The sequence below is a fragment of the Marmota monax genome, unplaced genomic scaffold (genome assembly GCF_021218885.2).
Source record: "Marmota monax isolate L192 unplaced genomic scaffold, Marmota_monax_Labrador192_F-V1.1 WCK01_AAM20220418_F8-fsc00012, whole genome shotgun sequence".
In the NCBI taxonomy this organism is placed as follows: Eukaryota; Metazoa; Chordata; class Mammalia; order Rodentia; family Sciuridae; genus Marmota; species Marmota monax.
Window position 1 is genome coordinate 3,575,409 of NW_026695227.1, and position 281,497 is coordinate 3,856,905.

General features: G+C 36.8%; 1 protein-coding gene, 1 non-coding gene and 1 pseudogene across 3 annotated transcripts; all 3 read right to left on the reverse strand.

Moving 5' to 3' along the window:
- Positions 1-15,392: 15,392 nt before the first annotated feature.
- On the reverse strand, positions 15,393-15,963 carry LOC124087135 (Golgi apparatus membrane protein TVP23 homolog B-like; annotated as a pseudogene).
- Positions 15,964-120,875: 104,912 nt separating this feature from the next.
- Rerg (RAS like estrogen regulated growth inhibitor) lies at positions 120,876-240,360 on the reverse strand. 2 transcript variants are annotated; one of them, XM_046436303.2, is made up of 5 exons: positions 240,097-240,360; positions 236,457-236,629; positions 133,877-133,933; positions 124,113-124,186; positions 120,876-122,609 (listed from the first exon to the last, which is right to left on the reverse strand). In XM_046436303.2, the coding sequence occupies exons 2-5, from the start codon at positions 236,515-236,517 to the stop codon at positions 122,202-122,204; spliced, it is 600 nt and encodes a 199-aa protein (XP_046292259.1). In that variant the 5' UTR covers positions 236,518-236,629; positions 240,097-240,360; the 3' UTR covers positions 120,876-122,201. The 2 variants fall into 2 exon arrangements, with proteins under 2 accessions (XP_046292259.1, XP_046292260.1); XM_046436304.2 differs by lacking the exon at positions 240,097-240,360 and adding an exon at positions 239,528-239,734.
- Positions 240,361-242,359: 1,999 nt separating this feature from the next.
- On the reverse strand, positions 242,360-242,432 carry Trnaa-agc (transfer RNA alanine (anticodon AGC)). The gene has a single exon. It is a non-coding gene; the product is annotated as a tRNA-Ala (tRNA).
- Positions 242,433-281,497: the final 39,065 nt, after the last annotated feature.

The window sequence follows — 281,497 nt, forward strand, 5'->3', positions numbered from 1 at the left end:
ATGAATCCTACTTGATCATGGTGCACAATTTTTTTGATATGTTTTTGTATCCGATTCGCCAGAATTTTATTGAGGATTTTTGCATCTAGGTTCATTAGAGATATTGGTCTGTAGTTTTCTTTCTTTGAAGTGTCTTTGTCTGGTTTAGGTATCAGGGTGATGTTGGCCTCATAGAATGAATTTGGAAGTTCTCCCTCTTTTTCTATTTCCTGAAGTAGCTTGAAAAGTATTGGTATTAGTTCTTCTTTAAAGGTTTTGTAAAATTGTGCTGCATACCCATCCGGTCCTGGGCTTTTCTTAGTTGGTAGTCTTTTTATGGTTTTTTCTATTTCCTCAATTGATATTGGTCTGTTTAGGTTGTCTATATCCTCCTGACTCAATCTGGGCAGATCATATGACTTAAGAAATTTATCTATGCCTTCACTATCTTCTAATTTATTGGAGTATAAGGATTCAAAATAGTTTTTGATTATCTTCTGTATTTCTGAAGTGTCTGTTGTGATATTGCCTTTTTCATCCCGTATGCTAGTAATTTGAGTTCTCTCTCTTCTTCTCTTCACTAGCATGGCTAAGGGTCTGTCGATTTTGTTTATTTTTTCAAAGAACCAACTTTTAGTTTTGTCAATTTTTTCAATTGTTTCTTTTGTTTCGATTTCATTAATTTCAGCTCTGATTTTAATTATTTCTTGCCTTCTACTTCTTTTGCTGTTGTTTTGCTCTTCTTTTTCAAGGATTTTGAGATGAAGTATGAGATCATTTATTTGTTGGTTTTTTCTTTTTTTAAGGAATGGACTCCAAGCAATGAATTTTCCTTTTAGAACTGCTTTCAATGTGTCCCATAGATTCCGATATGTTGTGTCTGTGTTTTCATTTATCTCTAAGAATTTTTTAATTTCCTCCTTGATGTCTTCTATAACCCATTGATCATTCAGTAACCTATTGTTCATTCTCCAAGTGATGTATGCTTTTTCCTTCCTTCTTTTATCATTGATTTTCAGTTTCATTCCATTATGATCAGATAAGATGCATGGTATTATCTCTACTCCTTTATATTGTCTAATAGTTGCCCTGTGACATAATATATGATCTATTTTTGAGAAGGATCCATGTGCTGCTGAGAAAAAAGTGTAACTGCTTGATGTTGGGTGGTATATTCTATATATGTCAATTAAGTCTAGGTTATTAATTATGTTATTGAGTTCTATAGTTTCCTTATTCAACTTTTGTTTGGAAGATCTGTCCAGTGGCGAGAGAGGTGTGTTGAAGTCTCCCATGATTATTGTGTGGTGGTCTATTAGACTCTTGAACTTGAGAAGAGTTTGTTTGATGAACATAGCTGCACCATTGTTTGGGGCATATATATTTATGATTGTTATGTCTTGTTGGTGTATGGTTCCCTTGAGCAGTATGTAGTGTCCCTCTTTATCCCTTTTGATTAACTTTGGCTTGAAATCTATTTTATTTGATATGAGTATGGACACTCCTGCTTGTTTCCAAAGTCCATATGAGTGATATGATTTTTCCCAACCTTTCACCTTCAGCCTATGTATGTCTTTTCCTATCAAATGTGTCTCCTGTAGGCAGCATATTGTTGGGTCTTGTTATGTGATCCATTCTACTAGCCTGTGTCTCTTAATTGGTGAGTTTAAGCCATTAACATTTAGGGTTATTATTGAGATATGGGTTGTTCTTCCAGCCATATTTGTTTATTTCTGTTACTAAACATGGTTTGTTTTCCTCTTTGATTATTTCCCCCCCCTTTACTGTCCTACCTCCCACTGTTGGTTTTCATTCTTATTTTCCATTTCCTCTTCCTGTAATGTTTTGCCAAGGATGTTTTGAAGAGATGGTTTTCTAGCTGCGAATTCTTTAAACTTTTGTTTATCGTGGAAGGTTTTAATTTCATCTTCCATCCTGAAGCTTAATTTCGCTGGATACACAATTCTTGGTTGGAACCCATTTTCTTTCAGTGTTTGAAATATGTTATTCCAGGATCTTCTAGCTTTCAGAGTCTGTGTTGAAAGATCAGCTGTTATCCTGATTGGCTTACCCCTAAATGTAATCTGCTTCCTTTCTCTTGTAGCTTTTAAAATTCTCTCCTTATTCTGTATGTTGGGCATCTTCATTATAATGTGTCTAGGTGTGGATCTCTTATGATTTTGCACATTCGGCGTCCTGTAGGCTTCTAGGATTTGGGATTCTGTCTCATTCTTCAAGTCTGGGAAGTTTTCTCATATGATTTCATTGAATAGATTGCTCATTCCTTTGGTTTGGAGTTCTATACCTTCCTGTTTCTTAATGACTCTTAAGTTTGGTCTCTTAATGTTATCCCATATTTCTTGGATGTTCTGCTCATGGTTTCTTAACAGTCTTGCTGAGCTGTCTATGTTCTTTTCCAGTTGAAATACTTTGTCTTCATTGTCTGATGTTCTATCTTCTAAGTGTTCTACTCTGCTGGTAGTATTCTCCATTGAGTTTTTAAGTTGGTTTATTGCTTCCTGCATTTCTAGGATTTCTGTTTGTTTGTTTTTTATAACCTCTATCTCCCTGTATAGTTGATCCTTTGCTTCCTGGATTTGTTTGTGTAATTCGTTGTCGAAGTAATCTTTCATTGTCTGATTTTGCTGTCTAATGTCTTCCTGGATACTCCAGATCATCTGAAGCATGTATATCCTGAATTCTTTATCTGACATTCCATCTGCTGCAGCTGTTACCTCTTCTAAAGTTGAGTTGACCTGCATTGCTTGTGGTCCTTTCTTTCCTTGTCTTTTCATACTGCTTGCGTTTCTTTCTGCTTGGTGAAACTGTTGTGTTTTTGAAATTTTTTCCCCCTATATATTTATATTGCTCTTGTATAGTTGAAAAGTCTCCCTTGCAGGCGCGGGCGGCGGCTCTGCTCTGCCCCTCCTCCAATTGGTGTGAGGTGTCTACCATGCCCGCGGACCCCTGGGCCTGTTCTGCCGGTCGGTCGCAGGTCTGCCTACCCTGCAGGCGCGGGCGGCGGCTCTGCTCTGCCCCCCCTCCAATTGGTGTGACTTGTCTACCACACCCGCAGACTGCTGGGCCTGTTCCAGGCGCGGGCGAAGGCTCTGCTCTGCTCCTACTCCAAATGGGGTGACGTGTCTGTCGCACTGGCAGGCCACTGGGCCTGTCCCGCTGGTCGGTCGCAGGTCTGCCCACCTTTCGGGCATGGGTGGCGGCTCTGCTCTGCCCCTACTCCAATTGGGGTGACGTGTGTACCACGCCGGCAGGCCGCTGGGCCTGATCCGCCGGTCTGTCGCAGGTCTGCCTACCTTGCAGGCGCGGGCGGCGGCTCTGCCCTGCCCCTCCTACCACGCCCGTGGACTGCTGGGCCTGATCTGCAGGTTGGTTGCAGGTCTGCCCACCTTGCGGGCATGGGTGGCGGCTCCGCTCCGCCCCCTCTCCAATTGGGGTCACGCGACCACCACGCCGGCGAGCCGCTGGGCCTGCTCCGGGCACGGGCGGCGGCCCGGCTCCTCCCCTCTGGCTCGACGACAAAGCGAGAGAGACTTGGGTGTCTGTGACTCACCCTCCCTACCAGGAGACCAACTGTTTCTGTCGCCGCTGGTATTGATGAAGTTCTCTCCTCCACCGCTTTCTGATGACATCAGATCTCTGCCATGTTGGTATCCTATGCGAATGGCAGCATTTCGTTCCCTTTGTCGGGTGACCAAAGCAACGGGTGAGTCCTGACCGGCCCTCACAGGCCCCATCTCAGCCCTGTTGCCACTGCCCACAAAGGCTCAGTTGGTATTTACCTCCACAGTACTCAGCAGGACCCGGACCGAGAAGCAGTTTCTGCAGGCTCCTTAGCCCTGGGCCAGAGCAGTACCGGGAGCCAGAACTCAGCCGCTCTGTGCTCGGTGTATGCTCTGATAAGAGCTGGCTCCAAGAAGCAGTTTCCGCGGGTTATTTAGCACTGAGCCTGAGTAATTTTTCTGCAAGCCGCAGGCAAATGGCAGCCTGAAATTACCTGTTCTATGGCTGAATGAGATGCGATCAGACGAAAACAGGGATGGTGACGTCAGGTCTCCAAGATGGTGGCCGCTGGCCTCCTCTGTGGCCTGACCGGTGTGGAGAACTGAATTGGACCGCTTCCTTCCCCCATCTCAAACCCAGAATTCAGCACTTAGTACGGTAATTGCACAGCTGGCAGAAGCCCGTGGAAACCGCAGCGCTGTATCCCTGTGTCGCTATCTCCTCGTTTCCCAGCGCGCGCCACAGACTCTAGCCGTGGGGCGATTTGCTGAATAAGCAGTGTGACCCTCCGTGCGGACAAATCTCTCGCGTTTGAGCCCCCGTAGCTGATCCTTGTGCGATGGAAATCCTTCCTCCAGGTTCCGGAGCACCCCACTATTGCTGGAAATTCCTAACACAATAGCCTTTAGCCGTCCTGACTTGTCATTCTCCCACACTGTGACGCGGCACACGGGGGCAATGCACTCCCCTCGCCGCCATCTTCCCCTCTTCTATTATTCAATATTTCTATCCATACCCTTGAACATACTTAGGTAAGCACATTTTGTCTCATACCAAGGAATCTGGTATGGCCTGTCACCTTGATGTTGTAATCATTTTCACTTGTAATCATGTGGTATTACAACATAGGACAATGTCATTGCACAGATATTGCTGAGAGAGAGAGAGAGAGAGAGAGAGAGAAAGAGAGAGAGAGAGAGAGAGAGAGAGAGAGAGAGAGAGAAAGAGAGAGAGAGAGAGAGAGAGAGAGAGAGAGACCGTCCTCTGGAATCACAGAACAAGCTGTTAGGCCATGAATGAGAACCTGGGGGACAACTAACTCCTGGCTTAATGCTTAGTCCTGTTAGCTGGGCATGCATGGTGGCAGATGCCTGCGATCCCACATGAGATGGGAACTATGATGCCACAACCCAGGAGTACCTAGTTCTGCCAGAAGCTGGAAGAACAAGGAATCATCCTACCTTGGAGGGTTGGAGGGGGCTTGGGCTGGCCCACACTTTGATTTCAGGCTCTAACCTGCAAGACTGTGAAAAAAGAAATTTCTGTTTTGTTTTTTTTTTGTTGTTGTTGTTGTTGTTTTTTTGTACCAGGGATTGAACTCAGGAGCACTCAACCACTGAGCTCATCCCCAGCCCTATTTTGTATTTTATTTAGAGACAGAGTCTCACTGAATTGCTTAGCACCTCATTGTTGCTGAGGCTGGCTTTGAAGTGGCAATCCTCCTGCCTCAGCCTCCTGAGGAGCTGGGATTATAGTGTGTGCCTCAGCACCCGGCTTTTCTTGTGGATTTACACCATCCACCTTATGGTATATTGTATGGCAACTTTAGGAAACAAATATACTATGTTAAGCCCCAGAAGGGATACAAAGTATAATTATTCGTTTGCAAAATTTTTTTGAGTACCAGTTTATTCCAGATACTCTTGCTAAGTGTTAGAGAGGTAAGAAACAAAACCAGATATGGTCTCTGCCTCCATGCACTTCCCTTCTAGATGGGGAGAAATATTAAGCGAGAATGTCATAAAAGTATGAACTGACATCTATGTAGGGTTTGCCATTATTTTGGTGTGTGAGGCTTTAAGTGTATATAATGGGAAAACAATCAAGGAAGAAGACCCAGACAGACATCCCTGAAGAAACAGCAATTGAAGTGAGCTCTGAAGGAAAAATGTACTTATCTAAATGAGGGGTAGGGAAAGTGTGGTGTGAGAGGGAATACCCGAGGCAGAAAAAGAGCACATACAAAGGCCCGAGGTAGGAATGAATCTGGTATGTTGGAGGAACAAAAACCCAAGTGTGGGAGGCAGAGGGAACACAGTGCAGGATGACACAGGGAGACAGAGGGGCCAAGCGTGCTGCATAGGCCACACCAAGGATTTGACCTTTATTTGTCCATTCTAAGAGAATGGACGAGAAAAGCAAGGGATACGAGCTTTGTTCCAAGGGAACAGATGGTGGCTAATGGTGGGTTTTTCTGCATGAGTATGTCCTGATATGTCCAGAACATTCTGGATCCTGGCACCTGGGGAAGAGACGCTACAGTTAGTCTTTGTTGCTGAAATCTGGAAACATGACCACACTGAAAACCTGGGTGACTGCAGCTTTAGTAATATGCAGTAGAAGCACTGCAACTAAGCAACACCCATTGCCCCAAAAGCTTGAAAATGGCAAAGGAAATTGTGATGGTTTGTTTGATGCATTAAGTTGACTAGACAGAATTTTGTAGACAGGAGTAACATCCATAATCATTTGACTTTAAATAAAAAAGATAATTGTTGATAATCTAGGTGGGCCTGATCCAATCAGGTGAAAGGCCTTAAGAGCAGAGCTGAGGCTTCCCTGAAGAATTCTACCTCTTAATCCATATGCAACAAAATGAAATTAAACCCCTATCTCTCACCATGCACAAAACTTAACTCAAAATGGATCAAGGACCTAGGAATTAAACCAGAGACTCTGCGTCTAATAGAAGAAAAAGTAGGCCCTAATCTCCATCATGTGGGAATAGAACCCAACTTCCTTAATACGATTCCTATAGCACAAGAATTAAAACCAAGAATCAATAAATGGGATGGATTCAAACTAAAAGTTTTTTCTCAGCAAAAGAAACAATCTGTGAGGTGAACAGAGAGCCCACATCCTGGGAGCAAATTTTTACCCCTCACACATCAGAGTTCTAATCTCTAGGGTATATAAAGAACTCAAAAAGCTAAACACCAAAAACAAACAAACAAAAAAAAAACAAATAATCCACTTGACAAATGGGCCAAAGACCTGAACAGACACTTCTCAGAAGAGGATACACAATCAATCAACAAATATATGAAAAAAATGCTCCGCATCTCTAGCAACCAGAGAAATGCAAATCAAAACTACTCTAAGATATCATCTCACTTTAGTCAGAATGGCAGCCATTATGAAGTCAAACAACAACAAGTTTTGACAAGGATGTGGGGGAAAAGGTACACTCATACATTGCTGGTGGGACTGCAAATTGGTGCAGCCCTTTTGGAAAGCAGTATGGAGAATCCTTGGAAATCTGGGATTGGAACCACCATTTGACCCAGCTATTCCTCTCCTCAGTCTATACCCAAAGGACTTAAAAACAGCATACTCCAGGGACACAGCCACATCAATGTTTATAGCAGCACATTCACAATAGCTAAACTGTGGAGCCAAACTAGATGTCTTTCAGTGGATGAATGGATACAAAAAAAATGTGGTATGTATACACAATGGAATTTTACTCAGCATTAAAAAAGAACAAAATCATGGCATTTGCAGGTAAATGGATGGCATTGGAGAAGATAATGCTAAGTGAAGTTAGCCAATCAAAAAAAAAATGCAGAATGTTTTTTCTGATATAAAGGGGGTGACTCATAATGGGGTAGGGAGGGAGAGCATGGGAGGATTAGATTAATTCTAGATAGGGAAGAGGGTAGAAGGGAAAGGGAGGGGGCAGGGGATTAGCAAGGATGGTAGAATATTATGGTCATCATTATACAAAGTACATGTATGAAGACTTGAATTGCGTGTCAACATACCTTATATACAAACAGAGATGTGAAAAATTGTGGTATATATGTGTATTAAGAATTATAATGCAAAAGAGACACAGAAATGAAGGCAAGAGTCAGGTTGATGAAGCACCTGCCAGTGGTCTCTGGAATAGCTGGGGGTCAAGAGGTAAGCAGAACACTGAATTTCCCACAGTGGATGCAGATTCAAATCAGAGAAGTACAAGTTTGTGGCTGTTATTTTGAAAGTGTGTTAGCATTCAGGGTGCTACCCCTGTGGCTGAATGCATGCTTTATGGGTTTAGCAGATGCTTGGCGGTGGGAAGGGTAGAGGTGAGCCTAGGCTCTAGTTGCTACTTATGGCTGTACTACACTTTTTCTAGAAATATTTCTCTTAGTTCTTTCTGCTGGTGACTTCTATCATCTAGACAAGGAAAATTGAAAAGCAAAACTCAGAATCTTTATTGAATTGGACTTAGACTGCCATCTTGTGGATATTTAGCCTCATCATCTAGTGCCAGCAAAAACACTGTACATAAAAGTACACATAAATATCTTTTTGCAAATTGACAATGAAATTTTACATATTTATGGTGTACAATATAATGCTTTGATATATAAGCCTTTTGCAACAGATAAATCAAGCTACTTAATATACGTATTACCCCACATGCTTATCATTTATTTTTGTAGGAAAAACACTTAAAATCTACTCGCAATTTTCAAATACATAGTATACTGTTTTTAACTTTTGCAGTATAATTTACAATAGATTTATTGAATTTATTCCTCCTGTAAAACAACAAATTTTGTGTTCTTTGACCACCATCTCTCTAACCCCCGACACTGGCTTCTGGTAACCACTGTTCTACTTTCTGTTTCTGTGAGTTTGATACGATTTATACCCCACATATAAGTGAGAATATGTGATATTTACCATTTTTTGCCTGACTTATTTCACTTAACACTATGTTCTTCAGGTACATCCACAGTCACAAACGACAAAATTTCCTTCTTTTCAGACTGAATAATACTCCATTATATGTCTTTTTCACATTTTCTTTATTTATTTGTTGATGAACAATTAAATTAATTCCATATCTTGATTATAGTAAATAATCTTACAATAAACACTGAAGTGAGATGTCCCCTTGACATACTGAATTCATTTCTTTTGGATACATACCCAGTAGTGAGACTGTTGGATCATTATGACCGTTATATTTTTAATTTTCTGAGGACCCTCCACTGCCTTCCATAATGGCTATACAATTTCTATTTAATTATTTATATAATATTTATATATTTAATTATTTAAATATTTATAATATTTAAATAATTATTAAAAATTATTTTTAAAATTATTTAAATATTTATAATATTTAATTATTTCTATAATAATTTCTATTCCCACCAGCAGCTACACATGCATTCTTAAAAATATTGAAACTGGAAGAGACTTTAGATTATTCACCACATGACCTAATTTTACAAAAGAAAACACTTGAAGTTGAGAGGGGAAAAATGACTGGTCACCACGGTATTTTCATTTGGCCAATCTGATGCACCATTTTGATACATCACTGTGCTCCTTCAAAGCCCAGTAAAGGAATAAGACACAGATTGGACAGACCCTGAGACTTGGAGTGAAAGTAAAGATAGGATGAGACTCAGAACTGGGATGAGGCTAAAAAAATGGTTCTTTGTATTTATTACAAAATTAGCATTTTAAAGTTGGTGTTCCCTCTCTGTTCTCTCTGCTTCCAAGAGGCAACTCTTTATCTGTTTCTAACTCTCTCATTGTTACTACTATAAATTTAAATAATAGGCTTATGCTTTTATTTAAACACTATTTATTACCTTCTTATTACAAAAGATGAGGCTGTAAATTACACATTAGGCTACTTTCCCTATATATTTTCATTCCTTGAATTATCTATTTTATTTTTAGATCTCTCATTGATCATCTTTGTAATCTCAATAACATAGTTCTATCATCTTTAGTTTTTTTTTTTTTAATCTCTGCTTATTTAGGATGAGTGTCCTTATCCTGCTCACTACTTTTCCTTCCTCTCTCAGTCAGTCAGCCACAATTTTTCTTCTGTGTTCTCTGGTTTGTCTACATTAACATTCTATGCACCTGCCATATATAAACCTATGGATTTCCCATATGTAGATTCTAAAAGAAAAACTAACAACCAGCAGTTAAAGTATTACATTTATATACATTTTTGTTTTCCAAGCAAAGTCAAGTAGTATGTTTAGAAAATATTTTCTTCTCCATTCAACATCTATCTACATTTCTGGTGTGCTCAGTGGAACTTCTTTCTAGCTTCGTGTTCAAATGGACTCTCTCTTTCTCTCCCTCTCGTTGCACTTCATCAGTTACTTGGTTTTGCAAAATTTGTGTTTTGTTTGTTTATTTCTCACTTGATTTTTCATTTTTCATTTTTCTTTCTTTCTTTTTTTTCTTTTGCAATATAATAACATGACTTTGTCATGGTCTCAAGTTCATCTAGCATTGCGATTACCTGATCTTGCACCAATACTGGGGAGACATCACCAGAATCTCTGTCCTACTGATTGATTGTTGTCCAGGTGTTTGGCAGAGCTGTGTCTTCCCAGACACAATGTTTTCTTGGATTACATATGTGTTTTTTTTTCTTGAAATGTTTACAATTAATTATCTTTTTATCCTGTGTGCCTTAAAATTTACAAAGTTTTAAAAAATTTATCCTACTCAGCAGTCAGTAAAGCTTTTTCTGCTGAAAACTTATACTTGTTAGGGATCACCCACCTCTGCTGTTTCTTTGAGATATCCTCTCTCTTCCATTCTATTGTCTCTGAGTTTCTAAATCTTTTCTAGTTCTCTTATATTTTCTCTCACATTTCTCTTTATCATTTTGCTTATATTTTGGGGTGTTTCTGTGACTATTTGCCTATCATTCTATTGAGTTTTTCCTGTTCTACTCTTAATCTCTTTACTTTTTCTGGCATGCTTTTTTTTCTTAAGATCCTGGTCATGGACACATAATCCTCTTGGATACTTGAATTCTTACTTTTTCCCCCCACTGCAGTATTTTTTTTCTTTTTTCCTTTCTTTTTATTTAGGATGGTAGTTTATCTCATATATTTGGTCATTTTAGGGTTTTTCTTCTCAAATTTAAGATTGAAGGGTGGGGATGTAGTAGAGTCCTGGCCCAGCTATATTGGATCCAGTATTGGTTTCCAATTGGTTGTTCCACTGAATGGAAATTCTGATCGGGAGTTCTGTTTATGCACTTAAGCTTGTGGAACAGCAAGCGTACAAAACTTTTAAATGTGAAGATGTGGAATTGGCTGTTGGGTGGGGCCCCCAAAAGTCAGAATGAGTGACTTTACTCTGGGGTGTGTTAACATTCATTAGAGATGGCTTGCAAACGTCAGCAATGAGGGAAGTGGAGAGGGGAATGTAATTGGCACACCTCTTGTCGGTTTATATATTCAATAAATTCTCCTGTTTTCAGGCTCCAGACCAATCCCTCCATCTGAGCCCAGAAGCATACTAGGATTCTAGTTGGCACATTATGGCATCCCCAGCCCCCACTCAATCCCATGATGGAATATCCCAGGGAATAACTTCCTCTTCCATAGTTTATCACTATACTCCCATCTGTGTTCTGCTTTCTGGAGATTTATTGAAATCTGTTGTCTATTGGTTATCTCTGATTTCCTGATTTTTTTTCCCCTTTGGTGACTTTTGAAGTGTTTCAGTGTGTTCTGAGAGGAACAGGATATAAATGTGTGTACCAAATCCAGCATCTTGAACAATTTGGTAGATTTTCTTTGATGTTAAAATGTTCTGTTTCATTGGTGCTTGTGTGGTTTTCTGATTCTCACTAAAGTACTCTTTTCTTCATCTTCCAAAAATGATATTGACTTCATGACATGCTAATTATTACACACCTACACTTTAGAGTAGGGGTTTATAAGGGAACTTGGAGATAGTTTCTTGCTCTTTGCAATCAATAAATTGTGGGTTAGCTGAGAACTGAGGACCTCTAGGTGTTCTGGAATATAACATGCACTATTTGCTATACAAAGAAACCAAAAAGAGAGGGTTGGAATATCTTTCAGGTAGCCAATCACGAATTTCTGTCCCATTATCCCATAAATCAACAGCATATTTAGAGCCAATAAATTCCTAATCTTCCAGATTTCCCCATTTCCCAAGATAATTTATTAATTAACATTTATACACATATCCATTCTCTATATATAAATCCTTGCTCTAAGCCAGGCATCATGCACTATGTTAAGTACCTAAGACATCTCCTCTCCCTCTGGGACCTTCTGGTGGAGGTAGAAAGACTGGCACAAAGGGATAATGCCTAAATCAGCCTGCAGTTGAGAGGGAGAAAGAGGAAGCATATTGTGCTTCAGACCCCAAGCTGTTCAGTAAATGCAGGGTCTGCAAATCTTAACTGCTTCTAGAGGCCATTAGGTGGCGGGACTAGGTGTGGCTGGCTGAGTGGGACTAGATGTGGCACTGTGCTGAAGAGCACAGGCTTCACTTTTCAGGGCATCTATGTGCAGTGGCAACTGGGAATTTAAACCCCATATTGTTAGATTATCAGAAGAGGAATAAAACATGAATTTTAATATTAATTATGAGAAGGAATATGGTGAGAAGAGTTTTTAATTTAAAAAAATGTATCCATAGCATTATAAAAGATGAGTATATGTAATCTTCAGATGCATTTAAATTAGTTCATGATCAATAAATGCACATTGGATTCTCAATTTATCTACTATAGGCCACAAGAAATACACACAGGGATGAGATTAATATCTTCCCAATTTCAGTAGTCATGGCACTGAGAAGAAGCAAAACAAGTTGGAGTCAAGGCATCTGCAATATTCATTTTGTCTCAAGTAAAAGTACGTCAGAGTTAGAATAGCCCTTGTGCAATATTATTTTTTCTAGGCAACTAACTGTACCTGAAGCTACAAGTAAGTGATTTGTCACTGAGTTTTCAAAAGAACTAGTCTCTGAAACATCTCCTCTGGTTTTTAATTTCTTGCAAAAATCTGTTGATGTATAGTTCATCTCTAAAACTCTTTGGGAGGGGTCATTTCAGATACCAATGGAACAAAAGAACATTCTGGAAGAGTGTCCAAACACCCACCCACCTCAGTGCATGAGGTTTGCACAGACAAGGGTGTACTTTGGCTCTTCCCAAAAGTAGTGAGTGTAAGGGTCTCATCATTTTAGAAGACATGATGTTAGTAGGACAGTTTAATATGAAAGGTGACAGTTGAAATGATGGCTTATGAATGACAGAATGTTAATGTAGAATGTTATCCCAGATGAACTGGAATAATTAGTAGTTTTTTACTAACAATTTATATGTGCTTGTCACATTAGGAACAGGAAGTAAATTGGATACTCCTTTGTTGCCACAGACCTGTCCTAAACTTCGCAGTACTGCCATGCATTACTCGCATGTTGTCTGTCCACCCTGTTAGAACATAAGCTCCAAGAGGACAGGGAATTTGCCTTTGTTCATTGCCATAACCATCCCAGCACCTAGAAAGATACCTGGAAATGGGAACCGGATGAATATTTCTTGGGTAATAAATACATGAACAAATAAATGAGACCATTATTTGCTTGCATGAATAGTTGCCAAGATAAATATGGTGCAAGCAGAGGTCTCCCTGGTTACAGAAATGCTGTTATTTGTTTATAAACTGCAGTTGCCAGTTGAATCACCTGCTGTGATTTTTCCTCTACTTTAATTGACAGAAGGACCTGCTAAGAAGATACTGTGCTGAGTTATATAACTTTGGTCCTCTACTCTAAGTCTCCTTTGCACACCTCCTTATGGGACTCTGCCTCAGGGACACCCATAAGTATGGTTTGGGTTCCCCTTGGATTCTTTTGAAGAGCGGGCACTGGAAGCTGCCTGAGCACCTGAGAGAGTCGGGGAAATTCCTGTCCTTGGCAGCAGCAGCCCCAGCAACAATTTCCCCCTCCTGGCAGTGGCAGTTAGTGGGTTCTGGTTTCCACAGGATCATCCTGCTTCTTTCTGCCTTCCCCCTACCACTGTCTGCAGAGGCTTCAGTGGCAGCCAGGCAGAGACCTCTGCTCATGGTCTAGTCAGATCTGGATCTGGCTTCCCCAAATTCCCTCCCTTTATTCTACTTTCCCTAGGGGTAGAAACTGCTTCTGGACGTTATCTCTTTATTACCTCAATGTTCCCCTTTTGTATTTTCAGCCCTCTAACACATATTTAGCCAAGACTTTAATATTGATTGTAATTAATGTAGAATAAATCCCTGTGTTAAAATAATTAGCATGCTTTCTAGTTTTCTCTAGTGGACTGTGATGGATAAAGATTCTCATCATATTCTTTATCCTTTAGCTGTGTGTTTCTATAAATTTTGCATTTACAGCTCTAATAACTTTAATCACAGACTTATAGGGCTTCTTTTAATTTGATTTTAACTTCAAGTCTTTTTAAATTTAAAAATGTTTTTCTGATGGTGAGACTCACAAAACCAATAGTGGTGTGGACAGAATGTAAATGTCATATTCTGCTTTTAAAGTCCCCTCTTTATAAATATGCAGTCTCCAATAAACCCCCCAATGGTTCATGATTTCGAAGAGGATCCCTTTCTATGATATTGAAGCGGAGAAAAACTTTCTATAGGTTTATAATTCCTTTTTTTTTTTTTTTGCTTTGTGAACAATAGAGTTTATATAAATATAAAATTGTTCACCTCCTAAGCTACCACTCCACAAAGACTCAACGAAACAAAACATATTTTAACAAAGTACAAATACACTTATAACAATCTGCTGATTAAGACTCCAACAAAGTTCACAGTACCTATAATGGAACTTACAGATTTTTATAATATTTTTTAGATTGGTTTACAGTTACATATGTTCCCTTGTTTTAAGAAATATCATTAATACAAATGTATGAATTACAACATCCCTGTTACAGCAAAAAATAGATTCATAACATAAAATGTCTTTTAGGCATTTATTATGCCAAGTATTTAAATGATTATTCTTAATGTAACATAATAATAATATTAATTTAGTTATAAAAGATAAGATTTTATTAGCCTAAGGACCACCTAAGAGTTTCCAGGAAGTTCCAAAGTAAAATCTGTCTAGCTTTTAAATGAAATAAATAGAATAGCAGCAATCCCTGGGTATCCCTTAAATGTAAACTGTGAAGATTCTTCTTATATTAACTGGGCCTTAAGTAAATGATATGTTAGAGCATAAAAATATAAACAGAAATTTTGAGACTAGCTAATAATACTGGCCTGAATTTTGTTTTTACTTGTGCGTATGTCAGGTAAGAAATCTCATTACTAAGTATATATTAAAAATTAACAATTATTTCTAACTTTTCTAACTCATTTACAAGCCAAGTGCTCACTCTTACCATTGAATCAAATCTTATTTCTGAAAATAACCTACAGAAATAGTATGTAAATACATAGATCTTTGAAATAGACTAAAAGCATCCTCCTATGTTCTATGGATCAAGATGTGATGATCTCTATAACATATGTAAGTGAACACATTAACTTGGGATATACTGACACATTATTGTAGGCATGCATATGTGTACCATAAAGTAAATTCTAACAATGTTTCTAGTGACAGCATACTTTCTAGCACTGCTAGAGAAAGAAAATAAAAACTTAGTATGAAAACTATGTTTTATTTTTTAAACAAAGTTTTTAAGTGGAAAAATAAATCCAATTCTCTTCTTGCAATTGAACTGAGTTCTAAACAGTTCATAGTCAAAAGTCTCTTCACTTGTTCTCCAATGATACATAAGCTTTCTGTCTATTCCAGAAGTCTCATCATCTCCAATTATGCTTTCCAAGATACAAGGTAGCCATGCTGGTTAAATTCTTCCCGATGCCCACTTCACACCTGATGTAACTTCACAGGTTGGTACCTTGAGCACCACACCCATGATAACCACAGCCAGCCACTTTGAAGGGGAAGAGAGCACAGAAGGCAAATATCACCCATTGCACTGGACAGGCTGTAACTACTGACCAAAAGATTCCTGATCCAGCCTCTGAAATTGATTTATTCTCTAAAGAAGTTGCCTTCCTAGACTCAAACACTCAATAACTATTTCTGTCCTCATCAATATGATCCCACCATGAATCTACCTCTGATAGTCTTTACTGCTCAAAAGTCATATGAGAACATCAAGATAATTGTCACCATACAGGCAATAGAGCCGCTGCTGAGCAATTCATAGAAAAGAGAGACTGCAATGGCACCGACTCCAAAGAACAAAAGGAAAAATGATGCCCCTAGATGTCTGGTTTTTGATCTTCTTGGTTGATTAGTTGTCTCTCCTTTTGCATCAAACAGTGAAACACTTTTGGTGTCATCATTGCTATCCTGTGACAACATGGTGGCCCTGAGTCAGACCCTATAGGTTTGTAATTCTATTCTCACACAGGTACAATGCTTTTAAATATGTTTAAATGTTTTTTCATGTTGAATAATATGAGTAGCTTTCAAGAGGACCAAGTCCCAACAGTCACTTGCATGGTTCATTCAGTTCTGCTCACTGCAGGAGGACATTGACACACGGAGGTTGGAGTTTGCTGTGTGAGAATCCCATGTTGGGAAGTGGCCTTTTCCTGCTGGGGCAGAGTTAGCAGCTTTCAATCAGCTGATTGTTAGCTAGGAATACCTGGGATGGGGCAGAATAGGAGCAGCAATATTGCTCTTTGAGATTGCTAAAATTCTTGGTAATTATGTCCTCTGCAAGCTTTCTGCTGCAGAATTGTTGATCTAAGGTCTAGGACCAATTTGATTTTGCTAACAACAGCATTTTCGCATGATCTATGAAAGATGAAAAAGTGATGTGGTAGAAAGGTTTAAGTCATCAGAGGATAGTGAATTGCTTGGCCTGCAGGGAGGGAAGAAATTAATTTCTCCTTCTCACCAATTGTAACTTCTATCTACTGAGTACCTCTGAAGAGTGAGGCACCATTCTAGGCACCCATACCCAGCTCACTTGATTCTTCACAAAACTGTGGAGTGGGTATTGTGATGACAACATTTATCATGAAACTTGAGCTAATAATCAAATGCCCAACCAGAAGGTGGTAGAGCAAGTCCTCAGTCAAATCTAAGTTTAAAGCTAAGCATTTTGCCTTTTTTTCCTTCCTGCTACTACAAAACAGGTGTGTTCTTGTACAGTCTTGCAGGGGCAATTTCCATATTTGACATTAATGAGACTCACAAGAGATTTATGTCTTTTACTGCTTACAACCTCTCATGTTTTTCATATCTTCTTTTTAACTTGTATTATTTTTCTACTTTCAAAAAGAGATGTAATTCTGTCTGTCTCATTCCATGTCTTTCCTACCCCTTTGCCCACTCCTCCCTCCCCTTTAACCCATCCAAAGTTCCTCCACTTATCCCATGCACCCCACCACATGTATGATTGCATGAATGGTGTAACCCTATTTCATGCACAACCAGAGAAGTGACAAATTCTACTCCATTTGTATACAATGAATTGGAGAGCTTCCTACTGTGATGTATAACTGATTAGAACTAATAAATAAAATAAGAGGTATAACTCCGTATCTTATTTGTGAGGTAAATATTATGATCTCAGTATTGATCCTTAAAAATTCTCCATAGGGGTTCAGTTCTGAAGCTACTGATTATTAAAAAATTGCTCCTTCATTTATTTTTCATGTCACTTTAATCTTTGGAACTTTATGTTTTGCATTTCCTCTTTACATAGTTTTCTAGTGGAAGAGAGGTCTTCCTTCACTGTTTTTCTAAAATTGCATAACTTTAGGTGTTTATCTAGCACATATGGATAGAATTTTTTCTATGTTTATACCCGTGTGTAAGTCTTGCTGCAATATTATTTAAAATGGGTAAAATGAATAACTGAATTTATAAGTAAGAGAAACTGAGACTTAGGGAGTTAATTGCCCAACGTAACTAACTAGACTAATCAGTAGTGGAGCGATGCCTCACACCAAAGTCTGTTCAGAGCCTGTCTCCTGCATTACTACACTCTACACGCCTCTCATTCACACTGCATTCTCACCACGTCCCACAACTTGTCTCAGAGGGATGGCTTACACAGAACATGTCTGTGGATCTGGTGCCCCCTGTTTGTGCACACCAGAGCCAATGGTATCATCTTGAAGCCTGCAGAACATTGGTCTGTTTACTTCTGTCACCCCAACCAGAAAAGAAGGTTCTTCCCACTGTTTCATTCCAGCACTTGACATAGTGAATAATATGTTGTTGGTGTTTAACAAATATTTGTTAAATAAATGCATGAGTGATTCTCGGCTTGCCAAACATATGCTCAACTTTGCCGTCTGAGCCTATGTCTACCTGGGGGAATTTCCATCTGCTTCAACTACCACCAGATCTCCATAAATAAACAAGTGAGGGATTTCAATTGGTAATGGGTATTTGTTGCTGATTATGCTAACAAACTCATGTGGAGAAATAACTTCTCCGATAATCTAAAGGAGCAATGAGAAATGCTTTGGAGTAGATGCATTTATAAATACATACATATTACTGAGATTTTATTGGCTGGCTGTTTTTGTTGCATGTGGCATAAACCCAATTCATATTAGCTTAGCAAAATGTACAGTTGTGATTTTATATATATATATATATATAAACTGGGAAATGGACTGTAGAGTCTGGCTTCAGATCCTGATGGATCCTGGAGCCAAACAATCTTGTCTGGATCTCTCTGAGCATGCATTTTCTTTCTCATTATTTCCATGTATCTCATTCTGACTTTCTTCAGAAGAAAACCTCTCCCTATTTGATCAGAAGAAAGAAGAACCAAGACAGGAGGACCCTAAGTCAATGATTCTCACAGTGTGTTGAAACAGAATCAGCTTCTTGGGAAACAGGTTGGACGTGCAATATTCTTCAGGCCTATGCTAGAACTACTGAATCACAGACTGATAGTGGAACCAGAATTATACAGTATTCTATGTGTCCCAGGCAATTTTGGTATACACTAAAATTTAAGATCCACCTGATAAAAGGTGGGAATTGAGTTTTCAAATAAATGGCCTTCATCCAGTGACTTTTTTTAAAAAACTATTTATTCTTTAGTTGTAGGTGGACACAATACCTTTATTTAATTTTTATGTGGTGATGGGGATCAAACTCAGTGCCTCACACATGCTAGGTGAGCACTTTTCCTCTGAGTCACAACCCCAGCCCCCATCCAGTGACTTTTTATTTTCAAACAAAGAGGAACATGGCAGATGGCCCCAAAGGAGAGACTCATGTTTGAAATTCCTATAAGGTTCAAGGCACTCTCCTAAGAAAATCCTAATTAATCCACTTTAATTATGCCCTTTTCCTTATTATGAGAAGTCTTCAAAAGAAGTTTAATAAATGGTGATATTTTGGTAAATTCCACTTTAAGACTGACGGGCAAGTTGCAGGACCCTGCTCCATCAGAGAAGAGTACTCAGGCTTCTGGCGTTCAATTTCCATAAGAGCTATGGGAACTCTGCCACTTCCAATTTTATTTTTTTGGCACCAATCCTTTTTTTTTTCTAATGATAAGGAATAAAATTGTTGGATAAAGAACGGTTGTTCATTTGTTTAGGGAGAAAGCATGAAGTGGGAAAGGAAAAAAACGGCTATGCATTCTGAGGCCAGTCTGAGGAAATGGATCTCAGTAGATGACAACAGAGTCACAGCTCAGAGGAGGGAAAACTGCCTAAATTCCTTGTGCTCAAAATAGAGGGGCCCCGGGGAATCCTCAGAAGTGATAACAAGTTGCTTTGGAATTCTGTGTTCTGTATTATCTGTCATTTTAGATCATAATTGCTTTGAATCTTGCTTATTCCTTTAGTAAAAGAAAAAAAAACATGTATCTCCCTCTTTCTAGGGCCAATGGAATTGTCCTTTTTGGGGGCATTAAAGGGAAGATCATCAGGATAACTCTTCATGCAATAACTTGGCAATTCCTGGACAAAAACCAACAAATAAAAAAGCAAAGGCAACAAGAGCTGGGAGGAAGCTAATTAACAATTATAAATAATATAATAATTCAAGTGAAATGATCCTAATAATTATTCTAAACTTAAAAAAAAACTCCAAATAGGAATTATACTAACATAATAATAGCAAATACTTGGTTCTTAAGATGGGGTAGGTTCTGTTTTAGGCACTTCAGTTGTATTAACGCATTTTGTTTTTACAACTACCACTCATTTTACAAGAAAAAAATGGTCACTGCTCACACAACTGTTGGTACTGCAGATAGAATCCAGGGCCTCATGTGCACTAGACAAGAACTCTGCCACTAGGCTACATAAACCCGTGACACTCTGTCCTCAGCACTTAGGCAGTTTATTATTATATGAGGCTCCCTCCCAAAAGTGATTCTCTTCAGGTGAAGTCTGGAGATGTTTGCTGACATTCAATACTTTTGTGTTTGGGGAACGCCATTGCACATGTAGGATCTTTTCGGTATGGAGATAGGATCCGCTCACTTTCTTGTTCTTCTCCTAACACTGTCATTGCAATCAGATCATCAGAGTGGACATTCATTTATTTTGGGGAAGCATTGCCATCTGACCCTATACAGAAGTCAGAGAGCTACCTGTGATTGTTATTCTTCTTTACAAATCCTTAAACTCTTTGCTATGAAGGTTAAAGAATGTTTTCATGCGAATTGTTTTTATAAAAACAGCAAACTTGAAGCTCTCTCTGCGAACCTCTGGAGTCTGAGCAACCTGACTCCTTCACAAAGCATTCAACTCTTACGTGTTTTTTTTTTTTTAATTTGTTATGGCTCTCAAAGACTGCTCAGAATGTTCAATTATATTTTTAATTTCACTGCAGGCATATTAGCTGATGAACTCAGCTGTTACATCTGTTAGGATCTAGCAAGATCTTGGCATCATTCTACAGGAACCAATTTATAAACATTGTTTACTTCAAGATTTTAGTTGACATAAATTTAGCAGTTACAGAATTACAGACAGCATTACGAAAAAGCTATTAGCTACTCTTTTAAAGACAATATTTATAAAGGGAATATAATTACAACCCGAAAGCACACTGTTTCCAGAGCTAAAAGCAATAAAGCTAGAGCAATAAAGAATTTGCTATTAGCTCTCCTGGGAGAAGGAGGCCTCCAGTGGAATGGGGAATAGGCTGGGGTGAGGAGTGGGACTGAGAAGGAGAAAGAAGGAAGAAGGAAGAAAGGAATGGGATCAGGAGAGCAGTGAGGTTCTTCCAGACAGTGGGTACATTCCAGGCTGTTCTAAGAGAGCAGAGATGCAAGTCTTTGGCCTTTACTGAGGACAATTTTTTTAAAATGTTTTTCTCCAACTTGATGAAAACTTTCTCATGGGAATCCTTTGCTCACAGATGTTTTCCCAAAAGATGATTCCTCTTATTTTCCCAGATAACCAAATTTAAAAAAATTAATGAATACAGTCGTAACTAACTAGATAGTATATGGCCTGCAGTGTCCTTTGTGTAAATTCAGGCTGATGAATATTTACTGAGCAATTGCTGTACGCAAAACACTTTAGTAGGCATTCTGAGAGACATTGAGATGAATAAGACATGACCCCTGCCCTCCAGAGGCATAAGATTTAGAAAGGAACAGAAGACTGTTATACTGCAATTACTAATCCTAGGTACTCTATACCAAAAATTGGTTTCAGTACCTTGGATATGCTAACTCAGTTCTCATGGCCATGCTGAAGTAAGATGCCATCATGATTTTCATTTAGTAGATGCAGATTCTAAGGTAGAACACTATATCACTTGTCCAATGTTATATAGCTATAACTAAGTTATAGCCCGAGTCAGTGGGAGATTTGAACTATTGACTTAAAGTCATGAAGTAAATTAATATCAGATCCAGGATTATAACTCAGTTTAGGCTCCTGACTCAACACAAGAGTACTTTTCTTAAACTGTGAAGTATTTTTTGCTTTTTTTCCTTAATAATAAATGAGCCTAGGAGTGACTTCAGCACTCCGTCCAAGATTCCGACTTGCTTATTCTGAGAAAGGAATCAACTTTAAGTCCAACTTTGTTTTTCTACAAAGTCTTGAAAGTATTCACTAAGTGTTTTATGAAATTAAGCAAAGAACTGTTTGTACAAATATCATTTTTAAAGGGCTTTTTGGCTAGAACTAATATGTACATTTGTGGTTGATTTTAGGAAGGCTTTCACATGAACATCGGTTTTTAAAGTTTCTTTAAAAAAATACTCATTTATCTAAAATGCATGTTTTACTTTAGTGCATCAGAGTAAAAGTTCATTAAATGATGTTTTTATTAGGAAATTGGTTTATATGTGTAAAGTAGCTAAAACATAACTTACAAGAATACTTAAACTCATTTTTGAAACATTCTCTAAACATGTTAATTTTTCTACAGGACTTTTAGGAAATCAGCAAGGCTGATTACCATCAACCTAGGCCCTTACATGGAAGTGAAAAGCGGGTAGTGTCTGCATTCAGTGGCTTTTTCTGACTGGTTTCTTCATTCGTCTGCTTCTGTTCAGTTCTGCTTTTGTCCTCCAACCACTTGGAAGTCTTGCTCCAAAGCTTTTGGCAGCATTGAAATTTTACTATTTCCGTATCATTCTCTTCCATTCACTGCTTCATAAGAGTTCAAGGAGAGAACTAGGTGAGCACATCAGTGATGGTGGGTGTGTTAGTTTCCTGAGGCTGCAACAACAAGGTGCCACAAACTCAGAGACGTAAAGCAACAGAATTTTTCTCAATGTCTCACAGTTCAGGAATCCAGAAGTCCTAAATCAAACCATCAAGGGTTGTGCTCCTTCCGAAGTCTGTAGGGGAAAGAAACCTCCTGACCCTTTCCAGTTTCTGGTGGCTCTGGGAAATCCTTGGTTTTTGTTGGCTTGTAACTGTATCACCATATCATGTGGCCTTGACCTCTGTGACTCCTCCATATCTCTGTGTCTGAATCTCCCCCCAACAGTCATTGGACTTAGGATCCACTCTAAACCAGTGTAACTTCCTATTAACTCATTACTTCTGCAAAGACCCAACTTCCATAAAGGTCATATTCTGAGGTTTCCAAAGGATATACATTTTGGAGGATACTCTTTAACCCAGTAAAATAGATTACTAAGAGAAGGCAGGAAGAAAATTTGATAATACAAACACATATTGGTTTATTTTGAAGGTGTTGTAAGGTTGCATCTGCCCACAATTACTTCTATTTTGTTATAGTTTTAGTTTCCCTTTGTGGCTGATTGGAAATAGCCAGTGATCTCCATGGGTCTGATTCTAACTCCAAAAAGCTATGGAGACAAATGCCCATGTTTCTTGACAAGAGGGAATGTTACCTTTGGTTAGATTAATTCACTGCCTTCACTAATTATCTTCCTGAATAGCAAATGGAACTTGGCATGTCTTGAAAGGAAATTACAATTGCTAAAAAGAAGAGAGCTGTGAGTCTTGAGTGTCATACAGAAATAAGTTCAATTCTCGGTAGGGCCATGTAGTGTGCTCTGATCATAAGATTACTAACCATGCTCTCTTTGTAGTAGTTTCTGAAGCAATTAAATCCACCTACCAAGTTATTTTTAAGGATTAAAGAAAGACACAGTATATATTAAAAAATGATAGTATGCTTCCTATGTTCATAATAAGAAGAAATAATAATAAAGCTGCAGCTCTAATTGGAATCTGAAGAATCTCCTGAAGGTTCTCATATTCCCAAAGGCCAGCCTGTGGTGCTATTGCGAGGTGGTGGAAGCTTTAGGTATTTGGGCCTAGTGGAAGAAAGTGTCCCCTTAAAGGGAGCACTACAGCCTCTTCCTCTTTTGCTTCTCTTTTACTACAAAGAGAACAGGTTCCCTCAGCCATGTTCCTCCTTCATGATATGCTGTCTTGCCACAGGTCCAAAAAACATGGAGCTAACGAACCATGAACTGAAACCTCTATAACCACAAGCCAAAATGAATCTTTCCTCTGTATAAGTTGATTTTCTCAAGTATTTTGTCACAGTAATGTAAAGCTAACACAGTTGCCAAAAGGGAGTAAGGTTGCTGGATAAAGAGATGGCACTTAAAATGCATTTCTACTTTTTCAAAAATTTAAGAAAAGTGAATTCCATGGTTATACTCAAGAAGGGGACAGTAGACTACTTTAGAATGCTGAACAAAAGATGTCAGTACTTGCAAGGGTTGGCCAAACCTTCAAACTCATCATCCTTTGCAAGATGTGTATTAGTTCACCCTCATCTTACTTTTGCAGTGTGCAATATTGAACTTTGTAACTCTAATAGTCCAGGCCAAACCCTTTCCTCACACACTTCTTTCCTCCCTGGTATCAAACAGCTTTGTTTTATAGGGAGGGCAATCTTAAAGGTTAAAAGGTAAGAAGGTGCCACTTCTTAGAAGGTAAAGTGTGGAAGGTGGAGTATTTCTAAGTAGGCATCAGCTCTGCCAAATAGGATCTAACTGTATCCGTGAACCCTGGGCTTGTCTGTTTTCTGCCAGATGGCAGATCAGCTTCTTGCTCACTGCCCTTCAGTTACTCATGATGGTCTCTAGTTTCCAAAACAGAAAGCTTGGGGGATCTTCAAAATTTATCATGGAGCTGGGTGTGGTAGTGCATGCCTATTATCCCAGTGGCTCAGGAGGCTGAGGCAGGAGGATTGCGAGTTCAAAGCCAGTCTCAGCAATTTAGTAAGGCACTAAGCAACTCAGCAAGACCCTGTCTCTAAATAAAATATAGAAAAGGTCTGGGGACGTGGCTCAGGGGGTTAAGTGCCCCTGGGTTTCATTGCCAGTTCAAAAAAAAAAGATTAACATGGCTTAGGATTAGGCCTGGTTTAGTCCTTGAAATCTATAAATGCGTCAGAGAAACTTCTAATGTGTAGTCATTCCACACCTATCCTTGGTCTCATATTTCAGGTCTCTGGATGTCTGTCTTAGGGTCCTGGTGGGTTTCTTATGTCTCCTGAGTCATTCCACACAGCCATCACCACCCACCACTATTACCTCCAGCCTGGCCCCACAGGTGCTGGCCTTGCTGTTGGCTCATGGTGCCAAGTACTCAGGCAGCAATGTCTTCTTTTTAAACAAATGCTCACTAGGGAGCAGCATCAAAAGGCTTAGAGCCATTGCATACTGTTCTGGGTGGATTCATTCAACTGCTAAATAGCAATTCATTATAAAGGCAAAATGTGTACTTTCACATGAAGTTCTTATTTGACTATTTTAATGAGCTATTCAGGACAAAACAGTCAGGTAACAATAGTTTGAGCTCATGTGTATAGAATATTTCACTAGGCTCTGTGGGAGGTAAAACAGACACAGGACTTGCTTTGTGGAGGCTAAAATTGTATCTTTATTTTTCTTGTTTTAAATACCCCCATCCTTCCATTTTGAGGGGGAAAAAAAGAAAAACATATTGTCACAGAGTTTGCATTATTTCCTTCATTCTGTTCTTCTTTGAAATATCAACTACTTCTAAGAGCAAAGGAGTTTTAAAAGAAAATCAAAGATTTTTTCTTTGACAAAAGGAAAAAAAGTGTCAACCCCTAAAGTAGACTCCAATAGTGAATTGCGAAGAATATAGCCTGAAATCCCTTTTCTTAGCATGATCCTTAAACTTTGAACCTTGCAATAGAAGAGTAGGGGAAATTGCTTTGTGTTCTATGTACTACACTAACCAATGTTACAAATAGTGTATTATTTAGAAAAACAATTTTATTATCTTTATATACTTGAAAAAATATTTTTGTCCTTCTTTTTCTAATTTTCTCTCTCCCTCCTTCTCTGGTGTGAGTGTGCACGTGCGTGCACACACACACACATAACACAAATTCACATACACAATCGCACAAAAATTTGACTCATAATCACTTATTAGAAGGAGAAATGTGAGAAGAGCTAAGGCCCATTTATCTTGGTAGATGAATTAGACTGTAACTGGTCTTACAATATACTCAGTATCTCGTATAGTTCCAGTTCTATAACACAAAAGGTAGTAAAAGAAGTACATGGTATGGTCTTGCTATATAAAGATGCAATAAGAGATAAAAATATGGTGGCTTCACAGTGGGGAAGTGGTTAAGCAAAGTGTGCAGAAGAGTATCCACTGCAAAACAAGGGTCCAGAAGGTACATAATGAAGAGTGGTTCCTGAATTTAGCTAACTCGAGAAAAAATTTATTTGGGTTGAGAGAATTGGAGTTGAAGCATAAGTTGAAGGAAAATGTTCTTTTGAAAAACATGTTAGAATTAAGTGATACCTCACTGAAGATACTGTAAAGATATGTGATGAACAAGATAGTGGCTGGGAGAGACAATGAGGTCAAAAGACTTCTTTGGCTTTTGAGATAGTCCTCCATGAGAATAGAGAGGAGGAACCAAGAAGCACAGAACTGATGATGTCAAAGATGGAAGGAAGGAAACTTGAAACTGATAGCAAACTCTTCTTTGCCCTTGAGATAAAATGGAATTTTGCATTGCTTGCTAGAAATATACATGGTACAGGTCCCAGAATGAATCTGTTAAATTATTAGTTAAATTATTATTTTTGTTTCAATAAATGGGATGGAATTAGAAAGGTGTATTGCTTTAATAAAATCTTGGATCTCACATTCAATTGCTCACCTCTGAACTATATTCCTCACCAAGGCATAGAGATACTACATCAAAAACACTTTCTGTATTTTAGTCCTTGAGGTTGTTGCCCATCACATAATCTTTTGCATGAGGCACATTCACCCAGAGTTCACCTCTCCAAGCAGAAGACCGATTGTGGGCATACTCATAACAAACTTTCATTGTCTCTGAGATAGAGAACTCCATGGTCGTAAGTCTCTTTTCTGCTTTCTTCTCATTGCCACTCTAGGCTATTGGTGCCATAAAGCAATTATTTAAATTTTGTGTGGCATCAAGAATTTATCAATTGACACACTCCAAATAGGCTATTGATTCTAAGATTCTACTAGAAGAACCACCCCACCACACACATGCTATGCTGGAATCTATTGTCTTCTCCAACCACTGTGATGAGAGAAGGGACTGGCATAGGTCACTCCTTTGGGTAATTTCTTGTAATGAACACAGTAAGATGGGTTATTGCTCTCAGGCAAGATTTCTCAACCTTGGGGAAACACTTGGGGCATTTTGACATTTGGTGCTAAGTAATCCTTCATCCTGGGGGGACTGTCCTGTGCTTTGGAAGATGTTAGGCAGCATTCCTTGTCTCTACTCATTAGATGCCTGTAGCATGAGTTATCTCCAAACATTGCCAAGCCTCCCTGCGGGGAATCCCTGTGGTTGAGAACTGCTCTACACTCTTATCTCCTTTTAGTTCCTTGTGATCTGATTCCCAAAGTCTAGCAGGGCATTGAGATAGTGAGAGGTTTTAGGAACACAGAAGAAACATCAGCTCAGGAAGCACCAGAAAGTGGGCAGAAAGAGTAGATCTGAGCTGGCTATCACACTCCCCAAGAGCCACAAGAGGATGGGATGAGGGGAAGACAGGGATGAGGGACATAAGAAAGACAACTGAAAGGGAGAAACACAGAGAGCAAAGGTGGCCTTAACCAGGGCTCACACAGATAACCAGGAGGGGGAATCACAATAGACAGTCAGAAAACCAAAGTTCTGGTCTGAAGCACTCAATTGGTCTTCAGATAAAGGGCTTGTATGCCTGGTTTCCTTGTCTACAGAATGTGGCCATGTTTTCAGACCTGATTATCTCACATTGTCATGTTAAAGCAATACACAGGAATATACATTATAAATGTATTCTTTATAGAAGTGTCAAGAATTTCTATTTTTGCATAGTTGTGCCTCACAATAAGTCAGAAGACTGATAGGATGGAACTTAAAAAGGCACAAGGCCGAAGAACAGAGTGGACTTTAGTCGAGAGCAGCATCATGCTCTGGGTGAAATCCAGTCACTACTGATACTACAGAATCTAATAGTTACCAGTACCAGTTATCCCTATAACTGGTCAAGTTTGATCTGAGTTGAAGGGAAAGTAGAATCCAAATCCATACCAAATTTGTTTATCTCACTTTACATTTATGTATCTTTCTAAAGAGGAAGTCTTAGTAAGTCTTGATAGTAGGGCTTTGGTAGGTCTGTATTTCTTGTATTCTATGGTGGGAAGAAGAATATTTACCTACCAAAAACTTAGAAAAGTTTTTATTTAACTCTGATCACCAAATAATTATGCTTTTTCCCCCTTATATCCTATATAGAAAGCTGACAACATCTTTCTCAAAGCATTTCTTTTTTCATTTAAGATCAAGATTTGGCTAGTAAAAAGGAGAAGTGAAAACACAAGTTTAAAAACCTGAGGCAACAAAACCCTTTGGAAATTCCAAAAAGATTATGTTGAAGATCAGCTCAAGTTTTAAGGAAAGATTTAGTGCTTATTTGCTCAACCATAGTAAAAATAGCTAAACATGTTTGTCCTCTGGAATCTAGACTTTTGTACCTGGCCAGAAGGAAGAAATATATCAATTCACATTAACCCAGTTTTTACTAGGATATGCAAGGCACATTGTGAAGTGTTTAAGCACAATAACTACATTATTCCTTTCTTTATGGAGGAAGTTTGATGTATCCCTTTCAAGTTTTCTGTTTACCAAACTATAAATAAAAATGTATGTGGATATACTTCACGTTTTATATTTCTGAATGCTATTGGAGATTACAATCATACAAAGTTGGAAACCAAGAGCTTAATTACAGTAAAACTAGTACTGTGGGAGGGAGCCACCAGCAGCAGAGATACAAGGCTGCTTTTTCTTTGTCTCTGGCATTTGGGAACAAATTCTAAACCTCCCCTCTATACTTCTTTCTCTTTTCATCCTCTAAAACCAGTGAGCTGCACCTAGTTGCAAAACATTGTTATGGCAGGCAACTGATGGAGAATAATTAATAAGTAGCCACAGTTAAGTGATGCAAGGAATAAAATAGTTAGCTGCCAGAGAGACAAAGGTGACTTAAAGAACATCATGAAGCTTTAAGAACACAAGTGCTCTAAACTGGCATTAGGTATTTGCTTTATTGATGTCAAATGTTGGATTTCAACAAATATACCCTAAGAACATTTCAAAGAGTAGAGCAGTATTAGCTTCTAATGGTGAGGTTTATTGAAAAGTGGGATCTAGGGGCTAGGGTTGTGGCTTAGTGGTAGAGCGCTTGCCTAGCATGTGTGAGGCACTGGATTTGATTCTCGGCACTGCATATAAATAAATTAAATAAAGGTTCATTGACAACAAAAAAAGAAAAAAAGAAAAAAATGGGGTCCATACCCTCAAAGTTAGTGCATTCCCTAGCACTGAATCATTTCTAATAAGAAAAGTGATCCTTTCTATGTTAAAGAAATTCACAGAATAGACAGAACAGATGGGCAAACCCTCATGATTTCAACTGATCTTGAAATTGTATGACTTATATGTATTATTGGATTCTTGGAACTTTTTAAGAGAAGGACACAAACTATGTTTAAAAGATGAGAAGGTTCATTCTATATGCTACAACACATGATTCTCAAGGTCATTATGCTAAGTGAAATAAATCAGTCACAAAAAGACAAGTATTGTATGGTTCCACTTACATAAGGCATCAAAAGTGTTTAAGCTCACAGAAACCTGGAGTAGGATGGTGGCTGTCTGGGACTGAGGGCAAGAGGATATTGGGAGTATTTATTTGCTTGATGAGTGTGGTAGAGTTTCAGCTTTGCAAGATGAATATGTACTTGCAAACTTGTTGTTGGACAACCTTGTAAAAAAATAGCACTAATGAGCTATTTATCCATTATATATTTTATTTTATTTTTAAATCTTTATTTATTCTTTAATATTTATTTTTTTAATAATCTTTTTATGTGGTGCTGAGGATCAAACCCAGTGCCAAACACTTGCAAGGCAAATGCTCTGCTACTGAGCTATAGCCCCAGCACCCATTATATATTTTAGAAGTACACTTCAACTCCTCCTGAAGACAGTCAAGCAATTAGTTTACTTATCATACAGGACTGCTTTATTATATACTTTCTCTGATGATGCTATGAAGAATATGAATATGAAGAAATTAGAGTAAAGATGACATTAAAGAAACATAGGAAGGCATTGTCCTTGGCAATGAAGAGTGACATATCACAAGGGAGGAGTTGGGGATTCTTAGGATATTCATGAGAATGTCTGATTTCTGTGGCATGGAATAGATTCTCATATGAGCCATATCCTCCATCATATTCTTGTATGCAATTAAATAGTGCCATTTAAAAAAGGAAAAAAGCCAGGCATGGTGGCCCATGCCTGTAATCACAGTGGCTCGGGAGGCTGAGGCAAGAGGATTGCAAGTTCAAAGGCAGTCTCAGAAACTTAGTGAGCCCATAAGCAATGTAGTGATATCCTTTCTCAAATTAAAAAAAATAATAATAAAAATAAAAAAGGGTTGAGGATATGGTTCAGTGGTTTAGCACTCTTGGGTTCAATCTTTGGTACCATAAATAAATAAATAGATAGATAGAAATAAGTATTAGTTAATAGCTGTATCTCTTCCAAGAACAAAATCTTAATGACCATAATATTTCTTTAGAAATGTATTTTTTCTTTAGAAATGTTACTTTTAAAAAATGCTATTTTTTTCTAAAGTAACATTAATACCCTTTTTCAATTTTTCCATTATGGTCTTAATAACCTTAATGTTACTTTTCTAAATGATCATAAAGTTACTTTAGAAAAAAATAGCATTAACATGACTGACAATGATCATGATAGTAGCAGTGAACATCAATGAAAAATTACCATGTGACAAAAACTAAGCACTTTCTGTCATTCTAACAAACTCCTGTGATAACTTATAAAGGAAAACCATTTATTTTGTTTTCAAAGTTTCAGTTCATGATCCATTAGTACCATTAGTTTGGGTCTCTGGCAAAGCAGCACTCAAGGAAGAGCCTGTGGTGGGGCCAAACCATTCACCTCATGGCAGAGAGTGAAAGAGAGGAAGAAGAGACCAGGGTCCCACAGTCCCCTTCAAGGACACACCCCAGTGACTTAAGACATCCCCTCAGATACCGCTCTTAAAGGTCCCCCAACTCCCAACATTCCCTGAGCTGGCTACCACATCTGGAGCCCATGGGCCAGAAGGAAGCTTTCCAGATCATATGATCCACGGCATCAAATGTCATCCTTGCTATCCCCGTTTCCAAGATGAAGGCTCATAAGGGTTAAGCCCCTTGTTGAACCCGATACAGCTTTAAATTAAATAAAGGTATAATTCAGAAGTCTCTTTGATGATATAATTACAATTGCCTCTGAAGAGAATGTAGTAGCAGAGAGTTTGGAAGAGTAGGAAAAGGCTTTGGTGTCCCACCTTCTTACCTGACACACCAAGCAGTTCTCACTTCTTGACTCCAAAAGCTATCCTTAATTTCAAGAAGTCTGAGCCACTTCAGCCAAGAATTATGAGAAGACCCTTGATGCAGTTATTTAAAACTCAGATCGGATGAGAGCTTTGGCTTCATCATCTCTACATTAAGCCACAGCAGGGGGGAAGCTACAGGAAAAATGAATATCTGAGAACAAGTAGTCTCTGCCTTGCGCAATATTTTTCCATTGAATTTAAGAAAGGGAAAATAATACATCTCTATTGGAGAGTGTAGGAAGGGGAAAATTCATAAAGCCCAGATCCTTTTTGTGAGCCTCACACAAAGCAACAAAGTGAACATGTGACTGTTTCTGACCCGGCTGAAGCTCCTCTGGCTCTGACTGAACACGGAGCTCTGGGGCAGGGTCTGTGCACAGGGGATTAGCTCTCCTGATGAGCCTCACCAGACAGAACACAACCAACTTACAGCACTTAGAAAGCCATTTGGCGCGGGTGGAGCGCAGAGCCACCCTGGAGGACCCTTCGCTAAGCGGATGACTCAGCCTCTCCCCTTTCTGCAGCCGGCCACACCAGGGCAGTGGGATTTCAGAGAGAATGTTTTTTCCCCCTGTGGAAATAAAGGCGTGTTTCTGCTTAACATTTCACCATACTTTATTCTTTCTCAATCTCTTTCGCATTTTATCCTTATAAAGCATCTGTGATGGCAGCAAGGCGGGTACCGCCATTTGTATTTATCCAAGTAAGAAAAAAAAGTAGACCTAGGGAGGTTGTGTTTCTCAGCTCTGTTCCTGGAGCTAAAAGGGAGTGGGAGGGGCATTGTGCTGGAGCTTGGAATGCTTACTCAGACAGAGCTCATCAGGTCAAAGAGAAGAAAGGACGAGGGCTCAGATCTTACGCTTCTAAGGACTAGGTGAGGTTATATGACATGCAGAAATGTGCAGGAAAAAGACCATGTCACCAATCAAACTTAACTCCTAGATTTATGGACTAAATGCTTTATTTTGTGTTTCTCGGAAACATAACTTAGTAAAAGGATGTCAGTGTAAGAAGCTTGATTGGGAGATGGTGATTCTGGAAAAAACCTGTTGAGAATAGAAAAATTGAGAAAGGAAGTTAGTAAAGAGTGATGCATGACCAACTGGAGCTTCAGTCTCTTGGGGGAGTCAAGGCAGAAACAACGTTTTATAGTTCACTTATCTAAGAGGTGAGGATTCAGGAACACTGAAGAGAGCTGATAAGTAAGGCTCAATCATTAGCATTTTCTTTTTTCTTTTATTGGTTTTATTTTTTAAATACATGACAGCGGAATGCACCACAATTTTTACTACACATATAGTACAATTTTTTATATCTTTGTATATAAAGTATGTTGATACCAATTCATGCCTTCATACATGTACTTTGGATAATGATGTCTACCACATTCCACCATCCTTGCTAATCCCCTGCTCCCTCCCTTACCCTCCCACCTCTCTTCCCTATCTAGAATTCATCTATTCCTCCCATGCTTTTCCTCTCCATACCTATTCTCACCTCATATATAAAACAACAGCAAAAAAATCAAGACTCTTGGCTTTTCTCTCATATTTGTATAATATACATATATACGCTTATGACACAGTTATATATACATGTTATCATCCACATACAAAAATATGTTTTATGTATATATAAATATCCAGTGACTTGACATATACAACAAGACTAATTCTGTTATTTTTGTGTTTATATTTAAATACATAGCAACATAGATGCTATTTAATTTTTCACTTTTACATTCATTAAATTTTTTGAGATGATTACAGATTCATATGCAGTTATTAAATTCTATGCACTTCTTACCCAAATTCCCCCAATGATAATATCTTATAAAACTACTGCATATGTTTTAGTCTATTGCTATAACAAAGCACCCCAGGCTGTATCCTTTATAAAGAAAGGAGACATACATATTCATTTCACAGTTCTGGAGATTTAAGAGCATGGTGCCAGCATCCACTGTTGTGGGGAGGGCCTTCTAGCTGCACCACAACATGTTGATAGCATCATAGTGGCAGTTTTTGCAAGAGGGAGAGTCCAACAGTGGGACAGGAAGCCAGTGAGATTCAGAACCAGGCTTGCTCTTTTTATAATAACTTGCTCTCATGGGAATTAACCAGAGTCCTCTGAGAATTACATTAATCTCTACAAAGGACAGTACAACCAATGACCTAACTAGGTCTAACCCCTTATAGGCTTCCCAACCTCTCAACATATCACACGGAGGACCAAGCTTCCAGCACATGAAAGGGACACCCTCAAACCATACCAACATCACAGCAGTACAACAGCTAAGTGGAGAAACAGTAAACATTTTCCTCCCCACAAGGATCCTCCCATCATCTGCTTATAGTCAAATCCCCTTTGTCCACCTTGTTCTCCTCCTCCCGATTCCTTAACTCTTGACACCCACTATCTGTTCTGTATTATTTTGTATTTTAAAAATGTTATTTATACAAATGTAAATGTATAGTATGAATCTTTTGAACTTGAAATTTTTTTAACCAGCATAATTCTCTGGAAATTCATTCAAGTTGTTGCATATATTAACATTTTATACCTTTTATTGTTTGGTAGTATCCAAGGTATGGATGTAACAGAATTTGTTTAACTAGTAAACTATTGAAAGACAACTGAATTTTTTAAAAAAATTTCTTGCTATTACAAATAAAGCTGCTGTAACCATTTGTTGTGTTTTGTTGTTGTTGTAGCAGTTATTTTATTTAGAAACAGGATTTCTCTAAGTTGCTAAGGCTGACTTCCCACTTGTGATCTTCCTGCCTGAGCCTCCCAAGTAGCTGGGATTACAGGTGTGAGCCACTGCACCCAGCTTACGATGACATTTCCATACCTTTTTCTCTATGAATATAATTTTCACTTCTCCGAGGATAAATGCCCTGGAATGCAACTGCTAGGCTATATGGTACGTTTGATGTTTCCCAGAAAGGCTTCATCATTTTATAACAGCATTGGATGAATTTCTCCACGTCCTCATCAGCATTTGGTGTTAGCACTTTTATTTAAACCATTGATAGACTTATACTGAGATCTCATTGTGATTATTTAAAATTTACATTTCACTAATTGCTAATGACATTGAAATTTTTTTCATGAGTGTCAAGACTTCTTTGTCAGATATGTGATTTGCAAATATTTTCTCTGAGTGTATAATTTGTCTCTTTTGCCTTTTTAATAAGATTAATAAACTATTTGGATGATAAAATTTCTTAATTTTGTTTTCTTTTTTAGTACCAGGGATTGAACCCAGGGGCCTTTCATCCCTGAGCCTCACCCAGCCCTTTTTATATTTTATTTAGAGACAGCATCTTACTGAGTTACTTAGGGCCTCACTAAGTTGCTAAGGCTAGATTTGAACTCATGATCCTCTTGCTTCAGCCTCCTGAGCCTCTGGGATCACAGGCTTGTGCCACTCCTCAAAAATTCTTAATTTTGATGAAGCCTAACTTATCACTTTTATCTCTTACAAATTATACTTTTTGTGTCAAATTTAAGAATTCTTCAGGGGGGCAGGAAAGATGGTGGAAGGAAATGAACATCATTACCCTCGGTACATGACTGACTGCACATGTGGTGTGGCGCTACATCATGTACAACCAGAGAAATGAAAAGTCATGCTGCAATTGTGTACAATGAATCAAAATGCATTCTGCTATATATATACCTAATTAAAATAAATAAATAAACAAACAAATTAATTAATTAAATTTAAAAAAGAGAATTCTTCAGCTACTCCTAAGTCCCAAATATTTTCTCCTGTGCTATTTTTTATAAATGTTATAGTTTCACATTTTACATGTGAGTTATGATCTGTTTTTACATAAGCTAATTTTTGTATAAGGTATGATATGTAGGTCAAAGTTCATTTTTTGGTCAGTGATGTTCAACTTCTCCAGCACTGTTTATTGAAAAAGGAATCATTCTACCACCGAATTGCTTTTGTTTTGTCAAAAATTAACTGGCTGAGCGAGTAGAGCGCGGCGCAGGGAGCACGATCTGCGCGGGTGGCTGCGGCAGCGCCCTGCTCCCACGGCTTGGATTTTCGGCCCAGCGAAGTAGCCTCCAGCGGTGGCGGCGGCGTCCGGGCGATGCTGCGGGACCCCTCGGGCGCCGGTGTCCTGGCCTCTTCCTAAGGTTCCTAGATGTCCATTAAATCCTTACTTGAGAGTGGAGGAAGATGGCGGCGAGGGGAGTGCATTGCCCCCGTGTGCTGCTTCACTGTGTGGGAGTATGACAAGTCAGGACGGCTAAAGGATATCTTGTTAGGAATTTCCAGCAATAGTGGGGTGCTCCGGAACCTGGAGGAAGGATTTCCATCGCACGAGGATCGGCTACGGGGACTCAAACGCGAGAGGTTTGTCGCACGGAGGGTAACACTGCTTATTCAGCAAATCGCCCCGCGGCTAGAGTCTGCAGCGCGCGCTGGGAAACGAGGAGATAGCGACGCAGGGATACAGCGCTGCAATTTCTGCCAGCCGTGCAAGCACCATACTCAGGGCTGAATTCTGGGTTCGAGACGGGGGAAGGAAGCGGTCCATCTCGGTTCTCCACACCGGTCAGACCACAGAGGAGTCCAGCAGCCACCATGTTGGAAAGCTGACGTCACCATCCCTGTTTTCGACTAACCGCAGCTCATTCAGCCATAGAACAGGTAATTTCAGGCTGCAATTCGCCTGCGGCTTGCAGACAGATTGCTAGGGTTTAGTGCCTGGGTGCTTCTTAGAACCTGATCTTACCGGAGCGAACACCGAGCGCGGGGCGGCCGAGTTCCTGCTCCCGGAACCGTCCCGGAACCGCCCTGGCCCAGGGCTGCGGAACCTGCGGAGGCTGCTTCTTGGACCCTGCTCCTATCAGAGCATACACCAAGCACTAAGCGGCCGAATTCCGGCTCCCGGAACTGAGCCCGCGGGGACTGCTTCTTGGAGCCTACACTTATAGGAGCTTACACCGAGCACGGAGCGGCCGAGTTCCGGCTCCCGGAACTTCCGTGGCCCGGGGCTAGGAGCCCGCGGACACTGCTTCTCGGTCCGCGTCCTGCTGAGAGCTGGTCAGGACTCACCTGTTGCTTTGGTTGCCCGGCAAGGGGAACGAAATGCTGCCATTTGCATAGGATACCAACATGGCAGAGATCTGATGTCATCAGAAAGCGGCGGAGGAGAGAACTTCATCAATACCAGCGGCAACATAAACAGTTGGTCTCCTGGTAGGGGGGGTGAGGCACAGACACCCGAGTCTCCTCAATTTGTCGTCGAGCCAGAGGGGAGGAGAGGGGCCGCCGCCAGCGCCCGGAGCAGGCCCAGCGGCTCGCCAGCGTGGTGACCACGTGACCCCAATTGGAGAGGGGGCGGAGCGGAGCCGCCACCCGCACCAGCAAGGTGGGCAGACCTGCGACCCAGTGGTACATGGGCGTGGTAGGAGGGGCAGGGCAGAGCCGCCGTTCGCGCTTGCAAGGTAAACAGACCTGTGACAGCCTGGCGGGTCAGGCCCAGTGGCCTGCCAGTGTGGTACACACGTCACCCCAACTTGAGTAGGGGCAGAGCAGATCCTTCTCCCACGCCCGGATCAGGCCCTGCCGGTGTGGTGGTCACGTGACCCCAATTGGAGTGGGGGCGGAGCGGAACTGCCACCCGTGCCCGCAGGGTGAGCAGACCTGTGACCAACCTGCAGATCAGGCCCAGGGGTCCGCAGGCGTGGTAAGAGGGGCAGGGCAGATCCGACGCCCGTGCCTCCAAGGTAGGCAGACCTGCAAGAGACGGGCGGATCAGGCCCAGGAGCCTGCCGGCGTGGTACACACACCACCCTAATTGGAGTAGGGGCAGAGCAGAGTCGCCGCCCGTGCCAGGAACAGGCCCAGCGTCCTGCAGGCGGGGTAGTCACGACACCCCAATTGGAGTAGGGGCAGAGCAGAGCCTCCACCTGTGCCCGAAAGGTGGGCAGATCTGCGAACGACCAGCGGGACAGGCCCAGTGGCCTGCCGGTACGACAGACACGTCACCCCATTTGGAGTAGGGGCAGAGTAGAGCCGCCGCCCGCACCTGCAGGGTAGGCAAACCTGCAACCGACCAGCGGATCAGGCCCGGTGGCCTGCCGGTGTGGTACACTTGTCACCCCAATTGGAGTAGGGGCAGAACAGAGCCGCCGCCAGCGCCCAGAACAGGCCCAGTGACCTGCCGGCGTGGTAGCCACGACACCCCAATTGGAATAAGGAGAGAGCAGAGCCTCCGCCCGCACCTGCAGGAAAGATACGCAAGCAATATGAAAAGACAAGGAAAGAAAGGACCACAAGCAATGCAGGTCAACGCAACTTTAGAAGAGGTAACAGCTGTAGCAGATGGAATGTCAGATAAAGAATTCAGGATATACATGTTTCAGATGATCTGGAGTATCAAGGAAGACATTAAACAGCAAAATCAGACAATGAAAGATCACTTCGACAACGAATTACGCAAACAAATCCAGGAAGCAAAGGATCAACTATACAGGGAGATAGAGGTTATAAAAAACAAACAAACAGAAATCCTAGAAATGCAGGAAGCAATAAACCAACTTAAAAACTCAATGGAGAATACTACCAGCAGAGTAGAACACTTAGAAGATAGAACATCAGACAATGAAGACAAAATATTTCAACTGGAAAAGAACATAGACAGCTCAGCAAGACTGTTAAGAAACCATGAGCAGAACATCCAAGAAATATGGGATAACATTAAGAGACCAAACTTAAGAGTCATTGGGATACAGGAAAGTACAGAGCTCCAAACCAAAGGAATGAGCAGTCTATTCAATGAAATAATAGGAGAGAACTTCCCAGACTTGAAGAATGAGACAGAATCCCAAATCCTAGAAGCCTACAGGATGCCAAATGTGCAAAATCATAAGAGATCCACACCTAGACACATTATAATGAAGATGCCCAACATACAGAATAAGGAGAGAATTTTAAAAGCTACAAGAGAAAGGAAGCAGATTACATTTAGGGGTAAGCCAATCAGGATAACAGCTGATCTTTCAACACAGACTCTGAAAGCTAGAAGATCCTGGAATAACATATTTCAAACACTGAAAGAAAATGGGTTCCAACCAAGAATTGTGTATCCAGCGAAATTAAGCTTCAGGATGGAAGATGAAATTAAAACCTTCCATGATAAACAAAAGTTTAAAGAATTCGCAGCTAGAAAACCATCTCTTCAAAACATCCTTGGCAAAACATTACAGGAAGAGGAAATGGAAAATAAGAATGAAAACCAACAGTGGGAGGTAGGACAGTAAAGGGGGGGAAAATAATCAAAGAGGAAAACAAACCATGTTTAGTAACAGAAATAAACAAATATGGCTGGAAGAACAACCCATATCTCAATAATAACCCTAAATGTTAATGGCTTAAACTCACCAATTAAGAGACACAGGCTAGTAGAATGGATCACAAAACAAGACCCAACAATATGCTGCCTACAGGAGACGCATTTGATAGGAAAAGACATACATAGGCTGAAGGTGAAAGGTTGGGAAAAATCATATCACTCATATGGACTTCGGAAACAAGCAGGAGTGTCCATACTCATATCAAATAAAATAGATTTCAAGCCAAAGTTAATCAAAAGGGATAAAGAGGGACACTACATACTGCTTAAGGGAACCACACACCAACAAGACATAACAATCATAAATATTTATGCCCCAAACAATGGTGCAGCTATGTTCATCAAAAAAACTCTTCTCAAGTTCAAGAGTCTAATAGACCACCATACAATAATCAATATATATAGGATATAGAAAACCTAAACAGACCAATATCAATTGAGGAAATAGAAGAAACCATCAAAAGACTACCAACTAAGAAAAGCCCAGGACCGGATGGGTATACAGCAGAGTTTTACAAAACCTTTAAAGAGGAACTAATACCAATACTTTTCAAGCTACTTCAGGAAATAGAAAAAGAGGGAGAACTTCCAAATTCATTCTATGAGGCCAACATCACCCTGATACCTAAACCAGACAAAGACACTTCAAAGAAAGAAAACTACAGACCAATATCTCTAATGAACCTAGATGCAAAAATCCTCAATAAAATTCTGGCGAATCGGATACAAAAACATATCAAAAAAATTGTACACCATGATCAAGTAGGATTCATCCCTGGGATGCAAGGCTGGTTCAGTATACGGAAATCAATTAATGTTATTCACCACATCAATAGACTTAAAAATAAGAACCATATGATCATCTCGATAGATGCGGAAAAAGCATTCGACAAAGTACAGCATCCCTTTATGTTCAAAACTCTAGAAAAACTAGGGATAACAGGAACATACCTCAATATTGTAAAAGCAATCTTTGCTAAGCCTCAGGCTAGCATCATTCTGAATGGAGAAAAACTGAAGGCATTCCCTCTAAAATCTGGAACAAGACAGGGATGCCCTCTCTCTCCACTTCTGTTCAACATAGTTCTCGAAACACTGGCCAGAGCAATTAGACAGATGAAAGAAATTAAAGGCATAAAAATAGGAAAAGAAGAACTTAAATTATCACTATTTGCAGATGATATGATTCTATACCTAGCAGACCCAAAAGGCTCTACAAAGAAACTATTAGAGCTAATAAATGAATTCAGCAAAGTGGCAGGATATAAAATCAACACACATAAATCAAAGGCATTCCTGTATATCAGTGACAAATCCTCTGAAATGGAAGTGAGGACAACCACTCCATTCAAAATATCTTCAAAAAAAATAAAATACTTGGGAATCAACCTAACAAAAGAGGTGAAAGACTTATACAATGAAAACTACAGAACCCTAAAGAGGGAAATAGAAGAAGATCTTAGAAGATGGAAAAATATACCCTGTTCATGGATAGGCAGAACTAACATCATCAAAATGGCGATATTACCAAAAGTTCTCTATAGGTTTAATGCAATGCCAATCAAAATCCCAACGGCATTTCTTGTAGAAATAGAGAAAGCAATCATGAAATTCATATGGAAAAATAAAAGACCCAGAATAGCAAAAACAATGCTAAGCAGGAAGTGTGAATCAGGCGGTATAGCGATACCAGACTTCAAACTATACTACAGAGCAATAGTAACAAAAACAGCATGGTACTGGTACCAAAACAGGCGGGTGGACCAATGGTACAGAATAGAGGACACAGAAACCAATCCAGAAAACTACAACTATCTTATATTTGATAAAGGGGCTAAAAGCATGCAATGGAGGAAGGATAGCATCTTCAACAAATGGTGCTGGGAAAACTGGAAATCCATATGCAACAAAATGAAACTGAATCCCTTTCTCTCGCCATGCACAAAAGTGAATTCAAAATGGATCAAGGAGCTTGATATCAAATCAGAGACGCGCCGTCTGATAGAAGAAAAAGTTGGCTACGATCTACATACTGTGGGGTCGGGCTCCAAATTCCTCAATAGGACACCCATAGCACAAAAGTTAATAACTAGAATCAACAAATGGGACTTACTCAAACTAAAAAGTTTTTTCTCAGCAAAAGAAACAATAAGAGAGGTAAATAGGGAGCCTACACCCTGGGAACAAATCTTTACTCCTCACACTTCAGATAGAGCCCTAATATCCAGAGTATACAAAGAACTCAAAAAATTAGACAATAAGAGAACAAACAACCCAATCAACAAATGGGCCAAGGACCTGAACAGACACTTCTCAGAGGAGGACATACAGTCAATCAACAAGTACATGAAAAAATGCTCACCATCTCTAGCTGTCAGAGAAATGCAAATCAAAACCACCCTAAGATACCATCTCACTCCAGTAAGATTGGCAGCCATTATGAAGTCAAACAACAACAAGTGCTGGCGAGGAGGTGGGGAAAAGGGTACACTTGTTCATTGCTGGTGGGACTGCAAATTGGTGCAGCCAATTTGGAAAGCAGTATGGAGATTTCTTGGAAAGCTGGGAATGGAGCCACCATTTGACCCAGCTATTCCCCTTCTTGGTCTATTCCCTAAAGACCTAAAAAGAGCATGCTACAGGGACACTGCTACATCGATGTTCATAGCAGCACAGTTCACAATAGCAAGACTGTGGAACCAACCTAGATGCCCTTCAATAGACGAATGGATAAAGAAAATGTGGCATTTATACACAATGGAGTATTACTCTGCATTAAAAAATGACAAAATCATAGAATTTACAGGGAAATGGATGGCATTAGAGCAGATTATGCTAAGTGAAGCTAGCCAATCCCTAAAAAACAAATGCCAAATGTATTCTTTGATATAAGGAGAGTAACTAAGATCAGAGTAGGGACGAAGAGCAGGAGAAGAAGATGAACATTTAACAGGGATGAGAGGTGGGAGGGAAAGGGAGAGAGAAGGGAAATTGCCTGGTAATGGAAGGAGACCCTCAGGGTTATACAGTGGAGGGGGTAGAGAGAGAGGAGGGGAGGGGAGGGGAGAGGTGGGGAGGGGGGAGGGTGGAGGATGGGAAAGGCAGGGGAGCACAACAGACACTAGTATGGCAATATGTAAATCAATGGATGTGTAACTGATGTGATTCTGCAATCTGTGTATGGGGTGAAGGTGGGAGTTCATAACCCACTTGAATCAAAGTGTGGAATATGATATGTCAAGAATTTTGTAATGTTTTGAACAACCCACAATAAAAAATTAAAAAAAAAAATTTAACTGGCTGTATTTGTGAGAGTCAGCTTCTGTGTTATATATTCTGTTCTATTGATCTTTGTGACTATCCCATGCTTTCATGATTACTTCAGCAGTATGTTTGAATACCACAAAATGTAATTTGTTTGAGTTTTAAAATTATTGAAAAATTAAGGCCTAACTAAGGCCTTTAACTTTTCACATAAATTTTAGAATAGGGGCTGGGGTTGTGGCTCAGTGGTAGAGCGCTGGCCTAGCACGTGTGAGGCACTAAGTTCGATCCTCAGTACCACAAAAAAATAAATAAATAAAATAAAGTTATAAAAAGCTTTAAAAATATTTTTAGAATAGGCTTATCTGTAGCCACGTGAAACTTCCAAAATTTTGGTACAAATTGTGATAAATAAGTAGGAAGATAAATTCAGGAAGTATTGGCATCTTTATTATATCAAAATTTTTGTTGTATCTAAGTATTTAAATATTTGAGATTTTCCTCAGTATAATTTTCACATATAGACTCTACACATGTTATTTTACATTTATACCCATTTTGACTTATCTTGAGAAATTTTTAATAGTATCACATTTTGTTTTAATTTCCACTTGTTCATTGTCAATATATAGCAGTGAAATTGATTTTTTTGTGTGTGCTGATATGGTTCATGGATTCTGTGATCCTATTAAAGTGTTCAAGGATTTTTTTTTAAAAGAATCCTTGGAATTTTCTATGAAGACATGATATATGCAAAGAGAAATAAATTATTTCTTCCTTTCAATTTGTATGTTTTTTGTTCTTTTTCAAGGCTTATTAGTAACTAAAAGTGATGAGAATGGATATCCTTGTCTTGTTTCTGATCTTAGAGGGAAAGCATTAAATCTTTCATGGCTAAATGTGATGTTAGCTTTAGGTTATTTGTAGATGCTCTTTATAAGATTGAAAACGTTTCCCTTAGTTCTTAGTGTATAGGAAGACTCCATCATGAGTGGAAGCTGAATTTTGTTGAATATTTTTTTTTCTGTGTTGGTTGATAGGATCACATGATTTTTCTTCTTTAGTCGGTTGTTGTGCTGAATTACATTTACTAATTTTTGAATATTGAGTCAGCTTGTGTATGTGGAATAAATTCCACTTGATCATTGACATATTCATTTCATACAATGTTTGCTTAGATTTGCTAAAATTTTATTGAGTTTCCTAGTGGAAAGCAGGATCTTTCCATCATGATTTGAGAGTTTTGGATATATAAACCTATAAAAAATAGATTTCTGTTTTTCTGCCAGGCCTCCTCTGTCCTTATCTCCTTGAAGGCAAATGTGATTTTAGAGGTACTGGAAAGGATTCCACCATACATGCCCGTATGCTTCCTGATGACTCAAAAATTTCAAGATTTATTCTATAATCAGAAATAAATAGCTTAAAATGGAAAGAAACTATGGAATAAGAATATGTTGACAGGTTTGAACCTTTGGGAAGTTAGCCATCCAACATCTACTTTGGACTCTTTGAACAACACGTAGAAATATTAGAGACTTGCTCCTCTTTCTGCCCCTGCATTTCCCATCTCCCACACTTCACTTATACACACCACATTAAAGCCCCATTGCTAGACAAATCTTCAGAATATTAAAAATCAGAAAACTATTTTTCACAATTTAACGTAGATGTGTAATCTGTAAATTAAACACATAGATATGAGTTGTCTGGTAGAAATGGCATAGCTGAGGAGGAGATTCAGGCCCAACTTGTTTTTCTTTGCTGACAGTTTAAAAACCACTTTCCTGATCCCATGTTTTCCTGAAAACTATGTAGGACGATTGCTTGAGGGGAGAGGAAATGCTCAAGTAAGCCAATTTCTTTTCTCTTAAAATTACATATTTTTTTAACGTCTGGAGAAGGCAGACTAACAAAGTCACTGCAAATTTTACTCTTTCTAATTGCTGTTAGAATCAAAATAAAATGGAATGAAGTGCAGGATGGAGAGAGAGTCTGTGCAGGAATTATGCTGGCACCACAGCGGTCAAAGCCAAACTTGAGCCAAGTTCAAGCTGCAAACTGGAGTTTGCTCCACAAGTCTTTATTGTTGTCCTCTGTACTGGTGTTAATGCAGTGACTTGAACATCATCACAATCTGCGTTAGAAGGGGAGATTTTGAAGATTGGAGCTTAAGTTTTATTAATTGTCACTATTTAAATATGTGTAATACACAGAGGTCAGAACTGGAAGTGACCATACAAAACCAGAAGTACTAGTGTGGGATTATGGGGTTTACTTCTGTGTGTGTGTGTGTGTGTGTGTGTGTTGTGGATTGAACTCGGGGCCTCAAGCTTGCCAAGTATGCTCTCTACTACTGAGCTACACTCCAGTCCTCTCCACATATTTCGACAACATTCAAATTTAGAGTTTAGAGCAAAGAGCTTAGTAAATTTTATACGTTGTAGCTTTTATAGAGAGGGGGAAAATGATGTAATTGGAATTTTAGCCCAATTTACTCTTCTCCAAAAAGAAGGGTTCTCAAGGCATATTGTGGAAGTGAGGTCTCCTTCCCACCTCCCAGCCCCAGCAGACTTTCCCCCACCAGAGCACAGTATTTAGGGTTCTGCTGACAATGAAAGGCAGTTGTCTATACAGACTCAGTGATTGTAAAAGATGAAAACAAAGAAAGACCAGTCTGGCATAGCGGAAAGGATCCATTTTGAAGCAGATGTTTCTGTTCAATCTTTGGTCATGGGTTTAATTACTAACGATGTAATTTTGAACAAATCACTTCATATTTCTACTCACAATTTTCTAAAGAAAACTACTATTTACCTCAAAAGGGTACATTTTTAGGTGCTTCAAAGATGCATTTGCCTCTGTCATATTAGAGCAGAGCAGTTTCCTGTGTATAATTGAAGAGTTATTTACACTTGATGGAACTCATCTCCAGGCATCAATAATGAAAACATCTTACAAATGGTTTCCTGACTTTGGCCAAGTATCGGAAGTTTTTTAAGCACAGCAATTTAGATACATCTCAGACTGAGTGAATCAGAGTTTCCATGGGCAAAATTCCAGATTCAGTATTCTTAAAAGCTCTCCAAGATTGATGATTGGCCAGGATTGGGGACACCAGTGATTTTCAGACTTGAATATATATGTGAGTCACCAAGGGATCTTGTTAAAATGAAGATTCTAACTCAGTAGACCTGGGTGAGGTACCACATTTCCAAGGAATTCTCAGAGGATGTAGATGCTGTTGGTCTCAGCAACATGGTTTAAATTATGGGATGTCTGGAGAGCTGGTAAAACACTGTTTCTGGGTGTGTCTCTTAGGGTATTTTAAAAAATATTATTATTAAAATCACCAGTCTGAGTAAAGAAGTCCACCCTCATCATCAAATTTACTGAAGACTCAAGTAAAGCAAAAAAGCAGAGGAAAGATAAATTTTCTCTCACTGCTGAATTGGGATATCCATTTTTTTTTTTTTGCCCTCAGACATCAGAGTTTTAGAATCTCAGGTCTTCGGCCCCAGGACTGAAAGTTACAGAACAGTTCTCCCAATTTTCATAACAGATCTTCTCTTATATTTCTATGTATATCCTATTTATTCTGTTTCTCCAGAGAATCCTGATTAATTCAAAACTATTGGAACAACCAGTTGGCCATATGGAAAAAGGCGAGATTATATTCAGATCATATCCTATAAACAAAGAAAACTTCCAAAAAGATTAGCAACATAAAAACGGAACTGTACAAGTACTACAAGAAAGCATGGGTACATCCCTCTCTTGATCTAGATAAAGGCAGGAACTTCCTAACAATGACTCAAAATCCAGAAGAATTCAGATTGATAAATTTTATCATATTAAAATAAAAACATATTTCTTCATAGGAAAACCCCAAAATATGGATGACATAGCAGAGAAAAAAAGGGTTTCAACTCGTATGACAGAAAAGTTATAATAGCCTTAATATATAACAACTAAATATTAAGAAGAAAAATAATAACTTAAAAAAATGGACAAAAATACAAGCAGTTCTCAAAAAAAAAAAGAATGACAATGGATGAATAATGAATAGGAAAGTAGCCCAAATTGGCTTAGAATAAGAGAAATGGAAAATAATACCACATAAAATGCAATTTTCTACCATGAGTTTCACAGTATATTCTCTTGGCATGGTTCTGGAAAGACAGGTACTCTTGTATTTTTCTAGTAAGAATGAAAAAAGGTGCAACTTTTATTGAGGAGAATTTGATTGCAATTAGTAAAGTTTTCACTAAAATTTCACTTTCTCATAGCAATCTCACTTTTGGAAATCTATCACAAACAAATTTACAAAAATAAAAAGTGACAAATGTACAGGATTATTCATTGTGGCAGCATTGTAACAGAGAGACATTTAAAACAACTCATGTTTATCAATTGGCAACTGGTTGAATAATCATGGTACAATCTTACATTGGAATCCTATCAGGTGTAAAAAGAAATAAGCATAGTACAAGGCCTTTATATATTGAAGTATAGTCATTTCTGGAAAATACTGTTAGGTTAAGAGACCAAGGTATAGAAGAGTACATAGAGAATTTAACTTTTGTATAAAAATAGGAAATGGTGGGGGGAATATATATATATATATATATATATATATATATATATATATATATTACATGTATATATTATATATGTATATATATTTCTTCATATATATATGTTTGCAAATGGAACAATTGAAGGAAATGTAAAGCTGATACAAGAATTCTTTGTATCTCATTAAGTTTTGAAATTGAAATCATGTAAATATTTACATGAAAAAATCATGCAGAAAATTAACTGTGAAGAAAAATAATTGTTTTGTAATGTTGAAAACTGAAAACAAACAAATTGATATTACTGTACGTTAAGTTGGTGAAAGACCTTACAGAAAACAGATTTATTCTACCTGACTTTAAAACAAAGTACTGTAATAGTAAATCCTCAGCAATATGTAACTTAAGGGCTAAAACTGCAAAGGGATCTTATATTTAATTTAGCAGTTTTATTATTAATGTAAAAAAGCTACAATTACTTTGAAAGTATTAATTATTTACATTGAAATAAAACATCATTATGTTAATGTTATTAGGAAATATTTAAAATAAGAGGAAAGAGATATAAATATAGAATTAAAGAGTTTAAATAATATTGGATTTGAATTAGAAATGTGGAATTCATATTTTCCCTTTAAAGAATATGTATTTCTTAACTCTGATATAAAAGACCTAAAAGCAATGATAATACAGGAGCATTGTAGTTTCTGAGTCATATTTTCCACCCAAAGCACTGAGTTTTTTACATAAATGGTTGCTTCCAGCTCTGAGACAGAAAACATACAGATAAACCTGTATATCTTATGCCAGAAAGCAAGAAAACTCTCAAGTCATAAAGGGGTTACATCAAAATGACAGAAGCCAGCAGGCAGAGGCTCCCTCTGGTCAAAGTAAGATTAGTGCCTGCCCACCCCCTTCAAAGGTTTGCACGAACTATGCAAATATCTTGAATTTATAAGTATCAAGAGCCCTGAAGACAAAAGTGCCCATGAAAAGGAATGCAAAAGAGACAAGAAACCTCACCACTGGAGGTTGCTAGGCTGACTATTCTTAATACTGGAAATCAACCATTAAAGGGAAAGAACTAAGTGTTTATCTTCTCCAGGTTGAGATCTATTTCAGGGTAAGCAAATAGCCCAGGTAAATGAGGGAGAGATCTCAAGTGAACAACTTCCATGGGATAAATGCTGAGGTTGAAAAGATGGCAAAACACAATTTTATAATTTTTCAATTAAAAATCCAAAAAACTGTTTTCCATAGTGGTGGCAGCAGTTTGCAGTCTCACCAGCAATGGATGAGTGCAGCTTTTTCCTCACATCCTCACCAATATTTATTGTTGCATGTATTCTTCATGATTGGAGTGAGATGGAATCTCAGTGAAATTTTAATTTGCATTTCTCTAATTGCTAGAGATGTTGAACATTTTTTTAAATATATTTGTTGATTTTATTGTATTTCTTCTTTTGTGAAGTGCCTGTTCAGTTCCTTTGGCCATTTATTGATTGGGTTATTTATTTATTTTTGGCATTAATTTTTTTTAAGTTCTTTATACATCCTGGAGATTAATGCTGTATCCATAGTGCAACCACTATGGAAAGCAGTATGGAGAGTCCTGAGAAAACTTGCAATGGAACCATCATTTGACCCAGTTATCCTACTGCTAGACTTATACCTAAAGGACTTAAAATGAGCATACTACAGTGACACAGCCCCATCAATTCACAATAGCTTAAATGTGGAGCCAACATAGGTGCCCTTCAACACATGAATGGATAAAGAAATTATGTACATATACACAATAGAAGATTACTCAGCCTTAAAGAAGAATGAAATTATGGCATTTGCTGGTAAATTGATGGAACTGGAGAACATTATGCTAAATGAAATAAGTCAATCCCAAAGAACCAAAGGCCAAATGTTTTCTCTGATATGAGGATGTTAATTACAATAAGGGAGGTGGGGGAAGAATAGAGGTAATTTGGACTAGACAGTGGGGAGTGAATGCAGGGAAGGGTGGATGGGGTAGGAATGATAGTAGAATGAATTGGACATTATGACCCTATGTGCATATATGATTATACAACCTGTGTAACTCTACATCATGTACAACCAGATGAATGAGAAGTTATGTTCCATTTATTTATGATGTATCAAAATGCATTCTATTGTTATATATAATTAATTCAAACAAATAAAAAATATACAAAACAGTCAAAAAACTCATTTAGGCAATGGATATTGTCCTAACCCTCAGGATTCTAGCAAAAAACAAAATCATAAACTGGGTAGTTTATAAACCAAAGAAATTTATTTCTGATAACTCTACAGGTTGACAGAGTCAGTGACTTGAAGGCCTGCTTCCTGGTTCCCGGAAGGCATCTTCTCACTGCATTTTCACATGGAGAAAGGAGACAGCAGCTCCCTGGTGACCGAAGGGCACTAATCCCATTCATGGAGGCTCACACTCAGGAGCTGATCACCTCCCAAAGGCCCTACCCTTAATACCACCACAGTGGTGGTTAGGTTGCAACTATGAATTTTTCTTGGGAGCACAAACTTTCAGAAAATAGAGGTATCAGTGGTTGGCAATACCATGAGGTGAGAGACAGGTAAGGAGCTTTACCATTAAGGAAGTTTATCATACAAATTTGCTGACTGATTGTAGTATTATTAAAAAGAAAAATAAATTATGTGCCTTCTAATGTAAAGCTTTATGAATTATATAGCACTACTTACATAGTTTTCTTGTCCACTGGTTCCCCACCACCATAAAAAAAAAATGAAAGTAAAAAGAAATACTGAACCTGAATTGAACCTTTACATCTATCTGCTAACAATACAAAGAAGGACATGTTAAATGAATAAACCATTACCAAATCTGGAGTGTGGAGTGTTTTAGAATATAAAATGATGTTACTTTGTAAAAAGTCGACAGTATTTAAAAAACTGAGTGAGACAACTAAATAAAGAGATTTAAAGGAGAGAGAACAACCAAAATCATTGAGCAGGTTTAATTTGCATATGATAAAAACAAAATTTAAAATTGTTATTTTGAGACAATTGGACATATTTGAGAATAGTCTGTGTGTTAGGCAATTTTAAGAAATTATTCGTTATTTTTGTTACGTATGGTAGTAGTATTTTTCGTGAGAAAATATCATTCATCTTATCTTTACTTTTATTATTATTTATAAATTCATCCTAAAGTAGATGAAGATATTCTCGTGGAATCTGGGATTCACTTACATGCATTTATAAACTCATAATCAAAGGTGTTATATGAGAGGAAGTTAATATGACAGTGTTGATAAATGTGGAACCAGGGTGCTTGGACTCTGTTTTGCTGGACTCTGTATTTTTGCATTTGTAATTTTCTTTAAAATAGGCACCACAGAGAAAGACCTGGGTAGAATATGAGGAGGAAAGGGGAGGCGGGCAGCTGGTGGGGGAGGGGGAGAGGCTGAGTCCTGAGCACAGGTCCAGGCTGCTCTGTAGGGGCCTCAGGCTGCAGGCAGTTCCAAAAAAAGGGCTGAGCCTCTCAACCTGGGAGGAGTTGAGGGGCTCTGGGCACTCTAGAGGCAATGCCCTTCAGACTGCCAATGTCCCAGGACAAATCCTCTCTGGAAATCATGTCATGCTGGCTTGAACAGACCAGATCATTGGAGGCAGGAGGATAGTGTTCCAAGTCCATTGTGAGAGTTGGTGTGAGTTTTACCATTTCATAAAATAAAATCTACATGCAGTTATGTGTTCAATACATAACTGAAGTATATTACAATTGATTCTGGCATTTATTCACTGAGGCAGGAAAAATGTATGATTGCTCTTCCCTTATAATAATTTCTTAAAGATTGACATACAGGATGAGTTTACTTCATAGCCTTCTACTCCAATTAAAAAATGAAATATTAGGTCACCCTTTTCTTAGATTGTTTTTAAAATCCTTTTGTGTTTTTTTCTTCTTTTGAAGTTTCAAAATACAAATTGCAATTCTAGAATGCACCAAAATACCATGTGATATAGGTAAATCTTATAGAAAATATGTAGAGATGTGAAGAAGAAAAAGAATTATGCACACTAAATAGGAGTCATAGGAACTGCATGGATTGATGGGCCATGAAATTGGCCTGGAACTAGATAGTGGCTCAAATTACACTGATGTTTTCAACTCAGCAGAGCTCTCTTAAAAGCAGGTCATATTGTGTCCTGCATGCAGAAGTGAAAATGATTTCTTTCCTCCCTTCCTCCTCCCCTTCCTTCCTTCCAAACTGGTACACAGTTAGAAGCTGAAGTTTTTGGGGTTGTTGCTTTTTGCTTGAGTGTGTGTGTGTGTGTGTGTGTGTGTAAAATCCTTTCAAGGCCCAACAGAATTTGTCAATTGAATGTGCATATAAGAACTGCTCCTTCCAAACATAGGCTCCTGTCTCCATCTACAAGACATCACTCAGTGTCCTTCCATTGTCTTGAATCCAGAAACTTCCTCCTCCATGGAATGTATGCTAATTCATTGTGATCTTTTTTCTTACTCCTTTTTACTTTCAAGGCACTCTGAAACCCAAGCAACTAAAGGTTCCTTAAAGTGTTTATGTTTAGAGACAGTATTTTTCAGATGGCTCTTCTCTTTGTGGAAATGGAAAATCGTGTATAATCTTCTTCTGCTTAAAAATGAGAAATTATATATACAGGAGAAGAAAAATTAAAGGTGGAGAAGCAAGTAATTATCTGTCATTCTGTTTCAAATTAAAATATATATTGTGCTAAATACATTTTTTTAGCCATTAAACCCTTAGTGCTCTATTTATAATGAACATATTGCAACCAATGCTATGTGTTTGGTAAAACAACAACAAAAAAAATAGAACATACTCCCTTCATTTAGTGTGCGTAATATTCTACACTAACTTTTAATTTGCATTTTAGTACTTGTATGCAATTTAGAAATTGAGAGCCCTAGAAACTTATATTAAACATAGACATATACACATACACACACACACACAGCAGTACTATCCAATGAGTCCTATTCTCCAAGGAAAATTGCTTTCCAATGTTTTCAACTTCTGTTTCTAGTATTTACTATCACAATTTATAAGCAGTATGCTTCTTGGCTGTTTCTTGATTTTTTTTTTAAATTAGGATATTGTCTTATGTCTTCCTACTGGAAGATTTAACCTTTTAACATTGTTCATATTCTGACAAACTTCTACTTTTCATTATTCAGCATATCTATTTAGAAATTGTGATTAAATTTGTGTTAGATTTTAAATTACTAGGACTGTGTACATGTTATTCACAAAAGCATTTGATGTGCTCTGATCTCATTTTATTCTTTATGATTTTAATTTCCTCTGGAGCTAACAATCTTTTTGTTTGCTTGGTTTTCTATTTATATAGAGAATTCAGGAGAGAGAAAAAGTGTTGAGCTACACTGTGCTTCTGAAAGCCTGGGCTTTGGCAGCTTCCTTTGAGGGATTGGTTTGGAGTTCTCTAGCTGACATGCTTCTGGGGATGATGGGGAAGCTGCCTCTTGAAGACAGGATGCCTGGGCAGCACACAGCAGAGGGCTAAAATGCTCCAGGATCTTCTGAGGATGCAGAAACAGAACACTGCAGGAAAGAGGGCAGTAAATGCTGTTTGGAGAAGATGCATTTTAAAAATGAAGGAAGGTTTACTTATTAGAAGACTCATTGGCTCTGCGACAAATAATTTACACTAAATTCATGCCCAGGGTACCAGGGTGTCAATCTCAAGGAGAAATTGACCTTTAATGTATGTGGGAATAAGGTATAAAATGAGGCTCAGGGAACTGCCGTGTCTCCGGTTCCTGTTTTAGAGATAAGGTCCCCAGGTCCACACTTGGGGAAAATTGAATCGGAATACTGATCAGTTTTCATTATATTGTTTCAAATTTAAATTGGCACATAGTTTCAAAGTTACACTTTAGGGTGGTTGTATCTTTTATTATTGAAATTCTTTTCATTTTAACTATTTTTAAGAGAAGGAGTAGAGTTAAAATGCCTTTACTCTACTATCTGTAGTTATAAGTTAAAGGTAACGATTTCACCTCTGCTACCAAATGGCGGAGGTGACACAATTGTTAAAAAGATATAAGTTTTAGAGACAGACTACATTGTCCAAATCTCAGCTCTGCTGTCTATATAAATAAGAATTATCTTAATACCTCTATGCCTCAGTTCTTTTCACATTGTTTTTACAGTACTATTAATTAGCCCTGGATTATTGGTTTTAAGTATTGCATGCTAATATTTTACCACGAATTTTCTTATTCTCCTATCTTTTACCCTAACTCCATTACTTATTTTTGTCACCTGAGGCAAAAGCTGTTACAGCCTAGTAGACTATATGAAGTTTCTTATGCTTCATGCATTGCAAGCTACTCAAATATTTTTACTTTATAGAAGAACACAAACTAAACCTTATTTGACTGCAGGTGTCAAAACTCAAGGAACTTGGCAGAATTAATAAATTCTAGCGCTTGTGGTGTAAGCCGAATGACTGTGACTGCCCTGTGTGTAGGACTGTGGTTTACAAAACTCCGAACCTATAAAAATGGCCATATGCCAATACTTTGAGGTAGAGACTTTAAAGTCTCTACAGAACCTCTTTGGCCAGATTCATGACTCTGGCATCTGCCTGAAAAATGAGTAAATAAGTGGCTAACATGCTGTGTGGGTCACAAGTACTGTAGCTTGCTTGTTTTGCTGGTTTAAAAAGTAAACGTATAAGATCAAAACTTGTCACATAGAATGTTGTGAACTCTTGTCAAATCTACAGCATTATGAAGAAGCATATTTTAAATTTGTCAAGAGTACCAATAGCATCTATGATTTCTGATTCTATCATTATTTGCTTCTATGCAGCAAGGTCATTATTTTGGCATCTTAGATGTTAATTTGTAATTTATCTTTATGTTTTGTGTCAATCTGTTCAAGGATACATGGTAATTATAGAAATATGAAATCATTCAAGTGTGCTAAATACTTCTTATTTATAAATTCATAATATCAGTGTTATGGTCTGGATATAAAATCTACACCCTACAGCTCACATGTTGGTGGCTTGTCCCTAGCTGATGGCATAATTTGGGGTGGTGGAAACTGTAGGAAGGGAGACCTAGTTGGAAGAAGCAGGTCATTGAGAGTGTGCCCTTGAAAGGTATGTTGGAATTCCAGGCCCTTCCTCTCTCTCTTTCTTTCTGTCTCTGTTTCCTGGCTGCCGTGAGCTGACAGCTTTGCTCTATCATGTACTTCCCACCATGATGCTCTGCCTCACCACAGGCCCAAATGTAATGAAACCAGCCAACCATAGACTGAAATATCTGAACTGAGCCAAAATAAATTTTTTTTCTTTTTAAGTTTTCTCAGGTATTTTGTCATAGTGATACAAAGCTGACTAACACAATTAGTGTTTGAGTAGATAAAAATATCTACAGTATCTGAAGTACTGTCTTTTTCTAAAAAAAATAAAATAAATGATAACTAGCTAGCAAGTTATATACACATAAAAGATGAATAACATAGATGGAAGTTTAAGTAATCAAAGCTGTAAATTTCAAAGACAAGGCATGTGGTCAGATAAGGGTTCAAAAGAAAGGAATAATTTTAAAAAAAGCTTGAAGAGGTTTAGCAAGATTTATTATCATGTGAGAATGACATGAAAAAAGGTATTACCACAGGAATTCATTAGGTCTGATCACAATCAGTGAACAGGTACATCAGCTGGGGAGAAGGTTTATGCTCAATTTCAGTTACATTTTAGGAAAGCACATTTATAATTTTACTGCCTTTCTGATTAACTGTGTTCACTAAAGCAAAAAAGTCATTTTGAAGCAACTTCTCCAGCTTCTCCAGTATACTTCAAGAGCATGCCTTTTGTGCTGATTTTTCTCACCAAATGTTCACAGCATGGGTTAATGCTGATCTCCAGGATCATCTTTTCTGCAGTGGTGGAGGCCGAGATGACATTTGTACCCAAAACTGCTTTCTTACCACCAACCCACTTTTGAAGGTGCCATCACGATGACAGAGAGCTCATTCGTCTCACAGGGCTGCTCACCTGCCTTGCTTGTAAGATGTGGTTCTCTCGAAGGAGATCATATGTAGCAGCTCATTTTCTTTTTCTCCTTTCATTTCTAACAACTGGGTGGAGTTGAATGGTAGCTGTGCATAACAAGAATTTAAAATAATCAGATTTCTAACGCTTGGCCCTGCTTCCTACCTGCTCCAAGTTATAGTACAGATACTTGATTACTTCAGGCTTTCTTCCTGGCCAAAACACTAATATAACACAATGATTATGGGTATGAATTCTGGAGACAAATTGCCTCAGTTTGAATTCCTGGCTTCTGTTTTCTAGCACTATCAACTTGATCAAAATATTTAGTTTCTCAATGCATCTTTCTCAATATTTTTAATCCATGAGATAAAAATTATAATAAATGTCTATTTTCTTGGGTGGTTTTGAGAAATTCAAATGATTACACATGCTTTTTTAAAAAAGTTCTAAGCAGAAAGGAAGAATGAAAATTTTTGTATAGTTGTGGTTAAAGTTCTATATTTTAGTTTAATAATATTTTTTTACTACAGAAAATTTACTATAACACAGACCAATTACAATTGCCAAAACTTCAAATGAACGTCAACAAGCTTGTGCATATTTGATGATTAAAAAATTCACCTCATTATAGTCATCCCATTTTGTAATTGTGCCAGTTTTATATTTCTGTGAACAATGCCCTTTTCTTTGGCTACCATTTAAAATGCATTCTCTACTGATCACAAAGACTTGCTTTGTATTAGGACTTTATGTGTTTTACCTGCTTCCTCATTTGCTAAGGAAGGAGAGAAAATAAAGGATTCTCCCTTCCCTCCAACCTGTCTTCACACACAGACACATATAGGCAATGACTTATAATGTTAAGCTTTAACAAAACACAAATAAGGACTTTTAGTCTTCCACATTTAAACCTTTTGGACATAACTTTAAACAAATTTGGCATATGTTAGCCATATGTATAAATGTCAGCCAAGTGGTTAGATGTCTAATATTCAAACCTAAGTTTCAAAGTTTAGAATTACAGTAGAAAATTCCTCTTTTCTTCAGAGCAAGGATCATACAGTGGAATTCTATGCCATATGATTTGGTGGGTACCAGACACTTTTTCCTCTGTCCAAATACATTCCTTTCTGCCTTCTTCTTCTAGATGTCCTTTTTACTACATTATTTACTTATTTTTTGGTGAGGGGATGATAAAGATTTGCATGCAAAGGAAATAAGATTACTTTCTGTCCAGAGACAATTGGAAAATATGAAAATAGCCAGTGTATTAGAACACTTCAGTTAAGCAAGAGGAAACATGGGGAAGGAATAGGACCCAAATTAATTTTGTCTTTATGATTCTCTTGCTTAAGGAGTTTCTGTTTTCACTCATTTCTATAATTTTTTGAAGCAGATTGGGTCACTGTAGGCTTTCCCGTTATTAGGCAGGTAACAGTTACCTCTTAGGAAATGGAACCATCAAGACCATCAAAGAGCAAGAGATAGAACCAAAGACTATTTTAATTTAAGCAAGACAGGAATGTTTACCTTTGATAAATGGTACAATACTCAGTGTTCATAATATGAAATGAAAAAAAAAATCCCTTAATGGAAAGCAAGTATAGAGTAACCTATACTGTTTAAGCTTAACTTACCCCTTTATTTCTTCAGAAATGATAATATTAGTTTTCTTCTTCTGTTGTTTCACCCATTTGCAAGTGTAGAAGGAAACTGTTAAATTATCTGCAAACCCCCGGAAGCCCATCTCATATCCAGCTATAAGAGACTGCCTCTGGAAACCATCTGTATTTTGGTCGTTAATTCACCAGTTAGTTTCAGTATTCTTACCTCTAATTCTACATATATATATATATATATATATATATATATATATATATACACACACACACACACACACACACACACACACACACACATACATACCAGGGAAGGGAGAAGTACCTCAGTAACTCTCTCTCTCTCTCTCTCTCTCTCTCTCTCTCTCTCTATATATATATATATATATATATATATATATATATTTTTTTTTTTTTTTTTTTTTTACCTTAGAGCATTTGAATTTAAAAAAAAAACTTCAAGCTAAGGCTTTCCTGATTAGAAAGACAGGCCAATACATTTTTGAATCATTTTATTTACTTGCAGGTAGAAGAGATTTTTAGTTATCTGACTATAAAAGATCCTTCAGCCCACTAAGAACAACGACCACACACAGGTGAGTGAATCTGTCAGGGCTGGATCAGCTGAGGTGCCAAAGGTTGGCTTTGCTAGGGGGATATGAATGAGTTATGGAATTGAGAAAGTATTAGACCACAAACACTGAAGGCCAAAAAGTACAATTTAGTGTGCATTATTGACAAAGATAGCAAACCATGGGCCTTTAAGTTTGACCTAGGTTAAAATTTCTCCACTGACATTACTAGTTATATAACTTTGGGCAAATTATTTAAAATTTGAATGCTAGTTTCTTTTCTATAAGTGAAGATATGAAAGTATTCCAAAAGGGCTAGTATAAGAAGATAATAAAATATGCAAAATATGGATGGATTGTAGGCTATCAATAAATAGTAAGTGCTAATTTTAACATTATAGATTTTTAACTTTTCTTTGACTCACTTATGTCCATTATGATGAATATATACATTCTTTACTTGTTTTTTTCCATGCACCTGATGACTTAGACCTTAAGAATTAATAACAAGCTAATAATAGTTGACACCCAGCTATATAAGTGGGCTTTTAGTAGCCTCAAAGGCAAGTTATATTCCTCATGAGCTTGTGTGGGTGTAATCAACCTTTCATGCTATAAAGATGTCTTCAACCTGTTTTCATTTTGAAGGAAGAATCTGTACTTTTATTTATTGCCTGCACACAAATCTATGCCTTAGCACATTTCTGAAAATATATAAAATAAGACTCAAGCTATTTTATCATCTTTTTCCTAAGTTATGATATATTACCAACATGAGACTATTTAATATTCAAATGGAATTCTCCAGAATACCTTGTTCTGTAAGACACTAATTAGAGATATCGTCTTCTTGACTTTCGGTATTTTTCAGTCATTTATCTTATTTTAATGTCATAAATTGGCTTGTATTTCTGTTGAAATCCTTATTAACTGGCTCCACTATCCTAAATTCACAGGATATCCTGTGAGTAACACTGCTACCATTTTGGAAGACAAAATTTATGCATCAGTTATATGAAACCACAGAGTTATCACTTGCATTTACTTTAGAAATGTTTAATAAGAAGAAAGCAAGGGAAGGCCAAGAAAGGGAGAAGTACCTCAGTAACTCTATTTCTCAAGTTTAAAATAGATTCTGCCTCTATCACTGCTTCATTCTTTATCAAAATTATTCACTGTATTTCTCAGAATTCAAATTCAAAAGGAAGAGGGTATTCCTTAACATAAGACTGACAAAGTTAAGTGATAAAACTATTTGATAAATTTAACTTAGATCTCAAGTTTGGGGGCATTTATGAAATGTTTTTAGAATGGTGTGGGGCTTTTTTCTAGTGTTTAAGGCATTTTCTTTGATATTCTAATTAAGATTCAGAGACAAGTGGAAATAGCTACATAAAGGACTCAATTCTATGAGGTATGGATTTAAACCACTGATTTTATAACTTCATACAATTTTAAAGTAGAAAATAATTATTCCTATTAAGAAAATGACACAATTTAATTATTATACATATGGTATGCATTTAAAATGAGTGATAATAGAACTGGTCTATTTTAATCTTGGTTTTACCTCCAGGTTTTGTTTGGAATGTTCTCTTCTGATTCACTTGGGGTCAACTATTCTACTGCAGGGATTTAAATTCTTGATCTTTAGGCCTTTGTTATTAAAGGCTTTTAGGTTTGCTATTTCCCTTGGCAACCAGTTTAATTGCACAAATAGAGTCCTTTCTGTGATCATAAACATAAAGGGTTGTTTTTAGTTTGTTTTTTAAAATATTCCCTCTCATCTAAGATCTCTCATTTCCTTTCATGTAAAAAACAGCACAAGTGGTCATTGCTATAAAGGTTGTCCCTCTATTTTTGAAGCCCTAAGTATATCATGTTGTTTTTTTCCCCTGTGAAGTGGTTTCTGTTTCTTGACTCCGTAACAAATCATAACAGTTGTATACTGTCTCATAATTTATAAATCACTTTTATATTCCCATTTAAACTTTATAATAAGCCCATTAAGTTCAGAGTCATTTATTGAACCCTTGGCATGTAGTAGGTTGTTCAAGATTAACAGAATGAAGTGTACATATTAACATCTAATAAGATTTATAAGATTTATTTATAAAAAAGCTTTTGAAATGTTGAGAAGTTCAAATGTTTGTCTAAGGTTGCTTGGTGGAGTTGGATTCATTTTCAGCTTTTCTAGATCACGGGACAAGGTTTTTTCTACCATTCCAGACCACATTGATCATATTTGTGGTTTTAATTTTTGTTGCTTTTAAGGTAAAAAAATTACACAGATTCGAACATTTAGGTAGTAAGTATATAATTCAAGTTAGAGAAATGCATTCACCCGTGTCACCAACACACCACCCAAGATAAAGTATTTCCACTTCCCCACCTTTTCTTAGGGATTTTGCCCCTACTCCTCATCCTGGGCAATCAGTGTTACAATTTCATTTCCTGCTATAATTTAATTTTACCTGCACGAAAAGTTCTTTTTTAAAATTTATTATTTTTTAAATTTTTTATTTTAATTTATTATATATGATAGTAGAATACATTACAATTCTTGTTACATATATAGAATACATTTTTCCATCTCTCTGCTTGTATACAAAGTATATTTACACCATTTGTGTTTTCTTCATACATGTACTTAAGGTAGTGATGTCCATCTTTTTTCACCCCCTTGTCCCCTCCCTCCACTTTTCTCCCCTTTGCCCTATCTACAGTTTGTCTAAACTTCCCATGCTCCCCCTCCCAATTCCACTATGAATCAGCCCCCTTATATCAGAGAAAACATTCAGCATTTGGTTTTTTGGGATAGGCTAACTTCACTTAGCATTATATTCTCCTACTTCATCAATTTGCCTGCAAATGCCATAATTTTATTCTCTTTTATTGCTGAGTAATATTCCATTGTGTATATATACCACATTTTCTTTATCCATTCATCTACTGAAGGGCATCTAGGTTGGTTCCACGCTTTAGCTATTGTGAATTGTGCTGTAATAAACATTGATGTGGCTGTGTCCCTGTAGTATGCTGTTTTTAAGTCCTTTGGGTATAGACCAAGGAGTGGGATAGCTGGGTCAAAGGTGCTTGCATTCCAGTTTTCCAAGGACTCTCCATACTACTTTAAAGATTGGATGCACCATTTTGCAGTCCCACCAGCAATGTATGAGTGTGTCTTCCCCCCCATCCTCTCCAACACTTATTGTTGTTTGTATTCTTAATAGCTGCCATTCTGACTGGAGGGAGATCTTAGAGTTTTGATTTGCATTTCTCTAATTGCTAGAGATGTTGAACATTTTTTCATATATTTGTTGATTGATTGTATATCATCTTCTGAGAAGTGTCTGCTCAGTTCCTTGGTCCATTTATTGACTGAGTTATTTGTTTCTTTGGTGTTTAGCTTTTTGAGTTCTTCATACACCCTAGAAATTAGTGCTGTATATGATGTGCGTGTGGTCAAAATTTGCTCCTAAGCTGTAGGCTCTCTATTCACCTCACTGATTATTTCTTTTACTGAGAAGAAGCTTTTTAGTTTGAATACATCCCATTTATTGATTCTTGGTTTTAATTCTTGTGCTATAGAACTCTAATTTAGAAGTAGGGGCCTAATTGGATATGATAGAGATTTGGGCCTACTTTTTTTCTATTAGATGTAGGGTCTCTGGTTTAATTCCTAGACCCTTGATATACTTTGAGTTGAGTTTTATGCATGGTAAGAGATAGGGGTTTAATTTCATTTTGTTGCATATGAACTTCCAGATTTCCGAGCACCACTTGTTGAAGAGGCTATCTTTTCTCCAATATATGCTTTTGGCACCTTTGTCTAATATAAGATAACTGTAATTATGTGGGTTAGTCTCTGTGTCCTCTATTCTGTACTATTGGTCTACCAGTCTATTTTGGTGCCAATACCATGCTGTTTTTGTTACTATTGCTTTGTAGTATAGTTTAAGGCCTAGTATAGTGATGCCATCTGCTTCCTTCTTCTTGCTTTAACTATTCTGGATCTCTTTTTTTTTTCTAAAGAGAGAGAGAGAGAGAGAGAGAGAGAGAGAGAGAGAGAGAGAGAACTTTAGTATTTATTTTTGTTTTTTTTAGTTTTTGGCGGACACAACATCTTTGTTTGTATGTGGTGCTGAGGATCGAACCCGGGCCACACGCATGAAAGGCGAGCGCGCTACCGCTTGAGCCACATCCCTAGCCCCTATTCTGGATCTCTTATTGCTTTAGCTATTCTGGATCTCTTATTTTCCAGATGAATTTCATGACTGCTTTTTCTATTTCTATGAAGAATGTCATTGGAATTTTGATTGGAATTGCATTAAATCTGTATAATGCTTTTGGTAATATGGTCATTTTGATAATATTAATTCTGCCTATCCAGGAACAAGGGAGATCTTTCCATCTTCTAAGGTCTTCTTTATTTTCTTTCTTTAGCATTCTGTCTGTAGTTTTCATTGTAGAAGTCTTTCAATTCTTTTGTTAGGTCGATTACCAAGTATTTTATTTTATTTGTTTATTTATGAGGCTATTGCAAATGTGGTAGTTTTCCTTGTTTCTCTTTCAGAGGATTTGTCACTGATATACAGAAATGCCTTTGAATTATGGGTGTTGATTTTATATCCTGCTACTTTGCTGAATTCATTTACTAGTTCTAGTGGAATTTTTGTTTTCTAGTGGAATTTTTAGGGTCTTCTAGGTATAGAATCATATCATCAGCAAATAGTGCTAATTTGAGTTCTTCTTTTCCTATCTGTACCCCTTTAATTTCTTTCATCTGTGTAATTGCTCTGGCCAGTGTTTCAAGAAGTGGTGTTAAATATGAATGGCGAAAGAGGGCATCCCTATCTTGTTCCAGTTTTTAGAGGGAATGCTTTCAATTTTTCTCCATTTAGAATGATGTTGGCCTGGAGCTTAGCATAGATAGCTTTTACAATGTTGAGATATGTTCTTTTTATCCCTAGTTTTTCTAGTGTTTTGAACATGAAGGGGTGCTGAATTTTGTCAAATGCTTTTTCTGCATCAATTGAGATGATGATATGGTTCTTATCTTTAAGTCTATTGATGTGATAAATTACATTTATTGATTTCCGTATGTTGAACCAAACTTGCATCCCTAGAATAAACCCCACTTGATTGTGGTGCACTATCTTTTTGATGTTTTTGTATTTGATTTGCCAGAATTTTATTGAGAATTTTTGCATCTATCTTCAATAGGGATATTGGTCTGAAGTTTTCTTTCCTTGATATGTCTTTTCCTGGTTTTGGAATCTGAGGGATATTGGCCTCATAGAATGAGTTTGGAAGTGCTCCCACCTTTTCTATTTTCTAAAATAAATTGAAAAGTATTGGTATTAGTTTTTCCTTAAAAGTCTTGTCGAACTCAGCTGTGTATTCATCTGGTTCTGGGCTTTTCTTGGTTGGTAGGCTTCTGATGGCATCCTCTATTTCATCACTTGAAATTGATCTGTTTAAATTGTGTATTGCAGCAGTCCGGCTGCAGCAAAATAACCGGGGGGTGACGAACAACTTGTGTATGTTGATACAGCAGGAGTGGGAACCATTTATTGCAGGACAACAGAGGTATTTATACATTCCGCACAGCTTATCTAATTAACATAAACTAGATATATCAGTCAACCAATAAGAAATCTCCACACTTAATGGCTTGCTTTTGTTACTTCTCAAACCACTCCCTCTGGCATTTTGCCAGGCGCCATCCAGACTTGTTTACAGACCCTAACATTTCTCTGGCAAAATGCCAGGTGCCATCCTGACTTGTTTACAGACTCTAACAGTGTATATCATCCTGATTCAATTTGACTCTAGAACAAATCATATGATTCTAGAAATTTGTCAATGCCTTCGATAGTTTCTATTTTATTGGAGTACAAGTTTTCAAAATAATTTCCACTTATCTTCTGTATTTCTGTGATATTTCCTTTTTCATTACATTAGTAATTTGAGTTTTTTTCTTTCTTTCTTTTTGTTAGCATGGCTGAGGGTTTGTCAATTTTATTTATTTTTTCAAAGAAATGACTTTTTGTTTGTCAATTTTTTCAATTGTTTCTTTTGTTTCAATTTCATGAGTTCAGCTTTGATTTTCATTATTTCCAGTCTTCTACTGCTTTTGGTATTGATTTGTTCTTCTTTTTCTAGGGCTTTGAGATATAATGTTAAGTCATTTATTTGTTGACTTTTCCTTCTTTGAAGGAATGAACTCCATGCAATGAACTTTCCTCTTAGTACTACCTTCATAGTGTCCCAGAGATTTCAGTACACTATGTCTGTGTTCTCATTCACTTCTAAGAATTTTTTAACCTCCTCCTTGATGTCTTTTGCAACTCATTGTTCATTCAGTAGCATATTATTTAGTCTCCAGGTGTTGGAGTAGCTTTTATTTTTTATTTTATCAGTGATTTTTAATTTCATTCCATTATGATTTGATAGAATGCAGAGTAGTGTGGTAAGCCATTCTTATAGACCGTGGCCGCCATTAGAAGATGGTGCCGGCTTCCACTGTGGCCTGTGATAAACAACTCCTAATATGGAGAATTGGCACGCAATCCCTTCCCACCCTATGTGGAAGGTCCACGTGGCAGCTTGGGATTGGTATGCGGGAGGCTTTATTAGGCTGTGCTTGGGCGCTCGGCGGGGGGTCACTAGAAGATGATACATGAAACAAGGCCTGAATAAACTGCTGAAAGAAGAATCCTGTGTCGTGTTTTCCCTTGCCGGAGAGGGGTCGCGACAATTGGTGGCCCGGACGGGGAATTATATTCCTCGAACCCAGGATCCAGAACTTTCAGCAGTCAGGGTGGTGCACCGGTAAGTTCCCAGGTAAAGTGGGAATCCGCAAGCAAATAGCGGGGCGCTCTCTCTGTAAATAGAGAGAGAGCGGGAAAAAGGGATGCTCCCCTGTAAAAGGAAGAGAGCGGGGAATTCATAGAATGGAACGCTCCCCTGTAAAAGGAAGAGAGTGGGGATTTTTGTACTTTCACTTTCTTTATAGCTCTAAAAACATTATGGGCGCTACCCCTTCAAGCCCAATTTTGTTGGCCCTAGGTGGGTTGTTACATTCAAAAGGACTTAAGATAAAGCAGAGTACTTTGCAGATGTTTTTAAGAGAAGCTGATATAGCGGCTCCTTGGTTTGCTTTTTCAGGGAGTCTTACGATTCCTAGCTGGGACAAATTAGGGAAAGATCTAGATTTCGCTCGTGAGCAAGGCACCTTAGAGGGTGGCGTTATACCACTTTGGAAGTTAGTTAGAGGATGTATAACAGATGGTAAATGCCAGGAAGCTGTGAGTGAGGGTCAAGCTATTCTTGAGCAACTGCATGACGAAAAATCTGAAGGATCATGTAGTGAAGTGGCAGACAGTATTAAAAGTAACAGTAGTGAGAAGGCAAAAGAGCCTGAAGATAAAAATAGGAGAAGGCTCTACCCAGACTTGACCGAATTAAAAACGCCTGAGAACACAAGCGACTCAGAGAGTTCTGAGGACCTTGATATATTGTTACAACAACTACATAAGATAAAAATGAAAAAGAAGAAAAAGGAGACACAGGGCACGCAGGCCTACTGTAAGAAGGGGAAGGGAGTTAACATCGGTCAACAAAACTCTGAGGAGGAGGAGGTAGAATATCTAGAAGAAGATATGGTGCCGATTGCCCCACCTCCGTATGTGGGGGGGAGCCAAGGTTCCGGGAGATTTTTTCATGCACAAGTTTGGAGGACAGTTAATACAGATATGGGACTTGCATACCCTGTATTTCAGGACAATAACAGGGGAAGATATCATGAGCCTTTAGACTTTAAGATAATTAAAACCTTGGCATAATCCGTCCGCACTTATGGCATAGATGCCGCTTTCACTCACTCAGGTGGAGGGACTTACTAGATTTTGCATGACTCCCTCAGATTGGGCTAGTCTAGTCCGTGCTTGTGTTTCCCCAGGGAAATATTAGGAGTCCAAAGTTGGCTGTTTAATGTTTCTGGCAGTACCCAAAACTCGGAGCGAGGTAGGAGACTTAAAATTACTTCACACAATTCACAATTGTTTAATGCTACATTACCCTCCGCAGCAGTCTGTCTCCAATCTCCGTTCCTGTTTCTTTTGGCTAATGTTACATTACAGGGGATGCTTAATTGTTCTAATATTACCTGTTATTTGTCTGAGTGTTGGAATGGCTCCTGGACTACGGCAGTGATTATGAAAATTCCAACTTTTGTCTCAATCCCGGTTACTGCGGATCCAGAGTCTTTTCCTATTGTTGAACTGATTAGAGCCCGTAGAGATTTTGGAATTACGGCAGCTATAGTGACAGCTGTGGCGGTATCTGCTGCTGCAGCAGTTACAGCTGGAGTAGCCATGGCCAGCCAGGTACAAACTGCTGCCACTATTAATCAGGTTATTCAACAAACATCCACCATACTTGAATCTCAAAGTAGAATTAATCAACACATTTTATCTGGGATTCTGGCTGCTAATCAAAGGATAGATCTGCTTCAAGCTCAAGTTGAGGAATTGTCTGACCTAGTACATTTGGGTTGTATTGATCAACGTGCACATTTATGTATAACCTCTGTCAGATTTAATGATTCCAGAAATGCCTCCCGCATCATCGGAGAGTATCTATCCGGAACCTGGTCCATGGAAGCAGAAAACTTGATCCAGTCTCAACTAACTCAGATTGCTGTTTTGAATAGTACCCGTGTCGAACCAGTGACTTTGGGTCAATTCACCAGTTGGCTATCCTCTGCCTTTTCCTTTTTTAAGGAATGGGTGGGAATGAGCATTTTTGGGGCAATGTGTTGCTTCGGTGTTGTACTTTGTTTGTGGCTTTTCTGTCGCCTAAGAGTTCACCATAGCCAAGAAAAGGCTATGATCGTCCAGGCTTTTGCAGCCCTAGAGAATGGTATCTCTCCACAAGTTTGGCTTGCGCAACTTAAGCAATAATTTCCTGGGTTTTGGCCATTGCACCCCAAGTCATCTTTGACATTGCACTGGGTTTGGCATGCCCTCCTCTTCCTGCCTTCCCAGTTTTGGAAGGCCCATGCACTCTGCAGGCCTTGTTGCCATTGCACGCAGGTGGGCTTCCATGCTGGTGCTGCACTTTATGCTTTGGACCCTTCGTTTTCTCAGGGGCTGAGGGATGGTGTTGCCACTTCCAACCTCATAGTCACTGACCGGCTACTTGTAAAATCCCCTTTCTTTTTCACCGTCATCACGATGCAGGATGCGAGGCAAGGCACTGCACTTGAGTGATCCCTCAACGGACCTCAAGGAAAGCATGTCCTATTGCATGCGGGTTTGACGTCCACGCCCCGCCCTACGAAAAAAGGCGTCGGCTGATATGGGACCAGGTCTAGGGAAGGGCCCTCCTTAGGACTGAACCATACATTGCAGCCACTTCTGCACAGTGGGATAGGACCTCTACTTTCGCCTGCATTGTTTTATAAAATAGAAGGGGGAACTGTGGTAAGCCATTCTTATAGACCGTGGCCGCCATTAGAAGATGGCGCCGGCTTCCACTGTGGCCTGTGATAAACAACTCCTAATATGGAGAATTGGCACGCAATCCCTTCCCACCCTATGAGGAAGGTCCACGTGGCAGCTTGGGATTGGTATGCGGGAGGCTTTATTAGACTGTGCTTGGGCGCTCGGCGGGGGGTCACTAGAAGATGATACATGAAACAAGGCCTGAATAAACTGCTGAAAGAAGAATCCTGTGTCGTGTTTTCCCTTGCCGGAGAGGGGTCGCGACAGAGTAGTATCTCTACGTTTTTATATTTGCTAAGAGTTGCTTTGTGGCATAATATATGGTCTGTTTTAGAGAAGGATTGACATGCTGCTGAGAAGAAAGTGTATTTATTCATTGAAGGATAAAATATTCTATATATGTAAGTTAAGTGTAAGTTTGATTGTATTGTTGAGTTCTATATTTTCTTGGTTAAGCTTTTGTTTGGATGATCTATCCAGTGGTGAGAGAGGTGTGTTAAAATCACCCAGAATTATTGTGTTGTGGTCTTTTTGACTCTTGAACTTGAGAAGAGTTTGTTTGATGAATGCAGATGCTCCATTGTTTGGGTTATATAAACTTATTATTATTATGTCTTAGATGAATGGTTCCCTTAAGCAGTATGAAACATCCTTCTTTATCCCTTTTGATTAACTTTGGCTTGAAGTATACTTTATTTGATATGAGGATGGAAACCCCTGCTTCCTTCCATAGTCATGTGAGTGGTATGATTTTTCCTAACCTTTCATCTTCAGTCTGTGGATGTTGTTTCCTATGAAATGAGACTCTTGGAGGCAGCATATTGTTGGTCTTTTTTTCTTTTTTAATCTAATCTGCCAGTCTATGTCTTTTGATTGGTGAGTTTAGGCCATTAACATTCAAGATTATTATTGAGACGTGATTTGTATTCCCAGCCATTTTTGTTTGTTTTGGTATTTAACTTGAGTTGGTTTCTCCTTTGATTAGTTTTTCCTCTAATGTAATACCTCCCTTTGATGATTTTCATTGTTGTTTTTCAATTCCTCTTCATGGACTATTTTGCTGAAGTTGTTCTGTATTTTAGGCTTTTAAGATGTAAATTCTTTTAATTTTTGTTTATCATGGAAGGTTTTCATCATTAAATCTAAAGCTTAATTTTGCTGGATATAAGATTCTTGGTTGGCATCCATTTTCTTTTATAACTTGACATATGTTATACCAGGATTTTCTAGCTTTCAGGGTCTGGGTTGAAAAATCTGTAGTTATCCTAATTGGTTTCACCCTATATGTAATCTGATTTCTTTCTCTTGTGTTTTTAAATATCTCCTCTTATTCTGTATGTTAGGCATTTTCATTATAATGTGTCCTGGTGTGAATCTGTTGTTTTTTTTTTTTTTTATATATATATTTGTCATCCTGTATGTCTCTTGAATTTGGTTTTCCAATTCATTATTCATGTTTAAAATTTTTTTTGATATTTCATTGAATAGATTGCTCATTCCTTTGGTTTAGAAGTCATTCCTTCCTCTATCCCAATAACTCTTAAATTTTGTCTTTTTATATTGTCTCATATTTCTTGAATGTTCTACTCATGATTTCTTACCATTTTAACTGTGCTGTCTACATTCTTTTTAAGATTACATATTTTGTCTTCATTGTCTGAGGTCCTGTCTTCCAAGTAGTCTAATCTGTTGGTGGTATTTTCAATTGAGCTTTTTATTTGGTTTATTGCTTATTTTTTTTTTATTTCAAGGATTTCTGATATTTTTTGAACCTCTGTCTCCCTATTGAAGTAATCTTTTGCTTCCTCTATTTGTTTATGTAGCTCTTTGTCAAAATGATCTTTTGCTACTGTATTTGCTGTTTTATATCTTCCTTGAGTTCACAGAACATTTTATCATGTACATCCTGAACTCCTTCTCTATCATTTCTTCTGCTGTGCTTGCCATGAATTCTAATAATATGGTACCTTGATATGTTTGGGGCACTTTCTTCTCTTATCTTTTCATATTGCTTGTGTGTCTTCCCTTCTAGCACTGTGGATCTGAGGAGGAATTACTGTTTTTACCCTATAGGCTTATAGTGCCCCTGTTGGGATCCAATACCTTTCCTTTCAGATCAAGGACAATGTTATCAGATTCCAATATAAACAATATACACCCTAAAAACAAATGTTTGCTATTAAGACGTTTTGGTCACAATGTACAGAAATGATGAATTAAATTATTATCTACAATATACTCATTAGGTTTGTAAAAGGGTTTACAGTTTCTGATGGTGGACAAAGAACTGGGGAGAGGAAAAGGATGCTATGCTGAGGAGGTAGGAAGTGAGGATATAGAGTTGTTATATCTTAGGAAGTGTGAAAGAGAGATCTAAAGATGAAGGTTAGTAGCAGGAGAAGGAAGAGGACATATTTTGGGGTAGACAGTAAGTGGGAAGACAGTAGAGTACACAAAACAAACACACATATATATTGAGAAAAATTTAAAATGTTAAAATAGTAGAATTTGGTAGGATAAAAGAAAAAAAATATATATATATATATATATATATATATATATATATATATATATATATATATATCACAGCTGTAATATACTATTCAGATATCTCAGTCCTCAAAATCCTACTTCATGTAAAGTACTTGGTTGTTGGGGATGTGAGGGCTGGAGAATAGAGAGGGAGAGGGGAAGAAAAATATCTTGAAGGAAGAAACAGGATTGTTTTGATTGGAGATCCATATCTTTCCTACTTCCTTTCTTATCCAATAGGTGGGGCTGTCTATTGTTAGCTGGTATCTCCACCCTCCGTTGGTGAAGTTAACAGGGGTGTCACTTTGCAGGGGTAGCGGCTGCTGAGGAGAGGGTGGAAATTATAAACTGGGTACCTGGTCAGCCAGAGTTCCAAACTGGTGTTGCCCCCCACTGAAGAGGGTGATAAAGGTTGCACAAGATGGGGGCGCCTGCTTTCAGAGGTGGGTTGTTGGGTCATGTGGCAGGAGCCGGGCAATGGAGTGGAGGTTGAGTTCAGAGATGAACTCATGCAGAATGTGTCTGTCAGGTGACTTCAGAGCCTGTGTGAAGTTCTTGGGTGCAGGCCACTGAGCTCATTATCTCCACTGCTACAGAGTCCCAAGATGGTGGCAACCCCGGAAGCCCTGTGTTGGTAGATGGGGGTCCACCAGGGAGTGGTGGCCTGAGTTCCTGCATGTGGGAAGCTGCTGGATGTCCTGCATGGGAGTGGTGTTGGTGATTTCTGCTCAGGTGGGTGGTGGAATATTCTGTGAGGGTGTTTATGGTGCCTAATAGGGTACCTGATAGTCCTGTGTGGGTGAGTATTTGGGAGATCTACTCTGACGCTGAGGCCTGGAGCCCTGGATGGGAATGGTGGCCGTGATTCCCATGTGGGAGCAGGAATATCACTCGTAGAAAAGCATTATTCTCACAACTTGAGTCTCAGGTCACAGGGAGAAACACAGAATGCTGCCCCCTCTGGCCCACCATCTTGGATTCCCTCTCTAAAACTTCTGATAAATGGCATTATATAGAAGATATTCTTTTATGCTCCACTTATTTCATCTCATATAATGCCTGAGATTAATCTACATTGTTACCTATAGAAAGAGTTTTATTCCTTTTTATTGCTGCATAAAATTCTTTATATGATTATAGCAAAATTTGTTCATCTGTTCTCCTATTGATGAGAATTTTGGTTATTTCTAATTTTAAGCTATTATAAATCAAACTGCTATTAACATTTAAGTACAAGTTTCTTTGGGGACATAAAATTTTTATTTTTGTTGAAGAGTTGCTAGCTTTTAAAGAAAACATAAGAAATTGCCAAGGCTTTCCCAAATGTTTATGCCAATGTATACTTCCACCATTAATGTACAAGCATTCCATTTGTTCCTCATCTTGTTGCTATCTAGTGTTAGTCTTTTTAAATATAGCTACTGTAGTGAGTATATTATAGTGGATTGCAATAGGTTTTACTTTGCATTTGCTTGGTTAATGTGCAGGCTCTTGTGCTTATATGTAATTTTTGTATCTTTCTTAGTTAAGTGTCCAAATTTTTTCTCCCTTTTTATGAAGGATTGTCTTTTTGTCGTTGAGTATATGTATATATATATATATATATATATATATATATATATATATATATTGCAAATATGTTCTCTAAGAATGTAGCTTGTCTATTGTTTTCTTGATAGTGTCTTGATGAGCAGAAATATAAAATTGATAAGTCTTTGTATGAGGGATTTAAATTTTACTAATCTTTCCAAAGAAATAAATTTGGATTTAATTTTTATGTTGTTTGCCTTTAAAAAAATGATTTAACACTCTTATTCCCTTCTTCCTAATTCCTGGATAAGAAAATTAAACCTAAAATATTTTGAGTAATTTTACATTTTTTTGAATTCTAATTTAATTCTGTTGTATTTAGAGTATGTACTACATGAGAAAATCTTTTAAAATGTACTTAAATTTATTCTATGGCACAAGATATGATCCATCTTGGTAATTCTCTCTTATATAGTCTGTCTGTCTATCTATCTATCTATCTATCTATGATTCAGTTGTTGCATATAATGTTCAAAATACATATGAATTAGGTCAAGTTGGTTTTCTGTATTAGTCAGCTATTTTGCTGCTACGACTAAAAGATCTGACCAGAACAACTGTAAAGAAGGAAGAGTTTATTTTAGGGCTTACATTTTCAGAGGTCTTGGTCCATAGAAGCCCAGCCTCATTTCACAGGGCTTGAGGTGAGGCAGAATATCCTGGTGGAAGAGTGTGGCAGAGGGAAGCAGCTCACTCATGATCAGGAAGCAGAGAGAGGGTCAACTTGCCAAACACAAATATATACCCAAAGCCCATCCCCCAATTCCACCTCCTGCCACACCCTGCCACTTCAGTTACCCCTCAGTTAATCCCTATCAGGGGATTAATTCACCGATTGTGTTAAGACTCTTATAACTCAATCATTTCTCCTCTAAACCTTCTTGCATTGTCTCACATGTGTGAGCTTTGGTGGGGGACACCTCACTTCCAAACCATACAATTATAGTGTTAAATCTTTTTTCTCTTTACTGCCTGATTTTGCGTAATTGTTCTATCAATGTTGAGAAAGGGGTATTGATATCAAAGTATCTTTGTGGATTTCTCTGTCTTTGGTTGTGTTGATTTATTGCTTCATGTATTTTGAATTTCAGTTATTGGGTCTAAGCATATTTATAATTATTATTCTTTCTGTTGAGTTGGCTATTTTGTCATTATGAAGTAACTTTGGGGTAATGCTCTTTATCTTCAAGTGAGTTTACCCCACCAGCTGTTAATATCGCTGCTCTAGGCTTCTGTTGTTTCTCTTTGTGGTGCATTGTTTCCACCTCTTTACTTCCAATTCAGGGTCTTTATTTTGAAAATATTTTAGTATGCTTCTTATATACAGATGAAGTTGAGCATTTCTTTTTCACTCAATTGGAGTACCTCTATTTTTTTTTGGAGAGTTTAGACCATCACATATAATTACAATGACTGATATAGTTGGATTTGGTACTATTATATATTTTTAAAATTTTTTCATACAAATTTTTTTTCAAAACACTTAACTTTCTCTTTTCTTGATTTTTTTAAAAGATAAATCTCTGTGTTTGGCTATGTGCATGCATGTGCCATATGTGTGTGTGTTCCAAGTTAACTCTTTGGATATTTAGCTATGCATTTTTTGTATTTTTTTTTTAGTGGTTGATTCCAAAGGCTTCAGCATGCATCCTTAGCTTATGAAAGTCCACTTCAAGGTGATATTTAAGGCCTCTATATATGAAACTTTTAATATTCTATTTACCACATCCATTTTACTATTGTTGCTATATGTTTTACATATATACACTAAGAACCCCACAGTATAAACTTATTTTTGCTTCAAAGACTTATCTTTTCACAACATTAAGAGGAGAAAATGATATTTATTTACACACATACTTTAGTACTTTTGGCACTCTTCATTTTTCCTGCAGATTCAAATTTATATTCAATATAAATATCACACATCAAAAAGAATTTCCTTTAGGATTTCTTGTTTTCTTATATTACTATTATATATCAATATAGGTAATTATTAAGATGATTGGTGTAATACTTTAATATATATATTATATATGATATTAATGTTTGTATATCCCCCAAAATACATGGAAATTCTAACACTGAGGTGATGATATTAGGAGGTAAGGACTTTGAGAGGTGATTGGGGCTCTTCCTTCATGAATAGGATTAGTGCCCTTATAAAAGAGGGACCCTGGAGGCCCAACCTCCTGCCTAGTGAGACACTTACCTCTTCTACCACGTGAGGGCATGTCAAGAAGGCCCCGTGTGTGAATCAGGAAAAATATCCTTATCAGACACTGAATCTGCCAGTATTTTGATCTTGGACTTCCCAGCCTCTGGGGCTGTAAGAAATAAATTTTGTTTGTTATAAATTGTACAGACACATATATACTATTATAGCAACACAAAACATATCTATGATACAAAATTGGTACCTAGAAGGGGGCTGTTTCTATAACAAATATTTATAAATGTGGAGATGGTTTTGTAACTGAGTAATGTGTAGAATTTGAAGTAGCAGATGAATTTGGAGAAACAGGCTAGAAAAAGCCTATATGGCCATGAATGGAACATGATAAGCAATTCTAGTAAGGGCTCAGAAGAGTTTCAGAGAAAGTCTGAAACTTCTCAGGGATTAATTATGTAGTCATGATCAGAACACTGCAGAAATATGCACAGTAAAGACCATCTTGCTTCAGTCTGAGATGGAAGTGAAAAACAAGATATCGGAAACCAGAGTCAGGACTATTCTTCTTATAAAGTTGCAAAGATCTTGGCTGAATTCTGTAACTACCCTGAGACTTCACAGAAGGTGGGATTTTAGAGTCATGAGCTAAAGTATCTGGCAGAAGATATGTCTAAGCAAAATATTGAAAGGGCTCTATGAAAGCTTTAACCGTATACAGTATGCTGTGAGTGGAGGGTAATTATTAATTATTTAAAGACAATTTATAAGAGGGAAGCAGAATAGAAAGATTTAGAAAATTCACAGCCCAACCATGTTAAGAGTATAAAGGCATGTTTAGTAGAGCAAATCAAGACTGTGGCCAAGTGACCATTTGCCAAATAGATTAGTTTGTATAGAAGGGAGCCAAGTGCTACTGATTAAGACCATGAGAGAGACAGTTCAGAGATCTTCCAGGCCCAAAGCAGGGCCTTGAGGGCAAGACTTTCAGGGAGATGGTGGTCGAATCTCAGCATTTGCTGCCCAAGGCTGCTCCAGGTTCCTGCTTTCTTCAGTCCCACTCAGTGCTCCTCAGCTGGTGCAGATGTGGCCCAAGTGGCGTAGGTGTGACTCATGCCATTGCTCCAGAAGGTTCAGGCTGTTAACTTTAGTAGTGTCCATGTGGTGCTGACTCATGCCTTATCTAAGATTTGTGAGGACATGGAAATCTCCACCAATATTTTTTTAGGATGTCCTGGACAGCCCAAGGGCCCAGGCAGGGTTTTATCACAGGGGTGAGCCCCCTCCCCCTCTGAGAGCAATGCCTACTGGAACTGTGGGCGTGAGACAGTCCCTGAGATTGTAGAACCTGTAGAACCACCAATATGCAAAGTGCAGGAGTAGATCGCAATCTGTAAGAGGTGCTGGGTGGACACTGCCCAGCAAAGCTAGAGGGTTGGGGTTGTGTGAGGCTCTGGAGGCCCAACCTCCTGCCCAGTGTGCACAGGATGTGGCACATGGAGTCAAAGAAGATATTCTCCAGCTTTAAGACTTAATGTTTTCCCTTGGGGTTTGGACATACTTGGGAAGAGTCAAAGCTTTCTTCTTGACTATTTCTTTTAGAGTGGGAAAGTCTCTCCTGTGCTTCTCCCACTATTGTATTTGGGGACTACATAACTTGTTGATTTCACAGGCCCTGGTGAGAAATTTGCCTCAGGATGAATCATGCCTGAGTCTTTTCTGATTCAGATGAGACTCTGAATATGGAACTTTTGAGTGTGTGGTATGAAGCTTCTGGAGTTTGGGAGATGGAAAGAATGTATTTTGCATGTGTCTGGGGGGTGTAGGGGAAGGATGCTGTGGTTTGAATGCCCCCCACCAACCATATTTGTTTAGAAAACAAATCCCTGGGCTCAGCGGTAGAGCACTCCCCTAGCACAGGCGGGACCCAGGTTTGATTCTCAGCACCACATAAAAATAAAGGCACTGTGTTGTGTCCATCTACAAAAAAGATTCTCCCTCTCTCTCTCTCCTTTAAAAAAAAATCCCTACTGTAATACTGTTGACAGGTGGGACTTTAAACAGATGCTTCATTAAGAATGAATTAAGACTGTTAACTTGGGAGTAGTTTAGGAATTGCAGGAGTGGTTTCCTGGTAAAAGAGTAAGTGAGGTCTCTAATCAATTGTGTTCTCTTTCCCATGTGCTCTCTTCCTCCATCTTATGCCCTGGGATGCCCCACCTTGAAGGCCCTTGTGAGATATGGACTCCTCAACTGTGGACTTCCCAGTCACATATTCTTTCTTGTGTCAGTTTCTTTACTTACTAATGAAGGCTATTGAAGCAGATGATGCATGATTCTTTCTGGTATGTAATTTAATAACTATAAGAAATAAATCTCTGTTCTTTGTCAATTACCCAGTCTACAGTATTCTATTATAGAAACACAAAACAGACTAAGGAACTCTTATTTGTGCTTTAATATGATAGAAAGCACAGTCCAATAAGGGCTATGTGGAGAAGGTTCTAAGACCTATTTCTGCTACTAAACTAAATTACTATGAGGAAGTTACAGAGCCTTTTAACTTCAGTTTCATTAACTGTAAGATAAACATGTGTCCCTTCTATACAAAAATCATTTTCTTTCAGTTTTTTAGGGGCAGCTTTTTTTCTCTCTTCTGATCATAAAGTTTCTTCTTTACTAAAATATTCTTGTGAGCTAACAGATTGTTCAATATATCTGTTTTTTTCTTCCCTCTTTTAGACCATATTCCCCTCTCATTCCAAAAAATAGACAATTTTCTTTTAAAATTCTGCTCTACCAAACATTCTATTGAAACTTACTTAAAAGAGGAAGGGGATGGGACTCTTTGAATCTATAGGGTAAATTTTATGTATTGTAAAGTAGCTCTAAGTAGTAGCATTTAGTATTCCTCTACTAACCTCAAACCTGCCTGCCATTATTTGTCCTTCCAAATTTATTTGGAAGCCTTTGTTTTATACATATTTTCATACAAACTTGCTTCTAAAATCAGCAGATTCATATGTATAGTTGAGATTATTATTTGAAAATTTTATACTTTTTAATTTGATTCATGCCCATTTACTGCTTTGAAAAACTACCCACAATTTTCATGGTTATCAGTATGCAATATTGCTTTCATCAATTCTGGTTGTTGGAACAAAAATACCATAGACTGGCTGACTTAACAGCAAACACTAGTCTTCATAGTTTTGGAAACTGGAAAAATCGAACTCAAACTTCCACCAGATCTGGTGTCGATAAGAGCCCATTTTCTGGGTTGTAGATTAATTTATCCTGACAGCATAAAAAGTGAGTTTGAGTCTTTTATCTTGTAAAGATTTAAATCCCACCATGGAGGCCCCTGTCTCATGACTTCATTGAAACCTAATTATCTCTCAAAGTCCCCACCTCTTAATACTGTCCTATTGGGAATTAGGTTTCAACATATAAATTTGGGGGAGATTAAAAACATGTAGTCCATAAACAATATTTAATCAAATGTTCTTTACTGGTAGAAACATTCTAAGTATCATTTTATTAACAGAAAATATTGCAAGTGTTAAAACCAAATGATTGTTTATGGCTCACTTTTGTCTTCTGTGGAATTCAGCCTGTATGAATAAAATGAGGGCTTTTGCTTTCTTGGGCAAATGTGTTTTCAGTAAAGTCACAGAGAAATCAGTTACCATGACTACAAGATTAGTTGCCCATTCATTCACTTATTAAATTACTGTCTAACAATAGTCATTCCTACTTTCTGGCCCAGGGACATGATCTGACCTTTCATTTTGAATTGCTAAGTAAAATTATAAATTCATGTATTCATTTTCCTATTTGAGAAAACTGGTTTTAATGTTTTTGGTTATCAAGATTAATTTTTTTGGATTGATTTGACTCAATCTTATTAAATGAACTCGTAGGGTGGACTCACGTTTTATTGGTATCACAAGGACTCATAAAAAATAATTGCCCCCCTACAATGAAAAATGATTTTTTTCTTTTCTGTGAAAATTATAGCATGCTGATGAGTATCTGATACTGGGATTACTAATGCTTACATATGGGATTTTATATGTTTCTTGAAATGCATTCAATCAAATAAGCCAGCCATAACCAGAAACATTCTACATATTGCTTAAAGGAATTTTCTCAAATTAAGTTTGAGGTAGGATCACATTAGTTATTGATTTTTGCTCTGATGGTTAAAAAGTTTATTTTATAAACAATGCTTTTAGGCATAAGAGAGGTCTATTTTTTACATGATTTTCATTACTTAATACTTTCACTCTCCTGTATGGAGTCCTGGGAGGTATGTAAAAACAGGCTTTGGAAACTTTTGAGCCTCTGGGGGAAACTATGAAATTAATTCACGAAAATGTATTGTAATGTACTCTAACCCTTTATAAACACTGAGGGAAAGATTGGAATGGAGTTGATTTAGGAGTACTGGCATCAGGAGAAGTTAACAGAGAGTTGGTATGGTTGCCTTCATATGAATTAAGAATTTTCCCTCTCAGTATGTGCTAATCTTCTTTTACAAAATGGCTGTGAAGGGCATTGGACCTTCCTGAAGAAGTGATATGCAAAGATGAATGCAAAAATGTAGTGCTAAGTATTACTCTTCATTACTGCTAGTCTAATATACTAATACTACAGCACACTGACTTGAAGATGAGCTATAGAATCATCCTGTGTTATGTTTCAGCTACTGCAACCCTAAGAACAGTCACATACCCTTTCTGCCCTCAGTGTTATTAGAAATAAACTAAAGATCTTGAAGTAGATGACCTAGGATTCTTTCTGGCATCTAATATCACATTCTGGGTTTTACTGATAAGCTGTAAATTACCTTTCTGGTGATAGCTGAAATCATTTGAATGTATATAGATTTTCATGAGCATTGGCTTCATAAACTCCAAGAATGTTTGAATAAATATGCCAACTATGTTAGACTTCTAATATATCGTGTTACTTTCCTAATTTTGTTTTCAAACTAGAAAGGCAAGATGTATCAACTCCAAAAGTGGTTTTGTCACTTTTGTGTTGGACAGTTAATTTTGGATATGAAAAGAACTCAGATCTTGGTTCTGCCTGTATCTGGTAAATATGTTAGTGAAACTTACAGAGAAAAGAAGTAAGTTATTTTAATCCCCAACAATGATGTCTCTTTCATGCCAAAAATGAACTATCCAATAGTAGGATTCTATTTTTCTTTTTTAAATGGAAGTGCTTGATTATCTTTAAGCATAAAATTCCTCTTACTCCACTGTCCTTCTATTATTTACCTATTCTGTGTTAATTCTTTTACTTGACAAATGAATAAGTTGAGACTGAAATAAGCATGTGAGGGGATTGGTGTTGAAGTCATTATGAATAAAAATGACGGGTAGGTTATACTGTTTCTTATTACTTTAAGAAATCAATGTTTATCTTCTCCTCAATGTTTAGGAACAAAATAGCTTCTGGATAAATACTAAAGTACTTACATGACCCAAATACAAGCCACACAGAGATTGGTTTGGGCCATAGAAAGAGTCTGTGTTAGTTGCACACAGTGCTGTTTAGTAGCCAAACCAAATGGAACTACATTAGCACTCAGGAAGACCCCAGGCGAAATTGGTAGCCCATTGGCTCCCACCAGGTACCACTCTAGTGACTGTCAACAGATAATAGTGATGAGTACTTCCTCCTATAAACCTATAATCTTCAATATTAGTATTTAATTTGCCATGGTAAGTCTGACACTTACAATTCTATTACTTCATGAAGAGGTATAATTATGTGTAAATAGATGAAAGGAGCATTTACCATGATTTAAGGACAAAAACGTAGTCACAGTTTTTTGAAAGAAGATACATCGGAGCAAATTTTCAAAGCATTTCAAGTTTCATTAATCTTGAAGTATTATGCTATAATCATATTGTGCTAGACACGTGATTTTGTGAACCAGTGTAGATAATGAACATACATCATTTCATAAATAACAGTTTATGTTTAACAGTGGCAAAATTCAACACCAAGCCAGCTTTGCTTATCTGTACCCATTCTTTGTGTCTAACTCATACAATTTGATAGGTGAACTGCTGTTCTCATTTTTTCTTCTTTTTCTGTTTTTTTCAATATTTATATTTTTAGTTGTAGTTGGACACAACACCTTTATTCCATTCATTTATTTTTATGTGGTGCTGAGGACCGAACCCAGGGCCCCATGCATACTAGGTGAGCACTCTACCCCTGAACCACAATCCCAGCCCCTTATTTTTCTGTTTTTCTTTCTTTCTTCTCGTACACCCACATGGAGCTGGCTTTAGCTCAGCCTTCCAGATGCAGTTCTGGCATTCATTCTCTGCCGCAAGGCTCTGAGACCCTCCTCACCCATTCTGCTTTATGGATCAGGTGTTTTATCTATAATTACCTCTATCAGAGCACAGTATTGTACCAATATCAGTATAATGTTTTAACTTATCTTTATTCTCCAGTAGATTCTGAACTCTGAGGTCAGATCATTGTCTTATTAATTTTTGTGGCTTGTGTAGCATTGAGGTCAACTTAACATAGTAAGCCTATAAACAAAGTGAATAAAATATCTGAAATATCACTTCTGCCTGGATAGAAGAACATCAGAATTGTGAAATTATTTGGTATTAGAGTGACACTAGCTTCATGGAATGAGTTTGGAAGTGTTTCCTCCTTTTCTATTTCATGGAATAATTTGAGGAGGATTGGTATAAGTTCTTTGAAGTTCTGGTAGAACTCAGCTGAGAAACTGTCTGGTTCTGGGCTTTTCATTGTTGGTAGGCTTTTGATGGCATTTCAGTTTCATTGCTTGAAACTGATCTGTTTAAATTTTCTATGTGCTCCTGATTCAATTTGGATAGGTCATATGTCTCTAGAAATTTATCAATGTCTTTTTGATTTTCTATTTTATTACAGTATAGATTTTCAAAATAGTTTCTGATTATCAAAGAAAGAAAACTTCAGACCAATAAGCCTAATGAACATAGATAAAAAAAAAAAATTCTTAATAAAATACTGGCAAATCAAGGCTGGGCACAGTGACACATGCCTGTAATCCTAGTGGCTCAGGAGGCTGAGGCAGGAAGATCATGACTTCAAAGTCAGCCTCAGAAAAAATAAGGTGCTAAGCACCCTCAGTAAGACCCTGCCTCTAAATAAAATATAAAATAGTACTGGGGATGTAGCTCAGTGGTTGAATGCCCCTGAGTTTAATTCCTGGTACCCCTTTCCCCCCAATACTGGTAAATCATAAACAAAAACATATTTAAAAGATAGTGCACCATGATTAAGCAGGGTTCATACCAAGGTTGCAAGGTTGGTTTAGCATGGAAATTAATAAACATAATTTATCACATCAACAGACTTAAAGACAAGAATCACTGGATTATCTCAATACATGCAGAAAAAGCATTTGACAAAACTTAGCATAGATTCATTCTCAAAACACTAGAAAAACTAGGGATAATTGGAACATACCTCAACATTGTAAAAGCTATATATGCTAAACCCAAGGTGAACAGCATTCTAAGTGGAGAAAAATTGGAAGCATTCCCTTTAAGAACTGGAACAAGATAGGGATGCCCTCTTTCACCACTTCTATTCAAGATAGTCTTCAAAACTTTAGCCAGAGCAAATAGATGAAAGAAATTAAAGAGATATCAATAGGAAAAGAAGAGCTCAGACTATCCTGATTTGCTGAAAACATAATTGCACATTTACAGGCCCCCAAAAAAAACTTCACCAGGAACCCTCTAGAACACATAAACAAATTCAGCAAAGTAACAGGAAGATCATGACTTCAAAGTCATTGACACCCATAAATCAATTGCATTCCTATACACCAATGATGAATCAGCTGAAAGAGAAATTAGGAAAACTATTCCAATCACAGAGCTTTGAAAAAAATAAAACACTTAGAAAATAATCTAACAAAAGAAGTGAAAGACCTCTACCCAGCACTAAAGAAAGAAATTGAAGAAGACCTTAGAAGATGGAAAGATAGGCAGAATTAATATTGTAAAAATGGCCATACTACCAAAAGTGCTATATGGATTTAATGCCATTCCTATTAAAATTACAATGACATTCTTCATATAAATAAAAAAGGCAGTCATGAAACTCATTTGGAAAAACAAGAGGCCCAGAATAGCCAAAGCAATCCTTAGTGACAAAAGTGAAGCAGGAGGCATCACAATACCAGACGTTAAATTATACTTCAGAGCTGTAGTACAAAAAAATGGCATGGAATTGGCACCAAAAACAGACATGAAGACCCCAATGGAACAGAATAGAAGAGACAGAGGTAAATGTAATATCTCATATTAGACAAAGGCACCAAAAACATCCATTGGAGAAGAGATAAGCCTCTTCAACTAATGGTTCTGGGAAAACTGGAAATCCATATGTAGCAGAATGAAAATGAACCCCTATCTCTCACTCTGTACAAAACCCAACTCAAAGTAGATCAAGGACTTAGACATTAGATCAGACACCCTGTGCTTACTAGAAGAAAATGCAGGCCTAAATCTACATCGTGTTGTCTTAGGAAACAACTTCTTCAACAAGCACAAGAATTAAAATCAAGAATAAATAAATGGGATGGTATCAAACTAGAAAGCTTCTTCACAGCAAAGGAAACAATCAAGAATGTGAAGAGAGAGCCTACAGAATGGAAGAGAAATTTTTGCCACCCCCATCTCAAACAGAGTATTAATCTCTAGGATATATAAACTTAACACCAAAAAGAAAAAATAAATAAATAAATGGGCAAAGGAACTGAACAGGCACTTTCCAGAAGAAGAAATATGAATAGTCAAAAAATACATGAAAAAAATATTCAACATATCTAGCAATTAGAGAAATGCAAACTACAACTATACTGAGATTTCATCTTACTTCAATCAAAATGGCAATGATCAAGAATACAAGTAACAGTAAATGTTAGCGAGAGGGATGTTGGAGAAAAGGCTCACTTATACATTGCTGGTGGACTGCAAATTGATGCAACCATTATGGAAAGTAGTATGGATATTTCTTACAAAACTTGGAATGGAACCACCATTTGAACCAGTTTTCCCACTCCTCTGCATATACCAAAGGATTTAAAGTCTGTGTACTACAGTGATGCAGCCATATCAATGTCTACAACAGTTCAATTCACAATAGCTAATCTATGGAACCAACCTAGGTGCCCTTACAGATGAATGGATAAAGAAAATGTGGTACATATACCCAAAGGAATATTACTCAGCCATTAAGAGAATGAAATTATGGCATTTGCTAGTAAATGGATGGAATTGGAGACTATCATGCTAAATAAAAGAAGCCTGTCCCCCAAAACCAAAGGCTGATATGTGGATGCTAACACACAATAAGGAGTGGTGGTGGTAACAATAGAAGTTCATTGGATTAGACAAAGGGGAATTAAGGGAAGGGAATGGGGATGGGAATAGGAAAGACAGGAGAATGAATCGAACATAACTTTCCTAGGTTCAATGTATATGACTGGTGAAACTCCATATAATGGGTGAATGGGATCCACATGAATGGGATCTTAATTAGAATAAGTTATAATCCATGTATGTATAATATATTAAAATACACCCTACTGTCATGTATATATAAAAAGAACAAATAAAAAAATTAGAAAAAGTTATGAAAATATGGAAAATATCAAATTTTGATATCATTTGTTATATAGCTCTGGTTCCTTAAAAGTATCTTAAGTGTCTTCAAACAGACACATCTTATTTGGATCAATTCTTTAGGATTACTAGAGAAGCAATACAGTTAACAATGTCAACAACATGGCTATGATGACATCAATTTTTAATTTTTAAAATTTGTACAACTTAGGCGAGGCAGGGAATATTACTTTAGCTTTATAATAAAAGGTGATTGCCGCAGTCTGGCTGGGCACAAAATAACCAAGCCGCCACGAGGCACTTGTAGGTTCAAACAGGAACTACTTTGTTGCCCGAACTCCACCCGCACTCCACATGCACTCCCCGGGAACTCTCCCATCTCTCAACTGGGCTCCGTGAGAACTCAACGGAAACTCCTTTCCGTGTGAGAACTCAAAAGTAGCAGGCACCCGAGGCAGCAGGAGCCGCCCTATTGCCGGACAGCAGGGGTCTATATACAACTGAATACACAGCCTGTTTCAATCCAGCATCATCCAGTCACAGCAATTATACACAGCTTAACTTAATTATCATCATCTTAATGGCTCGATGGTATCACCTCTCAACCACTCCTTCTGACAAAATGCCAGGCGCCATCCCAACTCGGCTGTGGCTCTCAACATCTCCCCCTTTCTGTTTAATTAAACAACAAGCATGTGGCTTAGGGACTGTGCCTGTCTTAGGTTGTCCAATACTACATATGGTCCTTAACCGTCATCAGATGAGCTGACCTCAAGGCGTCAGCCTCCTGTCTTAGGTTGGTACCATTGCAATTGGATCTTACCCATCATTGACTACCGGCCCAGCATACAGCCATACTTGTGGATAGGCCTTTGCACCAGTGGGGGGGTGAGGTTCTTTGCCTCACCTCTGTTGGCCACCAAATTTTAGCTGAACGACCATCACAAGCAGAAGGGAGGAGGATAAAAAAATGCCACAACACCAAGCCAATTGACGGCTCCTTTTGGAAAAATTGTACCACCGATGACACCATCAGCAAAAATACCCCAGCACTACCATAGGTCGCTGCACCAACAGATAGTTCACAATGCATACAAGTGATACATAGTCCAGGCAAGTTCTGCAAGCAGTTCAAAGCAGAGGAATCCATTAATATGTCCATTTCCTCCCAAAGCAAACCGACTTCTTGATTGAGCATCACTTGTTGAGTTACATTATTCATTGATGCATCAGTTTATATAGTTTGTTGTGATAGCTATCGCAGAAGCTGTAGTTTGGTTTTATCTTTGTCTTCACTGGCACTGGGATGAAGATAGGAATTCTGGCAATGATGGCTAAAAAAAAATTATGTAACATTCCAGCAGGCACTAAAAAAAAAGCAATTTTCTAAACAATTTAGTATCCTGAATAGAATTAGATATAATGAAAAGGAAAGGTGAAAATAAACAAACAGATCTGTTAACCTTTTTTGTTCACATATTAAAACAATCCTCAACAGCTGTTTACCCAATTTAAATTAAACCATTTAAATCACGTGAATAATAAAAAAAATATTTGGATCCATTTTTTCATGAGCGCTCCTCATATATGATATATGGACATATGCACATACAGACATACAACACAAAACACAAGTGTGCACACATACAACACATAAGACATTGTAGCGCTCAGAGTCCCTCAGAGCAGGCAGCCTAGGCGGAGCCAGCGGTGGGTTGGCAGACGCTGATAAGCCTGAGGTGGTCGGGGCCTCTGGCCACGACAGCCCTCATCAACTGCCCACAGAGTCTCAGGGTGAACCCCAGCGAGAATCGCCCCCCCACACACACCTGCCAGAGAAGCAGACTCCGCAGCACAGCAGTAGCTCCAATGGCATTAAAATGGAGAATGATGAATCAGTGAAAGAAGAAAAATCTGACTTAAAAGAAAAATCTTCGGGAAATAAGAAGGCCAGTAGATTTCATCCTTATTCAAAAGACAAGAATTTGGCATTGGAGAAAAGAAGGGTCCAAATCGTAACAGTTTTCATTAGCAACATCCCGTATGACATGAAATGGCAAAATGCCAGGCGCCATCCCGACTCGCCTGTGGCTCTCAACAGGTGATCTTGGGCAAATATCTATAAAATCATACTATAGCTAAAGCAGGGTCACTTTCAGACATTTGGATCAGTTTACTTTCTTTAGCAGCATGAGGATTTGTGTTTGTAATTGGGGTTACCCTATTTCAGAGAGACCCTGTGACTATTGATCAGACGAATGCCACTACAAACTATTGTACTATTGCCAAGTTCATTGATATTCCTCTTTAATATTCCTGACACTTCTGTCTAACTGTTTCAAGATTGTCATTCCAGATTATATTTTCTGGTGATGCCTTGTCAATCTCTATTGTTTGAGGGCAACTTCAAAGAGATTATAATACTGTGTGTAGCATTTTAATTCAAAATTACACTCTTTAAAAAAAAAACAAACCTCAAGACTGTTCCTTGCCATATGATTTGACTTACTGCGTGAAAGAAAATTTCAAATACAAGGGAATAGACCTAGAAAATAATTTTTCTTGATTGTCCCAAAGGATAAATTATAAAAACATGCTTTATAAAAATAAATTAATTCTATAAGTTTTTTAGGTGCCTAAAGAAAAATCAGACAAATTTCCATAACAGGCAAATATTTTATTAGGAATCTTGATTTCTTGCTCAAATAAGTCTTTCTGAATTGACTTATATTTAGTTTAATAATATATTTCTGATTTACTATAGTTTTCATTTTTGGTCAGTTAGACTAATTTTAAATTTTATCACTTTGCTCATAATTTATAGTTTGATTGGACTCCTCTTCACACTGTCTTAAGCATTGGATTAACGGTCATGAACAAAATATCCTGGACATGATGTTTGCCTCTGTGGAGCTTACAGCAATCTTGACAGCAATTTTGGCCCAGGATCAATATATGGTCCTATAGTAAGGCTGTCACACTATTGGCCTATGCTGATCTACTCTTAATTCTTATCCAATGAATTCATTTCAGATATATTTCAGATACTGAAAATTGAAGTTCTAGAATACCCACTGGGAATTTCTTTTTAGCTTCCATTTTTACATTTAAATATTACTTTCCAGTTTGTTCATCTTTTCCCTTTATTTTCTTTATCATATTAACTAATCATTTTCAGCTGTTTCTTTGGTCTGTTCGTCTTTCTTTCTATCCACATTTTGACAAAACATTTAAAACATGGTCTTGAAGAGGCCAAACATTATCAGTTTGCCCTTGAAAGGAGTGGGGCTTGCCAACCTGTCCAGTGTATGAGATAGAGGGAAAGAGCGCAACAGGGGATAAGTCAGTCTCAAAATCCCTTTAAAGTACTATGCCTCTCTTCCTCCAGTTGTTTTCAAAATTTTATCTTTGAGGTCTTTAATTTTCAGCAATCAGTGAGTAGGTATGGGTTTCTTGGTATTTTTCCTGTGTTAGAGCTCAGTGTTAGTTGCTATTGCTCATTAGATCTGAAAAATTCTCTGTCATTATTTCTCAAATATACCTTCAGTCTCCTCCTCTCCCCCCCTTCTTTTGGAACAAGAATGAAAGGCTTTAGACTTTTACAGAATGTCTTATCTGTTTTATTCTATCCATTCTTTTTCTCTCTATGCTTCAGTTTTGATAATTCCTTCTGAACTATCTTTGCATCTACTAATCCTATGTTCTGTGTTTGTCTACTATTAAATCTATACAACGAGTTCATTCCCCATATATTTCAGATACTGAAAGTTGCAGTTCTAAAAAGTTTACTTCACTTCTTTTTAGATTTCATTTCTACATTTAAATATATTTTTTCCAATTTGCCTATCTTTTCCCTTTATTTTCTTTATCATATGAATTAATCATTTTAGTCTGGCTTTTATTGCTATAGCTGAATACTACAGATTGAGTAATTCTTAAGGAATAAAGGTTTATTCAGCTCATGATTCTGGAGACTGGGAAGCCTAAAGTCAATGTACTTGTGGGACTGTCTGCAGGAGGTAAAAAAAAAAAAAATCACATGGCATGTTTTAGTCAGATTTTTCTTTGCTGTGACTAAAATACCTGACAAGAACCATTTTAGAGAAGGAAAAGTTATTTTGGAGCTCATGGTTTCAGAGGTCTCAGTCCATAGATAGCTGGCTCCATTCCTCAGAGCTCATTGATGCTGAACATCATGGTGGAAGAGCATGGTGGAGGGAAGCAGCTCATATGATCAGAAAGCAGAGAGAGATAGAGACTCCACTCACCAGATACAAAATATATACCCTGAAAGTCATGCCCCCAATGCCCATTTCCTCCAGCCATGCCCTGCCTACCTTCAGTTACCAGTCAGTTAATTCTATCAAGGGATAAGTTCTCTGATTGGGTTAAGGCTCTCATAGCCCTATCATTTCTCCTCTTGCATTGTCTCACACATGAGCTTTGAGGGGATACCTTACATCCAAAACGTAACATGGCAATATATAATAAACTTGCTTCCCTGTTCTCTCTTTTCTTACAAACACTTCACAACCTCATGTAATACTAATTACCTCTTAAGGATTATATGTTAAAATACCATAGTTATTTGGTAAATAAGTTTTCAATACATAAAATTTGGGGGATATATTTGAATTATGACATTTTCCTCATGGCTCTGCAAATTCATGTCTTTCTTACATGTGAATTACATTCATTCTATTCCAATAGCCCCAGAACTTTAACTCACTCCAGCGTCATAACAAAATCCAAAGTCAAATGTTTCATCTGAATCAACATGGAGAAAACTCAAAACATGCCTGAGGTAAATTACTCCAACCTTGAATGTGTAAACTCCAAAACAAGCTATCTACTTCCAAGATATAATGGTGGAATAGGCATTGGGTAAAATTCCTATTTAAAAAGGGAGAGATTGGCCCAAAGAAATGTAACATACCCTATGGAAGTCTAAAATCCAACAGGGTGAACAATATGAAATTTTAAGGCTCCAAAATAACCTTTCTCAATTCCATGTCTTAGTTCCCAGACACACAGTTTATGAGTTGGTCTCCAAGATCCTCATGTAGGACCACTCCTATGGACCTTCCTAGGTTCAGCCAACACTTCAATTCTCACAGACTGGGGTCTCATATCTGTACTCTCCCAGTCTGGCTTTGCATGCTGGTAGCTCTACAGTTTGGGGATCTTGGTGGTGGCTCCCATTCTGCAACTCTACTAGGCATTGCCCTGATGGGCACACTGCAACAGGCCTAACCTCACATTTCTACCAGGAATTGCCCTGGGGGAGGTTCTTTGCAGTGTATTCTCCCTGGCAACAAGTCTTTATCTAAGACCAGGTTGTTTCAAACAACCTTTGAAATCTAGATTCAGCAACAAATAGTCCTACCTGGGGTGGTTGAGGCATGCTGCATTGGAATGTGGGAGGTAAGACTTTGAAGAGCACCATAGGTCCATCCACTGCAAGTGTTTGGCTTTTCTGGAATCTTGGACCTGTGATGGGAGTTGCAGCCTTGGAGATCTCTAACATGCTTAAGAGGTCTTCCTCCCATTGTCTTGATGAGCCCTTCTATCAGTAATCATCTCCTTATAGTTTCCTTTCCTGAAAACGCCTTTTCATTTTCTACCACATAGTCAGGCTGAGAGTTTTCCAAATCTTTCCACTCTGTTTCCCTTTTGATTATAAATTTTTGTCATTAAGTCATTGTTTCCCCTTTTACAGATTAATAGAAGCAGTTAAAAGTAGCCATGCAGCAGTCTGGATGTTTTGCTATTGAGATGTTTCTTCTGACAGATACCCTAATTCATTGTTCCCTAAGTTGTGTTTTCCACAAAACACAGCTAGGGCATAAAGTCTAGCCAAGTTCTTTGTTTATAACAAGGTTTGTCTTTATACCAGTTTCCAATACTTTCATCTCCAGTTCCATCTGAAACTTCAGCAGAACGTTCTTTACTGTCCATCCTTTTATCATCTGTCTGGTCACAATCACTTAATAATTTTAAGAAGTTCCAGCCTTCACCTAGTCTTCTTTTCTTCTGAGTTGTTATCGTATTCACCCGTAATGCTCAATTTATGGCAACACAAGTTTTTCCTAGCCTGGTCCTTCAAATTCTTTCAGCCTCTACCCATTACCCAGTGCTAAAGCTACTTCCACACTCCCAGATAGCAAAAGCCCCACTTTTTTGTTCCATTTTCTTAGTCAGTTTTCTGTTGCTGTAATCAAATACCACAGACTACAAAAGAATAAAAGTTGATTTGCATCATGGTTCTGAAGGCTGGGAAGGGATGGCCACATCTGGCGTAGTCCTTCAGGTTAGTAGAAACTCTATAGAATCCCAAGGTGGTACAGGTAATCACATGGTGAGACAGAATGTCTTAACTCAGGTCTCTTCCTTTTCTTGGAAATCTATAGCCTCATTTTAATAGGATCACCCTAATGGAGTCATTTAACCTTAATTACCTCCCAATGGTCCCAACTCCAAATACCATAGTTGGGTTAAGTTTCTACCTACATAAAACATTGTAATAGGAATTAAATTTCAACATGAGTTTTGGTGGGGACATTCAAAACACAACATTGTTGTTATATACTAACTTTATATGTGAGTCATCCCTGGGTCTAATTATTTTAATTTCTTATCACCTTTTTCTGCTAATCACACTTTGGATAATATACATCATCATATTCCACATTATGCTGTCTTCCTCTAACAAGTGTTGAATGTTGTTCTGATGATTAAATTATTAGCAGACCACTTTTTTTTTTCCTGTGGAGACTAGATTTTAGGCTTTTTAATAGCAGGTCGATTTTGTTTTGCTTCTATTTCTGGGGTGCAAAATGTGTGGGTTTAATACCCAAATACTAGAGCATTCACCAATGTTTCTGCTCTCTGATTCAGGCCAAACTCCAACCTATAACTTCCTAGAACTGTGAAGTACTCCCTGCTGATGTCTTAGAATTTTGCCTCATGGATACAGGGCTTAGAGTTAGCTAAAGACTCAAAAGAAATTTTTTTTTAAGAGAGAGAGGGGGAGAGAGAGAGAGAGAGAGAGAGAGAGAGAGAGAGAGAGAGAAAGAATTTTAATATTTACTTTTTAGTTTTTGGTGGACACAACATCTTTGTTTGTATGTGGTGCTGAGGATCGAACCTGGGCCGCACACATGCCAGGCGAGCGCGCTACCACCTGAGCCACATCCCCAGCCCTCAAAAGAAATTTTTATCATAAACTTTAAAGTTCCTATTCTGTGGTCCTTGTCTCCAAGAACCTGTTCTGTGATCCTACCTGCCTTCATACCCCCATACAATGACTGTGTCTTCCTGCCAGAAAGACCACTTCTCTTTGCCTGGACTCTATATCCTTGCACTGGGGTTTGGAAGATGCTCTCGATGAGAGCAAAGGGAATATAGGGCTTACCTTGTCTTTTCCCTTCTCTCAAGGACTGTAGCTATTCTCCAGTTGCTATTCAGTGCCTACAAAGACTGCTTATATGTTGTAATGGTTAATTTGAATGGTCAACTTGATTGGATTAAGATATGCCAAGAATTAAGAGGTTTATGGGTGTGTCAATAAGGGTGTGTCCAGGAATGATGGGCATGTGGGATAGCCAACTGAAATGGAGACCTTTCTTAAGCAAAGTCCAATAGACTGATGGCTTGGATGCAATAAAAGTTGGAAGAACAAGGAAGCAGGAGCAGATGCAAGCTCATTCTTCTTGAACAGGTTCTTGATTCTGCTGTGATCTCTGAGGATATCGGACTCTCACTTCTTCACTCTTCCAAAGCGAACTCCGCCAGTGATTCTCTGGAAACTTTTGCTCGCAGACTAGGGTAGCACTGTTGATCCCTCTTTTTCTGGGGCTTCAGCTCTACTGATTCTTCTAGCTCTTTGGCCTGCAGAAAGTCATTGTGAACTATCCGGCTTCTGCTCATGTAAGCCAACCTGATAAATCCCCTTTTTATAATTATACTTCCTGTTGATTGGGTTCCTCTAGAGAACCCTGACTGATACGTATGTCTTCTATAGCTTTTAAGTATTTATAGTAAAAGGATAAGTACAATACTAGTTAATCCCAATTTGTCTTTGATAGCATAGATTTTTAAAAGTTTTTATCAAAATGGTTCTCTTCATGTGAAATCTATCACTTCTTCCAGGAATGCTGAAATAGGGAGTAGGGAGAATAGTTTATAAACTCACCGACTTTTGAGTTTTTATTTCTGGCCCTGCCAATATGATTTTTGACACCTTTCCTTTTCTTTTTTCTTCTTTCCTTTCTTTCTTTCTTCTTTCTTTGTACCAGTGATTGAAGCCAGAGGCACTTAACCACTGAACCACAACCCAGCCCTTCTTATTTTTTATTTTGAGACAGGGTTTTTCTAAGTTGCTTTGGGCCTCACTAAATTGCTGAGGCTGACTTTGAACTTGTGATTCTCCTGCCTTAGCCTCCTAGCCCACTGGGATTGCAGGCATGTGCCACCATGCCCAGCTGGGAAATATTCTTTATAAGTTCAATGACTTTTTAACTTTAAATATTAGGCATATCTTGATCTTCCATCTCCCTGACCTCTGTAGCACTTGTCATTAGTAAAAATTATGCGATTCTTAATAGTTTCTTCTTTAAATTATTTTATTTTTATGTCTCCAACTTCAATAGACTAAATTTTTATGTTTCTTCAATTCCATGTTAAAATCCAGACTCCCAAGGTGATGGTGCTGGGAAGTGGGGCCTTTGTGATGCTTTGTCCTCATGAATGGTGTGAGTGCCCTTATAAAAGAGACCCCAGATATCTTCCTTATCCTGTCTGTAGTGTGAAATTATATTGAGAGGCTTGCCCTCTGTGGGGAATGGGGCCCTCACCAGACACTGGATTTTCTGGAATCTTGAACTTTATGCTGTTGTTTGGACCTTAAGTGTTCCCTGACATCCATGTGTTAAAGGCTTGGTCCCCAGCATGATGCTATTGGAAAGCGGTGGAACCTTTAAGAAGTGGAGCCAAGTAGGAGGCCTGGAGGTCTCTGGGGTATGGCCTTGAAGGGATAATGGAACCCCAGTTTTCCTCTCTTCTGTCTTTATTTTCTTGGCCACAAAGTGAGTGGCTTTGCTTTACCATGCAGTCTTGCCAAGATGTGCTGCAGCTCCACAGGTCCAAAAGCAACGTGGCCAACTGATCACTGAGAGCTCTCTAAACTTCCAAAACTGTGTCCCCAAACAAAAAGTTAGTTCTTTATATGTATTTTATAGGTATTTGTCATAGTGATAAAAATCTGTTTAATACATTTCAGAATGTTGAGAAATAAATTTTTCTGTTATTTATAAACCATGAAGTTTATGGCATTTTGTTTTAGCAGCCTAGACATACTGCAATATTGACAGTACTTCATTAAAATCTCTAGTTCATGTTTCCTGTATATAATTAAAAGGTTTGTCTCCTGAAAACATATTCTTTTTATTCTCGTTAGCCATTCTCATTGATTTCTGTGGCTTCCACCATAGCCACTAAGTACATGACATTTTTGGCTTAGAGTTGTAGCCCTAAACTTTCTCCCAGGGATGTGACTTCAATTATCTATTTTTTTGAGGATATGGGGTTATTGAAATGGCATTGGTCTGAGCATCTCTGCTATTGTTTTGTAGAAAATTAAAAACAATTTATCTAATATCTGTGGAAATCCCTCTTTTCATCCCAAATGCTTCTCCAATGATTATCTTCTGGTAAAAGCTCTGAAAAGACAAAGACAGAATCCTATTCATCTGTGTATATTTCCTTAGTGCTTTGGAAACAGTTGGAATACATTTTATTGAATAAATATCTGTCATTCAAGTCCATTTGAAGGGACTGCTTATATTTTCAGCACAATTGACCTACTGGTCACCAACTAGATTTTGAGTGTGTAATTTTTAAGGTAATTTGAGGTGAACATTTTATTATAAACATTTAGCACAAATAAATATCTTTTAGAGAAGATTTATTAGTTTATATGAAAGATAATCAGGTTTAGGGTTTGGAAAAGCTGGTCACGTTGGGAGGCAGTAAGGTAAGCAGCAAATGAGACCTAAACTGTAGAAGGAGGTAAAGGATGAGAGGAAAGGAGTGAGGAGACGTGAAGTCTGGGTGCTGGGGAAGGATAAAGTCAGAGGGAAACCGTAAAGGCATTTTAGGTATAGGGAAATCCAATCCATGATTGGAATCTGCCTTCAGTATAGAAAACTTTTCATCACCCTCAAATCTCCAGTGAAACTAACTACATTCATGAATAGTTTGGGCAAATGTTTTGTGTTTTACTTTACTTTGATCCTTAGAATTTGGAAAAGACTATGTTTCATATCCAGACCAAAAGATCAAGGATCAGTGATATCAGGTATCAGGAGACAGATGTGGCCACAAGAATAATTTGTAGAAATCTTTAGAATATCTTATATAATCTGTGGGGATTCTAAATCATTTACCTAGATCTTGGTGGGCAGGGAGGACTTCATTTAATTCCTAAATAATGATAGCATTAAGTCTCATTTTAAAAAATCTTCAAATATACTTTTTAATTTTTCTTGGTATAGTTAAGTTCCTTGTTTTAATAAGTTTTTCATCACTGTGATGAAAAAATCTGACAAGAACAACTTAGAGGAGGAAAAGTTTATTTTGTCTTATGGTTTTGGAGATTCAGTCCTTGATTGATGATCTCCAAAGCTCTGGGACCCAGGTGAGGCAGAACATCATGGCAGAAGGGCATGGTGCAGGAAATCAGCTCAATTCATGACAGCCAGGAAACAGAAAGAAAACTCCATTCCACTGGCTAGGTACAAATTATAGATCTCAGAGGCATTCCCCCAGTGGCCTACTTCCTCCAGTCACACTCTACCTGCCTACAGTTACTACCCAAATAATCCTTATCAGTGGATTAATCCACTGATTAAGTTAAGGATATCATAATAATTTCATCTTTGAAAATTCTTGCATTGTCTCACACCTGAGCTTTTGGTGGACACTTCATATCTAAACCATAATACTCTTCAAGTGTTCTTTTCTTTTTTTTATTTCTATTTTTCCATCTCTAAAACACAGACCAGTGACTTATATGATAAAGTATACAATTGATAAGTTTGAATGAGGAAAGTAAATTCATTAATTAATTTAAGCTCTTTTCTAACTGTTTAGATTTAACAAATGATCAGATTGACTTGATTTCAAAGCATCTAAAAAGTAAAACTGAGGGGGTGGGGGTTTTTTCTATATGTTTAAACAATCAGAGATTTTAGGAAGCAACAAGATCAATAGTTCTCAGATTTTGACATACCTGAGAATGAGCTGTAGGGTTTATTAAAATGGACTTCAGGAGCTCCACACAGAGTTTCTGATTCAATAGGTCTGGGCAGGGCCAGGACTATGTTTCTAACGAGTTCCCAGGTGATGTGGTTGCTGTTGATCTGAAGACCATGCTTTGCAAACCACCAATCTAGGTGACATCATTAAGTCACACAGAATTCTCTTCACAGAAAACACTGCAGAAGCACTCTGTTCCTGAAATGTTTAAAATATCCTTCACTGCCCTATAGCATAAAAAAGCAGGAGTTACTCACATTGTGCACCCTTAGCTCTGCCACCCACTCAGGGTGACCAGAGATGAACCAAATCATCTCTGCCTTCTTTGGCTTCTTCTTATGAAAAGGTCCATGGTCACCTTCTTATTTTGCAAGCTGTTTCCAGTGTTTATAAAATGTAAATTCTTCTATGAAACTGAAAGTATGTAAACCTTTTATGAAAAGCATTATCTAAGCTCTAGTAATTCAGTTACATTTTTCCTCTAGAAACTTTTGTTATGATATTCTTATCATTAGCCAGACCTGTAAAGGTGGTTTACTGATATTGAGTCTAATTAAAGCCAGAAAGTGACCTTAGTCAATATTTCATACTTTCTGTGACTATAAGGATATCAAATGCTTCTAATTTGCACTGGGGTCTAGTCTTTGTCCTTCCACATCATATGAGAATAGGCTGCACAGGGGAATGGGGCAGTTGCCTTCTTTGTGTCCCAGGAACACTTGAGCTATTGAGTACATACACAGTAATTTGAATAAGATAGTCATCCAAAATGAGCAAGACAGTAATAACTTTCCTTTTTCATATTCTTTAGAATCAGAATGCCTTTTTGGTTTTTGTACATATTTGACTTTATGGATTTATGGATGTTACATAATTTGACAGCATAGCTTGGCAAGGCCTAACGTTAATGGTAGGCTTCTAGATATCATAATAGGTAACCAACTTGATTGTGAGCACTTCAAATTTACTGGCCATTAGTTGCTGTGCTTCTTTTTTCCATGGTTGACATTGACTGATACTGTCTAGATGAAACAATTGATTGTATTTCTTGTTCTTTCCAAGAGAAGATGTGCAACATCAGGGAGTCACTAGATGCTAAAACATTGGGGTTTTCTGCTCTGCATTCTTTTAGTTCTACATACTAGACCAACATTTGGATTCTGGTAGAAAGGAGAAAAGTGATATAGATAGCAACAGACTGAACACTTTTAATGAAAATCAAGTTACTCTTAGAATAATACTATATGTAGACATCAGTTGCCTTTCCTTGATACTACAGTATTTTAGTCAGCTTTTTTATGATCCAAAGATCTGACAAGAACAATTACAGGAGAAAAAGTTTATTTGGCTCACAGTTTCAGAGTCCTTAGACAGATGGTCAACTCCATAGCTCTGGGCTCCAGATGAGGCAGAAAATCATTGCGCAAGGATGTGACAGAGGAAAACAGTTCAGGACAAAGCAACAGGATATAGATAGAGAGCTCTGCTCACCACGGTAAAGAGATAAACCCCAAATATAAAACCCAGTAACATAACCTCCTCCAACTACACGCTAACTGTCTAAACTTACCACCCAGTTAATCCATATCAGTGGATTAAACCATTGATTAGATTACACCTCTTGTACCCTAACCATTTTGCCTCTGAAAATTCTTGCATCCTGTCACACATGAGGTTTCTGGGGACATCACATATCCAAACCATAACATATAGCAAAAGGATTTACCAGTGGGATGGCCATAGATGCCATGTTATTTAGAAAAGTCCTGCTTTATATCTGTTGTCTTGGTAAATCTACTAATATTTCTCTCTTTTGTTCCCAAGTGCTTTAGTCTGTATGGTAAACATGGTCACCTTATTTATTAGGAAGGGCAAACCACACTAAAAATACAATGTTAAGATATTTGTTGAAGAAGTAAACATTTTCTGATTTATCATATACATATTGTTTCTCAAACATTGGGATGAAAACACACATTTACTTCAAATAATTAGCCTTTGATCTGGAGTGGATGGTCCCCAAAATACACATGGATGTACAATGCGATGAAATACAAGATGAGGCCTCTGGGTGACACAGTCCTTTCATCAGTGGTGCCTCAAAATTTGTAATGAATTATTTGCATATCTGAAAAAAAATGACTAGATATCACGTTAATTGTGTTCTGAATTATTATGATTGGTCTCTAAAGTGCCAATAGATCTAGCAACTATTTTTAAAAATTTTCAGGAAATAGTAAAGAATTGTAACAGGTGATATTTATAGATGGAAGGGTCCATGATGTATGGAGGGGTGGAAAGTTTCCTAGGAAAGGAGGATTTCCCTGTAATAGTCATTACCAAATTATGCTGAAGTATAGATTCTATTTCATAATATCAATAAACATCACAAGTTTATCATAAAAATTATGTTCTGATAAGTGTTTTTGGCTTAAAGTAAATGAAATATTTAGCACCAACTTTGTTTTTAGTACTATATTTGGTCCTGGAGAACATAAAGACATAATTTAAGGTTTAGTAAAGAACCACAAAATAATTACACAAATATAAGATCTTAACAAATAGAATATAGAATCATGAGACAAAATGTCTGACTTATAAAATTTTAAAGGCATTTTAGAGGTGGCAGCTAGAATTTCCTTGTTATTTGGGACTTCAAATAATGTATGAAATGTCCATGCTTATAACACACACCAAACATTGACCCTTCAGCAGCAACCCATGCCAAGTGTATGAAAATGTTACTGCCAGATTTGCAGTGCAATTAAAGAAATGCACAATAAAGAACTTTCTTTGTATTCTCGAGTCTGTTATTCAGACTTAGGAGACATTTTCCTCATGGAATAAAGTTGCTTTTTGGATATTTGGGCACAGGGACAGAAGGGGAAAAAGAGATTGAATTATCTGATGCTCTGAGAACATTAGATGGAATGGTGATTGATATGATTGACATTAAATTATATCATTTTGAAAAAGCCAAGTGGTTATAAATTTTACAGTTTTCTTTATTAGGGTTAAGTGTTCAATTGGAGAGCATGTCAGTACATTCTGGGACATTTTAAAATCTTATTTTTTTTCCTTGGGAAGTTACTAAAATGAAGAAGGGCTTAGAACTATTGGAATCTTTGCCTGAGTCTCTGTTCATGGCAGAATGAAGTCAGTTAGCTTTGACCAAGCAAAAAACTTGGTATTGCAGAGTGGTGACCTCTGGCTTCCTCATCCTCTCCTCCTAAAAGTAGTAGTTCTTCATTTTCTACTTACCCAGTCTAAGGAGGCAAGTAGCACATTTTATAATCCAGTTGTCAAAAAGTACCAAAATAATGATTTTGCTTGAAATGTTGAAGATCTAATCCTTGAGAAAAAAGATGCCTACTTGTACAATTTTAGACAAGAGAAATAGAAAGTGGTCATTTCCTCAATCAAGGAAGCAAGCTTTCCTTGAGAAATTCAAGATGAGAAAGTTTGAGGTTTCTTTTTTTTTTTTAAAGACAAAATGTGGTCACAAGGGTGGTTCCTAACCTAACAACACTGATGTCCTTTCTAAGAAAAGGAGATTAGGACACAGACAACACAAAGGGAGGGACCATCTGCCGCAGTCTGGCTGGGCACAAATGCCGAAGTCTGGCTGGGCACACAATCACGAGCCACCACACAGCTTGTAGATTCAAACAGCAACTCTTTATTCCCGAACTCACACCAGCCGTCTACAATCACGTTCTGGGGAAATCCACGTTCTCTTCCCAAATCCACCTCCACTGGGCTTCTATCTCCAAAATATATTGTCTGAATCCCGTGAGAACTCAAGGGGAACTCAGGCAGCAGGATACGCCCTATTCCCAGCAGGAATAATCTTAAACCTTAAACCTGGAACCTAAACTGGGAACGCCCTAAACACGATTATCTTAAAACCGGGAACACCCTAATCTGCCTTGGTCCTTGAGCAAGGTCACGTACATTCAATGTCACTGCAACATGGGGTACGCTGGCAAGGAAATTGTCATACCTACTTGGCTAATGGCTCCCAGCAACCATCAAGGAGGACACAGCCACAGAAGCCTATTACTAACCCTCTTTCCTTCTAAAGTCTCAAGAAAAAGTGGAGGTATAAATACTGGAGGAAATAAAGACCAGGGGAAAGGGTGTTGACAACAGCTCCCCACGACAGGAAAAAGTCATAAAACTCAACCTGAACTCTCACCTCTTAAGCTGCACACTCCTGTGTCTGCGCTTTCCATAGCTGAGATACAGAACAATTTCAGTAGGAATTCTTGCAGGGAAATTAGGTAAAGTAGTTTCCCATTGTTTCAAAAGCAACCTACATAAAATTCAAAAGAGCATTTGGAAATACCTCTGAAGTCTTAGAGATTATGCTTCTCCATCTGTTAAAAATCTTACTCATCTATAAAGGAACAGCTGTGTATTCTCCACAAACAGAACTGATTTAAATTAAAACATAGATTAAAAAAAATCCAACATACAAATCTCACCCAGACCAATTAAAGCCGCCTCTGGAGGAGGAGGAGGATTGGCTTTGTTACAGGGAAGGCATTTTCATCAGTTTGTAGGGGTGCCACAATCAAGTATAAAACAAGGTGGCTTAAACAACAGAAGTGCATTTCTCATAGTCCTCCAGGCGAGATCAAGGGTGCCAGCAGGTTTGGCTCCTCTGAGGCCTCTCTCCTTGGCTTACAGATGGCAGCAATTCTCACTGTGTCCCTTGGCTATGTTGTATGTATGTCCTCATCTCTTCTTATAAGGACACTAGTTCTATTGGACTAGGTTCCACCAACATGATGTCATTTTATCTTAATTACCTCTTTAAAGGGCCCATCTCCAAATGCAGTCCACATTCTCAGGCACTTGTTGTTAGGGCTTCATCATGTAAATTTGGATGGAAACAGTTGAGCTCATAACATCATACTTAGATTTGAAGTCCTACTTTAGAGGGCCTCTGGGCTGCTTAAAGGCATTGTACACCTGAGAATATTTAGTAAATCTTCACGTGGTTTATAATTTTCCTAATAACAGGCTGAGTCTTGAAGGTAGTCTCTGAAGTCAAAAGCCTCAGCTTCTGCAGAGCAGTAAGGGAGGCTAGAAATGTACTGAATTTTTCAATAGCAAAATTATTTGTCTTATAGCTACTGGTAGCTATAAGAATTTAGGTGAGTAATTTAACCATTCAAAGCTCTACTTTTCTTATTCGAGCAATAATGCCTCATAGGTTATTTTATAGGCTGTGATAACATTTGAAATGATTAATATAGTGACTGATAGATAGCAGAACTGAAATATTAGTAAAAACAGGATTCTGGTCTTTTCCCTGCCGCTTATCAATTGTGCATCTGTATCATTTTTCTATTGCTGTATAACACATTACCACAAATCCAGTGGCTTAAAATTGCAGTAATTTATCATGCTGTAGTTCTGGAAGTCAGAAGTCTGATTCAGGTCTCAGTAGGATGATATTAATGTTGGCAGAGCTGCGTTCCTTTCTGGGGGGATCCAGGAGCTGTTTCCTGTTTCCTGGCTTCTAGGGACCACTCGCCATTTTTTGGTTCATGATCCGCTTCCTCTGTCTTCAAAGCTAACAACTGTGGGTCTAGTTCTTGTTTCTCTGACTCTACCTTGGTCATTGTCACATAGCCAGGAAACTTTCTCTGATGTTAAGTATCCACGTGGTTAGATTGAATTCCGTTTAACAATCCAGGTTAATGTTCTCATCTTGAGGTTCTCAGCACAATCACATCTACAAAGTCTTCTTTGCCAAGGATGGTGGCAAAGTCGCAGGCTCACAATAATGGGGCCGTTGCTCTGCCTACCACAGTCTCTTGGACACATTTTTCTGAGCCAATTCTTTAACAGTAAAATGGACACCTCCCTTGAGAGGCTTATTGTGAAAATTTGTTTCCTATTTGAGAATAATAGTACTATAATGAATAAAATATCTTTCCTCTACAGCCAAATGAGAAAAGAAGACTGATTATCAAAGCCATTCATAGAAATTCTATCAATTCTCCTTACATAATGCTGATTTCTTACCTTTACTTTTTCTTTTTTTCCTTCTGTCCCTGACTGACCCTAGCCCTACTGATTCCCTTTTACTCTGGTGATAGTACTTTCTTATCTTCCAACTTCAAGTCCCTGTTCCTACTTTATCCTTGTACCACAAAGGCTACCACATCATTTATATGATTAGAATGTCTCATTTTCCAACTATTCTCCAAACAAAAACCTGAAAGTTGGACATGATCCATGTCTATTTAATATTAACCTCGATACTGAGCTTTACACTAGATCCCAAGATTCTGAAAGCCTTAATTTACTGAGCTGATTCTAAGATAAACTGATGAAGTAGTCAGGAGAACACATGACTTTTTCCCTTGGTATGTTTCTCTTCTCCAATCAGTATGCGGAGGCCAGTGCTCCTAGGTGCATGGGAGATAAAGGAATATAAGGCACATGTTCTACTTTAATCTGTTATATCCATACACTATAAAGCAGTACTTTAAAATTTGGATTTTAAAATAAAATATATTTGATTAGCTCTTGGTTTGTTATTTACTAGCTGAGTGACCTTGTGAAATTTTTACTTTATTTAAACCTTTATTCATATATCGAACATAGTAACATCAAACCTATAGGCTATAGGCTTCATTGGGTATTAAATTAAATAAGGCAAGAAAAAAATTAATCACAATGTTTAATACTATAGTAAGGAATCAATATTTTATTAACTTTTGTTATATTTTATTTTCAGTGTCCCAGATGGTTGCTCAGTAGAAAATGGGAAAAGAAAGCAACATTAATTTGTAATGATTAATGAAAATAAGTCTTTCCTTTCTTATATGAAGATTCAAAGGCATTTATTGGAAGGAAATATGGTGAGCCCATTAAAAGTTGTAAACATTTCTCAGATGAAAACTTTCCCTTCCCAACAAAAATGATCTTGGCTTTTCTCTATCAGTTTCTTCCTCTTTACTGTTCATTGAAATAAATTTCTGTCACTTTTAGATTTATCCTTTGAGTTTTAATAATGTACAATCTGGAAAAATGGTTGGATGGAGAAGAGGAAAGGGTGGGAAAGTATTTTCTGTACTATTGGATCAAAAATGTTCATTTGGCTGACCACAGATTTGGTGTGAAGACTTAACTGGCTTTGCTGGGCATGTTGATGCACGCCTGTAATCCCAGAGGCTAAGGCAGGAAGATTGCAAGTTCAAAGCCAGCCTCTGCAACAGTGAGGCACTAAGCAACTTAATGAGACCCTATCTCTAAATGGAATACAAAATAGGGCTGGGGATGTGGCTCAGTGGTTGAGTGCCCTTGGGTTCAATACCCAGTACCTTCCCTCCTCCCACCAAAAAAAATAAAAAATAAAGATTTAACTGGCTTTCATTTGTGATTCTAGAATCAATGCCTCATTCTGTAAAATAGAATGAATTGGGGCAAGACAGAACAGATGGTTTTTGTAAGGTGGGAATAAGAAAACTGAACAAGAAAAAAAGCACATTGGTAAACATCAGATTACTACAGGTGACTTCTCTTATAAAAGTTGAAGTAGAGGGGACTTCTTACTTTGCTGTTTGAGGTAGACTTAGTTGTTTCTGATTGGTTTCTGTAAATATACTGTTTTCAAGTAAAATTGCTTTAAATTTTCAGTTTGATTAAATGGCATTTAGCATAAGGGACTCCATTTTGATTTGTTCTGGTCTGGTGGGGCCTAGTATAAGAGGCATTCACAACAATACACTCTCATAAACATTTTAACAGAGTTTAAAAAAAAGGGAGGGTATGTTAGTCAGCTTTGCATCTCTGTAACAAATATACCAGATAAGAACAACTTAGAGGAGGAAAAGTTTAATTTGGCTCACAGTTTCAGAGGTTCAGTCCATGGTCAGCTGACTCCATTGCTCTGGGCCCAATGTGGGACACAACAGCATGGCAGAAGGGCATGGCAAAGGAGTGCTGCTTCACTATCATAGCTAGGAATCAAGCTTGAGTGCAAGGAGCCAGGGGTAACATGATCCCCAAGGACACTGTTATGGTTTACATGTGGTATCCCCCAAAAGCTCACATGGGAGACAATGCAAGAAGGTTCAGAGGAGAAATGATTGGGTTGTAAGAGTCTTAACCAAATCAATGAATTAATCCCCTGATAAGGATTAACTGAGTGGTAACTGAAGTGGTAGGGTATGGCTGGAGGAGGTGAGAATTGAGGTGTGGCTTGGGGGTATTTATTTGTATCTGGTCAGTGGAGTCTCTCTCTTTCTGCTTCCTAAACACCATGTGATCTGCTTTCTTTTGCCACACACTCCGCCATGATGCTCAGCCTCATCTCAAGCCCCAAGGAATGGAGATTGCTGTCTATGGATGGGGACCTCTGAAACCATGAGCCCCTAAATAAGCCTTTCTTTCTTTCTTTACAATTGTTCTGGTCAGATCCTGTATCATAGCAATGAAAAAGCTGACTAAAACAACACTCCTCCAGTCACCTACTTCCTCTAGCCATGCCCCATCTTCCTATAGTTACCACCTATTATCCATTCAAATTATGAATCCAATGAATGGATTAATCCACAGATTAGGTTACAGCTCTCATATTCTAATTACTCAACCTTTGAACATTTGTCTCACATGTGAGTTTTCCAGGAGACACCTCATATCTAAACCATAAGGGGACTAAAAAACAGGTGTGAACTATGTGTTTACTTCAATTTATTAAGAAATGGAATAAAGAGATTATTATTTTGAATGTAGGTTTTACTTATGAAAGTATTTATTTTCTTCACAGCTCTGAATTTGGACCACATGCATCATAGCCTTAATAGCATTATACCAAGACAGGCTGGGGTCATCAAATAACAATGCTAAGTTTTGGATGTAGTTTGTGTGTGTCTCCCCAAGGTTCACATGCTTGGAGCTTGGTCCTCAGCATGGTAATATTGAAAAGGGGAAACCTTTAAAAGGTGGAGCATAATGCAAGGTATTTAGGTCATAGGTGACCATCTTCTAAAGGAATTAATACTGGTCTCATGGAGTGAGTAGTTCTTACAAAAATGTGTGGTTATAAAAAGAGTAAACCTCTCCCTAAATCTCTATGGCTCCCTGTCTCATGTTATCTTTTCCATTATCATATAATTTCATCATGATGCTATCATAATGTTGTGATATGGTTTGAAGGGCTGGTATCATGTTCTTGAATCTCCAGACTTGTGAATTAAATAATCATTTTTCTTTATAAAATACCCAGCGTCAGGTTTTGTATTATAGTAAGAGACTATGACTAAGATAAGCAGATATTGAAAAAGAGAGAGAGAGGAAGGGAGGGAGGGAGGGAGGGAGAGAGAGAGAAAGAGAGAGAGAGAAACACAGAGAGAAAAAGAAGTAGAAATAAAGAATGGATATAAATAATGAAAGGGAGGGAGACTGCAGACAAACTGTTAATTTAAAAATTCTGACTGAAGTAGAGCCCTGCAATATGGGTTGTTTGTATCCAAATTCAACTACTCAAAGTTCACATTTAAGTCCCATTTTAGGCAAGGCAATACCACAGATCAATTTGCTAACCTCAGATTTTAAAAGTCTTAACAAGAAGCTTATTTTAGGTCCTATGGATACAATAACTGGCTTTACTAACTTCACATTTTTAAGCTGGTGGTTTTGGCTCTGGGTAGTCACAGCTAGAATCAGGGATCAAAACCAAGCCTTGATTGTGACTGAGTAAATGCTAGGATGTTAAATAACAAGCAACATTTTCATCTTGGACAAAGATCACAGATTACATGATCCTGAAATTTAAAGTCTGGCTCTGCCTTTGGGCTATAATTCTAATGCTGGTATGGCATCCCATTTTGTTCTCACTCCTTTCTGGAAACAAGAGCAATTTTCATCCAGAAATGAATCTTGTGTCCAGGTAGCTGATGTCTCATATTTATGGGCAGATGCTGGTTTTATTTATTTATTTTTAGTTTTTTAGTTATTAGTCACATCCTCTGAAGCTTATTTATACGGAAGATAGGAACTATGGTAACTGAACATTAGAACAATAACTCTTGCACTTTCATATAATACAACAAAGTGTGGCTGAGTGCCACAATTCAGGCTACAGAAACCAAAGTCAAAACAAGGCATGTGTGGCTTTTCCAATTAAATGCATGATTATCTGGTTCAAGAGAACAACAAAGACAGAAATCACCACAATGCAAGTCAGAAAGAAGTCATTAAACTAATCTATGAGTGTAAAGGAGAAAAAAAATAAAGGTCAGGAGAAGGGTCATTTAAAAAGTGATGTTTAACCTGAATCTTCAAGTTAGGTAGCATTCATTTTTAAAAATGTTTTTATTAGTGCATTAAAGTTCTACGTAGTAGTGGGGTTCATTTTGACATAATCATACAGGGCATGCATTTTAATACCATCTATAGCTATTTTCTTATCCTAAAATTATACATGTGCAAGTCACTGGGAAAAGACCAAAACTAGCCCTCTGTAATCTAGTAAAAGATTACCACACTGGCATTTTATTCTTTCAGTATTTATTCTTTTTATGCATGTTTTTTATTTGAGATTTATTTCATAATTTGTATCCTATTATGCTTCTTAAAGAATCTCATAAGCACTGTCCAATATTTAAATTTTTTAAAAAATAATATTGCAATGTTTATATAACACTTATTTACCTAGACTATGTCTTTTAACAAACCCCTTATCACTGAATGTGTGTTCTATTTTTTTTCTTTGTTTGGTTTTTGTTGTTATGGGAATACCTTTAATATGAAGTGTTCACTGCATTATTTTATTTCTTTAAAATAGTTTTCTAAAAATGAACTTGGGTAGAAACACTTGAGTCTATAAAGGCACAGATTTAGAAATAGTGTTCTAGGCACAGGTAATAGAATAATCACTGCCAGGCTATTTCCCTAATCATAAAAATAGCACAATTCATAATAGCTAAACTGTAGAGCCAACGTAGATGCCCTTCAGTGGATGAATGGATAAAAAAAGTGGCATATATACACAATGGAATTTTACTCAGCACTAAAAGAGAATAAAATCATGGCATTTGAAGGTAAATGGATGGCATTGGATAAGATAATACTAAGTGAAGTTAGCCAATCCCTAAAAAATAAATGCCAAATGTTTTCTCTGATATAAGGAGGCTGACTCATAGTGGAGTAGGGAGGGGGAGCAAGGGAGAATTAAATGAATTCTAGATAGAAAAGAGGGGTGGGAGGGAAAGGGAGGGGGCAGGGGATTAGCAAGGATGGTGGAATTTGATGGACATCATTATCCAAAGTACATGTATGAAGACACGAAGTGGGTGTGAACATACTTTATATATAAACAGATATGAAAAATTGTGGTATATATGTGTAATAAGAATTGTAATGCAAAAAAACACAAAGTACATGTATAAAGGCATGAGTTGGCATGAACATACTCTATATACAAAGAGATGAAAAATTGTACTCTATATGTGTAATAAGAATTGCAATACATCTGCTGTCGTGTATTTAAAAAATAAAATCAATAAAACTAAAAAAATAGTTTTGAAATAACAAATATCATCCAGGAAGATGATTTTAAATATAGAGATGATTTTCCCATGAAGCATCATTGAGGTTGTTTGGCTGGTTTTCTATCTACAGCTGCTGGGAGAAGCTGACCTCTTTAGAAATTAGTCAGAAATTAGTGTATTAATCTCCTTCCCCTTATACCTTCAATGTGGTTATGCTTAATTGAAATAAGGATTTACCATTAAAGGAATCTGACAAGTTAATGCCAAGGTTATTTAAAAGAAATATCTGTTCTGGAATACAAAATAGAAAGAAGACTAAGGAGACTTTGGCATTCTCAAATGAATGATGGTGGCCAGAGTTCTTTATACCTTTTTTTAGTTAAACAGGTATATGAGTATGAAGTTGAAGAAGAGAAGCTTTGTTTTAAACTTAATTTCATTCCACCTCTAGGATCTATACTGATTACCCATATATTTCATCAAACCTCTTCTAAATTCAAGAGCCTTGGAGAATTCTGGCTGTGGCATGGGAATGTGAAGGTTTGTTGGATGGCCAAAAAATGCTACAATTTAGAGATGATTCCAATCCTATTAAGAACCATAAGTTTTTCAGAAAATAGGGTTGACAAAGGTTTCTCTTTCTGTCTCTTTGGCTCTACTGCAGAAGCGGTCACACTCTGATGTCCATAATCATCACCTAGCTTGTTATAGTGCCAGTTTCCAGATTTCACATCTGAATATTCTGATTTAGTGGTTCTGGAGTGAAACTGGGATTCAAATATTATACAAGCTTTCCAGATGGCTATTGAAAATGTTCCATGGACTGTATTTTGAGACACATTGCCACAGGAAACAGAGCAGCCAGTGGCAACAGAACCAAGAGGAAGTCTTATGGTCCTCTGGCCATATATAAGCTTGGAGTAGAGATGGGATACAATGATTTACTCTTAGTGTCTTCCCAAAAGATTTTATCCAACATGGTCTAGTCCTCTGTAATCTAGTAAAAGATTACCACACTGGCAATAAGGACTACTTATTCATAGGTTCAGTTTTTCCACCTTACTCTTTGGTAAGGACACAATCTGCCACATGGAGGAAACACCTGGCAGGTTTGCAGTGTGGTGTATAACCTAGTTTTATGCTAAGCAGCATTCAGAGACAGCAGTATGGTTTGTGGTTTATGGTTGGTGCCTAGTAATTATAGTGGGTGGAAGAAGAGTTTTATTTTGTTTTAATTGCACATAGTGTTTTATGATCACAATCAGATCATTTAGCAGCATTATATATTTGTCTAGCATAATTTCTGTTCTCCACTTTAACTGTGATTTAATGGATTGTTTATAGCCAAGGTGGTAGCTAAAGACAGGATGTTGATTCACTGTTAATTTATGTCAACTGGGAAGATTACCAAACAAGCATGTTTCTTGTTTGCTTATTTGTCATTGTCTGTGAAAAATAGAGCTTCCCCTGCCTTGTTCTCACCTATTCTTTGATTGTATGGCTTTTCTAACCAAAATAGCTTTCATTTGGTACACACTTGGATGCATAATATTTATTACTGCTAGAATTTAGAGTAATAAATTTAAACTAGCAAATTAGAGACCTACTTTTTAGCAAAAAGTCAAAATAGATGTGAAATGTTCCAATCTTCTCTGGAAAAGTGGTTTTAATAAATGTGTAGCTAATTAAATCTTAATTAGCTTATTCATCTACTAGCATTTTAATATTTTAATATTTATATTTTTCCCAAGGTCCTAATGGGTTTAATGGAAAAATTAAAAAACTGAGTTTTACAATTCAAGTTGTAAGTGATATCATTGGGCTTCGGGATGAAAGCTAAGCAGATAAATTGAAACTGGATCCCAATTTTCTTGAGAGAAATGAAGAACTAGTATATCACTAATTTTGTTGAAGAACCTGAATTTATTATATGTTCGTGCTGCATTTTCATACAATGTAAATATAGCAGTAGACAAGAATTGCTTTTAGCTGTGTATGGTGGCACACGGCTATAATCCTAGCAGCTTGGGAGGCCTGAGGCAGGAGGATGACAAGTTCAAATCCAGCCTCAGCAACTTAGGGAAGCCCTGAGCAACTTAGTGAGACCCTGTCTGAAAAATAAAAATGGGTTGTGGATGTGGTTCAATGGTTACACACCCTTGGGTTCCATCCCTGGAATCCATCCCCTGCCCCCGCCACTGCCAAAAAAAGAATTGCTATTTAATCTACAAAATATGCCCTGATTTTATGTTGGCACTAAAAAAACAAGAATGTGGCATCACTTTCTGCTGTGGATATAGTCTGAAAAATGTGTTTGCAAGTTGAATTTTTGTAAAGATCATGTGTTCAGTTTTCTGGAAGTATTCAATTTTTAAGAGTAATTCTCTAGTAATCATTTTTAAAATAAAGTTAGAAATTCTTCTTATAAATTCAAATTTTAATGGAAAACTTTTAAACAGTATGGTATAACAGGGCCAGGTGTGCCGCAGTCTGGCTGGGCACAAAATCAGGAGCCACTCAAGCAGGAACAAACTTTATTTCCAAAACTCCCGTGAATGCCATGCACGCGGCCTTCTCCCAGGACACACTACACCAACAGGAAATCCCTCCTCCGGAATTCCCTCCTACCATACTTCCCCAACCAATGGGAACTCTCCAGGAGTCCCAAGAGAGCTCCAAAGTAGCAGGCCTAGGCGGACAGCAGGGGTCTAATCTCCAATTGAATGCACATCTTAACATAATCATTATCATCTCAATGGCTTGCTGGGGTCACCTTTCAACCAAAAATGCCATGCATCATTCCTACTTGGCTATGGCTCTCAGCACAGGTGCATATAACCTAGCCATCAAGAGACCTGCATCCCAATTCTGTCACTATTTCATTATATTGTTGTAGAATTCAGAGAATTGTATTATGTGATTTCTAAGAATACTGTAAAATTCCCAGATTCAAATTTAAAATTTTTAGTGACTGGATTTGTTTAAAATAAAAGATTATGTCTCAGTGTATGGTATAATAGTCTAAAGTTGCACCAGCAAGTGCGGTAACTACTAGCCACACATAGGAGCACTTGAAATATGCATGGTTGAAATTGAAATGTGTTTTAAGAATGAAGTACACATTGGATTTCAAAAATTTGATGCAAAGTAATGTGAAATAGCTCATGAATTAATAATTTTTATACTTCTTATGTTTTGTAATGATAATATTTTGAGATAGTAAGTTAAATAAAACATACTAAAATAAATTCACTGTTTCTTTTATTTTCTAATGTAGACATTTTAAATTTAATTTTTTTTTTTTTTGTGGTACTAGGGATTGAACCCAGGGCCTTATGTATGCTTGGTAAGCACTCTACAAACTGACCTATATACCCAGCCCCTAAATTTAAGTAATTTAAATTTAAGCAGTTAATAGTCATTTGATGGTCTAATAGAAAATTTTAATTTCCATACATGGCTTATGTTATTGGTGTAGAGCAGCAGCATTCTAAATGGACAGCACATGGTACAAAAGAAACTTCCTGAGGACCAGATAATTCTCCATATCTGGTATTTTTCAAGAAAAACCTTCATGATGTGGAAGAGATTATCATCATTTTCTGTTGCTTACCAGAATACCTGAAATTGGGTAATTTATGAATAAAAGAGATTTATTTAGCTCACAGTTTTGAGGGCTGAAAACTCAAGATAAGGTAGCCCTATCTGTTCAGCCTCTGGTGAGGTCCTTCTGACCAAATCCCAGTATGGCAGATGGCATCATGGGGGAGTGTGTGAAAGGATTTCATGGCTAAACAAGGAGCAAGAGAGATACAGGGGCCAGGTTCTGTCTCTCTCTCTTTACAACAACTTACTTTTTCAGGGACTAAACTGGGTCCCCTGAGAAATATAAATCCCTTCTGAGGTGCTCCACCAATGACCTAATGACCTTTCATTAGGTCTCACCTCTTAAAGGTTCCAGCACCTCTCTATATTGCCACACGGAGGATTTAGCCTCCATGAACCTCTGGAGATATACTCAAACCATGTCCAAATCATAGCAGAGACCCTTTGAAGATAAGATGAAAGTATTATCCCCAAAACATAGTTCATAGTCCACTAGTCCTGCAAGAGGCACCACCATAGTCAAGTAAGTATAGGCAATACTATACTAACTGAGCCCCTCTTACTGACAACATTCATTAACCTAGTGAAGTCAAAGTTTAGAAACTTGCTTTACTTGAGTCAATCCAATCCTTTCCAAATTTATTTGAGAAAGAATCTTGTCTTTCCCTATCACCGCACCACCTTTTATTTTTTAATAGTAAAATAAAAAATAAGAAAGTCACTAAGACAAATGCTGGTGAATTAGATAATCATTATTTCCCATTTTTTCTGTTGTTTGTTTATGGGCAGTACATAGGAATATATCTGAGGGGTTAGGTGTGCTTGCTTTGTTTATGTATGCTTCTATGCTAAAACCTTCCTATTATGCATAAAATGTTTTCCTTAATGTTCCTAGGATATTTGAAATATTGCCAGCTAGATGTGTTTATTTTAAATCCCTAATTTGACTTATACTGCTAAGAAGATTTATAGTCAGGGGTTCAAGGAAGGGCTAACAGAATATGTGGAATAGATACAGAAGAACAGGTGAGGAAATGTTGACAGGATATTTGCACTTTCTGAAATGTTATGTTTAGTATATTCCCCAAAGAAATATGCTGCTATGTATGGTTTCAATAGGCTCCCATGGACTGGCAGGGACGCTCAGATATGATTTACAACTTTGCTTTCCAGGGAAACTGCATCCAGCATTCCAATTCAGCAGTGAATGTTCGGAGCATAAATTTTAAGTTGAACACTACTGGTACAAAGATTGACTCCAAAGCCCAGGAAGTAGATGCAATCCGCATCCTTTATTTGTTTCAATGAACTATCTTGCTTTTGGTGGTAAGCCTTTTACTTCCCCAAACTCAGAGAAGATGGAGATAATGATAGAACAAAATTTTCCATGACAATGTTCATAGGATCTCACAAATCATAAAGGAATATTAAGAAGCCCTCATCAAGAATTTCCCTAGAGAACCACAAGAGAAGGAAGATGGTGGCGAGGGGAGTGCAATGCCCCCGTGTGCTGCTTCACTGTGTGGGAGTATGACAAGTCAGGACGGCTAAAGGCTATCTTGTTAGGAATTTCCAGCAATAGTGGGGTGCTCCGGAACCTGGAGGAAGGATTTCCATCGCACGAGGATCGGCTACGGGGACTCAAACGCGAGAGGTTTGTCGCACGGAGGGTAACACTGCTTATTCAGCAAATCGCCCTGCGGCTAGAGTCTGCAGTGCGCGCTGGGAAACAAGGAGATAGCGACGCAGGGATACAGCGCTGCAGTTTCTGCCAGCCGTGCAGGCACCATACTCAGGGCTGAATTCTGGGTTCGAGACGGGGGAAGGAAGCGGTCCATCTCGGTTCTCCACACCGGTCAGACCACAGAGGAGGCCAGCAGCCACCATGTTGGAAAGCTGACGTCACCATCCCTGTTTTCGACTGACCGCAGCTCATTCAGCCATAGAACAGGTAATTTCAGGCTGCCATTCGCCTGCGGCTTGCAGACAGATTGCTAGGGTTCAGTGCATGGGTGCTTCTTAGAACCTGATCTTATCGGAGCGAACACCGAGCGCGGGGCGGCCGAGTTCCGGCTCCCGGAACCGCCCTGGCCCAGGGCTGCGGAGCCTGCGGAGGCTGCTTCTTGGACCCTGCTCCTATCAGAGCATACACCAAGCACTAAGCGGCCGAATTCCTGCTCCCGGTACTGAGCCCGCGGGGACTGCTTCTTGGAGCCTACCCTTATAGGAGCTTACACCGAGCACGGAGCGGCTCCTGGAACTTCCCTGGCCCGGGGCTAGGAGCCCGCGGAAACTGCTTCTCGGTCCGGGTCCTGCTGAGGGCCAGTCAGGACTCACCCATTGCTTTGGTTGCCCGGCAAGGGGAACGAAATGCTGCCATTCGCATAGGATACCAACATGGCAGAGATCTGATGTCATCAGAAAGCGGCGGAGGAGAGAACTTCATCAATACCAGCGGCGACAGAAACAGTTGGTCTCCTGGTAGGGGGGGTGAGGCACAGACACCCGAGTCTCCTCAATTTGTCGTCGAGCCAGAGGGGAGGAGCCGGGCCGCTGACAGCGCCTGGAGCAGGCCCAGCGGCTTGCCAGCGTGGTGACCGCGTGACCCCAATTGGAGAGGGGGCGGAGCGGAGCCGCCACCCGCACCCGCAAGGTGGGCAGACCTGCGACCCAGTGGTACATGGGCGTGGTAGGAGGGGCAGGGCAGAGCCTCCGTTCGCGCTTGCAAGGTAAACAGACCTGTGACAGCCTGGCGGGTCAGGCCCAGTGGCCTGCCAGTGTGGTACACACGTCACCCCAACTGGAGTAGGGGCAGAGCAGATCCTTCTCCCACGCCCGGATCAGGCCCTGCCGGTGTGGTGGCCACGTGACCACAATTGGAGTGGGGGCGGACCGGAACCGCCACCCGTGCCCGCAGGGTGAGCAGACCTGTGACCAACCTGCAGTTCAGGCCCAGGGGTCCGCAGGCGTGGTAGGAGGGGCAGGGCAGATCCGCCGCCCGCGCCTCCAAGGTAGGCAGACCTGCAACAGACCGGCGGATCAGGCCCAGGAGCCTGCCGGCGTGGTATACACACCACCCTAATTGGAGTAGGGGCAGAGCAGAGTCGCCGCCTGTGCCAGGAACAGGCCCAGCGTCCTGCAGGTGGGGTAGTCACGACACCCCAATTGGAGTAGGGGCAGAGCAGAGCCTCCACCCGTGCCCAAAAGGTGGGCAGATCTGCGACCGACCAGCGGGACAGGCCCAGTGGCCTGCCGGTACGACAGACACGTCACCCCATTTGGAGTAGGGGCAGAGTAGAGACGCCGCCCGCGCCTGCAGGGTAGGCAAACCTGCAACCGACCAGCGTATCAGGCCCGGTGGCCTGCCGGCGTGGTACACTCGTCACCCCAATTGGAGTAGGGGCAGAACAGAGCCGCCGCCAGTGCCCAGAACAGGCCCAGTGACCTGCCGGCGGGGTAGCCACGACACCCCAATTGGAATAAGGAGAGAGCAGAGCCGCCGCCCGCGCCTGCAGGAAAGATACGCAAGCAGTATGAAAAGACAAGGAAAGAAAGGACCACAAGCAAGGCAGGTCAACGCAACTTTAGAAGAGGTAACAGCTGCAGCAGATGGAATGTCAGATAAAGAATTCAGGATATACATGCTTCAGACGATCTGGAGTATCAAGGAAGACATTAAACAGCAAAATCAGACAATGAAAGATCACTTTGACAACGAATTACGCAAACAAATCCAGGAAGCAAAGGATCAAATATACAGGGAGATAGAGGTTATAAAAAACAAACAAACAGAAATCCTAGAAATGCAGGAAGCAATAAACCAACTTAAAAACTCAATGGAGAATACTACCAGCAGAGTAGAACACTTAGAAGATAGAACATCAGACAATGAAGACAAAGTATTTCAACTGGAAAAGAACATAGACAGCTCAGCAAGACTGTTAAGAAACCATGAGCAGAACATCCAAGAAACATGGGATAACTTTAAGAGACCAAACTTAAGAGTCATTGGGATACAGGAAGGTACAGAGCTCCAAACCAAAGGAATGAGCAGTCTATTCAATGAAATAATACGAGAAAACTTCCCAGACTTGAAGAATGAGACAGAATCCCAAATCCTAGAAGCCTACAGGACGCCGAATGTGCAAAATCATAAGAGATCTACACCTAGACACATTATAATGAAGATGCCCAACATACAGAATAAGGAGAGAATTTTAAAAGCTACAAGAGAAAGGAAGCAGATTACATTTAGGGGTAAGCCAATCAGGATAACAGCTGATCTTTCAACACAGACTCTGAAAGCTAGAAGATCCTGGAATAACATATTTCAAACACTTAAAAAAAATGGGTTCCAACCAAAAATTGTGTATCCAGCGAAATTAAGCTTCAGGATGGAAGATGAAATTAAAACCTTCCACGATAAACAAAAGTTTAAAGAATTCGCAGCTAGAAAACCATCTCTTCAAAACATCCTTGGCAAAACATTACAGGAAGAGGAAATGGAAAATAACAATGAAAACCAACAGTGGGAGGTAGGACAGTAAAGGGGGGGGGGGGAATAATCAAAGAGGAAAACAAACCATGTTTAGTAACAGAAATAAACAAATATGGCTGGAAGAACAACCCATATCTCAATAATAACCCTAAATGTTAATGGCTTAAACTCACCAATTAAGAGACACAGGCTAGTAGAATGGATCACAAAACAAGACCCAACAATATGCTCCCTACAGGAGACGCATTTGATAGGAAAAGACATACATAGGCTGAAGGTGAAAGGTTGGGAAAAATCATATCACTCATATGGACTTCGGAAACAAGCAGGAGTGTCCATACTCATATCAAATAAAATAGATTTCAAGCCAAAGTTAATCAAAAGGGACAAAGAGGGACACTACATACTGCTTAAGGGAACCATACACCAACAAGACATAACAATCATAAATATTTATTCCCCAAACAATGGTGCAGCTATGTTCGTCAAACAAACTCTTCTCAAGTTCAAGAGTCTAATAGACCACCATACCATAATCATGGGAGACTTCAACACACCTCTCTCGCCACTGGACAGATCTTCCAAACAAAAGTTGAATAAGGAAACTATAGAACTCAATAACACAATTAATAACCTAGACCTAATTGACATATATAGAGTATACCACCCAACATCAAGCAGTTACACTTTTTTCTCAGCAGCACATGGATCCTTCTCAAAAATAGATCATATATTATGTCACAGGGCAACTCTTAGACAATATAAAGGAGTAGAGATAATACCATGCATCTTATCTGATCATAATGGAATGAAACTGAAAATCAACGATAAAAGAAGGAAGGAAAAAGCATACATCACTTGGAGAATGAACAATAGGTTACTGAATGATCAATGGGTTATAGAAGACATCAAAGAGGAAATTAAAAAATTCTTAGAGATAAATGAAAACACAGACACAACATATCGGAATCTATGGGACACATTGAAAGCAGTTCTAAGAGGAAAATTCGTTGCTTGGAGTTCATTCCTTAAAAAAAGAAAAAACCAACAAATAAATGATCTCATACTTCATCTCAAAATCCTTGAAAAAGAAGAGCAAAACAACAGCAAAAGAAGTAGAAGGCAAGAAATAATTAAAATCAGAGCTGAAATTAATGAAATCGAAACAAAAGAAACAATTGAAAAAATTGACAAAACTAAAAGTTGGTTCTTTGAAAAAATAAACAAAATCGACAGACCCTTAGCCATGCTAGCGAAGAGAAGAAGAGAGAGAACTCAAATTACTAGCATACGGGATGAAAAAGGCAATATCACAACAGACACTTCAGAAATACAGAAGATAATCAAAAACTATTTTGAATCCTTATACTCCAATAAATTAGAAGATAGTGAAGGCATAGATAAATTTCTTAAGTCATATGATCTGCCCAGATTGAGTCAGGAGGATATAGAAAACCTAAACAGACCAATATCAATTGAGGAAATAGAAGAAACCATCAAAAGACTACCAACTAAGAAAAGCCCAGGACCGGATGGGTATACAGCAGAAGTTTACAAAACCTTTAAAGAAGAATTAATACCAATACTTTTCAAGCTACTTCAGGAAATAGAAAAAGAGGGAGAACTTCCAAATTCATTCTATGAGGCCAACATCACCCTGATACCTAAACCAGACAAAGACACTTCAAAGAAAGAAAACTACAGACCAATATCTCTAATGAACCTAGATGCAAAAATCCTCAATAAAATTCTGGCGAATCGGATACAAAAACATATCAAAAAATTGTACACCATGATCAAGTAGGATTCATCCCTGGGATGCAAGGCTGGTTCAATATACGGAAATCAATAAATGTTATTCACCACATCAATAGACTTAAAAATAAGAACCATATGATCATCTCGATAGATGCGGAAAAAGCATTCGACAAAGTACAGCATCCCTTTATGTTCAAAACTCTAGAAAAACTAGGGATAACAGGAACATACCTCAATATTGTAAAAGCAATCTATGCTAAGCCTCAGGCTAGCATCATTCTGAATGGAGAAAAACTGAAGGCATTCCCTCTAAAATCTGGAACAAGACAGGGATGCCCTCTCTCTCCACTTCTGTTCAACATAGTTCTCGAAACACTGGCCAGAGCAATTAGACAGACGAAAGAAATTAAAGGCATCAAAATAGGAAAAGAAGAACTTAAATTATCACTATTTGCAGATGATATGATTCTATACCTAGCAGACCCAAAAGGCTCTACAAAGAAACTATTAGAGCTAATAAATGAATTCAGCAAAGTGGCAGGATATAAAATCAACACGCATAAATCAAAGGCATTCCTGTATATCAGCGACAAATCCTCTGAAATGGAAATGAGGACAACCACTCCATTCACAATATCTTCAAAAAAAATAAAATACTTGGGAATCAACCTAACAAAAGAGGTGAAAGACTTATACAATGAAAACTACAGAACCCTAAAGAGAGAAATAGAAGAAGATCTTAGAAGATGGAAAAATATACCCTGTTCATGGATAGGCAGAACCAACATCATCAAAATGGCGATATTACCAAAAGTTCTCTATAGGTTTAATGCAATGCCAATCAAAATCCCAACGGCATTTCTTGTAGAAACAGAGAAAGCAATCATGAAATTCATATGGAAAAACAAAAGACCCAGAATAGCAAAAACAATGCTAAGCAGGAAGTGTGAATCAGGCGGTATAGCGATACCAGACTTCAAACTATACTACAGAGCAATAGTAACAAAAACAGCATGGTACTGGTACCAAAACAGGCGGGTGGACCAATGGTACAGAATAGAGGACACAGAAACCAATCCACAAAACTACAACTATCTTATATTTGATAAAGGGGCTAAAAGCATGCAATGGAGGAAGGATAGCATCTTCAACAAATGGTGCTGGGAAAACTGGAAATCCATATGCAACAAAATGAAACTGAATCCCTTTCTCTCGCCATGCACAAAAGTTAATTCAAAATGGATCAAGGAGCTTGATATCAAGTCAGAGACACGCCGTCTGATAGAAGAAAAAGTTGGCTACGATCTACATACTGTGGGGTCGGGCTCCAAATTCTTCAATAGGACACCCATAGCACAAAAGTTAATAACTAGAATCAACAAATGGGACTTACTCAAACTAAAAAGTTTTTTCTCAGCAAAAGAAACAATAAGAGAGGTAAATAGGGAGCCTACACCCTGGGAACAAATCTTTACTCCTCACACTTCAGATAGAGCCCTAATATCCAGAGTATACAAAGAACTCAAAAAATTAGACAATAAGAGAACAAATAACCCAATCAACAAATGGGCCAAGGACCTGAACAGACACTTCTCAGAGGAGGACATACAGTCAATCAACAAGTACATGAAAAAATGCTCAACATCTCTAGCTGTCAGAGAAATGCAAATCAAAACCACCCTAAGATACCATCTCACTCCAGTAAGATTGGCAGCCATTATGAAGTCAAACAACAACAAGTGCTGGCGAGGATGTGGGGAAAAGGGTACACTTGTACATTGCTGGTGGGACTGCAGATTGGTGCAGCCAATTTGGAAAGCAGTATGGAGATTTCTTGGAAAGCTGGGAATGGAGCCACCATTTGACCCAGCTATTCCCCTTCTTGGTCTATTCCCTAAAGACCTAAAAAGAGCATGCTACAGGGACACTGCTACATCGATGTTCATAGCAGCACAGTTCACAATAGCAAGACTGTGGAACCAACCTAGATGCCCTTCAATAGAAGAATGGATAAAAAAAATGTGGCATTTATACACAATGGAGTATTACTCTGCATTAAAAAATGACAAAATCATAGAATTTGCAGGGAAATGGATGGCATTAGAGCAGATTATGCTAAGTGAAGCTAGCCAATCCCTAAAAAACAAATGCCAAATGTCTTCTTTGATATAAGGAGAGTAACTAAGAACAGAGTAGGGACGAAGAGCAGGAGAAAAAGATTAACATTTAACAGGGATGAGAGGTGGGAGGGAAAGGGAGAGAGAAGGGAAATTGCATGGTAATGGAAGGAGACCCTCAGGGTTATACAGTGGAGGGGGTAGAGAGAGAGGAGGGGAGGGGAGGGGAGAGGTGGGGAGGGGGGAGGGTGGAGGATGGGAAAGGCAGCGGAGCACAACAGACACTAGTATGGCAATATGTAAATCAATGGATGTGTAACTGATGTGATTCTGCAATATGTGTATGGGGTGAAGATGGGAGTTCATAACCCACTTGAATCAAAGTGTGGAATATGATATGTCAAGAAATTTGTAATGTTTTGAACAACCCACAATAAAAAATTAAAAAAAAAAAAAAAGAATTTCCCTAGGTTACAATGAGGCTTTCAGCCTTAAAAAATACTCCTTCACAGAGTAAATCAAGTTATTTTCTTTTCTCATATGACATGTATAGAATAAATGTATACATATACATGAAAACAGCCCAAACTCAAAAAGCTTCCTACACTCATCTATAGTTTCTCAAGGAAAAATATTTTTTTTCTTTAACTCACAGGAAATAAAATGACAGATTTCATTTGTAATGGCTGGATGTACTTCAGCCTGAAGTAAAACAAAAGCAAAGATAATTTAAGTAAAACTACTATTTTAAAGTAAAATATTGACATTTCATTAATATTGGAAAGATGCAAAATGAAAACCTATGCTTAGACATTGAACATTTGTTTTCAGTAGGTTTCAGGAGGCTTACTCATCCAAATGGCTTCATAGCAGGTGTCCTATGAGAGCCCATTGGGCTGCCAGTTTCTGCTTAGGGACAGCTATTATATTTCCAGTACTATTCATTCTGTGTGTAGAGTTATATTTCTACCTGGTATATTTTCTTTCTGCCTAAAAAATCCTTTAACCTTTCTAGCAGCACAAATCTGCTGGCATTTGGCAGATCTTTTTATCATATAAAATGGTCTTAATTTTACATTTATTATTGAAAGATATTTTCACTTGAAATAGCACTCTAAGACATTTTCCCAATAATTGAAATATGTTATTCCAATGCATTTTGGCTTGCATAGTTTTGGGAGAGAAATCAGCCTTATCTTTGTTCTACTGGATGTGATGTGTACTTTTCCCCTCACATTGCTTTTAAAACTTTCTCTTTATCAATATCTTTCAGCAATTTGATTTGGATGTACCATATTGTTTTCTTTCTGTTTTACTCCTTGGGCTTTTTTATTTTTTGAGTTTTTTGGGGTTTGAGGGCTTATGGATTTGGAATGATTTTTAGTAATTACTTTTTTTAAAAAGTTTTTTTGGTCCAACCATCATCTCCTCTGCTTCTTGTAGTTCAATTATCTATGCATTAGACTGCTCAATTTTATCCCAGAGATCACTGATGCTGTGCTCATTTTTGTCTTTTTAAGTTTTTTTTTGTTTGTTTCTTGTTGCCTTTGGATGATTTCTATTGCTGTTTCATCAAGCTGACGGGTTATTTTCTCAGGATAAAATCTGATGTTCATCATACTCAATGTATTATCATTTCATACAGAAGTTATATTTGGGACACATTTATATCTTTCATTTATATCCTGACTATGTTCATGTCTTTCCTTACTTTCTTGAACATATGGAATATATTTGTAATAGCTATTTTATTTTCCTTATTTGGTAATGACACCATCTGCCCTTTCATAATCTGATTCTATTGATTGACTATTATTCTACTTATGGGACATATTTTCCCTGTTTCTTTGTGTGCATAATAATTTTTGACTGGATGCCAACCATCATAATTTTTGACCTTGTTAGGTACAGGATTTATTTTGTATAATTTTATATAGTATGTTGGATTTTTTTTTCTAGCTTGAAATCAAGTTACTTGAACTCAGCTTCATCAATTTCAGGCTTTTTAAAACTTTGTTAATACTTAGCATCTTGATCTAGGGAAAGTGTACACTCAAATACTACAATATCCCTTTGACTGTCATGTGTACTACTTATATATTACAAGGTCTTTTCAGTGTGGCTGGTAAACTATTCCCAGTCCTATGTATGGTTTACCTGAAATTTGACCTACTACTTTTCTGTGTTTCTTATTTCAACCTTAAGTAATTTCCTCTCATCATGCATTCATCCATATTTAGTCAAAGGCTGAAGGAACCCTTTCACAGATCTGTAGGGTTTTTTTCTCTGTTAAGATCCCTTCCTGCAGACATTATATCCCACAGATCTTAAGACCTTGGCCTCCTGAAGTTCTAATTTTTGTTTCTTCAACTCAGTGAGACCACCATGGTCTATTTGAGTATTTCTTCACAATATTGCTTTCTAGAACCTGCTACTTGGCTACTGGTGAAATCAGAGGTATTTTTCTCAGTTCTTTATTGCTTATTATTCAATGTTTAAATACCATTGTTACATATATTTCATCTGTTTTTTCTAGTTGTTTGATATGTAAGAGTAAATATGGCACCTATTATACCATCATGTCTAGTATGATATGCTTTTAACGCTGAAAATAAAACCCTATCCCTACTCTTTACTAGATGAATCTTCTTGCATCATTGGCACTCATGAAAATGTGACTCAGTTTCCAAATTACTAGTAATATTAACCTCTTTGTGACCTTTCTCTGTGGAGGAGCCTGGGCATGAGAGAAATAGCTAATTTATGTTTATGTAATCTCATGTTCTTCTATAATCACCAGTTGGAACTTATGTCAGTGGTTCTAGGATTTTTAACAGGTCTGGATTTGAATTCATATGTCTAGGGTAATTACTGGTGTTGCTGGCTGTGTATTTAACTTTCTTAGATTTTTTTTTTTTTTTACTGGAAGATGACACGCAAGTATTTTACTGTCTCCCTAGGAGCTTGATTTTAATAGGAGCTGAGAGAGCTATATTTCCAAACACAAATATGAGAGAATGGAAGAGATTATAAATATAGAAGGTACCAAATTTTCAAAGTAATTTTTACTGCATCCTTTCCCTTTACATTGTCTAAATGGACATTACTAAAAATGAATCACAGCTGAGTTTTCTAACTTAGTCCTTTAATAGGTAGTTGGTTGCAAGACTATGAATTTTTGGCATTTTATTCTTATTTCCTATTCCTTTACTCCTTTCCTTTCTATTCTTCTCTTCTGATATCCTCTCTTTTTCCCCCTAAAAATTACATATGTGGCCATATAAATTCCTTTAAATTCTCACACTTACCATCAACTTTCATGTCTCCATGAAATGTGCCTACAATATTCTTTGCCTACGATATTTTCACCATTTTTCTTTCTTAAATTTTTCTTATATATTCCTTAAAGTTCAGGTCTGACACCATCCAGTCGACAAACTTGTATTGAATTGTGTATATGATATATATACATCACAATGCATAGACACTGCTGATGCTGATAATAACCCCTTAATCACTATTCTTCATATCCACTTTTGTTAAATGTCTTGGTTGTCTGCCTTCCCAAGTTTACTTTCTCAATGAGTTTGGAATAGGAGCATTCCTTACTCATATCAAGATACTTCAGGCAATTGAAAAGGTTCTAACTCATAGACTAAATTTCTACTTTTAATTTTTCTTGCTATATTCATATATATATATATATATTCCTTTATCTTCATACCTACAGTTCAAGGGTAAGAACTACATAGTGGGTAGTAGTGTGGACTGTACAGTCTGAGTCTTTGACCCTCTGAGTTCAAATCCTGGTTCTACCCACTAAATTCTGTGTAGATGCAGCTGCATTACTTTGTTCCCCTTATGACTCTTTGTCTTTAACTGTGATCATTGTAATACTCTTTCATAGGGTGATTGTGATGATTTGGGGGAATAATATATAACATGCCTAAAATAGCACCTAAGCACTCTAAAAGTAGCAGCTATAATTATCAACAGGAGCTAAATTTTAAAAATAGGGCCTACTTGATTTTTCAACTCTGCAATTCAATTGCTCCCTCAAGTGTCTCCTAAAATTACAAAATGTTTCATGTTTTTATTATAAGAAAGACTGCCAAAATTTGAAAATTATGCTTTTTATTATAGTCACATAAAATAAAGTCAGTTACACCAAGTTGTCCAAATACATGGTGAACTAAAGCTTCCAACACTTACAAATTTTATACATATATCTATGCATTTACAAATACATACATATGTAAAAGATATATATTTTCTTCTAAAATAAAGTGCCCAAATGTTGATATATGGGGGCATAAGAGGGAGAAGAGAGTTATAAAGCCTTGTTAGTTATAGGCTGTACTTTTATAAGAATCTGTTTTATGCACATTTATTCAGATATAATGAACTCAAATCATCTGTTCTTTTCTGAATTCTTCTAAGTGAATTAATTTACCTAAAATTTTAAAGAAGTCATGTGGTCATCTTAATGAAGCAGAAGCTTCTTTTTCTGATGTGGCTGGCACAGAGCCTTGGCTTCCCTACAGAGGGGTGTTAAACTCCATTCCTAATTACCCTGTTGTTTGGATTATTGTCTTTCTGCTAGGGTGATAAACAAAGTGAGAAACAATCAGGCATCTCTAAGACTAACTCCTACATGCATGCAATGAAATTAGAATTTGGTGAAAAGATTGCTAATGTTTTACATCACCTTGGGTTTGAGGAGAAAGCTTTATCAAGATTTGAATAGTGGGTCTTGCTGCCTCTGTTATTACAGAGGTGTATAAGCCAAGCAAGAAGAATCAGGGCATAATGGTTAATATGTCATTGAGATAATCAACTCAAATTGAAATGAACTCTATTACAGTGAAAAACCTTCACGAGTTCATGTTTCAAGGTAAGAACAAATTGCAGGGTTAAAGAAAAACTCAGTGATTTAAGATAATTCAGAAAATCCTCACTTCAGAAAGGAACTGAGTTCTAGTCTTAGCTCCAACAGCTCAGCTGTCCTTATGGTGTTTTTACTTTATTTTCTGCTATCTCAGACATTTATGATGATCATTGGTAGTCTTTGACAAGAAATGGAATTTAAAATTTAATTTAAAATGCCTCTGAAAAGACTAACTTGTTTAAGCAATGTGGAGATGCCTAAAAATAGCTGAATATGAGCCCAGCCATTTCTCAATTTCTGGTAGCTACATCTTCAAGCTGTAGCGGAGTGGATCCTATGCAAGCAGGAAAGGGAATAATTGTCAGCATTGAAACTGCACAAGACACTCTAAAACCCCCAACATATGAAAGGTGGGGAACAATGAGAAGCCCAGACAATTCCTCTAGTCAAAACAAGGAGTGGGGTATTTCATTTCATTTTTGGAAGGAAAAAAGAAGGGCACAATTTCCAATGACCCAATCCACCTCTGCAGTGCCTCTGAAAGACCAGAGCGGCCTAACTACTGATTTTGGTGAGCATCTTGTTGATGGCCTGCTTGACATGTGTGGTGGAGCTGCGTCTCCTCGTCTTGCCCTGCACCATCCTCCGGCGACGCACCTCTCGACATAACTCGTAGAAGATCTCTGTGATGTTCCCTTCTCCAGTGCAGGCAGAACACTCATAAAAAGCACATGCTAATTCTGTGGCCAGCTTCTCCCCTTCTTCTGTACTCACTTGTCTGGAGTGGTCCAAATCAGCTTTGTTTCCAACCAAGATTAAAGTCACATTCTTGGGCTTTTTGATCTCATCTAGGATGTTCTTCAGTGGTAGCACTTCCTCAAAACTTCCTCGGTCAGTAATGTCATAGACCAGCACAAAGCCTTCCCCCCATCGCATGTGCCCTTCTCTCTGAATGGTGTCTTCCTGTAGGCCAAGAAAAAATAGCAGCTCAGAAAATTGGAGGTGATCACAATGCATAGACACTGCTGATGCTGATAATAACCCCTTAATCACTATTCTTCATATCCACTTTTGTTAAATGTGTTGGTTGTCTGCCTTCCCAAGTTTACTTTCTCAATGAGTTTGGAATAGGAGCATTCCTTACTCATATCAAGATACTTCAGGCAATTGAAAAGGTTCTAACTCATAGACTGAATTTCTACTTTTAATTTTTCTTGCTATATTCTTACTTTTATAATCACAAGAACTATTAATAAATTATACCCTTGGTTGAGCATATTGCTATTGAGACTTTTTCTCATCACAATTGAAAATTAATAAATTAATAATAGACAAGTGGTTGTTACCCCAATATTTAGGTGTCAGAATTAGAGCCAAAATTCAGCAAGATGTACCCTCTCCCTTTTTTGGTTTCTTTGTGTGTTTTAATCTCCTTTTTTTATTGAAGACAATTAGGGAAAGAAAGAGTCCAACTTTAAGGTGGGCCTTTTTTTTCCCCCTATGCCAATACCCCAAATATGTCACATAGTACCAATAATGATGGAAACTTATTGAAGTGATTCTTCATGGGAAGGTATACCTATAATTTGAGAAAGCATTGCCTTTAAAGGTTCAAGTGGTTTCTGGAGGCTGTGGCCTCTCTCAGTAGGCTCAGAGTGTGAAGGTCAGAGCATAAGGAGATGGTGATGAGAAGTAAATGTGTGAAATTCATTTCAAGAACATTTCATGGATTAAACTCTTCAATTCAAGTCTTGTTGGAGTCACAGATTATTGACAAAGGACCATGGAAAACTCCAGTTTCTTAACTCATCCCACTGGTCATTTCTATACAAAGATATGAAAAATTGTGTTCTATATGTGTAATAAGAATTGTAATGCATTCCGCTCTCATGTATTTAAAAAACTAAAATCAATTTAAAAAAAGAATTAAACCTATCTATGAATCATTTCATCGTTTCAGATCTAACTGACCTCAAATTAGATTTACAAAGAAAATATTTCAGGAGAGAGTTCCAAAATAAAGCATTTTGAAGCAAACAGACAAATTTATATATGGCCAGAGAAGTCAATATATACTATATACTTTCTCTTAAAGGGTTACCTTGCATATTAGCATATAAAACCTCTGCAAACTATCAGTAAAGGCACTTGTTTAAGTATATCTAAACATTTAAAAATACATTTGACCATGAAAAACTTATTATCCTGCTAAGCCACCAAACAGGTGGGAGATTCCAACCTGGACAATATATGAATATTACAGTATTTTCAAAACCTTCTTGAAGCACAGGGAAGTTTACATAAACATTATACACAGGCTCTTAGAAATGTGTTAATATATAAAATTGTAGAAATAAGTTTTTAGTTATGCAAAAGTTACTTGAATGACATGCCTCAATTTTGTGCACATTATTCATGTCTTTTTTTATTTGATGCAGAAAATATTTTAGTTCAATTTCTATTCACCTGACCAGCAGTATCAAGGATCTCCATGGAAACAACTTCGTCATCGATGGTTGCTTGGTGTCGGTAGGTTGATTCTGAGAGAATGAGCAAATAAAGAAGACAAACAGGTAAATAAATGCAAGATTTAATTTGATCCTTAAAATGAGAAATTAGGCATGGAGCAGCATATCTGTCTTGTAGTACAGGGGATTGTGCAAGCTAGAGAAGCAAAGAAGAATGTGCAAGAATGTAGCATCTTTGTACTCACAGAGCTTCAGGCATAATTCCTAATGAGCCACTACTTCAGGGCATAGAATGTGAGAGCTCTCTTTGTTTCCTTGATCCTCTGTCTGCTCCTCTTAAGGTTCCATTTTATTCCATTTTGAGGTCAGTTCTCTATAGTCTCTTTTCTATCTCAATAAACTGAGGCTTCTATTTTCTAGAATGATAAGGTGGTTTTCCACAAAATGGATTTGGTCATGATGCCCCTAAATGTCCAGTTTCTGTAAAGCTCTGTTAATTTATTTTCCTAACAAAGTTACATACAATCAGAAACTAATATTTTCTTTCTAAACCTCAACCCAATAGATATTAGAGGGAAGTGGATAGATCTTACCAAATGATGTAAAACATGGGAAACACTTGGGGCAGTAATAGACAGGTGGGACCCAGTGTTTGTAGTTGACAAGGAACAGTAACCCATATTAGAGGTGGGCTGGGAAGCTTGGAAGAGAAAAGGAACAATGCAGATTTCTCTCATTTATGTTGCCTCTTCAAAGCAGGATGCAGTAGCTACTCAGTATCAGCTGATGTGGGTCAAGAGCAGAGTGGTACCCAAGCTGTGAGCAGGTGAAGAGAAGTTAGCAGGTGTAAGAAGACTAGGTAAGCTTGAATGTAACCCTCATCACATAAGTGAAAACCAAAGGTAAAAAACAAGCGCTTTATATGAAAACTAGAACAACTGAAATAAAGGAATCAATAAATAATTGGCAGCTGATGAAAATCAGGAGGAGGAACTCTCCCAGAAGGTCTCAGGAAGTGATAATAAGAAAACTGGAAGCTGAAAACTTAATAGGAAGTATGGTCAATACAATTAGAAATTTCGTTCTTTATAAAATGAACCTCAAAGACAGAAGAAGAAAATACACAGAGATGTGGAAATATTCAAAGTTGTAATGAGTAAGAATTTCCCTGGATGAGAGTCATTGAAATACTTCAGATCAAAATGACTAATGGAATATGTGAGGAAAAGGTTTTCAATCTAAATTTCAGTGAAATTTAAGATATAAATGGAAAAGAAAAAAAATCTAAAGAGATTTAGAGAATAAAAGCTCTTCACCTACAAAAGGATATGACTCAAATTTGACATTGGACTTCTTAGAAGTGACACTGGATTTATGACATCTATGGCATAAAAGAAAATAACAAAACTATACCAAAAGCAGTCCACAGTTACAATTCCATGTGATTCTAATATATTATATCAGGGTGGAGGTGAGGAGAAGACCTGGGAGGCAGGTGTGAGTAAACACACTTATTTCAGAAGACAATAAAATACAGAAAAAGTTAAAAAAAAAAGCAAAAGAGAATAATTTTTAAAATATATAAGAAAATAAATAAAATACAAAATATCATGAGAGAAAAAGTATAACCTTTTATGAGAAATTATTCTGACTCCATTAACTAGTAGTACAAAAGTAACAAGAAGAAAACAAAATAATAATATATATTTGAACATAGATTCAAAACTTATAAATAAAATATTATCCAATTGAGTTCAACAGTTTAATAAATATATTATGAAAATAGCATTTATTTCAGGAATGGAAATAGTGTTTAAATATTATCAACACAATTTAATATATTAATGAACTAAAGAAGACAAATCACATGACTGACTATCAAGAAGAAAAATACTTTCCTCCCTATATCTCATTATCAATTTAAGATTTTTAAAAATATTCAGAAAACTAAGAATAAAAGGAATTCCCTGACATGAAAAAAAAATGTTACATATAAAACCCCACAGCATACATAAAATAAATGGACTAAGTATACAGATTGTCTTCAAACTCTTAAGCAAGGAAATTATGTGCTATACAAAAATATAATCCAACATGGACTACAAATACTGGATAATTCTTTTTTTTCCTCTGTTTTTTTTTTGTGGTGCTGGAATTGAATCCAGTGCTTTGTAAATTCGAGGCAAGCACTCTACCAACCGAGCTATATCCCATTGTAAGGCATTCTGCTGTCATATATAACAAATTAAAATAAAAATACACACACAATTTTAAAAAAAACACTGGACAGTATAAGATAGGAAAAAATAAATAAGAGACATAAGTGTAATGGGAGTCCACTTTTCGATCTGGGTACAAACCTTGATGCTTGATCATGATTGACTTATTTTAAACCTGTCATGATTGTTTTCCCCTTTCTTCCTCTTCTCCTTACCCTCCCTAACAGTGGGGGAAAGGGAAATGAGATGAACATTTTTCCTGTCCCAAGCTAAGCTGTCATGTCCTTCACTGCCTGGAAGAATGTCACTGCCCACAAGAATAAACAAACTCTAGACCTGGGAACTGGAGCAATGGCTTTCTCAAGGACAGCAGATTGACACTAATTAATTCTATCTACTCATAATATTTGGATCCCCACCCTTTATTCCTCTTTTAAAATCCCTGCGTTCCCTCTAGCAGGGAGAATCACAGCTTCTGGGACAGGAGTCCTCTGCTTCTCCTTTGCTAGCAAAACAACAAAACATTCTTCTTTATATCAAAACTTGTTCTCATTTTTGGATTGGAAATGGAAACAAGGACTGAGCTTTTAGTATCATAAGGGTGGGAAAGGGATTTAAAAATCAAGGCTATGAATTTGAGGTCTATCAGAATGAATCACTAAAATTCTTCTATATCAGCAAAAAACACATAGGAAATATAAATGACAAGTAACCACTCCCAAGAGCAGTAAAATAAATATCAATATCTAAGAAACAATAAAGAACAAACACAACTAGCAAAGTTCAGAACTTCATGAAAAGGCCCTAAAGATACTCGAATAGATAGGAAAATTTCCAAGAAAAGGGCATGAGCAACAATTTTTAAAAGATGTTAAATTTCCCTCAGAGTGATCTCAAATTTAATTGCAATTCAAACTCAAAGTCCAGTCAGACTTTTTGAGGAACTAAATAAGCTTATCTAAAATGATGTAATGCAAAGTAAATAACACTACCCAAAACAGTATGGTACTAGTGTCAGAATATGCAAACTCACAAAGCCTTAAATAGATGCTCATTTATATAGGAATTTAGTATATGACTGAGGTGGCACCACAAACCACCCGGGGTGGGGGAAGAATACATTGTTCCATGGATGGTAATAGGAACAACCAAGAAAGAATAGGTCACTCTATGGACCCCCTGGAGCATGCACTAAAAGTAAATCCAGATGGATTAAAGATTTAAATCAACTAGACTTGAAAAGTAAACTTAAAACAATAAGTTAAAAATATAAAAACACACACAAAATGAACTAAAAATAAACAAGTTGACTATATTAAAAAATTATGCAATACAAAATAAGCTAAAATCTGGAGAAAGTATTTGCCACATCAAATCCCCAAACTGGTAAATACCTAAACTATAGAGAAGCATTTAGAAATTAAAAATAAAAAAATATGGATGAGGAGAAAATAAATATAAGCAAAATATACAAAGAGGAAGTTTGCGGAGAGAAAGACCAAGTGTATATAAAATGATGTTTTACCTGGTTACTTACCAGAGGGAAGCTTATAAAATTATTTTACAACCATAAGAGTGGCCTAAGTTAGAAAGTTAGATAATGAAATGCTTGGTTAGATTCTAGAGAGGTTCCATGTACCAGCAATTGGAGTGTAGACTGGCTCAGCATTTTGGAGGGCAATTTAACAATATTAAATATTCATACACCCTAAGATCCTGCAACTTCCTCCCAGGCGAAATTATAAAACAAAACAAAAACCTGGTCCAGGCTCTTATAGAAGTGTTTCTCAAAGTCTAGTGTCTGGATCAGCAAAATCAGTATCAATTAGGAATGTGTTAGAAATGCAAATTCTCAGGTTCCACCCCAAACCTGGTGGGTATGGGATCCAGCAACATTATGTTCTGACAAGCCCTCCAGGTGCTTATGATGAATGATAAAGTTTGAGAACCATTGATTTAAGGCAAGGTTTTCCCTGGTGATAGAAGTAGTTCACTTTGAAGGTAACTAACTGGGTGTTTAACACAGGGAAGACGTGTTAAATGTGGCACACTAAGGAACGCTATGCAGAAAACTAGATAGATATATAACAACATACATGGACTTTATAATGTTCTGTTATAAAAATTAGAAATAGAGACACAACACAATAAAACTTATGTAAATTTAAATGAATAGACAAAAATTTATTTTTTATATATATAATAGCACAAACTGAATGTTTGAACAAAAATTGTTCTCAATGCTTTATTTATGTTAACTCATTTACTCTTCACAAACATCTCATAAAGTGTTTATTACTATTAGCTCCATTTTAGAAAAAGAAACTGAGACATAACAGGAGTAAATAATTTGCTGAAGGCCACAAAGGTGATAAGTGGTAGTAGTCAGATTTTGGACCAGGAAGACTGGCTTTGGAGTGGCTTTGGAATGTAATAGAAAACCTACATTTAGTATCAAACACACTAGAATATACTTGTGGGAAAGAGGAGCACAAGGGTGTCACAATAAGGTATACAGGGACAAATAAAACAATAATATAAAGGCTTCATATATACAATAATGGCAAAGTGCAATGAAAAGAGAATTTAACTAACATAATTACTATCTTGATCAAACTACCTAAATGACCAATCAACCAAGCAAAAGTTTCTGCTTCCACAGGGATAGGCTATGAACAAGTGCTCCTATTATTATTATTATTATTATTATTATTATTATTATTATTTTGTCTATCTATCTTTCTTCCATTTCATCCACTATTTTGCAGAATTTTAACCATAATTTTACCATAAATATAAATTCCTACCCAAAATACAAACTGTAGAAAGGAAGCTGAGTGAAGTAGCATGAACTTAGCTTCAACATAACGTATGTGCCATCCGCACTGTGCCATGATGGTCACCACAGGCATGTACCTTGTCATAGTATTTTCCAAAAGTAGTATTTTAAAATGAGATTAGGTGTATTTTGTGCTATTTTCATTCTCTTAGAACTTGCAATCTGTACACAGTATGAATGCTGATTCTCAGTTCTAGAATATTCCATCCCTATCATGAGAGATTATTAGTTTTGTATGATGGAATGCTCTAAAATTCCGTTTACAGCAGCTACTTGTCTCTAACTGTTCTCTCAATGATCTCCTTCTTCCATCTTCGGTGCCCAAGCTCAGGGAGAAGTCTGGGCAGCGTCACACGCCCTTTGGTTTTCGGCTTCACTGTTCTTTATACTGACTTTCCTTTTCAAAAGACTGGCATCAGCCCTGGAGCCTGGAAAACAGAATTCTGGGCTCTAGTCCATCTTTTTTTGCACCAAAAGTTGTCTGAGAGACAGGGCAAATTTTCTGTGTTGCTTCCATGATAAATAGGATATGTATTTCAACCACAGAAGGCCGCAGCAGGGGGGCAAATAGGATAGAATGAAAATTGTATGAAGTCGTGTGACTCTTTGGCTGTTTGTTATTGAAACAAAAAGGATGAAATGCAGGAAATGAGAGAATGTCTGCCACAGGCTTAGCAGTGGGTGGCAGTGGGGATTTCATCTAAGACCAAAACCAGTTTCACACCATTTTGAACATATTTTCTTTAAGTGTCTTTCATTAGGAACCCATTTTCTCTATATGTGAAACTCTGGAAGTACTAGCCACAGAGTCGAAACAATGTACATGCATGTGCTAGCTTCTCTGAGATAGTTTTGAAAAAATGCACTAAGTTATTTTTTTTGTAATAAATGCTGATGTTCATTTTAAAACACATGAGAAAATGTGTATGTGTCTGGATGGTGAACAGACTTTTTATTTTCTTCCTACTAACAAAAATGATAATTCGAGTCTCTGTTTTAATTTTTGAAGGGTAGGGGATTATTGTTTAGGAGGTACTTCTAAAATGAATCAAAATGTTGTTTACTGTAAAACAAATATTAGCTTCAAAATGGATTTAGGCATATTAAAAAATCTTAGTTTCACTGTGTATATGATTTAAAACCTGCATTCAGTCACATTTTTATAAGTAGAAATATATTTTGTATACTCCGAGAGGAGTTCATGCTCAAAGGGATGTTGAATGTGGTTAACTCCTACAGTAACTTAGTTGGTACTTTTTTTTTTCTTCAAATTTCAGCACTTTAGTATGGACACTAAGCAGCACAGAAACAACAGCAGTTAATAATGTTATTTATTTTGGAGTGGAAATTGCATTGACTTCAGTTCTACTGCTGGTCTAAGTAATCTTGGATAAAAATTTACTTCTTTGGACCTGCTTCCTTATTTGACAAAGAACTATTTCCAAGTTCCCTGCAGTGCTGTATTATATAGCACTCTGAGTTGGCTGAGTACTTCTGCTTTGGTATCCAGTTGAGAGAATTTGTTCTGGGTGTGTATCTCTCTTTGTATAAATCTTTCCAAGCAGAAAGAGCTGTAAGGCAGGCAGGAAGAACCACATAGGGAATCCAAACACCAGTGGGTCTAATCTGTCTGAATCCCACCCTTTTACTATGCAGATACAGAGAGCCTCCATCCATTCAAACACAATGCAATGTGCCTCCTATGCACCAGCATAGAAATTTGTGTATCAAAATGCAGTCTCTCTCCTCTCCAAATGTCTCCAACACACACGTGCACACACACACACACACACACACACACTCACTCACTCACGGGCACATACACAATTGAAGACAATCTAAGTCTCTGTGTGTATCCTCTTCTATGACTCACATTCTTAGAGGGCAATTTAGCTCTTGGAGGTAGAAATCCAGTTCTTGGTTGAGATTGTACAATATGGATTCTGTTTGTCTACAACCAGAATTTTGCAGCCATCCCCATTAGGGGTTTTCTTGGTTAGATGGTCCACATCCCAAATATTACACACTTGAGTGGTGGTTTGTTCATAAACAATTACTGGCCTTTGACAAAGATTTTATTTGTCTGCTGTGAAATGCAAAAAAAAAAAAAAAAAAAAAAAAACAGGGAAACTAAAATCATTCAATGAAAAGGATTAAATGGTTTATTTTTTTTTGTATCCTTCAAAACACTGGATATTTTTTTTAAAAAACTCCCATTTTTATGAAACAGAAGTTTAAATATGTGTAGATTTAGTTCCCTTCACTTTCTACCCCTTACATCTCTAATTGAAATTCTTATGATAGACCCTCTTTATAAAAAATCGAAACAAAATAAAACAAAAACGAACAAACAAAAACCAGTGGGCTTGCCATCTAGAAGTTTGGGACTACTACAGTAGCAAGCAATTTCTTTCTAGAATTATTTTGTAACAGTAAATATTCAAGTTTTGTTAATATGTAGAATGGTATTTATGGCTTCCAACTACATGGAGCAACAATTCTGTTACAAGTTTAAAATGCTGTCCCTTGTTTCTGAGGAAGACTGAATTCGGAATGCAAGACTATATTTTCCCCTAGCTATGTCAGTTTGCTCTGTAATGTAGCCATTGCTGTTGGTGGTTGTCTTGGACTTTTAAAATAGCCATGACTTCAACAAAGGATCTGGTCTTCTCTATAGTAATGTGAAGTTAAGCCCAGGAAATGCTAATTTCTCTTGAATCAAATGAATTGGAGTCTCCTTTATGGCAGAACATTAGTGGTTTCTAGTGGTGTGCACACCCACACAGATCCCAGTCTCCAGAGTGAAATCTAAAGGAAACCATCACCTGGGAGTGAGTCATGCACCTGTTACTCCTGAAGTCCTAGGACAGAGCACTCTTGTTGCCTAGTAGCCACAGTACTCTCCTAGCAGAGCTGAGCGAGGGCACTCAGAGAAATCTTGCCATTCTCAGTGATGAAGCCTGCATTGCCAGCAATGGAAGCAGGCTGGTTCTATTAATAGCAGTTGTTTTTCAGAATGAATAAAACAAAAGGAAAATGGTCCACCTAAGACTAATTAAAAATAATAGCATTAGTTACTGGAACATATTCAGAGCAAGAGCAAAAAATGATTATGAGATCCTTTTTAGAGCATTTCATCTTCATTGAGATGTGTGAGTATAACAAATAATTAGTATTTTTTAAACTCCTGTTGATCATTGAGATTCTCAGATAATCTCTGTAAACTTATATAAATAATGAAAATATAAGAAGACAACAGGTGTCTACTTAAGTGAGGAAAGCAATAAAAAATAATTTTTAAAAAACAGGTGCATTTTTAGATCCAAATAGATCATCTTAAATTTAGTGTGTCTATATTTAAAAAATATGTTGAAAAATTTTGATGAACAAAATATTTAAAAGAAAAATCCTAGAAGAAGAATAAATGCAGAGAGATATGCTAGGTTAAAAACTTGAATAGCATAAAGATATGAATCTTCTAAAAATAATTTTTAGTTTTACTGCAATTCCAATCAAAATCATATCATATTATGACAGTTTTGAAAACTGACCTGAAAAAAATACACTGGAGAAAGTAGCCAAGATGATTTTGTAAAACACAGTAATGAAATAAAATTTCTTAGTAATGCTGAGTAGTAAAATATTGCATACAAATATCAAGAGTGTACTATTGAATGTGATGTGAAAAGCGAATCTAAATTGTGTCCTATCATAAATGATTTACTACACAAAGACAATACTGAAAGTAATGTGGGGAAGATAGGAGTTATTTAACTATGGGAAAATTGCTCAAATATTTGGAAAAAAATGTTTGGTCTTCACCTTGTACTTCTCACTCAAGTAAGTATTGAATAGACTTAAAAATTAAATATTAAAAAATAAACTGCAGAAGCATTCATTATTTCCTGTTCAGTCCTCCTTTACAGCATCATCTGATATATATCTATTTACTTACTGATTCTTTTCTTTACTAGACTGTTAGCAGGAAAAAAAAAAAAAACAGAGGTTTTTCTTTTTTTTGCCAATGAATTTATCTGCAGTATCTGAACATGACTGACACACAGAAGGCAGTTCATAAATATTTGTCAAATGAGTAAATGAAAATAATAAGGCACAAGAGAGAAAGAAGGCTCCCCTTTAAGCTGAACATATGTAACCTTGGAGTGATAACAAAAACCAAACCAAAACAAAAGAGCTCAGAAATAGTCTGCCCACACTTTATGCATAAACATTATTGTTACTTTCAAGATCCGCAGACCACACATTTTGCATCTTTATTTAAACACATTTTAGTCTGATTCATAGGAGAGAAGAATTGGTGGGAGGACATAGTTTATTCTTACACTTTCCCCAAATTGGTATTCAGAACTTTGGGATTTTGTTAAACTGCCTTCAGCTTGCCATTCTACCCCACACCAAATTTGCTTTGTCTGTTTTTTTTTATTTTTTTCTCATTGGAGTGAGGCTCTTTTTTGATGGGCGGGCATCATATTGCCACTTCCTTATGTCTTAGGTTTAACTTAGTCTCTTCATTTTCACATTAAAATCTTGCAGGGTTCTAAGCATATACAACATGAAACACAGCTCTTGCCTCTTAGAGAGATTCTTTGCATGATATGATAACTATCTTACTTCCAAAGCAGCTGCAAGGGGCTTTAAAATGTCATAATGGAAGATGATAGAAGGAAACAAAATTTGACCTACCGAGGGTGGGATCATATTCCCAGATGAACCGTTTGGTCAGAAATCTCACTACAAGAGCTGTGGGGGGGAAAAAGAACAGCATGTCAATCAAATTTGTGCATTTGATAGAGTTCTTAATCTTCTAAAGAAAGGGAAAAGGTTTATACAACTTTATATGCATTTAGTATTTCTGTAGTGAATATAATCCCAATAAATTTATGTTTATTTGAATACTTTTTCAATTTCATATTGAGGCCTAAAACTGAAATCATGTTGTAATGTGTTTATTATACATTAATCAACAGCTTAGATGTGTACCTTCAGTCAAAGGGTTAAAAACAAAAATATCACCATGTGACAATGCTCATCATACAAAATTTTTAGCAATACAATGATTTCAGATAAAAAGAATCAAAATAGAGGTGTCCAAAGTTTAAATACCGATAAAGAGTGAACAAAATTATGTCATTTGCAGGAAAATGGATGGAACTAAGAGAGCACAATGTTAAGGGAAATAAGCCAGACTCAGAAAGGCAGTATCATGTGGTTTCTCTCTTATGTGAAAGCTAGAGGAAAAAGATAGATAGATAGATAGATAGATAGATAGATACATACATACATACATACATACATACATACATAAAAATAGATCTCTCCAGGCATATGGCACATGCATGTAATCCCAGATGTTTGGGAGATTGAGACAGGAGGATTTAAAGTTCAGGGTCAACCTCAGCAATGTGGCTAGGTCCTAAGCAATTCAGTGAGACCTTGTCTCAAAAAAAAAAAAAAAAAAAAAAAACAGGTTTAGGATGTAGCTCAGTGGTTTAGTGTCCCTGGGGCTTAATCCCTAGTACCAATACATACATACTATGAAAGTAGAAGGGAGACCAATACAGTAGGGAAAAGCAGATAGAAGGGAGTATTGAGGAGTGAAATTGATCCAATTATATTATATGCAAATACTAATATGCCAGAATGAAATCCACTATTCTGTAGAGTTAATATGTACCAATAAAAGAAAGATTGACAATCATGAGTTAAAATCATGATAAGTTTTACTATAATGGAAAGATCACAAGCTAGTATTGTAGATTATAAAAACATAGATATTCAAAATTAAGAATCTACTGAAGATTCATTAAAGCTCCTCCAAAATAACATTGATGAAATACAGTCAGAGCCAGGTCTGGAACTGTCCTAAGCACTTTACATGAAGGAATGTCTCAAACCTCATTCCACCCCTGAGGCAGGTACTATGTCCCATTTTTTAGATAAGGAAACTGAGGCCCTGAGAGGCTAATTCAGTTGCACTCATCTAACTAGTTAGTGTCTGAGTCAGGATTTGAATTCGGGAAATTTGTTTACAATGATTATAATGTATCCATTGTATCCAACTGATTTTAAATCCTAGGTCACCTGAACCATATTTCACTGGAATATGGGTTGGAGAAAAAATTCGGAGTATATGGACTCTATTGTCCTTAAAAATTGATGGGACATATGCTGAACATTTTCCTATACTTGTATTAGAGTTGATTAATACTGGTTGTTAATACTAGGAAAGATTTCAAAGGGGTCATCACAGATGCTTTGAATATGGACTGAAAACATTGGATCCTTTTTCTAGAAACATGTACATACAATTTGGCATGAAATTACAGCAGACTTTCAAGCCCTCTGGAGACCCTTGATGGTCTCCCTGGGATTCCACTGACCTTAACTAAAGAATCAATGTCTATCATTTTCTAGTTTTAAAATATTGGTTATTAGTGCATTTTTATTTTTACTGAAATGCCTTGAATGTAGTAGCCAAAAGATACTCTTGAAGAAATAATACTAATTAGTTGAAGATTATTGCTATTCTTTGTCTGTTGTCACTTTTAGGAATAACAGGGTTTTTGCCTGCTATCCTAGTGTCTCATGTGGGAGATGACAGTGAAAACTGAAATGAGGACTTTATAAAAGAGACCATAGCCACTGGAGACTAAAAGTAGCAGTGTCCTTTCTAATTACAGAGTGTGAGGCTGGATTTGAGCCGAATCTCTGCAGAGCCTAAAGTAGCAAGGCCACTGACCCTATAATCCTTCCCACAGTGAGCCTATCTGTGGTTTGATCTGCAATGTTCACAGTCTGTCGCTGTTCATTCTCTGGAGACTGGGATTTTAATTTTTTTTTAATATATGAAGTAGTAAATACAGACAGATTTTTTTCTCTTTTTAAAATTAGCAATGTTAGTAAACATAACTGCCCATGGGATTCAAAGAGTTTCATCTTTTGTTAGAATATGTAATTTTAACTATGAAGAATGTAACCTAGAGAAAATAATTGTTTGTCATCTTTAAGAAAGGAGATATCAAAATTAACTAATTTTCTTTTTTTAAAAAAACATTTTTTAGTTGTTGATAGATGTTTATTTTATTTATTTATATACAGTGCTGAGAATTGAATCCAGTGCCTTACACGTGCCAGGCAAGTGCGCTACCACTGAGCCACAGCCTCAGCCACCAAATTAACTAATTTTCATATAACTGAAATTGGAAGTTCTCCCATTCCAAAATCATTGAAATGTTAATCATTTTTCAATCTTTCTGAAATGTATTAGGCACTTGCTTTTCAAAATAAAATACACTGAACATAATTACATCATTTTTAAATGTCTGGATCTGGTTAAGAATCTTGATTAGTGGCCTGTGCAGTTATGCAGCAATACTTTTGCGAAGTGGATGAAGCAAAATAAATCCAGAGTGCTAGGGCTTTCAAAGTTTTAAAGCTTTTGAATGTGCATATATAATTTTATTCTTCCTTCACATACTACATCTGTCTTCTTTGGCTACGGCCACTGAAACCACCTCTAATAAACTACCTGTTCTTCTCTGTTGTTATTTTATTATGTCATAAATTGATAAGCCACATTTAAAAACTTGTTACAATTTTGTATAACACAGGAGGAAATTAGCTCTGGGGTTAGGTCAGAAAGAACATGACTTCTATGCAACATCGAGTCATAGTGTTTGTTGCTGAAAAAGTTGTTCCTACCGACTTCTGAGTTATTGGCTCAATTTTTACAACATAACCAGAAAGGCTAATTCAGGTAATCCCCATAAATATTTTCAAGTATTCTTTTAAAAGAGACACATGTGAATAATTATTTTTAATAACATAATCATGCATTTCAGAAAATCTATTTCAAATGTTTTAAAGACACTGAAAAATTGACATATTAGCTATGCAGTCTTTGAAGATATGATTTCATGTCTTATAGGTTACTTATAGAAAAGAGTTCTTCAAAAAGGTTTCAATTTAAAACTATTAAAGAATAAAAATAATAATTTTACATCTGTGGACATGATGTCTTTTCAAGGTTTTATTATTACTTAAATTGTGTCTGAGGTACTTAGGTGACATTTCACCATTTACTGGTGTGATCATCAAACATCATCAGTATTATTTATTCCCAATTTTTATTTTAAGTTTACTACGGAACATGGTAGCCATGTGCAATGTATCTTTCTGTCTCACCTCCTCAGCCACTGTGGCTCCCATTGCCTGTTCTCACCGTTAGCACCCAGTTACTTCCTCAGCAGCTCTGCTTCTCCAACCCTCACAACCCCTTAGACTACTGTTCACAAAGCAGCCAAAGATTCTGTCAAAACATAAATCATCTCATGTTATATCTTCACTCTCAATTCTCCCTGACCTTGTGGCTTTATCCAAATCCTTATGGAGTGCTTCTTCCATGCTGTGTTCTGCTCTAAGCATTTGGAATAATCCAAAGATCCCTGACCTTGTAGGGTTTACCTACTACTAGGGAGCTACTGCTACTACTACAGCCACCACCACTGATGAGAGAAATAAAACGACCAAGATGATTCTATATCATTATTTTTATCATTATGCTTGATTTCCTCTTTGTTATTGTTTTTTCATTCTTTTATTTGTTCATATAGGCTATACATTACATTAGGAATCATTTCATCCATAAATATATAGAATAAAATTTGCTCTAATTAAGTCTTCAGTTTTTCCCTCCATACTCTCCCCTTCTCCCTCCCCTTGTTTCCTTTATTCCACTCTACTTATCTTTCTGCTATTTATTTATAGTTTTTTTTAAATTAGTGTCTCATAAATATACACAAGATTCACTGTAGTATATTCATATATGTACATAGAAAACTTAGGTCAGATTCATTCCACTCCTTTTCCTTTATCTCATCCCTCTTCCCTCTCCCTCAATCCACTTCTGCTACTCTAGTGGTCATCATTCTCCTCCTCCTCCTCCTCCTCCTTCTCCTCCTCCTCCTCCTCTTCCTCCTCCTTCTTCTTCTTTCGGGAGGGGGTACTGGGGATTAAAGGAAGGACATTCAATCACTGAGCCACATCTCCATCCCTATTTTGTATTTTATTTAGAGATAAGGTCTCACTGAGTTGCTTAGCACCTTGCCGTTGCTGAGGCTGGCTTTGAACTCATGATTCTCCTGCCTCAGCCTCCGGAGCCACTGGGATTATAGGCATGTGCCACCACTTAACTCTTTCTTCTATTTTGATGGAATCCCCCAGTCATTTATTTTCTCTCTTTTCTTATTTATTTTAGACTAGCTTTTTCATATCAGAGAAAACATTCAAACTTTGACTTTCTCGGTCTGGCTTATTTCACTTAACATGATTTCTTCTTCTCTATTGCTGAGTAATACTCCATTGAGGACATAAATACATTTTCTTATCCATTCATCTGTTGAAGGGTACTTAGTTTGGTTCCATAGCTTGGCTATTATAAATTATGCTGCTATAAACATTGATGTGGCTATATCCTTATAGCATGCTGAGTTTAGATCTTTTGGATATATACTGAGGAGTGGGATAGTTGGGTCATATAGTGGTTACATTCTTAGTAAAAAAGGCACCATACTGCTTTTCAGAGTGGTTGCACCAATTTGTAGTCCCAACAAAAACATGAAAGTGTATCTTTTCCCCAAATCCTTGCCAACATGGTAGACGAAAAACTACTTATTGAATAGATGAAAAAGATGCATCAGTATATGCCACAGATTACCACCTTTAACAGTTAAAGAAGCAGAAGAAAAATTAACACAAAAGAGCTCACATTAGAATCATGCCATCTTTCCATCTTTCCATAACTATTTTCTTGAAAGGTTATAAGAATATATAATTGAAATCCTTTATAGTAGCTATTCTATGATCCTTACACAAATTATAATTCTATTTTTTTATTAAAATGATTATTACAAAAAGTGGTCTAATTTTCTTTTGAATTCACACTCTCTCTTTCCCAACGATGCTGGGTGAAGTTTTTGTTTTGAGTTAAATGATGACGTTGATCATCTTAACTTCCACCACAAGTCTGATATAAAGTTTTTTCTCCTGAGTTTTAAGGTTTGACCTGTTTGGTTTGTTACAGTTAATTCTCTGTATTCTAAAATTATTTTTTTCTTCTCCACTGCCTTGAAAACCCATACTTTTCTAGTAAATATGTTAAACAGATCTAATGACAAGCTTAAGGAAGAATATTTTCCTCCTTTTGCTTAATTTATAACCTACTTGGATAACTCTTCATCATGTGTGATTCATTTTTAGTATTACTAGACTATAAATTTCCTTATTAATGAAAGTTTGTTTCTAGTAGAATGGAAAATTCAGTATGGAGAATTTAACCCAAGGAAATATTTTTAAAAGTCAATGTCATAAATCAGGGGGATGATATTCTATTCATAAGTAGAGCTAACTGGCAAAATTGCTACATTAAAATACCCATGCTATTTTTAAAGATTAACAAATTTGCACTGGTTACTCAGAATAATTCTTCATGTGGTTATAATGAAGAGAGAAGCATCACAAGTGCCAATTTTAAAGATCAAAATAATATGCTTAAATTAAAATTGATTAGATATGTTCTGTACAATAAATATGTTAGAAAGAAATAAACTTTTCATGGTAAATGAAAACTGACACTGATATTCTTACATTCTAAAAAAAAGTTAAAAGCCATACTTCAGAGAGATGTAGACAGAATTTTCAGATGGTAACCTTTAGGATAATACTCTAAAATTCTGTTATGCCATTAGTTTTCACTTATATAGTTTATGAAATAATGTGATTAGCAATGTATACTTTAACAAAAATTACCTGCTAAATATCTGGGATTGTTTTTCTCTCTATTGGTATATGATAAATCTATCCCCAAACACAGTGCACACAATGATAAGTGCTTATTTTAAGGCAGAGAAAAAACTAGCATGCACTTACGGAGTTATGGTCAGTAGTTGGTGGTATTGGAGAAATTAAGCTGGAAGTGTTTACAATAGACAGGCCACATTTTTTATAAGAGAATTTTTGTTTCAATGAGGAACATTTCAAGAAACACAACTCATAATCTGGTCATCATTAATACCTTCTGAATTTTGCCTATAATTCTTGTAACATACATAAAATGAAAACTCTTGGTTTAATTTAAACTATAAGATAGTGCTTTTTCATTTCTTAACTTATATAATAATGAAAAGTTATTATGGACCTATATTTGTAATTTATATTCTTTGTATTTTGTAAACTATGAGACCTTCATTTGAAAAAACAACAACAAAAACAAAAAACAGTTTTAAGTTGTAAGACCAGGTAACTTTAAAATACTTTTTAATGGACAATTCTGTCCATTAAGACAGGTCTGTCATAGTTTTAAATATTCTGTGAAAAATAAGAATTTTTTTTTCTATATAAAATGCAGGCAAACATGGATAATACTAATACAACCATAGTATATTAGGGTTTGGGGTAAGTACAGCTATCGCTTATTTTCTTAATTATTTTTCTCATTTTAATTTACAACCAAATTTCTCAATTTTTAATAAATAGAAATATTAAAACTTAAAAACTGCACGAAGATATTATAAAAAACTTACATAATATTCTAAGTGTGAAACTTTTCAAAAGCAGGATGCACCCAGGAAAAAGAGTGTCTCCTTCCTTGCCTCTTCTTCTTTTTCATTTTATTATAGTAATTGCTTGACCTTAATACCAACAAAAACCCCATAAAGCAATGGTATGTATTACCAAGCCCACACAAGTTGCAAAATCAACACTCAATCTCTTTCAGTTTGAATTTTATGACCTATACTTAAAATGCCATAATAAATAAAGCAAGCATTAAAAATAATGAAAGAGAGAAAGATGAGAAGGTTTAATATCACTTGGGAATTGTTTATTCACATCACTGAACACAACCTTAATTTAAAAATACTGTAAAATTTATAATGGGAAAAAGTTTTAAATTAATGCAGTGATGTTACTATCATCCACCATCATTTACTGAGTGTGCACTATTAGGTCAGACATTGTGCTAGATATCTTCGTATATTTCATTAATTTCCACTCCCTTATAATATGAAATATATAAATATGGATATGGATGACTATCAATGTAGAGATTAAACCTGAAATTATTTATATTTTTGCCTAAAATACAAGCCTACTCTTTCAGGCCTCAAGATCCACAGTCTTTGAGTGCATCACCCTAACTCAATGCAATCCCCTCTTTTCACAGATGAGGAATTTAGAACCAGAGACCTTAGGGGTCTTATTGGTACTCTATTATCATTAAACCCTCAATGTGAAAAAGTTCACAAGGAATGTTACATATAGCTTATACATGGGTACATTGTTACACACATACATACAGGTATTCTTCATTTTGAAAAAAGACACATTGTCTTACTCAGCATTCCTTTTGTTACAAAAGAAAAGAATCAAAACCCTGCTAAACATAAAGTTCAAATTATCTCTCAAAAAATGGTTTTCCAACATGCAAACATCAATACCTTTGAAATAAGTCAACCCCCCCAAAAAAAACAAAAAAAACAAAGGCCAAATGTTTTCTCTGATATGTGGATGCTAATTTACAATAAGGCTGGGAAGACTGGGGGAGTGAAGGAGAGGAGAGGAGGGGATATGGGAATAGAAGGATAGAAGTATGAAACAGATATTATTAACTATATTATGTTACATATATTACATATATGTACCTACATATATAACTGCATAACTGATGTGATTCTACAACATGTACAATCAGAAAAATGAGAAATTATACCCCATTTATGTATGATATATCAAAGTGCATAAATGCATTCTAATGTCATGTATAACTATTTAAAACAAAAGAAAATCAATAGCTTTCCTATATGCCAACAATGAATCTGCTGAGAAAGGAATCAGGAAAATAATTCCATTTACCATAGCCTTAAAAAATACTTAGGAATAAATCTAACTAAGGAGGTGAAAGACTTCCACAATGAAAACCACTGAATATTAAAGAAAGAAATTTCTTCAGAAGACAGAAAGCTCTCCTCTGTTCATGGATAGGCAGAATACATATTGTTAAAATGGCCATATTACCAAACATAATACACAGATTCAATGCAATCCTCATCAAAATACCAATGACATTCTTCACAGAACTAGAGAAAAACAGTCCTAAAGTTCCTTTGGAAGAATAAAAGACTCAGAATAGCCAAAGCAATTCTAAGCCAAAAAAGCCATGCTGAAGGCATCACTATACCAGACTTCTTATACTAAAAAGCTATAGTAACATGATACTGGCATAAAAACAGACACATAGACCAATGGTACAGAATAGAAGTTGCAGAGACAAACTTACACATCTACAATTACTTGGTTCTCCCCAGAAGTGCCAAAAACCTTGGAGAAAAGATAGTCTTTTCAACAAATGGTGGTGGGAAAACTAGTTATCCATATGTAGAAGAATGAAACTAGACCCTTAGCTCTCACCCTGCACAAAAAGCAACTCAAAATGGATCAAAGACCTAGGAATTAGACCAGAAACCATGCAACTCCTACAAGAAAATGTAGGGTCAACACTGTAGTAAAGGAAATAACTTTCTCAAAGGACCCCTAACGTTGAGAAAATAATGCCAGGAGCTAATAAATGAGATGACATCAAATTAAAAAGCATCTACACAGCAAAGGAAACAATTAGAATGTGAAGAGATAACCTGTAGAATGGGAGAAAATCTTTGCTATCTACTCTTGACAGAGAAACATCTAGAATATATAAAGAACTTGGGGCTGGGGTTGTGGCTCAGCGGTAGTGTTCTTGCCTAGCATGTGTGAGACGCTGGATTCGATCCTCAGCATCACATAACAATAATAAAATTAAAAATATTGTGTCCAACTACAACTAAAAAATATTTTAAAAAAAAGAGCTCAAAAATTTGATACCAAAAATCAAGTAGCCAATTAATAAATGGGAAATCAAATTAAACAGTCATTTCTCAAAAGAAGACATACAAATGGTAACAGAAACATGAAAAAAATGTTCAAAATTGTTAGAAATGAGGAAAATGCAAATCAAAACTACTGAGAGTTCATCTCACACCAGTTAGAATGGCAATGATCAAGAATACAAATAATATTAAATGCTGGAAAGGATGTGAGAAAAAGGAATACTTTTATACTGTTGGTCGGACTATAAATTAATATAATCACTCTGGAAATCAGTATGGAAATCTGAAAAGACTAGACATGGAAGCATCATATGACCCAGCTGGTATTTATCCTGAGGAATTAAAGTGAGCACAGTGTAGCAATATGTGCATATCCATGTCCACCATATAACCCAACTATCCTACTTCTTCGCATTTATCCTAAAGAATTAAAATCAACGTGCTATGGGGATTCATGCATACCATGTCAATAATAGCACAATCTGCAATAGCCAAGTTATGGAACCAGCCTAAGTGTCCCCATTGATGGATGAATGGATAAAGAAAATGTGGTATGTATACACAATGGAGTTTTAGTTGGCTATAAAGAAAAATGAATTGATGTTATTTGTAGGAAAATGGATAGAACTAGAGACAATTATGTTGAATAAAATAAGTTAAACTCAGAAGGTTAAGGGTCATAGGTTTCCTCTCATATGTGGTAGCTAGATAGGAAGAAGGAAAAGAAAGGTGGGAGCAGATCTCATGAAAATCAGATCAGTAGAAGAAAGGGCAGGAAAGTAATAGGAGGTAGGGAGAGAAGAAGAAATACTGGGGAATGATATTGGCTAAATTATACTGTTAAATTGTGTATAGTGTGCATGTATAAATTCCATCAGCATGTACAACTATAAAAAATTGCAAATCAGGGAAGAAATAACCACTGAATGTGGAATTTTTTGTAGGATCCATATAAGTAAAATAATAATAAAAATAAATGTATAGTCTAAAAAAAATGATTTTCTAGAGGTAAACTTCTAAATATTTACTTTTATTGCCTCACTATTGAACATGACAATAATAATTTACCATTATTAATTTAGTAATATTATAGATAATAAATTATTAGTAAACTTTAATAAAAATATTATTTGAAATATAGTAAAAATCACTATATATTTGGGGTACAACATAAATACCTTTGGGCTGATTTTGTTTAACTTGGCCCTCTTAAAATTCCAAATAAACTAATACTTATTCAACATATTGGGAGGTAATACAGAATAAAACTAAATCAAGTAAAGGAGAAAATATGCTAGAATACAATAGACTCATACATAATGTTACTCTTCATCAGATAGTACATCTATCCGTAGTAAGTGATGAGGTATATTTTCCCTTTTAAAGTATCCCCTGGCCTTGCCTTGCAAGTAACTGCTCCTTCTGTGACATGGAATTGTCACTCATTTCATCTCTGTTACAGAAGGCATACACCTATTTTGTAAATATTCTTTTATATTACTGTATGCCTTACCCATTATAAATGATCTAAGGTCTGAGATTAAATCTTACTGATCTTTATCTTCATCATTATCATAAGTGCCTGATAAATCATATATGCCCAATATACATTTGATAAATGAATGAGGAAACATTTAAAATGTGAATAAATTATTTGGTTCCAATTTTACTATTTTACTGGGGTCTGTATTCTGGAGTGTTTATATTGTTTGAAAACCATGGTCTTTAAAGTAGAACTTCTATTTCTTGAAAATATATCAACTATTTCTCAGGTTCAATGTCTGGTTGAGATACCCATCTGGTCTGCCTGCCAGATGATTATGAAGCTGAGGATTTGCTTGCCAGGCCAGAGAAGAATCACTATCCCTACCCTCACACTACAATCAGTTCTAAATTTCATTCTAATCCCTTAGGTAGTCAACAGTTTTCAGAGATTTAAAAATAAACATTACTCACAAAACAAGAAGACCCCCCTACGTTAGATTTGTGAACAGTTTCTTGGGGAATTAATTTTGTGAAGAAAAATACCTATTTATTAATCATATTAGCTATTGGATTACAGTGTATATTCTCTTGGTAAATTCCATTAGGTAGGTTTTAGTTGTTTAAAATAAAAACACTAAAGGAATGTTAAATAGCCAAAGGGGAGTTAGGTATATATTGGATACTGACTACAAACTTATTTATTTCTCAAGAAAACTCTGAAAAGAAGAAATTAATGTTCCTACTTTACACATAAGAAATCTGAGGTAAAAAAAAAATGAATTCACTTGTCTATGCTTAGAGAGCAGTTAAATGATAGAACTGAAATTGAACCCAGTTTTATTTACCTTAAAACACATGCTTTTTCCAATACACAATATTTACCACTATATGTTAACATTTCTATGAATACAATTTAATTCTGCATGGTTGAACTTGTTTTTTCTTATGAGCATATATCCCATGGAGAAGCATTCTTTGAGAAAAGAATTTTTAGTTCGTGACTAGAGTTCTTCTTCAACAGAGAAAATATCCATGACCAGAAGCCATGGCAACACAGAATAGGAATTTCAAGAAACGAAAGGGAAACTTTAAGATAAATAAGACTTTTTTTTTCCTCTTCAAAAAGTCTTTAAGAAGGCAGCACATGAGGAAAATAAGAAATATACAAAATGATGTAGATATAAAGTAGTATGAGGTAAGCAACTGTCTAATTAGTAGTTTCCTTAGTCATTAAGAAGTTCATTCTATCAAAAACAATAAAAAAAATTAGAATTTTAGGAACCATTTTGGCAATGAGAAAGACAGCAAAGAAAATCAGATACACTTTCTATTTTTGAGGAGTTTTTGGTCCCTTTTCATGTCCCAGGAAAAATAAAAAGATGTGTGAGTAATTTGGAGTACAATCTAATAATCTAAATCCTGCCTTGAGGCCTAGCATTCTTCTTGTAAGGACTGGGTAAATGAAGGAAAGCCAGATGCAGGGTGGGGTGGGTGGGCACTCATTTTAATGCCTCAGAGGGAGGAAATTTGTGTTTTTTGTAGGAGAAAATATAATAGATAAAATCGTAATAGCTCTTTCTGAAGTGTCAACTCTATGTTCCAGTTTAGAGGCAGCAAACTTGTATTCTTTCATACTTAACGCCTGGGTTTTTTCTCAACCATTTCCTATGTACAAATTTTTCCTTTCAATAGTCCTTCCTCTCTTTTTTGTTACTGTTCTGGCCTCCTCCAGAAAACATGGGCTATTGTGCCCTGGGGGAAGAGTGAACCCAGAAGATCCCAGCATTGAGCTCTTAGCTAGTCAGCCCTGTGGGGGCCAGAACAGCTCTTTGAAGCTTTGGCTTGTTGCAGAGGCTGAGAGCAAGAATATCCCAGTTTGAAACCTCAGAATCCTTCATGAAAGGAGACTGAAAGCCCTTTCTGAATGAGCTATGCTAAAAGGAAATGGAAATGAACTGGATTAGAAACGGGATGTCAAAAATACCAAACTAAACCAAACCAAACCAGAACAACAGTAACAACAAAAAACCAGAAACCAAAAACAACAACAACAACAAAATCAGGTTTTAAACATATTTATAGATAACTGAATTTAACATTTTTAAAATTTCTAGTTAGATCTCCTTTCTTTCTCTTCTCCACATATGTGAATTTCACATGCATTCATTTAATTAATAAATAGTTATTGAGTTCTGCGCAAAATGCCAAAGAAAGCAAGACTTAGAAGATTCAATAGGCAAGATATTCAAAATGACTTCATATTAGAGCTAAATGGTGAGCTCAGCTTTGGATGAATTGAAGCTCGGTAATTTAGGAAAAGCAGTTCAAGCAGAGAACAATCGTGTTCAAAGGCCTAGACAAAAGAGAGCCTCATTGAGCTAGGAATCACATGGGGTTTGGGGTAGGTAGAGTAGTATGTGGTGGAGGTATGTTTGGGCAGGTTGTAAGATTTTTTGAGCCCAGAATATGTAGGAACTTGTATGTCACATTGAGGAGCTTGGATTTTACTCTGATTTATGAACAGATAGAGGTTCTGAGTAGGAGGACCACTGGGTTTGATCTGGTCCAGAAATTTTAATTGATTTGATATGGAGATTGAGGGAAAGGGATTAAAGTTAGCATTCCATATGGAATAAGTCTGGAGGTAGAGGTATTATTTGAAGGAGAATGTAATGAGGAAATGAGTTAAAAGCAAGTGATATTGAACTTGAATGTGTTGAGCCTAAGATATTAATGAAAACATTAGGAGAGAATTACCATTCATCCATTCTTTATCATTTCATTCATCCATACATCTATCATACATTCAACATGTATATACTGACTGTCTATCATGCACCAGGCACTTGCAGGTAATGTTCTATGGGCAGCAGACATTATACTCTGTAGCTGAAAAGAGTGATCCTTGCCAGAGTGCCACCTTCTAGTGGGTTTTAAATGTAATGGGTATGGTTGAGATATCCCAAGTAAACACTGAAAAGTAAAAGAAGAGGAATTAGTCCAGCACTCTCAAGGTGGCCTCCCTTGTTTCCTATGTTTCCTTCCACCTAAACTCCTCAAAGTTAATAGATCAAATCAGGGTGCACAAATATTTTTATATAGGTGTACTTTCTGAAGAAGCCCCATCCTCCACCCCTTATCTCACCTTCCTCATTGTGCTTCTCCCCATGAAGGTCAAAATAAGCTGACATTAAAAGCCCTTAAGCCCCATAAAAAATAGACATTGAGCAATTGAATGGAAATGCAAAATGAATGCAATATAAAAATGCATGCTTTATGCTGCCAGAAGTTAAAATGAGAAGTAAATTAGTTCCAGACGGGGTCTAAGGATTGCTTATAAATTACTGTGTTTGTTTAAGCATGAAAATTTTGACTTATTCTGCATTCTGACAAAAATGCCACTCTGAGAAAGAGTTATAGAATAAATGTAAGTTCTATGTGCAAGACACTTCTTAGGAATATATGGTGCAATCTCCAAGAATTATTAGGAAACACTTTTGTTTCTAAAAATCTAGCTGGAGTGTCTAGCTTCAGTACATCTCAAGTCTTTAAAACTGAATTATTTGCTATGGAAATAGTAAGTCAAATATTAATTTGATGCTGGCAACTGGCTTTTAAGATGACAACTTAAAGATTTAAAAAAAAAAAAAACCCGGCAGAACCATGGCTTATAATTCCTGACATGTTTGTCGATGCTTACAAACAATGTAAAATCAAGAAAAAGCTTTAATATTAAATAGAAAAATCAACTTGAATTGATTTTTTATATGATTGAATGATAATGGTTTCTTACAGAATTTTTGTTGAAAGGAGAAACAAGAGGAAATCAATTTGGAATGTGGTAATCAGCTGCTTTGGTTTTATCTTTGTATCCTAAAGTTTAATAAATCAAAAGCTATGAGTTCCATGTCTAAGATTTCAAACTAGTTTCATATAAATTGAAAATTATTATTGCCTTAATTTAAGAGTGACAAATAAAAATGAAATTATTGAATTCCCCAAGCCAGTACTTTTAAGTTTACAATTTATAGTTTGTAATATATGTATCTTAAAAATAACATGTCATTCCAAGACATCATGTCTTTACAGAACTGTCTGTTAAGTATTAAGTGGGTTTTTTTTTTAAGTTATCAAGGGATTTATAAAATTTGGATTTTTAATCTTTGTTTCTTTTGAAAGAGGGAATACATATGGTGTTAATGTCTAAAATTTTTTTCCTATGCTTTTATTACTAGAGCATATGAGAAATTGACAGATGGAAACATTCAAATTTTATTGTGGACATAAAAGTGATTCAGAATGACTAAGTGTCCCAAGGAAGCAGAGAAATATCTGGGGTAATTCTTACTGAGTCGCCTCTTCTACTCAGTCTCTGGATCTTACAAACTACTCTGCTCATGCAAGTCCTTTTTCTCCAGCCAGATCTTGCTTCCTATCAATGTGGGCACATACAGTTTAATAGACTGTGCCTGCAGACTCTATTTGAGGTCATAACCTCTGGCAATAGGAAATCTCCATTTTCAACCCCATCATCACACCCACTGCTATCTGGGTAGCCCCATAAAAAGACATGGAATGTATGAAAAACTAGAACCTGGCAAAACAAGGGTGTAGGTGAGAGGTAGTATAGGTGAGTGGGCTGGAAAAGTACCTACATGATGAAGAGTTTATAAGCCAGGCTAAAAATTCCAATTGTTCTTGAAATGATGAGAAGCCATTATAAGCAGAAAGACATAATCTTTGTTTTACTTTATACAGGTCACTGCTATTTTACTGCTGAGATGACCTGGGGGATGTATGTGGATACGACTGGAAATAGAAGGACTAGTTAAGAAGCTCTCCCAGCACTACTGAAGGAAAAGTGCTAAAACTGAACAGCTTTCCCTTCACTCCTGCCATTAGTAAATGTGTTGAATCATAACTAGAAAAATGTGTGGGCTTTTAAACTAGCTTCCTTCACTTTGCAACACACACTTAAGGCTCATCCATGTCATTTCCTGGCTTGATGGTTTATTTCTTTTTATTTCTGATTATTCCACCCTCTGTTAGTTAACCAATAAATAACTACTTGAAGAATGTCTTAGTTGCTGTCAATTTGGGATCAATATATTTTGGTGATAAAATATTCATGTATAGATATTTCTGTAGACATCAATCATCAAATTGGGTAAATATTTAGGAACACAAGTGCTAGCTTAGATAAAACTAGCTTTAGATTTATAAGAAATTGTGAAAATGTTTTACAATGAGGCTGTAACATTTTACATTTCCACCGGTAATGAACAAGACATCCTTGGCAGCATTAGAATATAATAACATTGTCAGGTTGTTTTACTTTTAGCTATTCTAGTACATTTTTTCTTCGACTTGCAATTATCTAATGAAAATTGATACTGGGAATCTTTTCTTATGATTATTTATCATTTGTATATCTTCTTTGGGAAAGTGTCTGCTAGATCTTTTGCTCATTAAAAAAAAGAAAAAAGAAAAGAAAAAAACAACTATTTCCAGTGCTGTTTTAAGCTTACAGCAAAATTGAGCAGAAAGTATGCAGAATTTCCCTATACTTCCTGACCCAACACATGCCCAGCCTCCCCCATTATTCACATTCCAAACCAGAGAGGTGCTTTTGTTATGATTGATAAGCCTGCATTGATACATAACCAGGCAATGTCTATAGTTTATACTAAAATTCACTTTTTTTGTGGTATTGGGGATTGAACCTCCTGGCACTCTAACAATGCCAGCCTTTTTTATTTTTATTATTTTACATTTTTTTAGTGCATTATAGTTACACATAATATTTGGTTCATTTTGACATGATTGTACAAGCATAGAATATAATTTGCTCCAATTCAGTCTCTAGTACATCTTTCCCTCCCCTCTTCCCTCTCCCATTTCCTTTCCTCTATTCTGTCTTTCTTCTGTTCATATATATAAATATATATATTTTAATTAGCTCATTCTAGATACATATAAATGTGAAATTCACTGTGCCATATTTATATATATGTATTTACATAGTTCCCTTTTTGTTTTTTATTTGATATGGGGTCTGGCTAAGTTACCAAAGCTGGCTTTGAACTTGTGATTCTCCTGCCTGAGCTTTCCAAGTTGCTGGGATTACAGGCATGAGCTACCATGCCCAGCTTGAGGTTTGTTCTTGAGCTTGTATATGCTATGGATTTTGACACATATGATGACATGTAGCCAAAACTGCAGGATAGTTTTACTGTATTAAAAACCTTCCCTGCCCTGCCTTTTGTTCTTACCTCCCACTAAATCCTGGTAACCTCAATCTTTTATTGTCTTCATAGTTTTACCTTTTCCAGAATGTTGTGTTGTTAGAATCATACAATATGTGGCCTTTCAGATTAGCTTCTTTCATTTAGTAATATGCATATAAGGTTCCTGCATGTCTTTTCATGGCTTAATGCTCACTACTTTTTCGTGATGAATAATATCCCATTGTCTGATGTACCACAATTTACTTATCCATTCACTTACTGAAGGATATTTTGGTTGCTTCCAAGTTGTGCCAGTTGTGTGAATAAACATTTTTCTACAAACACCTCTGTGCAGGTTTTTGAATGGACTGTAGTTTTTAACCTACTTGGGTAAATCTCAGGAGTTGATAGAAGAGTCTGTTTAGTTTTGTAAGAGACTGTGAAACTGTCTTCCACTTATGTCGTGCCAACAGTGAATCAGAATTTTTGTAGTTCCACGTGCTCTACAGAATTTTGTGTTGTTCGTGTTTTAATTTTGACCATTCTAATAGGTGTGTAGAGAGGTGTTTGTCGTGGCTATTTTCTTTGCAAACCTAATTTATATGAAGTTGAACATCTTTTCATATGCTTATTTGACATATATTTTTTGGTAATTCTTTTGGTATATTCTTCTGAGATATCTGTTCAGATCTTTTACTCTTTTTTTTTTTTTAAGTCAAGTTGTTTATTTTCTCATTGGTGAGTTCTAAGTGTTATTTGCATGTTTTGGATGAGTCCTTTATCAAATATGTCTTTTGCAAATATTTTCACCCAGTCTGTGACTTGTCTTCTCATTCTCTTTACAGTGTTTTTCATAGAGAAGTTATTAATTTTAATGAAGTCAAATATGCCATTTTTAAATTTTTTTCTAGATCTTTTTCTGTTGCTGCTTTTAAAAAGCCATTACCAAGACCAAGGTCACCTATATTTTCTCCTATATTGTTATCTAAATTTTTATAGTTTTCCATTTTGCCTTTAAGTATGATCCATTTTAATTAATTTTTATAAAGAGCATATTTCTATCTCTTTTCTTTCCTTCTTTCTCTTCTCTTTCCCTTCCCTCTCCTTCATTTCCCTTTCCCTTTTCCTCCCTCCCTCCCTCCCTCCCTCTTTCTCTCTGCCCCCTCCTTGAACAGTCCCTTGTTCTAGAACCAAATTATTGATTAGAAATTCTTTTTCTACTAGGTGTGGTTGCCCACTCCTGTAATCCCAGTGACTCAGGAGCCTAAGGCAGGAGGATTGAAAGTCTCAGGCTAGCCACAGAAACTTAGTAAGAACTTGTCTCAAAATAAAAAATAAAAAGGACTGAAGGTGTGGTTCAGTGGTAAAGTGCCTCTAGGTTCCATCCCCATTACTAAAAAAAAAAGAAGAAGAAGAAGAAGAAGAAGAAAAAGAAAGAAAGAAAGAAAAAATCTTTTTCCATGTCAATAGCCTTTGCTTCTTGGTGAAATTTCAGTTGACATTATTTGTGTAGGTCTATTTCTGAGCTCCTTGACCTGTTCACTAAGTTACACGTCTCTTTTATCCTAAGAATCATGCTGTCTTGTTGCGATAAGTAAGCCTTGAAGTCTGGTAGTCTTTGTGACAGACAGAATTCACTCTTCTTTAATATTGGTTAGGTGATCACCAGTCTCTTGGTTTTCCATATAAACTATAGATTTTACACATAAACTATAGATTATTATTATCTACAAATTGACTTGCTGAGATTTTGCTTGAATTGCATTGAATCTTTGCATCAAACTGCAAAGAACTGACATCTTAACAATATTGAGTCTTCCAAACCATAGACATCGAATATCATTCCACTTATTTAGATGTTTAATTTCTTCTATTAGAGTTTTATGATTTATCTCACAAAAATCTGCTATGTATTTTATTATATTTATACCTAAGCATTTCATTTTCTTTGTGCTGTTTTAAGTGGTATTATTTTTAATTTCAAATTTATTTTTTTCATTGCTAGGAAAAACAATACACTTTTGTATATTAAACTTGAATCTCATCATGTTTCTATTATTGCTTAATAATTGCAGAGATTGTGTGTTAATTTGGAGGGGGGTTATATAGAAAATCATATCATCTGTAAATAGGAAATTATATTTCTTTCTTCTGTTCTGTATATATTTATTTTCTTTTCCTGTCTTAATGTACAATATAGGGCTTCTGGTGCAAGGCTGAACAGGGTGGAATGAGAAATGTATTTTCCTTTTTCCTGAAATATATCTATTTTCTTATTCACTAAGTATGATATTAGCTTTATATTGTTTATAGATATTCTATATCAAGTTGATGATGTACCTCTTTATTCATAATTTTTTGAGTGAACATGTGTTGGATTTTTTCTTTTCTATATCAACTGATGTACGATTTTTCTCCTTTAGACTTTACCACTGTTGATGGGGTAAATTACGATAATTGATTTTTAAGGTTTCTTTTGTTTTTAATTGTCAAAAATATTCATTTTATTATTATAATACTATGTATTATAATTATCTATTATTGTATATAATTATGGGTTAAGTGTGATGTTTTGATACATGTACACATTGTTTAATGATCAAATCAAAATATTTGTCATATCCATTATCTCAAACATTTATCTACTTGGGAGGGTGAGAACATTTGATATCTTCTCTTCTATTATTTTGAAAATTGAACATGAGGCAAAATCCTCTTTATACACTGTTTGATTAAATTTACTAATAATTTGTGGAGGATTTTGCATCCATGTTTATGAAAGACATAGGTTTGCAGTTTTCTGTTTTGCAACTTCTTTGTCTTCTTTTGGAATTAGGTTAATGCTGGCCACATAGCATGAGTTAAGAGGTGTTCTCTCTGCTTCTATGATACAGTTTTCTATAATTCCCTACAACCTTTCTTCTTGAAATGTTTAGTAGGATTTACCAGGGGAACTGTCTGCTTTCTTCTTGGAAAATTGTTACGGACTAAATGTGTTCCCCCAAAATCAGTGGGTGGAGAAACTCCCAAATGATGGTATCAGGAAATAAGTCCCCAGGGAGAGAATAGGTCGTGAGTGTGAAGCCCTTCTAAAAATGTCTCTACAGACTTCTTTCACTCCTTTCCCCCAAGTGAGGGTAGAGGAAAAAGACAATCCTTTGGAAGGAGGCCTTCACCAGACTCTGAGTCTCCTAGCCCCTTGATTTTGACTCACCAGCATCAAAAATTGTGAGAAATAAATGTGTGCTTGTTTAAGCCATCATTCTATAGTACTGTGTGACAGCAGTCCATGCCGACTAGGACAGGAAGTTTTTAATTATTAATTCACTTTCATATAGGCTTATTTCATATAGGTTTATTAAGTTATCTATTTCATACTATGTGAGTTTTGATTTGTATCTTTTAAGAAATTGGATTTCATTTAAATTATCAAATTTGTGAGAATAGAGTTGTTATGGCACTCCTTTATTACAAATTTAATGTTCAGAGGACACTAGTAATAATTTCTTTTTGATTCATAATATTAATTTGTATCTTTTTTTCTTTGTTAGCCTGATGAGAGATTAGTCAATTTTGTTGATCTTTAAAAAGAACCAGCTTTCAATATTGCCAAATTCATTGATTTCCCATTTAAAATTTCATTGATTTATGCCCTGATGATTATGATGATGACTAACATATTATTATTTTCTTTTGCTTGTTTTTGATTTAATTGTTCTCATTTTTTCTACTTTCCTAAATCGGAAGCTCAGATAATTCATTGTTACTATTTTCTCATACTTCCCTATAAACACTGCTCTTACTGGATGGCATAAATTTTGATAAAGTACATTTTTATTCCTTTTGCTTCAAAATATTTCTAATATTTCCTTTGAGAATTTTTTTGTCCTGTGTATTATTTAGAAGTACTTTCTTTAATCTCCCAGTATTTGGGGGAGATTTTCCAACTATCTTTCTGCTATTGATTTCTAGTTTACTTTCACTGTGGTCTGAGAACATACTTTGAATGATTTGTATTCTTTTAAAATTGTTTAGATGCATTTTATAGCCTAGAGTGTGGTCTACCTTGGAGAATATTTCATATGAACTTGAAAAGATGTGGGTTCTGCTGCTGTTGCTGACATTCTATAAGTGGCAGTTAGGTCAAGTTGATGGATAGTGCTGGTCAGGTCAACAGTATCCTTCCTGCTTTCTTCCTACCTCCCTGGTCTATCAACTGCAGAAAGCAGGGTATGTCTTCTCTTGTTACAAGAGTGGGTTTGACCATTTCTCCTTGTAGTTTGCCTCTTATGTTTGGATGCTTGTTTCTGGGTGCTCTTTAAGAATGTTATGTCTTCTTGAAGAATTAACTCTTATTATTATGTGATCCCCTCTTCCTTAGTCCATTCAGTCTGTTGTGACAAACACCATAATTTCAATGCCTTATAAACAAGAAACTTCCATTTCTCACAGTTCTAAATGCTGGGGAGTCCACCATCAACAAAACATCAGATTCACCTTCCTAGTTAATAGATGGTGCTTATCACTGTGTCCCAATATGGTAGAAAGAAATGTCTAGCTCTCTGAGGACTGCTTTGTTTCCCTATGATCTAATTACCTCCTAAAACTCCCATTGCCTAATACCATCACCTTGAGAGTTAGGATTTCCACATACTAATTTTGGGGTGAAACAAATACTCATGCCACAACACCCTATTTATCCCTGATAATTTTTCTTGTCCTCAAGTTGACTTTGTCTGAAATTAATACTCTTGAGTGGTATTAGGATTGTATGCCATTCTCAATTCACTTACTTTTAATCTGTGTCTTTATATTTAAAATCTATAGGTTTTTTTCTGTTTGTTTAATCCAATCTACGATATTTTTAAGTTGATGTGCCGACAATTCATATGTGAATTGATGATTGATATAGTTGGATTAATATTTACCATGTTTCTAATTGTTTTCTATTTGTTGCAATTATTTTACTAGAGTTTGCAGTGTACATTTACAATTAATCTAAGTCTACTTTTGAATAATACTATACTGCTTCACACATAGTACAGTTTACTTCATAACAAAATATTTCTTACTCCTCTCTCCTTGTTCTTACCACCTTACCATCATTCATTTTACTTATTCATATGCTATAATCACCCAATACATTGTTAATATTATTATTTGAACAACAATGATCTATGAGATCCTTTAAATAGTAAGAAACAAAAGGTATTATTTTACCTTCATTTATTCCTGCTCCATTTTTCCATTCTTATGTCATTTCAGTTTCTGATCTATATAATTTTTCTTCTCCAATGAAGTTTTTTTTTCCACTTCTTATAGGGCAGGTATGCTAGTAATGAATTCTGTTAGTTTTTCTTTAAGACAGATCTGAATTTTTTCCTTCATTTTTGAAGGATAATTTTATTGTGTGTGTTATATGTAATTCTAGGTTGGTGATTTTTTTTTTCCTTCAGCACTGCATATTTTATTTCATTTTCTTTTTGATTGGTTTCAAATGAGAAGTCTACTATATCATTCTTATACCTTCGCCTCTCTAGGAAAGGCCTCTCATTCCATCTTCCTTCAAGATACCTTTTTTGTCTTCCTTTTCTTTCATCCTTCTTGTTTAATATGATATGTCTATATGTAGATTTTTATTGATATTTACCTTCCTCTGAGCTTCTTATATATGCAGTTTGGTGTCTGTCATTAGTTTTGGAATATTCTCAGTTATTACTTCAGGTATTTCTCCTGAACCATTTTTTCCCTCTATGGTATTCTCACTAATGTGAGGTATACCTTTTGATATTATCTTATGCTTCTTGGATACTCTGGAAGGTGTGCTTTATTCATTCTCTTTTTCCTTCACATTTTGTTTTGGCGAGGGTCTATCAACATATCTTAAAGCTTATGAATTCTTTCCTCTTCTGGGTCCAAGTTACTGATGAGCTGCAAAAGCATTTCTGTTACAGTGTTTTTTCTTATTTATAGCACGTGCTTTTGATTTTTTCATAGAACTTCTTTCTGCTCACACTATTAGTCTTCTTAAATGTCGCCTTATTTTTAAAGTAGAAAACAGTTCATAGTTCCATCAGCTTCTGTCCAGGAAAACTGATTTTGGATATGATTATCTGTATTTTCCTGTTTCTTTCCAGATTTCAAGGTCTGATGGATTGTCCAGAACCTTCAATTTCATGATTGATCCAAGAAAAGTAATTGATTTTAAGTTTATTTAGCCTTTTCCTTGTTTTAAAGGATGGCGTTATGATTTACCAGATCTTTACTTCAGGACACAAATTGTTTTTTTGTTTATTTATTTTGCAGAATAAGAAAGGCTCCAGAGCTCCCTTGCGTGTTGATTTTTTTCTGCCTTTTAAATATACTCTCATTTTTATTTCGGCTCAGCCATGCAAAAAAAAAAAAAAATACCCGCCCCCCACACACACACATATGGGCATGGTGGCACGCATGCCTATAATCCCAGCAGTTCAGACTCTGGAGGCTGAGGCAGGAGGATCAAGAGTTCAAAGCCAGCCTCAGCAAAAGCTAGGTGCACACTAAGCAATTCAGTGAGACACTGTCTCTAATTAAAATACATAATAAGGCTGGGGATGTGGCTCAGTGGTCCAGAGCCCCTGAGTTCAATCCCCAGTAAGCACCCCCCCAAAAAAATTATGTTCATTTATTTATGATAATCACAATCTCAATATGGATATATAATTGATAAAGATTATGTGGCATGATTTGAACATCAATTATGTTTTATTTGGCAGTGATTTATCTGTTAATCTCTCTATTTTCCTTCTTATTTCTCTAGCATTTCTATGGATAATAATAAATTTGGAGATCTCAAGGGAGAGAAAAGAGACAGAGAGTAACAGAGCACAAAGAAAAAGGCAATACCAGTTTCTCCCATCCCATTAGGTAGTTAAACCATTTAAGAAATTCATAGCAGTACTTTACATATATATTTTTTTGAGAGAGAAAGAGAAATTTTTTTTTAATTTTTTATTGTTGGTTGTACAAAACATTACATATTTCTTGATATATCATATTTCACACTTTGATTCAAGTGGGTTATGAGCTCCCATTTTTACCCCATATACAGATTGCAGAATCACATCAGTTACACATCCATTGATTTACATATTGCCATACTAGTGTCTGTTGTGTTCTGCTGCCTTTCCTATCCTCTACTATCCCCCATCCCCTCCCCTCCCCTCCCCTCTTCTCTCTCTACCCCCTCTACTGTCATTCATTTCTCCCCCTTGTATTATTTTTCCCTTTCCCCTCACTTCCTCTTGTATGTACTTTTGTATAACCCTGAGGGTCTCCTTCCATTTCCATGCAATTTCCCTTCTCTCTCCCTTTCCCTCCCACCTCTCATCCCTGTTTAATGTTCATCTTCTTCTCCTGCTCTTCGTCCCTACTCTGTTCTTAGTTACTCTCCTTATATCAAAGAAGACATTTGGCATTTGTTTTTTAGGGATTGGCTAGCTTCACTTAGCATAATCTGCTCTAATGCCATCCATTTCCCTGCAAATTCTATGATTTTGTCATTTTTTAATGCAGAGTAATACTCCATTGTGTATAAATGCTACATTTTTTTTATCCATTCTTCTATTGAAGGGCATCTAGGTTGGTTCCACAGTCTTGCTATTGTGAATTGTGCTGCTATGAACATCGATGTAGCAGTGTCCCTGTAGCATGCTCTTTTTAGGTCTTTAGGGAATAGACAGAGAAGGGGAATAGCTGGGTCAAATGGTGGCTCCATTCCCAGCTTTCCAAGAAATTTAATATTTATCTTTTAGTTTTTGGCAGACACAACATCTTTATTTGTATGTGGTGCTGAGGATTGAACCCGGGCCGCACACATGCCAGGCGAGCGCGCTACCACTTGAGCCACATCCCCAGCCCTACGTATATTTTTTTTGAAACTGTATTTTCATCTGTTATGTTCATATTTTGAAAAACATTGGCATGAATCTTCATACCTGTATCAGCAAAAACACATAACCAGCTAATTGTTCTGAACTGACTCTTCATAGTGTGGGTTAGAAAAGCAAAGCACACCTAGGAAGAGTGTATTTGCAGAATAGTGTATCTCTAGCCTGGCTCTCCACCCCCAACTCCATCCTATTGTGTATAAGCATCTCCATTGCACATGTAAAAAATATCACCAACTTACGTTGTTCAAAGCTGGTGTGCAACCTTTTCTCTAAAAACCACTTTACCTACAATATTCTTCCATCTGAATGAGGTCACTTGGAGCCAGTTTAGTTCTCGAAGCACCCTGAGCCATGAGTCACCTCTAACTTTTAACAGTTGAGTTAATGAGGTAAAAACCAGTGGGGGTGACAGGAAGGTGAAGTAGAAGGACCACCAGGAGAGTTTAGAATCCTGGAAGCTGAACAAGAAAGTTTTCTATTGAGAAGGGATTGATCAGTTCTTTCAAATGCTGCACATAAAATGAGGACAGAGAATTGGATTTAGTGTGTAAAATCATTGCTGATGGATTAGTATAGATGACAGCTTAATTGGGGTGGGCTCAAGGGAATATGGAGGAGAGGAAACAGCAAGAGTGAATGTAGGCTTTCAAGCTTTTAGCAAATGGTTCTGAATCACAGTCAATTCACAGCAACATACCCATTTTAAACATCAGTCATCATTATGCATGAAGATAAATTGTGAATCACACAAATCTGATGATACATCCAGTTATATTCAGTAGTGTTCCAAATATAGTTTAATTGCACAGTGGTGTAGAAACAGGACTAAAACAAAATGACCTAAAGTTGTAAAATGTGAGTGATAACACAGCGAAGCATTTTCTTAAATATTTTTTAGGTTAATTTTTTTGTTTCTTTCATTTTCCTTTCCTCTTAACATTGTACCTTTATCTCCATGTCCCTCAAGGAAGGTAAGCCAAAGATTTACTTATGCCTGAATTTCAGCATACCACATGATCTTGGCATTAACAATGAGATTCTAGCCAGAGAACTCTGCTTCCCCAACCCTCATACGATTCCCATCCTCAGATGCCTGACATAGCACTCCATCTGGGCTAGGAAGACAGGACTATTTTGAAAAGCATGCAAGAGAAATTTTGATGTCTCCCTCTTAGGTCGAACCAGTGATGTGGAGCTAGAAAAGAAGCTGGCAAAGGAATCCCTAGTTAGATTTGGTGGACTTAGAATAAGAAGAAACTTTTCCTCTACAACTGTCTGGGTCCTGAGAGCCCTCACCAAACCCCTATGAGTAAGGAGAAACAGGAGGAATAGCTCTCATGGGAGGGATAGGCAAATGGACCTCAAACAGAGCCACTGTCCAAAGGTAGCCAAGGTGAATCCAATACTTGCTCCCTGGCTCACAGTGTGCAACAGGTGTTCACATGTGTGCCAGCAGGAGCCAGTCCTATGTGCTACAGCCTACCAATGGGATTTTGACAGCAGTTGTGCTTAGAGTCCTCAGTGGATACAGCACAGAGTGGTGACTATGTCTGACCAAATGATGAGGATTTTCCAATGCCTGGGTTAAGTTAGATTTCACACCAGGAGTGAAGAGGCAGTGGCAGTAGACTATAGTTGGTTGAATTTACCACGAGTCCACCAAGAGAAATCTGAATTACCAGGCTAAATTCATGGAAAAGTGATTATTTTTTTTAAGTTTCATGTTAGGAAACAGAATAAAACTTGGCATTGAGAATGGGTTGTTATAGAGAAAAACAGAGGTACAGTTACTTTCCATGCCCGTGGTTTGAAAAATTTTCAAACCACAGACTGAGAAATTTACACTGGGCCAAATGAACCCACAGTTGCATAGAAAATATGTTTATAAACATTTTAGGAGAAATTTGTAAGATGGGGTAGAAAAAAGTACTCCACTTGGAATATCAAGAACTGATTGAGTCCCACCTTGTTACTCTCCCTACGATCCAAAGCAAGATAGCAATGCTGAATCCTATCACTTTTATTTACAAAATGAAGACAAGTAAATGCATCTTACAAGAATGCTGTGATTGTTAAATGTCATAAAGTATGCAAAAGTATTTAATAAACTTTAAATGGTCCAAAGTAAAGGATGAAGAAATTGATATCAGGTATTGTAACATGCTAAGTTCCTCATTTTATTTTAAATCTGCATTTATACATATTTTTATTTATATATTATGTATAGCTATTGCATTATTCTATTATGCTCCTGATTTACCTGAGTCTGATTTATTTTACTTCATTTTTTTCTGGCATAATTTTTAATAATACCCATTTTATTTTAAAATTTTTTGGTTTGAATGATGAATTGTATGGTCACTCTATATATTCTTTCTATCCAATATCTTTGCAAGGTAAAGCAGGTGTTTTATTCTCTTTTTTACAGGTGAGGTCACTGATGCTTATGTGGTTTGAGAAATTAACCTATGCTATAACCTAGTTATGTTGCTATATTAAAAATTAAAATATGGTCCATTGACTTGGAATATCAGACAGTTCTATATATAAAGCCATCATGCAAGGTACACTATTATCTTTCCCATGTGCAGTAGAACCATATGTATGTAAAATTACCACTTTCTATGAGGCACAGGGCATGGAACCCAGCCACCCTGACCTTAACAGGCTAAGAGTAGAGTGAACGCTAATCCTTGGATTCCTGAGCCTGCAGCCACCCAGCTCTCTTCATTGGAAGCTATTTTGCCTTGGTATTTGAATTTGCAAGCAGTGCAAACATGTAGATTAGCCCTAAGCAAATTAACTTAGAAATATTACACTATAGTCCTCTCTTTATTTTTATTTTTATTTGGGTTTTATTCAATATTCCTAAATGGAAAACCTATATCTCTCTTAAATCTGTACTTTCTTTGGCATTCTAAAGCTTTTAATTGTGTTCTACTTCTAGATTTAATTTAATTAAGTGTATGTGTATATATACATATATATCTATGTGTATGCATATATATATGTATATATAGGTGTATATATTTATTTATTTATTTATTTATTTATTTATATAAAGCTATGCATGTTTCAGTTTAGTCTGGAGTTTCATGCCAAATCTTGTTTAAATAAAACAAATTCACTATTCCTAGTAAACGTGGTGTGAAACTTACAATTATTGTAATTGACTAGAAAGATTTGGTTAGCTTTGGTTTATAGAATTATGTTGACTAGAAAGACTTGGTTAGCTTTGGTTTATAGAATTATGTGACATTAAACTGGTATTATAAGTCAAAAGTGACTGCAATGTAGGTCTATCAATGAGCATAATTTCAATTGTAAAACTTTATTTTCTGAAAAAAGGCATTTTATTACATTCTTCATTAAAACTATGTCTTAGCCAAATGTGATGGGTAAATGAGGGTCAATCTTAGGCTGAAGCAATCTAAACAGAGGGGGAGGAAAAGTGGCATCATGTTATAACTACTTCTGCAGATGTTTACTTTTAAAAACAGTGAGGGCATCAATTAATGTCCTTTTGCACTAATAAAATATGGGGAAAAACTGAAAATTTGCTTTAAAATACACATATACCTATAAGCTGTATCTGTTATTGGGCCCACTGACCCAGAATACTTCCATCAAAATATGATAAACTGTCCAGAAACATTCACCATCAAACAAAATATTACTCCAGAATTATCACTAAGGACAAAACCTGAATGCACTATAAAGTAGACTGTCAGAAATTCATATATGTTGAACAAAGAAAGAGCACTCAATTGTTTTCTTCTTGGAAGAGTTTATGTTCATTTTAAATTAGAGCCAATCCTTCTATGATATCTGTAGATTAAAAAATGAGTCTCTGCAAAGAAGGCCATTGTATCCTAGTAAAAGGAACAACCAACAAGAAGACATAACCATAGTAAACATTTATGACCCAAATGTCAATGAACCCAATTACATGGAAAAAATACTCCATGATATTAAATTTCACATAGACTCCAACACAATACTAGATGACTTCAATACATTCTTATCAGCAATAGACAGGTCATCAAAACAATCAACAGATATCTCCAACCTAATCAACACTATAAACAAATGGACCTAATGTACTTCTATAGAATATCACACCTAAACAGCCAAATTTACCTTCTTCTCAGCTGCACATGGAACTTTTTCCAAAATCATATTCTAGGCCACAAAGCAAATCTTGGAAAATATAAAAAATTGATATGATCCTATGTATCCAATCAGATCATAATGGGATAGAGCTAGAAATCAACAGCAAGCAAAATAATAGAAATCATATGAACACTGAACAATAATTTTAAATTAATAATGGATCAAAGAAGAAATGAGAACAAAAATCAAGAAATTCTTAGAAATTAATGAGAATAAATATGTAATATATCAAAATCTCTGGGAGAGTATGAGAGCAATCATAAGAGGCAAATTTATAGCAATGAGTGCCTATATTATAAATATTGGAGAGTTCCCAAATAAATTTGCTTATGTTCCATCTCAAGGCCTTAGATAAAAAAGAACAAACTAACCCTCAAATCAGTAGAAGACAGGCAATCATTAAAATCAGAGCTGAAATCAATGGAACTGAAAATAAGAAAACAATACACAGGACCAATGTAATGAAGAGTTATTTCCTTGAAAAGATAAATAAATTAACAAACCTTAGCCAAGATAACCAAAAGAAAAAGTGGGAAGAAAAAGCAAAAATCAACAAGATCAGGGATGAAAAAGGAGATATCATCAGAGAACCCTCTGAAATTCAGAGGATTATCAGATCCTATTTTGAAAATTTATATTCCAATAAACTGGAAAATCTGGAAGATGTGGATAAATTTCTAGACACATATGACCTGCCCAAATTGAACCAGGAAGATATAGAAATCCTAAAAGACCATTATTAAATAATAAAAATAAAACAGAAATTAAAAGCCTTCCAAAAAGAGAAGCCCTGGACCTGATGAATTCTCAGCTGTGTTCTACCAGAAGTTTACAGAATAACAAACACCAGTCTTTCTCACATTATTCCATGAAATTGAAGGAGAGGGAACACTCCCAAATACTTTTTTATGAAGCTAGTATAACTTTGATACCAAAATTGGACAAAGACACATCAAGGAAAGAAAACTACAGACCAATTTCCCAAGAACACAGATGCAAAAATCATAAATAAAATATTAGCAAACTGCATTGAAAAACACATCAAGAAGATAATATACCACGATCAAGTGGGTTTCATTCCAGGAATACAAGGATGATTCAACATACACAAATCAATAAATGTGATTCATCACTTAAATAGAATTAGGAACAAAAAAATCATATGATCATCTCAATAGATTCAGAAAAGTCCTTTGATAAAATCTAACACCCATTCATGTTAAAAAACACTGGAGAAGCTAGAGATTGAAGGAACTTACCTCAACATTGTAAAGGCAATATATGACAAACCCAAAGCCAACATCATACTAAATGGAGAAAAACTAAAAGCATTTCCATTAAATTTAGGAACGAAACAGGGCTGTCCACTCTCACTACTCCTATTCAATATAGTCCTCCAGTCACTAGCTAGAGCAATAAGGAAAGAAAAGGAAATCAAGGGATACAAATAGGAAAAGAAGTCAAAATACCTATTAGCTCATGATATGATCCTATATCTAGAAGATAAAAAAAACCTACCAGAAGACTTCTAGAGCTTTTAAATTAATTTAGCAAAGCAGCAGGATACAATATCAACACCCACAAATCAGTAGCTTCCCTATACTCCAACAGTGATTCAGTCAAGGAAGAAATCAGGAAAACCATCCCATTAACAATAATCTCAAAAAAAAAGAAAAAAGAAAAGAAAACAAAGAAAGATAACTTGGGAATTAATCTAACCAAGAGGTAAAAGGGCTTTCAAGGAAATTTTTAGAACTCTGAAGAAAGAAATTGAAGAAGACCATATAAGATGGATAAACATCCCATGTTCTTAAATAGGCAGAATTAATATTGTCAAAATGTCCATACTACCAAAAGCAATATACAAATTCAATGCAATCCCCATCAAAATACGAATAACATTCTTCACAGAACTAGCAAAAACAATTGTTAAATTCATTTGGAAGAATAAGAGACTCAGAATATCCAAAGCAATTGTATGCAAGAAAAGTGAAGAAGGAGGTATCACAATAGCTGATCCAAAATTATATTACAGAGCTGTAGTAACAAAAACAGCACAGTATTGGCACCAAAATAGACATGAAGATCAATGGAATAAAATAGAAGACACAGAGAAAAACCTACAAACCTATAGCTATCTGATATTTGACAAAGGAGCCGAAAATATATCCTGGAGAAAAAACAGCCTTTTTAACACGTGCTGCTGGGAAAACTGAATAGCTATGTGTAGAAAAATGAAATTAGACCCCTATCTTTCACCCTGCACAAAAATCAAAATGAATTAAAGACTTAGGCATTAGGCCAGAAACCTTACAACTGCTAGAAGAAAACACAGAATCAACACTCTAATATATAGATGCTGCCACCAACTTCCTTAACGAGACCTCCTAAGCACAAGAAATAAAACCAACAATCAATAAATTGGATGCCATTAAACTAAAAAGCTTCTGCACAGCTAAGGAAATGATTAAGAGCATGAAGAGAGAGCCTACAGAATGGGAGAAAACCTTGGCCAACTATTCTACCAACAGGGGATTAATATCCAAAATATACAAAGAAATAAAAAAAAATTAATATCCCCCAAACCAAATAATCCAATCAATAGGTAGGCAAAATAACTAAACAGAAACTTATCAATAGAAGAAACACAAAAAAAGCCAATAAATATATGAAAAAATGTTCAACATCTCTAGCAATCAGGAAAATGCAAATAAAAAAAAACTACACTAAGATTCCCATCTTATTCCAGTCAGAAAGGCAAAGATCAAGGATACAAACAACAATAAATGCTGGGGAGGTTATAGAGAGAAAGGAACACTTACACATTATTAGTGGAACTGAGACTAGTACAACCACTCTAGTTTGAAGATTCCTCAAAAAACTAGGGATAGAACCACCATGTGACCCAGCTATCCCCACTCTTGGATATTTTTTAAAAGATCTATAATTGACATACTAAGAAATTCAGCTACATCAATGTTTATAGCAACACAATTCACAATAGCTAAATTTGGAATCAACCCAGATGCTCGTCAATAGATGAATAGATTTAGAAATTGTGGTAATATGCAATGAAGTTCTACTCAGTCATAAAAAAGAAGGAAATTGTGGCATTTACCAGTAAATGGATGGACATGGAGAATATCATGCTAAGTGAAATTAACCAAACTCAAAAACTCAAAGGTTGAAAGTTTTCTCTCATATGAGGAAGCTAGAGTAAAATAAAGGAAAGGGGGAGGAAAGGATCATATTACGTAAGGAACTAATCAAATACAAATTACTAGATAAGCAAAAGGAAGTCTAGTAGACTACAGGAAGGAGAAGGGGAGGTGGGGGAAGAGGATAGGAGGGGAAAGGGAAGGGAAAAATAGGATCATAAACTGAAATCAATTTTCATCCATGTATGAGTTTGTCAAGATGAACCCAACTGTTATATATAACTATAAAGCTCTAACAAAACAAAACAAAAATGAGTCTCTGGACTTGGATAGCATTATCTACGAGGGTTGGTGGGTAATTATAATCAAAGAACATGAAACATGTAAAACACACAGGTAAGGTACATCCAATTCCTTCAATAGAGCATGGAGCAGTGTCAGAAATCTGAGTTCTGTACTTATTGGGTAATCAGACCCAGAAAACACTGAAAAAGTGGAAAGAAGACAAGCAGCCCAGGAGTTGAATGGGATATACTCTTAGATCATGTGAACTAAGAGAGAAAAGCCAGAGGGAGAAGTTTTCCTGAAGGCAGGGCTTTAGATGTATTCAAAAGAAACAAATAAAAGGGAATTATGGATTTGGAAAAAAAAAATCAAAAGATGCCCAGAAGGCTAGACAGACTGGCCATTATGGAGTCTTGGGGGATTTTTCAAAAGGACCTAATTGGAATATGAGAAGGGTAAACAAATAATGTAGAGATGGAAAAGAATAGGACCTAAAACAACAACAACAAAAAAAAAAAAAAACAGGAAATGAAGGAGAATGTCAGCACTTGTCTGTTACAGGGAACCTCCTGCTCTAAAAGAACATGGAGCTGAGTACTGCAAGAACCAAACTCGGGAGAAAAGGCCCAGTGGCCCGCGGTGGGACAGAGCTTCCAATCACTCCTGCAAGGTAGGCGGGCCTGCGACCCACCGGCAGAAGAGGAGCAGCGACCTGCTGAGAGGCAGAGCCGCCCCCTCCCCCTGCACCGGCAAGGTAGAGGGAACTGTGACCACGCACAGAGCAGGCCCAGCGGCCTGCTGAGGGGCAGAGCCACCCCCCACCCCCCGCGCCTGCCAGGTAGGTGGAACTGTGACCACAGACAGAAAAGGCCCAGGGGCCCGCGGCGGGACAGAGCTTCCAATCACTCCTGCAAGGTAGGCGGGCCTGCGACCCACCAGCAGAAGAGGAGCAGCGACCTGCTGAGAGGCAGAGCCGCCCCCTCCCCCTGCACCGGCAAGGTAGAGGGAACTGTGACCACGCACAGAGCAGGCCCAGTGGCCTGCTGAGGGGCAGAGCCACCCCCTACCCCCCGCGCCTGCCAGGTGACCACTGACAGAAAAGGCCCAGTGGCCCGCGGTGGGACAGAGCTTCCAATCACTCCTGCAAGGTAGGCGGGCCTGCGACCCACCGGCAGAAGAGGAGCAGCGGCCTGCTGAGAGGCTGAGCCGCCCCCTCCCCCTGCGCCGGCAAAGTAGAGGGAACTGTGACCACGCACAGAGCAGGCCCAGCGGCCTGCTGAGGGACAGAGCCGCCCCCCACCCCCCGCGCCTCCCAGGTAGGTGGAACGGTGACCACCGATAGAAAAGGCCCAGTGGCCCGCGGCGGGACAGAGCTTCCAATCACTCCTGCAAGGTAGGCGGGCCTGCAACCCACCGGCAGAAGAGGAGCAGCGACCTGCTGAGAGGCAGAGCCACCCACTCCCCCCAGTGCCTGCAAGGTAGACGGAACTGTGACCACCATCAGAACAGGCCAGACCTGCAACCAAGAGACAGAACAGGCCCAGTGGCCTGAGGAAGGGTAGAGCCGCCCCCCCCCCCCGCGCCTGCAAGGTAGGCGCACTTGCGACCCATTGGCAGTACAGCCCCAGAGGCCTGCAGAGGGGCAGTGCCGCTGCCTGCGCCTGCAAAGTAGACAGAACTGTGTCCACCGACAGAACAAGCCTAGCGGCCCGCAGAGGGACAGAGCCGCTGCCCGCGCCTGCGAGGGAGACTTTGCAACTATACAAGACCAATATAAATATATAGGGGGAAAATTCAATAGCACAACAGTTTCACCAAGTAGAAAGGAACGCGAACAGTATGAAGAGACAAGGAAAGAAAGGACCACAAGCATTGCAGGTCAACTCAACGTTAGAAGAGGTAATAGCTGCAGCAGATGGAATGTCAGATAAAGAATTCAGGATATACATGCTTCAGATGATCTGGAGTCTCAAGGAAGACATCAGACAGCAAAATCAGACAATGAAAGATCACTTCAACAATGAATTACATAAACAAATCCAAGAAGCAAAAGATCAACTATACAGGGAAATAGAGGTTATAAAAAACAAACAAACAGAAATCCTAGAAATGCAGGAAGCAATAAGCCAACTTAAAAACTCAATTGAGAATACTACCAGCAGAGTAGAACACTTAGAAGACAGAACATCAGACAATGAAGATAAAGTATTTCAACTTCAAAAGAACATAGACAGCTCAGCAAGACTGTTAAGAAACCATGAGCAGAACATCCAAGAAATATGGGATAACATCAAGAGACCAAATTTAAGAGTCATTGGGATACAGGAAGGGACAGAGTTTCAAACCAAAGGAATGAGCAATCTATTCAATGAAATAATACGAGAAAACTTCCCGGACTTGAAGAATGAGACAGAACCCCAAATCCTAGAAGCCTACAGGACGCCGAATGTGCAAAATCATAAGAGACCCACACCTAGACACATTATAATGAAGATGCCCAACATACAGAATAAGGAGAGAATTTTAAAAGCTACAAGAGAAAGGAAGCAGATCACATTTAGGGGTAAGCCAATCAGGATAACAGCTGATCTTTCAACACAGACTCTGAAAGCTAGAAGATCCTGGAATAACATATTTCAAACACTGAAAGAAAATGGGTTCCAACCAAGAATTGTGTTTCCAGTGAAATTAAGCTTCAGGATGGAAGATGAAATTAAAACCTTCCACGATAAACAAAAGTTAAAAGAATTTGCAGCTAGAAAACCATCTCTTCAAAACATCCTTGGCAAAACATTACAGGAAGAGGAAATGGAAAATAACAATGAAAACCAACAGTGGGAGGTAGGACACTAAAGGGGGGAAAATAATCAAAGAGGAAAACAAACCATTTTTAATAACATAAATAAACAAATATGGCTGGAAGAACAACCCATATCTCAATAATAACCCTAAATGTTAATGGCTTAAACTCACCAATCAAGAGACACAGGCTAGTAGAATGGATCACAAAACAAGACCCAACAATATGCTCCCTACAGGAGACGCATTTGATAGGAAAAGACATACATAGGCTGAAGGTGAAAGGTTGGGAAAAATCATATCACTCATATGGACTTCGGAAACAAGCAGGAGTATCCATACTCATATCAAATAAAATAGATTTCAAGCCAAAGTTAATCAAAAGGGATAAAGAGGGACACTACATACTGCTCAAGGGACCCATACACCAACAAGACATAACAATCATAAATATATATGCCCCAAACAATGGTGCAGCTATGTTCATCAAACAAACTCTTCTCAAGTTCAAGAGTCTAATAGACCACCATACAATAATCATGGGAGACTTCAACACACCTCTATCACCACTGGACAGATCTTCCAAACAAAAGTTGAATAAGGAAACTATAGAACTCAATAACACAATTAATAACCTAGACTTAATTGACATATATAGAATATACCACCCAACATCAAGCAGTTACACTTTTTTCTCAGCAGCACATGGATCCTTCTCAAAAATAGATCATATATTATGTCACAGGGAAACTCTTAGACAATATAAAGGAGTAGAGATAATACCATGCATCCTATCTGATCATAATGGAATGGAACTGAAAATCAATGATAAAAGAAGGAAGGGAAAAGAATACATCACTTGGAGAATGAACAATAGGTTACTGAACGATCAATGGGTTATAGAAGACATCAAGGAAGAAATTAAAAAATTCTTAGAGATTAATGAAAACACAGACACAACATATCGGAATCTATGGGACACATTGAAAGCAGTTCTAAGAGGAAAATTCATTGCTTGGAGTTCATTCCTTAAAAAAAGAAAAAAACAACAAATAAATGATCTCATACTTCATCTCAAAATCCTAGAAAAAGAAGAGCAAAACAACAGCAAAAGAAGTAGAAGGCAAGAAATAATTAAAATCAGAGCTGAAATTAATGAAATCGAAACAAAAGAAACAATTGAAAAAATTGACAAAACTAAAAGTTGGTTCTTTGAAAAAATAAACAAAATCGACAGACCCTTAGCCATGCTAGTGAAGAGAAGAAGAGAGAGAACTCAAATTACTAACATATGGGATGAAAGAGGCAATATCACAACAGACACTTCAGAAATACAGAAGATAATCAAAAATTATTTTGAATCCTTATATTCCAATAAATTAGAAGATAGTGAAGGCATAGATAAATTTCTTAAGTCATATGATCTGCCCAGATTGAGTCAGGAGGATATAGACAACCTAAACAGACCAATATCAATTGAGGAAATAGTAGAAACCATCAAAAGACTACCAACTAAGAAAAGCCCAGGACCAGATGGGTATACAGCAGAGTTTTACAAAACCTTTAAAGAGGAACTAATACCAATACTTTTCAAGCTACTTCGGGAAATAGAAAAAGAGGGAGAACTTCCAAATTCATTCTACGAGGCCAACATCACCCTGATACCTAAACCAGACAAAGACACTTCAAAGAAAGAAAACTACAGACCAATATCTCTAATGAACCTAGATGCAAAAATCCTCAATAAAATTCTGGCCACTCGGATACAAAAACTTATCAAAAAAATTGTGCACCATGATCAAGTAGGATTCATCCCTGGGATGCAAGGCTGGTTCAATATACGGAAATCAATAAATGTTATTCACCACATCAATAGACTTAAAAATAAGAATCATATGATCATCTCTATAGATGCGGAAAAAGCATTCGACAAAGTACAGCATCCCTTTATGTTCAAAACTCTAGAAAAACTAGGGATAACAGGAACATACCTCAATATTGTAAAAGCAATCTATGCTAAGCCTCAGGCTAGCATCATTCTGAATGGAGAAAAATTGAAGGCATTCCCTCTAAAATCTGGAACAAGACAGGGATGCCCTCTCTCACCACTTCTGTTCAACATAGTTCTCGAAACACTGGCCAGAGCAATTAGACAGACGAAAGAAATTAAAGGCATCAAAATAGGAAAAGAAGAACTTAAATTATCACTATTTGCAGATGACATGATTCTATACCTAGCAGACCCAAAAGGGTCTACAAAGAAACTATTAGAGCTAATAAATGAATTCAGCAAAGTGGCAGGATATAAAATCAACACGCATAAATCAAAGGCATTCCTGTATATCAGCGACAAATCCTCTGAAATGGAAATGAGGACAACCACTCCATTCACAATATCTTCAAAAAAAATAAAATACTTGGGGATCAACCTAACAAAAGAGGTGAAAGACTTATACAATGAAAACTACAGAACCCTAAAGAGAGAAATAGAAGAAGATCTTAGAAGATGGAAAAATATACCCTGTTCATGGATAGGCAGAACTAACATCATCAAAATGGCGATATTACCAAAAGTTCTCTATAGGTTTAATGCAATGCCAATCAAAATCCCAACAGCATTTCTTGTAGAAATAGAGAAAGCAATCATGAAATTCATATGGAAAAACAAAAGACCCAGAATAGCAAAAACAATGCTAAGCAGGAAGTGTGAATCAGGTGGTATAGCGATACCAGACTTCAAACTATACTACAGAGCAATAGTAACAAAAACAGCATGGTACTGGTACCAAAACAGGCGGGTGGACCAATGGTACAGAATAGAGGACACAGAAACCAATCCACAAAAGTACAACTATCTTATATTTGATAAAGGGGCTAAAAGCATGCAATGGAGGAAGGATAGCATCTTCAACAAATGGTGCTGGGAAAACTGGAAATCCATATGCAACAAAATGAAACTGAATCCCTTTCTCTCGCCATGCACAAAAGTAAATTCAAAATGGATCAAGGAGCTTGATATCAAATCAGAGACATGCCATCTGATAGAAGAAAAAGTTGGCTACAATCTACATACTGTGGGGTCGGGCTCCAAATTCCTTAATAGGACACCCATAGCACAAAAGTTAATAACTAGAATCAACAAATGGGACTTACTCAAACTAAAAAGTTTTTTCTCAGCAAAAGATACAATAAGAAAGGTAAATAGAGAGCCTACATCCTGGGAACAAATCTTTACTCCTCACACTTCAGATAGAGCCCTAATATCCAGAGTATACAAAGAACTCCAAAAATTAGACAATAAGAGAACAAACAACCCAATCAACAAATGGGCCAAGGACCTGAACAGACACTTCTCAGAGGAGGACATACAATCAATCAACAAGTACATGAAAAAATGCTCACCATCTCTAGCAGTCAGAGAAATGCAAATCAAAACCACCCTAAGATACCATCTCACTCCAGTTAGATTGGCAGCCATTATGAAGTCAAACAACAACAAGTGCTGGCGAGGATGTGGGGAAAAGGGTACACTTGTACATTGCTGGTGGGACTGCAAATTGGTGCAGCCAATTTGGAAAGCAGTATGGAGATTTCTTGGAAAGCTGGGAATGGAGCCACCATTTGACCCAGCTATTCCCCTTCTCGGTCTATTCCCTAAAGACCTAAAAAGAGCATGCTACAGGGACACTGCTACATTGATGTTCATAGCAGCACAATTCACAATAGCTAGACTGTGGAACCAACCTAGATGCCCTTCAATGGATGAATGGATAAAAAAAAATGTGGCATTTATACACAATGGAGTATTACTCTGCATTAAAAAATGACAAAATCATAGAATTTACAGGGAAATGGATGGCATTAGAGCAGATTATGCTAAGTGAAGCTAGCCAATCCCTAAAAAACAAATGCCAAATGTCTTCTTTGATATAAGGAGAGTAACTAAGAACAGAGTAGGGTCGAAGAGCATGAGAAGAAGATTAACATTAAACAGGGATGAGAGGTGGGAGGGAAAGGGAGAGAGAAGGGAAAATGCATGGAAATGGAAGGAGACCCTCAGAGTTATACAAAAGTACATACAAGAGGAAGTGAGGGGAAGGGGAAAAATAATATAAGGCGGACAAACGAATGTCAGTAGAGGGAGCAGAGAGAGAAGAGGGGAGGGGAGGGGAGGGGAGGGGAGGGGGGATAGTAGAGGATAGGAAAGGCAGCAGAATACAACAGACACTAGTATGGCAATATGTAAATCAATGGATGTGTAACTGATGTGATTCTGCAATCTGTATATGGGGTAAAAATGGGAGCTCATAACCCACTTGAATCAAATTGTGAAATATGATATATCAAGAACTATGTAATGTTTTGAACAGCCAACAATAAAAAATTAAAAAAGATAAAAAAAAATAAAAAATAAAAAAAAAAAAAAGAACCAAACTCGGGCTGGAGTTGTGACTCAGTGGTAGAGCTCTTGCCTAGCATGTGTGAGGTTCTGGGTTCAATTCCCAGCACCATATATAAATAAATGAATAAAATAAAGGTCCATCAACATCTAAAAAAATTTTTAAAATATCAAACTCAAAGAAAATATTTCTATCCATGTAGACCCAGAAGACTTTGTATCAGGTTATTTAGCCCAACCTAACCCTAACCCTAATTATTAATAAATAAATATTATGTGCAATGACTCGATAAATCAACAGGTGATTCCAAAGGCAGAGAGAGACACACTGAAGTGACATGAAATGAATCAGAAAAGGTCATTTTTGCTAAACCTACTGATTTAATTAGCATTTAGAGGCTTTAAAAATATTCACATGCTCTAACTCTAATATTAATCACTAAAATTTTGGTCCCCACATGAACATTAATCCTTTGGATAATAGTTCCATGCAATTTGTTAGCAGTCCTTCAATTGTTGATGTTTAGTCCTTAGTAGTGACAGGAAAATAGGCCTGTGCTTATTTGCTTATTCATTCTTTCTTAAAAATCAAGAATGTTTTCAACTATTTTTTTAATAATTTTAATCAATGCATTTTCCATGGTCTTAGAATCTCTTCTTCTTGACATATTGTTCCCAAGAGTTGCTATCATTTGGTTGAGGGGACACAAAGCTCAATGTATTTTATTACTTGGGGTATATACACCAGTTCTCATCCTATGTTTCTTTAGTGGTTACCCTTGGATGCAGGTATAAGGGAGTTTTTTTTTTGTTGTTGTTGTTGTTTTGGGGGGGGGGGTCTAGTAAAGTTATAGTGAAAATAACTCAGGTGTTTTTCATTTGTAAAAATTCAGAAAGCTTTTAACTCATGATGTGCATTTTTATGTCTTATATTTGTATTTTAGAGTTTCCCCCATATTTTTGTTGGTACACTCAAATTATACATGAAGTTGGGATTTGTTGTTACATATTTGTTCATGCATACAATATAACAATATAACTTAGATAATATCATTCTCCAGGATTTCCTTTTTCCTGTTCCTCCTTCTTCCCCCGGTCTCCTTCCTCTCTTTTACTGATCTCACTTTGATTTTCATGAGATTCCTCCAAAACACCTTTCTTTTCGTTTTATTTCTCTAGCTTCCACATATGAGAGAAAACGTAGCACCTTTGACTTTCTGAGTTTGGTTTATTTTATGTTCTAAAGTTCCATCTATTTTCCTGCAAATGACATCATTTCACTCTTCTTTATGGCTAAGTAAAACTCTGCTGTGTCTATATACCACATTTTCTTTACCACTAATCCACTGATGAGCACCTAGGCTGGTTCCATAGTTTGGCTACTATGAATTGTGCTGCTATAAATGTAGATATACATGTATCACTATAATATGATCCCTTTGACTTTAATTCTTTAGAGTAGATCCCAAGGAGTGGTATAGCTGGCTGGTATAATGGTATAGTCTTTTGAGGAATCTCCACACTGATTTCCATAGTGATTGTAATAACCCCACTCACAGTGCAAAAGTGTTCCTTTTTCTCTACATCCTCTCCAGCATTTATTATTGTCTTTATTCTTGATGGCTACCATCCAAACTGGAGTGAGATGAAATCTCCATGTAATTTCGATTTGCATTTCCCTAATTCTAAAAGTGTTGAACATTTTTTTCATGTATTTGTTGGCTGTTTATCTCTCTCCTCTTTTGAGAAGTATCTGTTTAGTTCATTTGCCCATTTATTAATTGAATCCCTGTTAAACAAACAAAACATTAACTAACCTACCACCTCCAAAATAAGACAGGAAGCCCAAACTTCAAATTTAAACTGTCAAATTTAAGTTTGTATTTAGTCTCAACAGGGCAACTTGCCATGTGACTTGGGCAAGTCATTGGGGATCTCTCTCTCATTGTCTTTCTCTGAAACAGGAATAAAGAATATCTAATTTATAGGATTGTTATAAGGGAAGATAGCATAGTGAAAAATAAAGAGCTTAGTATAATGTCTAATATATCATCAAAATATATTAACAATAACTGACATTTATAGAGTCCCTTCCACCTCCCCAGCTTTGTTATAGGGACTTAATATCCTGAAAGTCCTGTTGGGGCAGGCCCTTTATTTTATAAAAAGGAGGTACCTGAATCAGAGAATTTAACCACTTATCCAAGATATCATAGCCACTACGTGGAAAAGCCAGAAATGAAATCTAATCTTCAATCAGCCTATGCGCTTAACCACTGCATTATCTTACGTTATAAGAACCTAATAAACTGTGGTAATTACTATTATAAGAACAAATCCTGGCAGAGCAGTGGGAGATTATTGGGAAGAATTGAGCATTGATGGAATCACTGTTCTCCAGGAACCAAATGGCAACTCTGGGGTCAGGCTTTGAAATTCTGTACTAAATTAATGCTTATTATTATGCAATTACCACACCTAATTTGAGAAAGAAAATGACAGTACATCAATGCAATATTAGCACTGCACTTTATAAACAAAGGAAACAGCTGTGTGGAAAAGGTTAATGACATGCTCACCCTCCGTCCATTAGCGTCTGCTCCCTCAGGACGCCCTGCAGGAATGCCTGCCTTGGTAGGCTACAGTCAAAATCAGTCTTGGCTTTGGTATGACTACGGGTGAATTTTCCTTTGTATTTTCAGCGTCTTCTATAACAAGCCTACTTTATTTCACAGTGGAAAACTAACATCAAAAATAAAATGAAGTGAAAACAAAAACCAATCTCAGTAAGGCAATTTGAACCACATGTCTTTTAAATGGAAAACATGCTTATTTCTCCTTTGTTTCTTGGAAGCAGACGGCCAGACACACAGTCCACAGCTTTGAACCATTTACATAAACACACCCAAGCCAAGTGTTTGCACGCAACAGCAAAATTGCACCCACGTTGGCAATTTAATGACTTCGAAGGCAATGGTAAAAGCTGATAGGCACTTTGGTTGAATTCACCTTAGATATTTCTTACAAACCGCAAGCCATGACAGTTGATGTAGATCGTAGCATCTCAAGTCACTTTGAAAGTTAACTCTATTCATCATGAGATGGGGAAAAAGTGGTAGGTGATAGTAAAAGGTACAAATTCTTCAGGTGAACTAGAACGCCAGGAATTGAGTGGTACCAGATAATTGCTACCATCCACCAGAGGGCACTACCAGTATGTAGAAAGTCTCCTAAGGAAGCCTCGAAACCCCCATCAACCCTCTCCAACCCCAATTGTAAGCAGAGAAAGCTAATGTGATTAGGTCACCAGAATTCCACTTTTATTATGCTTGCTTTTCCTGTATAAATTAGGTAAGATTTTTCCACCTTATGAAGGGATTGATGAATTGCATGCTATCCTTACTGTTACCGCTCTCTTAAATTGCTGGAGCCATTTGATTGTAAAAATGTTCTTTTACGGTAAATATTGAGTGTATCCGTGTACAAAGTTCTGAGCTTGTCACCATGATGGTATAAATTAATTATAAGACCACCTTCTTGCCTGAAGATTGTAGATAGATAAAGGGCTGCTGAGATCATTACAAAGCACATGAAAAAGAACTCAGAATGATAAAATACAGAGGGTGATGTTGTTTTGTTTTGCACTGTTAAATACCATTGCTAATGGGAATATTGGCCACAGTCATTGTGGAGAGCCATCTGAGCAAGGTACAAAAGGTTGTACAAATAGAGCAGGCAGAAGGGCAAGCAGAAAACAGTATTAGCAAAGTCATAGAAGGAGAAATTTCAATGCTAAGGAAATTTAATGCCTTTTGTTTATTATTTCTGGCTGTTCTACATTGATGTGCAATGCTTCTAAATGCATCACTTAGCCTGCTTTAGATCTGGACACTTCTGCTCCTTCTACTGTAGTAGGTGAGTTTTTTATACTTTCTGAAGATATTACCCATAGTGTTTCCCTTCCATTTTTGAAAGCAAGCCTATCAAAAAACAGAACAATTCTTGTTTTGGACACTGTGGGCTGTGAAGCAAGTCACCTCTTAGAGACAAATATTTTCTTTGTTTTCCCTAAGCCAGGTAGCACACAGTAGGGGCCATTGTAAGAATAGAGAGTGTGTAAAACTGTCCCTTTTGTGCCACTGTAAATTCAAGTTTTCAGGTTGCTGTGACTTATTAAGATGATAACTTGAGTGGAAGAAACCAGTCCAGCTGGTACTTCCTTGTGGTTTCCCATGTATTTGAAATCGAAATGTGCTATAAACAAATTCATTTTTAAAGGTCCATGTTCACATAGAATTTGAAGTTTAGTAGATCTTTTTTGAGGGGGGGGGACCAGATATAGCATGCATGCTCGTAGATATGAAAACCTAATACAATTATATTATTATTTGAAAAAAATTACTGGTTCCTTTGTCATAAAAATGTTTCTTAGAAAACAATATTGCTTTTTACTTATACTGAAAGCTTTTTACTTATACTTACTACTGTCTCTCATGTTATGCCACTTAGGAAAAATTCTATCCTAATTTCTTGTTGAATGAATATGTGCAGACAAGCATTTATTCATCACACACAAACATGACCTCTTTTAAGTCTTCACTCCTGATATTTATGGCCTAAGAATGAGGTAGTTCAAGTGAGTCATATATTTACACTTTGTAGAGAGATTAAGAAAAAAAATAACACCACAATTTCCCTTAAGTAATGGAAAAATGTGACTTGTTACACATTTATTTTCATTGCTTTTCCAGCCATTCTCCAGACTTAGGGTCACCCAAGATTACCTTAGGTTTTCTTGAAAGAAAGAGTGAAGGAGTTATGATTGTGCTCTATTTTAAATTAGAAAATTATCTGTTACTTTTAGGCAACACAAATAACCACAGTGAATTTTACTGTTCTGGATATTGAAAAACATGAACCAGAGATACAAGCTTTGAAGATTTGAAATGAATGATTTTGAATTAAATTTACCACATAATAGGGCCCCAGACATGCACTATGTTTACAAAAGAGTTCCTTTATTCCAATATTTAGACATTTGTTTAAGGAAAAAGAGTGTCTAGTGTATACAAACAAAAGGGAAATGATAAGATTCAGAAAAATCCAATGAGTTGCATGAGGTAATATTAGAGAATCACAGTCCATGGGAAATGCAGGAATAGTTGGAGAGCATTCTAGAAAAAGAACATTTGTGGTGTATTACTATCATGTAGATAAGGCATCTAAAATAAATACATTCATTAAAGGCAAATTATACGAGTCACATAAGTTTTACTAACATCTATGAATTATCTTCTCTGGAGATTTTCCAAGGTAGAGATTGGTATAGGTTGAATTATGTCCTCCCTAAAGATGTTGAAGTCCTTACCCCTAGTACCTGTCTACGCACATGAGCTTATTTGGAGGTAGTGTATGTGCAGATGATCAAAGATGACTTAATGGACCCTTATGGATTATGGCTGAGTTCTTACAAAAAGGGAGAGTTTGGATACAGAGACAGACACATACAGAGCACAGAGGATGTGAAGACACAGGCAGGAGAGCATGTATAAGACAAGTGCATCTGAGGTTACTAGAAGCTGGGAGAAAGATGGAGCTGATTCTTCCTTACAGTCTTCTGAAAAAACCAGCAGCTGACACCTCAATTTTGAACATCCAACCTTCAGAACCAAAAGATAACGCATTTCTGCTTTTTGAGCTACCTAGCTCATGGACCTTTGTTAAAGAAGTGCTGGAAATGTAATACAGATTGTATTTTTCTAATACCTGCCTTTTGGCCTATTGTTTAGCCACCAAGTTTCCCTGGCAATCAAGCGAGCACGGAAGTTTTGTCCAGATTGCCCTGAGATCCAACCAGCTGGCCCTGTTGTGGACTGCCTCACACTGACATCTACATAAGGCAAGTTCCTTTCAAAATTTGCCAGACCAGGACAATTAGAAGGACAAATCTGTTGTTAAAAACTCACATATTTCATTATGAAGCCATATACAAATTCTACTTTATCAAACTCAAAGAAGAATGAAGGGTAACAATGTTGCCAACAATGTGAAGAATCATTTTGAGGAAAATTTGTCTGAACAGCTATGTAGCCTGAATGTGAGAATTTGGTAAAATGGGAAAAACATTGTAATTATAAGCAGCAACCATGGACATTCACCAATGGTCCAAAACCACAGAGAGTGGTTCATCAGCTGCTTCTAACATGTGTCAGCTCGTTGGCCCCCTGCCAAGCAGTGCAATCAACATAAGTTAAAACTCGCCCCAGTAATCCTCAGCAATCAGGTTTATAAACATTATCTCTGTGCATTACTTACATAAGACAATGACTTAAAAACTATCATACAAACAGAATGTTACAATTAGAATTTTTAAAAATATATTGAAATTCAGAATGGACATGTTCTGGTAGAGGATGAAAGTACTTCAAAGAAGTTAATTTAAATTAAATTGTAGCACCATATATTTTCAGTTTTTGAAATATAAATTACAAGCGTTTAGGTATTTAGACACTGCCATGAGACCACCTTGATCCTTGCTCCACAAAGAGACTTGGAAAAGAGACTATTGTCTGTATAAAATAATTAATTGATATAAAAACTCAGATAAAAGATATTTAGATTGAAAAAGCTTATTAAAGCATAGAAAGCAAACAACTAAAAATAAAGAGGAAAAAAAGCCTACATTGTATTAGAGTATATAAAGTAATACAACACCACTAAGTTTTTTCATCTTTCACTTCCTAGTAAGCATCTATGATGCATTGTAACTATCAGAGAAATATGCACACACCTGGGGCCACCTGTGTAGGTGTGACCAGAATCTGCCTGTTGGAAAATAAAGGATTAAAAAATGAAATTAGAGAAAATGACACATAAAAGGACAACTTAAGTTTCCAGCAAAGCAAACATATAACCAGGTTTATCAACCCTCCAGCATAGTCCTTCTGAGCTGTGTTTCCACAGGAAAATGGGGGTGGAGGGAATCACAAAAGTCTTGGCTCCAGTCCACCCCCCTGGCCTGCTAACACAGGCCCAGCTCCCCGGTGCACTCAGGTCTCACTAAAGTCCCTCCCAGAAGAGCTGCTTTCATTAAATTGAATAGGAAGGAGAACAGGCAACAGGATTGGGTAGAAATTGGGACCTTGAAGGAGCTAGGGGGTGGGTGGGTGTTGGGGGGGATTCCATCTTCTGATTGGGAAATTCTAGTTAGTATGCACTTGAGAGCATCTAACAATCATCTTCTAGAATTTAGAAACCTTTTTCCTACTCAGGGTCACTGCAATACCCCCAGAAGTCTCTGACAGCCTCCAGTTGTTAAGTCAGGACATTCAACCAAGGCACTAATTTACGGTTCAGAGTATAATCCTTAAACATTTTTGTGCTATGGACCATTTTTGCATTGTGTGTGAACCACTTCTCATAATAATATTTTAAAACATATATATATATATATATATATATATATATAATATAATGTATATAATTGCAAATAAAACCAACAATACTGAAATACCACTACTACAATATTAAAAGAGTATTAACATACTCTTTTTAAAATATTTTAAAAAACAAATTGGTAAAATAGTAATTGTATGGTTAGCATATTTAATATGATATATTTTTGAGTCTAATAATTATCATACTTTGACCTTGATGAGTATAAATGACATTTTGAGAATCAGCAACTTATATGACTGAAAATACCCATGATTCCTATTGGTGACAAAGTCATAGGTATTGCTAACAACACTGTGATTTATTTCTAAATTTATAATAAATACATTCTAAATTATATTAAAAGTTAATGAAAATGAAGGTGGAATATTTTCCCAAAATAAACTTCACAGAACCTCTGAATCTATCAGTGGACTCAGTGGCTCTGGACCTAAACTTAAGAATTCTGGTATAGATTAAAAAAAAAAAAGAATTATGCTATAGAGGTTTACCCTTTTTGATACAGAAGTTGACTACAAATACCACATCGATTTTTATGAAATTGTATCATGAATTACCAAATTTTCAGTGTTAATTGAAACTCTATTTTTGATGATTTAGAAGTCTCACTCCAACATCTTCAGGAGAGGTAACATTGTGTGTATCAAGCACTGTTGCCCTGCAGACTTGTGGTGTGCTTGTCAATGAAATTGCTGGGTTCAAGAATGGACTTGTAACAGTTGTCTGTATATTCTTTCTAAACCAGGCTGTGCAAAAAATTACACATGAGTGGAATGGTATTATCATTGCATCATGAGACCTCAGGAGAAAGAAGTACAGTTGAGTGATTAGCCTACTCAATAAAACAGGGTGGTTCAAACTTAAGACTCTGAAGTCAGGCAGAGTTTCGTCCAAATTTCAATCCTACCACTCTCATTTGTCACTCATTAACTTCTCTAACTAAGCTTCAGTTATATGAGCTACAAGATGGAGATAAAAATAGTGTCTATCCCTTGGAGAAATTATTAAGGGGATTAAATGAGATAATGCATGACAAAGGGCTAAACCAGCACCTGTTGCAAAGTATCTGTTGCTTGTTGTCAGATGAGAGAATGAAGGCTAGCTAGCTACAGTTCTGTCAAGCATCTCAGCCTGTCTTCTCTTGAGGCTTCTTTTCTTGAACCTGCTCTCAATTCTCTGATTTAGTAGGTAGACTCTGTTTCTCATTCTGCATTCTAGATCTCTTCGGCTTAAAAAAAGCAGGAGAAAATAGAAAAAGTAGAAGAAGCCACTTAGATTGTACAAAGGGCAGATGCACAGGGCCTATCAGAATAGCTTAAGACTATTTGTAACCAGCAGATAAGACTCTAGGTCTGGTATCAGCTTTAAACTATTTTGTAATTTTGGGAAGTATTTTACAATCCAGCCACCCCCAGTTTTTCTGTGCCAAAATGTCAAGTGGGACGTGCAAGAAGCTTGAGAACTAGCAAGTAATTTTTCATATAAATTCCCACTAGTTGGGACTGACATGAAGGATGTAATTAATGGCCATTTTTGGGAAACAACCATATTCTTGTTTTATAAAAATGTGGTGCTCAGACTTGTCAACTGCTTCCTGTTCCTAAAGTAACTGAACTTACATGGAGTGTGCCATTTTTAATTTTTGATTTCTACCGTATACTTAAAGAAGGAAAAAAAAAGAAAACAAAATTGAAACAGAATTTTAGCTCCAAAACACACAAAGATAACTGAGGAGGACTAGGAGATGAGCCCTCTGGTCACTTATTTCAAGAAGTTGAGCTTGTCTTTCTGATTTCAGTGAAACACAAATGACTGTCTCCACTGATGGGGGAATTTTTCTTTCCAATATTTTTTGTCACTTTTTGGCTGTGTTTTCAAACAGAAAGAAGCTATGAGAATAGAAACATAATAACTCTCAGATTATTTAATCTAGATCCACCCATTGCCTACAGTTTGTCCCAGTTATTTTATCATTCACTCCTTCCTCTCTCTCTCTCTCTCTCTCTTCATTTATCTACATTTGCACATTTTCTTACCATTTGAAATAAAGTTGGAGACATTATTCCTCCTCACCTCTAAATGCTTCAATATGTAAACTTAATAAAGATGTTATAAGAAGAGTGTCATTATCAATTTCAGAAAATTTGTCACTGACATGGTAATAGTACCTCATTTATAGTCCACAATCATATTTCTTCAATTGTCCCAATTAATCTCTTTAGAGCTACATTTTTTTCCACTTGGTAAAGGATCTAATTCAAGGCTAAACATTGTACTTCAGTGTTACGTCTTTTCTCTCTTTTAAATTGAAATGGTTTCTCAGTCTTTTACACACACACACACACACACACACACACAATTTCCAGTCTTTGACATTTTTGCAGAGTACAATTTTTGAACAGAGACAGGCAATTGTCTAATATTTCTTCATGATTAGATTCAGATTATGCATTTGGGGATAGAAACATTACAGAAGTGAGGCTGTGTCCTTCTTAGTGCATCATGTTAGAAGGCACAGGTTGCTAGCTTGTACCATTATTTGTGGTGTCAAATTTATTCACTTGATTTCAAGGTGGCATTTGGGGGGTTTCTCCACTGAAGTTACTATTTTTTCCAAAGCTAATTAAGAAGAAATCTTTAAGGGATACTCTGAGACTTTGTAAATGTCCTAATCCTCATCAAACTTTCATCCACTAGTTTCTGCATCCATTATATCTGAATCAATTATTATTTGGATGGTTTCTAAATGGTATTTTTTTTACTCTCATTTCTTCTGCAATTATTAGTTGATTTTCTAGTATAAGGAACAGTTTGTCTTTCTCCCCATTGACTTATCTATTCATTTATTATTATATCAACAAGAAACACATGCATTATTATTTTGTTTAATGGGTTACAATTTATTACTATCATTCCTTACTTTCATCTCAGAAGTAGTCAATGATAACCATTTCAGGCTGGGTCTTGTATCCTTGACAGGTCCTCATTCATCATTTGTTGAACACAAACATGATAATATTTTACTCTTTTGCACAGTTTTCTGCTTTGCTAATACAGAAATAAAATTTTAATTCTTACATAAAGATGACTCACTTTACTTTCACTGTAAAAGAAAAAAAGTATAAATATATGTATATTTATGTACATAAATATGTGCTTATGTATGTAAATACACACTTATGTATATAAATATATATGTTTATATATGTAAATATATAAGTTTATATTTGGCTTCTCGGGATTTTAAGTTCTTTATTCAGCTATTGATTTTGGACACTTCTTTATACTTACTGATGCCAAAATACATCAGATCCAGAATAAAAGAAACAATAAAAATTTCCTACAGAATTTATATCCACGACAAAAGGGATATTTAATGGATCTTGGCCTAAGACAATGGGGGAGAATTTTGAGATTCCACAGTTAATCTAAGAAGAAAGAGAGAATTAGAGATCACCATAAACTTTGGAAAATGGAAAAGGAAAAAGATGAGCATAACTACAAAATATTTATGACAAATTTCTCTTTGTATAAAACTACAAATAGCCATTTATGTTTCACTAAAATAGTTCTTTGTAACTAAGCAGTTTTTATTTATGGAGTCTCTTCACACAAGTGTGTGCATACACACACACACACACGCACAACACATTTTGGTCATTTTTGTTTTAAAACTTTTTATGAACGCTGTACTACGTAAGTAGTTTAAGATTGTGTTTATTTCACTGATTTTTAGTTCTAACTACTATGAACCTGTGGGGCTTAGTAACCCTGTCTGGGTATAAGCCAGCTGACAGGTTGGGATGAAGCATACAAGGACTGAAGCAGATACTCAACATGTGCAGATGCCACTGAAACATAGCTGTTCAAAGCCCACATTTCTGGAAACTTTAAGTGTTCTGTCCCTAAATGAAACAAAAAGGAATCATACAACAGAAGGTATGCAGAATTTGGAGTGTGACCGTAAATATGCTAACCTTTTAATCTCAATTTTATTATCACTAAAGTACAGAAGATGACAGCACTTTACCTACCCCACAGGGTTTCTGTAATGATTAAAAGAGGTACTGAAATAAAATACTCTGCATATGAAGAAGTCATATTAATTATGATCACACTTTGTCCAAAAGCATTTGAAGACATTATATTGAGTGTTGAAAATGAAGAATTCAGTTTCAGACATTTCTCAAAAGAAGAAGTAACAAATGGCTATCAAACACATGAAAAGATACTCAACATCCCTAGCAAATCAAAACTATACTAAGATTTCATCTCACTCCAGTAAGAATGTATCCATCAGGAATACAAATAATAATTAATGCTGGCCACAATATTGGGGGAAAAGTGCACTCATATATTGTTAGTGATTCCTCAAAAGAGTAGAAATGTAACCACCCTATGACCCAGCCATCCCACTCTTTGGTGTTTATCCAAAAGAACTAAAATCAACATACTAAAGTGATACAAACACATTAATGTTTACAGCAGCACAATTCACAATAGAAAAGTTATGGAACCAGTCCAGGTGCCCATCAACAGATGAGAGGATAAAAAATATATGGTATATGGGCTGGGTTTGTGGTACAGTGGTAAAGCACTTGCCTAGCATGCATGAAGCACTGGGTTCAATCCTCAGCACCACATAAGAATAAAAAAAAATAAAGGTCCATCAACAACTAAAAAAAATTTTTTTTAATATGATATATAGACACAGTGGAGTTTTACTCAGCCGTAAAGAAGAATGGAATTATGGCATTTGCTGGTAAATGGAGAGAACATCATGCTTAGTGAAAAAAGTCTCAGAAAGTCGAGGGTCAAATGTTTTCTTTCACATGTGCACATGTGGAAGCAAGAGCCAACTAAGGAAAGAAAAGGGGTGAGGATTCCATGAAAATAGAAAGGAGATCAGTGGAGTAGAGGAAGGAGATTGGCAGGTAGAGGAAGGAGAGATGGAAAAAGAGAGGAACAGTGAAATGAAATTGATGTGAATATACCACAGTGAATTACACATACATACACACACACACACACACACACACATTATACACATTAAAAATCAGTAAACAAATGAATGGAAGACCAGTCAAGTAAAGAAAGGGAACTGGGGAGAGAGAAGGAAGAGGAAAGAGGAAGTACTGGATTCTGATCTGGAGCAAATTATATTTTATGTATGTATGATTATGTCAAAATGAACCTCAAATATATAACTATCATATACTAATAAAACATTTAAAAGTAAATAAACAGGTAATTTAAAAATAAATAAAATAAAAATTATCTATTTTCCCCTATGGCACTATATTAAAGGTAGAAATTTAAGAACTGAGTTAGAAAAATACATCTTGGGATGCTCAAAAGCATTAAAACCTTAGGGAATAATGCCTCTAACAAGCAGAAAGACATCACTGAATGTATAGATCTATGAGCTACATTCCAAGTCCCTGGTATAAACAAAGTGTGTCACACATAAAAGTCTCCATGTATGGGTCATGTTAAGGAAAACCTTAGCGTTGATGAAAATGTATTCTTTGGAGCACATTCATCTTCTCTTTAAGTACTGCCTGTCTCGGGGATAACAGGCTAGTTACTAAAAGCCCCTTGCACAGAGAACAGATCTGTTCTCCATTTAGACTAGACCTCCCACCTTTTCCCATTTATATTTTTCTTGTTCAGAGTCCAGCCAGATCCCCTCCCTTCTGTGTTAATGACTGATGTACTAAACCGATTCTCTTAGCAGTACATTCACTTTAGGAAGAGATTTGAGAGTCTCACGAATTATTTACCTATGGGCACCTATTCTGCATCACTCCCTGCATTAGTAGTTTGGACAATGGCTGTACACTAGACATATACAGTCTCTGCCTTCATTTAGGTTCTCCTCTGGTAGTGAAGACATATAGCTAAAGAATCAAATGTCAGTAATAATCAGAGTAATATCAACAAACCATATCTTTGAGCACTTATCACATGCCAAACACTATTCTAAGTGTTCCACATGAAAAATCCTCCAAATAAACATTTGCAGTATACATTGTTATTATTCCCATTTGATTTTAAGCATTAAGCCTTATGAAGCTTAAGTAACTTTCACACAATTACTACATGGCAGAGACAGAATCCAATCACAGTCCGAAACCAGTTTCTACATCCTTTGGTAAAGAAAGTAGGAAGCACTGTGGAAACATAACCTAACCTAGACATGGAACAGGAATGAGAAGCTTTCCTGAGGAAGTATTGTTGAATTGGAGATTTGAAAAATGAGATTAATTCCTTAATAAGATGAATCTTTTATAAAGCTTTCAGGGTACTTAGGATGAGGGCAGGGTGAGGGCAGAATGACCCACATTTCACTGTTGAAAGGACAGCCATCTCTGGTTAGACACCAACTAGACCAAGGCCTGTTGCCAGCTCTGTCTGAGAAGTACCCCCAGAAATAAAAACCCAGTAGTCTTCTCTCCCGTTCTTAGAGCCAACTGCTAGAGCACAGCTCTTAAGGGGAAGGTGTAATTAGGTAATGCAACCACAGCCACTGATCAAAACATAAAGGATAACATAAATGATAAAACACACTAGTGTTTCCTACTGGAGTAGGAAAAGGGAGCAGAAAAAAAAGCTTACTTGTTGTTTATTTTTCCATGCTAATGATAATCTCTTTTGTTCTCAAGGAAGGAAAGTAAAGCATAAAGACTTTTTTTAAAAAAGACTAAAATGTATTGTAGTTATAATTTTATGTTTCTGGGCTCTTAGAGAGCTATCTAGTCTAATTCTCTTATTTTTCAGGAAGATGAGTAGTGTCTTTAATCACATGGCCAATTTACAGTGAAGAATGGGACCTAGACCTCCTTATAGCATTGCACTAGACCTTAGAATCTCATACTGTGAATGGTTTTAATTCTTCCCATTAGCAATAGCTTTGTGGTCTTGTTAAGCCTTGATTTTTGCTAAAAATTTTGATAAACTTTGTCAAAGCAGTATGACTACTGTTTTCTTTTGATCCCCTGGTTATATTAATGAGGATCCCCAGTTTCTACCTTTTGTTGAAATATCACAGAATGTATGGAAATCATGAGCAATTTCCTTTGCTGTAACCCAGCAGTGTCGCTACACAAAACCTGGGAGGTGGCCTGATGTTTAAAACAAGAGAAAGGAGTAACATATGAGGGAAGGTAGATATGAGGGAAGGTAGATGACTCCAGCAACAGGGAAGAAGGGATGAAGATTAAAATTTGGAATTTCATTTTGTGATAGAGTCATTTTTCCTGAATTGTATTTCAAATGGTGCCTCTGTTAATTTTAAGAGGAACAACATAGAGGTTTGAGATGAAAGAGAGGATGATCAAAACACTTAAGATTCAATATGAATAGGAAAAGCTAGGTGAGAAAGAGGAAATACTCCCAGTAGGGGATAGACAAATGTGGAACAGGGGAAAGGAAGTCATTTAATAGTCAGATGGTGTCTACTGCAATTCCAAATCTGCTCAGTGGGTCTAGTCAGTAAGACAGAAACCACTGTAGGTCTTTCAAACAGAGGGCATTTAAAAGAGGGTGGTCATGACCGAAAATGATGGAAGACCTGAGAAGCCAGGGAATAGGAAGAAAACAGCGAAAAACTATAGTCACACTAGTGTTGAGGGAGAAACATGAAGAAGTGGACACCAGGATCTAGCATATGGAGCCTTCCAGAAGAAGCTGGAAGATGGCCAAGTGAAAGAAGGGATCATTGGTGAAAGAAGCTTTCTAAGGTCATTAGAATTCTAGATAAGATGCAATTACTCTAGCAGACACCATGGGAAGCAGAGAAAGAGAGGAATCTTGTGGTTTTCCCTCCTTCCCGGTCTTCAGTCTCTTGCCACTGCCTCGCATTGGCAATCATACTTGGAATGCAAAATGTGAGGCAGCCTAGGAAACCCAGCTCCATTTAAAGAAGTGCAAAGGTAAGACCAGCCTGTGGCATAGTTGATCAAGGTTGACCCCAAAAGATCATGGATCTCTGAGCCAATCCTGACTGGGGCAAATTTTACTCATTAACAGCTCATTAACATCTCATTAACAGCTCATTAGCAGCTCATTAACATCAGTGAGGCTTTGATTTGTCCTTCCTCCTCTTTCAGTCTTCTGAAAGTCAGCTCCAAACTCATTGTCTGTTCACCAAACTGTGGAATTCCACTGATCCACCAAAAATGTTTCAGCCATCCATAAAGACAACAGAGGCTCACCACAGGAGATCATCACTGCATTTTTCTGAGATCTTGACACTCTATGAAGCTCATTACTTCTCTCTGCCAAGGGACATGAGCAAGGCCTGAACCCTTAACCCTAAACCCTAGAACATGGATCCACCAAGATTGATCATCTGCTGCTTCAGTACAGCTGCCTATGAGAAGTCCTGGACCACCACTAATGAGCATCCTCTGGCTCTGTGTCCCCACCTGCCAGACTGGAGTCAGCAGTAAAATTTCCCAGCGGTTGCCCTGCCTTGAATTGTGGATTCACTCTGTGTGTGTGTGGGGCGGGGGGGGGGGGGGGGGGGGGGGGGGGGCAACAGTATCGCTATATATTTTCCTGGGCTTGGACCACATCTGGTCTACCACGCAGTCACATTGAATTTTCCTTCTCTACCTTTCCCTCAGTAATTTGCCACCCACAGAAGGTGTTAATTAGTACAAAATAGTCAAAGGTGTTTGAGAATGAAATAAAAATAAAACCAAATCTCCTCTGGAAACTTGACCTTTTGACCCTGGAAAGAATCCAAAGGGTGTTATTGAAATTTTCCAGAAGAGTGTTCTCTCTTCATTAAGACTGAGTGCCACTCTGAAAATTTTAATGTAAGGACAAATTGTAAATAATCCTCTCAGCACAGAAGATTGGGCTCTCTTTGAGGATTCAAATCTCTTGTCTTCAGAGCTAAATGAACAGGAGGAACAAACTGTACCAGATCCAAATTGATTCTGAGGACATGATCAGATTCCCATTCATTTTGCTTCTCCCTATGGCACTTCAAAGTGAAGTCCAGGAGAAGAAATGCTGCTTCTCCTGGCTGCATTAGTCACTGCAGGGTGGCCAGCATTCCAAGTCTGCAAACTGACTTCTGCCTCTTCATGTAAACTGTCACAGTACAACTAAGGAAACTAGATTGGAAGCCCATATACCAGCCACTTCTTCTAGCCAGCAATATCTTTTAACTTCTGCCAAGACTGTTTTTTTTTTTTTTCTAAAATAAAGTTGCTCAAGCTCCAAAAATAACATCTGTTGCTCAGAGAAACATTTTCAAACAACATAATAAACTATACTTCCAGAAAATATACAGTCTGTGTTTCCCTAAGGGCACTCACAGAGCGGATGATGTGAATTCTGGGCTCCCTCATTTTATGTACTCCCTGCCCTTGAGCAAATTATTTAGTTGCTGTTGAAGGTGGTAAGACATGCCACATTCAATTACCTTCATTTGCAGCATGCAGTGACTGAAGTAGCTTTAAATAAAAGCCCTACCCAGATATCTCTGGCAGGCTTTTACTAGCAAAATGTATTTTTAAACAGGGGTCATGGTGCCCTGCAGTAGGTACCAGGAAGATTCAAAGGATATAAAAATTAATAATAGCTATAACACTCCAAGTGCAGTACAGTTTTAGATTTCCTAAAGCGTAACTGGGTTTCCAGGGATGACAAAACTTTCTAACTCTCACCTCCCAGTATTACTCTGCAACTTGTTAACCTTTATCCTCTCCATTTCTCCTGCCAACCTTTTAGAGAAGGAAGAGAAACAAATTATGGGGGTCCTTGGATCAAAGTCCTCTTCATGACTATAATGAGTTGCTCTGATCACTTTGCAGGTGGAGCTCATTATAGGAGGCTGATGGAGGATATATAGGTGGTGTGTAATCATTGTCACTACTGGGAACATGCAAAGCACTCATTTTTGTGTAAACAAAGTGAAGAAGGAATTAGCTCTATGAGAATCCATCATTTCTAAATTGAGAAGGAATGCCAAAGACATTTTTATTGTTATCTACTTCTTAAAAGCATGAGATGGGCCTGCTGCCTATCTGGACAAGGAGGCATGGTGGAGGTCATGAAGGAGAGTAGTGGCTGAGGGCAGGGGATCAAGGAGCCATGGATTGTAATTCTAGGGTGAATTGATAGGCTGAAAGATGTTGAAAATGAATAAACACTCTCTGGGCTTACAAGGAGAATTTTTAGAAATAAAATATCAGACAATCCAATTTATCCCATTTCACCTAATTCCTTGATCTTATGAAGGTATGTTGAGGAAAGGATGAGAAACATGAATTTCAGTATTGATCTCAGTTTAACTTTAGGACTTTCACAAGTGACTCAGCCTTTAGTTTCCTGATGATGACAATAATGATGATGATGCCGCTGTCACCCACCTTCCCTAATGAATGTTATTTAAAATACACAGTAAGTTAACATATACAAAATGACTTTATGAAAGATAAAATGCTTTGAAAGTATTTTTACTGTTATTGCTATTGTTCAGAATGTTGTAATCAACCACCACCCTGCCCGAGAAAGGGCTGGAACGACTGGCTTTTCAGAACCTTTCTAACCTAAGATTCTATTATGACAAGTACTCATGTTCTCATTCATCATCTAAGGTCAAAATACTAATGAAAATATAATTTCTTACAAGTAAGGCACATCTTATTAAGGAGATAATGCAAAGCAGCATTGGTGCAGAGGATTGATTTCCTTATCAAGTAAAGATCGATGAGGGTTTGTTTAACTTGGCTTTCCCAACTGAGTCCATCTGGGGTACTGGGCCTACCAGAATTTCTGAGTATAGACACAAGCTAGGTTGAATGTGACTCTGTGCTCCATTGTCCTGAGAGGAATTCAACCTTCCTGTTCATTCTATAGAGGGATTTAGGTTCTGTCTTAGAAAAATTCTGCCCCATCCCAACCCCATGCCTTTCTATTCTGGAGCAGAGGATCACAAAAGTTCAGTACCATTAGAATCCACTGAAGGGACTTGTGAGACTCAGATTGCTGGACTCTCCACCCCCAGAGTTTCTGATTCAGTAGGTATTGGGTGAGGCCTAAGATGCGGATGCTGCTTGTCTTGGGATCACATTCTGAGAATCAGTCTTCTGTAGGAGTTGTCGTGTTTTGTTATCTAAAATGATACTTTAAATATGTCACAAAACAAGCAGTCTTGTGAGTTGGTTCTGATGGAAGATGGGATAGGAGACAGTTTTAATATGTAGCAGGGCAGGTTTTAACTTTAAAGATAATCTATTTAAGCTGGGTGTGGTGGCACATGCCTGTAGTCCCAGCAGATCAGAGGCTGAGACAGGAGGATCACATGTTCAAGAACAGCCTCAGTAACTTAGCAAGGCTCTAAGCAAATAAACAAGACCCTGTCTCAAAATAAAAAATAAATAAGGGCTGGAGATGTGGCTGAGTGGTTAAGCACCCCTGGGCTAATACCTAGTACCAAAATAATAATAATAATAATAATAATAATAATAATAATAATAATAATATCTATTATTTATATAAATCATATCTAAATAAAATATATTTTATAGATTTATTCCCCCCCCCTTCCCCTAGCCCTTTTTTTCAGTTTTTATTTTGAGACAGGGTCTTGCTAAATTGCTAAGGTTGGCTTTGAACTTATGATCCTCCTGCCCCAGCTTCCCAAGTTGCTGGTATATAGACCTGCACCACTGAACCTAGTATTAAAAGTAAATAAAATTTTTAATTTTTAATTGATTCTTGGTTCAAATCAAGGCAAAAGGCTATCACATTGGTAACATAGATTTATAGACTGCGCTTTGAAAGTTGAATAATAATTGGAAATTATACCCCTGAGAGAAAGTAAGGTCAACTTTACACCTCAGGTTTCCCTTTCATTATACCTACAAGTCTGGCTTATGGTAGTTGCTTTTCCTCTAATTAACCAATTATTCTTTTAACCATTTGCTGTGGTACTTTGGTCTCCAAGCCTCCACTTTGATAGTATATTCCATTATAAAAGAAACGTGAACAATTTCTGGCTTCCTTAAAACAATTACATTTCCACAATTATGAGCTGTTCCTAAGTTCAATATCAATGATTTGGATGTATCCCTGAAGCTTCAATCAAGAGACTTGTCTATGCACCATTTAGCCCCTGCCATATGTGCTCGCCCTATTAGCAATAGACAAACACCATAGCAATTGTGTACTGCTGTGATAGTCTGAGGACTCAGGTTCCATCCTAGCTCTAAAACCTGTTGGTTCCAGAGACTTTCAGGAGCTCCTTGACTCCCCAGAGTTTTTTCATTTGCAAAATGGAGCCAATAATTTGTGTCTGGACTTTGTTAGTCAGAGGTTTGGTTTCTTAATGACCAACATAAAATGAGATAACATGAATGAGGGCTCTTTGGAAATTGCTAAGCCTTAGAAAATCAAGGCCTCCTTCTTGCTGTCATGATACAATATATTCCCTTTGGTGGATGTTTAGTTTTCTCTGGTCCATGTTCACAGACTATGCTTTCACTCTCGGGGAGTGTTTTCTCACTTGATGACAGATGAGAAATGATAACAGCTCCACGCCACCTCATTACCAGCACAACACTAGCATTTCTTCATTGCTGTGATAGGTAAGAAAGTCATTTCCAAGTGCACTCTGTAACTATGTACAGTTAATTTTTCCCCTAATGTGCAACTGAGGAAACAAAAATCCAGGTTCCTATTGTCTTCTTAAGTACCTAGTAAAGGACAGAACCCAGACTAGAGGCAGATCTTCTAAAAAGGTCCATTCTTTTTCTGTCTTGTAGGAAATGAAAGTTAAATAAATGAGCAGATAGTTATGAAGGAAGACAGATAGCCAACTATAATGTGTATGTTTCTGATACATTAAAGATATTTTTTTGGTATGAGAATAGTACTATTTTAATAACTTTTGAGAAAAAGTTGTAAATCAAAGGGATCCCAAAGTAAGGAAGAAAAACAAGAGAACTCTGCTTTGCTTTGTTGTTTCACCTCGTGACAGGTTCAATAAGAACCTATCAAGACAGATCTGTAGGGTTCCTTGTAGCTATACAAGGGTATGATGATTAATTTTATGCATTGAAATTAGCTAACTGGATCAAAGGGTTTACAGATATTTGGCTAAATACTATTCCTAGATTTGTCTGTGAAGGTGTTTCCAGGACAGATCCTCATTTGAATTGATAGACTGAGTAAAGATGACCTCACCAATGCAGGTGCACCCTCCAATCCTTTGAGGGCCTGATTAGCCCAAAGGATGAAGAAGGCAGAAGCTTCTCCTTCTACCTGTTTGCTTAAGGTGGACATTGATCTTTTCCTGCTCTTGGTACTTTTGGTTCTGAGGCCTTCAGATTTATACTAGAATCTACAATCATCTTTGGAGCTTCCTGGGTTTCCACATTGCAAGTGGCACATCATGGAACTACTCAGCCTTCATAATTGTGTGAGCCAATTCCTATAAATATTACATATCTTATTGGTTTTGTTACTCTGGAGAACCCCAATTCAAGGGATACTTCTCTCAGATATCTACATCTTTTTTATTTTTATGAGTTTCTAGACAAGCAATCATGTGACACTAATTATTGGTCATTACTAAACTAATCTTCATAAAGATAAACCCACCCTCCAAACAGAGACAGCAGGAAAGGTCATTATCAGAAGCCAAAACACCACATAAACAATGATACAAGGAAGGAACACATTATTCATTAAAGATGTCTCTGTTGTGTGTGTGTGTGTGTGTGTTTAAAATCCAGGGTCTATAATGCAGGGATTCAGGAGATCAGATGCTTAGACCCAACTTACAAAGTGTTTTGTATTTTTAATAATTATAAAACTCCACCAATTTCAAAGTCAGTGAGAAATACATATATGCAACTGGCACTTATAACTGAATTCAACTGCTTCAAGTGAGAATAACACAAGTTGTTATGGGACAATGGTTTATTTCCAGAGTCCTAAAAAGTTGATTTTACCAATTTTTGTCAGTGTTTTCATTGGTTTTTGGGACAGGCAATTTTCTACTTTGACAAAGGGGTGAAATTTTATTTAAATAAAATACTTTAAATTATCTGAAAATAAATATTGAGAGAGTAAATCTTAACATAAACTATGAAATTAAGTGATACTATGATATTGAGTGTTCATTGATGGTAACAAATGTCTTGCTGTGGAATAGAAAAGTGATGATGGGGAAGGCTTGGGGAGAGAGTAGGGTGTCAGGGGGCAGGATCCAAATGGTAGATGGGAATTTTAAAATTTTTGCTCAATTTAACTGTGACCTCAATTTACTCTAAAAACAACTTTGTTTTTTTAAAAGGAAATATTATTTTTTAAAGCACACATTCTTTTTTTTTAAGTTGGAGGCTTCAGGATTGTTGCTATTTTCTGCATTTTATAAACATGCAGAGGCTAGTAGTTTTTAATTGCTAAGTCTAATTCATTGGTGTAGAGGCTAGCTTCTAGCTTAACTATTACATAAAGATTTGAAGCCTGAATGAACATCCTTGCAGAACATGTGATTGGCAGCTAAGCTAAAGGAGACCTGAGGAATTATGCAATATGAAGGAGATGCTCTGCTTTCCCATGCACTCTGCCTCCTTCCAACTCAAGCCCTCAAAATACAAAATTATCCTAAACAACCACTTTTAAAAGTCAAAATCACCTCCCTGAAAACCAAAGGAAGTAAAATTACAGTTCATGTAAACCAAATGTTATTACCTTCTCTTAGACTACATGACTGTGGGCATAAAATAAAGTTCTGCAGACAATTCAAGGAAGGTTTAGAAAATCCCAGCTTCCTACATAGGTTTTTATTCATCTCAGTTCTTATTTATTTAAGAATGTCTTAATTTCCTTTTTGATTTCAAAGTGTAGTTTTACTGGATGTTGGATTCTTGAATGACAGCCTTTTTCTTCTAGCATTTTGGATATGTCATCCCACTGCCTTCTGGACTCCGTGGCTTCTGTGGAGAAATCAGTTTCAATCTTCTTAAGTATTCTTCATACCTAATGGATAATTTCTCTCTTGCTGATTTTGAATTCCCCTCTCTGTGTTTGTCTTTGAAAAATTTGACTGTGACACTTAACAGCTTGCTTAGGGCCTCAAGGGCAGCCAGAGGTTCAAGATTAGAGCCCTTTCATGTCATTCCTGAGAATGTATCCAATCTTGCACACAAGTGCAGCCTTCTAGATCCTCAGGAACATGTCAGAGTTTTTTCAAAGCCTCTATGGTCATCTCATTTCCTTTATCTTCCTTTTAAATTTCTGACCTAGCTCTTGTTTGTCTCTGATGTTAAACAATTACCACTGATTGTTTTTGACAAATGCCTGCAGAGAGGGCTTCACCTTTAGAAGGTGTTCTGAATCATATCAAATAACAAAGACCTTCAAAGGGCTTTTTCAGAGGCTGTGAGATAGGTCACATAGTGACAGGACTCTGCAGATGAAACTTTTGTGGAGTCCCAAACCCTATCTACCCTTCCAGCGCCTGTAACACTGCTGTTTTTCCCAGACGCCATGGTTGGAAAGCTGCTAGTTTTCAAAGCTAATGCAGAGCTAGAAAAACAGTGATAATAGAGGATCAAATTCAAATGTCACAAGCCCTGCATTTCTTCATGATTTTCAGCAGTTTTTCCTGAATAAATACTTTTCAGGTTGTTATGGGACAATGGTTTATTTCCAGAGTCCTAAAAAGTTGATTTTTACAATTTTTGTCAGTGTTTTCATTGGTTTTTGGGAAGGGCAATTTTCTGCTTTTCCAGAAGTCCCCCACTACTATTATTTTTAAAGGGAAACTTGAAATTTAATTGAAACTTTCCATATATTATAAATTATTAATCTTTATTTCTATTTATTTAGATGATTGAACATTCTATTTTAAAATTCATTAATTTATGGCATGTGGCAGAAATATACATTTTCCTAATTTTTATCAAAATCTTTTTATCACATAGTTTCTAAAAAAATATTTTGATTGGCAAAGCCTATAAGGAAGCTAGAGACAAATGAAGCTAGAGACAAAATGAGAGACCGAAATTGGGATCTCTCTGGTTCTCTCTTTTCTTTGTTTTAATTAATTAATTTATTTTAATTAGGTATATATGATAGCAGAATGCATTTTGGTTCATTTTATACAACTGCAGCACAATTTTTCATCTCTCTGGTTGTACATAATGGAATGTCACACCATATGTGCAGTCATACATGTACCTAGGGTAATAATGCCCATCTCATCCCACCATCTTTCCTACAACCCACTCAGGACAGTAGAGGGCCCAAGAGAGTCTGATAATGACTAAGTCATGTGGATTTAACCCCAAAACCTTCTCCTCCCCTCCCTTCCCTTTGCCCAAAGTTCCTTCATTCCCCCAACCATATGGTTCTTTCTTTTCAACTTGTATGACCTATTAGATTGCTGCTTACAACTATGACATTACATGTTTCTATTTATGGCATTAAGTAGAAGTACAGAGAACATGGGAAAGGAGGATTGGATGTGCACATTTAGATTTTTCAATACTATAACCCTCCTTGTCTCTTTTATATAGCTTCTTTCCAAACAAATTGAAACCTTACCCTAGAAGACCAAAGTTTTACTCAGTTTTATTGTTGACTTGGAGCAGGAAAGGAGAAAGTAAGTGCTATAATGGAATACTTTAAGATTGTCCATTTTCACTTTGCAGTAGGGAGAACTTGATTCTATAATGAAATAATTTCAAGAGTATCTCTAAACTCTCTATAAATGGCTAACTACATTCTTCTTACTTATTTCTATCATTCTTCTAACTGAAAAATGTTACCTCTCATTCCACTTAAAATGGTACCACATTTCTTTGGGTCTCTGACTAAAAATATGAATATTGGGACCTTGGCATTAATGAATGGATTTGGATAATACCAGGCAAAATAAAGTTTTATAAATGATCAATACACAATCTAGGAAGGAGCCCAAGACAATATCTATCTTTTCCCCCTTCATTTGATAGACAAATTTTCGAATATTAGTTTTATTTCTTATCAACTGTGTGACCTAATGCAAATTACATATTATATTTGGGCCTAAATTTCCTTATTTGTAAAATGTAGATAATAAAGTATATTGTGAGGGCCAAATCAGTTGAATGACTACACTGAAAGGACAGCTTGACTCCTACAAACCTCCAAGACATTCTTCCAGGATGGAGGTACCGTCATATCCTCCAAGTTCCTCAGTTTACATAGAGATTCAATAAGGGGTCATTCCATTAGCATTTTGGAAAAAAATATGCTTTTCTGAACAGGTTCTTCTGATCAGATAGTAGTTGTCTTTTCTTCTAGAGTTATAATTATCTCTAAAAAAATCAAGCCAATTACTTTTACCTCAGTTATAAGGGGTGAGTGCCTAGAATAAAGGTTTCTTAAGTTACTAAGAGTTTGTGTTAGTCAGCTTTCTATTACTGTAACAAATGCCCAAGATAATCTACTTATAAAGATAAAATGCTGGTTCACAGTTTTAGAGGGTCTGTTCCATAATCAAGAAGAGCCATTGCTTTTTAGGTGGGGGTGCCAGATGGCAATGGTAGAGATCCTATGGCAGAGCAAAACTGCTCACCTCATGGTCAGGGAGTGGAAGAGAGAGAGAGGAAGGGAACAGGGTTGAGGGCAATGATCCCAATGACCCAAACACTTCCCACTAGGTCCCCCACTTAAAGTTTCCCCTGCCTCCCAATAGCTCTTCTCTGGGGACTAAGCACCTACCACATGGAACTTTGGGGGACATGTCAGCTCCAAACTAGAGCAAAGTTTCTGTTGACATTGTAACGTTATTTTCTCTAGCTGATGTGTTGCCTGGAACAAGATTGTCTTCCTATGCCCCAGTTAAACAAAGATTTTAACATCAGAAAGTAGATATAAAAGAAAGAAGGAAAGAAGAGAACAACAGAAAATATATGTTCATGGGTTGTGGGGAATGGGTGATACAAAAAAGTGTGTTTGCTTGTAGGGGGCTGGTGGTGAAGGGAGCCCCTTCTTAGCTATCTAAGCTAAATTCAGATTTTTCTCCTTATATAATGAGCTATGCCTTTTTTTGCAATCTCAAAAATGGTTCAGAACAACAATAAAAAAAAGTGTCAAAAGCCAATAAAGTTTGAGTCCCAATACCAAAGAGTTTGTACTGCTTGTATCTGTCTAAATCGATGTGCAAAAATGCATTAAGGTCTTTGCCATCATTCATGGTTGAAGTCCAAGATGAGAATTCTCTACTTGATCGAAAGCAATCTCTTACCCCACAGAGCTTCAGTTAAATGTATAGATTTTGTGAAATTTGCACCCAAACTTTTTAAAGTATCTGGCTTATTCCCCTGAATGCATTATCTTCCATATGTAGATTACATCTTTCTCCACAAAATTGTTAGGAAACATTTGCTGGCTGCCATGTAACATCCAAAAATATCAAGGCATTAAGAGATGTGTGAGAAAATGCCTGCGGGTTTTTTTTTTTTTACTTCAATTGCCATCCCTGAAAGCCACAACAGAGTGATTCACTGCTTTTCATGGAGAAAATTACCAATCAACAAAGAAAGCAAAATGAGACAGTGAGGAATATAGTGTGGGCAGCTCCAGTTATAGTCATATGTTATCACAGCTTATCCACCGCACAACAAGAGCTTCAAAAGATCACAGCTGGAAATTTCGAGAAGCACATGGAACAGGACTTCACAAGCTTAGAGCCAGACCACCAGAGTTAGGGACCCGACCAAGGCTGGAATGAGAGGCAGGTGGATTGAGTTTAGTAGTTTTGACAAGGAGGAGGAAAAAGAGACATATCAAATTCACTCATATGAATCTATTTTGGGAAAACTTAATGGAGGAAGATGAAAGAAGAAAAGTGAGATAGCAATGATTCTTTGCTATAAATTTAACTTTTTCTAACCTTAGAAAGCCAGAGAAGATAATGTAATAGTACCCTTTCAAACAGAGAAGAATATCACTTCACAGGCAACTGAGGGCTTGGAATTTTACTGCAAAGGACTGACATAATGAAGTGAAGAAAGACTGGAATTATAAAATCAAAAATAAAGACGTAGGTCTACTTCTAGTGTGAAATGCATCCATGAGGGACATCCACTATGAGTCCCAGGAGTCCCTGGACCATTCACACCCTCAGGAGCCTTCCCCAAACCACACCTTGTTGTCCCAGAACAAGGCTTGAGCTAATGCCAAAGGCCCTGGTGTGCAGAGGAGCCTTGTCTCTGCACAGGCCCAAGAGCAGAAAGCTTCCAGCAAGCAGTAGCTCTGAGAACTGTGGCAAGAATGTTCAACTGCAGAACTACCCCCATGAGACAAATCCAATAAATCATCTGTAGGATCCTCAAATTTCAGGCACAGGCTGTGAGACTGAAGTCACACTGGCTAAAGTCAACAGGGACAGCCTAGAGCCCTTCTACCTGCTAGGAGCTACAGGATTCTGAGCCTTCATCTTTCCCTGCCACTACTCATAAAAAGAATCTCTGAGGTGGATCTGACAGTCTCACAGCTAATTCTGTGGGGATGTAGCTTCTTCCCCTCTGATGTGGTAAGAGCTAGAAGGAGCAGCTCCCAGCTTTGGGAGAAGAAAGCCGAGTTTTCTAATATTCCTTCTCCAAACGGGGAGGAAGACCACACAGTCAGGTTGCTTCTAGTTGTAAAGATATTTCATATGCTCTCAACCTCTATTCTTTTAACATGCACAGATGATTAATAGTGGCAATTCTATTGCATCCAGACATTCATTTTTCCAATTGTTTTTCTCCCCCTGGGATTGAAGAAGAAGAAACCAAACACAGACACATTGGTTTAAAAATGTGTTTTTGGTTCACCTCTGCAACTGAGACTCTAGTTTCATTTAAAGCTAGCATATAACATGGCAGTCCAACCAAAGCTTACAACCCACCCAGGACAGTAGAGGCCCCAAGAGAGTCTGATAATGACTAAGTCATGTGGATTTAACCCTGAAACCCGAGGCCAGCAAGCTTGGCTTTTCATCCTGAAAAATCTTAATAATCCAAACAATATGTTAAATACTATGCTACAGCACGTTTATGAAATTCCATATTCAATTCAAAAGCTAGTATGGGATTCATTCCCTTGTTGGTATTCACAGATATCCCATTTATCAAGATTGCTAATGGCTGGACTTTGCACACTACATGAGTAAAGAATAAGCTATTGTAAGGAGATGGTGTATTGCTTTGGCAATTGGGGGTACTAGGTTTGAAATCCTGGCCCTTCTACTTATTGGTTGTGTAACCTTGGAGAAGATGCTTAAACTCCCTTTCCTTAATTTCTTCATCTCTAAGTGGGAAGAATGTTAGCTGTTTTATAGGACTATTATGAAAATTAATTAATATATGTAAATCATTTTGAACAACTCATGGATATCATGAAGCTCAATAAATGTGAGATTTTATTATTACCTACTCTTTACCCATAGAGGACAAAAGGAAATTACTAACCTCCTGGAGGTAGCTGTGCACATTTGTGTAAATGAGAAGAAAATAGAGAATGGAGAAGAGAAGGTGAGAAGAGATGTCACACATACTTCCAGATAGCTTTGCTATATAGAGAGTAAACCCTGGGAGAGTGGCATTATGACCACTAGTAGAAGCCATCTGGAAATTCATTTTCTCTCTGTTATATTTTGGAAAATTAAGTAGCAGTTCATGAGCAATGTCAGGAAAAGAAAACAAGTAGCAGATGAATTTTTGCTCTGGATTGAAGTCCCCTTTAAAACTCAGGTTGAAATTTCATTGCCACTGTGACAGTATCAGGAGGGGGGACTTTAAAAAATTTGTTCTCATTAGTTATACATGATAGTAAAATCTATTTTGATATATTACAGATATATGGAGTATAACTTCTCATTCTTCTGCTTGTACATGATGTAGAATTACATTGGTCATGTAATCATATATGCACATAGGATAGTAATGTCCACTTCATTCTACTAACTTTCCTATTCCCATTCCTCCTTCCTTCCCTTCATTCTCCTTTGTTTAATCCAAAGTAGTTCTATTCTTCCCTACCCTTCCCCCACTTATTGTGAGTTAGCATCCACATATCAGAGAAAACACCACCATTGTTTCTCACTTCCCAGACTCCAGAAGCATAAGCCAAATAATTTCTACTGTCTATAATTTACCCAGTCTGTCTTATTCTGCAACATCAGGAGATAACAGATTAAGACAAGTTTGAGAAAGATCTCTGGGTTTCTTGCTAAAAGAATTCTCCATCCTCACTAAGTAACTCCTTGTATGTCTTCACCATAAAGAGATCAGGGACAACTGTTGATTAAGAAGAGTTTCAGAAGTTAAAAATCATCAAATATTATAACATTACATCATGATGTACATGTATTATTTCTTCTCATCTGAAACCATTACAGATATCTAGCATTCTGGGAAAAGATGAGCCAATTGCTACTGCAGTTGCAATTGCTAAATTGCAAAGCATGAGCTTTCTACACATTCATGTGGATTCCACAGTGACATCAACATCCCATAACATAAACTGTCCATCTCTGCATTCTGACTTAAACAATAGTATTCTTTCACTTCCTGATGGCCTCAAAACACTTATCAGATATTAATTAGAGATTCCTACCCAAACATAAAGGCAGGATGGAAGATATTTGAGAGGTAAGGCCTGAATTGTGATGAATCCTCAAACTATAATAATAATAGCAACTCATTATCATATCATCTTTAATGGTTTAGAAAATATCTTCTTTTTTTTTAAGGTACTGGAAATTAAACCCACAGGTGCTCTACCACTGAGCCACATCTCCAGCATTTTTATTTTTTATTATAAGACAGGTGCTTAGGGCCTCGCTAAGTGGCTGAGGCTGGCTTTGAACTCCAGATCCTTCTGTCTTAGCCTCCCCAGCTGCTGAGATTACAGGCGTGCAGCACTATGCTCAGCAGAAAATATCTTCTTATGCATGCTATAATTTAAATTTTAACACAAACCTGTGAGATAAGCAAAACATACAAAGCAGCAGAGTATTAAAATTAATCAATTTAGTTTAACATTTGAAAAAGTAAATGCCGCGTTAAGATAATTTTGAATATAAACTTAAAACTTTGTATCATCTTACTATAACACATATATATACACACATGTATTGCTGAAAAATAGTCTTTATGTCTGGCAGCCCCAAACATAGGCGTTTCTCTCAATTTTTAGTGAAAGAAAATCAATGAAATCAATGAATCCATGAAATATGGTATTCAATTCAAACTTCTCATTTAGGTATACAATTTCTAAAGCAGGAAGAATATTTCCCCAGATGTTATGTAAAGTTTTATGCCTACAGCAGTTTATTTTATAATCTGTCATTCTGAGATGTCAGAAAAAAATAAGAAGCTATTAGTATATTTCCTCCTCTTTAAACTACCAGCCTTGGGCTAGGGATGTGACTCAGTGGTAAAGTGCTTGCCTAGCATGCACAAAGCCTTGGGTTCAGTCCCCAGCACTGCAAAAATTAGTAAGTAACCAGCCTTGTATTATCTTAGAAAAATGATTGCACTATAGATCTCAACTCCAGAAAAACACAGCTGTAATACAGGCCCATGAATAGTGTGGAAAGCAAAGGGTCTTCCTGATTCACTCTGAACTCACTTGTTTCAGGGCTAATCTGCCATGAACCCGATGGGAATAATGCCCAGGCTTGTCAGAACTATATATCTCTTTACCTTCTATGAAGAGTAGAATAAGGAACCTGTAAGCAAATACTTGATATCTCTGTTCATCCATTTTTTTTTATTTGTAGGAAGACAAAGAAAGACCTTTCTAAAATAAAATATGTGATGTGAATTTATGAAAACCCATCCTAAACCATGATCATTCCTCCAGGTCCTGCAGACTATTGACACTCCACTCCCAAGTCAGAACGCCATGGTAAGCACGAATGGGAGAAGGAAAGAGATGTATCGCTTAATTCTCTGAAAACCATTTCCTCATCCACCCCACTAGTCTCCAAAAGGGTACAAGGAGATAGCCACACTTCTGCTTCTATTCATTTGAGTCTCATCCTTTTGAAGTCCCTACATTCTTTATTCTTAATAATTTGAATAAATTAGAACAGTAGTGACAAGTCATAATTCTGAATGCACCTAGTTCAAACAGGAAGGGAAGATGTTTCTTTGGATATGAGACTATTTTTGCAGGGAAGATCTTTATATTCCAATAGATGTCTTTTGCTTCTCTAAATTAGCTTGCTTCTTGAAAAAAAGAAAATGTCTAATAAAAAAATTTTTTAGAGTACATGTAATAATATCTGAAATTATTTAATCCAGTAAACTATTTTTCCATACATGCTATGAAAGCATTTATCAGGAATGCAGAGATCTCAATCATTATTTTAATCTGTAAACCTGGGAACACAGTGCATTTGAACTGATGGATTTAATAGCATCTAATGACAGCAAATCATAATGACAGAGGGTGTGTCATAGAAGCAGTGAGAGACAAATTTTGAAAAATGCATATTGCCAAGTCAGTTTGTGGGCGACTATGTGATTTTTCCCTGTACTTCTTAAGAAGGCCAATCCTCAGGAGTTCTTTCAGAATTTGAGCTGAAAGAGGTCTTCTAGATCATATAATTGGAAATACCACAAGAGTGGGAGCAGACATATAGAAGGACATTCTGTTTTATGGTAATTTTATTTTCCTTTCACCTATTATAACACTGATGGAAACTGACAGAAAAGTAGCTCCAGTAATTTGCCAAACAGATTAGGCACTGCACAAATTTGATTCCCCCAGTATTTAAGCAGGCAAGGTCTCAGGGGAGAGTACATGCCCACAATTTTTCCCCCTATGGCTATGTTTGTTCCTCCCAAACACTTAACATGATCCTGCAGTTGCATGGTTTCCATAAATTGAACCCAAATTCTGCCAAATTTAAACAACTGGAATATAGAGCACAAAATATTTAGTTTCTTTCCTTATGAGATATGGTCTACATTCTTAAAATATTGCCCTTGAACAAACCAAAACTCAAGTACATTTCTTAAAAAGGGCCACCATGGGCCAGGATGTAATTCTGTGATCTTGACCCAAAACTCAAGTACACTTCTTAAAAAAGACCAGCATGCGCCAGGATATAATTCTGTGATCTTGACCTTGATAATCTATGGCTATTATCTCTCCATGTGGAGAAATGTGTCTCACCTTTTTTATAGGAAGAGCAAAGGTTTATGGTTTAAGGTAATTCTCTTTGATTAATTTTCCCTCTACACAATCTGGCCCTGGAGGATTTGGCTGCAGGCTGACCCGGCCTATACAAGTTTATACTTTCTAGAGAAATAAGTTCTAATATACTGTTTCCAGATAAGCTGCTACAATTCCAGAAGTTGAGCTAAATGAGGGAGGATTTAATCTTGGTGACTTGATTATGAGTATAAAGGTGACTAATAGATATAATAAAATTATTTATGTTGATCTTTTTAGTAGAAAGTAAGATTTATGTAGTGACTTCTAAGAACTGTCAATTGCATCATAGTTGTGTGCTTACAACTCTGCCATAGGTGTTAGTTGTTCCCATTTTAAAGGAGATAAAACCATCTCAAAGTTAAGCAGTTAGAGCAAGATCATAGATCTACATAGTTTGAGAGTACATTGATCCCATTTTTTTTCTTTTACTCCACACAAAGTTTCCTTCAATGCATTGTTTCTAGTTATTTAATGACTTTGGTAAAATGCCCATTTAGGATATTGTGTGGATCACAGCAGAGTCATAATGATTTACAATAAGGGGTTATGTGAACCCTTCGCCTCATGCCCCTGCTTGAGTACAAAACCTGTTATGGCACGTGACCAATAGGACATGGCACAGGTATGGATGCCACTCCCATGATCACCGTATGTTACGTGAGCCAGAAATGAGGGAGTTTCCCTAGCTGGCTTTGAAGGAGTAAGCGGCCTCTTTGTGATATGGCCCGTGGCAAGAAGCTGTGGCATCTCTGGGAGTTGAAGGAGGACCCTGGCTGATAGTCAGGAAGAAAATGGGGACTTTAGGCATAAAGCTGGAAAAAAAAGTCATCAAAACCCTAATGGAGCTTGGAAGCAGATATTTTGCCCTAGTTAAGCCCCTAGGGGAGAACGTACCCCACCCAATACTTGACTGAGACCCTCAACAGAGAACCCACCTAAGACAAGTCCAGACTAGACATCTGGCCCTGGAAAACTTCAAGGTAACGAATAGGTATTGTGTCAAGTCACTACATTTGCAGTAATTTATTATGCAGCAATAGACAATCAATATAAATAGCATCTATCTTATAATGTATGGGTCTTAGGCACACAGAGTACAAGGCACTGTGTTAAACATCTGTGAAGAGAAAAGAGTTAAACTGCTTCCTCTGTGCTAATGCACTCCTGAGCCATGAGCAGTCACCTGCTTAATGATATTCATCAGTGCCAATCTATAGGGAACATCCTTTCCACCCCCTCAAGGAACACTGCTGAAAGATGAGCTCTTGAAAGTTTCCCTATAAGGTATGCAAATGTTCCAGAAGCAGTCAGCAGCATTGGTCTTGCGTGTTTCAACCTGAATCCATAGGTTCTGAAGTTTGGTTAAAAATGAGTATTCCTTCAGTTTGACAGGATGGAGTTAAGAATGGTCCTCTACGTTATTCTTTCTACTTTTTCACATCCCCATCTTCAAATTATCTTGATATACATAGATTCTTCCCTTTATAAGAGTGCTGTGTAGTTCTACATTGACATCAACAAGCAAGTTCAGAACAGCAGTTTTGGGGAATGCAAAACTGTGTCCGCACAAGGTATCAGATCACCTCTATGCTTTGATGGGGTAGCAAGACCCCAGAATGGTCAATTGCTAGAAATACAGGCCCCGTCACTCTATTTCCTCCCGGAAACTACCTTTTCTGCCACAGTAGTTTTGGAGTTATCTTACCACTCTAAGAACATAATATATTTGTTTGACAGCAAAGATGAGCTTACAAGAAAAATAGTAATAACAAAGACTCATTCCCTGAAGCAACAAATCAGCTGCTCCTGTCTGTTTTGAAGACTTGTAGGACTGATTAATTCAGTATTTAGGAAACACTATGACTTGCTCTCATTCTTTAGCAATGGTAAGGGAGTTGGATAATGATTGAAAGGTTCAGTTAGGTAATTAAAGCAGACTTTTAAGGCTTACTGTGGCAAGGACCTAAGCTAAATTCTGTCTGGACCATGGCTCTCCATTTTGGCTTCTTCCTCAAATCACTAGGGAAACTTGAGTAATGCTAATACCTGAAGTTTGGTTAAAAATGGTACAAGTAATGGACATTAGAGAATGGCCTGAAATACTGAGATGCTTTTAAATCTTCAGGCAATTTAAGGATGCACAAATGGGTTGACAGTCAAAGGGTAAGAAAGGTTCCCAGGAAACCTGCAATTCAGTTCAGTTCAGTGAATTAAATTTTGAATCCTCAAAAACAAAAACAAAAAAATAAAAAGAAGAAAGAAAGAAAAGAAAAATCAAAATACTTCTCTTTTAAAGATTAATACATTTGATTATTCTTCTAAGCTTCACTTATCAGTCTTTGCAGGACTAGTTCTCAAAGTTCTTCTCTCACTTCTGACTCCTGATAGTAACTCAGATGTGTATGGTATATATATATACACACACACACATATATGTGTGTGTGTGTATATATATATTTTACTTATCCTCACATACTATGTAATACATACATATACATATAAATAGTGTGTGAGAGAGAAAGTAAGATATGAAAAGAACTCATTAGTTCATTCACTAGAGAAATATTTATTGACTACTTGGTTCCATGTACTATGCAGGGTATTGGAATATGAAACAGAAGGATTTCATTCCTACCCTTACTAACCAGATGGTAACAGATGGACTTTAACCCCAGCATACATTTTACCCTTTTCAAGGCAGGCACCAGTGTGGGAAGAAAGTTACTAAAAGAGGGCTGAGGTCTGATTATGTGACTTGAAGAATGATCCACAGGTAGAAACTGAGCTTAGCCATGAAGGATAAACAGGACTTTGATAACAAATCAGTCAAGGGGATTCTTGTGGTTAGAATGAAAAATGTGTGCAAAATTATGGAAGCGTGACTGAGAATACGAACACTGGATCATCTACTGTGAAGGTGTGGACATTGAGGGAGTGTGCAGCAGAGGTGAGGAGCATAAAAGCCATCACACTCCACCATATGCCTCTTTTTTGGTTTTGGCACTGGAGATTGTACTCAGGGGCACTTTATCACCAAGCTACACCCAAAGGCCTTTTCATTCTATTTTAAAATTTGGGGACAGGGTCTTGCTAAATTGCTGAGGCTGGCCTCAAACTTGCTATCTTCCTGCCCAGCCTCCTGATTCACTGGGATGACAGGCATGAGTCATCACACCTAGGCACAAGGACTCCTTTAATAAAATGATGTCACTTGGCAGGTACCAACTAATAACTCTGCAATAACTTGTCCCCTAGTGGGAACCCTCAGACTTTTCTCATCATCATTTTCTGCTTTAGTTTTACAAGACCAATGTTCTGTCTCCATAGAAATCATCCCTCACATCGGTCTTGGGTGTGGACGACACATCAAGGTTTTTGAAAACTCTTATAATTGCAATATGCACTCAAAGCTGAGAACTAATAGATGAAGGTTGCAAAAATGGGTGGGAAGGCTCCTTAGGGAGCATGCAGTTCAATTCAGAGCACAGTGACCATGTGGTCTCAGAATCCTTCCTCCCCTAGACCTAGCAGAGATGCTACCACATGCCATCAGATGGAGAAATCCCATTTAGTGTCAATAAACCTCTCCTACCTGCATGGAAGGAGTGGTGTCATCTTTGAACAGCAATTGGTATCTGAAGGGAAATTTTTACTCTGGGTAAAAATAATACTTTTGAACTACCTTCCTGTAGTATCAGGTTATGGTCTTTGTTGATTAAGAAATGACGAGTATGTTGACAACATCAAGAAATGAAACATCTGTTCCTCTTACTTATCATTTATAGCAATTTATGCCATCTGGATGTTTTCTGGACCATGCACTCAAGCAAAGATTAACCTTAGTGAGGTGGAAAAAGAAAAGAGAAACATATATTCAATTCTAATGTTTTAAATCTTTTTCCTTACTCAGAAGAGATTAGGAATAAAATAAAAATCGTTGATAAATTATTATCTGATAAATCATTTAGAGAACATGGATTTGAATCAGAGATGAGGAAGAATAATATGAGAAGAAAAAGAGGTAGGAGGAGGTTAAAACAGAGAAAAGGAAGAGAGGAAGAAGGAAAATAGGAGGAGGAAGAGGAAAAGAAGAAAACTCCTTAATTCAGAAGAAAAAAATAAAACAGAAGAAACATCGGAGGCGTCTTCTTCACAGCCATATGGAATATATAACACAGAACAGGCCCTGCTATTAATGAAAATAAGCTGCCAAAGTACAGGACCATGAAGAAAATAACAAAGCATTTAATTATACAGTGACAGTTGTGGTGCTGGGGATTTCCCAGAGATTAATGGAGCAGCTGGGAAGAGTCGATGGCCCCGGGGACAGCCAAAATGATCCCAGTCAATGAATAATACTTAGGAAAAGCTTCTTGTTAACTTCACCATTAAGCAGAAAATGGAGGAGAACTTGGGTGTCTTCCTCTTATTCTTCCCATCAGAAAAAAAAATTAGCACAGGGAAAAGCTTGGTTTCAATTAAGACTCCTACAGAGATAATTAGGACTTTTAATCTTGAATAAAACCTTTCTACTACCCCAGCTAAACTGGGAATTATGACCAAGATAATTTTTGAGGGGGTTGGAAGGAAAGAGTAGATAATAAAAAATTGACCTTTGAGGGGTGGCAGAACCAGCTCCCTAGTCAACAAGTAGGATCAAGGTACAGTGATGAATACTGAGTAAAAGATGCCACTCTCATCAGCCAGCAAAGCTTATGATGTGCCTGAGATTAACTGCAGCACCTCCCCAACCACATGCTGACTGTCTTGCTGCAGACTTCATGCCTGGCTGGACTGGAAGCCAGCACGATCTTCAGGCCCAAGGTCTTAACATTAGTGCTAATTTGTTTTCCCTCCAAGGACCGTCCACAACATTGTTAACTGAAGTTTAATACTGACAGGTACAAATGTAAATTAAGGTCATACATATTTGCTGCCTTTTCTTCTTCATTTGGCCATTTTTATCAGCAAAGCCAAGTGCTTGGAGACCTTTATTGAGTTGTAATAGGTGAATTATATTGAAGAGAATCTTTATCATAATTTTATAAGATTAAATATTACTCTCTTCTGCATCATCAGGAAATGAACAAATAGCTGTTATATAAGAACCGAGAGAATGTCTTCTCATCAGAGTAAATAAGAAAAGAGGATACTAAATTGTTTTATATAAAGTTCTAAAACTAGAATGATCCCTAGGCAGCCAGTACTCTTATTTTAAGGGTTAGAAAAGATATACAGTGAGATGGCTTGTCTTCCCAAAGTCACAAAACTAATTAGTGATAACGTCAAGACCCCAACTTCTGTTTACTGTTCCCATCCAGAACCAGGTCCATGTATTTCTACCCATGTTTTCTTTTTCTCACATGGCTAGCTTCTATGCCTCTTTGGTGAAGGGATATTTATCTTTCATGCTCTCACAGAATCAGCTTCTGACAAAGAATAAGAAAGCACATCCTGCCCAAAGACCCAAGCTTGGGTAACCACTGTTACTTAGAGAAGGTCACCGTGTCTCTAAGATATAGTCAGAGAGTTACACAAACACACACAGATTTCTAATCTATTAGCATTCTTCTTTGATCATCATGCATGAAGAAATGTCCAGAGAGGAAGCAGAATAAAACACAGGATGAAAAGGAATGATACGTGAATCAGTTCTTGCTCTACCATTGACTCCTACTCTGGGCATGTCCTTTATCTTCTCTGAACTTTGACTTTACCTAGAAATGAAGACATATTTTACATAATTAATGTGAACATAATTTGAATGAAAAAAAACATAAGTGTATTTAGGACACAGTGTATGTTTATACCAAAAGCATATTAATATCGTATTTAGCATATAATGCTGCTTAGTAGTATGAGTTTATTTGCTCCTCCTCAAAAAACCATCCCTTAGAGATATTCTGATTGAAAAAAGGAGAATCTACTGTCCTTTCAATAGCTTTCTGTTCTCCACTGATAGTTAAGGAAAGACCCAGACCTCATGTCCTCCCATAGTAAGGAGAGATCAGATCCCTTGGTTTCTTTACACCAGTGTCCAGAAAAAGCAAGGAATCCCATATTGCCCATCCTCTGCATAAGTCCAGTAGAACCGTCTGTGATGATGGAAAAGTTTTATATCTGCACTGTCCTACACGAATTATTACACTAACCTCCTAAGCAATGTATCGGTTTCTATGTGTTTTTAATCTCTCTCATATAGCCCACACCATATTGAATTTGTAGCACAGAAATTAGAGTGATGGCTGTAAAATGTGAGTCACTCTTTAAAATATTCCAACGGCTTTCCAGCTTATTGTAGTAGGAGTCAAAAGTATTTGCAGTGACCTATATAGATCTATATGATTTCAACACTCAAGAAGAAATTATGACATTTTCCCCTTTTTCCATTCTGCTCCACTTCATCCTGCTAAACTGGCCTTCCTCCTGGCACACACTTTGCACTTGCTGTTTCCTTTGCATGGAATACTCTTGGCCCATATAGCCACATGATTTGCTCTCTTCAGACCTTTCCTTAAATTCAGTCTTCTCACTGAAAAATTTTCTGACTATACTGGTTAAAATTGTAACCCTTAGTACTCTGTTTCTATTCCCAACTATTTTTTTTCTATTATAGCTATCCTATCAGACACATTATGCATTATAAGTATTAATTTTCTTATTATGTCTCTACCTTTAGGAAGCAAATTCCACTTATTACAATTATTTTGTCATCATATTCCCAGAATTTCAAACAGAGACTGACAATAATAGATAGAATAAATGGTAAGTAAACAGTCGTTGAATAAATGGTTATATAACTGGAGGATTATAAAGACTGGTCTTCTGGGAAAAGAATTTATACAATTTTTAGTAAAAGTGAGAACCAAGGAGTAAAGAGCTTTGTGAATCTGTCCTCAAAAAGTCATGAAAAAGCCAAAGGCAGAGCCTCCTAATTATCACCTATGTCAGCAAGGGGTCAAACCAAGCAGCTTGAAATTAAAAACCCTGCATTATTTCTTAGATTCTGTACATATGCTATTTTCATAATCAACTCTCTATTACCTAGTACTAATTAAAAGTATCATTTTTCTTAGTAACACTACAGTAGCAAAAAGTTGAGGTCTCATATAAAGACTGTCTTAACAATGGAAGTAAAGAGGGGTTCAAAGAAACAGAGGAACTGAAGTAGACAAAAAGGCTGAAACAGAACCCTAAAGCACCTTAGGTCCACAGGCTATGGCACGTATGAGAGTATGGGAGCCAGCTCGGATCTATGATGGGTCCTTAGGCTTTACACAGTGGGAAGCACCTTTGAGGTGCTCCAGCATTTGAAAGCAAATGTTTTTTGTAATAGGTTACATATATATCATAGTTCTAGGTTTGTCCAAAGATGGTAAAGCTGTTCCTTAATTTGTAAGTCAACCCAGCTCTGAGAAATAAAGCCAAAGAGAGAATTTCAGTATTGGGACTATCCAGGTTAAGTGTTGAAAACCTAAAAGATAGGTAAAAAGAAGGGCCCTGGTTTCAGACCATGATGATGGTCAGAGGTAAACATGGGAAATAGCAAAGAGTGAAGAACAGAGGTATGTGGAACAAGTGGATTCATTCTCTTGTCACAAACTTAGTGGCTCCAAACAGCACCTTTCATTATCTCACAGTTCCTATGAGTGAGGAAATTTGCTCAGAGCATTTCAGGATTTGGGTGGAACTGGGGTCTCATCAGAGACTTGACATGGGAAGATCTATTTCCAAACTTCTTCAGGTTGTCGGTAGCATTCAGTTCCGTGAGGTTGTTCTATTCTTGGGCTGGCTGTCAGCTCCTAGGGTTTGCCCACCATTCCTTACCACATAGCCCTCTCAGGGGATGGTAATTTACTTCCTCAGAGAGAAAGAGAGGTCTCACTTCCATCTGCTAGACAGACTTATATAATGTGACTTAATTATAGACGTGGCATCCCATCACCCTTGTTATTTTCTATTGGTTAGAAGCAAATTACACATTGTGCCTGAACTCAAGGAGAGGGGACCTGACTCCTTAGGGGCCATGTTAGGGTGTGTCTGTCACACCCATATAAGCATCACCACAGATATTTAGACAATTATGTATCAGTGAGAGGCCACTTCTGTCCCAGAGAGCATGGGGGCATGCATAGAATGCATGAACAGATTCCAGATGGGGAAGTGAATATTCTAAATGTTCTTCATCATTCTCATTGCATCAAGCATTAGCTTCTGTGGATTAGATCTTCCTGAGACTTCTCAAATCTGTCCCCTTTCTCTTTAAAGCACTTGCCAAAGTGTCCAAGCTATGTCATCCCTTGCTGAAATTGCTGGAACAGTGATTGCTCTCCCCATCCACTGTCCCTGTCCCATTCCCCCCATATAATCTATTTCTCGTAAGGGAAGTCAGAGATTATTTTACCAAAATATAAAACTGATAACATCAAACCCTGATTCAAGCCCTTTACACTTATGTTGCCTATTACACTTATGTTGTCACAAACTTCTTAACATAATCTAGTCTCTGCTCATCTTTCCAGCTTCAGCTCTCTCCATCCTCCCATTGAACTTCACGATCCAGCCAAGTTAACTATTTGTTCTTTTTCCAGAAGTCCAATGTTTTTTCTAGCTTCTACTCCTACTGTGTTGTTGTTGTTTTTTTCTTCCTGAAATACATTCCTATCCCTGATCTCCTCTCCATAAATCCCAGCTTTGCTAATTCATGCTCATTTTCAGCTCTGTAATCTCTGACTGCCCTCTAAATTCCTGGCAGGCTAAGTTAAGTGTTGCTTCTGTGTTTTCCCATAGGTTCATGTCATTCCCTTATCCTGGCATTTATGGACCTGTCAGGACCTGCTTGACTTGTTAGCTGCTAAATTCATGAGGCTAACATGGTGATTGACCCAGTGACTGCTGAGTTGCTGTTGAGCAAACAAATGCCAAGTTTTATTGAAAGCAGCTATCTTGACACTGACCTAGGTGCCTTACACTCATTTATTTTTTAGTGTTGAAAGATAGATTAAAAAATATGTTCTATTCAATATATTTTATTTTGAGACAATTTTAGACTGACAAAAGATCTGTAAAATTAGTTCTAAGAGTTCCATATACCCTTCACCCCAGATACACATAATGTTAACATCTCATGTAGCCATAGTGTAATTATCAAAACTAAGAAATTAACATTGATATAATACTATTAAACAAACTGAAGATCTTATTTGGGTCCACCAATAATGTCATTTTGTTATTGTTGTTGTCATTTTTGTTTTACTGTTTTGCTTTGTTTTCTTCCAGGATCTGATCTAGAATCCCATGTTGTATTTCATCATCCTGTTTCCTTGGTCTCCTCCAATCTCTTTTCAGTTCTCAGTCTTTCCTTGTTTTTAATGACCTTGACACTTTAAGAGTCCCAAGCAGCCTTTTTTCAGAATTCTCTTTACTTTGGGTGTATCTGATGGTAACACATGATTAGATGGAAGTGGCACATGGGAAAGACTGTCACAAAGGTGGTGTGCTCCTCTCATGGCATCACATCCTCCGGCCCATAAGCCTCTTCCAAGTGATAGCAGCTGTTAGTTTTGCTTAACATGGTATCTTCCCAATTAATAAGTGTTTCTTTAAAGGGAGATACTTTGGGGCTATGCCAGTATCCTGTTTCTGCTTAAATTTCACCCACCAAATTCGTTGATGGTCGACTGCAGCAACTATGACTCTGGTGTTCTACCATTCTATTTCCTACATTCATTCTATATTTAGTAATTTGAATTGTTTTCAAATGAGGACATATTATTTCTTTCCCCTTTCTTACTTTGTTCAGTTGCTATTTATTCATATGAGATATCTATTTCCTTCTGTGGGTTATAACCAATATTCTTGACTTTGTATTGTTCTTTGTTCAGATTGTTCCAACACTGGCCTTTGGGAGTTCTTATAGGTTGATACACATGCTTCCATTCTCTTTTTCTCTCATGACACTTTCTGACACCAAAAGATGCTCCACCTCTTGAAACGAACACTTCTCCAAGGAACCCGAGTTCCTTTTATTAGAGAATTTATACTTGCCTCTCTGAACATTGTAGGAAAAAATGTCACAAACTCTGCACCATTCCATGCTCCCCACAGTGGAGGCTTCTTTTCCATTTTCTTCAAAGAAAAACAAACCTAAAATGATGATTTTAGGAATGTACGTGGGTCATGACATGACCATTTAATACAGCAGAAAGAGTGCTGAACTTTGAGTTGAGAAATGCTCCTGATCACGTGGCATTGTGACTCTAAGTCTAATTTGGAAAGAAAAGGTATCATAAGTAAGATAAATTGTAAATAGAATTGCAATTGAGAAAAAACAGCCTAAAACCACTTTGGCTATCATTTACTCTATGTTCTCCTATTTCTGGATTTCAATGGCAGTAAATAATTCTGGTTATTATTACCTTATAAAAAGAAGTGAATCTGTGAAAAGAAGTTTGGTTTCTTTTCCTTTTCCTCTCTACTTTCCCACTCCTCCCCACAAAAGGATTTGAATCTAAAATCTCACTTTGCCTGCAAGAGGGGGAAAAAGTAAGAACATTTACAAGAATAATCAAAACAATGACTCACAAACTCTGTGCAAAGATTTAGGATTATTTTCCTGTTTTGAAAACCTTCAGGGGATTATGCTAAATCCTATGCTAAAGGGTGGAAAGGAGACCTTGTGCAGCTGGAGTTTGCATGTTTGTATGGCACACATTCATGGGATGTAGGCTGGACTCTAAATAACAAACATGGACTTCCTTCAACAACACATTCCAGGCCTTGCTGTTGGGCCAAGGCAAAGACATTAAAGAATGATCATAAATGATCATTTGGAAGTCACTAGAAACTGATCTCTTGAAACACTTTTTTCCTACCATTTCACATATTGTCTGCTGCTCCCCATTCTCAAAATATATATATTCTCCTCTTAGAACATGTGCTTTTAAATATCAGTTTTATGAAATTGAATGTTTTAATTGAAACAACAACAAAAAAGTTAGAAGCAATCCGACTTTCCTGAACTTAGCATTCAGTGCACTCTCTACTGTGAATGCTACTATTTTACTAGCATTCCATTATCTCAAATTCATGCATTGTATATATAGCCTTGGTGTTGTTTAAAAGCCTGGAGCCCATCTCTTCCAAGAATGCTTAACATGATGTCCAGTTCTTAGTTGCCAAGAAAATACTTCTATTTTCTTTGTCGGTTAAGAGCAGTTCTGTTGACAGCAGCAGGATCTCATGCTGTGTCCATTTTTCACCCTCTGGTTGCTGCAGGATGTTGAACTGATTGTGTCTGACCACTGAGAACTTGATGAAATCCACAGAGAAATTCTTCCTGGGGATGTCATGTTTTCTAGGTGCTATTTCCACAACCATCTCAATATCCCCTCTTTCTGCAAAATCAATTTGCAGTTAGCTTATATCAAGGGTTCACCCCATATCCATCAGCAATTGAGAGTTTTGTTTTGTTAATATCTGCATATATTATCTTCCAACATACATCATATGGAAAGGTTTAATCTATTACTCAGAAAGTTAAAGACCCTGTCAAATTAATGCTTGCAAAGTGGCTTGGAAAAATCCCTTGTGAATATCAGTAAAGTCATGGCTAATTAAATAACTGCTGACATGAGAAGATTCTGATTAGCCACCTAGAGATGATGGTAGAGTTGAGATTTCCACAATGCCTCCAGGAGTGTTGCTTTGGGTAAGGTCCAACATGGCTAAGGTGCCAAAATAAAATGAGGAGCAAACTCTGTAGGATCATCCTACCTCTCTTTCCCCCTTATGTACAGTGCAGCTGCTCAGAATGCATAGGGTGCCTGATTAGGAAATAGAGAGTGGGAGCAACAGAGAGAGGCCATTGTTAATCCATCTATTGTGCCCACTCATTTTCTTCCTAAGTAGGTGGCCTTTACCTCACTCCATGAATGACTATATATCCTGGTTCTATAAGCTGTCATGGAAAATTTCCACTTACTTCTTAATACACAGCAAGGTTGGCTTTTTTTTTTCTTTTTTCTTCTTCCGTGTTCATTCCATTAATTACCAAACCCATCAGAATTTATTTGTGTATATAAACTGAACAGAGGTCAAAAGAAAATCAGTACAGGAAGGTGGGAAGGAATCAGTATTAGCTGTCATATGGCACAAAACCAATACTAGCAGATACCTAGAAGTTGCTTCACTCAATACCTTCATTGCTAATATGTCATCCTGCTCCCCAGAAGCCTCATGTATCAGTTCCCACACTATTTTCCTGTTTCCAACTCATGGTTTAAACCAATTTTGCCAACAACTTAAAGTGAAGAGCCACTCCATCGGACGGCTCTGTGTACCTTGAGATACTTTACAAGCTACACGGACAAGCATGTGAAAAGAACAAAACAATCCACCTGTTACAGTCCCCAGGTTGCACATATGCCCCATCCAACACAGCCCCCGCAAACCGATGACCATTGACCACCTGAAGAATATATTCCAAAGACTTCCTTCTCTACTTTGGGCCACTTACAAGTTGAGAACAGGATTGTATCCTTCCATAAGTTAGCATGATTTAGGCTTATCTAGCCAAGAATTTGCTGAAAAGCATTTATTTTTAAGTGTAATGAGAAAGCAGCCCAGTAATAGAGATATATAGGACTGAAAACCCTGCCCAGTCCCATGGAATGAAGTGGTTGCAGCACTTTTATTTATATAAAAAGATGAAAAGCACAGCTTTTCCTTCTGCCCAGGCACAGATTTTCTGACTGAAGAGATGACCCTGGTTTCCTAAACTGAGAAAATTAACATTGTCAGCTTATTACAATGCTGGCACAAACATGCTAGAAAATGACACCTTGTCTTAATCATTCTTTGCCCCTGAGGAAGTATTTCTCAAACACATGCAACCTGGGCTGGGGCTTCATACTAGGAACAGTGGTCAAGTTCAAAGCCCTGGTGTGAAGGTCAACAAGGTCTTCTGCTCCGAAGATTGAACCTTGCACAAAAATATGCTCAGCCAATTCAAGTAAACACAAAAGCAAGAAGGAAACTGTTAGTGATTGGGGAATATTCAATTAACATTAAAAACAGAACCCATGCCACCTCTCTGGGATGAGAAGTCATTTTAAAAGACCTTTAGAAATAGTAATGATTCCTGAATCACTGTCAGCAATTCATTTAAAACTGGGTATTTTATACATAATTATACTGGAATGGAAAGGCTATTCTTAAGTATTCATAGCATAGCTTATATTTTATAAATACTGTCTAATCCTTCTTAATTGCCACCACTGAAACAAAATAGCCCTAGGCAGGAATGAGAGGGGAGAAAAGCCAGGAACAAGAGAAGGTTCTGATCATAAAATAAGCAAACCTTCTGATGGTTGGCATCTCAAGGGAACACAGGTCTATTCAGTCACAGATGCAGGGGCATCTATCCTGTGCATAATAATAGCTAACAGTGACTGAGCATTTATTAGGTGTGAGGCACTGTTCTCAAGTATTTTCATGGATTATTCCACTTAGTACTTAAAATAACAACTTGAGGCAGGCTTTTACTCTTCAAATATTTATTGAGCACCTACAACATGTCAAACACTAATCTGGAGTTTTTGCATAGATCAACACACACACACACACACGCACACACATACACACACACGTACACGTCTCCCTTCATAATTCATGTGTTCTAGTACAGCCAGGAAGCAGTGGAGCCAGGATTTGCATCCAAGAAGTCTGGCTACTGGACTGTAAAATTATTATAATTATGGTATCATAAAATGCAGCCTCTTTTGGAAACCAGTGAGAATATCATAAATCACAGTTCAACGTGCAACTAGTGGGAGACATTTGTGTTCTCTGACTGATATTACTGAATGGCTGAGATTGAGCTTTTCTCAACTGGAAAAGTCTGAGCAGGGCCTGAAACAGGAAAGAACTGGCATTTGGCGTAAGCACACCTGGGTTTGGGTTCTGGCTCTGCCAGAGTTTTCATTGATAAATCCACACAGTTTAAATCACCTTCAGTGACCTCTTCTCTCATGTGTACAGCTGTCACAGCATCCTTTTTTTAACCAACAGATTAAACGGCAGGACTCAGCTCTAATCAAGCTGTGCCTCACTCTAGTGACAGCTCAATGTGATCCCCTAAATTTTGGAAATTAACTATAACTCCAGGATGTTGGTTCCATTTGGTGAGCCCCAAGTCTGCTTGGGATTCCAAAGGCTAATTTGAACCTCAGGGTAAGGAGTGTGTACAGATCCAGACACTTTATTCTGTATAAAATATATCCATTCTCTGTAGTATCTTCCCATACTAACTTAGACATAAGTGTGAAATCAAAGCTTTTGGGAGCCATGCTCAGTTCTCATGCATAAGAATCTAAGTTATCACAAACTATAAAAAAATACAAATTTACCCTCTTGCCTTTCTGTGGGTGAGAATTCTAATGTAGGTCTTAAGGATCTCTCTGGACATGCTAGGACAGGGCTAATTTCCCTGTCTCCTTCAGCTTCCAAAGCACATCTACATTTCTTGGTGAATGGTCCTCAAATCTTGTAATGTTACCTGTCTCATCATTCCTCCTTATCACACCACCCACAGTGTAGCTGTTTTGAAGTATTTCAGTTGCTGTTGTTTCTAGAGTTTATACATTGTATCAAATATTATATTCTAGACTAGTGTTTGCCATGTGCAGAGGGAAAAGCTAAACATAAGACTAAATAATAATTTTTTTATTATCTCAAAACTTTCTACACATTTAAAGTCTTGAAAACATTACAATTCACAGATGGTTTAGGTTCTGATTTTCTGGAGTAGCAATTTAAGTCAAAACACATACACACACATTCATCATATAACAGTAGAGATCTGAAAATCATAATTTAAACTAGTAGCTAGTTTAGTATCATTAGGACCTGGGTAGTTCAATTTTATTGCTACCTGTGTTAATGTACCTTTTTAAAAATAGCATTCCAAGATTAAAATGAACTTGATATTTCTTGACAATCCCTTTGTTTTATTTAGTGTGTCTGCATTTGCTAAAATAAAACCCTTTACCTATTTAAAAAAAAAGGTTTTTAGTGATGTGATTTTGGTTCATTCAAACTAATGTATTTTAGAAACAAAACATACTAATAGTAGAAATGATATTATAACAAGAGACAGGTCTATTAATAATCTTGGCTGATCCAAGAGACAAAGGTGTTTGGTAAAATGTAATGAATATTCTGTAGATGACAAATAAGACAAAAATATGGACTTGTTGCAAACTATGGTAATGCTACATTATGTAGAGACAACTTTTAAAATCTTGTTTCATGATGCTTTCAATAAAAACACATTTACAATAGCTTATGTTGTCTCAATGATGGTTAATTTGAGGGCTTTCTTAATTTGCACTGAAGAAAACTTCTATTCTTCTGAATCTGAAAAAGATGATCCAAGAAAATGATGTAATAGAGTTTCTACTTTGCCATCAAAGCTGTGCATGTTGGGGCAGGGGTTGTGGCTCAGTGGTAGAGTGCTTGCCCAGCATGCTTGAGGCACTGAGTTTGATCCTCAGCACCACATAAATGTAAAATAAAGATATTGTGTCCACTTAAAACTAAAAAATAAATATATTTTTTAAAATGCTGTGTATGTCAATCATTCATTTTAAAAAAAGACATCATACTGTAATTTTGAATAACCAATAATAGAATCAAAAAAATTATCAGTAACAATAAATGACAGTGGCCCCTTGCTTTTATAAGAAGCATCATGGTTTTAACAAAATTTACTGACCTACAAACCTCCAGCAATAATTAATCATGAATTATTCATAGAAGATAAAAGATCTCCAGTTATCTGATGGGATCCAATCCTAACCAATCTGCCTTCATAACATGTTTGAAGACTTCTGGCATTTTGCCCTGTGTAGGAGCTTGATTTTTCCATCTATTTGGTTCACAAGAACATCTTGTATTTCAGAGAAAAGAAAAAAAAATCACCCTTCTATTGTGATGAATAATGAAGAAGTTTTTTGCAATCCAATATTTTTAACACATATCATCATTTTTAAATGTTGACTTAACCATATATTTTCCTTAATGTTGAAATGTTGGGAGTTTTGTGCTTTCAAAAGCTTCTGAGTTTTGCTTCTGGGGCTCTTCCAGGTCAATTTTTAATATATCCTCCCTTTCCAGTAAGGATACTTAACACACTGCACATTTTTTACTTATTAAAAGTTGTACTTTTTCGTCTTTACAATTTCCATCCTCCTCCCTTAACACCTCTTTCACATACTGCTGGGCCATGAGAACCAAATAAGAGGTTTCTGCATGAAATCATAGGCAGAATTTGGAATAGGAATACTATTTTTAAAACTGAGTTGAATAAAAATTTAAGACTGTAAGATCTTTTGGTAGTTTAATTACAGTTTCTTCTGGTCAGGTTCCTCATTTTTCTCTAGCAATGTTCAAGTGAAGTAAAGAATTTTCATAGATACTGTTTAATCTAAATGAGTGTTCCTCAGAGAAAGAGGGAGGCAGAGAGGAAGAACACATTCGTTGATCCCCTACAGTTATGCATTTTAAAAGAAATTTTTAGAATACTGGGGATGAAAGCAGACACTAGAGCCAAATTGCCTGAGTTTGAATCCTAACTCTGCCAAAATCCCATCACTACCTTATGATCCTAGGCATGTTCCTAACTCAACCTACTCATGGGCAGAGAAGGGATAAAAATAGGATGAAGGCCTGGAGTGTTGTGGAAGTTCACGGCTATAAAGTCCTATAAAGAAGTGGTTTGCTGATAGTAAATGATATCCAAACATTACCTCATTATTATATTTGTTAATTAATACTATATCTCAGTGTGGTTTGGGTCCACAACAGCCCTTACAAACAAATGCTATTTTCATTTGGCATTTTACCTAAGAAGGGAAGAGGGTTCACTAAAGTTAACTGACCAGTTGATCATGGCCTGATTCCAAACCCCTGCTCCTGCCACTGAGGGAGGTAGAGATTGAAGAGCTGACCCCACAAAACTTTGAAGGGGCCTTTCCTGTGACCGAGTCAACAAGTCTCACAAAGTTCTCTACCTCTCTAAACACCACTTACTTCCTTTCCCTTCTTTTTATCATTTTTTTGTTCCTTTGCCTTTTCTTATGTAACTTTGTTAAAGTATAATTTATATACAAAAATTACATTTGATTTTTACAACTAAATACACTTAATATTTACAATTAGATAAGTTTGGACATAGGCATATGCCAGTGATTTCATCGCTACAATTAGGGTATCAATCCCCTCCAAAAGCTTCCTTGTGTCTCTTTGCTCGCTGTCTCTCTTTCTCTCTCTCTCTCTCTCTCTCTCTCTTTGAATTAAAGATGAAAAGTTGTAAAAATCTCTCATTCGGCTGAAAACAAACTATTACTAGCTGATTTTTAATCATAAGCCATACAGTCCCCCAAAACACTGTGGTATGAGGGCAAGGACAATTTTACATGGTGCTTTGGAGTTCCTCTATAAACATCTGCATTTTATTGGGCTTACAGTAGAGGTTATGGAGGAGAGGGCAGAAGACTTGGGAATGTAATAGGATTTTCATAAATATTTATAAATTGATAAATGGGAGACATAAAAAATTATGAGTTATATTTTGGGCTCAAGAATTTAAATGTACTATGTTCCTGAATTCACCTCTTCTGGAATACTGATAAAAAATAGATTCAAGATATAAAATATTGGGATGGAAAAAAGTTCCAGGCATTGGAAGAGATAAGCATTGTTCCTATTACCATGTGTAGCTGAGTTTTCCTTTAAAACATTTAACTTAACACGTGTTGCCAAATGACTAGAAAGCTGGCTTAGCTGTTAGGTTCAGTGGTGATTTATGGGGCTCTAAATGCAAAAAGAAGTCAGTTACTTTTCAGACAAATAAATATTTGCCATTTTTACTATAATATTTTTTTATTTTGGCTTTACCTATTATGTTACTGTCCAATGGCACAAAACAAAAGAGAACTTTTAAAAATATTTTTAAACAACAGGAAACGCATCATTGAGAAAAAGACATTATCTTTCACCTAAAACAGCGGAAATCCATGAACTTTTCTCAACACTGAGGTTCCTTCTACTCAACTATTACATAAGTTTTATAAACATCACTTATCATAGAGCAATTTAAAATATTTTTTTCCAAATATTGAGAAAAGAACAACTCTGTTACTTTTAGTTCTACATAAGACTTAACTCTATGGAGTATGCTGTTAATAAACTCAAGGTTATGGGTTCAATTTCTAGGTGGTCTGCTTAGCTTCTGTCAGTACAAAATTTGGTACATATTGAGTATCCCTTATCTGAAATGCTTAAGTCTAGAAGTGTTTCAGGTTTATAATTTCTCAGATTTTGTATAGACTTTATCAGTTTAGCCTCCCTAGTCTGAAAAATCTAAAATCTGAAGTGTTCCCAAATTGGAAACAATTTGAGCATCTTTATCAGCACTTAAAAAGTTTGAAATTTCAGAGCATTTCAGATTCAGATTTTTTTTTTAATTTTTTATTGTTGGCTGTTCAAAACATTACATAGTTCTTGATATATCATATTTCACAATTTGATTCAAGTGGATTTTCAGAGTAGGTGTGGTTACCCTGTATTCTAGTCAGACTACATGTTTTATTTCCAGCCACTTACCACTGCAGATCAGCCCAACCCACTCCACTACTGCCAAACAGCTCAGATAATCATCTTAAATTCAAAGTTCAGAATGTCACAGATGTTGTGGTGGACACTTAAAAAAAACAGTATTTACCCTACTATGATGTAAATGAAAAGTCCTAATTTTAAGGAAATACAAAAAAGCCTCACATTTAATCTGCCCCACAGAGTAATTTTCGACACACTTTGTCTACTCCCACCCTATAAAGTTAACACCACAGAGCAGAGTGTGTGTCTCTTTTATTTATCACTTTATCATCTATACCTTCAACAGTACCTGATAGTGTCTATCACACACAACTCATAAACATATGTGATACTTTTTTTTTTGAAGTTGGAGCTTTTTTTTTTTGCAAATAGAAATTGAATACTTAGCAAACAATTAAATAATGTAAGGATTCCTAAAGTGTGGGCCATAGACTGGCACAGCATCACCCAGGGAACCATTAGAAACATGAATGCTCTGGCCCCACTACAGACCTACAAAATTTGGTACATATTGAGTATCCCTTATCTGAAATGCTTGGGTCTAGAAGTTTTTACTGAGTCAGTACCCCTGGAAGTAATGTTCTGAAACACAGAGCCTAACAAACCCTCCAGATGATTGTGAGGCATGGCAAAGTTTCATTGATTGCTATAACCCAATAAAGAAAACTAGCCCACACTCTGCTCTAATTTGTAGTAGCAGGTCTGAATCCATGAATGCATGCATCCATTTCAGTACAGAAGTATAAATACAGCTCTTGGAATAAATATCTGGAAAATGAATTTCTGTACAGAAAAGATATTTGAGCCAACAATGTTTGAAAACTGTAAAAAAATTATGTAGCAATGTACCTTGAGTTGTAAGAAAAACGTGTAACACAGAAACAAGAGATATAAAAGACAATAAAAAATAATAGATTATTACTGTGCGACTTCCTTCCATATCATTTTTTATGGTATGTGTCCTAAACAGAAGTTATTTAATAAACATAGGAATAATGTGGCATGCTGTTTATGTCCCTACACCAAGACTCAAAGACCTATGCTTTTTTTTTTTAACCATCTAAGCTATAAGTTATTTTAAAAAATGACATAATGTCACTGGGACTTCTCATTTTAATGAGTCAAGTAATATGAAAGTAGAAAATTCTATGATTTAAGAGCATCAAAGTTCTATAATGTTCCAAAGTGAACAAACTTTCAGATGACAGAAAGCAGGGAGGGGCAAAACATATGTGGATCCAACAGGCTCCTGACAGGCCAGAAGAACTGATTAAATCTAACAAAACAATATTTAAGAGGATGAAAATAAACTTCTACACCTGGGTTAAATACTCACACCCTGTTTAGGTATAGGTTTGGGAATATTTGGCTCAGCAATAGCATATATTAAGAAACCAAAAAAGGACATACCAAAACAAAACAGCAAGCCCAAAAGCCTTCATTTGCAATGAACTCTCTCCATGGGCAAGCAACTTATCCCCTGTCACCCTGAAAGCAGCAGTGACCTTAGGATGCCTTAGCAGCAGTGTCTAGAAGCCAAATCACAGCTATGCTCTGGTCTGTTCTGAGTGAACCACCTCTGCAATGACTGTGTTCCATTCCTGGCCCCACATTTCATGGAGTGCATGGTGGAGTATATCAGGGAGAAGAATGCTGTCACTAGAAACCAGGATCTCTTTGCAGAAAATGAAGTAACTATTTGTCCCTAGACTAGGAAGAAAGAACTCAGGCCTGAGTGAAGGCATGCTAGTTATCTCCAAGTACGTGAGGGGCTGTATAAGAAGAGCGATTTATCATGTGTATGTGACTCTAAACTATGAAAGTTAATGTCCATGAGGAGAAGCTACAAAGCCTTTGGTTCCAAAGAAGTTAAAGCAACCAACAGGAAGAGTTTTTGTAATAGTTTCATGTGTTAATTTGGCTGGGCTGTAGTATGCATGCATTCAACACTAATGTAGGCAATAATATGAAGTAATTTGCAGATGTAGTTGTAGATAATACCACCCACATTATCCAGAGTAAAGGAGATTACTCGGAATAATGTGGGTGGGCCCCATTTAATTTTCTGGAAGGCCTTAAGTGCAAAAAAGTCATCATTGACAACACATCTGGTACTTCCAGAGGCTTTTGCCATGCATTAGTTGTTCACTGATTACTGGATTTCTTATAAAACATAACATCAGGTTTTACAGGGTTCTTAGAAAATTCCAATGGTCATCTCATTCCTGACAGAAAATGTTTAAAAGGAAGTGGAAAAGAACTGCATGATACAAAATGAAAATATTTAGTATAAAAGTTGCAATAGCTTTGCACAGTCATAAACTAGGATTCTAACCCTGGCTCTAGCACCCGGCCATCAAGGTGATCAATCCAAGGCTCTCTATAATAGGTGTCTCTCATACATATGCATATAAGTTTTGCATATCTGTTTATTCATGCAGAAATTACCTATTTCAGACTGCTTTGCCTTTACAATATTTTTAATGGGGTGAAAGAAGCTATGGTTGTTTTTCTGAAACTACATCAATTTTCAAAGGCAACTATGGCAACAGACATGTATTTGCAGTGGAATTTTGGCTTCAAGGCCAGTACCACCTTGAAATTTGGCTGATTTCCCCAAACCTGTAAGTTGGAGAAATACCAGGAATAAAAAGGGAAATTACAGAGATGATTTAAAATTTATTTCATTCCCCTTAATGTTAGTTCTTGTCAGTTGCCTAGAAAAAAAAGTCAAGATCAAAGTGGAACCACTATTCTTTGAAAATATAAACAAAATTGATAAACCCCTAGCCAAACTAACAAAAGAAAAGACAGAGAAAACCCAAATTGCTAAAATTTGCAATGAAAAAGGAAATATCACCATGGATACCAATGAAATACAGAAGATAATCAAAAGCTACTTTAAAAATCTATAATCCAATAAAACAGAAAATCTTGAGGACATCAACAAATTTCTAGAGACATATGAACTATCCAAATTGAATCAAGAGAACAGAAATTTAAACAAATCAATTTCAAATTCAAATCAATTTCTAATAGTGTCTTCAATTTCATTTAAATGAAATTGAAGACACTATTAGAAGCCTACCAACAAAGAAAAGCTAAAGATCAGATGGATTCTCAGTCGAGCTCTACAAGACCTTTCAAAGAAGAACTTTCACAAATATTCCATGAAATAGAAAAGGAAGGAACCCTTTCGAACTCATTCTGTGAAGCTAGCATCACTCTGATACCAAAACCAGACAATGATTCACCAAGGAAAAATAAGTTCAGACCAATATCCCTGTTGAACATCGATGCAAAAATTCTCAATAAAATACTGGCAAATCACATACAGAAGTATATTAAGTAAATACAGAATAATGGCATGGGCAAATAGGGATATTTGCACCATAATCAAGTGGGGTTCATCCCAGGGATGCAAGATTGGTTCAACATATGGAAATCAATAAACATAATTCACCACATCAGTAGACTTAAAGATAAGAATCACATGATTATCTCAATAGATGCAGAAAAAGCATTTGACAAAATCCAGCACCCCTACATGTTCAAAACAACAGAAAAACTAGAGAATAATAGGAACATACCTTAACATTGTAAAAGCTGTATATGCTAAACCCAAGGCCAACATCATTCTAAATGGAGAAAAACTGAAAACATTTCTTCTAAAAACTGGAACAAGACAGGGATGCCCTCTTTCACCACTCCTATTCAACATAGTTCTCAAAACCCTAGCCAGAACAATTAGACAAAAGAAAGAAATTAAAGGGATATGAATAGGAAAAAAAAGCTCAAAATATTCCTATTTTCCCATGCCATGATTCTATATTTAGAAGACCCAAAAGACTCTACTAGAAAGTCCTAGAACTCATAAATGAATTCAGCAAAGTAGCATGGTTTAAAATCAATACCAATAAATCAACTATATTTCTATATACCAAGGTTATATCAACTGAAAGAGAAATGAGAAAAACCATCCCCTTTACATAAGCCTCAAAGAAAATAAAACATTTGGGAATCAATCTAACAAAAGAGGTGAAAGACCTCTACAATGAGAACTACAGAAAGAAATTGAAGAAGACCTCAGAAAATAGAAATATCTCCCATGTTCTTGGATAGGCAGAGTCAATATTATCAAAATTGCCATTCTACCAAAAGCACTCTACAGATTTAATGCAGTTCCTATAAAGATCCCAATGACATTCTTCACATAAATAGGAAAAGCAATCATGAAATTCATTTGGAAAAACAAGAGGCCCATAATAGCCAAAACAATCCTTAGCACACAAAGTGATACAGGAGGCATCACAGTACCAGATCTTGAGTTATACTACAGAGCTATAGTAACAAAAACAGCATGGTATTGGCACAAAACATACATGAAGTCCAATGGAACAGAATAGAAGACTGAGAGACACACCCACATAAATACAGTTATCTCATCCTAGACAAAGGTGCCATGAATATACATTGGAGAAAAGATAGCCCCTTCAACAAATGGTGCTGGGAAAGCTAGAAATCCATATTTAATAGAATAAAACTGAACCCCTATTTCAATCCGCACAAAACTCAACTCTAAGTGAATCAAGGACCTAGGTATTAGATCAAAGACCCTGCACTTACTAGAAGAAAAAGCAGGCTCAGCTTTACAACATGTCATCTTAGGAACCAAATTCCATAATAAGACTCCTAAAGGGTAAGAAATAAAATAAAGATTCAATAAATGGAATGGTATCAAACTGAAAAGCATCTTCACAGCAAAGGAAACAATCAAGAATGTGTACAGAGATCCTACAGACTGAGAGAAAAATCTTTACCACCAGTATCTCAAATAAGGCAGTAATCTCCAGGGTATACAAAGAACTCAAAAAACTTAACACCAGAAAAATAAATAACCCAATCAATAATGGGCAAAGGAATTGAACAAATACTTCACAGAAGATGGTACATGAGTGGTCAAAAAACATGAAAAAATGTTCAACATCTCTAGCAATTACAGAAATGCAATTAGAGTGAGATTCCATCTCACTCCAGTCAGAATATAAGTAAAAATAAATGTTGGTGAGGATGTGGGGGAAAAAAGTACTCTCATACATTGTTGATGGCACTGCAAATTGGTGCAACCACTATGGAAAGTATGAAGATTTTTCAGAAAACTAAGAATGGAACTACCATTTGACCTAGCTAAGCCCACTAATCTGTCTATACCCAAAGGGCTTAAAAACAGTGATGCAGCCACATCCATTTTTATAGAAGCCCAACTCACAATAGCCAAGCTATGGAAACAACCTAGGTGTCCTTCAACGGACAAATGGATAAAGAAAATGTGGTATATATACACAGTGGAATATTATTCAGCCATAAAGAAAAAAAAATGAAATTATGGCATTTGCCAGTGAATGGATGATACTGGAGAATATCATGCTAAGTGAAATAAGCCAATCCCCAAAAGCCAAAAGCTGAATGTTCTCTCTGATTCATGGATGCTAACCCACAACAAGGGAGAGTAGGGAGGGGAAGAATAGAAGTCCATTAGATTAGACAAATGGAAACGAAGGGAAGGGAGTGGGGAAAGGAATAGGAGAGACAGTAGAATTAATTAGTCATAACTCTCATAGCCTTGTATTTGTATACATGACCAGGGCACTCCACATCATGTACAATCACAAGAGTGGGAACCTAAATAGAATAAGTTATATTCTAGGTATGTATATTCTACTGTCATGTATAACTGAAAATAAAAAATTGGAATCAATAGATGCAGGATATTTAACTACAGAAATAATGTTTTAATGAATAAATTAGTCATCAAATACAAATAAATGACCATCAAATTTTAATAATATATTAAAACTTAAAAAGCAAAGATAGAAATATATCCTTTTGACTTTGAAAAATTATTCTTGGTTTTGTTTCATTTTGTTCTCCAGTATTATTTCTTCCATATATTTTTCTTTTTATTTGTTTTTAATTTTTCCTTTTCGTACCAGCCTCCCACCCTTCCCCCCATCATAACATTTTGGTTTGTTCATTTGTTTGCAGGGCTGGGGAGTGAACCCAGAGCCTTGTGCATGCCTGGCCGCTGCTCCACCACTGAACCACATCCCCAAGCCCCATCAGAACATTTTTAAAGTATTTACTTATTTATTTATTTATTTATTTTCAATTAAGATAGTGATTTTTTTTCCAGGGCTGGGGATTGAACCCAAGGTCTCACACATGCTAGGAAAGTACTCTACCATCATACTATACCCCCAGCCAACTGTGACATTTCTTAACAGAAAAGCTTTAACTGAGAATTGGTTATTGACAATCTAAAAGTATTTAACTTGTCACCAATGAACAACTAATTTTAATTTCACTTCATCTCTTTTCTTTTCCCAGTCCTCTTAACCTCAATTCCTCATCTCTGCTTTTCTTGCTGGACATGCAAGAAAAATCCACAATAATGGATAAATTACTTAGAGGTCTGTTTTTAACACATATCCATAGGCATCTGCAATTTGAAAATGTCATTTTATTGCCCTTAGGGTGGACAAAACAAATAGCAATTATCTCATCTGGGCCATTTGCTTCTTCTTGGTTTTCCATGTGCAGGTAATGAAAGATAAATTTTAGGAAACCAAAGTAACCATATTGCCTTATTTTATGACAACAAAAAGACAATTTTTTTTCTAGTCTCAGCAAAACATCCCAAGCATAGTTGCCCTCCTTTGCTCCAATCCTTTAAAAACTATTCCTATAACCAACAACTTCACAAGGAATCAATGGACCTTATTTCTGGCAATCCTTTGATTTAAAAAACCAACTAGGAAAAACTTCTTCACATGCACACACACACACACACACACACATTTCCAGGGGCTAGGACACTTGACTAACATTTTTTAAAAATTACCATTAAGATTATATAATCTTACATCTATACCATGACACAACCAAAGTGGCTATCACTGGAAAAATAAAGAAAACATGCACGCGCGCACATACACATGCACACACACACTCATACACACACACACACACAAACACATACCAGAATGCTACTCAGCTTTATGAAAAACAGGAAATTTTATGATTTGCAACAATACAGATGAACTAGCAGACTTTAACTAAGGAAATAAGCCAGGCACAAAGAGACAAATACCATATGATCTCACTTATATGAGGAATCTACAAAAGCCAAATTCATAGAAGTAGACAGTAGAATAATGTTTACCAGAGTGGGGGATGGGAGTGGATGGGGCAAGGGAAGGCTTTGGTCAAAGGATAGGAAGTCTCAAACAGGAGGAATAAGTTCTGACGAGCTATTGCACATCCTGGTGACTTTAATTGATTTATTGTTAACTTATTAATAAGTTAATGTATTACAGATCTCAAGATATCTAAAGGAAGATTTCACATGTCCTAATTACAAAGAAATGACAAATATTTAAGGTTATGGATATGTTAATTAGCCTGATCTGATCATTTGATGATGAACATAATGATTATTTGTCAAAAAACGAAAACTTCAAAAGCCATAATTGATGGTAAAGAAAAAGAGATTATATAATCTTAGAAAATAATGTCCTCAAACTTGACAAGATGATTGGGACCTGGAGAGGTCAAAACAGGTCTAAGGTGCTCATCAGTTTTCTGGTCTCCATCTTGAGCACACGTAAATCCTGCCCATTTTATTCACTGGGCAGGAAGCAATTGCTTTTATATTCAAACAATATTATGGATTAATATTAAATTTTGCATATGTTTTACATAAATAATAAAATTCAAAAAATAATCACATGATTATGAGACGTTTACATCCCCAAAGCTCTCTGGATCCTTCTCTTCTGTTATAAATACTTTGAAAGCACCACTTAAGAAGCATTGTACTGCACCATAAAGTCTAAAGGAGGGGAAAGAACTGGGGTAGAACTACTTAAGTTTTAAAACATAAAAAATTATTATATAAGAAACCTGACTTTGCAAAATACTATTGATATTTCTGGGTTTGATTTAATATATATGCGATCTCATAAATATATCTGTCATGAAGTACACATATATTATAACAGGTTTTTTGGTACTTATTGGGAAATTCACATTTAAAATCAGAATTGAGGCTGTCTTATTTGAAAATAAATTGAAAAAAAACAATTTTTTTATATAATTGAGAGTGAGGGGAACAGCAGGCAAGAACAAGAAAATGGTCCAAAAAATTGAGGAAAAATTAAACTACTTCTCTTCATGCCAAGGGAAAAATATATCACAAGTTTGTTTTATTGGGCACCCAATTTATAGTCCAGCAATCTGAGTGTATGAACTTGAGCTTTCATGGGTGAGTGCATCAATTAGTTTTTGAATTAGAGGATAGCATTACTCAATTAACTTTGAGACTAGCCCTTTCAAGAAACATATTTTTGCAATGGCACACGAAATTTCAATTCTAAAATGAGAATGTCAACTGTGAAACTAAATTTAAAATTTCAGTTGTTTTTTTCTATCAGGTCTTCCTACACTTACTACAAACTTGAATAGTATGAATACAGGAAGCACCTAAATAAAAAAAAATGTGTGCATTCCAGATTTATTGGCAAGTCTTATCGCTTTAATTACTTGGAGCCTGTCAAAATACAGGCTGATGCACATAAGTAAGCCTGCATGCCACATTATCAGAGCTTTGCCCTCAGTCAGTGAAGGTCAGTGTTTACCCTGTGGGGTAGAAGAAGATGAAAACCCTGTCCTACACTAGGCAGCACCCCCACGGTGCTCACTATACTGCCCCTCAGCCAGCAAGCTCATTTGAAGATGGAACTGCAAGGTGAAATTAGACAGAAGGAAGATCTGAACATTTATAATAGACCATGTAAATACCGCCACACACATATTATACACATGCACACCCCTCACATGTTTTATCAGTCCTCCTTAGTGGTTAGCACCTTAGTAAATTTTGCCTCTGCTGACACTTCTATGGTCAACCTGTCAACCAAAAAGTTCTGCTTAATGTTAAATTCTGTTTTAAACAGAGAGGGCCCATCTATCACATGGCTTAGGAAGTCAGCTAATACATACCAGAAGCACTTTCCAATTTAAGGGTGTTAATTTATTGATGACACTAACATATTTCTGGCTATTTTTCCAAGATTGAACATAAGCCACAAAAAAAGGATCATTATAATCATCAGTAGCCAAGCTGTAATTGACATTAACCAGACTTTGAATTCAAGAAAGAGAGAAAAATGTGGGGTGTATGTGTGTGTGCGCACGCAAGCACATTGATGGTATGCTGATTAAAGATAAAGTTTTTTTTTTATCTTATAAACTTTCTGACTTTTGTGAAAACCAAAATGCCCACTTGAATATATCTTTGATTATACATGTTCATCAGAGAACTTCTAAATTAAAATAAGCATACTTGGAAATATTATACTAATACAAGTTAGTAGTTGAGCATTTGCTATGTGCCAAAACAGTTGTATAGAATTCATTTGATCCTAATAACTGACATAGGCACTACTATATGCTTTTTATAACTGAAGAAATTGAGAAGTAACTTGCCACAAGTTGCCAAATTCAAACAGTTAATAAAGCATAAAACTGTAAGTCAAATACCATGTGATTCTAGAGCTCATGTTATTGATGACAGTTATTCAACTAACTATTAATTAGAAAATGGACAATATGGTCTTATAATCCCCAAATACCAATTTGGAACTTAGTATGGGGAAAAGAGGAGGGGGACAAGTAAGACTTGAAGCCTTGGAAACAATTCTCACAGATCCAAGTCAAATCAGAGATGTTCAGTTTCTACCAGTCCAAGATCTCAAGCTCGCTCTCTTAGGGATGCTTCCTACACCATTTGGGGAGAAATTAAATTGTGAGGGCCCAGGGGAAGATCATGGCCAATCTTGGGAGGCAGCTGAGTAACTAAGGAGTTGCAGTACATTGCAACAGGAATAATTTCTTGCAGACTTAAAAATGCAAACATTACTTATGAGACTGATATAGCTAGCCTCTACAGTAGAAAAGTGACAGTGTGGGACAATGACTAGGCAGAGACAAGATACAGCCATATTACAAACAAATAAAAATAAACATGAATTCAGTACTGCTACCATCTATTTTCAAAATTGATAGGTATGAAATAGTCTGAGGTTGTTGGCACTGAACTATAGGAAAAGTTTTCTCCCATGTGCGAGTCAAACTGGTGGTATTTTTCAAATGTGAGGTGTGGTGACAGGTCTCAAGCAAACAGCCTGATGTTGAAATAGGGAAACAAGGTCTCTACAGGTAGCAGACAAAAAAGGCAATTGTTGAAGGTACGAAGTCTATTATTGTCATTTTCACCCAAATGAAAGTGATGAATGTATAAAAGGTGGACAGAGAAACCAGTCCAAAGAAGGTTCGTTTACTAAGAATCACAATTTTCGAGCTGGTAAAGGACTTGGCGAGCAATTTAAACCTAGCATTTTACATCAAATAAAACTAATCAGCAGAAGTTGTCTTCTGGGTGCAGGTATTATTTTTGGCTATGGTTGTGAGGAATCATCCAGAGAGATAGCTCATAGTGTAAGAAGACAAGAGGATGCGTGCAAAGACCCAGTTTCCTAAAGGTTGGCAGATGAAGAGCAGCCCATGAAGGCAGCTGTTAGGGGCAATAGAGAGGGAGCAGAAAGCCAAGGAGCAGGAAGCCATGCAGCTTGGGAAGGAAGAGAAGAGTGGTTGTGTTATACGGTAGAAAAAGGTCAAAGAAGATCAGACTAGAAAACGTTCATCAGTTTTGTTAAGTATTAACCAGGGGTGACTTTTTCAAGATTGCTATGTTTTAAATAATGAATTGGAGATGGGAAAAAGTTCACTTGAGAAAAAAAACAAAGATAGCACAGTGGACAGAGTCATGCTCAGGGGAAACAGGTCAGGAGAGAATGCAGGAATAATTGAAACAATTCAGGGAAAGACAGAGAAGCTGGCGTCATAGCTCAGGCTTGATGGATCAGCCTTAATAGAGGGAGGTAGCACGTGCTCTCTGATGGGGAAGATGGGAAAGGAATGGGTATACACAGCATTAAGTGGTTCTTCCAGCTGATTTATATTTTTAAACCATGTGGAGTTTATTTTAATAGGTGATATGAGGCTTTTAAAAAAAATCCCTTTCCCTTACTGTTTATGGTATGTGTGGAATGAACAAATAATACACGGCCAGCCCGGGGCCCAGCCCTTCATTCACAAGAACTTAGACAAGCTGTAGTTGGTAGCACAGGCATGTTCCATGCTCCTGTCGACAGCTACAGAAGCCAGGTTCTCACACCATTAGGAAACGTTGAGATTAAGAGGAAGGGGTTTAACTATCTTCAATCTTGTGAATGCCGGCAGTTTCTTAGCCTTGCCAACTATTTTCCTAGCTTGGATTCTGCCAGGGGCGAAAGCAAATAGCAAGTAGAAGAAAAGCATGGTGGAAGCAAAAGCTCATGAGAAAATTAAAAGAAAAATAGAGAGTAAGAGTTATAATAGGGAAGATGACCGCTGAAAATAACGAGAGAGTTGGTCAGGAAAGAGAAGTCAGTCAGTCACGGAACTGAAATATGCTTATGTGTGTGTGTGTGTGCACTTGAGATCATGTGGATTACCTGCTGCATTGGATTAGCAGTTCATTTCCAAATGGGTTTCCCTCTACAAACATGCACTCACTAGATCCCTGTTTGAGTCCTTTCCTGAGATCCAGAAACACTGTGTGCAAAGTCAAATATGGCTCCTTCCTCCAATAAGACAGCAAGTCAGTCTCTGAGAAGCCATATTTTCCTGATATTTTAGCAACATTTCTGTTAGTATATTTTTATTATAAAATTTAAAACATTGTGTACAAATTGAATATCAGTTACATTTCTTGATTCCAACATTTCACCCGTAATCTTAAAGGTATGGAAACCTTTTCTCTGGTGGGGAATAAAAAAGCCTTTGAATTATTAATGCAAGCCAAAATTTACTAATTAAAATTCATACCAGAGCATTGGTAATGGTTGTCTCAGCGTCCTCCTCTAACTTAAAAGTGTTGGACCATAAGGTAATTTTGTTTCTCATAAATATATATTCATTCAACACCAGTTATTAAGTACTGAATACATCCTTGACATTACACTGTTTTCTGAGAATATCAAAATGAATGAGATAGAAAACTAACCCCTTAGGCTCTCACAGAGAGTAAAGAGCAAATATATTTTTCAATTTCCACAATCTGATTTTTTTGGAGTTCATTTAATATCCTCCCTCAGAATACCAAGAACTATGATATATCCATTTCTTTGTATATTATCAGCAAAACTACTTTATTATTAAGAAAAATGGTACATACATACAGTCATTTACACAACATAAGAATTACAGATAAAGAAAAAGAAATTCATATAAAAGAACAGCCAGTGAGAATATGAGAAATGCCTACCACCCACTTGTCCAATCATAAGAAGCAGTAGCAAATACACACATGCACGCACCCAAACACATATACACACAACAACCACAACAAGAGTCTTACCTGACTTGCCCACTCCTGCTCTCCCAAATACTGCCAGCTTGACCTCTGCACTTTTAGCCATGATGGGTGATGGTAGAACTTACTGTTGTTAAAACTAAAGAGCTGAGCAAATGTTTTTGGTCCCAGTCTCTGGATTCACTGTATCATTGTAAGTCTTGGAAGAATTCACAGTCCTTAGACAAAAGAGATTTGAAAATTCATAAGTGACTGGAAAATGAATTAATATTTATTAAATATCTACTCTATGCCAGTCACATTCACTTTACCAACATTTTCTAAATTTATCTTCATCCCCATCCTGTGAGAGTGCTATAGTAATCGACTTATAAGCTGCTCAACTAGTTAATGGTGGACTGAATTTGAATCCATTTGATCCAACATGTGCATTTACATACTCCATATCATTGTTTCTTGGCAGTCATTGATAATAAACACTTGAAGTATTGAATATGTGTGTTTGTCATCCATCTATAAGTATCCAGCACACAGATGGAGTCATCTTGGAGCTCTTTATTTCCCTTTGGTTTGAGTAACATTTATTTTATGAATAAATGATCAACTTCATGGCCACACGATTCAATTTTCCATTTCAGGGTTAAATTTTATCTCAGTTTACACCAGATCACATGGTCAAGTTGTATAAGAAATATATGTTTATGAAGTCAATAAAAATGCTCTGGTAAAGAAAGAAAGAAAGAAAGAGAAAGAAAGAAAGAAAGAGAGAGAGAGAGAGAGAGAGAGAGAGAGAGAAATAAAGAAAAGATAAATACCATGCTCCAAATTCTGAGTCCTTTTTTGTGGCATCCTTAAAAAATTAGTTCTAATATTGTCCTAACACTTGGCATGTGACATTGTATAGAGTGTAAGCACATTTTATATAGGTTGGTGCTTTGGAATACATCCAGGTTCTTACCACCAAGGACATGTAAACTTGGAAAGATCCTTGGGAGGACAAAGGGATTTTTAGTCATTGCAAGAATCTGCATGTCCAGATAATCATCCTGTGCCTGATTTACTACTTTCAGCAATGGAAAGTGGGTTCATTACATCTAAAAACTGTTCCATTTCTAGTCAGTCCCTTCTAATTAGAACTATCTTTCTTCTACTGATCTCCAATCTGCTTTCTATCACTTCTTCTCACATGTCCTTACTTTTGTCTATGAAGTAGCTCAAAACAAGTCTATTTTTTTCTTTTCCTTGGAACTCTTCAAGTAGCCTAGCATCTGTTAGAATGCTTTGCCCCGTTCCAGGCTTCTACTTTCCAGCATGTTTATTCAGCTCTTTGTGGGATCTGCAGCATGGGATATTTCTTGTTTATAATATTTTAACTTTCACCTTCCCCTTTCACCATATGCACTATTCCCCTCTGGCTCTGGCTATTCAATCACTCCACTGTGGCCTCCACTATATTCACTACTTGACATGTGACCTGAGAAACTGACACAGCAAAAGTTCTCTGAGAGGTTTGCTCTCCATTATCTGCATGCCACAGTTGTGCAATAGCCCAGCTACTCACAGTAGGGCTCACATCTTTTACATGTATTGCAAACTTCCCCACTCAGAACTTCTGCAACCAATGATTTCAACACAAATACTAAACTTCAAGTTTGTCTGTGTTAAACTTGGTCACAACAGTCCACAATGTACCCATTTTCCAGTCTATAAATATACACTTGAAATAAATATGTGTTAACTTCTCCTTCCAGCATTTTTTCATCTACAACTTTTAAAAAGAACTGAAGAGAAAGAGAAAAAGTGGAAAATCCTTCTGAAAAACTATTTCCACAAACAACACAAAAATATTTTTTACATTATGCACTGAAGCCATCAAGTTGTACCTAACAATTTTTGTATTTGCTGATTTCCAAAGTGCCAGAGCTTTCTCTGAGCAAAGCTATTAACATTAGCTATTGTTTACTTCATTTTCAAATGAAAAATCTTAGTAATCATTAATAGTACAAAACCCAAAAGCTTAAACATCTGCAATTTGTCCAGTCCCATACTTTTGGCTAAAGATAAAAGGATTTCTTTATTCGTCATTTTACATGTATTCATTAAGAAAAGGCCTCTGTTTTTCAGGTTCAGTGCTTCATCACAGAAGCAGAATATATTAAGAAATATTAACTATAAAAACTCTAGGTGAGAATAATTTCTGGTTAGCATTTCTTTGAAATATACAAGTGCCAAAAACTTGCATAAAAATAATTGAGTATTCCACACAAAAATGGCTTATTCTCATGTATATAAAAGACACATAATTGTCCATTTGATTAATGCTTCATAAATCCCATCAAATAAGTTTTTTTTTTAATGTCACATATTTCAGTAACTCCCAAATGGCCTCAGAGGCATAGGACTTTCACATATGAAAGAAAACTTATGTGGGTTATTTTTTTCCATTTATAACCTAATAAAGCTACAGCTGGTTATTATCAACCTTATGTATAGTTAGAACAAAAAAAATCACTTTAAAGGAAGACACAAAACTGACATAGATTGTTCATTTTATTTCTCTCATGAAAATATGAAAAGTTACATTTGACAAGATAGAAAACAAAGATAAATGTATAAATTGTTGTAATAAAGAATCTGCTGCCAAGTTTCTGATGTTCAAATAGCTCATAATCTGAGCCCTTCCATAACATGGATCTAAGAAAACAGTTTTGTTTTTTTTCTCTAATGTTGTACAGAAATATTCTGACTATGGCTAGAAGTTGCCCTTCATTTCTTACTTGGATAGGTAGTGCTTTAGTAGGGACAAAACTTTCAATTCTTATCAGTCCTAAAGGTAAAGTCCTAACTATTCAAATTAAAGGTGTAGTCCCCCCTCCCAAACACAAATTAACAGAAAATTTAGAGAATATAAAGCAAAACCTAGCTCCAAATTCTGTATTATTACTAATGCGTTCATTGATCCATTTCACACTCACATTGAGCATATATAAACAAAAGCAGCTACTCTGGAGGTGCTCAGACTCTATTTAGACCTATGACATTAGTCACTAGAACCTTATTTATTTATTTATGAAAAGGTTTCATTCCTTATAAACGATTCCCAAGACTATACTTACCAAGGTTCATGCTTTCTACTTCCTCTTCAGGGGCAGGGGGAGAGAAGGGGGGGCATCTTTATAATCATTTTTCTAACTAAATGCAGCTGTTTAAAGGGAGCAAAGAACCTAGTCCGGTCGTGGGAATGAGATTCTCCTCTCTTTGAGCCAATCCTTCTCTGGTTTTGAAATCAAGTTTTCCTGGTTCCATTACTAGGAATTTTCCCTTATCTTATCACCACGCAGCACCCACAGCAACAAGGATAATTGTGCAAGCCCCTTGGCTATGGCGTTACTCTGAAATCAACAGGTATCCTGCACTCATAGACAAGCTCCTTGTGGACCGAAGGTCACTGGCTTTCAAACTAGAGAGTAAATGTCACTTATATCAAAAGGACATTCCCAGTCTCAGCTCAGAGAGTGCTGTCAAGCCTGGGTGCTGGCGTTCACGTCTCTTACCGAACTCCAAAGACACCCTACAAAGACCCAGTGACTAGGAGAACTGACCCAGAGGCCGAGGGCTCAGGACTTAAAACGGGTCTGCAGGGAATCGTCCGAATGAGCAGCCTAGACACGTGCGTGACACTCACCTGTTCACACTCTCCAGGCCGGGAGAGCGGCGGTCCTTTGCAAGTTCGTAGTCGGTCCCCTAAGACCGCGAGGCCCTCCCGCGCTGACCCGCCCAGGCTGCAGGCTGCGTTTGGGACTTGCCAAGCTGCGATCGCGGGTGGAAGAAGCAACAGTAGCAAGTGTGGGTGGCCAGGCAGCGGGGTTCGCCTGCCTAGCGCTTGCTGGGACTAGCGGCGGAGAGACTGCGGCAGGACGCGAGCACTGCCCGGCTGAGGCCGCTGCGCTCCACGGCCAGGATGCTGCAGTGAGGCGCTTTGGCGCCCCCTGCTGGGGCCTGGGGCTGGCTCCTCCCGCACTGCTGCCTCCCGAGCTTGGTAGCCTGAGATGCCGCCTTTAAAGTACTGCACCCAAGGCTGGCTTCTCTCCTTTGCTCAGTTCCAGGCCTCCAGGCTCTGGCAGACCGACTTTCCTGAATTAAAACCTTGAGTATGAAAGCGTCACTACGTGGTGTTTTCTATTCCTTTCTTCAAATGATTTTCACAATATTTCTTGGAAATATACTTACTTATCCCCATAATATCTAAAGGAGAAGATTAAAAGAAGAAAAAGAAAAGAAAAAAAAATTAGTCAAAGGCTAGTAAATGACTGGAAGAAAATCCAGGCTGGGTTGGGGGGTGAGAGATGCATGGAAAGACATAAATGATGAATTCAACAGAAATTCATATTTCTATATCTAAGAAAGTTTCAAAGCTTTCCACCATCCATACTAGACCAGTGTTATAAGATTTGTCTTGGAGTCATACCCCACCATGCTGAAAACCTAACAAAGAAGTAATATGCTATCCTAGACCTGTTTTTGCATTCTTCAACTCATTTAATATTTACAGCCTCCCTTGAGGTAAGCACTAGTATTGTAGTTGCTAGCTCTTCACAGATGAGAAGGGGGACTTAGCTTCAGAGAGGTTAAATAATTTCCCAAAGATGATGAAATTTGTAAGCAAAGGAGCAAGAAACACCTATGTTACCGGTTTTTGTTGTTATTGTCATTTTGTTTTGTTTGTTTTTATCATTCCAAATGTGAGCATTCTTACCAAGGTACCAGGTGGCTTCCAGAAAACTACTGCAGTATGAGCAGACAGGGACCCAAGGCTAAGAGAACAATCTAAAGAATGTCAATGATGGAAGGGAGGTAACTATGGAGGCAGTTTCCAAGGTTGGTACTGCCTGGAAAAACCACTGCAGCCCCAAGCTGGGTACCAGGTTGAACTAAGTGGCTGGATGTGTGCTAGAAGTAGGGATTGTCTAGTTGAGCAAGGATTTCTCTGAAAGTTCAAACATCACTCCTCTATGAGTTTCCTGATTCCTAGCTTACCCCCAGCATTTTCTGTAGTGCCTGGCATATAGTGGGTATTCAAAAAAGTAATTGTTTGATGAATGAAAAGAATGAGTTTGTAGCAGGATACATGTGAATTGTTTATGGGCTGAATTTGGGACAGAATATCCAGTAAGAATTGAATAGATGGGTCTAAAATTTGAGAGATAGATATTTTAAGTGTCTCAGGGCACACTAGATCTTTGAACCCTGAAATGGAAAAACAATTGCCCATGCAGGTTATATAGAATTTTATAGAATTTCAATTGCATGGAATTTTGTGGTGTTAATGTGTTCAAGATTCACCTTTATCTTCTTCCCACATTGAATCTTGTATTCAGAACAGTATTTAATAAAAATATTCATGAATATACATATACTGCATATAATATCTATATATTAACAGTAATAATAGTCAATACTATGGTTGATTATTTCCAAGGAAGGTTAGTTTTGAATATATTCTATATACTATATGCAATTTAACACATTTAAATATTTAATATATTAAATATACATTTATGTATAATATATTATGCATACTGTATATCCTATACACAATTTAAATATATATATATACATATATATACACATATGTTTATAATTTTACAATGACTTAAGTTGAGATTTCCATTTTCCACTCTTTTTTTATTAATCCCATTTTTAAATTTTTTAATTTGTTTTAATTATACATGACAGTAGTTCTACTCATTATTATTAACTAATGTCTATAATTTTAAGATTTATTCTTTGTGTTGTATAATTCTATGGGTTTTAACAAATCCATAATGTCTTATAGCCACCATTATAGTATTTTTTTTAATTTTAATTTGTTATATATGACAACAGAATGCATTACAATTCATGTATATGTGTGTGTGTGTGTGTGTGTGTGTATTTTTTTTTTTTTTTGATGGTACTAGGGATTGAACCCAGGGCCTTGTGCATGCTAGGCAAGCACTCTACCAACTGAGCTATATCCCCAGCCCTCTCACCACTCTTATCTAAGAGATAATTATTGAAAAAGGCCCAAGTCAGGTTCTATTTGAACAGTTGTCAGGAAATCTTGTTTCTCTTCATTTTCATGCTTAACCCATATATGCCAGGGCTCCTGTCTCCACCAGAGAGGCATTGTCATGCATACCTGCAGTTCTTGCACTGAGAAAGATCAAGTTGCTATATTGCAGCATGACACACATTATATTTTCTCTTCTATATGTGTTCTATATTTCATGGAACTGCTCCTTTATCTCAAAAGCAGCAAAAAGCAGCGACCTCCTTGGCATCACCTGCCCCATGGATCAGTAAAAAGGGCAGAGTACACTTCACACTTATGATTTCATAATGTATGCCTACTGGGGAGAGATCTTGTCAGTCTCTTCACTTCAAGCTTATGCTAAAATTTCTAACACAAAGTAGTAGATGGAGAGGGAGTAAATCCCAAAACACATTAGAAAACTGAAACTGTGTGTGACTGTATGGGTATGTATAGAAGATAATCATATTCATTATAAACACTTCAAACAGGAGGAAAAAAAACACAAAGTAGAAAATCATCCCCCACAAATCACACTATCCAGAGCCCATCATTAACATAAGGGGTAGCATCATTCTAGACAATGTAGGACATAAACATATTAACAGATAGTTAAATGTCATACAGATATGCTAAGTGCTATTATACTGCAAATGCCATTTTTAATTTTAAAATACACTTAGCTAAGCAGGAGATAGAGAAATTAAAATGAATCTTTAAAAACAATGGCTGAAATTCAGCTGTGTACTCATCTCATGAGATAATTCATCCTAATGATTTTTCAAGGCAAAATTATTACATAAAACCGGATCTGAATTCATTATGCTTAAACACATATTTGTTTTACTCAGTATCAAAGGACTTCTTGCTATTTAAAAGAGGAAATTATATTTCTTATTATGCTTCTGACTTTTTCTTACCTCCTCTGTATTTTCACTTAGGTACTATTTGCTCATTGTCAAGATTTACAACATTTGCATTTCATTTAAAACTCTCCTACCCAAAGTAATTTAAATTTAGTCTTCTACTTAACTGGAACAGATTCATTTAATTAATTCTTCTACCATGGCTTTTCTATTATTGGTGCTTTATTATGATTCATCCCTGGATTTCCTCATGAAATTGTGCTTTCAAGAAGGCTCTGCTGTATACTTTAGAATACCTGTCTCTTTCCTTCTTATTGTTTTAAATTTATTTTGCAATTAGCTTACTTCTCGTACAATTATCCTTTCCTCCTTTTTTATGCATAGCATGTTTTCGTATTATTATGTGATTTCTTTTTTGAAATCATATTTACAATGATATATATTATATGAATTCTGCACGGTTCCATTCCTACCTTGCCTGAGACCTGTGCATTTTCTCCATGAAGTGATATTTTGAAGGTAAGCATTGCATTCTGCCTGCTGTCATGTGAGATGAGAAGATACAGGATACAGGTCATCTGAATCTCTGTGCAGCTTCTGTTATAGGTTACATGCTCTGCTTTCCCTCTGAAGTTGTACCACAGACCTTGCCTGGAATTTAGAACAAACAGTCAGGGTCAGTTACTGTAAGGACCACAAAGGAAAGATTTCCTCAGGTCTGAGGTTGCTTCCCCATTCATTCTTGGAGCCTTTTACTTTCAGCCATTCCTGTTGTAACTACTCACCATTGCCTCTCCTTCAGTTGGAAAAACGATAACATAGTTGCTTGGTTCACATGACTCCAGATATGGAGGCATTCTCAGTTGGTGAGGAAGAATATTCAAGATTTGATTAGACATTAGTACTACTTCTGGAAAACAGGGATGTCTACACTATGGTTGATTATTTCCAAAGATTAGTTTTAAAGTTTTATGGCCAAAAAAGGCACCTTTTTTCTTATTTTGTTGCTGTTAATGTTATTTGTTGCTGTTGGGTGGGTATTTATGGTTGTTATTGTTTATTTAGTTAGATATTAGGCAAGTCTTGTTTTACCTATTATTGGACTTCCTGCTTACTGGGACTAACTATAAAACATAATCAAAATACCAAAAATAGTCTTTTGGAAGCATTAAAAAACCACCAAGGCAGAGCTACAAGCCCTGATGGAATGTACTTAAGTTAGCACAACATACACCCAAATTTTCTCTTTGGGGGCATCACCCACGAGGGTAGATACCAAATAACAGTAAAAGATTACAACTAAGGGCTTCTAAGATAGCTGGGTTCAGAAGGTAAAAATGGCAGAAAGGATAGTCACAGAAAACCCCATATATTTTCAGGAAAATGCATCTGAACTTTGCCAAATTTCCAGGCAGCATGTTGTATAATAAGTCTCTGGGACACCTAATAGAACAGCAGCTGTCTGGAGTCTGAAAGTTAGATTGTTCCAGAGATCTTGGAAGGCTGGAAAGACAGTGGAGTTGGAGTGTAGCCAGTGCTTGGAAAACTTTGTAAACATCCTGGGCATTTGACTGTAACTGCAAAAAGACCACGTTCTAAGAATGAGGGCCATGCCTTAGGAATAAGGGTTATGCCCTAGGATTAAGCGTAAATCCTAAACATATTCCTCATCCACCATAGAGACTAAAATAAGACCTTGAACACTCTAATCCACCAGCAAATTATCTGCCTGTCAAAGCAATACTCAACACTCTTGAAAAAGATAACATGATCCAGAGTATCTATAACTATCATTTATGATATCAAGTACACTGTAATAGTCTGCTGAGGCTGCCATAATAAAATGCCATAGGATGGATGGCTTCTGGAAGCTAAGAAGTCCAAAATTAAGGTGCTGACAAAGTCGGTTACATCCTGAGGCATTTTTCTCTTGTTTGTAGGTAGCTTTAATTTTATTCTGTGCTCCCAGTACAACTTTTTTTGTGAGAGTCCAGAGAGAAGGCTGCTTTCTGTTGTCTTGCTTTGTAAGAACATCAATTCTGTTGGTCTGTGTACATCCTTATAACTTCATTCAACCTATATTAGTTTTGTAAATAACCTATCCATTCTACTATCATGTATAACTAGTAGAAACAAATTTTTAAAAAATTCATTAGGAAATACAAAAATTATAAACTTTTACCAGTTGAAAATTTTAAATTGAATTTCAAAATGTTATGACTTAATTACTTTAAATTTTAATTTTCAAAATCAGAACCATTAGGCATCATTTTTTTGTATATACATGGTTACTTTTGTTTACCACAAACAATTGCAAAGCACAAAACATATTGGAAGATTCAATGAACAATCAAAATATATGCTTACAAAATACTTAAAAAAACAAAGAATCTATATGTAAATTCAGTGACTCTGGAGGTTATAGCAGCAAAATACAAACATTGAGAATGCACACAAACATTCAGTAAATAATACAATAAAAATTACTGAAAATCAGCACAAAAATACCAATAATCAAGAGATTAAAACAATCAATAGAAGTAGGCAAAAGATTAGATACTGGAATAAATAAATAAGGCCTTCAAAGTTGCTAGCATTATCTTATTATGCTAAAGCCAACAGAGAAAATAAAGGTCAAAAATAGATTAAAAAGTATAAATTATCATATGTTCATCAATTTGGAGTATTTCAACAGAGAAATGGAATGTATAAAAATGATCAAATAAAAACTTTAGACTATAAATATGGTATCTGAAATTAAGAAATTAAGAACTTATTTAGTGAATTTATGAGATTAGAAGACAGAATCAGTAAATTCAATGATATATTGTTGGAAAATATCCAGAGGAAACTACAGAGAAAAATAAAGAGTAAATGACTAAAACAGCATAATAAATATAGAATATGATCAACTGGTATAACACACATACAATTGGTGTTCTAAAAAGAGAAGAAATAGAGAAATAAAAGTAATGTTGATAAAACAATGACTGAAAATTTGGCAAACTGATGAAAGATAGCAGTTCTCCAATTCAAGAAGCTTTATGAACTCAAAAGCAAAAAGAGAAAACTACATTTAGAAACATCACTTTCAACTTATAGATACTAATCAGGTAGAAAACATTAAAAATAACCATGAAAACAAAAAAAATACATCATCTTTGAGGAAGAAACAATAGAACAAATAATAAACTCTCAACATAAACTATGGAAGACAGGAGACAATGGAATGACATTTTTAAAATTCAAAGCTAGAATTTTCTATTTCTTGAAATAAATCATTTGACAAAATTTGAGAGAGTTCATTGAGATCAGAACAATTTTTTAAAAAAGGAAAATAATTCTAAATGGAAGCAAAATATTAACAATTGTAACGCCACCTAGTGTAAACATTCAGGTTAAAATAAATAAATATTGATCATTGAAGGCCACAAGCATTAAAACACCTTGTGGATATAAATAACACTTGGAAGTAAAACATAGCATATTAGCAAACAAAGTAAGAGATATATTTAAATTTATGCTGTTATAAGTTTCTTACACAGTTTGGGATGTGTTAAAATTACTAATTTAAGATGGCCTGTTAATTAAAGAAGGCATTTTGCACTTTCTAGGAAAATACTACAATAATCCAAAAGTCTAACAAATAAAGTAAATAAATGAAACAACTGAAGTAGAAATATTTCATCAATACTAAAAAAGCAACAAAGGATGAATAAAGGAACAAATTGACAAAAAAAATAGACTTAAATCCAACTATTTCAATAATGAAATTAGGTATAGATGTACTAAGTATTCCAGTTAACAGAATATATCAGACTGGATTAAAATTGATGTAACTGTGTTTTTTACAAAATAAAAAAAACACTTTAAATAATAAAACACAGATAACCTGAAAATTTTTAAAAAAGGAAAACAATGTGTTATATAAACTTACAAACTCTGACCAAAGCAAAGAGGAAATTCTGCAGTTAAGTGTCATTCAATACCATTATGTACATGAAAGTTAGTACACACACACACACACACATAAACATATCTGTAATCACTGTGCTCCAATACTTTTATCTTGCAATGGAGTTCATCTCTCTCAGTAAGATTCATTTTGGCTTGGGCTGGGTTGTTTGTCTCCATTCTCCTTTACCATTCTCATTTTCCCATTCAGTGCTGACCTGAGCATGACAAGCACACCAGGAACAATTACATTTAGAGAAATGTAACCTGTGCCTAGAATTCCATGTCTCTTCTGCACAGATTCTCATCTTGGCTCCTTCCCCACCTCACCCCAGGGTAATCAAGATGGTAATAATTGCAGTCCCATTTATTAGGAAAGGGAGAAGAAAGCATATGCCCCATGCTACAAAAGCAAGTTTCTAGTTGAACAGATCTTTCAGCCTTAATCCCTGAATCGAATTTACCTCTCAGGAGTCTTCTCTGCCTAAACTATTTTTCCAGACCACCAAAGATTAGATTTTCCTAGTAGAATTGGATTTATTTTTGAATTGTTATTGGTATTGCTTTTAATGATTTTTAAGTGGGCAGTACAACAGTTTCACAATTACTCTGTGTGTGTGTGTGTGTGTGTTCATAGTGTGCAAGGGAGAAAGAGGTAGAAACAGCAACAAGTAAATTCAATGTGGTAACCACTAGAGTTATATAAACACTGTAGTTATATAATCTGGAATCCTGAAAAAGTCAATTCAAATGGAATAATAGATTTTATTGGCAGTTAATACTGGTCAGATTATATTGGGTGTTCTTTACATAATAAACTGTCAGGAAATTAGAAACACATTTCCAAGGTCTTGAAAATTTGTGGACCTGAAATAACACTGAAAATATAATTCAATCTACCACAGGGTTAATGTGAAAAGCTAAATTTATTTATATAGAAAAGTTTATGTGGTTTTCTACTTCCTAAATTTGCCTTAATGATAACATGAAAGCAATTTCAAACTGGAACAGTTTTTTTTAAACTTGACAAAATCTGATTTATCACCTATAGTTCAAAAGGTTAAGAATCCGTATGAACCAGGGTAACTTTTCATCTTGGGATTAGACCCATCATGGATTTAAAGAAGAAACCATTCTTTTGCCAGTGAAAAGGTGATTTAATGATTCCAGTTGATACAACTGTGGTCTGGAGTGAGCCCATGATGCAGTAGGAAAGTGGCTGAGTAGAGCTTGACAGCTTAAGAATATTTTACTGGCTAAAAAAATTCCAAAGTTTAACAACAGCCAGCAACTGATGCAGATCAGCGGCAAACTCAAGCAAGATTGTAGAAGGTAGAAACCGGTACAGTTTTGCCCATGATTTACTCATGTTTTATCATAGTGCCTGGCACAGAGAGGGAGCTTAACTCATTGTCAGTACTGTCAAATAAAATAAATACAATAAAATACGTGTAATCCATGGATAATTACACATAAATAAACACATAGTAACATCTATTTTAATATTTCATCTGGTTAGCTGTCCCTGGATAAGTCTCTCTAAAATGTACAAAAATGTATAAAATAAGACATTAATAAAAAATGAAAACGCATACGAACACCAAAATCTAAAGCCAACATCCAAGTAAAACCAATCCCTTTAAGAGTTTAGGGTATATTCTTCCACCTTTGTCTATGTATTCACACATATATACACATGCACCCACACGTCCATAATTATACTTAAAAAATGTGCATATTGGATTAGAAATTGTTCTTTTTTCATTCACTATTTAGAGATCTCATCACTACTTATAAATGTACTTCATCTTCTTCAACTGTGTCATGGTATTAGGGACTATGTACCAAGCATAACTTATTTAATTTTTTAACAATCCAAAGAGTATATTTTTAATTTAGAAATATTAGCCATTATTTTTAATAATACAGTAAATCTGTATATGCCAACATGAAAATATCTCCAACACATAAACAAGGTGCAGTGTGTAAAATCTGGTGCCACTTAGATAAGAAGACCTATATATAATTTCTATGTGGAGACATACACAACTCCACAGTAAATGCTTGAACAAAAAAATAAAAAAGCTTCCCGGGAGCTGATGGAGTTGGTGTTGGTAGATGGGAATGTTAGCCTTACTGGTAATGTTTCAGTCTGTTTCATTTAGTTTATCTTATGATGAAGATATACATATTATCCTTTAGAAAATAAGCTATAAAATTAGTACATGTCTTCTGGAGATGGCTGAGAAAGCTTGTCAAGGAAAATTGGTCCATCTGTAGCAAAATCATCAGTGCAAAAATGTAAAAAGGTTGGATTGTACAGTTATGTATCTTAAATGAACACTGCCAAAATGCCTCATATGCTTTTCTCTGGTGACTGTGAATAATGTTTTAGCCAGCTTGTTTATGAAGGGTGATGATGGGAAGGCATGAAAGTAAATTAAAAGATGCTGTCATTCATGTCACACTCAGTAACTGAGAATGGGAGCCATGCTGCTGTCAATCATTGGGGGTCCATGGCATATTAGTGCCACCACCAGGCTAGCTACACAAAGGGATTAAACTAGATTCAGTACAGTCAATATTAGTTGCCTTGTTGTTGGTACCCTCTTGTGCATTTCACATATAGTTTCTTTCTATTTTTCGTTTTACATTAAGCTATGTGGTAATATAAGGAGATAACACTGCTGGAGCTTATTGAAAAACAAATACAAACATTTACAATTAATTTTTAAAACATCCAGAGCTCAAAATTTCAGAGATGGGCAAAATACATAAAACAGATATAAAGCTATTTCTAGGTTTTTACCAAAAACATTGGAACAACTCAATTTTCCTTATATTATAGTAACCTGAAGAACTATAATTGAAAGGAGCTTTTAACTAATAAGAGTGGAGAAGTCTCCAATTCTAATGTACAGTCATGATTGTTACAACTGAGACTGGAACGAGAATAACCTTGGACCAGCAAAGAGGTGTCAATAGAATATGGATTGTATATATAAAAAAATCTGGAACAAATGAGCAGAGAGCTCATTCTCTTCCAAACTGCCACTAAAGGCTTTTACTGGTTCTCTAACTGGGTTGAATTATACAATAATGTCAAAAGACTACTGTGTAACATATGCAAATTTAGGCCATTATCCCTGAGTTTGCACCATATCATTCACAGATTACGTATTTTTTCCATCATAAACTCTCAAGTCAAAGAACTTCCTCAAAAGATGTAAGGTAGGTAAACCCCACCTAATCATGTTTTAAGATTCTGCCAATTAAGTTAGCAGACCTCTTATCAAAACTATATTTAAAAATTTGGAAGTATTTTAAAATGTTTTTTGCTGTGCTTCATATGATTAAGGCACAACAAGAAGAGACCAGCTTGAGGCTTTCCAGTGAGCTGATTTCAGCTGGCCAAAGAGAAGAAGAATGCACACCTGATCTTCTCTTATAACACACCACAAAAATCTATAGAAATGTTTGCCTAATGGTCATTAACCTTTCACTCCAACCAGAGAAACTTAGAAACAACAGGGCATATACAGACCTGCCAGACTAAGCCAAGTCGAAAATACATAGGTATCAAATCCTAGAAAGTTGTGAAGTGGCCGAAGGGCAGAGGGGTAGTTTTTATGAAAGTCAAAATGTAGAAGTAAGAATCAGAGATCAGAAGACAAGCAGAAGCAAAAGTCAAATGGAGTATCTTTTGACTTTACAATAAATCATAGCCTGGCTTTCAGGAATTAGTTCTCCAAATTGATTGAACTCAGCTGATTTGCATTGCTCAAATTGACAAGAGATTCAAGTATATACTTCAAGTTGACTATTTATTAAATTTTCATGGTGTACATCAATTTTCTGTGACCAAAATATTTGTATTTCCCATTCAGATCACTCTCTTTCTTGTATATCTGCAGAGTTAAAATAACATTTACTAGGACTCTAAATAATATAAAAATGGCACAAAGAAATATTTTTCCTGGAGTAGATCATAGAAAGTTATATTTCCTTCTTCATAATTTTTAGTTATGATTTTACATTTTTACTTATCAAGTTGAGGAATTTGTATCATTTGCACACATTCAAAGGGAAGGATTTCTCTATATATCTAAAATCTACTCAAACATCCAGGAAAGAGGACCCAATTTCAACTTTTATCTTCATTTTGCTTCTACTTTCTTTGCCTGGAGAAGATAACAATAAATTTAACTAGTCCATAGTTGGCTGGCTTGAGTCTGGGGCAAGGCAGAGAGCATAGAAGAGCAAAGCTGCTCATGCCACAGCAGCAGGGAAGCAGGGTAAGGGACTGACCAGGGACAACATGTAGTCTCCATAGGCAGGCCCCAAGGACCACTCCTTTAACTAGACCCCATCTCCCACAGTTTTGACCACCTCAAAATAAAGCCATGAAATTGTTATTCCACTGATGAGGTCAGAGCCCTCCTGATCCAATCACTTCCAAAAAGTCCCACCTCTGACCTTTGCTGCACTGGGGACCAAAGGCTTATGTCTCCGGGGGACACTTCATCCAAATCATAATTCGATGCTTCTGGATCACCAACTTTCAAGTAACATATTTGAGAGTTTGGCTTTCATCATTTTTCATTGCTTTGAAACATTCCATAGAGAACAAACTTTCATCTCTGGAGACCAAGGTGTTCCTTTCCACACAGCTTTCACTCTCGTGTGTATTAGGGAGGTTTCCTTAGTCCCTGTTACAGTTCTGATATGAGATGTCCACCAAAAGCTCATGTTTGAGATAATGAAAACAATTTTAGAGGTGAAATGATTGGGTTATGAGAGCCTTAGCCTAATCAGTGCATTAATTCACTTGAATAGGATAATTGGGTGGTAACTATAGGCAGGTAGGTTGTGGCTAGAGGAAATAGGTCATTGGGGGCGTGCCTTTGGGGTATACATTTTGTCTCTGGTGAGTAGCTCTCTCTCTACTTCCTGGTTGCCATGTCCTGAGCTGCTTTCTTCCACCACACCCTTCTGCCATGGTGTTCTGCCTCGTCTCAGGGCACAGAGCAAGAGTCAGTGGTCTACAGTTTGAGACCTCTGAAACTGAGTGCCCAAAATACTTCTTCTCCTCTAAAACTGTTCTTTTCAGGTATTTTGGTCACAGCAGTGAAAATGTTGACTAGAATAGTGCCTTCTATTAGGGAAACTTTTCACTGGTGTAAAACTCTCTAGCAGCCTTGGTAAGGTAAGAAGGACATGAGGTTTGGATGCTCTCTGGAAGACATTGCCTATTGAGCTAAACCTGCCCGTTATAGTGATGTGACCTTCACTCTGTAGGTAATTATTAAGCCATGGATGTATCTATCCTCTATTATGCCTATATGAATAATAACTGCTGACTGCTGATTTACAGGATTTTCCTTTTAATATTTTGTGACAACATACTTGTGTTATTTTCAGTTCAGGGAATAGTTTATTTAGAGGATTAATAGCAAAGATATGTTAACAGCAAGAACAGAATACAGAACTACTTAATTTTGAATTGTCAGCCCTGCAGTAGACACACTCCATAAAGTTGGTTTTTCAATTTGTTTAGTTTTGTTGTTTTCTTGGGGAGAAATCTCTTAATTTTCTCTCTCTCTCTCTCTTTTTTAATTTGGTGAGTTTTTTCTCTTGGTAGTTTACATTTTACTTTTTATGTTTTTATTAGTACAGTATATTTATATATCATAGTAGGGCTTATTGTGACATATCCATAAATGCTCATAAAATAATTTTCTACCTTTTGATATAAAACACGAAATTTAAAATATGAACAGAGATGAAAATCAGACTGATCAAATTTCTAGTTTCTTTTATCTCTCTCCCGCTCTATGGGCAAGAAAAGTCTAAGGATGAATGAAATTATACATAGTAAGTTAGGGGCTCCTGAACTGTTTGTCATATGTCATATATAATCTAACTAGCACATAGTCATGCACTATTCTCATTTTAAAGGTTGAGAAATGGAAATACATGATTTCCTTTGTGCTCAGAGCATCAAGGGCACATTCCAGGGGATGAGCTCTGGTGAATTTGTGACTGAGACCTAACACTTTTCATATAATGCAATAGACACTAATGCAGATGATTAATATTCTTCTAGAATGTCAATCTCTATTGCCAATATAGAAAAAAAGCAATAACCTCCAACATCGAGGTAGCACTTCTGTGATATTTTCATCCTTTCACTCTCCTTCATTTTAGAGGGGAAGCTGAGCCTCAAAGGGTATATTGTCTAATTTTACAAAGGTAGTTATTATCAAGTATTAGTAATACTTTCCTAAGTAATAAAATTAGATTTTGTTTTGGAAAACATATATTTAGCCATTTAATATTTTGCTTCTAAGTTATTTATACCATTTATTCGTTAATATACATTGAGTCTCTAACATATCTAAGGCACTATATTGGCACTATAAGGATCCTTCAGGGAAAAATTCAGGCACATTTCATCAGCTGAATCATTTACAGTATATTGGTACAATCAGTTATTAAACAAGTAGTAAGTGTTAAAGTTTCACAAGTTCTCCACACTTGCCCTGTGGTCAGTCAGACACGGTGTGGTATTTCTCCAGTGCATTTTGTGTTGTACAGCATATTGGTAGAACAGGATACGTTGTCCTTTAGTTGACTGATAACTTCATGGAAAGAACTAAGACTAATAAAATTTACGCAAAGAGTGCTGGTGGTTTCCAGGGGATAAGGACAGAAATAAAGTGTTCCAGGGTTCAGTGGAGTGAGTAGGCTCTGCAGTTGAATTTTAGTGAAGAAGCTTAGACAGGTGAATACGAATGAGTAAACAAAAGCAAAACCTCCTCATAACAGGAAAGGGAAAAATAGTGTGTTGCGACCAAATCCAGCACATACAAGGACAGAGTCCACAAACTACATTCTATTGAAAATAGCTAATAAGAACCAACCAGAAGCAGATGCCAGAGTGAGTCTCAAAAGGGCAGCTGTGGCCTAGGAGGTGGGCAAGTTGGCAGGTGCTTGAATAGGGTGATTGAGGGCTTGCCTCAGAGTCTTCTCCAAGACATGGCTTCTAGTTGGAGAGTGAAGTCTGTCCTGAGTTCATTTCCTCAATGCAACTAGGAGTCAGGTGAGAAGCCCCTTGATAATTCCAGTGAAATTAGTAGAGAAGGGAGGGATTATTTTTCTTATAAATCCCCTTCTAGATATAGACTCTACTTTTGTTGAGTGAATATTTTGCTAAGAAGGTCAAATAAGAGCTGAGGCCCTCAGGCAAGGTAAATCACAATGGGTGTTGATAAATTTTCTTTTAAGGAAGGTAGGCTCAGTTCATCTGAGTAATTCTTCAGGTGAGATCAACTAAGTTTTGGATAAATCTGAATTTGCTGGAACAATAGAAGAAATTTAAAAGATTTCTGAGAAAAACATTAAGAAAGAAAAACACCTATTGATTAGTAGCTAAAGAATCCCTGTTGAAGAAGAAAAAAAATAGTAGAGATTATTACTAAATTTTTTGCTGCAAATTATGCAATATAAATTCACTCGTTTATTTCCCAATTAAAATCTATATTGTTCCTTAATGCTTCTGTGACTTACATTTGACTTTGGAACTTGTCACCAAGTATTGAGTGCTTATAAAAGTTGGTATAAGGAAAAATAGAGGTTATTCACATGGAAAGCTACATATAGGTTGGGTTATAATATTAATAATAATAGATACCATTTGCTTAGCTTTACAATGTCTTAATGCTTTTATTACTTTGCTTCATTTAATATTTATCCAAATTATTTAATTTATTATATAGTTGGTATTTTAATTGCTTTTGCCTGAAATTGATGCATTACTACAATTTCTCTTCCTTTTTTTTGGCAAAATTTGGTCAAATTGTAACACTTAATATAAACAGAGATAGGAAATATAGTCCCTAGATGATCAGCCTTTTGCTAGAAATAACTCTACTTTGAAAGAGAGTTAAAATACAGCCAACCGTGTTGCCTATATCAGTGAGGTAGATAGTGTCTCCATTATACAGATAAGAAAACTAGGCTTAGAGAAATTTACTTCCTCAATGACACACAAATAGAAGTAGAAGAACTGAATCTATGTCAGGTTATTTTTTAGATGCTTAATGTATATGATCTAACTTAAATGTAAGACAAAGCTGCTTTAAATAGATCACGTTAGATAAATAGAGTTAAGCTGAGGGCCCTAATCACCAGGATGAAAATGCAACAGAAGCCATTAAAAGGAATAAATAAAAACTTTCTGAGTTCATAAGGAATGGACCAACGTGTGCATTGTTGAATGGAAATGAAGGGGTAAACCCATATGATGCAGTGTGTCTATTTTAAAATTGTGCTGACATGTATTCATGCATACACAGAACATCTCTGGAAGAACATACTACTGGTACAGTGGTTTCTTTTGGGAAGAGAACTAAGGACTGAAGAGGGACTTCCCCTTCATCCTATACCCATTTATAACTTTAGAATATTTTATTATGTGTGTTGTAATTACTTTTGCAAATTTTAAAATGTAAGCAAAACTACAACAAAATGATCTGAAGACATCTCAGCCCCTTAAGAACTGCCAGTTTGGAGAATTTTTTTGCTAACCTTTCCACTCACACTGTTTTTTGGCTACATGGAGCTTGCAAGGATATCTTTCTTGACTTCCTCTGGCTTGAAATTGTATTGACTCCTGGAAACTTTAGGGAACATTGACCCTTGGGCTCACTATCAATAAGCAACTATTTGACCTGGTTCTGCCTCCTGTTTCCTGGCAGTTGAATCATCCAGGTTGGCTAAGTACTAACTAGCCCTCCCTTCAAATTCACCACTTGTGCTTGGATCTGCTCTCCCAAGACTGAAAGTCTAGCCAGGTTTTCTGGGTGACTGGTCCCAATGCAGCACACATGTAGAAAATCTGCAAAAATAATCCAAGATGTATGATCAGCAAGTGAGTGACTTCAGAACAAAGGATAATGAAGTTGCAAATGTGAATTCCTATGATTAAAGATTGAAAGAAAATAAGAATCATTTTTTTTCCTGTTCATGTTTATTGAAGCAAATCATTAGTAATTTTTATACCAGCTATCTAGTTAGATCAGGCTTTACCATGGCCAGAACTGATTTGCACAAACAGGAAAGCAGGTGCAAACAACTTAAAATAGTTTTAAATGGAAATAATTACCACTTTGTTTAATCAAGAAAACATATCTTTATGCCCCAAAGCCCCTTTCCTATTTTGCAAAGTCCTAATTACCACTGCATACAAAAACAGTTGGTGCATTAGTTGAAATTTCTAGTATCCAATATTTAAAGTAGTTACTACAGTTTAGAAAATGCTAGAAATTATCTTTTAGTGAAAAAAATAGCTTCACAGACAATAAAGGCTGTTCCACTGATGCCTATTGTTCAAGTTTTTTTTCTTACTCTCAATCTTTTTAAGGAATAGAATGCAATTAAACAGATGTAAATCTTCCTTTAAACTTATGTGTATAATAGTTGTCCCCATTAGAAGTTAAAATAACTTGAACAGCTATAAAGTCAAAACAAAGTTTGTAATTAAAGACACAATTGTAGTGCACATGAGGTTAAGCTAAGTTATACCACATTCCTTGATGTCCTGTTTGGAATTCAGGTGGTAAAATATAAATCTGACTTTCCATATGTTCTTAAAATTAATTAATTTATATATTCACTGAAGCCAAACAGACATTTCTAAAATTATTCATCTTAAACTTATTTGGACAGCAAAAAATGTCAGCATACAATATGCTTATTCTACTTCAGCCTAGAAATAGTTGCTTCAGCTCAAATGTCAACTTTTAAACCAAATAAAAAGCCAGAAACATTCTAACATTTTGATATGAGAGGGAAAATAATGACTGGTGGCTCTCTTAGTAGTTTTCCGTTTTTGTTTTTGTTTTCATTTCAATTCTCCTCCTTGCCCCGCAAAACTTTAAATTTGAATTATGGTTATTTCCATTTCTAACACTTTGTTACTAATTAACTGCAATAAAAGCAACTTACTTGTATCGAAAAGACTAGTTTATTATGTTTTGATTCATAAATGGATAGGAGGATCCCAAGTTCAAATTTATCCTCAGTAACTTAGTGAGGCCCTAAGCAACTTAGGTGTGACCATGTCTCTGAGTAAGAAATAAAAAGGACTGGGGAATGTGGCTCAGAGGTTAAGCGCCACTAGGGTTAATACTTGGTACCAAAACAAACAAACAAACAAAAAAACCCAATGTTTTCAATTTCATTATATTATAGTACATTTCCACACTAACTAATGGATCTACCTCTGTTGAGAAATGACAACAGAAGCAAACTTCTCTGGTAGAGAAGAATCCAGCATGCTGCTGCTTTGACTTTTACTCTTCAAAATGCTGTGATACCAGCCATATATTTCTTTCCTTATCCCTATGTTCATCTCATCCTAAACTCCTCCGCAATTTTTTTCCTGCTTTTTTTTCCTTTTTTTGGTACCAGGGATTGAATTCAGGGGCACTTAACCACCGAGTCACATTCTCAGCCTTATTTTGTATTTTATTTAGAGACAGGGTCTCACTGATTTGTTTACTGCCTTGCTTTTGCTGAGGCTGGCTTTGAACTCACAAGCCTCCTGCCTCAGCCTCACGAGCTGCTGGGATTACAGGCATGAGCCACCGCACCTGGATTTTTTCTGCATCTTACCTATAAATATTGGAGCCTCTTAGAGCCCTTAGGGGAGATCTTCTTTTCTTTTCTCTCTTGCTTCTTCCATGTTCTCAGGAAGCCCTGTAGTTAACCTGAGCAGATGAGTCCTGCATTCATATAACTATGATAACTGAACTTTTCCTAGTTCAGGGGCAGAGATCTCTAAAACTGAGGTGCAATACAATACTATGCTAGTGTTTGTCCTTCAAAGGTCCCCATGTTAAAGGCCAGGCCACTGGCCTATTGGGAAGTGGTAGAGACTTTAGAAGGTGGGACTTAATGGAAATAAGATCAGTCCCTGGGGACATGCCCCTGAAGGGGATACTGGGATCCTGGCCCCTTCATCTCTCTAGCTTCCCAGCCACAGTGAGATGAAAAGTTCTCCTCTGCCATGTACTTCACTGTGGCATGCTGCCTTGTCAAAAAGCAGTATGGCCAAGTGACCAGATTCAGGGTAAATGTGTGTTTTCTAGGATCGAAGTGTAGTCTCCAAGAGCTATCTTGAAAGATGTCCTTCTCAGGAAGTCTTTCTGCCAAGGGTAGGGTGACTCTGCAAAGAACTAGAAATGCACTAGCTGCTCACTTTTGCCCTACTTGGAGGGCACCAAGGCCACGTTTATATCTCATCAGTTACTTCTCCTCTGTCCCTTAAGCCCCTTGGAATCCTGTCAAAACTCAAGAATCATCCTGAACTACTGGAAGATGGAGAGCTGCTGCTCTCTATGGGCTCAGAGTCCAATATAGGAGAACTAAAGGAGATGAGAGGTTCCAATTTGGATGAGCATTTAGAATTTTACTAATTTAGAAACGATCATGGATTTTTATTTGCCTGATACTGATGTGAAAAGCCATGACAGTTCCCTATTTAGGGGGAAAGAAAGAATAATTGAGCAGAAAGGAGTTAGAGACAGGTTGGAGAAAGTTATTAAGCTGCCTTCTAACTGCAAATAATGGTTGCAGTTGTATATTAAGCCCAGACTTCTCCTCTGAGCTCTGGAATTAAATATGTTGCTAACCACTTATCATCTACTTGGATACTTTGTAGGCATCTCTAACTTAACACATCCAACACTTGATTCTAGTCTCCTCTCAGCACTGATCTGATATTCCTTCAAGCTCTCCCCATGCCCTGACAAGATCCTCCATCCACCCACTCTCCAAATCCAGAAAACCAACAGTGCTCCATTCCCCACCCACCACATGTCTACTATTTTAACAAGCCCTCTTCATTCTGACTGCAAAATATGTAGCATCCTCATCATTATTTAACTCTTGTTCAGGGCACACTCATCTTTCACCCAGACCACACTACAATAATCCCTAATTGGTTTCCTTATATCTATGGTTGCCCCTTTTCAATCTTCAACATAAAAGCCACTGTATTGATTACATAAACATTTAATCAAGGTGTTACATCACACAGGGTTTTAACATAAAGCAAGTTTTCCTTTTTTGAATAGTTGCTAAACTATTTACTCTTAAGTTGCTAAACTGTTTACTCTTAAGTAGTGTCTCCCTGAGCAATATTTCAGCCTGATCCCCCTTGTTCTTGGTCACTTTTGGTTAGTTGGTCTCATTCAGCTTCTAAGACTGAATCCCATTTATCTGAACACTTTAACCCCATATTCAGTCCGGCTTCTTTCCCAATCTCATCAGCCCAGGGGACTCTTGTAGCTCCCATGGCTCTGAATGGAGGGCCATTGCTCTTCTTGGCTGTTACTTTTCTAGGTCTGTGGTAAGAAGAGGCTAGGGTGACAGAGTGATGTCATTTGGAACCACAGCCTATTCTGGCACCTCCTATTCTAACATGTGGCTGGCTGGGTTCTATGGATTCTTTTTCATTTGCTTGCTTGGTTTTCTTTTATTTTTAATCCATGTATGAATGTTGGAGTGCTACTTAAAGCATAGCCCATGACAGAATAAATACAGAAGGTATGCATCGAGAGCAATTTGTCATTGACCTGGCATCCCACCATCCCTGAAAAGGGAATGGACAGCTTGTTTTTATTTCATTTTGCTAGTAATTTATTCTTATTGTCTTTTCAGAAGAAACAGTCCATAATAGCGTGGGAAAGTAAGAAAAAAAGAAAGAAGGAAAGAGAGAGGAAGAAAGGGGGAACATGACAGGAAAGAAAACAATAAGAAAGAAAAGAAAAGAAAGTGGGGGGAAGCCAGCCTTTTATCACAAGTAATTTTAAAAATCAATGCACTGGCATATGTTATATATTCTCTATAAACTGCCTAAAATTTCCTGTAAGAAGTACATAAACACTCAACTCCACAACTTCAATTCTCTTAGGTGATAATTTACCCTCCCTCCCACTGATGTTCTCTTTCTACACGATCCAACTATATGCACCTACTCCTTACCCACCTACCTGACCAATTTCCTCATCACAACATTGCCAACCACCATGGCTTTTGTCAATTATGTTATTTGAATTGCTGTTTGAATTCAAATGAATCTATATTATAGTGCCTAAATGTAAATGCTTTTTTGGCCCACCACGGATCATGATTCTCAATAACAGTCTTAGGCCCTATTGATTTGTTCCTAAATTTCTTTACCATTTATAATGAAATTACTTGCCTTTATTTACACATCATTCATTTCACACTTTATATAAGAACTTTCTTCAAAATGATTGTTCAGGGAGATTAATGAATCCATTTGCATTAGGAAAAGCAAATATCACAAGGAACAGGAATAGAATGTTTTTATAATGATAATGTTACACATTTTTCTGAGTGCAATCTGTTGGAAACTCTCCTTCTAATTAAAAAAAAATGAAGATAAATTAAAATCAGTTTGGATTTATCTCAGTTTGATTGTTGTGGTTCAATGTACTCCAAAGAGAAAATGCCTTGTTAAGGATCAACTGAAAGGCTGCTTTTCCTGCAATCACATTTGGCTTTTTGTCAATGTTAGGGTTATTTTTCTCTTCTACATAGAGTAAATATGCCAATCTGTCTGTCTAAAATATAAAAAAATAAAATTCAAAGATGTTGAGCCCTTACATCTGTTAAATTTGATTGATTTTGTTACAACAAGAGCATGAATTGTACAGAATGCATTTAGAATTGTACAAGTTAAGAAAATATGTTTTATGTGTGTGCATGTGTGTGTGTGCATGTAGGAGGACAAGAATGAAGAAGAGAAAAAGAGAGAAAAAAGAGGGAGGAGGAAGAGTCTATAGAGAGCTCATGTTTTGTTTTTACAAGATTTGGAGAGATTACAGCATTGCTTTTCTGACATCCTCTAATTTTATAATCTTTTCTATTCTACCTATTCTATCTATCACTTCACTCTTATTTTTTTTACCATTTATCTCCTGAAAAGGAATCGCTAAAGAAGAAAAATACAAGCAAGCTTTCCAATCTCACAGCCATGGTAGCAGCATCTTGGGACCTGAGTAGCGGTAACCGGACATATAACCTCTCTGTGGCCTTCCCATTCCTCCTCTCAAATTCACCTAGGCTGTCCTTGGAATGCTTCCTTTATCTGTCTTCCCTACCCTCAACCTTAAAACAACCAAACCAAAACAAAACAAAACAATAAAAAGATACTTAAAGGGTAAGGGCTATAGTGATGATTATTATGAGTGAATTCATAAAAATACACAGACCTTGAGTCAAATATTATTGTCATAGGGTCTAGATGAGCTGATGGCATGTCCCTTCCACTTCTCCTATTCTCACCAAGCATTTCTGGACCTGCTGGTGTGTTGGGCATGCAGTGTTTTCCCTTTCTGTATGTACGATGCAACCATGGCAAATCATCTTCTGCCACAAACAAGCTGGTAGTTTGTGATTGAACTGGTAGATGGTAGGAACTACATGAGGCTAATCATGTTTGTGTTTTATAAAAGCCTAAACTTATTAAAAAGATTCTTACATGCTTCAAGGTTATGGAGGAGAGAAGCATCTTTGTGGGTAAAATGTAAGGTCGGCAGGGGACAGAAAGAGCCAGAAAGAAAAGAAGGGACCCAGCATCTCCCCAGGTGGAAAGAGGATGGAGCCCAATGGGCATGAGGAAGGAGACTTGCTCTGCTTTCTGATAGGGCCCTGGGGAAGGAGACAGGGGATTTTCATATCTGAATTTCACCACAAACACCGTCTCCAAAGGAGCTCCAAAACTTTAAAGGATTGTGAGAGCTTAGAACCAGCAGGCATCTGAGCAGAGACCAATGTGGATCCCATTCTAGAAGCGCTTTCTCAAATATTTACCTTTCATAAAACCTCAGGACCTTTGCACAATTCTGAGGAATGTTAAGGATTTAGTGTAGGAGCATAGAGTTGTATTTAAATTGATTTCAGGAAATCAAGAGATGTTACATTTTTTATATGAAATTCACAACCATTCTATAAGTACTGTTAATATAAAAAGAAACAGAAAAAAATCACAATATGTTTGTATATGATTATATAATAATCGTAAACTTTACATCTGTGTATTGTATGTGGAAGTCAAGTATCCTTCAATTAAAGATCTATGTCCTTTTTAAGTGTCATAAGCATCACTATGGGCAGGGATCCTTGTCCACGGGAGTCCTCCACTCAGAGCACCTCTTGCATGCCCATGAAACACCAGTACCCATAATCCTGTGTCTCCATCTAATTAGAAACTAAGTAGCTTTAGTTTTAGTTTCAGCTTTCCTAGTGCAATTCCATCTAAGTAGTTGCCACCTTGATTCTCTGACATAGTCCACAAGCTTGTCAAAACTCATTCAGCATTTTGAGATCCAATTTCTCACATCTCATCAACAGGAAACCAACAGGGTTGTGGCAGGTCCTCAATAAGTACTTCTGTGCAATTCTTTGTACTCTTTACTCAGTAGCAAGTCATGTGTGTGTGTGAGAGAGAGAGGGGGGGGGTTGATTAGTGGATACTTCCATTATTTTTTATGATTTATAATTTTTCATTTTTAAATATTCTTTCTTGTTATTGATCCTTTATTCCAAGGATACATTGCTTCCTGCCTCTGTACCAGAGTATTGCAACATGAAAACTCAGTCAGAAATTTATCCAATGACCAGATAAACTCTCATAAATGCGTTGTTTACAGCGTAAGAACATAAATACTTATTTATGTGTATCTCTCGCAAAATATCTCTTTCATATCTGATGGCCAGTAATTTGAACTTAACTAATTTCCTGTAAAAATAAATTGTAGGAACCAAGGAAGAATATTACATGTTTGAAAAATGTTTTCTGCCTGGCATAAAAAATTAAATTAAATTTATATGCTAATTGTGACAAGAATGGCCGTTTGGATGATTCGACATTACAAGCACCCACTGAAATGAGGTCCCCAGTTGTCACCGAGTACATCAAAAGGATCTTAATTTGAGGAATAAATATGTGATGATAGTGATTATGTGTGAATTGTGATTATATTCTTCAATAAAGAAAACATGCTGGGATTTACAACTTTCCTCTGAGAATCAATCAATGAATTAACACATATTGAACACCCACAGGGTTCCTGGAGCTGAACAAACAAATTACTTCATCAACCTGAAAAAACATCAGTTGGTGGACTAGCTGAGCAATGAACAGGGCTGAGCATGGCCCCAAGCAGAACCATCAGGCAGGAGGAATTTTATTTTCACGAAGATAGCATCTCCATTGTCAGTGAGTCCAACAAACAGTTCAGACTAGAAGTTCCAGCTCACTTCCATTCTTAGCTCTATCACCTGCTAACTGCTTAATAGTATCCAGGATGCTTCACCTTCCTGAGTTTTAATTCTCTAATGATAAAATGAAAAATGATTGCTCTGTCTTATGGATAGTTTCAAAGGAAACAAGAAAAAAACAAGAAATGAGAAATTACTTTTCAAATTATTAAATACTAAAAAGTTTCATTTTCTTTTCTATTTCCCCAAAGATGTTTCTTTTCATGATCTCTAATCCCTCTTCTTCTTTTTCGTCTAAATCCTCTCTCCAATGCCCTCCATATTGCTAAATCAAAACAACAGCCTGTTCTGGATTTTCATCTTGCTGAACCTGTCAGCCACCTTCAACAAGCTCACCACTCATTAGCTCCTCTTCCTTCAAATACTTTCTTCATTGAGCTCCCAGGACATAAACTCCTGCTTTTCTCCCTAAATCACCGGCCATGTTTTCTCCTAAATTTTTAATCCTTAGAGTTCAAGGGCTTGAGTTCTCAGACCTTCTCTTTTTTCACTAAATGTTACCTGTTCTCTTCTCAGGACAGTCATCTAGTGTCATTACTGTAAGTATTACACCTATTTTGATTATTTAGACATCAGTCCAGATGTCCCTTGCAAATCTAAACTCTTGTTTAGTTCCACTGAGGTAGCTCTTAAAATTATTAATAAAAATGTGTTGAGATGTGTTGAACAGTTCATTTTCTCCCCTGTGTCTATCCCGCTCTCAGACTTCCTTTCTCAGTTAATGACAACACCATCTTTCCCTTTGACCAGCCAAAATTCTAGTCACCTTTGACTGCTCCCTTTCTCTTATATTCTGGACCCAACCGGGAATCCTGCTGACACTGCCTTCAAGGTCTGTCTACCAATCTGCACTTCCCTCACCATGATGCTGGTAAAAAAAGAAAAGAAAATATAATTTCTCTAGATTACTACATGCTCCTCCTAACCATCTCCCTGCCTTTCTATGGCTTACTCTCAATAAAGCAGCCAGAGTGGTCCTCTTAAAACATGTCTCATTGTGTGCCTCCTTTGTCAAGGTCCTCCAATGGCTCCTCATATGATTAGGGTAAAATTCAAGACCTTTACAATGAGTTACATGTCTTAGAAAAAGTAACACACACACACACATACACATACACACACACACATACACAAGGGCTTGGGGGGGAGACCATTATCTCCAATCTCATCTCTTACTCATTTTCTCCTTACTCTGCCCCAGGTATGATGGCCTCTGTGCTCTTCCCTAAATGCTCCAACTTACCCCCTCCTGCCTCAGGGCCCTTGCTTTCTGCATGCTATCCTTAAAAAGATATTTCACCAAGGTAGACAGGACTCACTCTTTCAGTTATTTCAACTTTCTTACTCAAATTTCACTTTTTAAGTAAGATATTTTCTGAAATACTTTGTAAATGGAAAACTGTCCGATTCCTGACCCCCTATTGTCCTCCTTAATGTGTCGTAATTACATTTTTGTTGCTTATACATTAAAGTGTTCCATAAAGAAATGTATGTTCTGGTACTGCTGTATGCCAAGCAATGAGAACAATGCTTGTCACAAAATAGCAAGACAACGAATAATTTTTAAGTGAGTAAGTAAATGATTATTGTTATTACTGATCCTGTACATAAAATTATCCCTGATAATTCCACATTCTAGGGAAAAGACATTTTAGAACTTAAATGAATACTGCAGTACATACTTGTATACTGATTGGGAAGTTGGTTTTGATTGTTTGTTCTGGATTTATTATTGAAGCTGCATATCAATTATTTATCAGCTAGAATAACTAGGGGAGCCAGATGAAGGAGAATTCACATCTGCTCAGTAACTCTTGTTTTCTATGGCCTGCTACCCGGTGCTCATAGGAAGAGTAGAGAAGAAACTGGAGAGACCCCTTCACAGAATAGTACATATGAGAGGAGCAGATTGGATGCTCTTCGGTCAAGCAAATCATCACCTACTTCTCTGAAGTCTTCTTTCCCATGAAGTAAAGGCTCTAACCACTGATGCAAGAATAGAAACTTCTTTTCCTTAAGGGCAGAGGAAGAGATCTCTATACTATTCCATAAGTGCTTTAATATCATTATGTCTAAGTAAGGCACAAGCTGTGTTTTTAAGAATTCTTCATTCAATTTTCCCTTTCATGAAAGTTACTTTGCTCTCTGGAATTTCAGAAGTATCCCCCCACCACATTGGATTAAACTTCCTCTCAAAGTAGCAGGATGCCAGACAATATCCTTTGAGACATCAGCAACTCCACGTAATGGGTTCCAGATGCCATCATCTCTAACATTCAGCGTAGAGACAGAGACTATAGGAATGGTTAAGTAAAACAGCTAAGAAATGGGAGTTCATAACCCACTTGAATCGAATGTATGAAAAATGATATGTCAAGAGTTTTGTAATGTTTTGAATAACCAATTAAAAAAAAGAAAAAAAAAAGCCTACCTAGCTGAGATCTAGCTGAAATCTTGAGCAGGAAAAAAGATGATTGGCTGGAATGGATAATCTTAATAAGTCTTCAAAAACATGACATGATACGATACTTCAGATGTTCAGGCACCACAAAATGGAGGCAATAACAAGAAAGATTCATTCATACTGTAAAGATTCTGTATCTGGTCTGTTGCTTCTTTATTGTATAAGTTTGAAATTTATGAAGGTCAGTCTCCTGACTTATAAAATGTGACTAATGATACTTACTGGACTTGAATGTGTATGTACAACATATACATTCAAGAAACAAACATAAAACACAAGCTAAAAATTCATTGTAACCCACTACTTCTATTAAATAAATACTAACTAGTAAAATAAATACTAACTAGAAAAAAAAACAGCTAAGAATTTTTTAAAATCATGAAGTCAAGAATTCCTTTGTTTTGTCTATCAACAGGCTTGACAGGGTAGAAGGAATAATCAGTCACCATGAAGATAGGTCAACATAAATATTAAACTAAAACACAAAGAGAAAATAATATGAAAGCAGGAAGGAGTACCCAACTAACATGTAGGACGTGGTCTTGTAGAACGAGAATATACAGAACAGAGCAGAAAATTATGTGAAGAGATAATTGCCAAGAATATACCAGAATGAAGAAATACATAAAAACATAGACCCAGAAACTCAGAAAGTCAAAAACACAAATCTGCAAATTGCACGTACACCTGGGTGCACCAGTCAAACTGCTGGAAACCAAAATTAAAAGGGAAATCCAAAAGGCAGATGGGGGGGGGAGGACTTTGTATGCAAAAATAAACATACAGCAGAATTTTCGTCAGAAACTGTTTTACTATACTATACAATGATGTGTGTACTGGACTATACTATGTACTGGAAGACAACAGAGTGACATCTCTAAAATATTGTCAAACAAAAATTCCAAGTCCAGGTAAAATGTAGAAAAAAAATTAAAGATACATATGTTAAAAATGTAACACAAAGGTGTTCAAAAATGAATGTGTGAGAATTTGTTGTCAGAAGAACTGTATAGGATCCCTCCCCCCGCGCCTGCAAGGTAGGCGGAACTGTGACCACCAACAGAACAGGCCCAGCGGCCTGCTGAGGGGCAGAGCCGCCCCTCCCCCACCGCCTGCAAGGTAGGTGGAACTGTGACCACTGACAGACAGGCCCAGCGGCCCAAGGAGGGGCAGAGCTGCCCCCCGCACCTGCAAGGTAGGCAGACCTGTGACCCACCGGCAGAAGGGGCCCAGAATCCCGCGGAGGGGCAGAGCTGCCCCACGTGCCTGCAAGGTAGGCGGACCTGCGACCACCAACAGAACAGGCCAGACCTGCAACCGACAGACAGAACAGGCCCAGCGGCTTGCGGAAGGGTAGAGCCGCCCCCCCCTGCGCCTGCAAGGTAGGCGGAGCAGCGACCCACCGGCAGAACAGGCCCAGTGGCCCGCAGAGGGGCAGAGCCGCCGCCCGTGCCTGCAAGGTAGGCGGACCTGCTACCGACCGGAAGAACAGGCCCAGCGGCCTGCCAGCATGGTAGGCACATTGCCCCAATTGGAGGAGGGGCAGAGCCACCTCCCGCACCTGCGAGGGAGACTTTGCAACTATACAAGAGCAATATAAATATATAGGGGGAAAATTCAATAGCACAACAGTTTCACCAAGCAGAAAGAAACGTGAACAGTATGAAGAGACAAGGAAAGAAAGGACCACAAGCAATGCAGGTCAACTCAACGTTAGAAGAGGTAATATCTGCAGCAGATGGAATGTCAGATAAAGAATTCAGGATATACATGCTTCAGATGATCTGGAGTCTCAAGGAAGACATCAGACAGCAAAATCAGACAATGAAAGATCACTTCAACAATGAATTACATAAACAAATCCAAGAAGCAAAAGATAAACTATACAGGGAGATAGAGGTTATAAAAAACAAACAAACAGAAATCCTAGAAATGCAGGAAGCAATAAACCAACTTAAAAACTCAATTGAGAATACTACCAGCAGAGTACAACACTTAGAAGATAGAACATCAGACAATGAAGACAAAGTATTTCAACTGGAAAAGAACATAGACAGCTCAGCAAGACTGTTAAGAAACCATGAGCAGAACATCCAAGAAATATGGGATAACATAAAGAGACCAAACTTAAGAGTCATTGGGATACAGGAAGGGATAGAGGTTCAAACCAAAGGAATGAGCAGTCTATTCAATGAAATAATACGAGAAAACTTCCCAGACTTGAAGAATGAGACAGAATCCCAAATCCTAGAAGCCTACAGGACACCGAATGTGCAAAATCATAAGAGATCCACAGCTAGACACATTATAACGAAGATGCCCAACATACAGAATAAGGAGAGAATTTTAAAAGCTACAAGAGAAAGGAAGCAGATTACATTTAGGGGTAAGCCAATCCGGATAACAGCTGATCTTTCAACACAGACTCTGAAAGCTAGAAGATCCTGGAATAACATATTTCAAACACTGAAAGAAAATGGGTTCCAACCAAGAATTGTGTATACAGCGAAATTAAACTTCAGGATGGAAGATGAAATTAAAACCTTCCATGATAAACAAAAGTTAAAAGAATTTGCAGCTAGAAAACCATCTCTTCAAAACATCCTCGGCAAAACATTACAGGAAGAGGAAATGGAAAATAACGATGAAAACCAACAGTGGGAGGTAGGACAATAAAGGGGGGGAAAATAATCAAAGAGGAAAACAAACAATGTTTAGTAACAGAAATAAACAAATATGGCTGGAAGAACAACCCATATCTCAATAATAACCCTAAATGTTAATGGCTTAAACTCACCAATTAAGAGACACAGGCTAGTAGAATGGATCACAAAACAAGACCCAACAATATGCTGCCTACAGGAGACACATTTGATAGGAAAAGACATGCATAGGCTGAAGGTGAAAGGTTGGGAAAAAACATATCACTCATATGGACTTTGGAAACAAGCAGGAGTGTCCATACTCATATCAAATAAAATAGATTTCAAGCCAAAGTTAATCAAAAGGGATAAAGAGGGACACTACATACTGCTTAAGGGAACCATACACCAACAAGACATAACAATCATAAATATAAATGCCCCAAACAATGGTGCAGTTATGTTCATCAAACAAACTCTTCTCAAGTCAAGAGTCTAATAGACCACCATACAATAATCATGGGGGACTTCAACACACCTCTCTCACCACTGGACAGATCTTCCAAACAAAAGTTGAATAAGGAAACTATAGAACTCAATAACACAATTAATAACCTAGACTTAATTGACATATATAGAATATACCACCCAACATCAAGCAGTTACACTTTTTTCTCAGCAGCACATGGATCCTTCTCAAAAATAGATCATATATTATGTCACAGGGCAACTCTTAGACAATATAAAGGAGTAGAGATAGTACCATGCATCTTATCTGATCATAATGGAATGAAACTGAAAACGATAAAGAAGGAAGGAAAAAGCATGCATCACTTGGAGAATGAACAATAGGTTACTGAATGATCAATGGGTTATAGAAGACATCAAGGAGGAAATTAAAAAATTCTTAGAGATAAATGAAAACACAGACACAACATATCAGAATCTATGGGACACATTGAATGCAGTTCTAAGAGGAAAATTCATTGCTTGGAGTCCATTCCTTAAAAAAAGAAAAAAACAACAAATAAATGATCTCATACTTCATCTCAAAATCCTAGAAAAAGAAGAGCAAAACAACAGCAAAAGAAGTAGAAGGCAAGAAATAATTAAAATCAGAGCTGAAATTAATGAAATCGAAACAAAAGAAACAATTGAAAAAATTGACAAAACTAAAAGTTGGTTCTTTGAAAAAATAAACAAAATCGACAGACCCTTAGCCATGCTATCGAAGAGAAGAAGAGAGAGAACTCAAATTACTAGCATACGGGATGAAAAAGGCAATATCACAACAGACACTTCAGAAATACAGAAGATAATCAAAAATTATTTTGAATCCTTATACTCCAATAAATTAGAAGATAGTGAAGGCATAGATAAATTTCTTAAGTCATATGATCTGCCCAGATTGAGTCAGGAGGATATAGACAACCTAAACAGACCAATATCAATTGAGGAAATAGAAGAAACCATCAAAAGACTACCAACTAAGAAAAGCCCAGGACCGGATGGGTATACAGCAGAGTTTTACAAAACCTTTAAAGAGGAACTAATACCAATACTTTTCAAGCTACTTCAGGAAATAGAAAAAGAGGGAGAACTTCCAAATTCATTCTATGAGGCCAACATCACCCTGATACCTAAAGCAGACAAAGACACTTCAAAGAAAGAAAACTACAGACCAATATCTCTAATAAACCTAGATGCAAAAATCCTCAATAAAATTCTGGTGAATCGGATACAAAAACATATCAAAAAAATTGTGCACCATGATCAAGTAGGATTCATCCCTGGGATGCAAGGCTGGTTCAATATACGGAAATCAATAAATGTTATTCACCACATCAATAGACTTAAAAATAAGAACCATATGATCATCTTGATAGATGCGGAAAAAGCATTCGACAAAGTACAGCATCCCTTTATGTTCAAAACTCTAGAAAAACTAGGGATAACAGGAACATACCTCAATATTGTAAAAGCAATCTATGCTAAGCCTCAGGCTAGCATCATTCTGAATGGAGAAAAATTGAAGGCATTCCCTCTAAAATCTGGAACAAGACAGGGATGCCCTCTCTCACCACTTCTGTTCAACATAGTTCTCGAAACACTGGCCAGAGCAATTAGACAGACGAAAGAAATTAAAGGCATAAAAATAGGAAAAGAAGAACTTAAATTATCACTATTTGCAGATGACATGATTCTATACCTAGCAGACCCAAAAGGGTCTTCAAAGAAACTATTAGAGCTAATAAATGAATTCAGCAAAGTGGGAGGATATAAAATCAACACACATAAATCAAAGGCATTCCTGTATATCAGTGACAAATCCTGTGAAATGGAAATGAGGACAACCACTCCATTCACAATATCTTCAAAAAAAATAAAATACTTGGGAATCAACCTAACAAAAGAGGTGAAAGACTTATACAATGAAAACTACAGAACCCTAAAGAGAGAAATAGAAGAAGATCTTAGAAGATGGAAAAATATACCCTGTTCATGGATAGGCAGAACTAACATCATCAAAATGGCGATATTACCAAAAGTTCTCTATAGGTTTAATGCAATGCCAATCAAAATCCCAACGGCATTTCTTGTAGAAATAGAGAAAGCAATCATGAAATTCATATGGAAAAATAAAAGACCCAGAATAGCAAAAACAATGCTAAGCAGGAAGTGTGAATCAGGCGGTATAGCGATACCAGACTTCAAACTATACTACAGAGCAATAGTAACAAAAACAGCATGGTACTGGTACCAAAACAGGCAGGTGGACCAATGGTACAGAATAGAGGACACAGAAACCAATCCACAAAACTACAACTATCTTATATTTGATAAAGGGGCTAAAAGCATGCAATGGAGGAAGGATAGCATCTTCAACAAATGGTGCTGGGAAAACTGGAAATCCATATGCAACAAAAAGAAACTGAATCCCTTTCTCTCGCCATGCACAAAAGTTAATTCAAAATGGATCAAGGAGCTTGATATCAAGTCAGAGACACGCCGTCTGATAGAAGAAAAAGTTGGCTACAATCTACATACTGTGGGGTCGGGCTCCAAATTCCTTAATAGGACACCCATAGCACAAAAGTTAATAACTAGAATCAACAAATGGGACTTACTCAAACTAAAAAGTTTTTTCTCAGCAAAAGAAACAATAAGAGAGGTAAATAGGGAGCCTACATCCTGGGAACAAATCTTTACTCCTCACACTTCAGATAGAGCCCTAATATCCAGAGTATACAAAGAACTCAAAAAATTAGACAATAAGATAACAAACAACCCAATCAACAAATGAGCCAAGGACCTGAACAGACACTTCTCAGAGGAGGACATACAATCAATCAACAAGTACATGAAAAAATGCTCACCATCTCTAGCTGTCAGAGAAATGCAAATCAAAACCACCCTAAGATACCATCTCACTCCAGTAAGATTGGCAGCCATCATGAAGTCAAACAACAACAAGTGCTGGCGAGGATGTGGGGAAAAGGGTACACTTGTACATTGCTGGTGGGACTGCAAATTGGTGCAGCCAATTTGGAAAGCAGTATGGAGATTTCTTGGAAAGCTGGGAATGGAGCCACCATTTGACCCAGCTATTCCCCTTCTCGGTCTATTCCCTAAAGACCTAAAAAGAGCATGCTACAGGGACACTGCTACATCGATGTTCATAGCAGCACAATTCACAATAGCAAGACTGTGGAACCAACCTAGATGCCCTTCAATAGACGAATGGATAAAAAAAAATGTGGCATTTATACACAATGGAGTATTACTCTGCATTAAAAAAATGACAAAATCATAGAATTTGCAGGGAAATGGATGGCATTAGAGCTGATTATGCTAAGTGAAGCTAGCCAAACCCTAAAAAAACAAATGCCAAATGTATTCTTTGATATAAGGAGAGTAACTAAGAACAGAGTAGGGACGAAGAGCATGAGAAGAAGATTAATATTAAACAGGGATGAGAGGTGGGAGGGAAAGGGAGAGAGAAGGGAAATTGCATGGAAATGGAAGGAGACCCTCAGGGTTATACAAAAGTACATACAAGAGGAAGTGAGGGGAAAGGGAAAAATAATACAAGGGGGAGAAATGAATGACAGTAGAGGGGGTAGAGAGAGAAGAGGGAGGGGAGGGGAGGGGATGGGGGATAGTAGAGGATAGGAAAGGCAGCAGAACACAACAGACACTAGTAGGGCAATATGTAAATCAATGGATGTGTAACTGATGTGATTCTGCAATCTGTATATGGGGTAAAAATGGGAGTTCGTAACCCACTTGAATCAAAGTGTGAAACATGATATATCAAGAACTATGTAATGTTTTGAACAACCTACAATAAAAAAATTTAAAAAAAAAATATGCAATGTCCAAAAAAAAAAAAGAACGGTATATTAAAAAATACTAATAGTAGATCTTCAGACAAGATCCCTATCTCTCACCACACATAAAAGTCAACTCAAAATGGAGATTCATGCATGCCATGTCTATAACAGTACAATTCACAGTAGCCAAGTTATGGAACCACCCTAGGTGTCCATTGATGGATGAATGGATAAAGAAAATGTGGTGTACATACACGATGGAATTTTGGTCAGCCGTAAAGAAGAATGAAATTAAGTCATTTTCAGTAAAGTGGATGGAATTGAGAGTATTATGTTAAGTGAAATAAGCCAAATGTAGAAAGTCAGGGGTTATATATTTTTGTCCTATATGCGGAAGCCAGAGAGGAGAAAAGATTAAAAAAAATATATGTGTGTGAGATGGTTCTCATGAAAATAGAAGGGAGATAGGTAAAGTAGAGGAAGGAGGTCGTGGAGGTATTTAGGAGAAGCAAAGGAAGTACAGGGAAATGAAATTGACCAAATTATATTGTGGTATTTTATGCCTGTACATATATATAAAAAAATAGTAGACTCCAGACACAAAAAGTGTGAAATCATTTCAAAGCTTAATTCTATACAACAACAACAACAAAAGAAAAATGTGCAGGAAAAGATTAAAAATGAAAATAACTGAAAGATATTTTATTGCATTACTAATAATATTAAACAATGATTGAATGCCTAAAATAAAATAACAACAATATATTGTGGGGTTAAAAACATGAAATTAAATTCTTCATCCAAAATCCTGTTCAGATAATTGAATGGACAACAATAATAGTACAAAGGATGGGAGGAAGAAATTGGAAGCACACTATTGTAAGATTCTTACACATTATAAATGAGGAGGCTTGCTATTTAAAGGTTATCATGATAAGTTAATGATTCGTTGTAATCTACAGAGAAAGCACTAAAAGATGTATAGTTAATAAGCCAATAGTAATAAAAAACAAATAATTTTTAAATGTTAATTATTTCAAAAGAAAGAACAAGAAAAACAAACAGATGGTTTAAAGAGAATACAACTCATAAGATAGCAACTATTAATACATCAATAAAGAATTATATCAAATGTAAATGACACAAACATCCTGATTAAGTAGCAGAGATAGAATGATTAAAACAAAACTTTTCAACAACCAAATATATTAAGAAATCCTATTATAGAGGCACATAAAGATGGCTAGAAAATGATAAAGGATAGAAAATGATATAGCATAGAAGCATTAAACAAGATAGCTAGAATGATTATTTATAATATCAGATAAAGTTGACTGCACAAGGAATGGTGCTGGAGGTGAAAGGATCTATAACAATCAAGTCATCAATTAAGCCTAAACATTTTATATGAATATACACTAAATCAGGCAGTTTTTAAATGCATGGAAGCAAAAATTAGAAGAACTGCAAAAAGAAATAGAAAAATTGGAGACCTCAATAGTTCTACTTTCATAACTGATAGAATAAGTTGACAGAAAATCAGTAATGTTGTAGACAACCTAAATAACACTGTCAACAACTTAGCCTAATTAATATTTATAGACTACTATACTACATGGGCTGAACCATATCCTTTTATAGACACATGAAACTTTCCCCAAGATAGACTATGTTTTGAGCCATAAAGAAATATCAACAAATTTTAAAGAATTTAAATCAGACAACTTGCTATCTGATCACATGGAATTAAAATGAAAATCAATAACAGAAAGAAATCTGGAAATGCCCAAGTATTTGAATCTAAATAATACACTTCAATAGCCCCTGGGTCAAAGAGAAAACAACAGTGGAACTTTTAAAAATTTGGCACTGAAAATGCAATGTATGAAGCATCCAAATCAGTGCTTGAATGGAAATTTATATGTACTAAATGCCAATTTTAGAATGTAAAAATTTTTGAAGAGGGGAAGGGAGGGGTGACGGGAATGGGAAAGACAGAATTAATCAGACATAACTTTCCTATGTTCATATATGAATATATGACCAGTGTAACTCCACATCATGTACAACCTCAAGAATGGGAAGTTATACTCCATGTATGTATGATATGTCAAAATACATTCTACTGTCATGTATAACTAAAAAGAACAAATGAATAAATAAATAAAAAGAATTTTTGAATAAATAAGGAAGAGGAGAGAAAACGAACAGACAAAAGAAAAAACTAAAAATAAGAGCAGAGCTTAATGGAATTTAAAACAGATAAAAAAATAGAATTAAAAGCTGGGTTGGGGTCTTAGCTCAATGGTAGAGTGCTTGCCTAGCACATGTGAGGTACTGTGTTTGATTCTCAATACCACATATAAATAACTAAATAAATAAAATAAAGGTCCATTGACAACTAAAAAATATTTTAAAAAGAACTAATAGCTTTTTTTTTTCTTTTGAAAAATGATAATAATAAATGTGGCAAAGTTTCCCAAGGAAGGGCCCAGGGCCTGATGCTCTCACAGCTGAATTCTATCAAACATTTAAAAAATAATTATTTGCCAGTCCTTCTCAAACTCTTCTAAAAAAATTGAAGAAGTAATACTTCCAAACTCATTTTACAAGGCCAGAATTACCTGGAGACTAAAGTCAGAAAAAAAATACAATAAAAGAAAGTGACAAGGCAATATCTTTGATGAACATAGATGAAAGAAATATTAGCAAAAGAAATACTATCTAACCAAATCCAATTGCACATTAAAAGAATCATTTGCCATGATTCAGCAGGAGTTGTTCCTGGGATACCAGAATTTGTCAACATAGGTTTATCAGTAAGTATCATGTACCATGCTACCAAAGTGAAGGATATGAATTATATGTAATTTAAATTCTGCATCTCCATAGATAAAGAAAAAAGTGTTTGATAAACCTCAATACCTTTTATGATAAAAATTCTCAACAAATTTATGATAATCCCAAAGTTAATGAAACTTTGATAAGCCCAAAGTTAATAACATTCAATAGTGAACAGCTGAAAGTTTTTCTTCTAAGATCAGAAATAAGACGAGGATGCCCAATTTTACCACTTTTTTACAACATAGTTAAAATAAGATATCCCAATTAGAAAGGTAGATGTTAAATTTTCCCTATGTACAAATAACATGATCTTATATGCAGAAAATTCTGAAAACCCCATCAGAAATACTGTGAGAACTGACAAATAAATTAAGTAATGTTGCAAATTATAAAATCAACATACAAAATCCATTGCTTTTCTATACACTAATGATAAACTATCTGAAAAATAAAATTAAATATTCCATGTTTGATAGCATTAAAACAAATAAACATATTTAGGAATATTTTTAACCAAGGAAGTGAAAGGTCTATACACTGAAAACTATAAAATACTGTTGAAAGACAGTGAAGACACACAAAAAATGGAAAGATAGTTTGTGCTCATGGATGGCAAAGTTAATGCCGTTAAAATGGCCATCTTACCTAAAACAATATACAGATTGAAAATTTGATGCCACCAAAAACTTCAATGAAGTTTTTCACAGAAATAGGAAAAAAACCCACTAAAATTCTTATGTGAACAACAACAACAACAGCAAATAGACAAAGCAATCTTTGGGATAAATACATAAATCTTATAAATGAATAGCAAATATAAGACCACCTAAAGAAGAATGAGCAAAGGAGACTTCAACAAATTCCTTACAAGTTCAGGTGACCAGTTATGGATTGAATTGTATCTCCCCCAAATTCACATATTGAAGTCCTAATCCCTAGTTCTTCAATATGACCCTAATAAGGTTGTTGCCTATGTAGTTAGTTAAGATGAGGTCATACTGGATTAGGGTGAGGCTGCTCACCCAATATGACTATTGTTTTTATAGAAAGAGGAAATTAGGACACACACACACACACACACAACGCCATGTGATCATCACAGTAGTAATTGGGGTGATACCTCTGTGAATCAAGGCGTGTTAGGGGAGAGGTATGGAACAGATTTGTCTCCACAGTCCTTGGAAGGAATTAATGCTACCAACTATTTGGTCTCTGACTTCCAGTCTCCAGAACTGTGAGACAATAAATTTATGTTTGAGCCACCCAGTGTGTGGTATGTTATTACAACCGCTCTATCAAATTAATAAATGGTCAATAAACCTAGGAAAATGTGATCAAGCTAATAATTAGAGAATTTAAAATAATAAAGATCTATTTCTACACACCTGTCAGATTGTCAATAGCAAACCATACCAATGAAGGCTGAGGATGCAGATCAATAGAACTATCAAGAACCACTTTCAAAACAATTAGAAACAACTCGTTGATATCATCCAATAAAGTTAAGTGTATACATAAGCCTCTGATCCATCCATTCCACTCTTAGGTGCCTAAGTGACTAGTCAATACATAGAAAATAATGATTTTTTTGTACCCAAGACACATTCACAAGAATGTGTTAAAAGAAGCAAAATGAGAAACAAACTAATCAATCAACAACAAAGTAAATAAATAGATCAGGGTATATGCATATGGAATACCTTGAAGCATATAAGCTACAGCTATATATTCCAAATGTATGACTGTTACACACAAAATTTTTAAAATAATATGTTTGGTCACACAGAGGCTGTAGTTTGGATCTTGAGTGTCCCCTGAAGATCCATAAGTTGAAGGCTCTATCCCTAGGGTGATGCTGTTGGGAGGTAGGTGGTGGATCTCTAAGAGGTGGGGCCTCATAGGAGGTCCTTAGGTCATTGGAGTGTGCTCTGGAGAGAAAAAGTGGGACCTTGGCCTCTTCCTCTACGTTCTTTTCACTTTCTGGCCATGAAGTCAGCAGTCTTTCTCCCTCTCATGCGCCTGCCATGTTATGCTGCCTCTCCACAGGCCCAAACCAACAGGCCCGATCACTCACAAACCTGTCAGCCAAAATAAACCTTCTCTTCTATAAGTCGATTATCTCAACTTACAAGTATTTTGTTATATTGACAGAAACTTGTCTACCTCAATAGGTGTTTGTTTCATGATTATTTATTGAACCAAATACATCATATATTCTCTAATTACATTTCATAATAAAAATTCTAATAACTTTTTTCCATTTGGAGAAAGTTCTACCCAGTGGCTTCAGTATTTAAGGAGAAATGAATCAGTTGGCCATCCGTAAACACATAGTCTGGAGTGTAAAAATAACATGATTTTGTTTAAGGAAAATGAAGATTGATATGTGGTAAGGAGTTAGTGTCTATTGTGCACGTGCTATTAATTGCTTGAGACACTTGAGTGCAAGTATACTGGTAAAGCTATATAATTTTTCATAAAATAATGGGCACACATGAAAGTCAACTATTCCATCTTGTGGACAAGGGGAAAAATGGAGATCTGCTTCCAAACTTGAAGCCAAAATTTGCTATACAGAGCTGCTGAAGAATCAATGTCAGTGGTTAACTTGATTCATTGGTAAAGGACTTTTAAGAGAAAGCATGCATGCTTGAGAATTAATCCCCATGGAGACAGATGTAGACACTCCCTCCCTGTGGATTTGCTTCTTTCTCTACTTGGCACAGTGCTCTAGAGGATGGTAGGCTCTGAACTGCTTCCTGGCTCTGCTGAAATCCTAAGATTATAAACAATAATACTTTTCAGGACTCATTACTGAATTTTTCTCACTTTTTTTTCCCTAAATTTTCTGAGGTTTGGGGTAATTCAGCTTCTGTGGGTTGTTGGAGCTAACTCTTATTCACAATGCTCTTCTCTCTGGTCACATAATGGGCCCATAAAGAAGGGAGAGATATAGCAGGTGGGTCTTCTTAGAAAACTTTTGCTTTCTTGATCCAAAGGAAATTCTTGTTGTATGGAATGCCATCAAGATGTAAGCAGATGCCAGGGGTATAGGTGGCACACACCTGTAATCCCAGCAACTCTGGAGACATAGGCATGAGGATTACAAGTTCAAGGCCAGACTCAGAATCTTGGCAAGGACCTGTCTCAAAATAAAAACAATTAAAAGGGCTAGGGACTCCGTAGTAAAATGCCCCTGAGATTATTCCCTAGTACCAAAAACAAAACAAACAAACAAACAAAAACCCCCCCAAAACAGAAACAAAGATGCAAGCAGTGTATCTTTCCACGGTGAGGCAGCAAGCATGAGACCTGAAGCTACCATCCTATACCAAGGATTGTTGAGCAGAAACTTTGACCAAATCTGTAGGCCAGTCATCACTGCTGTACAGCAGCTTTAGCTGGGATCACCTATCTAGGATTCTTCTCATCACATAGTGCTAATTAAAGAGGCTATATTCTATGATAAAGCATTTCTAGAAGTATTAGAACCTAATTATTTCTCACTTTGCCTGCCTGGTGATAATACACTCCATGTTGTAAGGCCCTATCTGCAGACCTGTGTCATATAAAATCACTGAATGACAGTCATGTGAAACTTGACTTAAAATCAGCAAAATACCTAGATTAGAAATTTTAATTTCAAAATCAATTTGATAACAAGCTTCTAGTAAACTACAACTCCTAGGAAGACCCACATTTTAAAAACAGGCAGTGAGATCTAAAATTAAACAAAAATGATAATAGTGAGGAGGCCTTTCAGTGCCAAAGAAATAACACTGAATTTGGAGCAGATGTTTCTGAAATTCACTCCTGAGTTTGATTTTCTCCTTGAGGAAGTGACTTAACTACTTAGTCTCAGTTGCCTTGTCTGTTAAATCAGCTAATAATTCCTTCCTTACAAGATCGTTGTTACATGAGGAAAAATAGCAATCATATCGTAGGACAAGGCATGTGTTCAGTAACTGCCAGCTATCATTAAAGCTCCAAAATCAAGGTCACTCGTTATGTGATTTTGGATCCATTGATTCTTCTTTTATATAAGTGGATTAGCCAATGACTCTCCAACATTCTACAACTACATAAGTTGCCCCTGTAATAAAACTGTCTCATAAAAGAGGGGCGGCAGAGAAAGAGAATGATCCCTGAGGTCCAGTTCTAGCTTTGTCACTGCCCAGCTGTTTGACCTTATTATGCAAATCAACCCAGGAGCCACAGATCCTCCTGTGTAAAACTGTAGAGCTGGGTGAGTATGCTTTCTGATAGTCTCTGATTGTTTGGGTACCAGATGAAGTTCTCTGATACTGTTGGTCATGGCTGGCAAACAGACAACATGAACTTTCATTAAAGCAGAAGGGAGTTCAAAGTTAGCGGAGCTGATTTGGCTGTCACCGCATTCCATGATCAACCCCTAAGACTTGGATGTCTGGCACAATTTTGATCAAAGGCTCACACTTGCATGTCTAGATTCTGGTGTCTTGTGTCAGGAAGTCTGTTTGAGACAAAGATGCTTCTCTGGCTCTTGGATAAAAAGGAAGTTTCAGACTGTTGTTAAAAGACGGGTGTAAAATGTGGGTGGGTGAGACACACAAACAGTGAAAAATACATCACACTGAATTTAACCATCATGTACAGCCACAAGAAATTAATTTTTTAAAACTGGGTAAATGACAGAAAGATCAATAGAGAGAAGGGAGCAGGAGGTGGGGAGAGGACGAGTGGAACTGGAGACTGAATTAGAACATGATATGTTCTATGCTTTAATAATTATATTAAAATGGATTCTATTGTTGTGTATAACTGAAAAATAAATTTATAAAAATTTTAAGAAATATATGTAACTCAGCCTAAAGAAGCATTTTGAATTTCATCAGGACATACAAGGCCTCTGTAAGAAAATGACATAATAATTAAAGAAAAGGAATTACAAACTTGAGACCCCCAAAATCTATTTGCTTACCTAGGGGGAAGACACTGGGGTGCAAACATATCAACTTAAGTAACTAGTTGATTTCAGGAGAAAAGACTGCATTTCGGAATGCCTCTGCTTCTGCAGCAGTCAAAAATAGAATCACAAAGAAAGTCCACAGCAACATTGCTGGCCGGGTCCAGTTAGTAAGAACTTGTGCTGTTGTGTGTGGTCTGGGTCTGAAGTCTTTTCAAACACTTAGAGGAATTTGATCTTCTATGCTTGGAAGTCTGATTTATTTGACTTACAAGATCAGCACTTAGCAAAGTCTCCTTAGATCTGTATTAGAGTGTTTAAAATAGTTTGTGTCTTAGGCAATTAAATATTTGAGAAAACACAGATGTTTTAAAATTGTTGTCATTTATCAGAGGCAATTTGATTAGATATATAATGTGTTGTTTGAAAAAGAATTTGATCTGAAATATCAAATTCACAAAAGCATTTTTTTTTTCAAAATTACTGAATGGAAAAATGAAGATCAGTACGTCAAGATTAAAAATTTTTAATTTTAAAATTCTAACTTTAGTCAAAGAAATTTTGATTAAAATGAAGTATCAGATAGA

Excerpts from the sequence above, each read along its gene's own strand:
- Rerg (XM_046436303.2), bottom strand. The coding sequence starts at position 236,517 with ATGGCTAAAAGTGCAGAGGTCAAGCTGGCAGTATTTGGGAGAGCAGGA. Across the intron at positions 133,934-236,456 it reads AGCAGGAGTGGGCAAGTCAG|CTCTTGTAGTGAGATTTCTG; the intron begins GTAAGACTCTTG and ends TCCCCCCCACAG. Across the intron at positions 122,610-124,112 it reads TCCTTGATACTGCTGGTCAG|GAAGACACCATTCAGAGAGA; the intron begins GTGAATAGAAAT and ends CTTGGCCTACAG.